Genomic DNA, 281,693 nt, shown 5'->3' on the forward strand with positions numbered 1-281,693 from the left:
AGAGAGGTGATGAGATAATTTTTGAACAAACATGTACAACAGTTGTGCCCTGTTTTTTCAGAGAAAAAAGACATCTCTTGAAGGGGAAAAGCATGCATAACTCTGTGCCTCTGATACTTTGTGGTTTTGGTCATGAGATTTGCTTGAAAGCCTGATACAGCCCAGGACACCCAGATACCAGGGGCATGCTCACTGGTTTCTACATTCTATCGCTTGTTTACATGGAGGAAAACAGCAAATTTAGTCTTATCAATGATTTTAAAGAACTGAACTGGGGTGTTCAGGATATTATTAAAGGACTAGACACTGGTTCACTGGCAAACGCTCTGGATGCAAATCTGTTAGTGGCAAGAGGGTCCAATCATTGCAGGGCTGAACATATACATTCACATGGCTATAAATTATAAAACATATTTTTTTAAAGAATATATATTGCAAAATTGTTACCAACTAGACACCTCAGTTTTTGGGCACCAGGACACAGAAGGGGAATTGATGGGCAGAAGGGAAACAGAGAAGATCAATAAAATGACAAAATTATATGAAACTACATCTGGAGAATTTGTAATCCAGATTTGGGGTCATACAAAAGCTTAAATATAAATGGAGAAAGCTGAGACAGAAGCCCCCCTGACAGACACTAATTTGTGAAGCCACAAGCCTGCCTGTGCCAACACTGCAGGTCCCATTCCTTTAGGATCATTTGCACACCAAACCTCCCTCACAGCTGCCTCCCATGCCCCCTTATTGCCCTGATCTCTTGTGAGGACATCCCCAGGATGCCTGGCAAAGTGCAGCTCCTTGTCTGTGCAGGGTGTTGTTCAGCTGCAAGTTTCCCCACTCCTGTGCAGCTTGCAATCTAATTTAAAAAGAAACCGATGTTGTTATAATGAATGATAGTGGGGAGCCAGCAAAGTTAAATTGTAATAAACCAAATGGTTTTAGTGCCTAATGCCAAAAATTTCTTCCCATAGCACGTACCTACAGCATTGAGCAGGATGGTGGCCCATGGGATGAGGACAGGATATTCTGCTAAGGAGATTGTGACAGTGGGCAGCAGCACAGAAGGAGCTTGTCCTGGGTGTCAGATGAGGTGAAACCTCTGGAGAAGCAACGAGAAGGAGTCATTGTTCCTTCCCGGCAGCAAGACCCTGAGCACAGAGTGGGCAGCACCACAGTGCAGATGGAGAAATGTCTGGGTGGATAACAAGGACTGCCTGCAGCAGGAAGCAAAGCCTAAGTCAGGGTTTGGGCTTATAGAAGAAAGGAGGCTTTCTTAAGAATCTAGAGGGAGCCACAAGAAATTTATAGATCTTGAGTAAAAACTGCTAGTTGACAGAGTGAAGAGTGAGCACCCTTCCATTAACCAGTTATGCTTTCAACTCTTTTATTTAGTTTGTCTCACCTGTCTGTGCCCTGGTTTATTCTGCTGGTCTTTTCTTGTGGTTCAATTTGTTTCAGGGATTTTTTTTGTGCATATCTGTTTAATAAAGTACAGCTTTGAATCTCAGATACCTTTCTGCTCTGTTAATAAGCTCACTTAAAAGGAAACGAGAGGTAGATCCTTCTGAAAGTGTCAGCTAATTTGTTGGGCCAACGCAATGATACAACTGATGGAATCAAAAATAAAGCCAAATCAAAATGACTTTGAAAGGTTGTTCATCAAAGAACATATAGTAACTGATGTGTAAAGCTTTTCAGTAGCTTGCCACTATGAGTTAACCCAGTAATATACTAAGACTAGATATACCCTCCATTTCACAGGCTGTTGGGTCTCCTTTAAATGGCAGATAACTGGAAAAAAAAGTGAGATGGGATGAGGTGCCCTTTCATGCATTCTTGGAAGGAGCAGTCCCTGGGTATTAAGTAAAAGGCCCTATGTGTGGTGGTACAGTGAAAGTGATTTCTTAAGACAAAATGTGGGCTTGGATATCTTGCTGACCACCCATTTGTGGTTAAGTGAAAGGACATACATCACTGGAAAATATTAATAGCTAGTCTTCAGGGAAAAACTGTGGAATACAGTCAGCATTAATCACATCCCTGACTTTATCTCAGGAGCCAAGAAGAGGTCATTTTTTTTTCCATCAGGAACATCTTGGTACTTAAAAGAAAAAATGCATTCACACTTAAAGGTTTCTGTGGTGTAACCATAGAGATGTGTTAATGTAATAATCACACATAGCCATGTAGGGACTTGTGCTGTTTTGTGAAAAGGGAGTTAGCAAAGTCCAACCTTTCTCTACACAAATGTACCCTTTTATAAATAAAGATAAAGAAATATGTAAGTTTTACAAAAGCAGAGGGTTTATTTTAAAATTATTAAAATTAGTTCCCCCAAGAGTTACTTACTTTGTGGTCTAAATCTGTGACAGAATCTCCACATGGCGCGAATTAGTGGATTTAGAGTAGCTCTGGCGATTTACTCCTGCTAAGAAACCAGTCCATCACTTCCTCAAGGCTCTGACATTTTGAGGACCGTGCTACAACACAGAACAGCAATTCTGAAATGCCAAAGCAATCCCACTTTATCACTACATGATCCTCTGAGCACAATAACAAAGCTCAGTTTCTCCATGCACATGCAGTGTACATTTCAGCATGCAAGTTTATTTTTCTGCAATGACAGTTTTCTTCCTCCTCCAGTTTTACCTGAAATTACTATGAAGCTATCTACCCATCAGGTGATACTGGCTCAGCAAACTATCTTGTTACAGCTCTGGACGGAATCAAAATTCATTACACTTATCAGGTTCTTTGATAATTCTGTAGAGTACTTTTCTCAGGTGTGGTGTGGAACCACAAATACAAATATTCTTAATGTCCAATAGCTTTACACTATGGTGAGGTTTCTTAATTGACATTTTCTTTGGAGATGTGTGCACATGTACTGGTAACATTATACCAAGCCATACTGAACAGGCACACAAAACCTGGCAGAAGGTGCTATTTTCCATATTTGTTAGAATTGATCCCACCTTTGTGGGTATCCATCCCCAGCACAGCACAGACATCTGGCTGTTAACAGCAAACCACAAATCATCTCCAAACTCACCTAAACAAAGCCACAGATGATCTAATTTACTGCTGGTGACAGTCCTGCTTTGAGCTGCTTTAGGTAGCCCCTAGCAGCCCTCTAGCAGTCAACAGGAAAAAGAAATTCCTTCTGGACTTGAAATGAATGAAGGATATTTGGGAAGATGGGTGGAGAGCGAGCTTAAGATTTAAAAAATTGCACAAACATTTCCAGTTCTACCAGGAATCTTTTCCCTTTAATCTTGAAAACATATTTCATTTTCAGCTCACTGATGTGTTACAAAGGATTATTTCTCTAAAAACTGAGAAGATAATCGCCTATCTGAGCATGAAAAAGTATTGTGATGCCTTGAATTCTGTATATCCACATAGCTCCTGTGAGTTTGTGATTGCCAATATACATGCTGTACTGCAACAATATGTTTTCTTGTTTTTCTGCTACTGAAAAGGTTGTTTGATGTTTCTTTCCTGAATATATTCACCACAATATATATACTGTACTCACTGGCAGGCAGTTCTCTGATCATCCACCACTTTCACCTTACAGAAGCACTACTGACTTATATCTGTATTTCAGCATCGTACATGCATGCACTGAGGAGTACTGAGCCCTATGGAGCTGTCCAGAGAAGGGCAACAAGGCTTATGAAAGGTCTAGGAAGCATGTCCTATGAGGAAGGGCTGAGTGAGCTGGGTTTGTTTAGTCTAACTGAGAGGAGGCTTGGGGTGACCTCATACTTCTCTACATCTACCTGAAAGCAAGTTGTAGTGAGGTGGGAGTTGGTCTCTTTTCCTGCAGTGAGAAGACAAGAGAAATGTTCTTGAGCTGAGACAGGGGAGATTCAGATTAGATACTAGAATTTTCTTTTACTGTTATGGTGGTCATATGTTGGAATATGTTGCTCAGGGAGGTGGTGGATTCACCATCCCTGGAGGTGCTCAAGAGGCCTCTGGCTCTGGCGCTGGGTGATGTGGTTTAGTGTTTTAGGGGTTACAGGGGTAGAGCTGGATAGATGGTTGGACTGGATGGTCTTAAAGGTCTCTTCCAACCTTGATGATTCTATGATTCTACATATACAAGACTGCACTTCTGCATGACTCCGACTTCCTTGCCCTGGCAGTTGCTGCCACATGGCTCAAATTTGCTTGCTTGCTTGCCCATCAGGTTTGCAGAAAGAGGAAAATGTGGGCAATTGTCCAGAGACCAAGAACGTTCCCTACTTAGGGGTCTCCACAGATAATCCTCTCTAACCCAGATTGTTATGTCCCCTCCATGTCCCTGTTTGGACTCCTAATAGTGGCACCTGAAGGACTGAAAAGGGAGAGAACTTGCTTCAAACACAGAGATATTTGAGTACTTTGTACAGTCACATTGTTTCAAGAGAACTGTTTGACAAATGAGAGCATGGTGACTGCTAAACAAAGGTGATCTGTTCAAATAATGTCACAGCCTGAAAGAAAATACCACTATCAGAACTAGTGACGTGTGCGTCCGTCATGACTAATAGCTCGTGTCAATCGTCCCTGAGTGACAAGCCTTGTGCTCTGGGGTGGGCCGAGCAGCACACCATCCCAGCAGTGGCAGTGATGCTCTGCACACACACAGCTGGGACCCTCCAGCTGGCTGGGACCCTCCAGCTGGCTGGGGCACTGCTGCGGCCCCAGGGCTGTGCACAGGGAGACACAGGAGCAGGAATCGGGGAGTCAGAGTGCTGGTATGGGGACTGGCAAAGCATCCTGGAAAATGTAGGTCACAAGCCAATGCTCAAACAATATAAGGAACAGTTCATATATTACTTGACAGCTGTAATGGGTGGGTTGGAGAAGAATGCATCTAAGGGTCCCTAAAGAACTTGTGCTGCTGCTGTCCACAAACAGCATTGATGATATCAACAAACATGCAAGTATTAATGACACTGCAACTTTGGCAATTTTCATTTAAAAAACACAAAAGCAATCAAATAAACAAAGAAAAATCAAGATAAAACCTTAGCTGAAAAAGGTGCAGTGGAGAACTGTGAATTTCCTTTCTTTTCTTGGTTTAAGTCATGCTCAGTACAAGTGATATGAACACATGTATTTGGATCTGTAAGGGCTTTGTTGTGGTTACCAGGAAAATAGGAAGAAATTATTGTGCTGGTGATTTTTTTTTCAATTATGATACAAAGGGTAAATGACTTTAAGATATGACTGACTTGTACAGAGAATATGTGACCTCTTTTCTCCTTGTCCTGACTACTGCTCCTGTAATCATATAAGTGATTGAGCAGAGACTGTACCAGCCCTTATAATCCCCCTTTAAAGCACTTGGAAGGGATGGGAACTCATTTTGTTTCATTTTGAGACAAACTTTGCAATTCTGAAGGTTCCTATCCCAGAAAATCAGATTTGTGAGGTAAAACAACCATAGGGGGAATGTGAGTCTGATGGAGGAAAAAGGGCTGATTAAGTTAATGGCTTGTCCACAGTAATAATCATGTTTAAACTGGAACATGGCGATGTCCTTAACAGGCCTCCTTGATTACTCGCTCTAGAAAGAAAGTGGAAGGAAGGGGAAAAGATATAAATCCAAGGAAGCAACCTGGTAGAAATAATGTGGAGCAAGATAGAAAGGAATATGGGAAGAGAAAATCCTGCACCAAAAACTAGGTAATGAACTGCATGATTTCCCACATAACAGGGGTCAGTCAATCCAGCTCATGGTTTGTTCTTACTCCTTTCTCAACTGCACAGGGTGCCTGTTCAATGTGTTACAAAATGAGATGTGTTTCTGCATTTTATGTGAGTTTTTTAAGTTCAAACCACCTTTAAAGTGTATTAGCAATCCTTTAACACCTGACAAAGGGGAAAGTCTGGGTACAGTTCTACCTTCCCAATACACCCAATCTTATGCACTGTACTCTCTGCCCCCAAAAAGACAAGGTAAGAAAGAGGCATTCTAATCTTTATGGACCATTGACTTCAAGAGGCTTTGGATTGGTTGAGCCCTTCACTTTTGTATTCTAAAGAAACCAAGAAAAAGCTCGTGAAGATCAGAGGCAGCTGAATGTCTTTATGTGTAAAATAACTTGAAAGGCAGGTCTTAACCTAGCAAAAGAGAGAGAAAATTCACAGTCCACCTACTCTATCCAGCCACAGACTTGTAATTGTGACACTTGCGATAAAACTAAAAGAAAAAAATATTAAAATTACATGGGGAAGAGAGGAGGGTCATGAGTCTGAACTAAAAGCCTGAAAAAATAATTTCAGGACTTCAATTGTCCCTAGTGATTTCCTCTAAAGACTGACAGCATGTGGCACTATCTTACTCTAATTTTCTCCAAAGGGAAAATGTGGCACTGTATTAACATTGAATTAATCAGAGGAGCCAAATATATCTCTATGCACAATGTATCTATATCTCTCTATCGCAGAAAACTTTCTACCCCAACTGAGCACCAGCTGGAAGAGAAATTCTTGCAATGGAGCCCTTTCTGTTTAATCCCTTAATCTTCTCAACAGCAGGGATTCTCTCTTAAATCTGACTGGAAAGTAACATCTGCACTGTTGAAAGAGAGGAAGCACCAGAAGGCAAGCCACAGAGGTCTCAGCTCCTCTCCCACTCAGTAGTTTTCTCTGGAAGATGCCTGCTTAAGGACAGTTTACATTTAATGGGAATGACACAGATCAGGCAAAACCCAGGGGTCAAAATATTTTCTGTTTCTGAGACGATGTGCCTCCTCATTTTTATGCTATGGCAAAGGCAGGGAAACTTCAAATGCCAAGGAGACCACAGAGATGGATTAACTCACAGAGAAGGATTAACCTGTAAGTGTTGTTATGCCCTGAAAGTTACTACCTCTCCCTCCCTTCAACCATCCCTTCCTATTATTCATAGTATTTTGACAGCTTAAGCCACAGTGATGTTCCTGGCTGTAACATGTCCTGACTGTCAGTCCTGGGGTTTTATTATGGGTTTTGATGTCTCTTCTAGATTTGAGGTTAAGTGACATGATAGCCCAGATTAGTTGAGGGGCTGCCTCCCGAATGCTAGGTGCCAGTTTCATGGGTCTCCTGGTTAACCCAGCATTACAAAATCCTGTGAAAAGTCAGGCACAGCACTCACAATCTGGCTATGTCTTCTTGCAATCTAATAGAAAGGGGAAAGCATTCCTCTCTAATTAGAATTTGATGTAGAATGTGTATTAATGTATAGAATTCCTATGTATTAATATCTTCGAAATCTCAAACCACTCTAAACTCAGGTTACCAGGTCACCAATGCCACCCACTTAATTCTGTTCTCTCTTTGAATATCTGTCTTGTTTCCTCCCTGTCCCTTTCCCTGCCACTTTTTAAACTCTCATAATGCCTCAGAACAAGTATCTGCTGCAGAAAGGAGAGGTGATAGTAGTTATTTTTATGTTGTTAGACTGGCCTGTTTCTGAAACAGCACTCACAACCAATAAAAACAAACTTTTTACCAATGGCTGAGAAAATATTCACAGAAATTCTTCATGCTTACTTCTTTCATAACCCTTCAACTTTAAAATAGTAATCTCTTCCTCTGGAGAACAGAGCCTGACACATATGATACCTTAGGTTAAAAGCTACTTTTTGGAAGAAATATGAAACTGGGAGTCCAAATCAGACATATGCTGAAAAAGGCAGGTGTACAGTGATAAGAATGCACCTTTTTGGTCTTTGACACTTTCATTCTTCCACCTGAAGTCTGTAATTTATCATAGGTTGTACTGGACATACTGTGCTTTCTGATGAGTATTAAACATACAGAATGCTTCAGTTAAGCTTCCTGGGATCAGAATCTGTGACTTGTTCATCTGTGACTTGTAAATTGGTGTGCAGGCCCAGAGCTTCCTGTAGTCTCAGTTGGAAGCTTGTGGCTCCTTACTGGTGTGAGACCTGCCCAGGAACCAGTGAGTAACTGAACTGTGACACCACAGAAAAGATGCCCAGGTGAGACATTTAGATGGCACTGCAGTGGTGGTCAAGAAGGGGACGTAAGTCTACAAGCAGCCCTGGAACTCAGGGAACATAGGTAGTGCATACTGCCTGTGTGTATTCTTTTTATTTAAGTGATGCTGTTAATAGCAACCACCTTCTCTACTGAACACACCCCACTTTCCAGGTTGTGAGTATCCAAAACAGACTAGAGCCTTGAGGTAGACATTCTGATCTTCTCTCTCTTCCAGATGAATCCATCACACAGAAGACATAAGATTATCCCAGATTCTCACAGAATTAGTTCTTAATGAAACATAAAAATAATACCTCAAAGATAGATAAATTATTTCAAAAGGGAAATTTTATATTGAGTGGCTGAAAAAGATCAACTAGAAAGGCTGGTAAACAACCTTCCCTTTATCCATTGGGTCCTGGTCCTGAAAAGGTGCACATTCCTCCAGTCCTTGTTGAACTTTCATTGGCTTCCTGACCCATAAAAATCCCACCAAGGTTTGGCAGGAAGCCTGCTCCGCTGTCAGACAGGCCTCTTTCTTCGGTCACATGCTTCTCAGCCTGCTCCCTGCTTGATGCCCCTTTTGTCCACTGCATATCCCACCCTTCCTTTGGAAAAGCTGTACCATGCCCACCTTTTCTTAGGGAAAAATCAGTTGTCCTCCCTTTAACTCCTCCCCTGAGGTTTTGGCTTCATCCAGAAGGCAGCAGTGAGGATCTTTTCGCTCTCATAACCTCTACAGCATGATACACAATAGTGGGTAACAAATAAATTAGAGAAGGAATACTTGTGTTCCAAGGTTGTGGTATACTCTGCTGATTTTATGTCTGCACTGTTTCTGGTGGACCCTTTAGAAAGCCAGAGTTAATGCAATGGCTCATGAGAAACAGAGAGCAATTAGTGAAAGCTCCTGGAAGCATGCAGAGCAGGCAAATCAATCTTTGTAAACCTTGGCCTTGGCCTGGAAGGAAGTGCTTTATGTTCATGATGCTTTTTAACCTGTCAGCATCATGGCAGTATATTACAAAGGCTGTTGCTGTTCCTCCCTGAAACTGCACTGAAAAGAAGAGTGGGTTAAGGGGCAGAGGGCACTGTACTGCCCCCTCAGCTGTCCTAGTACAAAAAAATAAATGCTCCATGGCCAATAAGAGTTTGGAGTGTAACAGCTTAGCACTGTTGTTGGCACATCAGCCCAGTTAAGATTCCCAATGCTGTTGCGTTCAGAAGGTCAGGTACCTCCCATCACTGTATCTTGACCAGGGGGGTCTGTGGTGTACCCTGATTCATGGCAGCATTTTTCATTTCTGTCCTGACCCAGATTCTGAGTCTTTGCTTCAAACTGGCATGAGATTGCAGGGATCAGAAACCATTTGCTCTGTTGTTGGCAGATAGGTGCAAGACTGTCCAGCGAGAGGTGGAGTGGAGGGGTTGCAAAAAAGACATGTCTCAAAAATAGATACCTTTATCTAGGAAATCCTAAAACATCACTGTGTAATCAGGTAGTGCTAGAGACACACAGTTCACTGCCCTTGGGAATTAACAGCTCTGCTTTGCTGAGGGCTTTAGTGGAATAGCAGTCAGGTAATGATGTAATCACATACACTTCTCGTTTCCAGTTCTCTTAATCCCATCTTGTGCTTTTCTTTCTTTCTTTCTTTCTTTCTTTCTTTCTTTCTTTCTTTCTTTCTTTCTTTCTTTCTTTCTTTCTTTCTTTCTTTCTTTCTTTCTTTCTTTCTTTCTTTCTTTCTTTCTTTCTTTCTTTCTTTCTTTCTTTCTTTCTTTCTTTCTTTCTTTCTTTCTTTCTTTTCTCTTTCTTTTTTCTCTTGTGAAAATCTCTGCAAGTGTGCTGAGAAATAGGGGGAGGGGGTTATCTACTGCAAGATTATTACTGAGACCACTTGTGACACTTTCCCATTAGTCCGTGTAATGGGAAGCCAATCTGCTGCTCAGGAAGCAGCACTGCAAATTATTTTCAGCCACAGATGATGCAGCCTGGCTTTGAACTGCTTAGGCCTTGTTGTAACAGAAGCACCAGCAATATTCATTTAATGTGCATTGACCTTTCCCTGACCTGGGAGACAGAGACAGCTCCTGCTCTGGCTTATCATAATGCTTTTTTCTGTAAAGGTTTCTGCTTGGCAGCCTACCAGGAGGAAAATATTACATTCTGTCTGCAAAAGGGTAGAAAATTTGTTTGGCTTCAACATGGCTGAGGGGAGAAGCAAACTTGTTTATTTCCCCCCCCTTCCCCGCCCGGCCTTGTACCCCTGCTAAGGACACATGCCAACTTTTGAACCTTAAAGGGCAGTGATATGGGGTGAGGACAAAGGAGTAATCTGGACAAAGGGTCTCCCTGGGGCATTAAAAATAACTGTTCCCCTCACCTTCTGTTGCTGCAGTAGGCTCACACCACTTGTCACTCAGCAGGAGACCTGTATCAAACAGGATGAAACTGCAGATGAGAGGAAGTTCCTGAAGGTAGTCAAGTCTCACACTTTGGATATGAAACTCTGGACCACTGCCTTGCTCCTAAACTGATATCACTTTTATATGCAGTCATAGAGGCACAAGCTTTTCATTTTCCAAGATAGCAGAAGAGAGACTGGGGATGTGCCAGGATGTGGATCATCTGACCCCAGAGCTTGACATACTACAAAATAGCAGGCCAGCACAGCCATAGGACCCAATGCACCAAAATATGAGTGCCCACAACACAGTCATAAATGAGGAGAAGGGCAAACATGGGACAGATGTGGAAGGGCATGAAGAAAACACATCTTCCTTGTAAATCAGCCAGAGCTCAAGGGAAGAGATCACAAAGAAGCAGAACATAAGATAAAAGATTACTGCTTGGTCAAAAGCATAAGACTTCATATGTGAGTTGGATAAGCACAACCATCACAACCATCACAGTGGTCCACTGGGCCAAACTTGCCTCAAGACCTGATCACAAATCTCAGAATTATTAGGGTTGGAAGGGACCTCTGGAGATCATCCAACCCACCTGCCAAGGCAGGGTCACCTAGAGCAGGTTACACAGGAACTTGTCCATGTCAGTTTTGAATGTCTCCAGAGAGGGAGACTCCACAGTCTCCCTGGGCAGCCTGTTCCAGTGCTGTGCCATCCTCAATGTAAAGAAGTTCTTCTTTATGTTGAGGTGGAACTTCTTGTGTTTTAGTTTATGCCCGTTGCCCCTCATCCTGGCACTGGGCACTGCTGAAAAGAGTCTGGCACCAGACTCTTCACACCCACTCTTGAGATATTTATATGCATTAATGAGATCCCCTCTTGGTCTTCTCTTCTACAGACTAAACAGCCCTGTCCTCATAAGAAAGATATTCCAGTCCCCTAATCATCTTTGTGACCCTCTGCTGGACTCTGTCCCATAGCTCCATGTCTTGTACTGAGGAGCACAGAACTGGACACAGCACTCCAGATGTGGCCTCACTGGTGCTGAGTAGAGGGTCAGGATCACCTCCCTAGACCTGCTTGTCACACTCTTGGCCCTCCTGGCTGCAAGGGCATACTGCCAGCTCATGGTTAGCTTGTCATCCACCAAGACTCCCAGGTCCTTCTCCACTAAGCTGCTCTCTGGTAGGTCAACCCCCAACCTGTACTGGTACTGCGGTTATTTCTCCCCAGGTGCAGGACCCCACACTTGCCCTTGTTGAACCTCATTAGGTTTCTCTCCATTCAATTCTCCAGCTTATCAAGGTCCTGCTGAATGTCAGCACAGCCTTCAGGTGTATACTTAATGGTATACTTTTCTATCATTTGTCATTTGAAGGCAATTTTTGTTCTATTCCTTTCAAGTCCACCTTGTTTTATGCCTCCTTGCTCTACAGATTACTCTGAAAGTAAAGAAAAACCTGCTGCAGTTTCAGTTGCTCACTGGAAGATGGTAATTATATTTCCTTTGGCCTTTCTTGCTTCTCTGATTTATGGATTGCTGATATACTTGTGTGGCCTTTGTTTTGATCTGTGCACAGGGCTTGAGAGAACTCATTCAAGGAGCAAATGGACATTTGTCAGAAATATTTATGCAAAGACAGAGCAGGATGAAGCCAGTGATGTCTCAGAGAGCCTGCCCTGGATGTGAAAGGGTTGTGTCATGTTGAACTGCTCTGACATTGGTTGTCACCTTGGCCAATCATGCAAGCAAATGTTGGACTTGTGCCCAGTGCAAAGAAGCTGTGCTGAAAGATCTCACATTTCCAAAGTGCTGGCGATTAACTGCAGGGCTGTGAATTCTTCCTCTAACAAGTTTCCACAAGTTGTGAGGTTTAGATGGGGTAAAGGTTTCATTCCAGCTATTTACCCTATGTGGAATCAGAAACCCAAAAAGATAGAGATAAATGAGTTGCTGGCTATAGATCAGTTTAAACTAATTACAGAGCCAGAGGACAAAGGCTTCCTGCATAGAAAGGCCAAGAGGGGACAATACTAGAGCCAATTGCAGTTACCTGCTAACCAGGACACTTTTAAAACATTTCTCACTGTTATTGCTGTCTGCTCTTTATTTTGACAGCAAGTTTGAATGTTTACATTGAGTTAATAAAAACCAAATGTTTGTGCCCTTAATTTCTGGACTTGGTAATTCTGACATTTCTGGTATTTCTTCTCAAGTGTGTATAAAACACTCCCCTCACTCCCCAGTTCTGTAAAGGCTCCAAGTAATTCAATATAATCTCTGCCCTCTGTTCTGAGATCCCCACATGGGTCCTTGCCCCAATTTGGGATCAATCTGGACATATCCTCTGACAAAATGACTATTCTGATCCCAGCACACTCTTGCTCCACATTCTACTAAGTTGATTATAGAGCTAATTGGATACAGGGAACAAAGCAATTTAACTTTCCTAGAAGATGACAGCACTCAAATGCCCAGAGCCATTGAGAGTAGCTCTATATAGGAGCTAATTTTTCCACCTCACTTATCACAGGCAGCTTTCATGCACTGGAAGTTTTAGACTTTTCATCAGAAAAGAAACCAAGTGTTCAGAAACAGTACATTAATTTGCCCAGGACATTAATTTGCTCATTCTCTAGTCTATGTCCAGGTATGCTCCAAATGGCCCTTTTTACCACTGGTAAATATAAGAGCCAAGAATATTAGAGCTCCTACGAGAAATGGCACAGAGGATGGAGTGAGCCTGCTGTTGTTCACTAAGGGCAGCTGAGGAAAATGGGATGAGGATGGACAAAAAAAGAGGGAAGAGTGGGCATTTGGAAAAATTAAGCAGAGGAACAGAGAAAGAAAGGTAGACAAGAGGAGAGGTCTCTCCTTCCTACACATGTAGAGCTATGGCACTGAACACCTTTGGAAAAGGCTTTCTGGTCACCTGGCAAGAGGCTGCTGAGAAAGAGGAGACTGAAGACTGCTCCTGATGTCCCTGTGGTTTTGAAGCCTTTCAAAGGAATTTTTTCCTCCTGGTACTCATCAATGCTGGTTGCCCATGGGTGTAACAGGGAGGGGCCTCCTTATAAAATGTTTTAGCCTCTTGAAAGTCACCTCAAATGCCACTCTGAAGGCAACGACACAGGTGAATTTGTTTCAGCCTCCTCTATGCTCCAGCAGAAAGAGCAAAACCCTGCTGGTTTCTGTGGTACCAAAGAAGTGCTCCCTTTTGAAAACAGGAAAGCCTGTATATCCAAACATCTCAGACTGCCATGTGACTTCAGCCCCACCAAACAACTAAGCCCTGTTCACAGCCATCCTTCTGCAATGTGAGCACAGCCCTGTGGTGGGGACGCACAAACACTGCCCTAGGAAATGCAACCTGTTGTGTGACAGCATGTCACCCCATTTCCCAAACAAAAAGCAGCTGGGAAAAATCCTCTACCCCTAAATGCAGATTTATTATCACTCAGCACCAGGAAAGTCAAGGTCAAGGGTTAAAGCTTGCCTTTATCCATCACCTCTTGATATGACCTTGGTGGGGCTCTTTGCAAAGGGCAGGGACAGTTGATGCCATAATGAGCTGTTCTTCCCAGGAGACGCAGCGTGATGAAACAGCACAGAACATGCACTTTTATGTATCAGTCCTAGAATACAGGTTTGATTGGTAATACGTTTCCCATTAAAAATACATGGGAACTTACCTTGGAGAGACAGAAAGTAGACCCCACAGGATAAAGTCTGTTCAGCCAGCTTTTAATGAGGGCAATTACATCCATGTATTTGAATCTTTCCTTCCTCAGTCTTCTCCAAAGAAAACAGGCTCATGTAATGGAGGAAAATTAGAATTAAAAATAAATTCGCAACTGTTGTTCTTTAACTGGGTGAATTGCATTTTGATATTTGAATGACTGGGGTTTTATTACAACTAAGATGGTGCATAATAATATTAGCTTACATGGAGGTATAATAACTACTTTTCAGAATGAAACAGGTTCTAAATTCTGAGGAAATGAATAGTTTCCAAAGAAACAAGGAAAGTACAACTTGGGTGGTCACTGAAACCATTCACTTTAATGACTTAGCCAGTATATTGAATCCTACAAGGAAGGAGCTAATGCTGTTTTATTCTGAGGACTTATTGAGACATTTATTCGTCTCTCAATCAAGACTGGGTGTCACAAGTTCTCTTATTTGTTTGAACTTATATTCCAAACACAGTAAACAAAATGGTGCTCAGTGCTCTCCTTCACTTTTTCCTGTTCTTTCCCTTCCATTCCAAGCATATGTGGAGAACCTGTACAAGTTTGCTCAGTGGATCTTTGGATTTTAGATCTATGAAGTTGAATTTCAATCTCATATTCATAACTCATGCATCTGGAAGAGTGGAAATTCATAATACACAAAACATCCTCTTCTGGTCCACTGGTGCTCTGTCACTACTGATACTGTCACAGAGCCTTTGTGTTTATGCAGGTAAGGGCAGAGAAGGTGGCCACTCAATCATCAATCCACTGTGGAATTTTGCCAAAAATTACTGGCATTTCATATGGGATAAAGGCATAAAGACTGTGCACATAAACCAGTTTACACCTGTTTGCTGGCAGATCCAATCTAATAGGATTAAATTGTCATCTGTGAGCATGCACATTTTACCTTCTGTGCAGTACAGTATCCTGAGTGAAATTAGGGATGCAGTTCAAGCATCAGTCCTAGAAAAGAGTGTGCTTTGGAATACTCAGATCATGATACCTTTTAAGATGCCTGACAAGTTCAGAGCAAACACTGTAAAAACCAGCTCTTTTAAAATAGTCTCCAACTGGTAACCAGAAGACAAAGACACCATAGTCACCAGCATTTTTAAAAACTTTGGTTTTGGTTAAAAGAGATGAACCATGAACATGGTGTTATGTGGGCCATAACAGCCTCAGAAACTTAAAGCAGACCTGGACCTTCAGTACATCTAAACTGGCCAGGGACACATGGCCAGTCACTCCTCTGCTCACCACCACCAGCAGCACTGGTGAAAGCAAAGGCACAAACCTCTGCCACAACATGCACACACTTTCATCCCAGGAACCAGATTTTTTTATACCAGATAATATAAAGAAAAACATTAGACAGTCCAGGGAAGAACACTTGCCCAACAGGGTCTACAGAAGCACTGAATCTTGAGTAACGCGAAAAACCTAAAGCTGGGTAGATTTGGACAAATGGCTCTTCTGTTCGCTCTGCCTTTCACTGTGCCCTTCTGTGAGGCAGCCACTGCAAGCCACCATTATGTCACTGGGCTGCATTTTCCTTCGCCCCCAGAAGCTGCCGGGAACTCACACAGTGGAGCTTCCCTGATAGCACCCACCAGTGCCCAGCCCTGCCAGGACAGGCTTTGGGTTCAAATTACATTAATCTGCAAAATCTTCTGATATCCCTCTGGGTGTTTTCTGTATTGTTCAGGCAAAGTGCCTCTCTTAGAGCTCTCTATTCTTTCTCAATATTGCATTTATAAGAGGAATTTCCTTACCCAGAGCCAGCAGATACTCCCTCTACTTCATCCTTCACTATCCTCCCTGCTCCCTTAAAACTATTATTTAAAACCTAGAAAAAATACTGTGGCAAACAATTTTCCCTCCACCCTCCCTGCTATCTGTTTAAATATCCTTGACTGCAAGACATTCAGTACAGAACAGTCATCAATTTTTAATTCATTTAATCTCTTGGTAACAGTGTTCTCGTGAACTGAAGGGTCCCTGAGGAAGCTTCACAGAAACCTCAGCCTAGCATTTTTCCCTGGATCCAGGGATGAAATTTTGAGGACAGAGCAGACTCCAGGCAACTGTATGGGTTAATGGAGGAAAAAAGACACTTAAAACTGAGTACCTTTCACCCCGTGCCAAAACAAAACACACTGTAAAAGAGGCTCTGTACCCTAACACAGCACAGATTGAAACAAGAACCAGGGAGAGAATTCCCTGCATCAGAGTTGTTCATGACTCAGCAAACTTGGGAAGGAGCCCTCTGAGTAAACATGTGGGTTGTCTGTGCTCCTGGTCCTGCTACTGCTTCGTTCTTGTTCCAAGAAGCTCAGAGAACATCCTAATACACTGTCAGTAATTAAATTCTGCCTGCTTAAATGCCCTGGAAGTCTCAAGAGAGGATAGTTTTTCTCTTCAAGCCTGTAAATGGCAGGGAATCTAATACTGTGTGTATCCACATTGTTCTACAAAGAACTGTTGTTCAGGAATGGACAAAATGTACCTGTGTACAATGTGAATGTTAATTGGCTCTGCAGGTGCTTTAAGGTAGGGAGCAAGAATATTATTGGTTATATTCAATCATGTCATATAATGGTAGCACCCAAAGGTCCTGGCTGTACTATACACTCACATGAAAACAGAGAAAGAGCAAAAACCTGTCCCCAGTATCTCATCATCTAATGAAACAGGTTAAAAATAACCTACACTTCTAGTTCTGTGACAGCTAGAAGTTATGCACTTTACCTGACCCCAAGTTTTCTCATCATGGGATGTATGAGAACTACAGTTCTCTGAGAAGGCTTTTGGAAGGAGAAACAGGTTTGGTCACACTGTGTATGATACTGAACTTAATGCATACACACAGCATCATCTCTACAGCATCCAAGCAGCACAAGGTATGCACACCTCCAGACATCCCAGGGAACTGTCCTGTAACACTGGCTATCACAGAGAAATGCAATGCTAACAAAGGTGGCAGGACAAAGAAGCCTAAACCCACCAGACTCTCTCCTCACCTCCCTCAGCCCTCCTATTAGAGATCCCTGTCCATACCTATACTACCTGGCAAGCTGCTCTTTAGTGGTGGGCATGGCCCAGTCCTGTTTGGCTTCTAGGTATCAATACTGAATTCAGGCTAATTCAAGCAGACTCAGTTGTAAAGAGACTGTGACTTGTTACACTAAATCACACAATTTCCCTTCTTTCCACATGCACCTTATCATAACAGGCAGGCTGCTGCTGTAATGACAGGCAGCACAGGAAGACAAGGCATTACACTGCAGAGCTACTCGGTAAATTAGTATGTTTTTTGTAAGATTATGTAATGTAGGGATCTATTTTTCAAAAAATGGTGACTAGAAAATCGTGATGCAAAATGTGGACTTGATGTTTAGCATTAAAGCCCTTTTCATGACACCCACTGGCAGAACTGCAGCTCAGCCAGACACAGGAATTCTGGGACAATTTGCATAGTTGCTATTTCTCGCAGAGACTTTCCCTAATTTGTGATGCCTTTTTCTAACCAAGTTATTTGTCATTTGCCAGCAGCAACCCCTGATTCTTTGCCCGTGAACCTCCTGTTCTCTTTCACACTATTAAGAACATTATTTTCTATTCTTCTGTCAGTGAAGAGTGCTGGTGATTATCACTGCAATGTCTGGTCCCCTTTATTGAAAATGTTAATCCTTCCTTTTTGTAGGGTTTCTTTAGCCAGGGGTGTTAATACTGGGTTAATATAATCAGGCTTCCTTTTTCTTCACCTTTTGTGTGTATGTGTTTAAGGGAGGGAATTCTTTTTTTTCTTTTGGTCAGAATTTATTATAATGTCTTTTTAGATGATCCTTTTTTTTTGACCCAGAGGGGTTGCTTTGACTTTTCTTGCTATTTTTGCTGTCATTATCTTAATGATTTTCTAATATTTATCACCCAGAACACTAATTTTCTGTGTCTTTTTTTGGCTCCTGTAGTATTTAAAGGGGAACTTACGAGTGTGTCCTTCAAGGAGGAGCTATCTGTGTTCATCATCAAGAAGAGGACTGAGAGCTGGGAGTCTTCATTCACTGCACAGAGAAGGTTTTCTTTGGCATTCCACAACTTCTCTTCAACCTGAAGATCCTTTCAGCATTTAGATAGTAAATAGCATCAAGGATCACCACCCACTGCTCCTGAAGCATGATATGAAGCATGGGTCACCTGTTGTAACTTCAGGAACCACAGGTTATGCCCCAGGAGAAAGGTGAGGTTGCCAAGATTCAAATGCAGACCAGAGAAGGCTGCAGGTTACAGTGCAGGTAACTTTTTTTTTGTGTGTTGTGTTATAGTGGCATGGTCTTTTAATGCTGATCAGGTAGCAGATCAGTGAAAACTTTTGTTTTGATGTGAAAAGCACAGACTCCATCTCTCACAAACTGCTCTTGTGATCATTTTCTTTAAAAGGAAGGACTTCACCTGGAGACTTCTTACTCAAGGAAGAAAACTGCCAAGTCGTCTGAAGCTTTCTCTCTCCTGATTGCAATCATATTTTATTCTCAAGTAAAGCAGAGCTGCTGTGGCAATGGAACTAGGAAGCAGTGGTTGTTCAGCATGCGTCTGTTGTGGATAGGGACTCCAAGAGCATTTTCAAGGTTGTCCCAATACACAGATGTCCTCCCACTGGCAACAGTTTCAGCAGGCACATCTAAAGCTGGATGGAGCTATGAGTACTGGTTGCCTTCCTCCATCTTTCCACCCATCCAGCTAGTCAGCCAGCTGAGGAGACCAGGAGAAGTGGGAGGGCACCGGGGGCCTCCCTTGTGTCCTCTGCCATCAGGTTGGCAGAGTTCTCATGTGGCTCTTCGCTTCTAAAGGCCCATTAATAAGTCTGTGTTACAAAAGAAGCATGCACAGACTCAGCGGTGGGGAGCGAGGCGTTTCTCCCGGGACTGCGCAGGCACCCACCCCGCTCGGAACTGCAGCGAAGCGCCCCCACTCTGCGGAACCCCTGCGGGAGATGCCACCCAGTGGCAGCAGGGACGCGGTACAGCAGCAGCCCCGGAGCATTCCCGGGAAACTTGCAATCTGGCCGTGACTTCACTGCGTAATGAAAATACCCAGCATGCCTGTGGGCTGTGGTGAATATTTGAGTGACATCCATCTCTAGTTATGTTAATTGGACAGCTTTTTGCTCTTTCTTTTTCCTCTCCAGAAACCCTTAGGCTTTTGTTTGCAGGGAATAAATGAAGAGGGATTAGTTACGTTTATCTGTGTTCCTAAGTCTTTACAGAATAACATGTGTAATTAAGTCGTTTGTCTGTCCTTGAGCAAGATGATAGCAAATTACCAGACATTACTGATGAGGTTCCATTACATTTTAAGAACAGATTACATGGATCTGGAATTTATTGATTATTATGTATTTTTTAGACAGGAACAACTGGAAATAATGGTTTTATAAAAGTGAAAATTCAATGTGCTTTGACAAGTTGTCTTTACCTGGCAGCATTTCTTGACTATATGGTTGTCTTCTCCACAAGGGCTCTGCCTTGAGCCAGCTCCATAGCAAGATTTTCATTCACAGCTTTCCCTTGCCCAGTGTCAAACATGTGCTGGTGGGATATATTCAGGTAACCTTTGCTAAGAGCATTATTGTCCTGGACTTGCTCTCTGTGATCCTGTTAACTGATACTTAAATAATTCACACTCTTCAAGGATCCACCTTAGCTGCTTCCCCAATTCTTTGCTGCATCCTAAATCACTAATCCATATACAGTTTTCTTCAAATCTGCATCAGGTGAGGTTTCCCATATAATTGTCAACACAGAATGATGAGTTTCTCTTCAGGAAACATGAAGTATCAACACACAGAGAGAATGTAATGTCATCCTGTCTCAAAATAGATTCTCTTGTCCAAGACAGAGATACCATTTCATTTCCCTACTTTGAAGGTACTTTATTGAGCACATCAGACTCTTATAGATTCCTAGGGAATATGTTCTTACATCTGAGACAAGATATATCACCTTAATATTTACCAGTCTTATTACACCTTTGATTTTTAGGTATATATTAACTTACTATAAACATAATTCATCATACTAAACATGTGCACCACTCAGTCAGTAGAAGGCTTGGTAGCATGTCCACAGCTCCTGACAAATGGCAAAAAGAAAAAAATCTTCCAAAGAAACACTGCACTGATGCATTTGCTAAGAGGCCTGGCCAGAACTGATTAGAGGCAACCACTGAGCTCTAGAAAGTGTGGCATCAAAGCTAGGTTGTCGAAACTGAAAGGCAGCAACTAATCCTAATTAGAGGGTGGGGATTCTTTTTTTCTTCCCCTGACAACTAGCACTCAGGGTGGAAAATGAAACTCTTTCACTAAACCCCATTGTGTGTCTTTGTCTCCCAAACACACTGGGGAAAATAAGGGGAGGAGATTCAATAAGTACATCCAGGAGAAACTTGGGATACAGCCAAGAGTCGTGATCTGGACAGTGCCAAGACCGTCAGCACCAGAGAGAGGAGGGGTTGCTTCCAAAAGACTTTTTGCTGAGATTTTATCCCTGCCAAACACTCCTCCCAACCCTATAAGAAAGCCATGATGGCTATGCCTTTTTTTAGCACATGCAAAACCTCTATTACCAGCAATTAGAATGTCGTGATCCTTCATTTTCTTGAAGAAATCGAAGTGGTTTCCTCAGAGAAATAATCAGCAGTCAAGGACAGATGCCAGTGCACAGAAAACATTTTGGGTGTATTTGGTCATCCCATGCCTGCAGATATATGGACTAAACTGCTTTAACTTCCTGGGACATGGGGTTTCAGGGTTTGTTTCTCTGACAGCCTGGCCTGGCACACAGGCAGAAGAATATGCTCCAGGGAAGGCAACTACTTTCAACAAGAGAAGCAGGAGAAGGGGAGAGTCCCCCAGCCCCATCTAGGGCAGTCCCTGTATTGGTTACTCACTGCTTTTGGAAAGGTCTGCCAAGGTGGGATCAACTGGCTCCACCTGTTCACTGTCACGGCTAAAGGGCCATCTTTTTCCCTACTCTTCTTCTCCTCCCTTCCCTGCTTGCACTTGGATATTTGTTAGGTTGCTTCCCTCAAAACCGCTCTTGCTCTTAGTCTGCCCTTGGTGAACTGATTCAGTTCATTAAACTGGCTGACAGATAAATAACCATGCCTGTGAGGGGAAAAGGGTAGGACACACTCCTCAGGGACAGGGAGAGGAGTCCCAGAGACATTTCTCCAGGCTGTGAGCCTTCACCAATCCTTCCTTTTAGGTGGGCAATCAGAATTACGTTGAGATTACATGCACTGTCCCCCTACCTGCATCCATGCTGACAGCCAGAAGCCACCAGGGAACTTCATGTGCCACTCACACACTAGGCAGACTACCATCAGCACGAAGGCACCTCCTCTCTTTCAACTCCCACATGCAGCATCACCAGTCCTTACAGCTTGCCAGAACTCCATCAACAGCATCTGTAGTTGTACCACCTTAACGTGAACAGAAATGTCCAAGTTTTATTCCCACTGAGATGTGTGTGAGGGTTTCATACATGCCCCTGGGAAGGGATGCTAATTATTTGTCTTATTTTAGGAGTTTTTGTAATACTGGACCATCCCTTGTCAAATGCCCAGGTTCCACAGATCATAATATTAGGTATGTTATCATTTTTTGTCAAAGGGAGCACAAACTTAGTTTGGTTTCTTTCATCTCTGCCATGGGGAGATGCAAAACTTGTTTCTTCAGCAGCGCAGTCAATGCCCTTTCTGTTCTGTTTGTACAAAGAAAAATACAAAGAATCTTGAAGAAGCAACCAACTACATTAAACTACTTTCGTATTCTTATTACAAAGATCAAGCATGTCAGAAACCTTTTGTTTTCTCCCTTGGAACCTGTCTTTTTATGTAGGCATTTCTTGAAACACCACAAAAAATTCCTAAGTCCTCACTTCATTTGCCCTTCCGTTTGGAACAGGAGGAGAGTCATACAATAGAAAAGGACAGTTCATTTTCCTGAATGTTTTTTTTTGACAACCAACAGCATGGCAACTTAGAACTGCCACTGTCCCTTCATGTCTTTGGGTCTTGGCCAGTTGTCTGCACAGAAAAAAAGCCCATTATGTCTGGATTCCTTGCAACAGCTTTTATAAGTGGCTGCTCCTGCTGTTGTGTGGCTGCTGCCCCACGCCTCACTGGAGAGCACTGATATCCCATGAGCTGCTCATCTGCTCCTCTACCCCGTGTGCTCAGCCAGGCAGCCTGGCAGACTTGCAGGAGTGCTGTGCAAGACTCTGGTCTCTGGTGTGCTTGCCCTGACATCGTACATCGACTGCCTCCCTGGCATGGAAGGGGACACAGATGTGGCTCTGTGCTCTGATGTGGGTCCCCTGGACAGTGCTCCTTTCATCTCTGAACCACTGGGCCATCAGTCTCATTCGTAGTGATACACATGGCTGCTGGCTCAAGCTCTGGGCATTGATGGGCCTGGACATTTATCCCTGGGCAGCATTTTGCAAGGCTGCCAACCTCTACCTGACCCCACCCTGTGTGGTTCATATCTGTTTCCTTCACATGGGGAAAAGATCACTGAAGCACAGCTCTGTGCGAGCTGGAGCCCAGATATAACACACACTGGTCAAAAGCATTGAAAAGCACCTCACTGTGTGTCTCGCTCTTATCACATAGACTTTCTTTCCTTCACTGCCTGAGAACCACAGAGCACAGCAGTTAGGCTTGAGTTAGTCCCTGTGTCTCCACACTGTCTCTGAGAAGATGCTGTGGAGCACCTCTTTCTCTCCAGACACCTAATCTGGGTCTCTTGACCTCATTATCTGTGGAATAGAGGCCATCTATAAGAGATTTTTCTTACATGATTGCTGACTGTATGGAAACTCTTGCTGTAATACTTTCTCCCCATTTGATTTTTAACAGATTTGGACACAATTCCACCTTATTCAGAGATGTATCATCATTCCTTCTGAAATCCTAGAGTGTTTGAGGATAGCTTTTAATTTGGAAGTCTGCATAGGTTCAGCTGGTGCAGGAGATCAGGAGAAAAAAAATGGATAAACACAGAGCTATGTGCTTGCTGACTGAGCCTCTCTCCTGTTTAGACAGAGTTTCATCTCTGTAAAGGTTTTGCTCTTTACAGAGATGCTTTACTCTAACATTTTTAATGAGATTTTTTTACAATAGTTTCATTTCTTAGTCCCTTATATGCCCTGGGCACTTTGGAGATTTAATGTAGAGAAAGGAGATGACTGACTGAATTCCTGGTGAAATATCAAATACTTGTAGTCTCCTGAAAATCAAAAACTTCACTTAGTTCTTCAACTTTTCTTACATGGCAGCACCCATTCTGTTTTACATGGTGCCAACAAGACACTTTATAATTTCTGGACATAATAACCCCTTCTACCTTGGCAGCTCAGCAAGAACAGCTTTCTCTGAAACCTCCCTAATCAATTGACTTCGCCAAGTCATTTGCTTAACAAATCCTGCAGTTGCTTCCAGCAGTTGCTTTTCCCACAAGTGATACCAAATTAATGGATTTGTAGTCTCTTGGTGAGTCTCTTGGCATTTCTTTGTCTGATTAGGCACACTCTGGCCTGCTGGGAGAAATGTACTGCATTGATAAAGATGCTGGATGAGGTTCATTTCATGTCCCACTTTCTTGTTGCATTCTTGGACTCATGCATGTCAAAATGTTACAACGAACATGGATAGGATTAAAAAGCTCAAAGTCCCTCAATATGGGCACATCTCATGTCATGATTATTACAGACTCCTAAGGGTCCTAGCAAGTCCTGCATGCTATTCCAAATCTGTCTGGCATTTAAGATCTTGGACTAAATGCATAAGAGAATATTCCTAAAATATATTTGGGGCTTAACTATACATGCAAATAGAACATTCCTAAAAGTAGTCTAAGGACTTAATAATCTAACTTAATGCCCCTTTCAAATGATACAAAACAAAGCTGTATATGAAGTGACTACATTTTTAAGCAATGATATTTCGAGCACACAGCTGCTTTCCGAATACCATTTTCTCTGTCATATGTTTACAATAATTGTCCTTAAACAACAGACTTCTCTTAGAAAGAAGAGCAACAAACAGGGTTCTGTTCATTTTCTAAACAGCTTCAGCTCCATTCCTGCCTTGTACTAGAAATTGTTTCTTTTCAAGGTAATTCAGCAAATCCCAGAAACAGCTCATGATTTCATCCCCACTGCCCATGAAAATTCTCACACTTCACTTGGACATTCTTACCTTGGCCACCAGTCATGCTATGCATATCACAGAGTTCATGGCTTCTTTCACTGAATCTGTGTTCAGACTGCTAATAATTTCCAGTTTCCTTAATTTAGGTGCCAAACCTAACTGCTCCCCTAAAACTGGCAGGTTCCTCTGGCCTTAGGCTTCCCTCAAGGACACGTACTAATTGTTGGGCTGAAGAGGTGCTCTAGGACTTGAGGATTATGAAACCACTCTTTTCAGCATCTTTGAACAGGAATCCTACCACCAAGCTGTTGTGTAGCTGGAGCAGGAGAGCTCCCTACACCTACTTGTGGCACTGAGGCATTTCACAGCCAGGAATACAAGTCACAGCAGAGTGAGAAAGAAGGGCAGGCAGAGACACTTAGGTCAGCCTAGTTGCTGAGGCACCAAACCGGAAAGGGGGAGATACAAACGTTTCTGTTTAATTTCTTTCCGACAGTAGTCCAATATATGCTCAAGAATGGAGCAACTAGCACTCTAGTTCTGGTTCTTGCTGTGGATGTCACCTACTCAAGACAGTCTTGGATAAGATGGGAGCTATAAGCCATGTTTGGCTTTGCATGCTAATCCTACATTCACAGGTTATAAATTCTGATTTTAACAGTCCTATTCTCCCGTACTCTTCAATCAGCAAATTACTTCATTCTCCCTAAACCACTGGGCTGGAGAAAATAGGAACTTGAAACACCCACAGGTACAGTTGAAGGCAGAGTATTTGAGGTAATTGTCCCTCTTCAGTCAACAGCTCCTATGAATCTGATCACCCTTCTTCAGTTCTGGGGACTGGTAACACTGGTATAGCTCAGCAGCTCTTGATATTGCTATGAGAAGTTTCCTCGGTTTGTTGGGGGTTCTTTTGGGTTTTTTGTTTTCCTTCTGAAAGGCTTACTTCTCCTGTTCTTATCCTGTCAGTGATTCCTAGATGAGTGCACTTTCCTTTCACTTCGTTTTTTTTTACCTAAAGGTGAAGCTAACTTTTGCTGGAGTGAATATCCAGGGGATTCTCACCACTTCATCAAATATGAGTAGTTGGATAAATGTCTCTTAATGTCTTGGAAAATGTGCTCAAACTCTTCTCACTAGTTTTGATCCACAGCTACTTCAGAAATGCTATCCCTTGAAAGGCACTCAACACTTGATACATTTTACCTCCAATTATTATCATCAGGACATTTCTCACATTTTATAACTTACTATTATACTCATCTCAAACAGACCCTTAGTGGGAAAAAAATTTATTCTTTTCCTGACAGTGCTTTTGAAAACTCCTCTCTGTGCCAGTAACACTACCTCTGGCAGCATGTCCTTGTTCCCAGCAGGCTGACTGGGACATTCCTGGTATAGAGCTTCGTTTCAGGTCAACCCAGTCAGGATCTCCTCTAACACTTTCAAGAAGAACACTCTGAGTAATGGGACCTGACACCATTCTCTGTTGACATTATTTATGTTTATCCTTGGGCAGTGACATCCAGAACAATGTCTAGCACCACAGCAGAGCAGAATCAACCCAGGCAACTCCTATGGCCATTTAGAATTAACAGGTATGCAACTAGAGCAAGAAATATCACTCTGTCCCTCTAGCAATGTACATGTCTCCATCCTATTGTATTTCACCTTGAAGGATACTTGGGTTTGCTTCTGGCACCAGGGTTCACCAGAAACATCTCCTCCTTCTTCACGTATGTGTAGAAAGGCAATGGTGAAGCAAAAAGGAATCCCACTTAAGGCATCAAAATGCTCTTTCTGTTGTCATGACTGTTGATGCCTGCATGTTCTGGCAAGACATGAAATTCATTTTAACTCACGGATTTTCCTTTTCAGTCACTGGCTATTATGCCTTGTGTTTTTTCTTACTACGGGCAGCTCCATGATCTGTTTTTATGGTATCTGTGACTTACTTTTTTCTTTTCTGCTAAGACATTTCAAATTATCTGCAGGTCAACATTATGGGAGTATTAACATTTGCCCTAAACTTCAATATGAGCTAAGCAGCTGTCTTTTGTACAAGCAATTTCTGTTTTGTTGTCAAGGGTTAATTAGCTTTACAGTAGTACTTCTTTGTTTCCCCCTCTCACTGTCTTAGAAGTTTAAGGGTTCGGGGGGAGGGTTTTTTGTTACAGATCACAGCCTGCTGTTTTACCAGCTGTGAAATGGCAGGATTGACTCAGAAACCTTTTATCAATCACAAAATATGTTAGACCTTCACCTTCTCTTCACTATCAATTTAAAAACATACTGCTCATTTCAAAGGCAGTGCGACACTTTTCAAATATCTCTAAGTCTCATGGATAACTATCTCTGTCTGAGTGGACAGAAAATGATTAAAAATGTCTTCAAGATCACCTACTGTCAAAAATAAAGCTGCCCACTTTCTTCTTTTTCCTCTGCAGAGATGACCTTAAGCTGACTTTGCACTTTCCTCAATTATCTACCATTTTCCTTGAAAACTCAACACTGGCAGCTTCTCTCTGCCTTTTAATTCCAGAAGTTCTGGCCCTATACAGCTTATGCTGTTGTGTGCTATCTGGCCAGTGCTCAGAGCCACGGAGTATCCCAGAGGTGGGCTCCCTGTGGCATCTCAAGCTATAGCTGGTTAATATGAGGTTATCTGAGAGTCTGAAACACATTGCAGCTAGTTCCATCTGGCTCTTGGCAGACTCCCTCAAAGCTATCATTTCTTCTTGCCTTTTGTGATCATTTCCTGGTCAGATTGAATGTGTGCTGTCACCTCCAGACATACTTTTCTGGTATCAACCTCCTCTCTGTTATTAGCATTCACAATTATGTCAGTATAATGGAAGTCAGCTCTGTGGTGGAGCAAGTTGGCTGATCCATAGCACTGGAGGAGACCCCGTTAATGGAGACCTTCCTGGAGAAGGTCCTCAATTCCTGTGGAACTGTTGTCTGTGGCATTTCAAAGATGCTGCCTGTCTTCCTGCTTTTGAGTTTTGCTGTTAAAGTTTCCTGGTAGTTTTTGCCCCTGACTATACTCTTTGATCCAAGGGATAGAATATCTGTGTGTTTGCCCACTGGCCCCAGCTTCGGTCACATTTTCAACCTGACTACAAGAGGTTATGAAATGGAAAACCTGAGCAGACATCTGTGGACATTCCAGACATAAACCCCAAACGGATTTTCCTCAGCCTATTTCCCTTAGCATGAAGTGACACTCTCTTGTACAGCAGCTGATGTGCTGCTCAGCCAAATGTTACTGTCAGCAGATAAGTCATTTAGCTCATTCCGTTAGTCACACATACGTGTTTCACAGCACTGCATACTCTGTTGCCTACAGAAACAGGATTGGGGTGATATTAGCTGGGGGGAATAAAACAGAAGATTTGGCACTTACAGCAGACTTCTGAATGAAGAATCAGACTTTCAAGTATCAGCTTTTCCCCTGCTCAAAACAACAAAATGTTGGGTCTTGGAACAGGCAGCAGGTACCTTGGTCATATGGTGAAGGCTATGTCCTGTAAGTGTTCCTTTGAACAGGCTGCTCTGCTAACTGTTAAGCTCCCCACAGCAAGGTCTTGGAACAATCCTGCTCTGGATCCCAAGTGCCAGATGAGTCTGATCAATGAATGACCAAGGAGGCTGATCTGATGCACATTGTCACAGAGCAGTGAAAAGTCCCAGTTTTCAGCTGCAAATGAATGAGAAGCAAGTTGGCCTACCATCCAGCACAGAGTTCAGAGCCTGTGCAATGCTCATGTTCATCTCAAGAGACTTTCCCCTTTACTGAGGCAGAGAAGTGGTATATTATCTCAATAGACTTCTGAAGAGAAGAATTAAAAGCATTTTGGATTTGATAGCTCAGTCGATGTAACAGGACTTCTACACAAAGTACCCATTAAAGCATCTAGTGATTATGGTTGTATACCTGACTTACAACCTACATTTCATTTGGTTTCACTGCAGTCCCAGGGAGCTGCAGCACCAGAAAAGTCTTATGCAAGTGTGTGCCAGGTTTACAATTCTACAAGTCTCAGCTGTTGAAGAGTTCAGCAAACTTCCAAATGCAGTTGCATACCCAGTCAGTTGGCAGCTGCCAGCAAGCTAAATGAAAAAGTCCCAACTCCCCCCAATATATACTAAGCACTGTAATTACAACCCTATCCTGTAAACCTCTGGTGTCACCGAGTCTCTTCTATAGGAAAAGAATAGTTGGAAAACTACCACAGCTTCTTTTAATAAGATATTACTGTGCTTTTATTGAACTCCAGTATCAGGCATCATTTTTCAAGAGCGCCACGGAAAATTAAATTCTTGCAATATCCCCTAATTGGATTGCATTTTAATCTATTATTTAGCCCATAATGCAAGACATTTATATTTTGGTATTTTCTATCTCAAAAACAACTCCTCCTCACAGATCCCACTTCTTCATAGTCATGAATAATGACATCACAGTCATTTCCATGGAAAGACACTTACCTCACAATCTTTATTGTGTTATCAAACAGAAGCAGCTGGGTAATGTGGGTGAATAATCCTCTTCTGTATATTCAGCAATAGAAAAATGAATACTGAAAATTACTAACAAACTGAATAGCTACTTCTATAAATACTCCCCTTCCAAAAGTTTACCCTATTTTAAAAGCCACTTGTTAAATGCTATTTAGTATATATATAAAGACTGCTGGATGAAGACCAAAGTCCTTGAAACAGACATGAAAAATACCTCATAGCTAAGTGTAAAGTAAACTTCTTTATCTGTTTGTCTTATCTGTATGACTTTTTTGTCCCCATCAGCCATAAAGAGGCATTTTGCTTTCTATCACTACCAGCTGCTGGAGCATTTTTGTTTTTATACAAGGAAAAAATAAAGCAAATATGCGTCTTGTACATCAGTTACCATAGCACTTTCCACCACTGCCTTTCATTCCTCTCAATGTTAAGAGGTGACACTAAGCCCCTACTCGGATTTAGAACCATCAACCTTCTCCACAACAAATGGAGACAAGTAGGCAAGTGACAAGCAGTGAACACAAAAAGTCTTTTCTGAAGAGTCAAAGAATTCTGTTTAATCAGTATTAGTTGAAAAGGATGTGAACTACAGTGGGAAAACACCCCAATAGTTTCAAACCAACCTAATTTTGGCCAAATTTAAAGTCAATGCCAGTGACTACAGCAGCTTGAAAGGAAACAAATTTCAGTACACCATGACCTGAACTGCTTGGGTGCTCAGCAAGGTAACCCGCCATGTTGTTATGACTGACAATAACAATGTTAACAAAGGAAGACAGCCCAACAGCATCTGGGCATTGTGATACCACTCACTGTTAGAAAAGAAGTCCTGCCCTACAAGGGGACAAACTTTGTGCTACTGATACATGTTCTGTCTTTGTGCTTAGGTGATAAAGCCAACCATTTGTATTGCATGCAAAATCCAAGCCATAGTCAAATGATTTGTCACTGAAGGCAAACCTCTCTGCATGTGGAGAGAAAATGTGCACCAACCAGCACTGAAAACTCATGAGGAGATTTTGGACAATAGAGCTATTCCTCTTCCCTCACACTGAACAAGTAAATGGGATCTTTTCCCCCTCTTTTCTCTTTAAAATATTAGAAATCATTACCAAAACTTGGCTATTATATTCCCTGTGCTTAAAAGCCCGTTTTCTTCTTCATGTGAAAAGAACATTGAATGCATCACATTTGCTGCTGAACAAATGCATTTGCCAGTTCTCTTAAATGCCAGCACAATTACTCTAGCAGAGTTAATAAAGGGGGTGGTAATGTGAACAGCCTTATTTTTGTCCTTAGCGCCCCAAAAGGAAATGTGTTTCTTACTAATAATAGTGTATGTGATAGAAAATACCAAGTACATGCAACTGTTCTCATTCACTTGCCAAAATGGAGAATTCACATCAGGGCTTAAAAAAGTAAAACAAAACAAACAGAAAAACACCCCAAGTAAACCAATTAACCCTTCCCCTTCTACCAGTAATTCCTCTAAACTTGAAGCTTGAATCTGAATTGTTTTGCCAGTGACCAGAGGGTGAGTTAAAGGGAAGAACAGAGCTCATATTTAAATTCCCTGAGGAGCTTGTAAGAAACCATCCTGTCTGTCACTTTTTTTTTTTCTCCAGTCAACCGTTAAGCACACCCTGCCAATGTAAACCAGACCTGTGGAGGAAACAGCTTATTCACACCCAAATTTATTTCTAGCCATCCATTTTTTTGTAGCACTCAATACAATTCTGACAGGCTCAAACATTCAACAGTCATAAATCCATTTTCCTCTTGCTTCTCCCTGGAGAAATGGTGTAACTGGGCTTGAAACCAGGGAGACTTAACTGAAATTTATTAACAAATGTCACAGGCTTTTGTTTGTTTTGGTTTCTGATTTTTGAAGCTACATGTACTCACAGTTGCACATCCAGGGTTTTTTGTAGCCACAATGACAAGGAATGACATTCTTTACACTCACAATTTCCAGTGGCTGAAGCTGTAGGGGAAAAATAAAGGTGATTCTTTGTCATACAACTCCAGATGGAACAGATATAGCAATGCTGCTGCCTTGTTAGTTCAAGCCCAGTATGTTTAAACCCCAGACTCACAGCATACTGCCTTCAAGGGTGCTGGAAGCAAATGCCACACCTAATTCAAGGGAACAAAATGGTAAAAGATAGTTGGATGAGGGTATATGCCTGCATCTCATTACCAACTTACCCCAAATTAGCAACCAGCTCTCAGAGAAATGTCTACTGCTGAAAGTTTAACAGATGATACTATTCCCTCTGCGACCTAACCAGGTATTTCTTCCCAGGCTTCGAGGACTTCACGACACCGGAAGAGCTGTGTCCGTGGGAAGCAGCCCGGGGACCCTGTGCCTGGGATGTCACTTTACCAGGAGCCTGTTCTCACAGGCTGGGCCATGGGTCTGCATGCGGGACTGGATGGGGGGCCCGTGGCAGGGCAGGGCAGGGCAGGGCAGGGCTGCGGGGAGCTGGAGATGAGCCTTGTTGCAGTGCTGATGGCACAGGGGGATGATGGCCCTTGGGTGTGACATGGGGTGCTGGCCCTGGAGTAATGGGGGGAGCCCCAGGGGTGGGCGGGGCTGGTGGTGTCAGGATGGGCCATGGCAGTGTCACAGCAGGGTGTGGTGGAGCATCCCTGCACCCTTCCCCAGCCACATTATAATCTGAGAAATGCTCATTAGGCCTCTGCTGTGACACAGTCTAGGGCAGTCTGGCAATGGGTCTTCTCTCAAGCATGGGATATTTTCCCTTCAGGAGGAGCAGGACTTTCCCTGTGCCCGCAGATTTCTGGAGATCTATAAAGCCTTCCCCCAAGCCACTACAGATACCCTGGTGCAAAAGATAAATTCCTTCCTAAATAAAGCCCAGGTTTAAAGAGGGCCCACAGGGTTATAAGTACACCAAACCCCTGCTGTTTGCTACAGGAAACTCACTCTTTGTCTTTGACTCACTCTCTGACCACAGTGTTCCAATGGGAAATTGTAGTGAGTACTTTTTCTCTATGGAGTGAGGGCTCTCTAAACCCTCACAAGCTTCTGGTTGAATCCACTTAAGGTCAAGTAGCAGCTTAGCAGTCATGTCCTGAAAATTCATTTTTGACAGCCCAGGTCCTGAGGACAGGTCCTTCCTTTCTTCCCTGTTGGTGCTCTTTGGAGGGCTCTGTGGGACCAGGCAGCCCCTGCTTGCAGGAGCCCATCTGCACTGAGCATCAGGGGGTCTCCACCTGCCCACCCAGGGCTCTGGCATGGCAGGTTCCCTGTCAGACCCAGGCTCACTATACATTCTTCAGTGAGCTTGAAGACTGAACAAAACCCAGACTGATCTCCACAGCTGTCTAGATTTTGGGGGAGGTGGTGAGGATCTGGGATCTACAGGGCCAGAGATACACCAATGGGCTTCTGCACATTGTTAACAGCACTCCTACCAAAAAGCATGGGGCACCAAAATCCTGCAGTGAAAAAAATCGCCTTTCTCTTATGTATTTGGAATGAGGAGCCAGCACAACTGACAGCTTTCTGGGTGTTCATCTTACACCAGCCCTGGTGCATGGATAATTTTCCATAGCTTGATAGTAATGTGGCAAGCTTATGGCCTATGTGGTAGGAGAAGTAGTTTCTTTTAAAATCATTCCTAAAAAGCATACACAGGTGAAAAGCTAAATATTAGGGCCATTCCTAGCCTCTTTAGGCTTATGGTCATTCCCAGCTTATGCATAACACCAGTCAGTCTAATAATTTTCATTGTCAAGTGTGAAAATGCAGTATTTCAAAGCCACCTTCTTATTTAAGACTGACAGCATGAAATGGGGAAAGTGCTAAGAAAAGCAAATCAAAACAAAGCAGAAAGAAAATTAAGCCTTGTGTGTTTCTTTTATTATTACTTATTTTCAGTTACTGAGAATTTTATAGACTCTCTGTCTATAGACTAGTCTATTTTTTGTTGCTTTCTGAAGACATTCTTCAATGTGAAGTAGTGGCATGGCTCCCTGGGCAGAGAGCTGTCAGCAAAGCCAAAGCCATGCCATGCAAACCAGGCCCACACGAAAACTTGCCACATGTCTCAGAGAGCTGTCTCAGGGAGCAGCAATTTTCTGAGAGGAATATTTCCTTTTCCCCCAATACTTTCAGTGTCCATATTTTTATGGGAGCCCTTTTAGCACAGTATTTATTTCTGAGTCATACAAATCAGCTCCAAAGCTTGGGTAATGCCAAAAATGGGCAATTCATATTCATTCACGCTCTTGTACACATCTCTGCTCTCCTAAAATGGAACATGTGCCTGATGAGATTATTTACTTTCTAAATGTGTGGCAGGGAAGGATAGAGAGTGTGCAGGAGACAATGGCAGTTGCACTGGAACAACATCAGTAAGGCATTTGCAAGCAAAAACTTCACAGTTTGCTTGACCTCTGCCAAACTCTGTGCAGTTTGGTTATGATGGTGTATTAGAAACTCTTTGGGACAGATTTTATTGTTATGCCCTTTAAAATACACAGACATGTGCTCCATTGGTTAATTCCCAAAATAAGGGTGCTGCTCAGTATGGAGATGATTCATTCCTAAGATGTTCACTTTCGCAGGGAAGAAAACTGTTAAGGCCATCACCTGTGCTGTCCTCTTATAGGGTCCAGGGCTTTTTGAGCATCCCCATCTGCAGCAGGTTGAGTCTGCTGTGACTCATCCTGCACATACAACTCTCAATCAGTTCCCATATCTCAGTTCTAATGGATAATGCAACACAGAAAATGCTTGGGGAGCAAATCTCTCCACTCCCTGGTGTACATGCAACACACAACACTTTGCAGCACTGATAGACTATCCCAGTGTAAGTGGGAAATGCTCACCATGCTGGCCTGCAGCCAGCAGGCAGTCCCCTTGGTCAGATCCCATATTCAAAAGCAAAATATCTTGTGCCCATGAGGCAGTGGTTAACTGATCAGTATTCAACACTTTCTCTCAGGTCTCTCTGGCAATAAGCAACAAACCTGGATAAACCTATGTCTCCAAAGTTATTACAGCAGAAAATGACATTCCTGTCTTTTTCCAAAAATATTAAACATGATTTCGGGTTTTACAAGTGTGTTCCTTACCCACATTCCTGTCATGGTGTCCCCTGTGTCACAGGCATGCTTATATTTATGCTAAAATTATGACAGAAAGAACAGGATTCTGGAATATCTTTAGGGAATGATTTTGTAAATACATATTCTGTGCTATGAGTCCACTTCAAAAGTAAAAAAGGGGAAAAAAAGAAATGAAAAGGAAAAAAATCACCTCAGCTCTTCAGAAGTATTTTATGAACCTCAGGGATGAGTCAGCACTGGCAGAGATTTAACAGGATGCAAAGAGGGGCTGATTCCACACCAAAGCAGGGAAATCGCCATTCCTTCAGTTTGATGGCTGATTTCTTTAACTAGAGCTTCCCTTACCATCACAAAGAGCCCCCCACCCCTCACATGTGACTGGCAGACAGTCCGCCCTGGTTCTACACTGTGCATGGACAACCTTGCCCATAACCTGTGCTGGGGGTGTTAAGTAACAGAGACAAGTATCCTCCACTACATTGAGAAGGATACAGAAACTCTGTTTCCTTTTTCTTTTTAGCTCCCCAGAAAAATGGAGCTTCTCCAATAAACACCCTCACCTTTCTTCATCAGGCATGGGATTTCATTATCAGGCAGAGATACCTCTAATCTCTCAAGTACCTTTCAATTTTACTTGCTACTAGGGCACTAAGATTCCCCTCTCTATGGCAGATAAAATGGTTTCAGGGGTGGAGGTCAGTTCCCTGATATATTTAGACAGAAGGCTCTAATCACTTCAGGTTTTGTCCAAGTGAGAGCTGTGAACATGCTGCATTTCTAAAATCCACTTATTAACACGATAACTAATCTAATTGATGCCTTCAGATGCTTGAAAGCTAAAGGCAGAAGCAAGCGTGCATACACATAAAGACAGCTTCTACATTTTTAAGCCAATTTACTACTTGCCTAGAATTAAAAAGAGGATGACAAGTCTAGATCTGCAAGGAGTTTAATCAGTTAGCAAACTTTAACTATGGCTGACAAGGCAGAGTTGGATGATGCCTTCCCTACCACACATAGGACTTTCTTTTGTGCTCTTAAGTATTTTGAGTCTAAATTTTAAATAATGTGTTACACTCTGTCATTTTAAAGTTTGCATACAGATTCCTGTGACAGAGTTGCAAAAATCCATTCTGGATCATTTTTCAATCAACAGGTAAAAGGAAAGACAAATTGCTCCCAGCTACTCTTTCAATGCATCCAGCATTTGTAACAGCAGAAAGTATATTCTAGGTAAAGCCCTGGTTTAACGTGGGCCTAACAAAATATTCCAGCAGCTCACTCAAAACAAATTGGCAAGAGGAGTTTGCTGAAGGAAGAGTAGAACAGTCTCGCCTCCTTTAGTGGAAGGACCAAATGTGAGTCTGGAACAGCTTTTCTGTTGTTCTCAGCACTGAATGGCAGTCATGCCCTTGGTTTCCCGTAAGTTCTGCCCCAGAATCAACACTGGACTGTTACCTGCATGACACACTCAATTCAACAGGAAGGGAAGAGCAGTGATCCTTTCTAACACCAATATCAAACTGCCTTTGAACAAACATGTAGGTTTAGTTGCTAATTCCACACATGGAGTATGAAAGAAAGGCCTCAGGTTCCCAAGTCTTTTCAGTTTTAGATCAAATTGCTACTTCTAGGGGTGGAAGTAGTGTCTTTCCTGCCCCAAGCACAGCTACAGAGTGCCATATGAATAAACAGAGCAAGGCAAGAGGTCAGAGAGATTTAACAGTACTCTGACACCTCAAGTTTGGATTACTTAGAAACTGGATCAAATCCTGTGGCAAGGCTGACCTAACTCATGATCCTAAGAGCTCGATAAATTGAATTCCACAGAGGTCACCATGTATTGGTTTTTGATGAAAGCTTTAAAAAATAGGCTTGGTTTTGTTGTTGCTTTTTTTTTCTCTCCACAGCACTATAGTTCTGACAGTGTTGTATAAGCATCGTGATTTCTCTTGCTGCTTTGAGACAAGTTTCTTTCCAAGCCCCCAGCATGCTGTGCACTGAGTTTTCCTTGGTCTTTCTCTTCACCCCAGAGGGTGCTATGTTTTCATGATGTATTATTAAAGTATGTATGTTGTTTATGAGCTACCCTGGTATCCTTCAGTAGGGAGACACAATCTAAATGTAAAATAGCATTACTGTGATAAATAAGGAGAATTCAAAGCTCTTGCACCTTTACTGTATGTATGAGATGTGCTTGGATGCTAAGAGCTACCCTCTTTTGCATGTAAAACACTAGCACCTTCTAGTTTCTTCACTGAGATCTGTAAGTACAGAAACAAAGTCTGACTTCTAAATGACTAATGCATGCAACTGCACTGCAGACCCGAGAAGTTCCTTCTGCAGCCACCTGGAAACGACTGACTGATTCATAGCAAACGGTATCTAATAACAAGAAGAAACAGCATTTAATAATGAGAGTGAATTGGAAAATTATCCTACCCCATCAATTGACAGGAAGCTTTTGAGGTGTTTTGTTGATTCATAGAACACAAAATGTGAGAACTGGGAGAGACAGAGGCACAAAACCTAAAATGCTTCACTGGCATTAGCCAGGCATCTTGTGGTGCAATGGGTGTAATTCCCTCCCAAGAGAGTTCTATGGGGACCGTGTACAAGAGCTGCCAAAAGTGAGGTGGCAATGACCCTGCTCTGCGGCACTCTTTTGACTTAATAGGAACAGCTGGTCAATGAAGTGTTTGTTAGAAATTTAACAAGGCTCAAACAGTGAGAAACGTCTGCCAATAAATCAAAAGGGAGCACCAAGCTAAATGAGGTTTAATTTAAATTCGTACCTTGGGCTGACAGATGAGAGCTTCATGGCTCTTCTGCATTGCATTAGCACTCACACGTCTGTGCCCACATCAGCAGCAGCAGCAGCTCAGGGAAGATGATTCTGAGTGGCAGCCTGGGGTCTTGTGTGTGTGGCAGTCATGTGAAAGTGTGCATCAAACAAAAGCAGGGCTAGTGGGGAGAAGCAATGTGAAGTCATTTCTACATAAAAGCACATTTTCCAAGCCATTTGAACACAATGAAAGCCATCTCAGCCCCAGATATTTTCAGCTCTGCTGTGCTCCGTTGCTGCCATCAGCTTGGTTCCACTGTTTCCTGGCAGAGCAAGCTGCCATATCAGAAAAGGCTGTGGCCATAGGGAGGGTGTCCCCCACTGACAGCTGGGGATAGCAAGGGGAGGGAAGTCATCTAACATTGCTGTTTCCTTGCCAGAGAAAGCCCTCACCACCTTCAGCGAAAGGCCAGCTTTCCCTGAGCCCTCAGGATATGGTGGGTCGCGGTAGAAACCTCCACAACGTCACCTCACAGAGGGTCGAGGGTGGCCATCACTGGCACCAGGGGTTCATGCATCCATCCTGCTTCACTGGGCAGTTTTCATTTTGGCAGCAAGGGCTAGATTTCACCTTGAGACTCTCTCAGGCAGACTGGGTGCCTTTGATCCCCTTGGGAGATCAGGAGAGTTATGCCAAGGGAAGCATGGAGCTTTGCTGGCTGTGCCTGCGTGCCGCTCTGCTCTACCATGAGCAATGCTGACTTATTTTCAGGCAAATGATCAGTTGCACTTATGTGACTTTGGAGGAAAGCTTTATGGCTTTTCTCGTGGGCAACCTCAGCAATTGCAACAGTGGCAATTTCACTTCAGACTTTGTGCTGTAGCCAAGCGCATTTAGCTCCCATACCTGGTGCTCGCCTGAAGAAGGCTGGCATCCCAATTCCAGCTGTGCTGCACCTCATCGCACAGGCTCCCTCACCTTTGCTCTTGGGGGAGCTGAATCTGCTGCTGAAACAGCATCCCCTTTGCCAGGAAGCCTCGGGGTGCCATCAGTGAAAATAATTGCTTTCCAGGCAATTGGGGTAATGGAAGCAGCCACGGACAAGAGTAGTAAGTGGGATGTTGCTACACCACAGATGTGAGTGATGGACAGGTGCCAAGGTGGCTATCTGTGTACCTCCATGAGGCAGAGTCCTGGAACCCGTGCAGGACCAGGCAAACCCAGAGTCCCCTTTCTGCCCTCCTGGGCCTCTGCCCAGGAAAAGCTGGAAAGCACAGCAGAGGTGCATGAGCAGCACACTGTGCCTCAAAAGATCTTTCGTGTTGCCCAACGTTGCTTGCATTGAATCTCTGACAACACATGGAGCTGCTGGAGTGTTTGCTCCCAATTCACAAACCAAGGTACAGGGCTGGTTGTCCCTTTGCCTGGGATGTGGTGTAACTGCAGAGGCAAAGGAGAGAGTGAAGATGCAGAACAGATGAAGGATGAGCTGCAAGGTGGATTTCTTTGGGCTGTGCTGTCTCTGCATTCTGCATGGCTACTCTTTGCTTGAGTTGGGAAATCAGTCTAGTCTTTCTGGTTTTTTTTTGAAATGAAATTAGAGATAGCCAAAGCATGACACATACCACAGAGAGTACCAGGGGGTATTTCTGGTCTATGAACAAATCTAAATAAATGCATTTGTATGGAAAGAATTGTGACCATTTCCTCACATACTCACCATGCTCTGACTGAAAGAAACATTAACAAATTTATTATTTGTAAGGATTTCCAGAAGTATCAAATAAGACAGAAAATAGTGCACAAAATGCAAGAAGGGAAAAATTTGGGAATAACTGACTTATGCAGATATACTGTTATACTGACAGTCCAGTCAGCTTTTCATATACAAATACAAACTTAAGTACATGCACACACATATGGACACATAAAATGGATTAAATTAATTCTAAAGTTTTTGAAAACAGCAGCTAGACTTTTCACAAGGAAGCCATATTCCCTTCAGAAATCATCTGGTAGGAAAATATCAAAAGCAGAATGTTCAGGCTTTTAAAGAAATGTGTAGGAGCAAAACAAGCTTATTTCTGTTTTAATTCAAATTGAATCATATGTCTTATGTCAAAGCTATAAAAAACAAGAAAGGTAAAAGAGGTAATCCATGTACTACAAACTTAAAAAAATTATTAAATTATTTCCTTATCTTTACACAAAAGAATCAAAAATAAGTATCAGTTCCTAGCAAGAAATTCTCACTTCCTTCCTACCATTAAGAAGAAACTAAGGAGACACATCTTCTGTCATAGTCTGTTACAGCTCCTCAGGATTCAAAGGAACTAGGACAGTTTCTGACAATGGAGGACACGATCCTCAGATCTTTAGTAAGTGAAAAAGCATCCTGTCTGAAACCATCCTGGAGAGGAAGCTTCTCCAGAGGCAGCTAATAAATACCTTCTGGGCTCTGTAAGAGAGATCAGTCGATTCTGAGTAAAGGCACCACCATTTACTGCACGATGGGAGAAGTGCGGTGTTCCCTGGCCTTTTCCCAAGCCCTGGTGGAGCAGAGGGCAGGTCAGGTGAGTTTTCCAGCTGGCAGCAGTCACCATCTGTCCCATTGCCCGTGTCTGCCATTACGTAATGCCCCAGATTTGGCCAACTGACCAGGAGGCCCTGGAGAAGGAGCATTCCCAGATGGCAGTCTGCTGCCACCACAGGTACTTATTACACTGTCCCCTCCTCAGCTCTGGGGAGCCTGGGGGGAGGACAGTGTCCAGAATGGGGATGCATGAAGTCTTTAAGTAGTAGGAGCCTGCTTCTTCCCTCCATTTTTTCACAGGATCCTCAGATCCTCCTGGAGCAAGGGCTGTGCAACAGACTTTGGCTCTGAAGAATTACAGTAAGCCAGATGGTTCTGGAAAGTACAACACACTCTGCATCACATACTGTCTGCATGGGCTTAACATGCCCAACCAGGACACTGAGATACCACACAAAGGAGTGTGTCTGGGCTGGGACACAAGGAGGACAAAAGATCTAAAAATCTTCCGGCAAGCTGAAAAGCTTCCAGTAGCCTTGCAGCCATATTCAGCTAAATGACCTTAGACACTGATGCAACAAAAGGATGATGTCTGGTCCAGAGAGGATTTAGAGTGTGTAAATTAGGATCCCATAGGACACATACCTCCCAGTGATGTTACAGACAGTTTCAGAGCACCCAGGAAGCTGAGGGCTCCAGCAGAGAGCCACATCCATCCAAACAGTATAGACTCCTGCCACTCGCTGCTGCCTGCTCAGCACTTGTGTTGGTACATGAGGCAGGACATGCAATCTCTCCCTCCATTGCTGCAAGTCAGGACGAATCCACTCATTTCTCCTGACACAGTGTGGTGGAAGTTAATGTCATCTCAATGGCACCACTGGGTTATACCCAGCCTCCTTCCCTTCTTGGAGCAGAATGAGAGCTCTTCACAGCATGGCTTCTGTCCATGGGTCCTAGGCCACGATGCGAGCTCCTAGATACAAGAATGGAAATGAATAAAATAACAAAAAACCCAACAGTTCTTGCAACTACCTCCCTGAACTTCTTGCCTTCTCGTTCCCCTCACTCTTGGGTTCTGCAGCAATAACAGCAGCAGTAGAATTGAAGACTGAATAGAATAATACTGCTAAATTCACGTTATCTCTGGAAAATCTTCCCAGAACAGCCCAGAGTGGCCACATGATTTTAGATAAAGTGGGAGGATGTCACTTGCACTCAAAGGCCAAGACTAATTGCTGGGCTGGAGCCATTAATCCCATCTTAGCTGCACAGGTCTCCAAATCTCCTGTCTCTTTTGGGAACATTGAAATATTAGCAAACTAATCAAAAACTATCATCACCCTGAGCCATGGTCATCCAGAGATAGAAAACTATTCTGTGCCTTTGCACAAATTATGTTGGCTTCTTACACCACACCAAAGTAGCCTTTATTAGAGATTAAACCAGGTCCATAACAAACAAAAAAGATCGTTTGGCAGACCAGAAAACTGTATCAAATCACTGCTATAAGAAGAAAGACATTTCTAAGATGCTGTCTATGTATTTATTTTCTGCATATAGAATCAGTCATTTTGAATGCTTGATAAAATCAAGGACAATTATACTAAATTGAGCTTTAATTTCAGACTGTGACACACATCTACAGCTAAATATTTCTTTCCTCAGTGTTTGGAATTGCCAACAAGCAGCACAGACTAAGTTCAAATATCAGACAAGGTGGGAATAAGTTCATGAAGGTGTTGGAATACTTTGCATTACTCTCAGAACAGAAGAGTTTAAACAAGTTTTGTATTCCAAACCAGTATAATTTAGGATGAAAATAACATTTCAGGAGTTGAGAAGGGACAGGAAAAGGTCAAGCAGCAATGACCCAGCTAATGAGGAATCCCACCACTCTGTGCAAGAGGATGAATGAGCCCCATCAAGAGCTGAGCCGTCAGTATTTATGAACAGCATCACTAGCTGTGCTCTCTGGTTTCTGCACACTCAACATCACCTCTGGTGATGGTGCACCACTGGAGATCTGTGGAGAAATTATTCTTTATTGGCACAGACATAAATGTAACGACTGTTTTTAATCCTGGCCTCAAATTCAATTTTCACATCTTAAAACCCCAAAAACATTTTTCTCGGTTTCTTATAATATCTAATGTATCTGACTGTTGCAGGGTCTAGCTCTTCTCCAAGCAATTGGTGCTTCCCTGTGAATTGACAGAGCAATTGATCCTCCTGACAAAGTTTGCTTGTGCAGCAGCCTTTATTTCCATCCCACATTAGCTCTCAGTTTGACTCCAATTCTGAAAGGTCCCTGCTCCTGTATCTTTGATGGCAGGTTTGGGCTGGTTGTTAGCCCGGCACGAAGTGCTGTGCCTGCATGATTTTGGTCTTGTTCTTTATTCTCAAATCCTCAGATGACCTATGAGAAGAACAAAGCTTTTCCAAGCTGAGCAGATGGCTTGCAAGGGGATACTTGTTCAGGAAGGGCAGGCTCTGTTAATGACTTTTCCAAAGTTCCATTGTCCATTGCCAACCATGTCATTTCCAGAAAGTGAATCCTGTGGAAAGACAGCAAGGCAAGATGGTTTTAACAAAAGAGCACTACCCCTGGTCTATGTGAAAACGTTGTAAAAAGTTTGTGGCCATATGAACATTGTTCAAGCTGAATTTTCTACAGGTTTTGGATGGCTGAAGTTCTGCAGTGGGGGGGCTGAAGGGAAATGACTTGCACTTTTTGGATCAGTCAAGTCATTTAAGGCCAAAGAGACTAAATGAATCATTTAATTAGAGACCACATGGAGTCAGAAAAGGATTTTGATTCTATCCAAACCTCCTCTTATCATAGGAAGCCAAAGAGTTGGATATCACACAGCTTAGGAGGAAAAATTAATATCAAACTCCTTATGAAGTCTCTCATTTGTGAAAAATCCATCCAGCTCAGTCTCTAAAGCATGATGGCTGGCCTCTCAGCAAGGCACTATTCAAATCCTCCCTGACCAGTGACAGCTGCAGGGGAGGTGTTACATGTCTTACTAGAGGTTGGCAGAGCAACTTACACAGGGAACTGTGGGTCCAACTATTTCTCCCTCATCTCTAATGAACACTCATGTCTAGAACAATAAAATCTCCTCTTGTTAGTGATCACTTCAAAAGAAAAATCAGTTATGAAGATGATTAGGATACAGCTTGTGTGTAGTAAAACCTTCTAATGTCTATTTCCATCTACCTTTGAAATGCAGACTGCTACACAGAGGCAACCAAATGTCCTAGTTTAACCTCTTAGATTGTTATCAATTCAAAAGGAAGAACTTTGAGAAATTCAGCAAATCAAAGGCTTCACAAGAGGGTTCAAGAACTTCAAAACAGCCTCTTCTCACATGCAATACTTGCGTGGGAGAGCAGGGGGGAGGAAACACTCCATTAAGATCTTCAGTCAGTTTAGGACTTACTTCTATCACTTTCTGACAGCTTTTTCTATTATAAAAAAATTTGATCCCCTTTACAGGAGTGACTTATTACCAGTTCTGTTTATAGCACAGAGTGCCAAGCAAAAAACTTTCCCACCCAGAGATCAGCTTCCAGTCTCAATCTGCAATAACTAGCTACCAAAAAAATCTCTTAACAACAGGAATATTTTTCTATTATTTATTTTTTTAAAGAGATATAAATGCTATTTGAGTTATTAGCTGCCCAAGTACATCAGAAAACAGAAGATAAACGGGATGCACTTGCAAAATAGAGGTAGAGCCAGACACATAGAACACGTCAAAAGGGATTTCAATTGTGCTCTATTTTAAGAGTGACAAAACCATGCCACTGAAGTCTATAACCCAAGTATCACAGAAGTTTGCGACTTAATAAAGTTATAAAAAATGTTTAATTCTGCAGTAGGCACAGATGGAGTTGAGTAATTACCTGAAGATTTGTCTAAGAAACATCAAAGTGAAACATCAACTTCAATCACATTTTGTTGGAACTGATATTCTCTTTCATTTTCAGAAAGTTTAAGGAATTAACAATGGTCTGGACAACCATTTATTCTGATAATTTGGTATGCAGTCCTCCTAGTTATAACAAGAATACTTATTCCCTGGATCTAAGTTTACACATCATTCTACCTACCCACCAGCATTTTGGAACAGAGCCCTGTGTGTTGCGGAAGTTACAGCAACAGAAAATGCTATCCCCACACCCACTTGCATGGATGTTCTGAGGCTGAACTCCTCTTTATCCAGAGGAATAGAGGAGGAACCAAGCAAAACTAGACCAGCTTAACAGGATGTTTGAAAGGTAATGCTGATCCTGTTTGGAAAATATCACACCTTGAACTTAGTTGAATGATCTTCCTTTCCCTCTTTTGGGACACACTTTTTTCCTTCCTTTGAGTCACCAAAGCCCTGGTACAAAACATGGCAACAGAATATCACAGAATCACAGAATATTCTGAGCTGGAAGGGACTCGCAAGGATCATCGAGTCCAGCTCAAGTCAATGGCCCATATAGGGGATCGAACCCATAACCCTGGCATTTTTACAACCAAATTTTAAACAACTGAGCTAATCTCAGGGTCTCACCTTCACATCATTGTATTTTGATTTGAGATAGTTCACTACATCTGGAGCAACTGGTTTTTCCTCAATACTGAGCGAAACAGAAACAGGCAGTCTTTGTGATCCACCAGAAGGTTTGAGTTCCCATTTTGGGAAAGTCAGATGTGGCACTGATTTAGGGATGACAGCTATGAAGGAATAAGGCTGGGTTCCTATTTGGGAAATTACAGTGTTTTAAATATAAGGCTGAGATTGGAGATATTTTTAGCAAAATCATCTTCTAATTACTCTAGGCTCTATGCATGTGTAGTACAGCCCTCGTGTCCTTGGAAAAATGCAGAAGATTTTAGGTTGTCATGGAGGGTAATTTTGTACTCTGTCACAGGAGCATGGCTCGACAGAGAGAAGCGGTAGGTTTTGACATGGAAATGGCATTGTATACAGTAACTCCTCTGACTTTTTATCCCCATTTGCAAAGCAGGAGAAGAACCATCTTGTGGGGGCATAATCCAATGCCACTATCTTTGTGACCCTAGGATGGAGAGTACTCCAGAAAGATAGAATATTATTTTAAGCATTATTGGCAACAAATGTATTTGTGAGACCAATTAAAAATCTCTAAAAGGTCATTGTCTTGGAGAACTTTGAGCTCTGATGGACATTCACAATGAGCTTGTATAAGTGCTATCTTTCAGATTTAATCTGCATGTACTGTACGTGCACAATGTGGCACGTGCTGCTGTCCCTGACACTGCACAACAGCCGTTCACTTTTGTTAGAAAGTAATTGCAGTATTCTGGATGATGATTTGTTGACTAGTTAATGGCTGTCACTGAACATACTGTATGTGCATTAGCTGTCCTGTTTTAATGAGGAACAGAACTCTTTAACGTTCCTCTTCTGCCATTTTCCCATTTTTAATATGCAATTAAAAAATGATAAATACAACCTTCCAAAGGGGTTGGATTGGACAATCTCTAGAGGTCTCTTCCAACCTCAGCTATTCTGTGACTCTATGAAAATATCTTTGAGTCTTTAAACAGTGTTAGGGGGGATATTATCACTTGTATATGAACAGATAGCTGAGACACTGGCACAACTGGTAACATAAATGAGACTGTAGTGAGTTTCTTTTATCTCACACTGAGCAGAAATGCCTTCAGTTAATTACAAAATGTGAAGGTGAGAGCTCACTGAGTGCTATTTCAGACAGGTGCTTGTTCAATGTAACTTGCTAATATTTCTCCTGGAAGGCAGGTATCAAAACCCATCACCTGGCTCCCATCTGTCTGCCTTACTCAACACCAGCACACTAAATGCATTTCTCTGTAATGGACTGAAAGAAAATTCTGCATTGCCATCAAAAAGAGCACAAGGCTCGGGCTCAGGCAGGTGTATCTCAGGGGAAGTGTACGCACCCGTTGCTGCCTATGCTTGTGAGTCCCTGGACTAGTGTGGTTTGCCACAGCGACAGCAGTGGAACAAGCTGTGGTCTGCAGCTCTAAGTCTAGGCTTGGTGTTTCATTTGGCATGGCTGATGTGTGACATTTTTCTCTGAAAAAGGGAAACAATAACCCCTGTCCCCTGTGGTTTCATGAGGACCATGTTGTCTGTGACACGCACACTTCAGTTACCTGGAAGTTGCCTTGCTTGTTGCTGGCTAAAACTTTCACTGTGCTGTAATTTCATGTCAACATGATCATCTGTGTTTCATGGAGCTCATTCTGAGTAAGTCTGAGCAAAACTTTCCATTATATCTCATAAAAAAATTGCTGGTCTCTGATTCAATAGGGGTTGGCTGGTATCCCATGGCCCAGTACAATACATGCAATCCAGTGCTGCAAGTCACCTTTGGCTGAGGTCATAGCACTGATCAGTGTCAGAATGAATCTTTCCACTAAACTACTTGCAGCTGGGTAGGGCAGAGGGGATGTGACACATCTGATATGATTTCTTTTAACGAACAACAGGCATTCTTTGGATGTGAATTGAGTTCCACTGTCACTTAGAATCTGTCCAGCAACTTGAAAACGAGAGTCTTAACACTTCCAGTATCTGGGCTGAAATAATTTGCACAGAGTATTGCAAGCCATTTTCAAGGCATATATATCAAAGCTGAAAAAATACAGCTTATGAAAAGTGAAGAGAAGCTTTTCTGAATTCCACCTGCTGGCTGTGTCTACTGAAGAGTACACTGTGTGTGTGGATAATCTTGGCATTGCATTGCATTGCCAACTATCATTTACCTCCCAGACTACCTGGCTAGCATTTAGTTAGCAAATAGTCCTCATAGGATTTTTGTGGCACAAAAAACCTGAACTTAATGATCTTAAATGTCCTTCCCAACCTTAATTATTTTATGATTCTAAGGCACACCACAAGAGGTGACAATCCTTTCAGTAGTCAGTGCATTTGCTTTAGAAAGCACTAGAGCAAAAGAGTGGAGAGGGGGTAAAGGACTAACACCAGTTCACTCAGGAAAGGAAGCTCTGCTGCTGCGAGGGGGGAGGGATCCATAGCAAGAAATTACTTCTCAAGAAAAGAGCATAATTTTGAGACATTTTGTAGTTGTAATGCCTCACAGATAGAATTTCATTTGCATATTATACACTAACCAGTCCCTTGTGCGTCATTGAAACTCTCTTCACACAGGCAATGCTCTGTCAGTTTTCATAACCCAGCTGCCTGTACAGGAATTGTTCCCTTTTCCTTCCCAAAACTGTATGTGAAAGCAGAACTGTTCTGTGCTCACAACTTGCTTTATGGAATGGGTATTTTTGTCAAAACTCCACAAACCCAGAAAATATTTTTCCTATGGATTGAACAGGAGCTGCTACATAATGCAGTAAAATTTGAATTTCATACTTAGGGAAAGCTGATCATTTTTCCTCTTTGAAGCCACCACTAGCAGATGTTCCAGGCTTTTGGTATCTGCTGCAGTCATCAGCAGACACATGGGCACACAGGCTAAACTCTTCTCTCCATCGATGTGGTGAGGAGTCCCAGTGTCACAGACTGCTGTTCTCACTCCATATCTGCAAGCCTCATGATCACTCCCTGTTCCTTCGCAGCTCTGGGCCAGTGTGACCAAGTCTTCATGAGTGTGTCTCTCATTTTGTGTAAGCATCAAGAAGCCTCAGTGGCACAGACGGACCCTAAAGTGACAACAGTTATTATATACAAATACACAAGGTCTTAGTACTTGCACATCTACTCTAAGTGCTGTAAATTGAAGAGATGCAAGAGTTACAGGAGTTAGTAACTACAAAGCTGTAGCTGATAGTGACTTCCTTCTGCTTCAGACTCGTGTGCCTGCAAGTTTGTTACCAATGGACTGTCTGCCCATTTTCACCAGTCAGGATGACTCAGTCGTGCACTTCACCTTTCAATGGAGCTAAACAGCCTCCCTTGCTGCCCTGTGACCAACTTGCCTTCCCTGCAGATAAAGTGGTGCCCCCAGGGGAAAGGAAAACAGGTGTTTTAGCACCCCGTCAGACCAAAGCACTCCCTTCAGACACCTGTGCCTTTCTTCTGTAAAGCCCTGAGCCGTGGTCTGGGGGACTGAAGACCATTCCCAAGCCGTGCAGTCAAAAGCTGTGCAGTGGGGACACACACACCTCCCTGGCAGTATCCAAATGTCTCGGCTCACCTCCATGGGGCAACACTCTTGTAAGGTCTTGAAAATCACTGAGTTTCGGGAGGGAGCAGTGCTTAGGGAGAAGGGCTGTATCCAGGCTCTCTAGTCCTTGCACTGCCTCAAATTCATTACCATGCCCTGCACAATTCTGTGTTAAACTAGAAGCCCCTTGGGAAAAGGGACATGGGGAGCATGCCCACGTGCAGCTACAGTGCTGCAGGAGTAGCAATGCATGCCTTCTCCATCCTCCCTGATGGGGATGGGAATTTAGGGAACACAGAGCAAGGCCTTCCCTGCAGAGCCAGAAGTACAAGACAGGAAGAGTGTCCATAACAGTTTCAAGCAATTTTGTACTTTTCCTGCTACTAATACTGGAGGGGATTGGGCTAGATACATATGTCAAAAGGCTAATTTCAGGTATATGAGGAAAGGAGAGTGCAACACCAGTCTTTTCCCTAACACACTGCTCTCACTGTGCACCAGGCAGCTTGCCCCATGAAGAGAGCGAACCCAGCACCACTTCTGATGGGTGCACCAGGCTCAGCAACAGGAAATCACCGTCTTCATTTAGCTACGTGCGCTCTTGAAAAATGACCTGTGACACCAGAACCAAAGGAGGTTGTGTTTTTCTCCTTGATGTTTGTAAGAGGAAGCACACAGCCAGCTGCTAGTCACACTACCTGGCACAGACTCTTCTTAGTTTCAGGGATAAAACACACAGCTTTGATGCAAGCAGCAAATGGTGAAAAGCACAAAGCCAACCACAACTGCTTCAAACTTCAGCATTTTCCTGCTGAAGATTATTTTTGCAGACTACCAGCAGGTCACTGACTCACATGGGTAAGTATTACCTGGCAGCAGAACTACCATTGATTTCATACGATTGATTTCTCAGTCAAAGAGTAACATACTAAATCTTTTCTTTTAAAAGAACAAACTACCATAGCAGGAGAAAGTAAATTATTCTGGAAACCCATTGCTTTAAAGAGCAGAAAACCTTTCAGAGGTGTTTTTCACTGCCTGATGGAGGAAAGAGGCTTGTTTTGCTCCTTAGTGCTTTCCAAGTAGTCATTATATGGGTCTCAAACCTCCATGTTGTCAAACCAGTATTCTTCATTAAAAAGATCTTGCATACAATAGTCTATAAACTGAACCAAAGGAGAAGATTATAAGTACTAAAATACACAAAGAAACAGCACCAACTGCCAAGCAAACTGACAAGGGGAATTCAAACCAAGATTGTTTTTCTATTCTTATCTTACTTCATTATAAGTCAGAGATTTTGTTTACCATGGAGAGAGACATGTTTCTGCTTTTGCACTCCTGCCGTGCCACTGAATCTATCCCCTCATCCCTGTCATGCCAGGGGTCTCAGCAGACTTGCTTTTCTCACAGTCGTGATCAGAATTACTGCATAGGCATGGTTAATGTCCAGTGGTGAGGCTTCTTACTCTGGAGTTCACCAAAACAGTGTTTGGCAGAGACATCTTCTTGGTATTTATTTTCTTACCTCTTCAGTCCTGGAGTCTGTTCAGACATACACAAATAAAATGTGTATATTTCATGCACATGCCTCAGTATATAATGGTACCCCTGAGCTTTTGGAGCTCAGGAATAGTGCAGCTGTTAGGAAAAATGGCTTACCTGCTATTCTGCTCTTCTAGGACCTCAACCCATACACTCTGGCTCTTGGTCCTTGGCCCTCTTGAGAGGTAGTGCACCCAAATCTCCTGGCTGAAGGGTAGGTCCTCACCCCTCACACCAGGCCTTCCTGCTTTCACTTGTTCTGCAGTAACCATCTTCTTTTCCTGTGTAAAGAGCCTCTTTACTCAGCATCACTAGTGTCTGCTCCCCTCTTATCTTTCCATTGAAGTTCCGTTCCCAGCACCAGCTCATCCTTATCCTACCTCTTCCATTCCTTTTTGGTACACCAGGTACTGCCAGTCCTGGCTGCCTTTCACGCCTTTCCCTCCACAAGTCCAAACTCACAGCATCCACATGGTGTCCTCTGCATTGTTGCCTGGTCTCCAGTTGCTCCCACTGTACTGCTCCCACTGCTGATTTGCTGGCCATGGAAACACTCAGCATCCCCTCCCAAATCCACAGCACAGTCTATGGAAATCTGTACTCTTCTTCCAAGCTTTTTGTGTTGAATCATCCTACCTTTTTGAATGGATTTTTTTACCCTTTGAAGTTTCCCATCTATTGATGATCATATTAGTTCAGAAACTCTTTGAAGTATGTTTTGATACCAACAAAATACTGTTCCTTCAGTGTTACATGTTTGGCATTTGTACAGACCTATTTAATATGATACCTTTATTGCCTCCTCACCTTGGAGAAAGTTCTGAGTAAAAGAGTTAATAAAAATTTAATTTTCTAAAAGTATCATAGATGAATGCTCCTGAACCCAATTTGTGTGCTTTCTGCTAGTCAAATAGACACAAAGATACTGAGGGTGGAAGAGGAAGAGGAAGAAAGGGGAGATGAAGAGTATTTCTGATTAAATAAATTTCCATCATGGGAGTAATTTTGACTATAATTAGATTTTATTAAAAATACCTATAATTTTTACATGTAGTGCTTTTTAAGAGAAGTGGAAATGGGCTGTACTTAGATTTTACTTTAGATTTCTTTGCAACACTGAAAAAACTGTTATTACTGTTCCCTCATCCAGTTCACTGACTGTCTTCCACATTTTCACACTTCTGGATGCATCAACATCACTGAAAGGTTCGTGCTCACGTACCCCCACCTCTGCTCCTGACTATGGATTGAAATAAACCAGATTAAAAGGAGCCCCGACTGAGGGAAAACTATTTTGTAAATATCTCAATCAACCTCTGGCCTCAGCTCTACAGATCTCTGCAAAAGCTCAGCAGACTCTCACCAGGGAAGCAGAAGGAGTGCTAACCTATACTCCCAGTGCAAACATTAACTAATTTACCCAGATGTCAGTGCAAAGAGTACGCCTTACCTTTGTTTGTACATGAAAATAGGGAGACAGGGTCAGGAGGGAGGGAAGGGAAAAAAAGGCTCCTTGTTCATTTGATGAATACTGTCACAGCTGGTAGATGCTGCTTTGATTTCCCTGTGCAAGCATGACTTACAGCGACAATACTGCCCTACCCATCAATTCTCAAGGCTGGTATCATACAGGGATGAGCACGCAGGCTTGGAGTGGAGCACTGCCCTCAAAGAACATGAGTGGAGGGTCAGTCACAGGGCACAGGTTTCACACAGTCTCACATATGATGGTGGGACAACTGCAAAAGCAGGTAGGTAGGTGTAATGAGCAACACAAACTTGAGGAACTATGCTGTAAGCACAGAGTGTAGAAATGTGACACTGAAAACAAAGGGATACAGGTGAAATCTAACCCCTGCAGGGTTTGTGAACCTTGGAAGGCACAGTAGCCCCCAGGCAAGGTGTGACCAAACCTTTTACTGTAGAGTAGGACAGTGGCCTGGTTACTTTTAAGCCATTTCAGCCCAATGTTACTCCTCTGCAAACCAACAGAACTGCTTGGATTTAGGATTTGATTAGAGGTCCAAACAAAGTAATATAATGATAGGAAATACATAGCTCTTGATCAACTAATTGGATACTTGTAGTGACCTTATAAATTTAACTGACTACTGCAAGAATTTTGGTGCCATGAAATTTACCCTCAATAAAAATATTTAACACTTTGATCACAAAATCCTAATAACACAGAGGAGTAACACAGAATGATACACACTCTATGCATGGAAAAGAACTGAGAGGAAGGACTGAAGAGATAGAAATCTGCAGGAGAGATGCAAGAGGAACAAACCCGACCAGCTCTCGTTCTCTCTCTCATGACTACAGACGAATCCTAGAAAATCAGCTTGCTGTGCCATTACCTTTGTGAAGAGTCTGAGGACATAAGAGACAATTAAGCCCTCCATATTATGCAGATATAAAGTCACACCACTTAGGCACAGAATCAGGGATCTGCCATGCAGAGGGGAATGGGGATCCTGAAGGACTGGTCCAGAGAACATGCAAGTCAACACAAACTTCACAACGTGACTTGCTGGTCCAGATGCATCAACCTCCTTCCTTAAAGTAAATGGAGAGGAGCACCCGGTAGGGATTACAGAAGTTACCGTTTCTCTCCCGGAGTGCTCAAATGCCAGATCTAGTTTCCATTTACACTCAAACACTGCAAAGTCAGATATGGTTGAGACAAACACCACAATAATTGCACACGTAACAAGAACACACCAGCAGTGGAGGCAGGATCTTAATTAGAAGGAAATTTCAAAAACCAAGATGGGCTTTTTAGTTCCTGAAAAATGAGAGCTAGACAGCTGCAACCTGAAAAAGGAAACTGCCTTATTACAATACAAGTCCAGGAGTTGGTCCAAGTAGGTGGGCTACCAGCTGTAGGGTCATGCTGAATGATAAATCATCAGAGAAAACTCATGCAGACCTCTTGAACAAGTTTTTCATGCAGCTCCACTTAACTCCTAATGCATAAACTACACAAGGTTAGCCTGCCATAAAATAGGTACTTCAGACACAATTTGGTTTCTTTCTGGTTCTAGTTGCAGGAATAGCAAGTTAAAAATGGCGTAATGGATCACGGCCACCACCAGGCTGGGGGGCTCCGACCTGAGGGAAAAGCCACCGACTTCTGAAAAATGTGGATCATTTTCCTGGAGGGCAGAACAGCAATAACACTGTGGTATCCTGGTGCTTGCACTGGTACCAGGAAAGCACAGGCATCAAGAGTAAACACATCTTTAGGAAAAGTATTTTAAACCATTGACTTTATTAAAATACTTAATACATGGTTTGTAGAGGAATGTACTTACATTTTCTGGAAACTCCACTGAACCCAAACTTTAATTATATATTTAACAAATGACAAAACAGTGGATGAATTCATGCTGTACACCAAAGAATAGACAAGTTAAGGGGGTTTTATCATCATTATTTTCCTGGCATAGACTCTTTACTTTCTAGCTTCAATCCCTTGTATATCTAGTAGCGGAGAAAGGAGGTTTGAGTTTCTCATGGCATTAAACCCATCTGGTCCGAGTGAAAGTCCATTTGTTTTCACCAGGTTCTTCATTCAACCCTTCTCCAGGAACTTCCTCTTCCAGAAAAGCAAAGGCAATTGACCTCTCTAAAAAGCTACAGGTCACAGTGCAAGAAAAGTTTGACCATCAAATGTGAACATGGTGATCTAAACCTTCTCAGAGTCATTATTCTTACAAAGTATCCATTTCAAGCTGAGAGTGGAAAAAAGACACTGTCAAAATAAAAGGGCCACAACACATTCATGGACGTGGTGGGATGCACATGGAAGGCAGCTTGCAGTGCTGCAGTTCTGAAGGAAATGGTAAACCAGAAGCCAAGTCTTGCTGAAATACAAGATGTAAGAGCCAGGAAAGAGAAAGATAGAAATAACCCGGGTGCATTCTTACAAAAATGAAATGTCCTAACCTCACGGAGAAGGCTGTAATCACCACACACATTACAACTTCCATGAACCATGAAGATCAGTGACAAAGTGTATGTTATGACAATCTCAATGACAAGTATAATCTGGGGGAAATTATACTGAGAAAAGAAATAATTAACTGTGTGTTTCAATGCAAGATGCACAGAGGATGCATGGGTATTCACATCAAATTAATAAGGCTCTTTTTTAAGAGATCATTTTGCAACCTTGCATAGGTGATATTATATCTTTTCTATAGATAATGTGCAGAAACTATGTACAGTTGAAAAAAAGAACTTTGATGAACACATTATTTTCCCCTCAAGTTTTATCATAGTATAAAAAGTAACTCATATAACTCCTTCAGTTCTCTAAAACACATATGGAGTATCCCAGAAACAGAAGCCAGGAACACCATCTAAATGATGCCATATGCATGTATACAACAGGTTGAAACAACTAGGGAAGCCATCACAAAGCACAGTTGTAAAGTTTTCATACAGAAAAAAATGCAGGAGTAAATTTTGCTTACAACCATGAAAACTCATTTAAACAAAAATGCATTTTAGTTATAACAAATTAATGACCTTCACTAATTAGACTGCTGAACGGATGGATGACTCACACTAAGTAAATGATACAAGGAGCCAATTCAATCCCTGCTTGATAAACGTACAGTAAACTATAAAATCTGCATTTGGTTTCCAATTAATCCCAGCTCAGAACAACTCCTCCCTTAGACAACCAGACAGCAGCTTCTCAAAACTAATATTATGAACATCTGCCAGTGTGCTGCAACAAAAGCCATCAAGGCATTCATGCGCTTCTTCATTTGGTAGGAAAGAAAGTCAGCCACAGGACGAGCACGGTGCCACAGGACAGTCAACCCCACGTTTGAAAATGACTGTCCTGTTCCCTGGGACATTCATCTACCACCCCCAAATGACTTACTTTTGTCCTGCAATTGACTAAAGCAGGACACTCTCAGTCTGATGTGGTGCTCTTCCACAAACACTACCTTCTCTTTTACACAGGAGTTGCCTGGTATTTCTTTTGCCATCATTATTAGCGCTGCTTATTATTCTTGCATATCACAGTGATGTGTACTTTTTAGTAGTATTTACAATGGTATCACTGTGGAGAACTAAGCCCTGTACCAGAAACAGTCTCTTTAACAGAGACCTCAATACTAAGGATTTGGTAGAATTCTGATCAACAGATAAACTTAAAAGGCAAAGCTAAAATCAGCCACTATACATTTGGCATTAGGTTCAAACATGGGGAAAAAGCAAATACCCAGCACATTCCCTTTCAAAAGGGATGCTATTTACACGGATTCATTTTTTTAATATTTCAGTTAAAAAAAACCAGCTAATTTTGAAATTAGAGTACTCTAAGGCGGCTTAGTTTTCAATCAACAGAGAGCACAAACAACATTGCTGTTTGCTGTTAAACACAAGTCTCAGAAATGCAGGGAACTATGATCAGTTCTATTATGGGTGACAAATCACAACCAGTCGAATAACAATAGTAAAAAAACACTTTTGCTTTTTTTAAATACAGCTTCTAAAAAGTACAGCATCCCAATGTTTCCTCAGTTCCAGATTGCCGACATTATAAATTAAAGGTGAAAAGAGATCCATATATAAACAAGGCAGTTTTTCACTGACTTCATTGTACTTGGCTCTTCCCTAAACCTTTGGAAATTTAATCTTCAAATACCACAGAGTAAGGTTGAATTTATCAGTTACAAAACAATGTCCACTCGTATGTGGAATTAGGAAAACCAAAACAAAACCCAAACTTAAAAAAACACGCACAGGTATTTACAGCAATTCAGATTTCTTTTCTTCCAGCCTTCACACTTGCATATCACCTTCTGCAGAACTGTAAACACTCTATCCACTGAGCCCATGGCCCTATGTTATAGAACGTGGCCTTTTGGGTGGTGGGGGTGGCATGAGTTCAGTGTCAGGGTCGAGGGGGTGTTTCCGTGTCTGTCCTTGAGAAGCTGCTGCACATCTGTCAATGAACTCAAAGAGCATCTCCTTCGTGACCGGATTCTGGATGCTGTTGCATACAGCTGGGAACAAAGAACATAGTCTCAAGTTACTAAACCAAGTTGTTGTAGTCTGCACTTCAGTAATTTCCTCATCTCTCTGCAAAATAAATAAGACATTCTAGCTCTAGTATTCAGCCTTAAACACACACTTTCACAAGATGGTTGTGTCAGGAGTCATGAATCTCTGCTTTACCCCCCAGAGAGCAAAGCAGTATCATAGGCCCTTATCCTCATGGGAATCTCTCGTTCTAAAACCAGCAAATGGCCTGTGTGTGAAAAGCTTCATGGGACAACTATAAAACCACCAAGAACTAACCTTATACTGAGGCAAGCAACAGCAATGAAGGCCTTGTGGGACATGGCTATGAAACATGCATCAAATCCAAGCAGCTAGAAACAAGACTGTCCTACTATTGAAAACCTCTGAATAATTGTAACTTTTTTTTCACCAGTAAATACTGTAAAAACCATAAACCTGCAATGCACAGCCCTTTTTTTTTAACCCAGATACCTTTATGGGACAGAAAGACTTGACCCCAAGCAAACAGCACACCAGAGCATATGATGGAGGAGCAGCCACGGTGCTGCCATGCATGTAACAGCACCCCTGGAGTACCTGACATGCCTCCCCAGGCCACAGTTTGTAAGTAATGGCCCATGAAATCTTATGCAACAAATAAAAGCCTTACTTCATCTAAAACAAATGAAACATTTTTAATACTTTTCCTATGTAACTTTACATTTCCCTAATTAATCCTCCCAACAGAAGGAGAGGGAAAAATTAAGGAGCAAGAAATTCAGTAATGACTATCTTGGAAGAAAGCACAAAATTATTAGAGCATCATTGATAGCATGTAGGGACTGGCCACAGTACGGAATGCAATTTCCATACAAAACAATCTACTGACCCCCTAGAGTACTAAACAATGTTAAGGCTCCTTAAAATGTACTTGCAATGTAGCATTGTTACAAATAACAGTGACTCTCAAAAGCATTCCTCTTTCCTGCAGAATTCCAGAACCATTCAAAGGTTTTTGACTTTATTAATAAAATACTTTTCTAATTTTATTTTTGATTATCTTATTATTTTTGGTGAAACGGTGCTTTAAGAGCTGTTAAGTATTTGACTTTAGCATTTGGGAAGCAATATGATTATCAGTAGTTTAGGAGCAGAATTGGTGCCACAAGGCAGCTGGTATAACTCTGTATCAGCTTTTAAGGAATGCCCTAGTTTAATCACTTAAAAAGCCCTTCTAATTTGAAAGGTATCAAAGTCCAAAAGCAAGACACAGACAGATGCTTATTTTGTTCCTATTTCAACCATGGGGAAAAATAAATAGTATTTTTCTTCAAGAAAAAGCAAATAGAGCAGAGAGGATCTCAAGAAGAGGGCAATGGAAGTCTCAAATAAGAAAGTACAACTTTTGGAAATTTTGAAAAATGGTCAAAGTGAAAATTTAAAGCCAAAACAAAACCTGTTCTGAAAATCCCGATGGAAAAAATGAAATATTTCTTACAGAAAAGTTCTTCTTGTAGCATTTTCTTTTCCTTTTAATTTTTAGGAAATTCACTTTATTTTGGCAGAAAAAAGTCAAGAATAACATAACTGCTCTACAAATGGAGAAAATGAGAAAAAGGGCAGATACATATGCTCTTAAGAGTAAAGGAAAGAAGAACATGCTACTCATCAAAGAGAATATGCCAAGGAAAACAAACTATTGAAACACTAGTGAAACAGAGAAGAGAAATTTAGGTCATGGTAACGAAGAGATGTTGTACTTGTATGAGTTTATTGTGGCTCATTCCTCCTTTCCAAAAGGACTGCTCAGCAACTCTTTCAGCTACACTGTGTGCTGGTCCCTGAGATGCCAGCAGAATTATTATCTCCCGGCAAAATGACCACCCTGTGTTTACTCTAGAAAATCTACTCACTGCTCAGACAGAAATACAAGTAGAAGGGCTCAGAGAAAATCCTACATCATCATCTATGCATGCCCTAGTAATTAGCATGGCCTTAGATGTGATTTAACTTCATTTTGCAACTTAACAAAAGTCAGTAACAACATGACTATTGTTATTCAGCCTTGCACACATTTCTATTCAAACTCTTGCACTTCACCTGAAAGTAAATATCCACATTTAATTTACAATATTTGGAAAGATATTTTTTGGTAGACAAGCATAAAAGTCTCACAATTCTGCAGGGATTTAACCCCACTTCTCATTTGTTTTCCCTTTTCATTGTTCTACAAGTATTGTTGAAACTTAAGATGACATTTTTCTCCTATTAATTTTCTAGCCCATCTGCCAAATAATGGTTTTGGCATTTTGAATAGAGGTGGAATTCTAGTGGATTTTTTGTTCCGCAAATTGCACTCATGGTGTGCCAGTTTGCTTTACATCCCAGCAAGCCAACACAACTTTAGGAACTGGTGTCAGCTAGTTAACTGCTGTCCTAATGCTATTGTAAATACAAACTTTCTTGGCTCTGACTTAAAAGGCATGCCCTGCCATTTAAAGCTATCTTTGTGCAAGTGTTTGCAGTTCTACAAAGACTTAGGCTCTTGCTTCTGTGTTATTTGTTAAATACTGAATCAGAGTATTGCTTTAATTGACTCCATCAAATAACCCTGCAGCCAAAGGGTTCATGCGATATAAAAGCTAATGATGACAACATAGCAGTTGCAAAATGAGACATTACTACAGTAAGTTAGGGAGGCCAGGTCTCAAACTAGAAATGAGAACACAGAGTACCTTTCCTCCTTAAACCGGAACAGGGTTAAAACATAAAAATTTCAGCCTGAGAAACTTTTAGAGCAAATTATTCTACTCACCCATGGCAGTGCTGTAGGCATTTGGAAAGCTTTTATCTATTCTCTGTCTCATGAAGACCCAGCTGTTGTTCTCAAACTTGCACTCTATAATTTTATTGTCATACTGTTTCAGTTCTTTTGTCACCTGTATAAAAAAAAAATTGTTTGGGATAAACAGATTTTAATTCACATTTCGTTCTTTCTTTTAGGGATAAATAACAGAAGATCAAAAGCTGCCCTGCATTTTTGAGCAACATGCCTCCATCCTACACAGACAAACTGCACGGACTACATCTCCATTATACATATCCTCAGCTACTCAACATTTTAAAAATACTTTTCAAATCTACTGTCAATATAAAGCCATTATATTATGCTAAAACATCAGCAGTGCTAATAAAGGGGGAAAAAGTCACTTCTGGCCCAAATGCAAATAGGTTTCCATGGGAATAAACTGCTTCCAGTGTGAGTGCTACTGCCAGCCTAAGTGCACAAAATGTATTATCCATGTTTCATCAACCTTTTTTGTTGAAGGTCTCACAGCCAAATGTCATATTTCAATACCAGAAAGAGCTTAGGGAAAATCATTTCACTCCTCACATTACTGAAGCTTTTTCTTTTCTTTCTTTCTTTTTCTTTCATTTGCCTTTAAAAATTAAGATTGTAACTCCATAATAATGCATGATTTCAAATGACATATATTCTAAATCCCCTTCAGGCCTCTCTTCATTGATTCATAGATTTGTCAGCAGCCAATATCCTGAGCTATCTGTCTTTCTATTTGGCAATGCTATGTGGTTTGGAAATGTAGTTTATATGCATTGGACTTCCTAGTTGTTTTGGCTACTTCATCCTATGCATCCTAATCTATGATACAATGCAAAATTTTCAAGTAACCATGGCAACCTGAGAACCTTATCTAACACTTTAACAATTTTACCCATATACTTCACTTTGTTCCAAGGGCCTTTTCAGCACTATAAAGTTGTATTTAACTGCTAGCTGTGTTTAGTTGCTACAGTTTACCAATTAAAAGCTGTACAAGGTAATATAACTCTTTGAATTCAGGATCTTATGCATAAGCACTCCCATATAAAGGGATGGGTTATTGCAATTCATTAGCATAATTTTTCACCTCTGTTGTCTACTTGCTCCTGAGCAGTGACACGGGAATGTACTACTGTCAGAGGGATGAAGACTTGAAAAAGGCCATAACTGTCTCCAGACAGCTTAATAAGCACATTCAGTGAAAAAATCCATGAACCTCTTTTCCATTAATTCCCAGAAAAAAACAAGTAATTAATGAAATGGTCCTGCGCATGGACTAAGTCCTCCAATACTGCATAGTACAGGATTTATCCTTAATTTCATAAGCAGAATCCTAACATTCTTCTTGGTATTTGCCCTGAATACTTGCGTTTACTCCTGGACAGGGAGCACTGAGATTTTACTTGTCAAGTGAATGTGGCACTGTAAGAAAATTTTATTAAACCTGTTACAACTGAGTCTGTCCTGCTGCAGGACTGACAGTTTGATCTGAGTTTTCATCCATTCCATCACCTGCAAAGAGCTTTTTTCCTCAAGTCATTTACTCCTTAAGTGAGGTTTGTGTCTTCTGCTGATGATCAGTTGGATGAAATCAGCCAACTGCCCACATCAGTGTTCTCTCCCTTTGCATCATGCTCTGCACAGCACTGCCCTTCTTCCATCCACGCTGAAAAGCTTTCTACAATCCAGAGGTTTGACTGACACACATTTGTGCATTCATTTATGTTCCATTAGGTGTATGCAGGAAAACACAACATCCTTTTCTAGCACACTATGGATACATAAAGCCAGGAAGAAACTCTTGGCTGTGCACTGCCTTGGGAAGATATATTATTCTGAAAACAGCTGCTCAGTGGCAGTGGGAGCGGCAGGGGGTACGGCCACATGTCAGATTTTCAGCCAAAGCAGGGAAATGTTAGAAAGATCACCTGCCACAGAAAGAAATGTATAAAATTGCAGGCAACGACTTCGACTAACCACCCACCTCATAAGGCTTTCTCATGGCTTATCATCCTTCTAGTGTTCAGATGCTCACAATAGCAATAAATTAGATGGCAGCTTTATCTGACTGTGGCAATTAAGCAATATTATTAACTATCGAGAGACTTGCTTGGCCATTCATTAGCAATCTGGAAGACAGATCTTTCCACGAAATATGAACACCTGCCAAAGCACTGACTTAAATGAATTTTTCCTTTAGAGAAGTGGTGATCACAGTCTTTAACAACTGAAAGTTGTAGTAATTACTTTACAAAGGAAGAAATATAGCACCTACTTTTCCCTGTACTTTGTTAAGTGACCTTAGTCTTGTAAGGGTACTTATCTTAATATTAAAGAACATTTTAGGAACTGCTGGGCATTTGATTAAGACTACAACTACTCTGAGCAAAACACATTTTGCAGCATTAAAAACACTCTTCCACTATTGTGCCTTAGTAGACTTCTAAACAGGTATTGTTTATACACAAGACTGAACCAGCCCATAGTGATCCTTGCATCCATAATTCAGACCTTATATATACCGATCATGTCCATGCTGCCTTCTGGTATTTCAGCTTCAAAGTGAGACCGGAAACCCATCAAGTTTAACTGTCTTGAAACTCCTTCCCTTTGGGAATTCATTCTGAGCTGCTTAGGGCAGGATCTTCTTGATTCTCCCTTACAGCACACAGTTCATCCCTCCTTCTCCCCTTCAAGCACTACAGTCCGTAGCAGTATTTGAACAATGCACCGTCACGTCTCTTCCTGAGAGGTACTTCTCTAGCTAGTGCTTCACAGAAGGTGAATTAGGAATGATGGTTGTTCTCAGCCAAAATGCTTATCTCCTCAGTTTTGGTACAGTGCAAATGCTTCTGCCATACTGTTGATAAAATGCCAGCATTCAGCCATTTCAAGTCGGAAACTCCCACCACACTGAGGACTCCATGGAGCCTGCCTTTATTAAATATTTATTCCTTAGCCTATTTTCGGACAGCCAGTCAGAATTAGAAGCCCAGAGGATCAGGTCTCGGACACAGAGCTGACAGAGGTGGTATGCATGGGAACAGTATCACTGGTCTGGGCAACAACTGTGTCCTGGGCAAGGACAAACACCAACCTGTACACTACTTTCTTTTCAAGAGGAAGGAAATTATTCCTCAGCAGCAACATTCGCTGTATTTGATCTAATTATCAGGAGCCAGCCTATTTGCCCAACATAAATAAGTTCCAAAAATACAGATGAGCATCCTCTTGGAAGCTGATTTACTACATTACTGCTAGATTGCAAGATGTGATGGAAAAAAAACGGGCTTGAGCTGCATCTCCATTTCAGCTATAGTTCATTATCAAATCAAGGCTGGATGTAACACAAGACCATTGCCTAAGAATGTCAGATTACATGAAGATGACAGCAATCTTCCTCTCCCTGCTGAGAAAGGCTTCCCACTGCCATCATCATCTGGGCCATTCACTAGGAAAAACTTCAGTGGGGTAAGCTTATTTCTTTTTCTAAGGATGATGACACTTAAGGCTTAGGAAATCTCTCATTTTCCTGTCTCCTTCCATCCCCTGTGTTCTGAAAGAAATCCAAACTATATTAAAAAAGTAAAATATCTAACCCATCCCAAATTATCTTGCCTGGCTGAATAATGGAGTAATTTTGCAGATGAGTAACAATATGCAACCACATTTTAAGTTAATTTAGGGTAAAATGTGAAAAAACCCGAAACATATCCAACTGAAAAAGAGAAGAAACCATTTACATTTAATGTAGTTAGCTCTAGTCCCGGGCACACGCTTGTATTATCTCTGCTGACTATCAGCTACAAGTCTGCTGACACTTTTCTGTGTATCTCCACAATGCACCTGATCATTAGACCTTGTCCTTCATTCCACTCAAACATTAGTCTCATCTCCCTTAATCCCAAATGAGAACAAAATTCCTGGGCAAGCTGCTACTTTACATAAGGGATATTAAAAATAAAAATTTAGATTTTAAGGCACTTAATTTAGTATTTCAGAAAGCATGTCTACAACGGACAAGTTTAAACTTTACAAATGCATCTCCCTTCCCCTTATTCAAGTTCTTTAGAAAGAAAAATGAAGATAAGTTTTTAGATAAAGGGAGACTTGGCTGAAAGAAGCCCTATGTTTCCACATGCATGCTTTTTTCAAAGTAATTGAAATGATTTGAGCTTAGTAAATAATCCCCTTTCAAGAAAGTGATGCTTGTAAGCAAAATCTTAAAACATTCTATTTCAAATCTTTTCTTTCTTTAAATGCCTTTTTGCTGCACTTTCCCCTCTATTACCAAACATTTATAGAAAGAAAAACATTCTTCAATTCATCTATTTCTATTCTTATTCCACATCCCCAGTCATCAGCCTATTTCTAAGATCCCAGAAGATCACAATAGTAGACAGAGAAAATGTTAACTTCCATGAGAAGAATAAATGAGCATAAGCAGCAGTTGGAATCTTATGAAATTAAAAAGATCTTTGTTTTTAAATACAGAATTAAAAAATAAGGGAAACTATAACACACAGGCAAGATGTATTCTAAATGTAATGGCTTCCTATTTTCAAAGAAAAATCTGCCTTTTCTGTTTATAGCCGGCATGTGCAATGAAGGAATTTCTTTTTTATGTGCTCAAGTACACAAATTGTTTTCTTTTTTTAAAAACAAGTTCCAGTGCCTGAAAGGGAGAAAAGTTTAGAGCTGCTACATAAGGCCCAAAAAGTAATTCTTCATCTCTCTGATAACTGCATTTCTACATTTTCTCCATTAGGATACATTCTCACATCCAAAGCAAACAAACAGGTGAAAGCAGCACATGCCAAATAAACGATCAGCTGTGTGGACATGAGGAAGAAACCTTTTGGATGCTTCCCAGTCTCCTCCTGCAGGAGAACTGGAGTCCAATACTTCCCCTAGAAGGCCACCTTGCAAAAATAAAATCACGTCCTTCTAAGAACTGTCTAAAAACAAGACAATTGCAAGCTCCTTGTCCTGAGGATATTGGGATACGTTCAGCCACAAATGACAGTCTAGAAAATAAAACCTCTCTGGAAAACAGCACATCTCAAATCCTGATTTTTGCATTAGTCTCCAATGCTGTGTCTATCCCCAACTGCAAAGCACTATTGACTTGATTTCCAAACTTCTCCAGCAATGCAGAATGTCCAAGACAACAGAGGGATTTAAGCTGCCCACTGGTACTACTATGACTCCACAGCAGTAAGGGCAACATCTGAAGATCAGAGAGCTGCAATGACAACAATCAGGGAACAAAGAGAAGAATTGCATAGGAATTTGAGGAAAAAAAGAGGGATCAAGAATTCCTGAAGGAATAGGATGGAGACAACAAAAATAAAGAAGCAGCAGTAACAAAATAAACAGCTTCTGAAGATATAAAGATAAGCCAAACTCAAAGCAAGATCTTTTTGAAGACTGGAGACTTAAAGGTGACAAACAAATTCCAAAGACCTTCATGTCAAACCAAGGCAACTGAGAAGAAATGAGGTGTGAGAAACAGGGATCCTGGGAAAGCACATGATTACAGGTGAGGTCAGGAGTACATGAAATTTTAATGATGTTATAAGAACATCCTAGACAGTCAGTCAGTACCTATGCAGTTATTAGAGCCCCCAGCACTTACAGGGCACAGTGCAGCAAGTAACACAGATCCCAAGTCGTTCATTTTAGTGCTCCTTCCTAATTCTTGAAGAGTTTGGTCAGATGCTTTTAAAGAACTTTTTTTCCCAATTCATATAAAATGCATCATGTTTTTCACAGTCAAAATTCTCAAAGAATATAAAAATCTAAGATGGTTATAATATAAATGCCTGTTTACATAATCAGTGTACACTGAATCATGAATATGAACACTGTCAACTGGAAAAAGTTAATCAGTTAATCTGCTTTGCATTTTTGTTTAAGCCCAAACAGATGCAGCTTAATATCTATTACTTAATATGATTCTAGAGATTATTTTATCAAAACCATAGCTTTATTGCTAAACTTAACACACTGATTGTGTTTCCTTTTAAGTAATGTATTACCCAACAAATGGTTATCAGCTTGAGTAAACACAATGCAGTTGATATGGTTATTTAACATTAATGAAGCCTTCTAAGTATAACTATATTATTTCTTGTGTACATAGGAAATGGAAATGCTCCAATTTTGAGATGTCATTTCTAGAAAGGAACATTAGGAAATAAAAAAACTTTAGCATTTTTGTTCATGCCTAATTAAACCACAATGCTAACATCAAGCACTGAAAAATTACAGGGAAACCCAAAAATAAAAATCATGTTTCAAAATCATGAGAATGAGGCTTTTCTCAAAGACTCTCCCATTCTTACATGTAGTAATTTAAAACATGGATACTGTTTTCTGATACATAAAATGGGTTGGAGTCCTGGGGTTTTCCTGACAACTGACTGATGGAAACATCAGAAATAAAAAGCCTTCCTCTTATCAGTGATATTACAAGTTTAATGACTTTCAGTGCCAGCTGGAAATAGAGTTCTTAATGTATCCTGGAAGGTCTCCTGTACACCTGACCTTGCAACACCATTTGAACCATCTGTAAGAAACTGATGTTTCAGCGCAACGCTGGTATCTACAACAAAGCAGGTAACTGCTCAGACCATGATCTGGAAATACACATATCTTGGCGCAAACGTTTTGCTCAATGACCTCTTCTATATAATAATTTTTTATACTTTTAATGCTTCTCTTTTCACTCAGTGGTAAAGACATTTGCCGTGGCAAACTAATAAACTCTGAACACCTTTGGGCATTACAACTCAGGCATCTACATTACTCCAAGAGCAGCTGACTTTCCTGCTAGACATTGCCATCTCCATCTAAATCCTGAGGGAACTTTAAAGCTTTAAAAATTCCTAACTTCTTCTAATCATCATCAAGAATGGGAAGCAAAGGTTTGGGGGTTCATACACATTTTGAACAGTTAAATGAAACAAAATAATAAATGATTCTCCTTCTAGATTGTCATCCTTTGCCCAGGGACTATAATCATCATCCATTTCCGGATTAAAGAAAAAAGATCTCTCTTTACATCTCCTGTAAAAACTGAGAAACAGAAGAATACTGTGCTGAGGGACTTGTGAACTTGACATAGCTCTGCTGTGACAAGTTCTTAAATAAAGTCTTATTTAAAAAACTGGCTGATATAATTGTGACCCTCAGCATGCTGATGAAAGAGGAAGAAACTCTCAGGGGAACTGCAGAAACACCCAGGCAGGAAGAGAGCAGCAATAGAGCTCTCAAAGCAAGTTGTCAGTGTGAACTTACTGCACAGAGGATGCATGTTTGGTGCCAACAGAGCTTCACCTGCTCTACAGCCCATGAATTTGTAGGAAGAGGTAAAAACAATGTCCCTCTGCAAGCAGCTGGGTTAATTCTGCAGAGGCCAAGGACAGACACCTTGGATGTGGAACATCATAATTGTGCCAGTAATAATCCTTGGGGTCAGTACTGAAACTTGAGGGTATTTGTCTATGTTCCAAAATAAAACAGGCAGATGTAAATACAGTAGTAAAATGCCACAGCAAACCACAGAACTGTTCAGAAGTTTATGCAAAACATAAATAAGCAAAAAAATCCTTTCAATGAAGCACAAGGAATTCACTGGAGGTTTCAGGAAAAAGTGCCACACCACCAGAAAGGTAAGAAACTGTACAGAAAGGGAAGAGAGAGTAAGGATATACAGAGCAAACTGAGAAAAAGCAGAAATAATAATGTAGAAATGATTCTGTAAGAAAATATTCTGCTCACAGCCTGATATATTTTGGGGACTGTACCCCTACATGCCATGAGCTAGCTTGTGAAAGCCAGTCTTAACCCTCATTTGTGCTTTATTCACTCAGACTGCTTTAGCAAAAGGGTGCCAGCCCCAAACAGAGAGCACTGCATGATGAGACACAAAGATCCAGGAGGTAAGAGTTATACACCACTAGTAAAGAATATACTTTGAAAACACCACTTAGCTCATTCATAAATTATGAATTTCTTAAGGCTTATTATTCTCAGTTTGGAAATGGGGAAGAGAGTGGTGGTTTGTGGTCACACCACAGGGAAAGCACTTACCCCCCATTAGGTTCTCTAAACCCAATCTTAATTACCCCACAGGTATTTACAGTCATGCTACCAAGAAATCTTGTGACACAGGACAGCTGAGATCTCGTTAATAATTTATCAGTAGAAACCCAAACAAATCTTGCAGAGACAAAGCAATGCTATCACTCCTTTACAATCCTTGGTAACACTATTTCTATACCTCAAAATAAATGAAAGAGAAATGCAGTGATTGTGCCAGAATGGGATGAACGGTTCTGACATTTGCTGGCTTTCACATGTTGGACTTCACCTTGATAAGGATGGCTCTCCTGACAAATACTTGTGTTTATCACACACAGATTTTACAGTGTACTTTCTCATGTGACTTCTTCATCTGTTCTCTGTACTCAAGTTATTGCTACTGTAGGAGTCTAAATCAATCTTGTTTTCCTTGTACTTCTTACACCCTACAAGGGATTCTGTCACTTGCTGTCACACAGCTGGGGATGGGTTAGAGGGAGACTCCACAGAGCTGGGCTATCAGGAGCCTCCCAGAAGCCTTTCTGTGTTAACTGAGGTGAAACTACTTTTAAAATGTTCAGACAGTATCTGACGGCTTTTTACGCGGGATCCAGCTCCACTCCTATCCTGATAAGTTACTTGGCTTTGAGCAGCTTCAGAAGATCAATTAGTCTGCACTAGGGTTATCAGGATCAGGCCCTAAACCTAATTCTAGTAATTGCTTGTCTGGCTTCTGAAATGTTCTTAGAAACTGTGGGTTTATATTCTTTCGGAAAGGTGCCAAATGATATCAGAATAAACCAAAAGAAATTTAAAGTAGAATCTAAAGAATCAAGTAATTGCAAGTGAGTCTTTTAAACCCACTTTCACTTGTAACAAAACACAGCTTTCAAATTACAGCCATTAAGAATCATATTCCTTTCTTCCATTTAGATCCCAAACAACCAGTTTGATATGCTTAAAGTTTTTGCCCCCCATGTATCAAAATTCACCACTTAAAACAACTGTGTCAACACTGTAAGGAAATTTGTTTGCTGTGTTAAATTGAGCTTCAAAAGCATGAATTGAATGTACATTTGTGATCACAAGTAATGCCTCTTCATATATCCATTCAAAGTGTTTACTTTATTACAGCTTATTATAAATGTACTGTCTAAAATGCAGCAGCATGACTGTTCAATTTCCAGGCCATAATTTTATGATAATCATATGTAATATATTCATATGTCTACTTCACTGCCTAACAAAGCCCAAACTGGTTTGCTAGCAGATCTGCTTCCTCCATGGTTCAAATTTCTTTGCCTCAGAACGTTAGTGAATAACAACATTAAGAAAGATATAATCAAAATTTTACTTTTTATTTTGCACTATCATGGGCAAATGAAGGAATATAACACTGGAAGCTGAATTTGGCATACTGACTTTATCAAATACTGTGATCTAAGTGATATGTAAATTATTAAACATGCTATGCAAGTATTATTAGAGACATGGGGGTAGGAAGCAAGATTATAAATCCACAAATGTTTTCAACATCTAGAAATCTTATTAATACTTGAAAACATTGAGATTGTACAGACAGAATGTGCACATAAACTAAGACCAGAACTAAGCAAACTTCTTTTTGATCTCCTATATTAACATGTGTTTCAGGTTTTGCCTACAACATATTTACAAAAAATAGTAGATTTTTTTGCTTCCTAAATTTCAGAGGCAGTTCTTAGTTACTCATAAATCTGATACTAGAACATACAGAGATTTACAGGATTTGTAGGAAATAGCCATTCTGATGATTCCCATCTACTTCACTAGACTGAATGGTTTGTCATCAACCAAGTCTTCTACGAACCAGAGGGTTGAGCCAGAGAGGAGAGCTCAGTCTCGCTCATCATAGCTGTGTAATAGTGTTTTAGAAGAATATCAGATCCTGAAATCACACAAGTCTCTTACAGCAGATTAACATTTTGAAACAAAATTGTTAAGTTTTGTATTTGTATTATATAATTGCGACGGTTTTGGCTGGGGTAGATTTAATCTTCCTCACAGTGGCTAGTATGGGGCTATGCTTCGGGTTTGTGCTGAACGCAATGATAATAATGTAGAGATGCTTCTGTTGTTGCTGAGCAGCGTTTGCACAAAGCCAAGGTCTTTTGCCAGAGTAGTGAGAAGACGGGGGGGGGGGGGGGGGGGGCATGGGAGGTTGGGAGGAAACACAGCCAGGACAGGTGACTCCAACTGACCAAAGGGATATTCCATACCATGTGACATCAAGCTTAGTACATAAAATGGGGGGTGGAAGGAGGAAACAGGATGTTTGGAGTGATGCCATTTGTCTTCCCAAGTCACCGTTACATGTGATGGGCTGTGCTCTCCTGGGGATTGCTGAGCACCTTCCTGCCCGTGGGAAGCACCAAGTTAATTCCTTGTTTTGCTTTGCTTGTGTGCACAGCTTTTGCTTTTCCTGTTAAACTGCTTTTATTGCAATCCACAATATCTTTTATTGTTCTGATTCTCTCCCAGATTCTGCTGCTGGGGGTGTTGAGTGAGTGGCAGTGTGGGGCATGGCTGCTGGCTGGGCTTAACCCACAACAATAATAAAGCACAAACTTTGATTTTTCTAATACAGCATGACAAAAAAAGTCAAACTACAATGATTATTAAAACCCTGACAGAGTGAGGGGGGCATTCTTACACCTGATTGCCAAGGTTGGGCTTCACAATTCTGATGTCTCAACCTTCATTTTTGTAGCTAATGAGTTTTAATAGGGTAAGTTTTAGGTAACTGTTAGAACAATTTCAACGAGGGAGCTGATAAATGCCTGCAATAATACAACACAGAAAGTCAAGATGAGACAAACACCAATAACAGCAACCAAAATCATCTCAGTGATGCTATGACATCAAAATAATAAGGCAAAAATGTTCTAGGAAAAAAGATGCAAAAGTCATGTTAGGGATTTTTCTTCCTTCTAAGATTTCAATTAGAGGGAAAATAATCTTTTTTCCCTCTACTGATAATGCACCACAACAATCAGATTAATGGCTGCTGACTTAACGCAGACTTTCAAAAATTAGCTTTGATCAAAGCAAATGCCATAGTGAAAGTCAACTGCCATAACCTACTTCTTAGCTGCCTTTATAGCATTAAGCTGCCTTGAACTCCCTCCCCTTTCTTGAATGGTTTCCTTTAAACTTCAAAGCCTAACTGGCTTTGAGGCTTAAGACATAGAAAGCTTTTTTGCTCCTTCTTCAAAAGCAATTAAAGATGTCAAGTAAAATCTGACCTATAATTAAAATCTAAGCACGCAGGTCTTCTCGATCACTGTAGGGTTATAGAATGGAAGGGGCTCGATAGGAAGTTACTCGTGGCTCAGAAGCTGCTCACAGTTTTACAGTGCCTGCCAGCTAGTGAGGTCAGTCCACTGAAAGAAAGGTAAGCAAGGGCTAATCTATCAATGGCACAAACTTATCACTAAATGAGGCTGTGGAGGGATTCTTACTGCTTTACCTATCATTGCAAGCCCCTCCTTCCTTTCCATTCCTTGTTGTTAATGAATCTGCAGAGTTATGAAGTCAGATTTCCCAGGACACCACAGTAATGGATGTGGGGTGGGGCAATGCAGACTGCAGTAATTACATGAGGCAGAGGAATGGACAGTATTCTCGGACTTGGAAGAGTCACAACCGGCTTCAGAGGACATAATGGATTGTGCCAGATGTGGTCTGAGAAATCTATAAACTTCTCGGTCTGTTTGGGGAGCAGTGTTTCTAGACAAATCAGTAAGGACAGTAAAACAAAAATGCGTATACAATCAGCTAAACAGAATTGCAACTAGGAATAGTGAGTGTTGATAACAGGAAATAATGGTTTGACAGTTGGTCCAGCCAAAGCCCTGAAAGACAAGAAATCTGGGAAAGCCCACTGCACATGAGCACACTTTTCATGGATTTGTTCATAGATTTCATTATTGTATGGGAGATGAATAACAAAATAAGTGAGCAACACCATTTAATCTTCATTCTTATTTCACAAAATTACTGCACCCACTTAGCCTGCAAAAGCTAAGGCAAGCAAAACCAAGAAAAGTCTGTTGAGCTTTCTAAACCATATGACTACTCCAAACAAAACCTTGTCATAAAGCTGTGGCCTGCACACACCTTCTGCATGGGCACATTCCTAAATTCTGAGCCTAATTTGAGCACTCTGCTCAAGTGCTACACTTGTGTTTGAGCAGCCACCCTATCCCACCTGAGGCCCAGGACTGAAACAGTCTTAGTTCCCTAATAAATGCAGACAAACCCATTCCTACTGCTTTTCATATGATGTAATAGCATTGCAAGTAACCTCATCAACACATTCTAGAGCCAGTCAGTGACACTAATGATTCCAGCCAGGAAAAAAAAATCCTTAAAGGCACTTTTCAAAAAGAATAGGGAGTGCTGGAAGAGGTAAGGAAAGATAAAGAAAAAACAGGTAACAGTAGTGGCAACTCAGTGAACCTGTTGCCCAATAATCTTACAGTGTATTCTTATAAAGTAAACCAATTTCATTAGCTTGCTTTAGATAAAAGACTTTGACATACTAATTCTGCAGCTCAAAAGCCCAAGGTAAAAGGGAGCTGATTTGTCAGACAAGAGTGCACACAGTGGGGAAATTCATGAACTGAAACAGACAGCCTTGGTTTGTAGCTTCCTGCTATAACTACTAGTACTAATTACTAATTACAGATTTTTTCCTTTACGTTCTCAATGAAATATTAACAAGCTAGTAATTAAGTAATTCAGGGTCTGTTCGCTTTAGTGTTTGCATTAGTGTTTAGTATTGTAAATCCAAAACCTCTGACTCATTGATCTATTAATGCCCCTCTAAATTAATCCGACACATCCTTTGTTTTCCTTTTACTGAAGTTAAATTACTCTGAAACCTCTTTCTATGCATTAATGGCATCCAAAGTGTAACAGGTGGAAAGAGAATGCAATGATGTAATAAAATGCAGCAGTTGTACCTCGCATTATTGTCTAAAAGAATAAAAACATTCTTGTCTCCAATTCTGCTTTTGCATACTCTTTCACATTGCTTCTGCTATAGACCAGCCTCTTCCCCACACAGGTATAAAAGAAATGCTACAACACGTAGTTAATCTGCTCCTCCAGTGGTCACCAATCAAGCATGGCTAACCATGACCCACTAATGAAATGAAGCAGAAGCTGGGTTGCACTTGTCAGTGTTACTGTTAAATTACAACTGGGTAGTTTAACATACAACACTAATCAGGCATTTTACTTCTTGTGTGGTGCAGCATTAACACAGAGGCAATGGGCAGCTCTCAGGGCAGTGAGGACTGTGGTCAGTAGTGACCACCACTAGAGAGTGCCTGAGTCCTTGCAGCTGCATCAGGGAGCTCAACAGACTTCTTTGTTTTAGTCTCAGTTCCTCACAGTTAAAGCACTCTCAGGGTCTCGGGTGACCCACTGAAAGAGTCCATGGAGTTTTAAGTGAGAGAACTGTCCTCCAGTATAACCCAGGTCATTACTTGTGTTCTGTAGCAAGGCTGACTTCTCTACTTCATGCATGAAAAATAGACAAAAATCTCACAACATTGCCCATACAGAATCCAGCACAGCATCTCATGAATCTACCACTGAGAACATACTCAAATATTTTTTATTACAACACATTAAGCTAAAATCAATAGATTCATTTACTGAAATGGATTTAGTACTTCAACTAACCAAGGGAAAGTAACATTTTTTTAAAGAAAGTGACATTTCATTATAGCATTTGGTTGTAAAGTCACTGGCAGATATTTTTCTGTATACCAATTAAACAGTAACTCACTGAAGTTAGCAACATAAAAAGCAATACTACATATTTACAGTTCCCTTCCCTGTAAATGAAAACATCTAGAGTTCTCAGCAATACAAATAAAGTGTCTGCACAATGGTTCTAACAACGCTGCCACATCTCTGATCTTTTCTTTTCAAATCTTTCTAAACTATTTTTCCCAAAGATATAACATGCTATTGTCTCTACAATCAACCTTCTTTTCCTTTGGAGAGAAGCAGAAGTGGCATTTTGAAAACTTCAATTTGCTGAAATATAATAGCACCACTGAGCTCTGTTGTTCTTTACTTTTATTCTCGCTTTATGCTAGAAAGATGGAACTGCAGTGGTTTTAGTATTGTCAATCAAAAAGTAAATAAATAATGGGTTTGTTGACTATTATATAACAGGATATTGCATCACTATTATTCAATTGCGTTCTAATATATATATTTCTCTCTCAAACGTGAAACTTTACCAATACTATAATCATTCTGGAGTAAGCAGAGGTATTTGTGACCCATGCAATGCGAATTGTGAAAAGCAATTTGATGAAGAAGTAATTTCAGTATTTCACTGTAAATTATACAAATAGAGAAACAAGTCAAGAATGCAAAAAGAACTAATCTTACCTGATTTACTGTCAGGTTACAGCTTCATTTTCCCCTAGGATTACTGCTTTCTAGGTATCAAGGGCATTCTTTGGACTGTACATGTGCTATTCATCATTTCCTTGGGTAGATCGGCATCCTTCTGCTTTCACTAGTATGGAATCTGCTCTTTTTGTCTGCAGGCCAGCCTTTCAGGAGCACAATCTAGTTCAGTTCCACCTTCCTTCTTATTTGCTAATCTTCTGTAAAAGCCACCAACTTTCTCATCAGAGGTCTAACAGAGCCTAAACTTGCAGGACTTATCTGGTTTTAAAGATTTAATTTGAGGATAGAAATGGTGGAAAACATGGATATCTGAAAATCAATTACCAGTAGCTAAAGTGACAAGCCACAGTGTTGGTCTGTGGGGAATACTACACTGGAAATGCTCACTTGCAGTTAAAACAGTCATGCAATAAGAATTTGGTTTTGCTTCAGCCTTTAATCTCATAATTAGAAAAATCCAGAGAGAATGGCAAGTCAAGTGTTTGCACCATTATTTTAGTTACTTCATATTTAAGAGCTAGTTTGTATATGTAATCCACAGAGAGAGACTGGCCCCTCTAGAAAGCAATTTAAAAGGCTCAGTCAGGCAACCATCAGCCGCTTTCCTTAGAGATTCACCCTTGGATTCACCTGCCTTCCACCACCCATACAAGGAGCCTGTAGGGTCTATGGTGGCTGAAATTAGTTCATGTGACTATCCTTCTTTATAAGTATTCTAATTAGGCAGGATATTATCCACAACCCCTTTTCCTTTCAAAGCTGATATCCTGCATAATTATCTCATTTGATATTTCTTCTACCTTCTGTGTTATTGTTTGCAATCCTATTCCTTTTCATTTATCTAAATTTAATCTGCATTTGCCTTTTACTAGCCCTAAACCAGCACAGTACCTCTCAATACGGTAATTTTTGCCATCAACTGTTTTTCTCCAATCTTATCAGTATCTGACATTTAAAATATTTCTCATTTATGATATTCACTGTGCGTTTTACATATACTATAAAGAAAGGTCTCAGAAACAATTTCCTAGTCAAAGAATTTCCCTGTTATACCATCTCTCATCCTTTGCAACTTCAACATCTTGATTTATTCATGAGTAATTTATTTTAAAGACATTATCATCTGCATTTCGCAAAGGTACTACAAGTTCAAGCTCATTTATCAAGTTCAACCTCATTTGCTCAGTTCAGATTCAAAATAATTCACCTCTAAAAAGCTTAACAAATTTTTATATACTCTCTCTATAAATTGTTTACAATAACTATTTGCTTTCTTTTCCCCTCTCAAGCCTGATCTTCGCTGATGTTCTCATACTTTAAAACAATAGACACAAAAAAATTATTAAAAAAGGCCTAAAGTATCTTCTGTTGTCTCTTTTGATTAGAATAAATTTCTAATAGTATCTGATTTTTATAATTTTATTTAGAATCTATTTTTTGTATCTATTCTTTCCCTTTAATCCATTCCACTGCCTTTATTTCACTTGCCTCCACTACCAACAAAAGCCTCTAATACAGAAAGAAAATCTGAAGAACTGTTTCAAAAATCAGACCAGATTAACATAGAACAATAAAATCACAAACATGACATGAAATGAATATTTTCTGAAGGAAACAATAAAGACACACAACCTCAGGACACTATTTTCTCTGAGAACACAATTATCTACAAGTTTCCTAAATTGCCTAAAACTGCAAGAAGCTTGAGCATGCTGCTATACTGTTTGAGGACTGTATTCTAGTTAAAGAAAATGCAAATGCGATCACATTCATGGAAACTAAATGTGTGTGGGGGAAACAGTCCCTGCTGCCACTTAGTCAAGAGCAGGAGCTGGCCCCATAAACAGCTGTTGTCATCAAGGTATCCCCAATTACTCAGAACAAATGATGCTCTCTGTGTGCAGAGGCACACCCAAACCAGGTTTGACAATGCACTTATAACACAAGAACAGCTGCAGCAACCAATTACCATGTTCAAGAGCTTAAAATCATCATGGACAAATCATTCTCTCTGACAGATGATTTTTGTTAAACATAAGAAAGCAAAACAAAAGATGGTGCCAGCCCCAAATCACCCATGTACGGGAGCCAAAATGCTCTCAAACACTGAAGCCTGGGAAAGAACAATGTGACAAAGAGGATGAGGACAATAGCAAAGCACAACTTGCACTACAGCACAGGAAATCTGGCAGTTCTACAATGACCTGACCAGTTATTCCACTGTGACAACTATGAAGGCTCAATGCAAAGCAGATGAGAAATATCTGCACTATCTATGCTTATTTATTGCTAAAACATACCTCTCATTCTCAGGATCTTTCTCAGCAATTTTTAGTTGGTAGTGAGCAATAACTTTATGGTTCAGAGACAGAGCTTAAGCCTTTTGTTTTGCCATTGGAAAAGAAACTGTCCATTAATGTGTTATTTTAATGAGACATAATCTGCATGTTCTAATGTTCACATTTATCACACTATGTTTTCATATCACTGGGCATAGGAAAGCTACCATAACACAATCTGCTTATTGCTTTGAAAATCCCGTTTTCAGTATGACTACACCTCTCAGAATGGTGTCTGTAGGGGGTCAACCATAAATACTTGGAAGACTACCAGGAAGGTAAGAAAGAAAATGAATTCAAGAAGAAGGAATGCTGAGACAAAAAAAATAATGAAAACTAAAGTCTGATGGCACATAAATTAGCTACTGCTGGTTTCAAATCTCATTATTTATCAAATGAAAGGAAATGGGAAACTCCAAATCAACCATCTATAATGTGACAAAAAAATTCTTCTCAGCCTAATCATTGGTATTATGACAAAAGTACTCCAACCAAAAGAATTGAAGACAAAAATAGGAATGGTCTACGGGATTAATCTGGAGGCCTTAAGGCTCACAGTAGGTCAGTGTTCCTGCTGGAACAGGGGCCACAGAAAAGACTGGATGGGAAGGGAAGGTATGAATGATAGATAGCATGACTGATTTCCCAGCACATATGCAAGTTTTGTTTTGTCAGGTGTCCTAACCCCAACCCTAATCTAACCCTAACCTTAACCCTAACCCATCTTCCCTTACTAATGCACAAAAGTTATACCTCATTTCACACATTTCCAGAGTCTCTCATCTTGTCTACATCCAACAGCTACCCACTGGCTGATCTTCTTCCAGCCTGTTAACTCCTGGGCTATGCTACTAATCCAGCCACTGCTGACACTTCCAATTTCTCTTCTTTGCTAACATTCCTTTAAAATTAGCTATATGGCTCTGAACAATCAATAAACTTTTTAAGTTTCAGAGACATACCCGAGAACACCAGCTTCTCTCAGTTCCTGTTAGACTCACAAATTTCTAGTTTAAGCCAGAGATGCTTTATTCTTAACATACATCACACACTCCATTAAAAAATCCATACTGCGTCATTAGAGGAAAACAGCTCAAGAATAACTTCAAAGAAAAAAACCCATCTTTCTTCTTCTAAATAAACACTTTAGTGAAGAAAACACATCATGTTCTTTGAAAAAGGACCACAGGATCTCTGGAATTCTATCTCTTAATGGAAAAAAAAGGTGCATCTTTTCTTATTTTCTGTATTATGAGGAAAACAGTCACTTTCAAGGGAAACATTTAACAAGAAAACACCAAGATCCTAAGAATGGAAGTACTGAAAGCTTTGTATAATGCAAGTTGTGGTCACAGCCATAGGAAAAGATAAGAAGGAAGAACTGACTGGAATAATGTATGTTAATATTACAGACTGAAATTCAGCTCTATTCAATCAGTAATAGTGGAGGCTTTCCTGCTTGTCCTTCTCCAAGCATCTCTGAGAAGTGCCTGGCTCTTTTTTTCTGCCATCTCACTTTAGATGATGGAGAATTGCAATTAGTCCCCCTTCTACCCTCCTCTTCTCAACAAACCCAATTTCTTCAACCCCTCCTCACAGGCCACATGCTCTACCCTTTGTCCACAGACCCCCCCAGGAATCGCTCCAGCAGGGAGCAACAGGGAGCCCAGAGTAGTGCACGATTCCCCACGGTGTCTCACACAAACGCCTGAGCAGAGAAGAGCAGCCTTCCTCAGCCTGCTGGCAAAGTTCTGGCTATGGCAACCCAAGGTGTGGTTGGCCTTTAGCAGTTCAAGGGCACATGGCTGGCTTGCATTCAGCTTGTGGCCACTGGGACCTTCAGATGCTTCTCTGCAGAGCTCTGTGCAGACACTTCAGACTCCAGCTCACTCTGCCCCTGATGCACAATCCTGCATTTGCTTCTCCTGAACTTGTCAAGGCTCCTTTGTCAGTGCTTGTTTTTCTAAATTTTTTGAGAAATGAGATATTATGATACTGATTTCTTATTGCTAAGATGTATTTATAAGCCCAGGATAAGGAAGGCTTAAAAAATTCAATCTGTTCATTTTTGCAATACTCATTAAAAGCATTTGAAGATGTTTTTGTCTTACACAGTTAATATAGAGGTAAATAGAAAACAACAAAAAAACTGCGATAAACTAAGATCTACAATCAATTAGCTGTTATTTTAACCTTTCCAGAAGGCTTAATTTACCCATGCTTAGCAAGAGCAAACTTGATTTTCAAAAAAAAAAACCCAAAACCACAAAAAACACTAGAAGCTGAAATAACAAAAGCTGTCCCCACAAAAGAATCATAGTCCAAAATCAGGCACCAATTATTCTATCTTGTTGGCAGCAACAACAGAAAACTGCAGAGGTAATCTTCCTAATTCTGTGTACTTCTGTGGAACACCACATGCTTTACAAAGAACAATTTTTTAAACTGAATTCATAGGCATAATCATGACAAAAAGCAAAATGGGGACTGATCCATCAGAACAGAGAAAATTTATAAATTATAGCTCATTAACATTTTGTTCTAAGGGGCAGCAATTGTGACAGCATACAAAATAACTGCCTCAGTTTTTGCAGTGCTAATGCAGGCTTTCTAGCTATTCTCTTTCTGTTTACACCACCAGTTCCAAGGCTAGATTTTTAAAAAATATTTTCCCTTTAATATCTTTATAGAGTATAAATATTCCCATTGTATGTTGGCTTTTACTTTAATATAAACATACATATATAGACTATCTTATTATTTATTTATTTAGACTATTAGTGTCTAACATTACCAGGCAGGACTGGGAGCTGTAATATTCCAGGGTCTATACAAACACAGAGGCAGTCAGGACCTCTTGCACTTAAGAGCTAGCAAGTGCTACTGAGAAAAGCTGCAACAAAGAATGTCAAGAAGTAGAGAAATGTAAGGAAGAAGTCAAGAATTAAGCCATATGATTTTTGTCTTTCCTAATTAATTCTCAAAGTAATGATTCAAAAGCGTTATTTTCAAAATGAGCTAAATTTGCTACCTTTAACAAACATATAACTTAGGAATGAGCAGGGGGTGATCTCTTGCTAGCACCTTACAACTTCTTCTAACCTGCAGTTTGTTCACTAAATTCTCCGTCACCTTCTTTACAAGATACCAATTGCATTGGTAGGACAGAACCCCTCAGATTCAGTTACTGCTCTCACAAATTCAGAATTTAATTATTATGTTATTTAATTATTATTGTTATTTAATTAGTATGTTCATATCATCACTGAGGACACAAAGGTGTTGAATCTGAATTAGAAGATTCCAAGATGCCTAAGCATTCCTGGTTCCATCAGGTTCACTTCAAGTGCTCTCCTGAAAAGCCTTTCCCTTCTGAGAATTAACTTTATTTTTAATGTAAAACCTTCCATCATTCCTGTCAAAGGAAAACACAGTTTGTAACCCTATGCCAGATAACTTTTCATAGATCTCAGAGCATCCTGAAGATACTGAATTTGGCTCAGTACTTTATGTAGAATCAGCACAGAAGGATTGAGTGGAAAAGGACAGGTTCTGGCTCTAGAAGGCATTATTCCAGCAATGTATGACTTGCCATGAGAAGACTGTACATTGTCATCTTGTACCAATAAACACCAGGAACAAAGCTTACACTCACACTATATTGAGAAATTGATTTTGAAATCAGCCCCGCTTTTTAAGTCTGGTGCTAAAACTGTTTCCATGTGTTGAGTTCTGCATGATACCCAAGTATAGGTTTTCACAAAAGACAAAAAAATTAAAAAAAGGAAGAGAAGGATTTCTTTCCGCAGCTTCTCAACAGCCCAATACTAGCAAGTCCAATGATACCCAGTACAGCTTCCACAACAAGCAAGAGGATATGAAAATCCTGCTGTAACATCCCACAAAACTCTATAGGAGGTACCCACCAGTTCTGCTGGAACACTGTTAACAACAATAAATATACATAAATAATGTTGATTACTTTATCCTAAAGATGCAGTTTGAACTTCAGAAGAGGTAGAATATTATACAGCTTTATCCTCATTTCTGTCATTTTAATTTAGAGTGACTGTGTTTAATGAAATGTAGGGACTCGGATTATCTATCTTCTTTCATAATCAACAAATCATATAATTATGATATTCCTTCTCAACAATGTCAAGGAGTTCCTAAGTCAAAGTTGGATCCAGTTCAGCTTTTGGAATAAAATTATTTCTGTCCAGCATAAGCCACTTCTTCTTCTATCATTATTTTCCTAGCTTAAAAATCATCTTCTCCCCTTCTTCTTCCCTTCACTGCCTGTGTTAACTCTACTAATACGAAGATGAAACAATCCTTCTCTGACACTATCTTGCTAAGCTAACCAAGAAAGTTGCCATTATTTGTCTTTGACAGGCCTCTGTTCTACCCCGTGGTGTCTCTTTCAGTTTGAAATCATTTTTCTTCAGTGTGAACAACTAGAAACAAACACTTACAGATAAATCTGTATTTCCATTTTCTCAGAAACCTCTCACTTCAGAAATTCTAGGGCTATATTTGTTGTCATCTTGAAGCTGAAGACATGATATCCTTATGTAACATTCTATGGCATTTCACATCACATAAAATACAATAACAGCACAAAACAGTAAGAAAGGAAGATAGGCAAAAGAAACAACATTCTTAGAATTTCACTATGATAAATGAGAAATGCTCTCTTGCTGTGGCAGTGAACACAAAAACCTCTGCAATATGTATGAAAGCTCAGTAAGGAAAGCATCAAATAATGAAGGCACCAGCACCAACATCCTCTTAGTGGCTGTCAACAGGCATGAAGGAAAAACTTCTAAACCTTTTTTGCTACCAGACTGTACAGACCACATGGCTACTGTGGAGCTCTGTCAGGACAGCAACTGAGTGTATGGTGAAAGTTGGACTAATTCTCTCCCTAAATCTGGAGTGGTCTGACGAGCTGTACCCTAAACAAGGGTATCCCAAGCTTTGGGGTCACTAACTGGCAATAGAAGTCATAGTCACTCAGGGAAGAAAAACATGCCAGCTTCAGTGGAGAAATCAGCAGCTTATGGAAGCTTAAAAAATAAGCTCTTGAGAGTAGCAAGCTCATCAATTCATTCCTTTTCCCTTCTCTTTCAGGAAAAGATTGTTTGGTAAATTGTGGCCAATCACTTCAGTAATCAACTACAGATGTTTGACATTGGCAAAGGAGTCACAAATGATGTCTCGCCTGATTCTCAGACATTAGTTCAGCCTCTGTGTGTGGACAAAGGTAAAGCAGCTATGCTGAAGATGTTTCAGCTATTGGGAACATTGCAGTAAAATCTCTGAGGTGCTGAAAAGTTTCCTGCAGATCTTAGAGTAAAGGCAGATAAATTTGTATCTAGAGAGTCTACAGGTTTTGATGTGATATGATCAGAGAAATTATTTTGGGGTGATTACCTGCTGTGAGGCCCCTCTCTGGCAGAACTCCATAATGCTTTATCATGTGTTTAAGATACAAGTGTATTTGCCAAGGGAAAATGAGGCATTTGGGCAAATAATAGCTTAGAACCAAACTGCATTCCCAGAATGTAGGCGGTAAGCTTAGCCACCTCAGCAATCACCAATACTGTTCCTAAGTTTATTAAAATCACAGGTAATGGCTACTGAGCTGCAGGTCAGAGCAGAGACCTTGATTCTTTGCTAGTCCTTGACAGCAAGGCTGCTATAACTACAGTAGGTAATTCACCAGAAACAAACTTAAAACCTGGAATCTTTCCACTGTGCTCCTAGCATAGAAACAAAGTACTAAGAACACATTACTATTTCAAAAATATTCTTTTCCATGGAACTGTCCTCATATTCTATTAAATTGAACAAGTCTATTTTGAACAAAGTAGTATTTATTATGAAACTTTTTAATAACTACTCTTAAAACACTAGAAACAAAATAGTAGCAATTAGTCTTTAAATGATAATTTAATGTGTTAAGAGCCCAAAAATGAAACTAATCATTAGCTTATAGTAAAGACTGCCAGAAGCTTCATTACTGATTAATAATGGAGAACACATTGTACTGAACAGTCTTCCCAAACCCCAGAAGCACCTAGGAACTGAACTGCAAAAACTTCCAATCCTAATAAATTGATTAAGTAATATAATTTTCTATATAGATATAATTACTGCATATAGTGTAGCTAAGTTTTCATTATCATCTACATTGACCAAATCTCTAGTTTAAATACAAGGTGCCATGTATGTTATGAAGAAATCTTTTCCTGTAAACAGGATAAAACCCCAGTAACATACCCTATGGATTTAGTTACTTTTAATAAACAGAAAATTTCTATGAAAAAGTTTTTGCTTTAATAGCTTTATTGTTAGTAAAAGAATACTAGCAATATTAAGGAAAAGAGACTGAAGAAAGCTTGTCAGTTAATTCCAGTTGATGCCAATACTTTATCTTGCTAATCAAGATTGTCACTTACAGAAATCTTTTTCATTTCATCTAATTTCCAGGAGATATTTAATAAATACAATCACTTAAGATGCAAAGAAAGCTGCAAATCATTGAATTGTCAAAGTTTTTCTAATGAAAGCAGAAGTGTATGACAGTAATTGCTACTAACACTACTACTAACATAGCTTACATGGGAAAAGATACAGAACGCAAACATTTATGGTGCAACTGTTCTACAATACCTTTGGACAGACACTGGAATTAAACAATAATTTAGAATAATTTTATTTAGAAACAAAATTAAATTATTAAGAGGAACTACCCTTTATGTCTTGGGTTGAGCTGGCAAAATGCCAACCGCCCAATACAGAATGTCAGAGTCTCCCTGTCCCCACGGGAGGAAAAAAAACCCCTCAAAACAGGTTTAAACTTAAACTAACTAACTATATATATATATCTTATATAGAAAAGAGAAAATTAAAAGAAAACTACAATATAACACACACACACACAAGTTAGATATAACCACAATCTTCTACCTCCCACAGATTTTATTACTCTAGATTCATAAAGTACTTCAAAAGACACCCAGCAAAGCAAAAGAAAGAGAATAACAATAAAATGTTTCTTCTTCCCTGAACTAAAAATGTGACGTAGCGGGGGCAGCAGCAGCACCCAGCACAGTGGGACAGCGGCAGCGTGTCCTGTCTCTACTGCAGCCATGATGCCAACAGAGAGAACACCCCTACTCTACTGTATTCATATCTCAGGTTTGCATCATCCGGTAAGAAATACTTCTTTGGTTGCTTAAGTCAGGTGATACCTGTCTCTCCTAATCTACGTAGATTCTCTGAGCCTGCTAAATTGAGGCCTGACTTAAAACTAAAGCCAAAACTACCACACTCTATATTAAATAGATTCCCTCAATATAACCTAAAGAACAATCCCCTGGAAATAAAATGACAAGCCATTGCCACAGCAGAATTTTCAAAAAACAAATTAATTTAAGAGTCCTAGAAGCTAACTGTAACAGACATAATTTTTTACACCACTGAACTTACATTAAATATTACCCTAGAACAAGAGCAATCACAAATACAATGCAAAACTTTAAAGTTCCATCATGAACTCTGTTCAAAGTAGCAACATACAAAATTCTACAATTCCTATGAACTGGCACGCTATTAGAAAGTTCCAGGCAGATCCCTCTAGCCAGGAAAACACTGGTTTTTCTCTATTTCCTCTATCTATCTGCTACCAGATGCAGGATTCAAAAGCTTGAGGTGTGAATGCTTCGCATCTCTTTTGCATAATGAAATACAGAGATCAAACACCTATCAAGCACAACCACTGATAGCACTGTAAGCAAGCTGAAGAGGAAGATCAGGTAATTTCAGTTAATCTTACCACTTCAGCTATGTCTCAGAAACATCATAAATATTAATCTATATTAATGAATTATTAATATGAGAACAAAAGACATTGAAAAATCATAGTAAAATAGACATTAGTATTTCAAACTCTTTTCTCAGAATTGCCATGTACAGTCTTCATCATCAAAGACACTGGTGCGATTATCTCCTCCACAGTTCTGCAAAATCAAACTTTTTTGCTTCTGGGAAGGGATACTTTGATAAGGAGTTTCTCTTCTTGCAGTTTTGTAAATGCACATAAACTGAAACATGAATTTATGAGTACTAGCACGGCAGTTTATATGTTTACAATGAATATTTCAAAGGCCTAGTAACATTCCTACTTGTGCACCTGAAAGTGCACTAAAATGCACTGGAAGTACTGCTGTCTAATAATGGTCCACTTTGAGTAACAAATCTACACTGACAGAGGAGTGTAGTGATTTGGGGCATTCTTTAATGCACACTTCTGGCAAAAAATGCTGTATCTTAATAGAATACATAATACTTGGGATGTTTGCAAATGAACATGAGTGGGTAATTTATATAACACGAGAGATCAATCTGTCACACAGTGTGTAAAAGCATATCTGAACTAAAAGGTTATAAAGACTCTGTCTTATATTTATTCCAGGAGTCTAAGTGGTTCACTTGTCTTTTAACTGCTGGAATCGTTAGCAAATGTGTATTAAAGACCTGAAGAACTGTTGGGGGAAAAATGAAAGAAACTTGTGTCAACAGTTACAAGAGACCACAGAGTACATAAACTTTTTGCAGCACCAGTTCTCAATGTGAATTAATACTCCTCTTTTTTGGTGCTGAAGAACTCTATGATGTTGTCACCCCGTCACTCGACACCAGTTCCTCCTGCTGCCATGCAGCCAACATTCTAGAATCTCAAACAATCAGATAGGAGCCTCAATTTCAAAAGCTTTTAGTTTTTGTTAACTATATGCCATTTGCCATTTGCAAACCACAAATCAGTTAACCTCTTCAGCATTGCCTTTAGCATCAGAAGCAAAGCAAAGCAACAGATTTCAAACACACATCATCATGGCTGGGCTTCGCAAACGAAGATTTGGGAAGGGCTCTCCCCACGTGGGTGTGCCCTTCCAGCCTGCGCAGTGGATTTTTTTAGGAGAGGCACAGCGTGTGCAGAACTGGCCCCACTGTTTAAGTCCTGAGGTTCATCTGCCACAGCCAAGCGAGTTTGGACAGTGACAGGGAAGTCCTCAGGACTAGAACCTACAGCTCCTGGTATTGCCAGGAGGTCTCTCATCCAAGTACTAACTGGGGCTGACCCTGCTTGGCTTCCAAGATCTGACAGGATCGGGTGTCAGGGAGGCATACACTCAAATATATGCCTATAGCTCCAAAAATAAAAGTTATGCTTTATACAGTACAGATTGTGGAATTATCTTCTTCAAACTTAGATTATTAAAACATATCAATGTAATCTACAGTAATTAATTATCTACTCAAATTAAAAGGTATGTGAGATATACATCAAGCATTGCACCATATATAAGGCAAGGACTGAGACGGAACAGAAAACGTCATTGTGCTCATATGTTCAATACTGTGCCATTCCCTACCCTAAAATAGGCAACAACAGAAATATAGAGGGGTATGTAGAACAAAAAGAAGGTATTGACCGGAGATACAGAATGGTTGGATACAGGGAACAATTAAATAGATTAAATTTCTGCAGTTTGGAAGATGCAAGATTGGAATAATGTGGAATAAAGTCAGGCTGTTCAGCACTTCTCTTATCATAAGGCCTAGGTTAAACCAAAAAAAATATTGGGCAACAGATTTAAAATAAAATAACACCTTGCGATGGCATGGCTTTGTATGTTGAAAATTTAGTGGAAAATCCCCTAGGCACACTCAGGGAGGGAAGTCCAACTGAGTCTGCAAAGAGGATGTAGATACAACTTCCAGAAGAGAAGGTCCTGCATGCAAATTGCAGAAAACTGCACACTTTGTATTTCTCCTGTTTGAACACTGATACAACCCTCAATCCTGCAGTGTGATCTGCACAGCAGCTGCTGCGTAACTGTCCTGTGAGCAGAGAGGCCTCTCTCTCCCTGCCTGCAAGTGTTAGGAGGGGCACCTGCTCACTGCAAGCAGCTGAAAATGGGTGCAGTGCTCACCTCTTCTCTCTCACATCCACCCTGTGAACTTAAACTATTCCTTGCCACGGGGAAAACCTCCTATTTTGCTGCTTATTACTTGTAGCAGTGGATGGAGCAGGCAGAAACGGGGGCTTATTTGGAACAGGAGAACAGTCAGAGAACTTTTAGAAAGCTTTTAAAGAAGCACTATTCTGAAGAGTTCTCACCGAAAATATAGAATCATATTTTTGGTGAAACTTCTGGCAATATGTTTTATACAAGAAACGTTTAAATTGTTTATTAGCCAAACTGAATAATACACATTAAGAAATTAAAGAAGGTGAAATGGGAAGATAAAAAGCATGTATTTGTTATTTTCAAGTAATTTTAATACAGTAACAAGGTTTAAGCTATATAAAGTATTTGTTAGACATGGTTGGGAATACTGTTGTTTAGTAACATAATTAGGGATGGTACAGGAACAAATCTGAATTTTAGAAATTAAGTATCATTTTGATGTAAAACAAAAGCAAGGTTTTTAAAATTCTGAGAGGCACAAGCATAGACACACAATTGAGGGAACAATGCAGCCAAGAATGCAGAATATGTTGTAATTACAGGTATCATCTGGGAGACGGGAACATTTCAGCATTCTGAAACAGACAGCACATTTCCACATCCTTGTGTAATGACTGACATGCTAATGCCTCCCTCTCTTTGTTCTAATAAAAATGCCAATGAAACTCATCAGAATCAGTCCATATATTCTTGCAAAACAGTTTTGTTTGCAAGTGACATGATAGTAACTAATTAGCAACTGGCAATTAGAAACATGAAACTATAATAGTACCACTGAAGGAAAAGAAACAGTAAGTCATAGAAGACAAATGATTTTCCAGCAATTGTAAGAGTCTTTCATAATAAATCTAATAAGGGAAAACAATCTGTGGTTTTTACTGCAGTGTCTTCCCTGTCAAGGATCACTTAAAGAATTACAGGGCTCCAAAAGCGGCTTTGTTTTGAAATGTTTCTGACAAGACATCCTCATAATTAAACCAGAGTCAAAATTCATCAAAAGATGATAGGAAAAACTAAACTTCTTTGACAAGTTAAGTGCACAGATAAAACTAAAAGCAAACCCAGAATATGGTAAACATAACCAAAGTAGCACTATTTCCCATTATTTTTCCTGAAGCCATATTGATAACTTGGAAGTCTGAAGTTCTCTAAATCATATAGAAGTGAAATAACTGAAATAGCCACCTCCCCCCGCGTTTATTAATCATACCTTAATTTGTGCAAAAGGTCTGTCAAAGTTTCCAACATAAAGAAGACCAACATTCTGGGTGAGTAGCCTAAAAAAATGAAAAAAATCTTTTAAGATATCACTTTACATCCGTAAGTTTTTTCTGCATCTCCAGTAGTTGTTACTGAACCCCAGAGCAGGGTAACAAGCTTCATGATAGCAAAAGCTACCTTTGCAAATCTGATTACACAATTCTATTCAAACTACTACAAAAAAGGAAAGATGTGAATTAAAGATGGATGCACACCAGTCATTTATGTTTATGGTGCAGGCAGCTCTTCAACAAAATCATTTCACAGGCTTCTATGTGACAGATGTCACCCAGTAATGTGGAAGAATGGCAGGTATGTGCTTTTTCTATTTACTAGAGACAAAGAGACAGCAAGAGACAAGACTAGAAAACACACATTCAGAGCAGCAGACCCAAGAGCTAAAACAGATTGGGGCACGTAAAAGTATACACAATAATACAAAAATTACATCACTACAAGATGAGAAGTAACAGAGAATCTCTGCATTATTGTCTAACAGCTTGCTAAACGAAAAGAGACCCAGACACAGCTTGTGCCTGCTGTTGTCTTCAACTCTATGAAGTCGTTGCGTACACCACCGAGGGACAGTGGGATAAGTTGACTCAACTGTCTGTTGATACTTCTGGAAAAGAGTTTGAATTCTGCAGATACAGTGCAAGTCAATGCTATCAGTGCACAAACTCCAAATCCCGGAGGAGCATTAGGGCACTGCTGTTATGAACAGCTTGACGAGAGCATCACTGGCCAGCAAAAAGTGCTGGAGAGCACTATGCTGTTCCGACTGGACAAGAGCAATTTTCCCGTTGCTAAGCAAAGGCCCACTGGTCATTCCCTCCAGTTTAGAGACCCCACAAGCACTGCATTCATATACAGGCACCCCATAACAAGGAGAACTTGTGATGACAAACAGCAGAAAGAGTTTGTTTTGATTAAAAGGGGCAGTGAAAAACCATCACACTCTTCAGCAGCTCCAAGTTTTGATTGTTTGCTTTTTACATTTTCCTTCAATTTTGCATTCCATTCCCTTTAGCGCTAAGACTTTACATATGAATTAAATTAAACAGCCAGAAATAAGTATGAATGTAGGCATCATTCAGGTTAAGCATGACACTGAGGTGTCTCTTTCTTATGATTTTAAGCATATATAAATGTAAATATATACTTATTATTCTTACAGAGTTAAATACTTTTTCTGTATCTAAACCAACAAACAAAAACAGAAACTTAGATGGTAGCAAATCATTTTGACCCCACAGAACGTGCACGTCTTAGTATGATGTCTTGATTCTTCCCAGTTCTCACAACAATATGACATATATGATTTTATACTGGTTTCCCAACAGTGGGAATTGGTGGAATTCAGCAAAACAACAAAGTCAAAACACTCACATATATAAAATAGTAAAGTAAGAAGAGTTGTTGAACTATCATCTTCAAAAAACCTTTCTGTAATTAGATATGGTATACAAAAATTTCCAGGGCACTGACAGAAATACCCAAAGGAAGGAAAGAACTGTACAGATCAGACCAGATCAGCCACAGTACAGACAGATAAGTGGCTTCTTCCCTTTGCCCATCAGTGCACCGGACTAAATTGGGAAGACTTGTACTGTTTAGCAATGGTACTGCAGTATATGGAAGTCAGGATAAGCACATCAAACTCATTTTGAGTCAAAGTAAGTAAAATTTATTCACAACTCAGATGTCCAGAGTTGGAATACCCAGCATATTGTTCAAACCTTCTCTGAGGACTATAAAGCAAAATCAGAAAATACTTAAGGGTTTTCTAAATGGAAATAAACATATGGGAAGTAATTAGTGAAAAAGGTTTAAAGAGACTCTGTAAAAAGGATGCAGGGTATGTCACCATCCTTCAGAGAGAGGCATCTTAAAGCAAAAAAGTATTCTTAAGAAGAACTGCACATAATTATTATAAGACAGAAAAGGAAAACAAACAAATCCACTAGCTGCATTTCTAGTAGGGGACCTTAGAAAGAGAAGACATACAGTGTGATTATTCTCATGTGATTATCCTTCATGTTTCCATTATTGAATAAAAATGAAGGACCATTAAAAATCTATGTCTTTGGATAGCTTTAGTTAGAAGTAATGAACAAGTAGGGAACCTTAAGGATGGTATTCCTAGGAGACTACTGAGTTGTCTGTACTGTTTAACTTGCTATCACTGATGTACACTCCAAATGAACTGCAAGAATTGGCTTCCTTAATCAGATGGATATTCATACAGTACAAGCTGATTACTATTTATCCACCTTTCACTGCCTTGGCTAAAAAGTATTTTACTTATAACTTTTTATTCGTATTTACATGGCACTTCAAAAAAGCACTTCTAGTTCAATGCAGTATTAGCAAATTTTTTAGCAATAGAGTTACTTGTAGTTCTCCCTTGCTTAAATAAAAGGTTGCAGTTTGTGTTTCTCTAGTTTACACATTCCTCTTGAGTTCTGAAATTCAAAATTATATTACCAACATGCAAAACCAGTTAGTTTCCATTAAGAACTCAAGAAGGTTGAAATTAGCATCCCAATATGACCATAATTTAATGTCCTGAAATATTCTGGTTTTCTGCCCCTAAACGGTCTGAGCAATTAAAAAATTCCAAATCTCATCACTAGTATAAACTCTTTTACTCAAGGTCTTTCTTATAGGCATGATCTCTGCATTTCAGAGACTGAGGTCACACAGAAGAGTCTGGAGAGATAAGCAGGCTGTGACAACAGTCACTGCTAAGGCTCAGGATAGGCCAAGCTACTGCAAGAGCATAGCCCCTCAGCAGCCATCAGTGGCAGGATCAAAAACCCACATGCCATCGAAGACAAAGGAGAGACAGGGGAGTATGTACCAAACTCCATCTCACCTACAGGTACTCAGCTCAACTGACCTCTAAATGACCACTAAGATGTACCTCTCACCAATGAGAAAGTTTGAATTATACATAGCTGGTTTTGGAGTCCTTCTTTAGCACAACAACAGGTTGTATTTTTAAATACGTGAAATTACCTTTATACCATAAACTTTAATGTGTCTAAATTGATACAGACATTCTCTTCTAATGTTATCAACTAACAACCCTTTGCCTTTAAAGACTTCCCAATGGTAAGCAGGTTTGGGTATAAGCACTTATATGTCAGTGCTCTCTTTTAAAACATCAGTCTTCTACTACTTACTTAATTTCACATTTGCACAAGTCTGCTCTTGAAACACCATCAGCACTACTCAACAGCTAAACCTGCTAACAGCTGGACAGGACTTGCAGCTGACACACCAGGCTATGAAACAGTGGTGACAGTTTCACAGCACAATTATCATCTTTGAATTTCACTTCAAATAATTAACTTAAAGTTAAAAAAAATGCAAATGCCGACCAGCATTCAATACATATATTACTTTAAAATATGCAGTAATATACAGAATTGCCTAGCTTACAGATTGTCATGTATTTTATTTGTATCTCTTCCATTCAATACATTACCAATACGATTCCCATTTTTTTTTCTGTAAGTAGAAAGAAAGAAACATCACTCCAGGAAGCATTAGTTCTTTAAGAGGTGCTGTCCATATATCACATTACATGCCACGCATTCCTGTCCTATAACCCAAGTGAGCATAAGTCTAGCCTAATGTGACTACTAGGGAAACAGCATGAAAGCCCAAAAAGTATCATGACAAACCATTTCAGAGTTTTGCCAATATAATGCCAAAGTCTTAAAGGCCTCTCCAGTACCAAGAAAATGCTGCCATATAGTTATCACTAAATTTACCCAGATTTGGTCTTTTCTGGGATACAAAAGTACCGAATGTTTTCAAAATCCAAGCTGCAGGTGGGCATGGTCAGACACAGCATTCCAAAAAGTGTGGCCACAGTGATGTGAGGATGGTTAATTACACAATCACAGACTATTCTGAGTTGGAAGGGATCCACAAGGATCATCGAGTCCAACTCTTAAGTCAATAGCCCACATAGGGGATTGAACCCATGACCTTGGCGTTATTACAACCAAGTTTTAACCAACTGAGCTAATCTCAGGATATGCAAATAAATACAGAACACAGCCAAGAACACGTGTAAAAGGAATCCTGGAATAAGGCACTGTGACATGGCAGGGAATGTGGAAGACAAGGGATGAGAAAGGTAAAAATAAGTGACAAAGCAGCCCTCTGTGCTGGAAAGCACTGGGGTGGAGCTCTGGGCTGGAGAAAAGTACTGGATTATGGAATGGGAACAGCAGAAAATAATTTACCACAGAGTTCATCATCCCTGAGCACAGCTGACCTTGTCTGGAGGCTGGGACATTGCCACTGCCTCCTTCCTATTGCCTTTGGCCATGGGAAGTAGAGTGACCCTTGGCTATGGGCTTTATTAGGGTAGCCTATTCCAAAGAAGCCTAATCATTTCCTCTTCACACACCGTCTGTTCCTAGTAACTCACTAAGACATGTCTGTTAAGATGAAGGTGAATTATCCTTCCAGTGTGTAAAGTGGAGGGGGCAACAAGAGCACTGGAGAGGGCAAGTGATATGACAAGGGGGGAATGGCTTTAAACTGAAAGAAGGCAGGTTTAGACCAGATACCAGGAAATGCTTTGCTCTGAGGGCATTGAGGCACTGGCACAGGTTGCCCAGAGAAGCTGTGGCTGCCCCATTCCTGGAAGTATTCAAGGCCAGAAGGGATGGTGTTTTGAGTCACCTAGTCTAGTAGAAACTGTCTCTGCCCATGGCAGGAGGGTTGGAACTGGATGATCTTTAAGGTCCCTTCCAACCCAAACCATTCTGTGATTTCAAGATAATATTGACAAAGATTCAGGCACTGTTCACCAATGCACCAGTGCTCTGCCATTAAGTAGTATTTTGTGAAGGCAGAAAGGTGTCAAATACCATAGCCTGTTTGAGGTACACCTTAGGACATCACTGCAGCTTAATCAGTACTCCAAATGCCCATCCCATCAGACTCAAAGATTGCCTTTGAGGTCCACTCAGGTCAAACAGGCCATGCAAACTGGAGCTGAAAACATTAACATCTGAGCAGTTAATACACAAATCAGTTGTGAGTTTCTCTCTAGACTACCTGAGTCCTAGTGCTGCTGTGAAGATTATGGAAAGAGGTTTCCAGAAAGGATCATGCAGAGAAATAAAGAAGCAGGGTGGAGCCAGGAGCCGCTACCTCTCACAGGAGCAAGTTACTGCAGATTAGCTGAACACGGTAACTTGCTCCTGTGCGAGGCAGCAGCTCCTGCGCTTGCTCTGTTGCAAGACTGGTGGCACATTGTGCAGGAACACAGACTAAGACTTGCAGCTCTAGCCAACAGCACAGAGGTCAGATAGGCTTGCAAAGCAGGGAGTATGAAGTGAAAAATCCAGTGTGTGCAGTAGAAGGGCTGAAAAGAGATAAGTGAATGGCTTTGGAAGGGTGGAATGTGCCAAAGGAAAACGATGACCAATGGACAGGCATATGGGCTTGAGGTGTCTGGTTTCTCAGGAGGAAAGCTGTCCTGCAACAGGCAGTGGAAGGCACAAAGGGCTGCCTACAGCACTGCTTCAGTTACTCACTATCCCTGTGAAACAGAACATGTAACTTCTTCCTTATATTTCAACAAGAACACTCACAAAATCCCAGAACAGATGACAATTTATCAAATAATACCTTGCAGTACTTTATTAGGCAACCCTAATTTTTAACTTGACATACATCAAGTTCATCACTCCACATGAGTCGTTCAATGCTTCTGGTTTTACTCTTGACAGTTGTGTTTCTTTCACTAGGTCTTGCAACCACCAAAGCACCTGATTCTAGAGGAGTCTGTTTTTAAGAGCTCGGTAAGTGCTGCAGCCTGACACCAAAACTTTGCTAGAGATAATAAAACTTCACTGTTACATCCTATAATCACAAAGGTATTTGAGGGCATGCAAAACTGCAGAAGCTTGCAAAACAGCTTGGTGGCTGAGCATATCTGTCTCTGCTTGAAATGACAGTGTAGATGGAGTTGACTACTTTCTGCAAGGGATAAGGGGCAGCTTCTGCTGTGGTCTGTTCTCATACCTGAATAAACGCTCTCCAGATCAGACAGGTCTTTTTCTGCTTTATATGAACAGTGGACTGATACGTGAAAAATCCTTGGTGTCTGCCTGGAAGGGATCTCGCACTAGCAGATATTATTAAACAGAAATACCAATTCACCGATGGGACAAAGGGATTAAGATACATGGACTACTTCCACTTTAGAGTCAGAAGCAGAAATAGCAGCTACAATGGTGCTGGGAACTGATCTAACAGCGTTATCTTTCATATGCTGTGGGCAGATTTGCAATCTTCACAAAGGTTGCTGGTGAAAAGATTTCAATCCTGAGAAGACATGTCTCAAGAGTAGAAGAGCTGTGAAGCAAAATAAAAATAATCCTGATACTCAGTGGGGCTACTGACCCTCGTGCATATCTGCATCTTTATTGCTAGGGACACCTGAGCATACACATTAGTGGCTGATTAAGTCCAGAAATGGAACACACACCATTTTAAGTATAAATAGGAAAGTCAGGATCAAATTTTAGGAAAATCTCTGTAACCGCACTCACAATCTAAAGTGCCACATTTAAAATAGCTTTATAATAGGGATTAATATTAGTTTTGGTATGAATGTTTTTATGTTTCATTTTAAAATATACCTTTTGTGTGATAAGCATATACAAATACTTCTACTGACACACTGTGTGCTTTTAACTATCTCTAAAACTCACTCCAGATGCATTTGCACATTTCAGCCAGAAATGACTGTCAGAAGTCATGAACAACAGCCCTGAGAACAGAAGCAACACCTTTCTAAGTTCAATAATGGTATTTTCAGACACTACTTGAATCTTCTTCATGGATAGCTTTGAAGATAAAGGTAACTTCCATACATAGTTTTATAAATTTTGTCTTCAATCTTGCAAAGAAATTATCCCAATATGTCATTATTGCACATGATGACACAAGCATAAATAAAGCACTATGACATAGCAGAAAGGACACCAAATTCACATGATGCAGTCAATGTCCTCTTAAGAATAAAATAAGTATTCTGGATTTATCCTCTGGTCACTTAAACTGGGAGGAAAAACTGTGCACTGTGCTGCAATATCACAACCACAGAAAGTGAAGCAGCTTTTTAAACAGTTTCTTGAACCATCACTTGAATTTCACTACAGTGACATTCCAATTATATTTTGCTTCTTGCTTATGATAATCATTCCCCATTGGTTTAAAATTCTAATTATGTATTTTCTAGGAATATGAAAACAAGAAGAAAATCAGAAAAGCATAAATAGAGAATTATAAAAACTATGTTAGGGTCAAAAGAATTAACTTATTACATTCAGTGTTTTCAAGATCATTATTTATTTCATTAATTTAATTCACTGACTACTCTCAGAGTAAAGTAGTGAAAACACTAGGTTTCATGAAATATAAAAGTATATAAAAGGATCCAACAACTTCCAGAAAAGGCTAAAAGCAGTGCTTGTGAATTTAAACTGGCCTGCATATATGGTCTTTAAACCACATGTATTTCATTTTGTTCTAGAAGTATAAAGAGTGAAAGAGAACTTGACAGTTCACAAAACCAGCAGTGACCCCTGCATGCAGCAAACTGACAGTGGCAACACAGGGGCTTCACAGACAAGACACAAGAGCTGGCTCCTGTTTTTCACACTGCATTTATCAAACCACTTTTTCAGGCTACAAAAATATTCTAACAAAATTTCTTACTCATCAGTCAAGCAACAAAGCTTTTTCCATGGATAAATATTAGCTATTCTAGTATAATTATGACAGTAAAGAGTAAGCAAATAGACTGTATGTCTGATTTAGGACATTGTTCCTCAAATAAGAGCACAAACTGAAGAAGGTTATGAGGGAACTGGAAGACATATTATGCATAGCTATTTAGTGGTAAAGATTCAAAAAAAAACCCTGGGGTTTAACATGAGGGAAGAAATTTAGGAAAGCAATACACTGAAGTCAAAAAAGAGTCTGTAAACTGTTTTATAATTCTAAAGTCATCTCTGCCATAAACAAGCCCACAGAAATGTAAGCAAACACCCTTCATTACATGAATTCTGAATTTGCAGAATTTATTCCATGAATTCTGAATTGCATGTCAAGTTAATGGTGATGACAATTAACATAAAAGTTTATTGTAAGTAATATTCACAGGGAAAAATGCAGTGGATTGCACAATTTAACTTGAATTTAACACCCTCAGCCTTCCCATAAGAGTACTCCAATGTGTGTGCCATTAGTCATATTAATAAGCATGGAGCTCTCAAACACGTGCGACTCAGGCAAAATTATCAATGTCATGTGCTAATTGCCCTTCGAGCTCCTATGTGTGATACACGAAAGGCTTCACTGAACTACCTCACTCCCTACAGTAAATCACTACCTGTCATTGACTATTGACAATGGGAATGGAGGCACTAACTGATCCCTGAAAAACATAGTTCCACTGAGTAACATCACCATTGTTATTCACCAAATCAAATAAAAACTACATGTAGAGGGCTTGAAACTGCAAACTGAAGTGACCTTGTATTTGAGGTAATGGTCTATGAGGGATTCTAGACCATCAAAAAGAATAAACTGACCAAGATCAAGGTTTACTTTGGATTAGTAGGGTTTGTGTTATTTTTTTTTAAAGTGTTTGGATGTTGTGGGTTTTAGGTTTTGTTGGATAGGGTTTGGTTGTTTGTACATGAACACTTTCCTAGAGACAGCAAGACTTTTTCAAGACACATTCTTGCACTTTATATATACAACCATAGACATTTCCAAAAAGCACTTCTGTTTGTTTGCTACATTTATGTCTAGCACTGATAATATTTTAATGTTTGTCCAAAGCCTTTTGGCTTTGCCTTTGCCTTACAGGCTAATCACATAAAGCAGCATTTTGACTACATTTACATATAACCCATCCATAAAAAATAGAAAGAAAAAGCAAGTAGAAACAAAAAGTACCTATTAAATAATCATGCCCATTCCTCCACCAATGTAATATTACTCCCTGTAGTATAATGAGCAATTTGGCCAGGCTGGTCATAAATTATCTGGAAAATGAGGCTGCGTGCCTTTTCCTTTGGGAGACTATTACATAGTTCAAGAGATTTCACTATTAGAATCTATTTCTAATAGTAAACACCAATTTTTCCTTCTGAATACCATCCCTTTCATCTCACTGAAATATGGGGCAGGAGTTAGGAACTATTCCAAATTTGCTGAAAGATCTGCCTGACATAGGGTGTGCTGCAATTCTGCCCAGATTTATCCATGTGCCACAAATCAAGAGCACTCACACAGCTCTGCAGTGGACTCACTAGAGCACTGTAAATCCACATTCGAAGTCTAAGACCCCATAGGGTCCTTTCACCATAGCCATCTTTTAAAATATAGTATAGCTGACACCACATTACTAGAAAATTCAACTACCAGAATTAGGTGGAGAATGGACACCAGAACGCAAAGTTTTGCATCATGAGACTTCAATAAAATAAGAAGTCTCATTACATGTATTTAAGGTCAAAACAAAGACATTTTCAGTGTCTCAGGAGTTACTTAAGAAAAACAGATTTCTAACAACTAGTAAGATTTAGAAAAAATAAATAATGACAAAAAAATCTCAAGCATATCCGAGTAGAAACTGGTAAAAAATCACTCTGTAGATTCACTTGATCACGTGGAAATGCAGGAAGCAAATAAGAAAGACACTGAGACTGCTGAAAAGGTAGTGGATTTTTTTGCACCCACTCTAAAAATCAGGCATCTAGTCAGGAACACGGGGTCTTTTCGTTATCAAAATGAAATGCCTGCAGAAACCAAGGTATTGAAAGAAAAGTTCTAGGATATATTGATAATTAAGGTGAAATAAATCACCAAACCCTGATGTAACATATCTAAGATTTCTGACATTTCTTAACATAGAGGGTCTAAATTGCTATTAAAACATAAACCAAGTCGATCTTTAATACCCAAATTTGGTAATTTTGGCAAAGTTCTCAGTCCTACCCTTTAGCACAGCATTTTTCAGCATGCCTGCCTTGGCCACACAGGCAGTGCTACTTAGGAGGTTGCACATCCACATCACTCACACTGTGGCTGCATCTGCCTCTTTTGATCATTTTAATGAAAGAGCGCTTAAAAAGTATTGGGGGACAGGAGGGGCACCACACTGACATAATCGACTCAGACTGCCAAAAGGCTTCTGTTATAGTCCTCTTCCACAGCAATTTATTAAAAAAACCCATAAAACTGGGCAGTAAGTACTTTTATATGGAAGACACTACTTACTGTTATGGATCAAACCCTGATTAAGAGACTTGGACAGGCAGAATAAATGGTCAGTTTTCACCTTGGCAAAGGCTGAGTGACTACTCAATTTATGTAAGAGACTGTTTAATATATTTATTAGTAATCAGAAAAAGTCATGAACACAGGAAGTCTGCTGATGAAGCAAGTTATGGAGCAATGGCTGGCAACTTTAGGTAGATTACAAAGTTTATCACTTTGAAAGGAAGTTGATATCATAATTAGAATTATTCATACAACCTCAGCACTACTTTTCTCTGCAGTGAAAGGTATGTGCTCTTTTGTGTATGAATGAGGGAAGGGCATTACACCATTTAATGAAGGAATGTATCAAGTGTGTATGAGTCTGGCAACTAAAATTTTGTTGTTTCCTAATATTTAAGGCTTGAATTCAAAGCTCACAGAACTTTCTTTCCACATGAGGTTTTGTCATTCCTTTCTCCTCGGTATTTCTAGTTAAAAAACCAAAACAAAATAAAACAAAGTAACAACAAAATCCCCACAAAAATCCAGTAATCAACAAAAAAACCCCAAAAAACAAACCCAACCCACAAAAAACCTCCAACCCCCCAAACTTCTGTCCCGCCAACTATTCTAAATTATCAGAGCTGAGCTGGAAATTCAAATACTCAGCAATTTTAACACAGGTTGTTACTACTGAAAAACCACAACAAAGAACTGGCAGGGAAGCCATGATGGGGTGATCTCATCTGGCTATAATTTCCCCCATTCTGGCCTCCATTTGTCAGCACAGATGCTCCAAATTTTCTGGTTTTCCCAGTGCCCTGCATGCCACACAAGTGGTGGCAAGACCTCAAGGGTACCCTGAGTAAATCAGTTGGTACCAGTATCCTTTTGACAACACAGCAAACCAAAAAGTGATCAAGTGATCTGTATCTAATATCTTGTAAAAAAAGAACAAGTAGTCATTGAATTACGCCAATTGAGCGAGAATTCAAATCAGATAAACAGTTAATCAAAAAACATGTAATTAGATTGGAGCTCATTGATGCTGCCCTGGTGTGCAAGAGAAACAAGGGATTGAACATTCAAGTGCATAATAAAAATACAAGACTAAAAATGTCCCCTTAAAACAGCAGAGAATATAAAACTCACTTGTCTACATGGATCAGAGATATAATCAGTATGAAAATTCCCATCTTCTTATGAAAGATCCTCCATGGGAAGCCATCACGAATGAGCAACCTTAGCCATATGTATGCACACTGCCAGACCACTCCAAATGATTTCTTTTGCTTCCTGTTTCTCCACACCACTTCAAGCATTTATTCAAAATAAATACTTTATTAATTAATCATGTACAACCAGAGAAATGATTGAATTACAGTCCACAAACCATTTAGGCATGGGTTCATGGGGGACTATGCAGATTGCAATCCCAAGGTGAAGCCTGTAATGAACAACGAATTGTGTGTCTGGAATTAGGATATGCACCCAGCTGCCACTCCATCCAGACACAAGTGCCACCAGCAGAATGCATGAACAGCCATCTGCTACAAACAAACCTACCACCCAAAATAAGGCAGGAAGGCTGTCAAGAGACTTCATGAACTCTACTGAATGCTTCACTCTCATTACTGAAACCTGTATGGATGGTGCCAGACTTAGCTTCTCTGTTCACTATAAAATTAAATCCCTCAGCATATTCATTATACAAACTTGTAAATGAAATTTCTTATACAGAAATTCCTCAGGTAGTAATAGACACAAAAGTAGTAGTATTCTGCATTCTGACATACTAAGAAATGCTGCTGAAGTACTTTACTGTCTGTGACGAAAGAACTATTATCTTGTAATACCAACTACCAGTGCTGTAACACCAATTATTGCACCTGTGATTTAGAAGGCATTTGCAGGAGTGCTGTCCTGTTTTTCTGGTGTGTCTCCCCCCACAAAAAAAAAAGTTTGTATCCTTACCCATAAGGCTCCTTTTGCTATAAGGGAAATCCCTGCTTTGCTGTCAGGGTGCTCTGCCTCACTTCAGAACTGCCATATCTCTGTTAGCAACCCCTTTCTCCATTTCTCTGTCTTTCCTTTATTTCTGACTTTAATTCTCAGTTGCCCTTTGGTTTTGTTTTGTACAGACTTTTTAAGCTGGCTACTTCACTCCAATAAATTCCCCCTTCTCCCTTCTTTTTTCTCTGACCTTTACCACCATTTATCCTAATTTCCAAATTTAGAGGGGAAGCATCCTTTTGTCAGAGCCGCCAGGAGGGGAGTGGGAATGCACTGGCATGATGGGAGATTGGACAGTGGTAAGAAATGGAAGGCAGACAGCATTAGGAACAAAAAAACCCCTTGAGATGCCTCTGCTCCACACACAGCGTTTACCTCACAGCAACAGCTCCCAGGTTGACAACTACTGTTCCAGTTTCTCCACACCAATATAAATCTGAGGCAGCTACTAAAATCACACAGGGCACTAGCCAGGCTCTGTCTCCCCAGGCACTTGGGAGTATGGTCACATCCAAGCTCACAAACACCCCAAGAAGTCCCAAGTGGCCAGACCCACTGTCCTGTGTGAGGGCTGAGGAATAAAACGAGGATGCATCACCATCTTAAGGAGCTGCTTCCACAAAACTTTTGGTCCAATGTAACTGTTTTGCAAGCTCCTTATATGCTATCAGTATTCTTCTTTTCCAATGCTAGCTTTTTAGACTTTATTTAAAAATAATTAATATATTTTGTCAGACACTCTGAAAGGTCAAACAAGCTGAGACGTGCGTAATGAGCAACTTGCAAAAATGTATCTTTCCTATAACCTGAGAGAAAAAAATAATTGAATTCTTCATAAAAAGTGCTGTATTATTATTAAGGAAGGAGAGCATCTTTTCATTTACTGACCCACATTATGAATTTTTATTAAGCAGAGCACACGTGAAAGAGCAATTATGATTAAATGCAAACCGCATAGGACAAGAAATTAGTTATTTCCAGACCCTGGCTGATAACTGCTACTGATTTAACTGGTGTCAGGATGAGCTGCTCAGTCTCTTCTTTCATCTCTTTCTGGGAAGATTTATGTAACGTAAATTATTAAGTTATTAATTAACAAATGTACAGTAAAGCAGGGGGTTTTTTTCCATCTTGCAATATGCCTCCAAGACATCATTTTTTACTACAAGCAATTTTGTCCTCTTGGACTGTAATTTATGCTTGCCAAAAAAAGCCTGCTTAAAAAATCTTAGTGCAACATGGTTCAGCACATTTTGCTTTTCCGAGTAGAAAATCCTCATGGAGGTTTTATAAGCTACCTGCATAGATAATAAGCCTTTAAACGTAATATAGCTAACTGCAATTAATTACAGGTATTACAGAAAAAAAATTTCACATTGTGCATTATAAAAACTGTGAACTTAATTCAGATATCATTTAAGGTCGGACAAAGTCTCTAAGAAAAAGTAGTATGTTTTCTTAGACTAAGTGATACAGCCAGAAAAAACAAGGACTGGAGCATGCAAGTTAATCTCAAGTATGAAAAAAGACTTTGATGTCTCAAAATTTGGATTTTTTTTTTATAAGATAAGCATAACAAAATAACATGAGCCATTGCCTTTTCCAATATACCCAGTCTTAGCTACATCTTCAGACCATCAAAGAGAAAAACTTGTCAATCGGCATAAAGAAATGCAATTTCAGCTATTTCATGGAAACTCTATGCATTTTAACCAGAACTTTAATCACTTTGGAGTAGCGACTGGAGTAGCAAATAAAAATAATCACCTTTACTGGGAAATCAACCCTGAAGACTCATATGCAAATATGAGTGAGAGAAGTAGCAAGGAGAATGAATAAAACTTGAGCAGGAACACAAAATTCAGTCTGGGAACAGTAACACAGAAATGAGAAGACACAGAAAAGAGATAAGGGCAAACTGGTAAAGCACATATTACCGTAACAGATGATGGGAAACCTACATTTTAACACATCCCTGCTGTCAAGTTTTATATCAGCTAGGAAACTCAACAGCTGAGTGTCTCATATCTTCTTTTACAACCTTGTTTCTTAAAAGAATTGCAGTTTAGGAGTGGTCAAAGTTACTCTGTTTACTCAAGTACTACAGATCTGTGCTCTGGGTCTACCTGTTCCAGCACAGCCTCTGAGATCAACTCTTTTTGGAGGAATTCAGTTTCTTTTGGACATTCCTCTGCTACATTTTACATGCACAGATTAGTGACATTGGGATTATATTAATACTTTCTGCAATTCTACTTTTTTTTTGTCTAAATATTTAATTCAAATTCAGAATATTGCTTTAATTTTTCACATCCGACACCTATACTGGAAGAAGACTTGTCCATGATTGATTCAAAATGCACAGAAAAAGAATTAACTCTAGGTTAACTTCATATGCACACACTTACCTTTCTGAAACAGTAAAAGAGTATCTATCAGAAAACAATTAACACAAATGCTGCAAAATCAAGTTTCAATTGTTCCTTCAGAGGAATCCTTTAACTGTTTAAAAATCAAATAGGCAATTCCTTTCTTGAAACTACTTTCAATACCACCTTGTTATTATAGCTGAGAAAATTTATTATCAGACAGCAAACAGGCATTTCACTCAGGTATAAATCACTCAAAGCTAAGACAGGATGTAATTATTGTATTTGACATTTGAAAACTAAGAGAAAGGAAAAGTGAATTGTTTTCCTTAGCACCAGAATACAAGAAGAAGGGTTTTTAGACAAGCTAGAGAATTCCTGATCATTAAGTTGTTATGAAGATGCCCAGGCTAAAGTAGTCTGAGGGAGAAAAGGGTGTGCAATCTTTTCCTTGAGAGCTTGTGGGTAAGAAATAATTTCGCAACTCTCAACTTCCTCAAGCTTGCAAGCACAGCACAAACAGATTTTCTGCAATTTTCCCAATATCCCAGCCAGTTCCGTAGATCCAAGGCAGTCTATTTTCACTGCAGCTGAGATGACAGTTATTCTCCTCACTATCCACTATCCTTTTTCCATTCATAGGTTTTTAATAAAACCCACCTCTGTCTAAGCTTATCTGTGATCTTGCTTATATAGAAAACTGGTTGATATCTACAGAAACTCAGGAGTTGTGCGGATCAAGGGTGTTTCTGTTGTTGGTTTTGTTTATGTACATCAAACTTCAGTAGAAAGCTGCCACAGCTATCAATAAATAAATTACACATTATCTAAAATGGGGGTAGAAGGGGAAGTTCTCCAGAATTAGGTTTCTTCCACCCCACTTCTTCCTGTAACTCACCATTCCCACTGCTAATATAATTTCATAACTTTCATATTTCTGCCTTTTCAGGTCCCCTAGTAAAAAAAAACCCCAAACAAACCTGTCAGCTTCTCTTTTTACAGAGTTGCTGGTTTAGAACTTCAGAAACCCATTTGATTTAAAAATATTTGTGATTCTGGAGCTATTATATCAGAGGAATTAACTTTGAATAACTATCAAATTTGTGCCCTTTTCTCTTATTCATCTCAGTTTTTCTGTCAGAAACATCTTTTATACACTTTGCCTTGCAAGAATTCGTATGAATTCAAATTCAGTGAATCAAAGGAATAATTCAAGTTGAGCAATAATAGAGATACATCTTCTGCATTAAACAAGAGTATGTAACTAGAGCATCTTTATATTATCCATTTCTGGATTGTTTAAAAATCTTTCGGTATGAAACTTTCCTTTTGAAAGTCATCAATTTCGTAACAGCTTTCAGCAACAAACACAAACATTTGGACCAAATGCTGTATAAAGTCCTTTGGGAAATGAATGATCTTCAGTCTATACAGCAGAAAGCAGCAGAATAGACAATGCTGTATTAGTTCTTCTCTGTAGTTGTTAGGGTTTGTACCTCTTCCTCAGGCTTATTCAGTAAACTGGTCAATTCTGTAAGTTTTTAAGTAATTGGTACAGGCCATGGCATGCTTTCAATGTGTAGGACCAATTTTTTTTACTCAAATGAAAATGATTTACAAGTGTTAAACACTGGACACTCCTCTTGCCGCAGTCTGGACATAGGCATGCCTTTCAATAATAGAGGCTCTACCAAACAACAAAAATTTGCCAGTCAAATAACATCGAAGAATCTTCACTTTATCTCTGAAAAAGGCAGGATATCATCTTCAGAAGACACAAGGAAAATTCCTCCATGCTGCATGTATCTGAATATTACAAAGAAACAACTGGCATACAATACATGAAAAAAAATTAATTGTGTAATAGCTTCCTCTGATTTTTAATATGAGAGAGGAAACTAAGGTAAACAACAGAGAAATTATCAGTGTGCAGAAGCCATTCATCATATCTTATTATAAATAAAAGAGAAAAATGACCAGTTTTGAATATCTCATTTTGGGGACATAATTCAAGTAACTGAAGCTTAATACTTCTGTTTTAACAAGCTGTATTTATGACTTGTCTTAACTGGAAGAAAGCACTTGCATGTTGTACCATTGTCTCTTCTAAAGCCAAAATATTATTCTAGTTTATCACGACACAGAATTCATCTTTGGAAACACAATTTTCTTAATACATAAGTAATGTGTGGAAATTTTTATCAGCTTAAGTATTGTGCAGAAACCAAGCACAAACATCCTGCTCAGTGAGACATAAGAGTCTTTTCTGCTTCTTTACTTGAATAAGAGCAGAATGAATGATCAACGGTGAGTCCTGAATCAGAACTGTGTACAGAACATTTTAACCCCCAATTAACAAGTCAGGAGTGTTATTGTTACATTAGTTGAGAAAAGTTAACCATGTACATAGCAAATTTCCAGTTCTGGAGGGGAAATAATAGTTCCGAGCCTTCATTAGGAGATACCCAATTCACTTGTGAGTCTATTTGTCTTGCTCTACTCCACAAATCCAGGGATCTCCTACAACGGAATATCTACTTTCAAGCAGAATTCTCTAACTCATGAGTAAAAGACTAAAAACCTGAGAATTTGAGATCTGATCCTTTAACATTCACCAGAATAGTGAAGTGCTTTTATAAACATCTGTGCAAATGATGGTTTTGATATGCGGACTTGAAAGGGGAAAAAATTAAATAATCGAATTCACTATCTTGTTTCACTCTCTTTATTCCAAGCTTCTCTATCCTATAATTAGAGATATACACATTATATTTCACTTATAATCCACTGATAAATATTTGCTCACAGTGCAATCTTTTAATACTTTGGGGAAAAAAAGGCTTTAAGTATGAAAATAGCCAAAGATTATAGGTTTGAAAATATTGAGTTGTCATAAGGGGGAAAAATGCCATCTGGTGGGTACAGCTGAGGACTGTCCTTTTCTTACTAACACAACATGCTGCCCTGAGAGAGTTTTCTCTTTGCTTCAGAATTCACTTTTCCCACCTTGAAAACTGATACACATACATGCGTTGCTTTTCAGGAGTATGTAAAAGCAAACTCATTAAAACTTTGTTAACAAAAGCTTCTGAGTGTCACACCTCTCAGAGGTTGGGCTGTCTAACAAGAGATTTGATGACTAGCATGGGAATAAAAATGCTTTCAATCTTTCAAGAGTGTTAGAATTTTCCCTAACCCCCACCTTCACCCCCCCAATACTTCAAAATGCTTTTGTATCTTCACATACATAAACTTTGCAGTTAGGTAATTAAAAAATTATTCAGCTTATATATACAAACCAGAGCAACACACTGCTATTCACTTCTCTATTAGTCATATACAACCCTTCTACCAATTATAAGCCAGTGATGGATCACTGGTTGATGGAGTATAGATGCAAAACCAGTTAGTTACCTAGTTTAAAACCATGAAACTAAGGCAATGAAAACCACATTAATAAAGCTGTAAGAGATATTTTCATGTAAAATATTAAACAGAAGTGGAGAATATCCAGTTAAGAAATATATTTGTATGAAAAGAGCTTAAAAATTAGAAATAGCAAACTCTGATTTATAAAATGGATAAATTAAGAAGTATGACAACAGGTGGATGGGGTTTCCATTTGTAAACATGAAGAAGAAAAGAGTTGTTTTGATTTATAACAGACAATGCATTTCTATTACAATTTTGGTTTTGATTTTAATTTTACAACATAAAATAGTAGCTGTCACCTGTGTGTATACAAATACATATGCATATAGGTATATACATTCATAAATAAAAAATTCTGAGTCATGTCATATGAAGCTGAACCAGCTTACAATCTTGGAAATCTGGTTTTCAGAGTTAAAATAAAGGCTTATTTCTCACATGCACAATATGTTAAAAATGAAGTCACTCCTGTGAATGTGCACATCTTCCTTGTGTTTAGGATAAAAGCCTTGAAGTTCACTTCAGAATAGAGCTCAGTAAAAAACCTTGTTTATGCTTCACACTCACTGTCATAAGACTGCTCCGTAAAAAGCAAGCAAGCATAAAGAGTATGAAATTTGGCCTTTTAAGATCCTCTGGCAGGATGACATGCTTACATCTGTTGTCGGATGGAAACAAAACTCTACTGAAAACTATTAAATGTTTTCTACAAATTCCAAGTCAAAGGGCAGTATGTACACAAGCTCCATACCCCATAGTTACTGTTCTTTTCCCTGTCATTTATGTAAGTAACAACATGGATGCTCCATTACCACTGACTCATCAGGCCTTGATTATGCAAACTGGTCTCTCACAGACAGATACATGCACCTGTAGCCTCAATGATTTTAACATGTTTTTACAACAGAATAAGCATCTTTTATCAGAAAAAAGCTGGGTGTTAGTTAAAAAGACAGCAAGTATGAATTACCAAGCCTATGGCAGATCTCAAGTCATTAAACAGATATCAAAAATCCAATTTATTTTCTCAAAATGCAAATGTCCCTTAAAATGCTACTTTTTAAAAACTCATCATATACATATATATATATATTTTAATCAACCATCACAACTTGAATCCCTATAAAACCCGAGACACTGGAATAATCATCCTGAAAAATAATTAAGTAGGTTTCTTTTCTAATGTCTCTGAAGTTGTAAGATAAGCACATGTACCAAGAATTTCTCTTCACTATCCAAGAGGGAAGGTGAAACTGCTGATAATCGCTCAGTATTTTAAAAGCCCACAGTTGCATGCATACCACATTGATAACACTGTCAGGGCAGAAATGCAAACCATCGGCATCAGGGTCATTTATTTTGTTGACACATTTTGCTGATTCCAAAGTACTCACGAATTCAGTAAGACACAAAAAGCTGGGCTTCTAATTCCTAAACCAATTTCAAAACATTCTGATGGTATCAAAGCAAACTGAATGGTACTCTTGGAACTATAACTGTAATGAATTATTTTTATCTTTAATATATTCACTGTTTAGTACTTATATCTATTCTTTTATGATTTGTGAGTTTGGTATTATCAGAAAAATAAGTAATAAAATGCTCAGAGTAAGACTGATGAAGAGTAGAAACATGTACAGTATCTTTGTCTATCCAGACTGTTTGCTCTACTCTACCACGGCGATAATTTCTTTTCCCTCTTAGTTTGCTTTATTCTTCTTTGAAATACACCACAGCATACCAGGAAGTCATCTGAGCTGAGGTTTTTTTCCCTCTGTGTTCCACAGAATCATAGAATGGTTTGGGTTTGAAAGGACCTTAAGGATCATTCAGTTCCAACCCTCCTGTCAAGGGCAGAGACACTTTCCACTAGACCAAGTTCCTCAGAGCCCCATCCAACTTGGCCTTATACACTTCCAGGGATGGGGCATCCACAGCTCCTTTGGGCAACCTGTGCCAGTGTCTCACCACCCTCCCAGTAAAGAATTTCTTCCTGGTATCTAATCTAAACCTGCCCTCTTTCAGTTTAAAGTCATTCCCCACTGTCCTATCACTACATGCCCTTGTAAATCAAACCTCGCCAACTCTCTTGTTGCCCCTCCTTCAGGTACTAGAAGCCTTCTCTTCTCCAGGCTGAATAACCCCAACTCTCTCGAGTGTGTCTTCAAAAGAGAGGTGCTCCAGCCCTCTGATCATTTTTGTGGCCTCCTCTAGACTCATTCCAACACTTGTTTCTTTCATTCCAAACACCAGGGAAAAATACCTATTTTTCAGATTTGTAACAACTCTACAATAATGCTCTTTTCCAAACATGGTTTAAAATGTACCAATCTGTAAACTCAAAAAACAGACAGTAAAATTTCATTAAGCACCAAACAAAACCAAAACACAAACATGCACTTCAAAAAAACCCCAAGCAACTGAATATTGATTTATACTGTAAAAATTTAATGGAGAAAAATATTCTGAATAAAGTACCATTCATGGTATACTCACAAAATTTAGCAAATACTCCTTGTCTGAAGAAGACCAAGTAGTCACTGCATGCAAAAATGTGAAGAATGTGTTTCAAATAAGCTCACACTGATTTCTAAAATCCATTTAAAGCACTTTGAACAGGATGTCCACAAATACTTTCTAATAAGTCCTATAATTTAAAGAGTTTATATGTACTAGCAGAGAAGAAAAATATGTTCACAACTGAGTTTCAGTAAGTCTGAGAGCACCATAACTATTGTTCAGCTATAGTAAAAGAAAGATGAACATTTATTGTCCCTATTTAGACAGTTTTTAAATTATGTATCTGGCAAACCTTTACAGTACATAACAAAGAAAAATATCAAACTCCTGTTTATAAAAAATACATACTATTTTACTTTGCAATCAAAAATCGTCTCCAAAAGTACAATCCCACAACTTGTAAATTAAATACATATACTGTAAGTATTCTGAAAGATCTCTATTTACATTATGGAAAGCATGAAGAAAGAAGAACAAAAATATTGTATGTCTAACAGTTTCATATTATTTGCAAAATATTTAACATTGATCTGAAAACAATCTTAGAATAAGTCTGATTGGCAAGGACCAATGTCATCTGCCTCATGCTCAAGACAACTTAGTTTCCAAGTTACATCAGGTTGCTCACAGGCACATCTCATTTATTTCTGAATGCCTCTAACGATGGAGATTCCACAATTTCCCAGCCCACTCTTGTCCTTCTACAATTTGTGTCCTTTGCTTTTCGTTTTTTCAACATGAATCTCTGAGCAATGTGGCTTCATCTTCTCTGCCATTAGAGAGTAGTAGACAGCAGTAGAGTATTTATCCAGCCTTCTCTTATTTGGACAGAGGAAACCCAGTTCTCTCCTTTCTTTCTATGCCATGTTCTCCAATTGCCTCACTGTCTTGAAAGCTCTCCACTGGACTTGCTCCACTGCACCCATGTCTTTATCGAACTGGGGAGCCCAAAACAAGACAGAGTACTGCAGATGCAGTCTCACAAAGGCTGAATAAAGGCAAAGACTTATCTACTGCACTGCAGCCCAGCAGTCACACCACCTACTCATCTTTGCCACAAGGGCTATAACTGCTGCCCCAATTTCAGTTTTGCCTTCTAGTGCCCTGAGGTCCAGTTTGCTTAAGTAGTCCCCAACTTCAACTTTCTCATCTAACTTTCCTGCACTCTGCCATGAGAAAAGCCTGAGAGCAGACCTTGCCAATCAAGACCAGAGCAAAGGCAGCAGTGTACCCTCAGCCCTTTTGTAATCTTATTCACTGTCTAGTGTGGCATCAGCATTGCACCATTTCTTTAACTCTTCTTTCCATTACCAAGGTACCTAGAGACATCACTGACTTACCTGCAACTCCAGCTGAGTTTTGGCTTTCCTAATTCCTTCTCTCTACATTCAAAAATTGTTCTTATGTTCTCCATGGAGGTCTGTCACTGTTTACAGCTTCCATACATTTCATTGTTTGGGTGAGTTGACCTAAAAATTTCCCATTCAAAGCAAGATGAACTAGTCTGCCATATTCTAGTGGTTTTAGCTAGGTTTCAAATTGTCAGGTTCAGAGAATCTATGTGGATTGGGAGACAGCTATCACCTGACTGGGTAACCAAGGAAGTATTTCATACCAGATGACGCAAACTTAAGATATGGGGCAGCAGTGGGAGGTGTTAGGTCAGTTCCATTATGGCTGGAGTGCAGAGAAGACTGCTGCAGTTGTTCTGCTCTGTTGGGTCCTGCTCCTGCTGCCGCTACATCATATTTTATTTTAGTTTCAAGGAAGTAGAAACATTTTGTTGTTACTCTTTATGTTTCTTGCTAGGTGTCTTTTAGAGTCTTATAGATCTAGACTTCATATTAACTGGGGAGGGAAAGGTTATTTCTTGTTATATATATATAACTTGTGTAAGTGTGTTATACTGTAGTTTTCTCTTAATTTTCTCTTTTCTGTATAAATACATATAGTTAGTTTCAGCATAAACCTGGTTTGAAGGGGTTTTTTTCCTCTCTCCCTCTTCTTTTTCCCTTGGCTGGTTGTTGGGGGGAGGAACACTATTTCTCTGTCTTGGACAGGTGGCATTTTGCCAGCTCAAACCCAAGACACATATCTGCTTGTCTTCTTGCATAGGGAAAAGTATGTCCTCATGCATTTTGAGGAGGCTGTCCTTGAAGATCAACCAGCTGCCCTGCCCCTCTCTGCAGTTCAAGGGACCTGCCATGGGATACTACCTTTGTTCCTTGAAAAAGCCAAAGCTCGCAGTTCTGAAGTCCAATGTCATTCCTCCACTGCCTGCTTCTCTCACTCCTCTCAGATTCTACCACCTTCATTTCCACATTCACAAGTATCAACACTGTATGGCCAAATAGGAATAAAGTATCTATCCAAATGTAAATTAGGACAGAGAAGTACATGGGAGATAAGAAAATTTTAAAGATGTGGTATTTGGGAGCTTTTCTTGATCTCATTTAAAGATAGGAGTGGATTTTTAACAGAGCGGATGATCATTATGATAGCTGACACAAGCAACTGGAAAGACTACGGCAGCAGCTAGTTCAAACAAAATGAACAGGGTCTATAAAATATAGAAGGACACATTTACATTCCAATTTGCAAGCATATAGATAATTTTAGGATGATATGAGGCAAAGCTTTTAAAAATCTGGAGAAATGAGTGGCTAAAGTAGAATAATCATCTGACAGATGGAGATTGCCCAAGGCTGCCACTTGAACATATAAAAAGATGAGGCTGAGTTAATTTCTGAAATCCAACATTAGAAATTCCAAGAGCATTCTTATATTAGTTGTGGAAGGTACAACATTATGCTCAGTGTACCAGAGTATAAACAGAAGTTAGATTCAAAGCCTTAGTTTGAAAATAGTTTTTAAAACCTGAAACCTTACAAGAAAATTTCAAATAGCCTCATATAAGCAACATAGCACAAATATTTACAGCATAGCACCTAGGTAAAATGTCTGTCTACCACTTTGCATTGCAATGCCAATGGTGGCAGTTGCACGTGTTTATTTCTATCACGGTGGAATTTGGGCTGCCCCTTCCTGTGCCTCCACCTGCTCTTTCTACACGTAACGTCCTCTTCAATCCGTGTGCACAACAGCGTCCCTACATCTCTTCAAAACTAGTAAGATCTACCCTGGTAACACCTGAATGTCTGAAGGTAACAGCTAACAAATTACTCTTTTACGTTCACTTGCAACTCTCACAGTTCCACAAAAAAGTAAGGCACTTCAAAGTACACGCTTCCTTTCTTAACAGTACAGCCATAAATGCACTGAGTATATTCACACCTACACTCCTCCTGCTGTCATCCCCACACTGCACGTCTTCGCCTCTATTTGCAACATCTTGTTTGTTGCACTATTGCTGTGCAACATCATCCGCATTCTGCCTCGTGACTCCACTGTACCCAACAGCAGTGCAGCCCCTATACTGACTGTGATCTACGGAGACCAGAGGGATATTTGATTATTATTTTTACTGCCAGGGTACTGTTTGTAAAAGTCCCTTTCTGTGACAGACAGCACGTGTAAGAACAAGTCTGTGCTCTTTGATAATGGACATTCTGCACACAGGTAAGAAGGCAAAATTGCTCACAGTACAAACCAACAATTTCTGGATCACATAAAGTGGGAAAGCAGGGAGCAACAACATATAGGCCAAAATCATCATGTAAGTTCTGCTGATCTTGGCTGATTCAACTAACTTGCATGACTTTTCAGCCAGTTACCAATTTTTTTTTCAAAGCAGAAGAGTGAGGAAGACTAGCTCATAAACAGGATAAGTGAACCTGTGACAGGCAACATGGCCATATGAGAGCAAATCAAGAACATCAAAGCCATTTTAAACTAGTTGTAGATTTCCTTCATCCCTAGTCCTTTCAAGTTTACAAACTAAAAGGACAAGATCAGTTCTAAAGAACTACTACACTTCCCTGTGGTTGTGACATTTGTATCTTAGTTTTGATCTGTAGTTACCAAAGTACCCAAAAATTTAAGCCCTCACTGTCCTTGAATGTATTGTATTTTATCTCCCATCCTTTATTACTTGACAATGTCCAAGCTAAACAGAACTTTGCCTAAACTGATTATTTGGGTTTTTTCCCCACATGGTCTAATTAATCACAGATGCAGTAAAAAAAGCAATACAGACTTGACACTAACAAATAGTTCACATCTACTTCAGATTACTACCTTTTTTAGAGAGGACTGCATCTTAGAAGATGAGTAAAATCCTTGATGCTTTCCAATACTTCAAGGTACTAGATAAAAGGTATATTATCCTGTGATTTGAAACAGTATTGAATTGACTCAGCTTAGATACTACTTCAAAACCAGTAAAACCAAAACTTTGCTTGTAATTTGATTTTAGCATCTCTGATTCAGATAAAATTAAGAGACTTGCATGGCTAATTAAAAATCTGTAAAAGGAAGCATGGACATTTAAAAAATTCTGATTATGGAAGCTACCAGAAATCTAGCACTATGTGACATTTTCAGTTGATATTTGTGACATTTAAATAAGACTCAGAGTTAGTTTAGGGTTTTTTTATTTTTTTAAAGAAATATTCTTAGAGTCAGACATTTTGAGAAAAAGCATCTCTACTATTTAAAGGAAGTCTTCCCTCTAACGTAAGTGAGATATCGCACGCAGCAATTAAATATCCTCCACATTCTCTTCTGATAAGGTTGTTTAACTTGCAGGTCATTTGGAAATACAGTTAATGTGCCTAAGTCTCTCTGATTTTATTTTCTGTGAGTATTATAATTTAGGAAAAATACAAGGTACTGCTATATAATCAAAAGGGCTGCACTTTGCACTGCTGATGTGAGAACATTACCCTAGTAAACATGAAATGAAAAAGAAGTGCTGAGAAGTGGGGGTCTGTTTCTTGTGGAGTCTTTTGGGTTTGTTTTGTTTTTAATTTTTTTTAACTAAACATAACTACGTTGATGCAAAGAGAAGAGATTGAGTGACAGCACAAACTGAAATTCTCGCAAACACAACATAAAAGGAGTTAATCTAACCACCATCCTGATCTTGGAAAGGCTGGACAATACACATGGGGCAATTACCAAGGCTCAGCTGATAAGCTGTAACTCATGCAATTTCTTTCAAATATGTGCACTGAACAGGAGTGTCAGTATTAGGTCACTGAGGTTACAGAAACCCTGTCTTTCTGAGGCATGCAGTAGTATCTCTTTTCTTTATGTTTGTTCTTTGTTATGAAATCATCTTTTTAGGGCTTATTCTAAAGGTACTTCAGAGATCATAAGCCCAATCCTTCTTTTTAATTCAATGGAAAAACTGCCTCAATATCAATAGTGAAATAACTGAACCCTAGATAAAAACAACTGGTCATTCATCCGCAACTGAACTACATCTGGGGTAAAACAGCAGCTATTTTGCAGTTAACATTTCTATTGTAGACTGATCTATGGATGGCAATGCTCAACTGAACCCACAGGGGAATTTACGTAGATGGAAAATAATCATATTGACTAAAATCTAGCAAACTCCCTAGAGGTAACTCCTTTGTTCAGATGAAAAATGCACAAGCTTGTTTACAATTGTTCAGGATCTCAATTAAATACATAGCTAAAAGACATGTCCAACAGCTGACAGAGCTCTAATCTCATGCTAGTGAATAAATAATGCTCCTATATGCTTTTTTCACTATTTAAGTGAGCAAGTAACTATAGATACAAGGGCTGCATGGTGTGACTTTTGCAATAGAGGTTCAGTCTGTATCACTACTGCCCAGTCTAACTGTGATAAGAACACACACAATTGTAGGACAGGTTTAGTTATGTCAGCATTTCAAGATTTAAAGATGAGACTGTAAATCAGAACAGAGGAATTGAAAATTACAGACAATCCCTGTTCCCATTGCTTCAAGCTGTTAAGTATTTGAGATCAATACTCAAATTTCAGCTTCTCATTTGTCAGTAAGAGATCAATACAAAGGCATACTTTCTATTTCCATAAATATTACATGCTTAACTGTGCCAACACAACACAGAAGTTCTATTGCAGTACTTCAGCCACATCTGTATTAATCTGCTGCCAAATGCCTGACAAATTTACCATCTGAATAGCACATTGCAGAGGGTCATGGACAGAGGCATGGGGTCCAGTTGGAGGCCTGTCACTAGTGGTGTTCCCCAAGGTTCAGTACTGGGCCCAGTATAGTTAAACTTATTCATCAATGACTTGGATGAAGTGGCAGATGCCTCCTCAGCAAGTCCATGACACCACTGAGCTGAGAGAAGTGGTCAGTATCTTAGAAGGTTGTGCAGTCCTTTAGAAGAACCTTGACAGGTTGAAGAGATGGCCAAAGAGGAACACATCTGAAGATCAACTGTCCTGCAGCTGTGGAGGAATAGCCCCAGGCACCAGTACAGTTTGGGAGCTGACCTGCTGGAATACAGTTCCATGGAGAAGCATCTGAGGGTCCTGGTGAACAAGCTGCCAGCAGTGGCCCTGGGGCCAAGAAGGGCAATGGTATCCTGGGGTGCATTAGGGAGAGCATTCCCAGCAGGTCAAGGGAGATGACCCTGCCTCTCTATTCAGCCCTGGTGAAGCCATATCTCTAGTGCTGTGTCCAGCTCTGGGCTCCTCAGTACCAGACATAGAGCTCCCAGTGTGTCCAGAGGAGGGCTACAAAGATGATGAAGGAACTGGAGCATCTCTCTTACAAGGAAAGGCTGAGCGAGGTGGCCCTGTTTAGCCTTGAGAAGAGACTGAACTGAGAGGGGTCCTCATCAATGCCTGTAAGTATCTGAAGGGAGAGTGTCAAGAGGATGGAACCAGGCTCTTGTCAGCAGTGCTGAGCAATAGAACAAGTGGCAACAGGCAGAAACTGATGCACAGGAAGTTCCACCTGTATATAAGGAAGAACGTTACTGTGCAGAAGACCATGCCCTGGAACAGGCTGCCCAGAGGGGTTGTGGAGTCTTCCTCACTGGAGATACTCTAGAACAGTCTGGGCACAATCCTGTGCAATGTGCTCTGGGATGACCCTGCTTGAACAGGGAGGTTGGGCAAGATGACCCACTGTGGTCCCAACCTTACTCACTCTGTAATGCTGTGATTTCTTTTCACATTACTGAAGAAGAAAACTTCTTTTACCTGAAAAGTTGAAACCAGTATCAATGTTTACTTTTAATCTGTGTGGTGCAAGGAGGCAGGAAGCTTAATGTGGTCATGTTACAATTGCCAGTAGCAAGACATTCAGTTCATCAAAATAGAGGTTTTTAGTTATATCACAAATCAACCATTTTAATATGGAAGTGCTCAGAATTCAGGAACTGTCTTTACACAGCCTAAAATTAAAGATGCCTCTTTTAAAACTCCAACAAACAACTTGAAAATCTGTATAATTCTGGTGTTTCTTCAAATAAGTTCTGATTTTACTCAAATTAACAACTGAACCAGACAAACCTGGAGTACTTCATTCACTGTTTGTGTTTCATTGGGCAGAAGCTACTGTTTCATAGGTCATTATTTAAGATAAACATCCCTCTCCCAACAATGGTAAGTTATTATTTTCCACCTCATAATTCAGTAACTTTTCTTTTTGTTGGATGAATGCACTTACGTTATCAGTAGCAGGCAACTGTCATGTGAGACGAACTAAAACTTATCTGGAAGAACTGAACTCCATTCACCAAATATCAGATTTCAAGGATTTTTTTTAATGTACATGAGAGCAGCATAAACTGACATATTTAAATACTACATTATTTACAGAATAATTCAGACAGTTATTTCCACAATATGAGCAATGCACTTATATTCACATAGCTGAAATATGATAGAACATTTCCAAAAGTTAGCATTTCCAATTTCACAATGGATTAACCATTCTTTAATAAATTGCTACTAATTGCTATTAACTTTTTAGAAATAGTTTTTTGCTGGCTCATATTTTAGAACTTTTCATGTTCCCATCACATGATCTATGATGTAATATATCAAACATAACACAATAGCAGTGACAGTTTTGTATTTGAAATCAGTCATAACTAATCAACCACTCCTCATTTATTAATGTGAAATAAAAAAATGTGTTGTATTCTGCTTCTGAATCACAGGCTGCTACTGTATATTTCTAAACTACAGCAGAAGTCAAAAGAATTCTGTAATAAAAATAATATCCTTATCAAATAATGGGTAATTTTAAAAAGTTTTACATAATTTTTTCATATTACATTATCCTATGACTTAAATAAAAGTCAAACATTTGTACTGAGCTGACTCTCTGAAGTAAAACAAAGTATTCCTGTATATTCTGTGAAATAGCTATGTTGTTACTGAGGCCTTAATTTTGTATTTTCAAACACAAAAATTTGAACATATAATGTCAACCTCATGAAATGCTGAGAAGTTATCAGTTGAGTACACTTTGCAGAATAAACCCCATATCGTTAAGATTCTCTCTATTCACCAAATATATTCATTAACATGAGATGCAGATGTCTAAAAGTTAAATGGGCCATTATTAGCACTCTGGAATATGCAAGCAATATATGAATTAATTGTTTAATCATATTAAGTTGCCCGTGGCACTAAGAAAAAGAAAAGCTAAATGACAGTATTTTACACTGTCAATTGAAATGAGTTCCAGATGTTAAAAGACTAAGCAACTTAAAAATCAATTAACTTCATTTTAAACAAAATCTTTTCCAAAGCAAGTTTTAGTCTAGAGATTCAATCTTCCACTTCCCCTCCCTGGCATAAGGGAGCATGGAAATTGCTCCTATTTAATATGTGCAGTGACTGAACCAGGCAAATGGTATATAGGACCACATAAAGATTTTCATGTCTTCTGCCTTTAGAACTCACTGTTTCTGATTAAGATTTTAATGGATTTTAAAGAAAATACCAAAGAATACCCTAACAAGTAAAAATGTCAGGCTTTATTCTTCTCCAGGAAAACAAGTGCTGTTTGTCCCTGTGCACGATTTCAAAATAGGAGAAAGTTTAGGTTGTCATTATTTTGCATAAAATCAATTAAAAAGAATTATTTTATATAAGAACTTAAGCTAATACAGCCTGCCTACTCTCAAAAACATACGGGCTAGAGCCAAATCCAAATGAGATTTTTTTCAGCAATTTTATAAAACTGAATTTAAGAATGAGAAAATTCACACTATAAACATCTGCCATTGTTTTCAATACAACACTAATTGCAACAGTTGCTTGTATTTTGAACGAACAAATTTTAGAGAATATAGAAAGGCTTAGCCCCAGGAAGTGTCAAGAAATATCACAGGAGAGATTAATGGCTAAGGTACATTCACACAAGTGTTACACATTTAAAAAAGGAAGAGATTACATACCCCTCTCCACCAATTCTTGTTATCTTTAGACGAAAATCAACAGAGTTCAGGCTGGGTGGCTTCCATTTCAAAATATCATCACATCGACCAGGCTTGTATTTCTGAAGTAAATTAAAATGCAGTTTAATTATGCTTATTGGTTTTCACTGGTTTAAAAAGAAACAATTCAGCCTTTCAGACTGTATTAGCTGTCTCTAATGAATTACAATACTTAGTGACTGAAACAATGAATTCCATTACCATGGAGGTAGTTGTGCTTCACTACTTTATTTGCTTCTCCCTTTTAAAACTACTTAGCACTGTAGCTATGCCATTGAATATAATAAAAAGCTGTGAATGGAAATAAAAATTAGCATACTTCATTATCTCTCTCTGGCTAATGGAAAATTTCAAAAAATCAAAATAAGACAGCACAGAAAGAAATGAAAACACTGACAGGACATACAGAAAAGATACATTTAAAATAATCTCAACATTTTGGAACAATTTTATGAACGATATTTTTCTTATCCCTGGCATTGGCTGACACAGCATCAAAAAGCCAGCAGCCACCATAGTGCCACCCTTCAGAAAGGCCCATCAGAAACATGTTCTTTCACAGCAAGCATTTAAGTTATGCAACTATTAAAGAATATCATGATTTACAGGAGCATAAATAAGCGAGCATCTCTTGCTAAAGACAGAGGGTACACACTTGAACCAAAAGTTGAAAGAAGCTATTTTCTCCTAAATTAAAGCTTTAGTTTCTCATGACCTCTTCCACCATCTGCTTTCCTTTACTGAGCAGCCATTTTGTTCCTGCTCAGCTATCAGTGAGAACTGACCTGCTAACCCTTCCCTTAGCAGAGGATCCTTCATGTCAATAGAGAAAATCAGAAGTAGCATGAACAGGGCAAAAGTAACAGAATAATGTGGAGATGCATACAGTGAGAAATGTAAATTCTTTGATATTTATTCATCTGCAATGAGAAAATACATGCAATTTTACATGAAAAATAAAACTAGCTACGAATATCCACTGTCTTTTGGTAACAGAGCAATCATTAGCATTCACATTACACCCAGGCTGTGATGATAAACCCAACAGTTCTAGATCTAAAATGACAAAAACAGATGAAGAATTTTCTGGTTTGTGATGTAAGAATGTAAAGTTCTTTTCAAAATAAATGCAGCACATCTTACCTATCATTTCTTGTTGAAAGGATGGTGTGTGACTTTTGCCAGACAGTAAGTAAAGGAAAGCTTCACAAAATTGACACCCAAATCAGCTCTAAACATTTTTAACCATAGTTCTGCTACACATGACAAAAATAACCCACTAACAGCTTCTTCTGGAATGTGAATGTGGCTGGGTAGAGAGTGCATTATATTTTCATTTTTGATCATCATCCTTAGATCATTTGAGAGTGACAGCTTCAGGCACTCAGTTCTGGTTCCCATTCAGGGCAATATAAACCTGTTTCAACTAGTATTAGTCACCTGCATTTACTGTTCTGATTAGAAAACTAGTAAGATACAGTGTGATAAAGGTATGAAAGTTTCTTTCTTTCCTTTGTGTGTTTGTTTCTCTTTCTTTCTTCCTTTCCCTCTTCTCTTCCCACCCAATTTTGCCTCTTATGTTTCCTGCATTAGTTAGCTGTATATCTTTCCAAAATGGATTTAGAAAGGTAATATTTAAGCAATGTACAAAACCCAGAAAATCTTTCAGTAATAAAGAAATATTCCTTTAGTTGCCACCATACAGCTATTCCTTCCTTCTTTTCTTTGGCTCTTTTCCATTCACCTGAAATATCTTAAAATTCCAATTATCTAATCTTTAGATTTTTATACTAATGAAACTTTGCTCTTTAGTTCTTTCCTCTACTTTCACAAACTGAAAATTTGCAATCATGCAGTATGGAGTTCAAAACATTTAAGGACTCCTGGCATACCTACCAACTGGTATTAAATAGATAAATCAGAATAGACAAAATACGATGCTTGGTAAAGCAATTAAGCTTTTCTGATCATAATTTTTATAGATATAATGACTTATACAGTTTATGCACTGAAATGTATTTTAAAGTATTTGCCTTCAATTTTACACAAAGGCAGATGGCACGGAAATTTCTTTTTCAGTTAACTTTTAATACCATTTTCTTGTACTCATATGTGATATAGAGAGAATAGGGAGTTAAACCCTACATAACTTTTATTAATAAAATATGTCCCAGGAATAACAGGACAGAATAAAGTGCTTGCAAAAACATTATTTGTTGGTTGCTCTCATCTGCTGTTTTAATCTGGCCAAAGACAGTTACTACTACTACTTATTTGTTAAGTAGTTTGAAGAAGAAATATGGGAAACAATTCCATTGGTGACAAATTTCTCCACAGACATTGAAACTTTAATTTATGAAACAACTGCTACAGCAGGTATGAAGAAACACAGAGCAGAGCCGAGTCAGTGAATTTGTTGTAGCAGGTGTGGCTTTGCTGCATGGAACACAAGATTCATCTTAACAGTTGCTCTTCAGTCTTTTAGAATGACTGAGGACTTCAACCAATAAGTAAAGGTGGTATTTGTCAATCATACACAAACATTAAAATCTTGTATTAACCTCTGTGTTGTACGGTTTCTAACTTATTGACTTTACTGTGAGGGTTCTGAAACACTGGAGCAGTTTGCCCAGAGACACTGTGGATGGGCAAGGTCATGCTGGATGGGTTCTTCAGCAACCTGATCTACTGGAAGGTGTCCCTGCCCATGGCAGGAGGATTGAACGAGATGATCTTTAAGATTCCTTAAGATTCCTTCCAACCCAAAACATTCTATGACTTGCGATAGTCTTCCAAGTAAAATTACTAGATTGTTTACAATTACTGATTTATTTGTACTCAAGTAATTTCTTTTTAAGCAGTGTTTTAGCTATTAAGACTAGACTCAGTCTAAACTGTCTTTAGAAAACAATCTCAGCTGGTTTAATATATGACTCCAAACCATTTTTTATAAACCATTTCTTTAAAGAGAAGATAAAGAGATGTAATAGTCTTCGAGACAGAGGTAATTTTCTCTTTTGTAGAGAAATATCTGTCCCAAACAAAAAACACTCCATATTCTGTGTCCAAAAGATAAATTTGAACTGCTCTGCATTCATGAGTACTAAATATTTCCATCAACAGAAGCCTTGCTTTCTGAAGGAAGATATAACAAAATTGAAACACACCCCATCTTGAAAATTAAAGGCCAAGATTTCTTTTCAGCAATGTGAGAAATTTAAAGGCCTTTAAGGGAGGACCAAAGGCTTCTTTCAAGATAGCAGACTCTGTCCTATTCATGTTTACTTCCTCCTGGAACCGTGACCCTGAAAACCTCAGACATCACTTACTGACAGAAAAAGAATGAACCAACCTCTCTGAGTCACAGCATTGAAATTCTGAGGAAGGGCTACATCTGACCTATAACAGCCACCTTTCCCGCTAGAGCTCTAGTGTCCTCACTTGGACAACAGCCAACAGTACGTGCTCAGGGAAGGTGAAAAGCAGGCCAATTATATATGATGGTTTCTACTACTACTCTCTGAGAAACTACCCATGTTCAAGCTCAGAGACTTCTGCTGTGGATGTGATTCAAATGTGATTCCTATGTATTTAGTGATTTTCAGTTTCTCTGCATGAGCTTGTACATCTCCCCAGTAAGACCAGGTAAAGCATCACTAGCTGTAAAAGCATACAAAACCAGCCCCTTTTGTTTATTTTGAACCAGTTTTTGTTGTTTTCAAAAACTTGCATTCCATAGGGTTCATATTAAGAGAGATGCTGAACAATCAAACCCCATTCTTTCCATGCTACTCATAGTTTCATATGCTTCTATATGCATGGAAATACACTCAGCTCAGATACCACTATTTTACATGTGCAATTACAATTTTTTTCTCCACTTACATTACTCTACATTTATCTACATAGAAGTTTATGTGCCATTTTATCACTCAGCCACCCAGTCTAATTACTATAATTCTCCACATTTAGGACCAGCCCTTGATGATCCATCAAGAAAACTTCACTTTACAGTTCATCCAATTTTCAAACATGCTCATGTGACTCCCTTCCTGGTAAGGACTGAACAGTACCCCCATCCCTTCACTCCTGTCTTTTAACCAATTAGATAACTGTGCAAGAACCTTTCAAGTCTCACATCTACTTTAATTTCTTCAAGAGTTTTTGTTACAAGATAAGAGGTTTTCTGGAAGTGACCCTTACTAAAATTAGTTTTGAACCCTTTGTTGGAAAGGCATAACATTGCTTTCAATAATTTACATAATTTTCACCAACTATGTCATGTTCACCCAGACATCAACTACTGTATTCCTTATTGTTGTTTCTACTCCTTTTGACAGTCCAGATACCAAGCTTACAGGACTTATTTCTTCCCTGATCTTCCATGACACCTGCCACCACCCTCAGGTTTTTTTCGATTGTTATTCTATTTTCTACCCTCACATGCTCAGGAATCAATGTATATTTTTCATATGGAATCTACTATCCAACTTTTTCAAACTCTGCTTCCTAGAGTGACAAGTTACACCCTCCTAGAAATCAGTAAGTGTAGTAGTTTTGGCTTTAGTCAGCATAGGTCCCCATTTAGGCCTCAGTTTTTAGCAGGCCTCAAAGGTTGTGACACAGATTAGAGGGGACAGGCATCATCTGACTTAAGCAGCCATAGAGGTATTTCATATCATCTGACATCATCAGGAAGTGTCGGGGAGTATAACAAGCAAGGTGGGAGGAGTCTCTGGGCTCTTCGGTCCATGCTTCTGACCAGGACGGTTCCCGCTCCCTGACTGCTGATATCAGGCCCTCCTGCCGGTCGGCACGTCTGCTTAGCCGGGGACATGAGCACATTCCTGTTAATTCCTCTTTCCCTCTTGCTGGGAGGTCTCCTCTGGGGAGGGGGTTTGGTTGGTTTGGAGTTTCACCTGTTAGCTGGGGCGACCTTGGTGAGCCTGTTGTTGTTTCCTGTCACTATGTGCTATTTCATATTCTGTGTTAAGCTCTCCTCTTCTCTGTATAAATATAAAAACCTCACTGTGTCTAAAGCCTCGTTTCTGCTGTTTTCCCTCACTCTCCTGCTCTGGGAGTGGACTTTTTGACTGGGTACCAGGCAGTTGGCATTTTGCCAGCTCAAACTATAACTGTAAGAAACCAACTTCACAGCAGACAAGACCAGCTACTCCAAGATCAGTAGTGAAAAGTTGTTTTGACAGGATATATTTGCATACCTGTAATTACACTGATGGATCCACAATTTTGACTCAAGTTTAATGATAAATTTAATTGGCTGGTTGGTTGAAGGGCAGTGGGGAAGGGTTTCTTTTTAATATGGAGATATTTTTTTTACTTCTAGAACCAGCACAGTGTGAGACAAACCTCAGCTAAACATTTTGTCCTATTGATTAAAAAATTGAGGAAAAATAATCTCTACCACACTTCAGGTTAGTCAGAGATCTTACTTAGAAAGCAATGGCAATAAATACACCCACTTGACTATTGCATTTAGTTTTGACCATTCTCGAATAACAGCCTTCTCACTTCACAACAATTTGTTAATACTGAACACCTGGCAAAGGCAGCAGGTAATTTACACGTATCTTTCAAAAACAGTCACAAAGGCTTAGATAAACTGTAAGACTTCAAAACTCATAGTAAGAACAAGTTACATAGCTCCACCCTGCCCCTCCCCAACTTCTGTTACCAAGAAAGACAGAAACTCACAGAAGTCTATCTTAAAATGAGAGTTCATCCAAAAACCACATTAATAATCCCTGAGAAAGAGACTAATTTTTGTAATAGGTGAGTCCATATACACAGTACAGCAGTAGTAAGTTACTGACTTTGACTGCTAAGTGCTAACTCAATTTCTTTAAACATGAGCTGAAGCCGAACAAGAATTCTGCTTGTTAAGTATGTGAAAACTTCACCTTAGATGAATCACTGCATACTGCAGACCTGTTCTGCCTGAAATTATTTATTTTAATTCCAAATCAAAATGTGAAGCAATCTGTTTGAGATCAAACTACACCCTAGCATTTTAAATATAGCATTCGTAGCAATGATATCCTCACCACCACCGCCCAACAAATACGTATGTGCACGACTACTTCTAAAACATATCAGATCCCCTATCATCTCAAACACAAAGTTCATGTTTCCATCTGAAACCTTTCAACCTAGTCTAAACACAAAAATTAGAACTCCAAACCAAAAAAGATACACTGACAAATCAGAAACTATCTCAAACAGCTTTACAGGATTGGACTAGGTGACCTCCTGAAGCCCCTACCAACCTAAATTGTCTCTCTCTTAGGTTGCTTGTTGTTTTAGCAGTCACACTGGGTGCCAAATTACACCTGCGTTTTAGTTTGCAAAAGTAATGCACTTTCAAAACAAACTCCCCATTGTAACTACCTAGTACACGTTAGTTGCAATAGCTTGGCAGCTCTGGTGTACACAAACTGGACTTCATAAATGTAAAACTAAAACTGACGTTTCACTTTAGAGACACACCTAATGCACTTCACAACACAGTGCAGACTCCAAAGGCCAAGGCAAAGGCTGTACTATTGCTGTGCTACCTTGTACCCATGGAGCACAGACAAACCTGAGCTGTGAAGATATCCTGCACCATCCTGAAATTCTCCTTCAAAGAAATAAGGGTATCAGTGCCTTTAGTTGGCTATGAACCCTTGAGCTCTCCAATTTTTCATTCTTTGCCACTTTTTGCTCACTTTTCTTCTACTTCTCTATTATTATTATTAGCATGTATGTATGTATGGCCAAACTTCGCAAATGCAGATTTGGGAAGGGCTCTTCCCCACGTGGGTGTGCCCTTCCAGCCTGCGCAGTGGAATTTTTAGGTGAGGCTCAGCGTGCACAGAACTGGCCCCACTGTTTAAGTCCTGAGGTCCATCTGCCACAGCCGAGCGAGCTTGGACAGTGACAGGGAAGTCCTTGGGACTGTCACAGCACCCGGTACTAACCTCAATCCCCTGCTCTGTCCCCAGGTACTAAGTCTAGTTCCACCTTTCCTCCACAGTTGCACTTAGAGGGAGCAACTCTTTTCTTCTCTTCCTTCAGATCAAGAGAAAGGCTGGCCCTCAGAGACCCAGCTTCTGTTATCTGAACTTCGGCTGACACATTTCTTCTCAGTTGCAGACAGTCTCACAAAGGTGGGGGTTTTGCCTAATGTTTCAGTATTTGCATTCAATGGGTGGCTGCTAAGAAAGATGAAGGACTGGGCAATGGAAATGTTAGCAGCATATAATGAGGACAAAATTTCACTCCAAATAGCTTCTTCCACATGGGACAGACGGTTCTGCCTAGTATTTTGTAGGAGGAAGAGCAGGGCTAGTTTCTGGGACCGCATTCTGGGCAGGCAGTGTGGGCTGTGGGGTGGTGTTGACTCATCATGAAGACACCCACCTGGAAGACTGAGTAACTTCAGCCTAAAGTCTAGACAAAACAAATGACTTTTCCTAGGGACTGAAAAGGAAAAGGTGGTGGGATGATCAAGAGAGACGTCCGTGCCTCATCAAGAGGAGGAAGAGAAGGTTTCCTTGACAAGGGTGGGTGCCTTACTATCCTACAAAGCCTTATCAGCCAGTTCTACCTCTCTAATCCTTATTAAATACCATGCTCCTGAAGCACAAGTAGCAGCTAATATAGGCCACCTTATATTTCACTTCCTCCACATCTTCCCTCACTCCTTCCAAATGACAGGAAGCCAGTACACAACCCAGCTCTTTCTTTTCTCCTAAACGGAACAGTTGCTGCTACTTGTCAGGTACAATTTACCCTCAGCAAACTGGTCAGAGCCAGCCCTGCAAAGTATCCAAAGGGCTGCAAAGCCAGCAGCTGCAGGCACTCACCAATTCAGAAACAAGGCTGAAAAAAAGGGGCACAGAAAGCTCAGGAAGATTTGTTTGCACAGCCATGCTTGCCCAAGAGGTATGGAAGGTTGAGTATCTTCAAGGAGTGAGGGCAGAGCAAGTGGGAGGAGATGGGTTAACCAAGACAACTACTGGGAATCTACCAGAGTTCTTTTAAATCATGAATGTAGTTTGCCACATTAGCATCTACCCACACCAAAAATGCAATAAACTGAAATTAAGTCTACTTGAACATGAAATATAAATATTAAATATAAAATTTTACACCTCTAATAATTTAAGCTTCAAATAACATATTTTAACACCAAGAAAAAACTTCTGTCATTACACCAATGACATTCTCACATTTAGTTAGACTTACCAGGATGAAGACTAAAAGCACTTTCCAAACATTCTAAAACACTTCAGGTTTACAAACGGTAAGAACTATGTTTGCTGTCGTAAAATTCCCATATATCCACTACCAATATTCTTTTGAGTTTTAATTAAATAGTTTGCAATCAACATTGTATTCAACATACTACTAAAGTTTTCACTTGAAAGCAAAAAGTTTACTATGGCAAACATAACAACAAATCGGCTCCTCTAACACTCTCCCACTTAAAAGTGTTAAATGTTTTCCCTGAAGAGCTCTAGTTAATTCTGAGGTCTCTTAATCCATAGAGCAGCTGCTGGCCAGCCCAGCCTAATAGTTTGCATTCAGCTGGGTAAACATAAAGACAGAATAATTATCCAAAACATCTTTTTATTTTCTTGCAATACAGACCTTGGATCATTTCAAAGAACCAAGAGGATCGATTGTAATCAATTATTTCAAGCTAGACTTTATAAAGAGATGAACTGAAAACACAGAAGTTGCTAACATTGTTGACAGATTATGTAAGTCACAACAATGGATCAAGAAACCACAAGATCAAAAACAACCATTGACTTAATTGTATATTCATAGATTTTTAAGACTGGAAATTATTACTGGGCTCAGTGAGTCAGCTCTGTTGCATATAGGATAGAGAAACCTGAACAATATTTTTCATATCAAACTTATACCTTCTATCCAAACTACAATAAGATTTACATCAACTCCTATTTGAAACCAGCACCCCTTTATGAAAAATACAAAGTGATGAACAAATCACATTACCACAGCCATTTATTACACTTGTGCCTAAAAATGCTGCATGCTTATTTCTACACTGAACCTTGTTAATGCCTTACTTTAGATGGAAGCCCAACTTTCCATGCAATTACTTTCCATTTTTAAAAGAAAATGAGTAATTCTGAGTCTCACTGCATGGGTAATTTTACAGTTGGCTAACATACACATCCTCATAGTGTAATTGCACTAAAGCTTTTAGAAGAGTGGGTAATAGAACTGAACCTACTATTCCAATATTCTTTTCATTGCTTACGTATACAGCAGTACACAAAAATAAAGTGTATTTACATTTTGTATTCTTTCGCACTGCACCAAAAGGTGTTGACAACTAGTTGAAATAACAAGATGAAATAATTTTTTTCAGATTCATGCCTTTAGTTGGGACTTAATATGCTTGCTCCTTGATTTATAGCTCACATGTGGTTGTATTCAAGCATCATCATAAGTTTAAATGATCCAAGTTGGCCTACATGATTGGTCTTTTGGGAAAATAGGTAAGTTTGCTGAAAAGGTTCAACATATTAACATGACCATAAAGACATATGCAAAATCCCAGCTCTATCATTAAAACCCTTCATGATAACATACTTCTTTAACTGTCACCAAAAAAAACAACAAAAAAACCCCAAATATAAGACACTAAATTCTACTTGAGGAAATAAGTCATCCCACCAGCAGTTACACTGTGACCCTTAGTTCCTTCAAATATTCTGCCTTCTGTACCTCCCAGCATCCCTTCTCAGCTCCAACTCCTTCTGTTCCTCAAAGCATCCATACAACTTACATCCTCCCCATATTTCCCATGGACCATCACTGCAATAATCTCTGTTCTTCTTCATGTATTCTATTTTAATTTGCCTGGTAAAAAACTAAGCAAAAGGGAACATGGCGCCAGAAGTCATTGATAGGTAAATCTGATTGATGCTTGTTCCTGCTGTATAGTGAGCAGGACACTGAGAACTGGAAGAAAGAGATATACTAGTCTGATCACAGACCCACAACACTCCTTGGCTGAGGAGCAGAAAGTCAAGCTTTTCTTACTGAAATCTGAGGCAAACAGGTTATTTGAGAAGATTGCTTCAAGAGTAGTGGGCTCATCCCTAATTCACATCCCTGGAGGAGAAGGCAAACTGTGTTGTACACTATGGCATTTATGGTGTTTGCTGGTGATCACTGGTGAATCGGCTTCAGAGATGATCCATGATATCCTCACAGAAAACTACTTTGCATGTTGATGTTCTAGGAGACAAAGGAGAATAATGTCCAAGAGCAAAGGCCTCCAGATTCAAACAACAGGATGTCTGACTGCAAAGGCTGAGGCACAGAAAAAGTGACTAAATTAATGCATTGATCTAAAGTGGACAACGGAAATAAAGACCTGGACAACACTATTGACAAAGACCAAACATCAGACAGTAAGAGAAAACTATTACTGCTTATTCTTGCATTAAACCATCATCATCATCATCATCGTGGCTAGGCTTCATGAACATAGATTTGGGAAAGGCACTATTTAGTTCTTATTTAACATACATCAGAGTTGACCAAACTGACTATCTGTCACACACCAAAATCTTCATAGATGTCAACACTTGCCAAATATATTCCACACACCACAGAGGCAGTAAGAGAACTCTTAGAAAGGCTCTCGCTGGGGTCTGAACATGTGAAGGGGCCCTGGACATCCCACAGACACTGGTCACACTGGTTTCCCCCTGGCTCCACTCTTTAGCTAGAAATAATCATCACTGTCCTTATCATCACTGTTGTCCCATCCTGCCCTTGTGCAGCACCTCCTTCCTAGAACAACCACCGTACTGCTCACAAAGTACCGCTTGGCTGTCCACTGTGTACATCCAAAGACCCTGAACCAAGTTCACAAACAGCTGAATCGCAGATAAAAAAACCAGCTTCATTAAAGTTCTACACTGTAATTCTGAGCTTACAGGACACTATTTAGCCTCATAAGAACTAATGGGACCAACGTAAACTAACCACAATTGTTAAAGGCAAGAATTTCTCAAATCGTTTCCCATTAGAAATGTAACTGCAACTGCTCCCAAAAGGAAGTATTTTTCCTACAAATAGTTTGGAGAAATTCACACATATTAACAAAATGTTTCATACCTCTGAACCCAGCTGATACAACTTATTTAGATTACTAGAATGATTTTTATTAAAAAAACTCACATAGCAACCCAATGAAAACAAAAAAACAACCATACAAACCAAAAACCCCACTCATGTTTTTTTACTGTACAGGAAAAATTAATTCGTATGCAGGGCTTTCAGGCCTACAAATATGTATTAAGCAGTTGCCATTGAATTGATTTGAAATCCTAATAATTTCTGAGAAGCATACTTTGGTGCTTAAAATATGCATTTAGAAGCAGCACAGAAGGATTAAAAGGCAGTAAAACAAAGAAATGCTAAAGCTGAGACATAACCAATGTTGGTTAAGCAAGTTTGGAAAGTGAAGAATTCAGAGGCATCTAAGAAACTTCTATGAATGAATGCAATAGAGGAACCTTCGATAAATGCAGGTCAGCAAGGGAAAGATGTGTAACTTCCACTGAGGAAAAGTGCTTTAATAAAATCTCTTCAATGGCACTTAGTGTGTCAAAGATTATCAGGAATCCTTTGTATTTCAGAAAAACAAACCAAATGTAACACATACTGATTTCTGTCTTGTAAATGTTTGACATAATTACCATAGAAAGTCTGAAAATTTTAAAGGAGGCTTTTTTGTATATAAAAATGAGTCAACTGTCCCTATATTTATAAAGGAAAGAAAGGTAGACATGATTTTAAGTACTCCTAAGAGTTATCAGGGTAAGAGAAACCCCTGGATAAATACTGGTACTTTCCAAACACTTGTCAACTATGAAAGGCATTTTTATAGTTGAGAGAAAACAGAAGAATCTAAATACTTAATGGAAGAACACAAAATGGCTGCAAACTTTATAGTGTTCCAAAACACAATCCCAATGCTTTCCAACTTCATGCAAACATGGGTTGTACCAAGCCCTTTGCCCAACACAACCTGTGCCTAACTATGGAGTGATGGCCATGATACTCTGACTAAAAGATGGCAACAAATAAAAGCAAATTCCCTCCCTTCAAAAAAAATTTTAACTAAAAGAAATCCATAAATGATGATTTTAATGCTTACTGTTCTAAATTACTGATTCAAACCACCTGAACAATCAAAGATCTGCAGTTCTCATCAAACATCAGCTTTTTACCTGCTTCAGTGATTTGATCAAAACAGAGACACACTGATGTTCAATAAATATTCAATCAGCTTGAAAATAAGGTTGTTAATGAGTTCCAATATGATGTTGTCACATCATTGAAAGAAAATCTGTAGACAGTAACTTCAGAGGCTCAAAAAGATGGGGAAGACTAGGTTCCCTGGCTAAGTTCAGTCAACGGGATGTTAAGTCAAAAGGATGACAGTCAACTCCACGTAACACAGATTTAAATAACTCATCACTTGACAGTGAACTCACCACACTGCTTTAATTTCATGTAGTCAAACAAGTTTGTGTCAATTCTTTAATTCCTCCACTTTAAAAATCAAAATGAAGAAAAATCAATTTGTCTTAAGACACAATCATATCAGTGTATTCCAGAAAGTTTTCCTTTAGAGAGTTAAAGAACTAAGTAGGAATGACACTTCTTAACATGTTAGGACTGGTTGGTCGTAAGTAGCTGTTTCTATTGTGAAAATGTTATTTCTTTTATGAAATTGTGACTTACAGCTATATGAAGTACTAAGAAAATTATTTTAATCAAAATTATTTCTAAAATTAAATGTAACTGTCATACCAGACTGGGAAGCAAAACATGCTACTAATATACACCCATTTAATTGTGTTAGATTATGTTTTATACTAAGGATTTTAACACTTGAATGCAAATCAGGTTTAGAAGGTTAACCTGTATATAGAAATTAATATGTTAATAGAAAATTGCTTTTTCCAAAAGTGCCTTTGAACTTCAAGCTAATGGAATGTTTATATTGGGTTTCTTTGGTAATTACTGGGCTAAACGTCTTCTCCTCTTGCACTTTCATTCAGCTTTATACCTCCAGATTCATTAAACATCATTTCACAACTATACTAATAGCTTTTCTCAATATTTCATTAGGCAAGGAGAAAAATATGAGGACACTTTATTCATAACTAACATCATTTACATATTAAAGCTATTAATATTTGATAAATGAAGTTTAGATTCCAGTCAAACCCCCACATTTATAACAATTAGAATATAGCAGCCACAGAATTACTCACTGGTCTTTCCTCTCCCCCTTCATCACATTACTGCAAGAAGCATAAACCTATTCTTGGTCACTTCTGTTTGTATTTATCCTTTCACTCAATATCATGATCTGGAACTAGAAACTCCACTACTTGGGTCTGATGCAACACCAAAAAACTAAATGGCTTCATATTGCTGGCTAATGTGTATATTATCCCAACTGGACTAACTGTGTATGCCTTTGATTCTAAACTCTACTTTTGGCAAATTAAAGTAACTGTTGAAAAGTTACATACTCCTACCTTTGTGACAAGTAAATCTCGTGACAACAGAGCTATAGCACCCATGGTCAAAGGAACTGGTGATGGTCCATGGTTGCTATTTAAGATATTAGATTTATATTTGTATTGATTATTTTGTAGTTGTCATTTTATCACTATCTACTATTTACAATCTCATTAAGTGTGTGTTGTGTAAGTCTTCTGAAAAATTAACACAATAATAGAAACAATCAAGATACTCTTGTCTTCTGTTGCTGTATTTCACCCTCTTCAGTTCACTTCATATCACTAACTCAAACTAAGGGGGCCTCAGTGTGTACCAACAGTGTAAACTGTCACCAGGAACTATTGCATTAACACCTTCAGATGAAATTTTCTTTCCAATTAAGCTTCACAACTCCTTAAAGCCTTAAGTTGAAATTAATACAATGGAAAAGATCATGTCTATAAAATTCTTCCTCGGCCAAATATTGTTAATTTTCACCTGTCTAGAAACACAGATAAACAGACCCAGAGGTAAGAACTATACAGCTTAAAACTGTCCAGAAAGACTGATGAGAGTTAGGCTAAATTAGAGTTTCACCCTCATTTCCCAAAGACCCTACAAAATATGGACTGAAATCAATCTTCCTTTGTTTGCATCCACCTTTTTGCCCAAAACAATCAGTCACTTCCCCTTGCGTAATCAGGAAATCCTTCTCTTCTTGAAGATTTCAACACACCCCTTGCTAAAAACTGCAAGAGTTAGCTTGGCACTAAGTCCAAAAGTTATGTTTACCAATGAAGACTGTTGTGAAATCCAGTCTAACTTAGGCACAACGATGACATGGGTGCTCTAGGTGCTTAATAAAGCATCTCTCCAAAAAGCACCCATTTCCCATGTGGCAAACAGAAACAGATCTGAAGCTTTGCATGTATTTAAATAGGTAATTTAGGAGGGGACTCCCTATTCACTGAATATATATAGCACTTAGGCACTTGCAAGACAAGTTCCCTTACAAGTTTATACATATTCTGTATGTTTTCAGGTTCAAACACTCTTCTTGAAGTCATTACATTACTACATATGTGAAAAATTCAAACATTCCTAAATAAGAACATTTGAGATCCCTAATGCTGCTATTTTCTGCTGTTCTTTCAGACCCCACCAGGTATTTAGATATCTAACAGAAATGCAACACTTGCAACAACAAGCCACAGTGTGGACTTTGAAAGGCAGGAACAATTTTAATTGTTTTATTTATGAGATTATCTGTATTGTCTTCAGTCAGCACTAACTAAAATTTAGAAAACAAAATAGAAAAACATTTGGACAACTGTATAGGTAGGTATCATGACAATGCTCAGATTATGCTTTTTGTGTGTACAAACAATAACCTTTTAATTCTATAGTTGATAACACTTCAAATTTTAAATGTTAATATCCTCTTTCAATTTTAAGTTTCACATGACTATCCAAATTCATCTCCAGGGAGCTGTTTAGGACATTGGTTCTTAATTCACAGCTAGAGAAGTGGCTGACAGAGGATGAAGCAATGAGTCTGAAGTGAACTGTTGGAACAACCAAGACAACAGAGAAGCACTCCTGGCCTGCTCCTTTACTGTTTTTTTTCTTTTAGTCTCCCAAAGCAATGCTTATTATTCTTCTCCTTTGTCCCAGCAACACAACAAATCTTCAAAAGACTCTTAGGGAGATCATCTGCCTTCTAATCTTCCTTTCACACTTTTACTGTGAAAAAAGCCTTGGTCGTATGAAGCCAGTGATATTGCAAGAAACATCAATTTTCAATGTATGAAGTGCTAAGTGTAGTTGCTTCACTGCAGGACTTGTTTTATAAGCCTTACTGTTTATGTCTTTCCATGTTCAAAGCATTGTACATACCAATCAAAACCTTTTGTCATTTTTCAAACCTAAGGGCACCAATCCCACTGCACCTTTTGTCCTTTAATTTTTACTACCTCTGTCCCAACTCAAGCTTAAGTGTAGTTATCACTTTGAATTTAGACCAGAGAGAGAAGGAAGTCAGTCTCTCAGAGAACTTATTCCTTTGGGGGTAGTTAGTTTGTGACCAAAGGCTCCTAGAAATCCCCCAAAAGTTGGGTTGGAGCAGCAGGAAGCATTCAGTGCTTGAAGTCTGACAGCAGAAGCATCCCTGGTGTAACAAAAGAATCTCCCGAACTGAGCAGCAGTTCTCTTGGCTGACTCACTACAATAACTCAATTTGGAAGTTGGGTAATTTATCAGTATTTGCAGAAGCTACAACCTGCAAATTTAAGGCTTAATCATAACATTGGTTTTGTTGACATTTTTTGTAAGCTATGATAATAATCAGTATACGAGGAGTAACATTGCAGCAAACCACCTCAGAGTCCAGGAAGATTAATGGAAACTACCAACCCTAAGAAAGAAGATGCAAAAATATATTCCAAAATGCTTCTTGATAAATGCCAATCTTAAAAAAAAGAATGAAGCTTTACATCAAAAGGCAATCAGAAGGCCAGAGCTTTAAGCTAATGTGAATGTAAGAAGAAATGTACAAGTACTAAGCAAGAAATTGCAGCATGCTGGTCTCAGATACAGACTAATTTCTCTTTATAATTCCAGAGCTAAAAAGCCCCCAGAGCTGAACAGATATGCATGAAAGATGATTCAGAGAATTGCCAGCAGGGCTTTTTTCTACATGTTGCCAAATGTATGTTACACAAAATTGTCATTAACGGCCAGCTTATTCCATTTTACAGGGCTACAAATCTCCTTGAATTAAATATTCATGGGTCTTGCTTGGAATGCTGAATCCTGTGGCATTTTGTAAGACACAACAGAAATTAGCCTTTTCAACCATATATTCTAATATATAAATTATAAAATGATGAGTTTTAATCATATTAAATTCATTATTAGCTGTGGACATTAAAATCGGAAATCACATATTTTATATCCTTAGTTTCACAAGAAAACATTCATACAACATGGAGTAAGTCCAACCAGTAGAACTCATCATGTGCTTTTCAGTGTTTTTATTTGGCAAGTAGCAAGCTGATGTGCTTGGAGATGAAAAGCAAAGTGGGAAAAAATGTATATTGAAAAAATCAGTACGTATTTTCTCTTTCAAGTCTGCTACATGACTAAGACAACTTAAAACTGCATTTTCTAGAGGATAATTTGGATAATGAGCAGGGAAATATTGTCCTCTAAGAAGAAAAAAAATAGCATTCCTAAGGAGAAAATGAAAGGATCCTACCCACACTTTGTGAGAAATTAATCGTTGTAGTTCTGACTTAGGAACAAGCAAGTCAGTGGCTCTGGGTAAGAATCGATTAAGTTGAACAGGGTAGCTATTTGCTGAGCACTGTAAGTAAAGGGAAAAGAAATGTAGGTTTCATTTTAAAAACAGTACTCAAAAAACTCCTGTTACTGTGAAACTAGTTGTTATCCTTAGAAAGGACATTCTCCCATTTACACCAGTGGTTCTGATTTTGGCTGATAATATTGCCTTGTAACCAATTTGAAAACACAACCAAACAATAGCTTCTGCCTAATCACAATTTTTATCCCTTCTACAGAGCATGACCCCACAAATGCCAATCAGACATGCACCACAAGGTCTCTGGTTTGAATACTGGGATTGAGCAACCCATGAAGAACCTCTTCCACCTTCTCTGCTGCTGGCAGAGAGTTTTCATTCTGTTACTGGTGAAAGGGTTACAGACAGACTTTCTTCTCCTTTCCCTTTTCTTAAATGTTTCTTCTTTAATTATACCAAGTGTTGAAATGTTAATGTAGCTATGCTTTGTGCAGGAAAGCAGCTGAAGGGCCAAAGAATTAGGGGAGGGGGTAAGAGACAATTACCTTCGCAAAAACAAATGTCACCAAGTTTAGCTGCTATGTAACAGTTTAACATTGTAACAGGCAGGAACAGTGGTTAAGCACAGTTTTTCCATAAACAAATATAAAATGTATCAAAAAACCCAGAGTTATACTTCTTAAGAAAGAGAACTGCAACTCATGGGGTAAATTCACCAGCATCCATCAAGTGAATTGAAATGCCTGATGTGCAATCACTGGAAAATTCTGGAAGAAGAAAGCAGACAAAACTAAGCCAATTCAGGAGATTTTTTTTTCAAATCTGATATCCCTTTGAAAGGTTTTACAACTTACTTAGTTTCCTATGTATCCTTTTTGCCAATGTCACAAAAAGATAACAGTCCATTCTTTAACCCTAGAACATAAAGGTTTTTATCTCTGTCACAACTGCGAATCACATAAGGAAAAAAGTAACATCATTCAAGCAAGAATCCGTGATGATGTTCAGAAGATACTTTACAAATCTCTACCCAGCTCCAAGATAAGGTGAGTTTATAATTTCGATGTAAGTATTAAGAAAACGCTGGGATGATGGCATGCTGGTATGAACTCTGAGCTAATAAACTAGATTACTGTCATGCTCCGTCCTACTTGTGAAACAACTTCAATAGAACCCTTCAAAAACTTTCTTATAGCAGAGTGAGGGGAGACATACAGACATGGCAGCAAAGTCAACAAGTCCACCAGTCATGAAATAAGGAGGTACTCCAAAAAGTCAGAGAGCTACACCTCCTCTCTTGACACCAAGAACAGTTTAAGTACTGTGCTCATTTTATGACCCATCTTTTAAAAACCTTTTCTGTTGTATCCTCAGCAGAAGGAGAACGTGACTTTTATAAACCAAAATAATTCAATAAGCTACAATTTGTTGAAATTAAATAATTCTAAAATCAGGGCAAATAACATGAATCTTAAGAGTTAGCAGGTGGGGAGTCAGTGGTACTGGTTTTGGGAGAAAGACATAGAAATTCAGTTCAAGCAGAAACCAAAGACATCTTGGCTAAAATAAAGGTGTAACAACTATTGTAGTGGAAGTTGAAGGAAGATATTAGATAACACACCATTCCTCATTTACCAAAATACTAAAAAAGGTGGACCAAAGTTTTAGCTGCATTAAATAGACAATACTTAGGTTATTAGGCTTCTGAGAATATTTTCCCCTTCAGCTATACACGTGAATTTGTCCTTTCAGAATATGTGAAATTTCAGGGAAAAGCACTGAAAGCCCTGAGTTTCAAAAGGGGTATCAGCTCAGATCCTGACAACTGTTTTTAACTGGTGCAAACAGACATATTACAGAATAAATAAAATGCTCCAAGAAGGTACCACAAAGGATCAAAAGTTTCAGATTCCCACTCACAACTGGGGATAAAAAAGAAAGACCTTTAAAAAACCAAAACCACTCTAGGATACTAAAACCTAATTAGAGCAGAAGAGTGGTTTACAAAGGGAATAACAGTCAGCTGTTCATTAGGAAGAGAAGGAAACCAATTTTGTCTTAGGAGTGGCATAAGAATATTGAGTGGTGTTTAATTCACTGGATCCCTCCTCCCCAGCTCCCTTTGTACAGGACAGAATAGGTCACACAGTGGTGCTCGACAACATTTTTTTCCCTAACTCCTTCTATTGCAGCACCTGGGCATCATACCCATCTGCATTTGTATGGCCAGACTTGGCGAACGCAGATTTGGGAAGAGCTCTCCCCACGTGGGTGTGCCCTTCCAGCCTGCACAGTGGATTTTTTAGGTGAGGCACAGTGTGCGCAGAACTGGCCCCACCGTTTAAGTCCTGAGGTCCATCCGCCACAGCCGAGCGAGCTTGGACAGTGACAGGGAAGTCCTCGGGACTGTCACAGCACCCGGTACTAACCGGGGCTGACCCTGCTGAGCATCCGAAGTCTGATGGGATGGGATGGCAGGGAGGCATTGAACTGCCAGGGGATGGTCCCCACTGAGACTCGAACTCAGGTCCTTGGGATTCAGAGTCCGGAGTGCTCTCCTTTACACCATGGGACTGCCCCCACCTTAAATACAGATTTAAGCAAGTGCAATCTTGCAGAAGAGAATGGTAACCACATGTGACCACAGTCAGAAATGTAGGAGTGCAGTTAAAAGCTGCCTGCAGGTGACCATGGCACTGCCCTAACAGTTACTAAAGAAACTCTGCTTTATCAATAGCTACCAACATTTTCATGTCTCAAAAATACGTTTTTCATGCTAAGAAAAATAGATTTTGTAATTTACCCCTAAGCCAATAACTAATTCTTAAAACAGCGAGCTACATCGTAACTTGATTTACAATTTTACTGCTATTCAAAATTCCACTCCAGTACAAGCAAGTTCTCTCAGTATAAAGCCATTAGCTATGCAGCTAAACATAACCTTTTTTGAAAACCAGCAGAATTCTACTTTAGTTCTTTAATAGCTGTAGGCTTTTTTCAGCAACCAAAATGTATCCAAACAGGACTATATACCCAATTAAAATCAAGCTGGAACATCAGTTCTAGTAAAAAAAATATTATTAAAGAAACATCACCTTCTGCATGATAAAAATTTTAATAACTTTTTCCCTCTTCGCTTTTTTCCTGGCCAGTCACCATTAATATTCCTAGGAAATTAATTCATATATGTTTGCAGTGAGACACTACAGAGTTTCAGAAGTAATGCGATAACACCCACCAAATTTGATATAGGACAGAACTCTACTTCTTTTGAAGGCCTAGCAAAATATGCAAGCAAATGTCATGGAAACAGAAGCTCTCTCCATAGTAACATCATCCGTGGTACTGTAGCTAACCACTGTAATTTCTAACATGCTCCAAGGCAGGTATTAGCTTAAATCCAGTTTTCATTTAGTATTTCTTCCGTAACATTCCATATATCCAGTAGCTGTGAAGAGTTATTAGACATTAATGGTTTACAAGCATACAGTATCAAAGCCCAAGTCAAACATAAGTGTACGGGCGAACTAATTAACTGTGATAAAGCAAGTCTGAGTAATTCTGTCTTTTGAAAAAAAGCCAAGAGACTGATGACACCATAAAAAATCATTACAATAGAGCTGGTTTCCATTATACTCTCTGACTTCATGCAACAACTGTCAGATGTGCAATAGCATCTCATGTGAAACATACAGATCCTACAGAATAAAAAGACACAATTCATAATTATGCCTAAGCAACCCTTGTCACCTGCCATTATACAGAATTTTAAATTTTTTATCAACGAACCCAGCAACCAAAAATCTCAAAACCAGATGAACAAAGACTCCTACTAGCATTGTAGCTGCTCTCCGTGGAGACAGACCAACCCAGTCCATGGCAATCAGAGCCATGGGAATTATTTTCAATGAGCAATTTATTTGACAAATTAGGTCCTGTTTGTGAGCTATCTTTATGCAGTTCATGACTGACAAAAAAAACCCCACCTGATTTATTCTACAACAACGCTTGCTAGACTATTTTCTGATCTGATGACCAGTGCTAGGTTTCACTTCCCTGACTGTTTCTAGATACAAGGCACAAGGTACTATTACCTGTCCCACCCAGAAACTGAAAAGAGTCAGCACTGCAAAATGTGTACAAAAATACATTAACCATGACATTTTTGCAAGCAAAATGCCAGGTCTTGCATAAACAGCTACTGCAAGCTTAGAAAATACAGCTTATCTTGCAGAAGTCTTTTAAAATGTGAAAAAAACAATCAGAAAAACAACTTACTTGGTTGTTCTGGTTCATATGCAAATTATAAAAAGTTGCACTCGTTCTTTACTGGTTCAACTATTTTAACAAAATGTAAAGTCTAAACTAAATCCTGTAACAGTGAAGAAAGCATCATGACTGTATTACTTAAGTCGTCTGAAAATAAAAGAAACCTTTTCAATATCCGTTATCTGAAACATTACATAGAAAATCTTCAGGTGTGCTCTTATACTTAATCAATAGAAGGAAGAGGTATATTTTTCTACAGTCTTCATACACTGATATAGTCCTTCGCTCTGTATTTTGGAGAGAAGTGCTGATTCTACTCAAAAAATCAAACATCAAAAGCATGTTAGTGCTCTGAAAAAAGCAGCATTGAAGGTTTCAGAAATGCAACATACCTGATAGAGTACATTATATACACGTGTATTTGTCTAACAAAGCAGTAACACTTCCTTTGTCTACTGGTCTTTGAGCCAAGGGGGGAGGGAAAAACCCTCGAAAACCAAATCTGATTTTGCTTTGCTTGACTTGAGCAGATGCTAAGACAGCTGCAAAGAAGTATGCTGGCTGAAAACTGGCAGATACTGACCTCTGCCATTCTCTTCTCCAACTAAACGTACATTTTCCTCACCATCATATGCATCAGACATTTTACAGAACGGATCTGTATGGAAAACTGGAACTTTGTATTTTATATATAAAGGCAAAAGGAACAACCTTGAAATTCTTGTTTTGTTAATCACATGGCAAACTTTTTTTTGGACCTGTTCTGAGCTCATCCTATGATCACAGTGGATGCTGTGATCAGCTTACATTTGTTAAACAGCTGAAAGTTTCCAAAACTATTTAGAATTAACTTTAATTCTGCAATGGTTCCTTTTGCTCATTACCAGCAGAACAAGCTATATTTTCCCTTAACAATGGCAACATCAATTCACTGTCTGACAAGTCCCAAAGACATACATTTTAATTGCTCTCATAAGTTAAAACTTCTCTCTAGAGAATCTTGTGTTGCATAAAACACGTTTCATTTCAGTGCTTGAATGAATATACAGATACAGGATTTCTTGGGATTTCTAGCGAAACAGCTCAAACTTGTCAAAACTTTCAGATAGGATGTAACAAGTGTACTAACTGTTTCTTTAATGAACAATTCAAAGTGTACAGAACATCTGCAATTTGGAAATCTGGGATATTTCCAACTAAGACTCCTAATAGTTATCCCCTTTTGAAATGAAACAGCAGACATGTCATAGTTGTACCTTCCTCTGTTTCACTGAAAAGCTTCTAGAGCAAAATGGAAAAAATGGGAATTTAATTTCAGAAACAGAAATAGCAGCCTTAAAAGAAAAAGAGCTTCTACCTTAGCAATATCTGCACTAATTACACAAGAAATTTTCATCAGGTTTCTGATCTCTGACTTCTACGGTTATGGCATGAAGTCCAGCCCTGCCCTTTCAACTGTACTTAATAGAGTATAACCTGCAGGATACAATCACATCTAAATTATTCAGCACACATGAATAAGACAATGAAGTTTTCTTAAAAGCAATTTATAGCTTTCATATAAAGCTCAAGACTTGCATAGTTAATGGGTTTGGGTCACTATTTTGGGAACCTCAAAGGCTACGAGAGCTGATGAATGGAATTGGGACTACAATCACAATAGAAACTAAAGTTACTGTCAGTCAAAACGAGATTGGATTATCACAACTGTGTTCTGTTGTACTTCTTCAGTACATAACACTCTTCTGGAGCCTTGCAGAGCTACTGTTTCACACAGTACTGTGCCTATGAAATGCTGTCACCAAAGACAGTTACCTTCAAAGATTTATCTAATAATACCACCTAATATAAATATTTTTAAAACTACAAAATTCAGTTAATCTTTTGTTATATTTATCATTCATTTTCAAATTCACTGATTTTAATAAGTGACCCAGTAAACATTTCAAATTATGAATAACAGAGCAATGTAGAGTAAACTATTCTGCTTTTTAAAGACTGTCTTTAACTGTTTTGACCATCCAGACACCACAATGTAAGTTCTGATACTCCTCTGAAAGCCACCCTGCTTTCTGACATCTCAGGTACATATGTCATTTTCCTGAAATGCTGCTTACACTAAAAGATCAGGATGAAGATCTAGCAAATATTGTGCCTTATCCAGATATCCCTATTTTTCTTTACTACTATCCTCCTGACTAATTAAAAAATATGAATATTACATGAAGGATCTTCATGGAAACTTAAAGAGATCAACTGGCTCTCTTGTTCTGGCATGTACAGAAGACAGTACTGGGAGAAAATAATCACAACAGAGTCCTTCCAGACATTTTGCTAAATCTTTTCAGTTTGATATAGAGTATAGAGAAATCATATGAGATACTCTTGTTTATGGACATCTATTCCGGGATGTGAAGAAAAGAGAGTGTTGACAAAATACTTTTCACTACATTGTCCAGTTTCCAGGTGACTCCTGATCTAACAACTTCTCAATCCTAGAATGATTACCTTAAATTCATGATGAGTTGAAACATTGCCATAAAGACAAATGACCATTTCATTAGCTTATGTTAAGCATCAAGAGCTGCATTAACCATGCAGATGATTCAGTAAAGAGTTCTCACTGATTCAAAGCAGAACCTCTCCTAAATTTCCCTATGCAGCCATAAAAGAGATTTGTTTTTTCAAAAATGAAGGCACAAGACATAATATAAGTTGATATGGTTTGTGGAATAGAGACTCTTTTAAAAGCGGGTACATTTTGCAGAAGTTGAATGATTGCATTGGTAGTCTCACATGAAATCACATTTGCAGTATATATTCCTAACATTAATCTATTTATTTTAGTTAGAAGGTATGTGCAATCTGACATAGTTAGAAGCACAACAGCAAGTGCACCCATCAAGCTCCCTGACATCCAGCTTTGAGACAAAGAAGCAATGCAAAAATTGTATTTGAAAGCCTTTATGAATGATAATTCTACATCTTTAACTTCCCAACATTTACAACAATAGCATCCAGAGAAAAGCCCTTTTTTTCTTCTCCTAAACAAGACATGTGCAGACACCACCATATTAATGTCAACTGACAATCCTGAGGATGACTAGTACACATAATGTAAGAAAGATTCTCTTAATGCCGCTGGCAGGCAGAATGATTAAACTGCGCAACAGAAGCTCAAGAACCTATTTAAATAGGGCCCCTAAATGCAGTTCATTGCCTGAGAAATCAGAGAATGTCAGGCAGTGTAGGCCATTAGCAAACAAATGAGATAACATACCAATTAGAACTAACACTCTCCTTAAGTAATCAGACTCAAGGCACTGACTGTCTACTCAGGCAGACATAAAAGGGAAGTCAGGTTAAACAATTTTGGCAAATAGCAAGTAACTTTGCATCTCAATCTAAATGTACCAGAAGACCAACAGCAGAAAGTTAAACAAGAACTGCTGCACCCCAGTCTTACTATATTAGGAGCTAAAAATGACTCATAAAGGCTGAGGGGACACTTTTTTTTGGCCATTGTTTTTCAACTGTGAATATTGGGAGTTTGTACCTGTAAGAATTGTTCAAATTTCGTGGGGTATGAATTATCTCATGTTCATGGAAAGTAAGTGGAAATCATTTAGATCTACTATGTTCAAAAAATCATGGAATATTTATCTAGGAGTCTAACAATTTAATTAAATGAGCTGTAATTAAGTTAATTAGACCTTATTTACTGGTATTTAAGTTAGTATTTCTGCTGGTTCTTTTTTAACTTTCTATTTTCCTGATTTCAAAAAAAAAATAGCAGAAAACAAATCACCTCAAGACAGCAAAGTCAACCTCGAAACTTCATAAAAATTTTGCTTGTATAGTCACAGAAAAACTCTCAAAGAAATACTCTGTATTGCTAATGAATTTGTGTGTGCTCATAAAGCAGATGATAGAATGGTATATTTGAGATAGGGCTAGCTATTTAAGAGATGAATTGCAAGGAACATTGCCATGGAAATTGAATATAACAACTATTCATAGGTAGAAAAGAGTTGCAAAGCTCAGTGGCATTTCAGGAGATTGACAGCAAGTTATTTGTCAAATGAAAACCTATAACTGCACAAAAAGAGCACACTGATATGACAACAGCACCCCCTGACTAGTAACAGATTCAGAAGAAATCACATTTAGCAAAGAGATATTCAAAAGATACATGAAAGTGTTTTGTACTGTGGATCAACACAGACACTGATGAAAATTCTTCTCTCCAGATTCTCCTCCTTCTGCTGCAAACTCTAGAGCAAAAAAAAATCTTAACATCTATGTAAACAAATCCAGGTGGTGGTTTGTACTCCCTGGTATACACAGTGATAGGACATGTGGGAATTGTTCAAAGCTGTGTCAGGGGAGGTTTAGACTGGACATCAAGAAGCATTTCTGTACTGAGAGAGCAGTGAGACCCTTCAAAAGGCTTCCCAGAGAAGTGGTCAATGCCTCAAAGTTGTGAGTGTTTAAGAGGTTTTTGTACAATGCCCTAAACTACATACTTTAACTTTTGGTCAGCCCTGAAGTGTTCAGACAGTTGGACTACACGATCACTGTAGGTCCCTTCCAAATGAAACACAACATTCCATTCTGTTTTACTCCATTGCCTCCAAATCTTATATGAATCACTACAAAATTAGAAAGTTAAATCCAGAAACATGTATTTGTTAGAAGCAAAAATCTATGTTATTATATGATTCTTTCTAAGCCTTTATATATCAGCTTTAGTATTGCGACTGCATCTGAGTCTATCTAAAGCCATTGCTTGCTATTGCAATAGAAATATGTAACAATAATTAATGTCCCATCACTGGTAAACAGGATGTCTGAGTTTCAGAAATGAGCCAGCAACTGACCTGGCCTAGGATTAAAAATTCACAGACCATTTGATAAAACATATATTGTGGAAGAAAGGGCTTATCAACTATATAGAATTATTTAGGACAAACTGGCACTGCTTAATGAAACAAATAGTAGAGATACTTTATTTGGGGGCATCTTTTGGAGATATTTCATTCAGTGTTAACTTCAGTGACTTTGGGTGAACTTTTACAATGACAGAAAATAATGCAGCCTATTATAAAATGGGAAGAAGAGCACAAATAATTAACAGGCAACCAAGCATTTCAGATCACCACTAAGTCTGCCAAGAGAAGGGAAGGAAGATATATTAACAGCTCATGCAATGTTAGTCAGTTATAAAAAACTGCACATTATTCTTTCATTTTAAAGGCTAAGCTTTGTATTAGTATTCAGTATGGAGAGTTATGTGTTAAATTATTCAGCTATTCTTTAAAATAACATTTATCCTACAAGAACAGAGCTTAGCAGCTGCTCTTCATCCTTCCCTGTAAAAATCCCAAATCCACACAACTGGACTTTATTCCTCATAAAAAGCACGGAGAAGTATCAAACAAAAATCAGATTCAGCCAAAGCAAAATCATCACAGAGGTCAGGAGGCAAAACCAGAACAGAATACAATAAACTGTTATACAAGCTTTTCATACATTCAAAAACTGTTCTAAGGCCTTCCTAACTGATGGCCAGCAACCTTTCTTTTAGTTGGCTAGAGTTAGAAAATAATTCCTACACACTTTTACCGAGCAAGGGAAAAAGAAATAGTTTAAGCCAGAAACAAATATGGTTATTAAGAGATTACCAGCATAAAAATTAAATAGCCTGAGATATCTAGTAAAGGTATGATTTACAAGGCAAACAGCAACATTAATTTCACTGATGAGTAAGCATAGGTCAGAGAGTCAATTCTACCATCAGAAGAGGCAATTTCTGAGATTTTCATTAAAAAACACACAGGCTGGCATACTGCAAGTGATCTAAAACAAATGTAAGAAGTTTGTTGTTTTGAAGTAACCTTTCCAAAAAAAAGGACTGGAAGTTTCCGATCTTTACACAAGCACTCAGAATCTGTGAATAAGGCATTTGGGTTTTACCTTCAAACTAATTCACTCATTGTCTGGGGCATGTTCCCAGAGTGAGTTACCTGTCCGGGAAGTTTGCTGCTGGTCCGTCTCACTCCTAATTAGCACTTAGCTTTGGTCCCTGCTCTGCCAAACTGATACAGGTACAGGGATCAGAAAGCTGATTAGATGGAATGGAGCTGACTTAGGTATATGGGAGTAACAGTGGCAGCATCTTTAATGGATAGAAAACGATTCAGGGAAAAGAAGTGTTAGAGAGAAGCAATATAAAGAGGAAATAAAAAGGAATGTGGGAAATGGGCTGCTGGATAAAGAGGCTGCATGAAAAGGAAAAGAGGAAAGGAAAAGAATACAAAGAGAGGAAGAGAAACAATAGTAAGAAAACATTTGGAGTTTTTAGATTATGGTAGGAGATGCATAAGAAGCATATATCACATCAAATTACCTACAAAGCATTCTTAAATCATAAACGAGGCAAAATACTCCATCACTTCCACTAAACATGCTCTTCTCACAATCTGGAAAGGCTTTCCAGGGAGGAAGGGGGAAGAAAAAGGGAGGCCTCAGTCATTGCCATGTGACTGTCATTGTGAAATTAAAGCACTTGTATACCCCAGGCAATAACCAATATAAGGAACTTGAGTAACTGGTTATTAGCAAGGAATAATACTGCTCAGTTAGCATAACCTTGCAAGATAAACTAAACTGCAGAGGCAGAAAACAATCTCCTTACTTCTTAATGTTGTTTCTACCATCACCAGTCATAGTGCAAAACAATGTCTGCTTCAGAACAAGAATCTTGCTATTCATAATATGAGTTTAGATAGGAAGACTAACAGAAGAAAACAAACGCTCTTCTATCCAACTGAAACCCTAGATTTGCTAGTAAAACTTCTTCACAAATCCCTTTTCATTAAAGCATGCCAGTTTTTCAAAACTGAACTAATACAGAGGCACTTGATGCCAAACAAAGAGACAAGTGAAAAAACCCAGAGCTTTTAGAGGCTAAAATCATAATTCATATTCACAGATCATTTGGGGTATTATCTTTATTACATATCAGAATTTAACCAAGCTTTAAATCAACATGATATTTTTCCTTCATTCGTGTTGACTCCTAGTTCAAGTGTTGCCCATAGCAAGTGGGGAATAAATCCATATACTCAAGTCTAGATACCGTTGTCAAAGAGCACAGATCAAGAAGAACATTGAGTAAATGGGGGTGGGTGGGAGAGAAAACACAGAAAAGGCTTTCAAACAGACTCAACTAATTAATAGTCTTAATTAATATTCTTTATGTTAAATAGCTATGTTCTGCATTCTTCTTCAGTTATTAAAAATATGTGAAGTGTGGTCATTTTTTTCCCCAAAAAATTCTGTTTGTAAATGGTGACATTCCACTCATCCTTCTTTGCTGCCACATTTTCCTTCTTTGTGTTTTGCTCCAATCCCTGTCTACTTTTGTGTTCTTCTCAAAACACACAGGAGACTTCAGGAGCTCTCAAAAGATGTTATTAGATTTCCCCAATCTTCTAAAAGGCAGCATCATTTCTGGCTGGTTTTTTCCTATGAGATCAATTATGTCAACAAAAATGGTTGTTAAGAACTGTTTGCTTCTGGACTTGCCATGGTCTCTTCTCTTCACTAGAGACAAACTGGTTTCTATGCCCCCAATGAAAGGGGGTCGTTGTTTTCTCTGTGAAAATATGTTATACATCATGTATTTAACCACAACACAAAAATTATTTCAGTTAGTATTCTCAAGGGGTCATTTATGCCCTGTTATACTGTTGCCTTTGTATTGTCGCCTATTAATTTATTCCCTTTGTACTACATAAAATAAAAAAGCAATATCAGCTCTGCCTATCAGCTTCTTCCTTTCCATAGTTATTTCCCAATTAACAGGTCTTCAATAACATCTTTTGATCTAAATATATTATTTATAGTTTTTAAACTACAAAAGTCGTTACACTGAGAAAATGGCACATTACTTCATCCAGGAAAATCAGTTTAATAACAGATGAAACAAACTTACATTCCATAAACCAAGAATTATTAAAATCTGAACATTAAGTTTGACTAAACAAACACATTAAAAACGAAAAACCTTTAAAAGCATCTATGAAAGAAAATTAGTTTTTAGTCAGGTTATAAATTTTTCAGTGTGTTAAATCAGAATACACAAGTTCTAGAAACACAAAACATATCACATATTGATTTCCTTCAACAACAGCAGAGACACATTCTTCAGTAAGTCCATTGCAACTAGAAAAGGTAATTTCAAATTTAGCTGTAGTAACTCTGCATCGCTTAACCGCTAATATTCAGGAAAGTGTTTCTGAGAAACCTTTACAGTTGCTTTAGATTTTAACAATATTCTAAGACACCATGAGGACTTCCTATTAAAATATGAACTTTCTTCACTCTAGTAGTTTTATTTTAAATTTGAAACAGCTATATAATAAAAAAAATAAAAAAGTATGTGACCTAATTGCTAAGATCTACAATATAAGAAGTAGACCAGGAAAAACTGTTTTAACTGGTAAGCTATACACACATATTTTCCAGAAGTAACTGTAAGGGTAGATATGTCTGTCAAACTTGAAATAACCAAAAACAATTCCATATTTGATTTGATCAATCTGCTGAAGGGAAGGGATGCCATCCAGAAAGACTGTGGCAGACTTGAGAAGGGCCAGTGCAAACATCCAAGTTCAAAATAGCCAAGTAAAAGATCCTGCACCAAGGCCACACAAATTCCAAGCAAAGTACAGGCTGGGTGGAGAATGGATCGAGATTAGCCCTGGGGAGAAAGACTTAGAAGTGTTTGTGGACAAAAAGCTCAACATGAGCTGGCAATGTGAGCCTGCAATCCAGAAAGCCAAACACATCCTGGGAAGTGTGGCCAGCAGATCCAGAGGGAGGTGATTCTGCCCCTCTACTCTGCTCTCGGAGCCCCCACTTGTGTCCAGGTCTGGGGCTCCAAGAAAAGAAAGACATGAAGCTGGAGGAATGAGTCCAGAGGAGGGCTACTGAGATGATTACAGTGCTGCAGCACTTCTCCTGTGAAGACAGGCTAAGGGAGATGGGGATGTTCAACCTGCAGAAGGCTCCTGGGAGACCTTATAGTAGCCTTCCAGTACCCAGAGGGGTCTACAAGAAAGATGGAGAGGGACTTTTGACAAGGGTATGTCATGATAGGACAAGGGGGAATGGCTTTAAATTGAAAGAGAGTAGCTTTAAATTAGATATCAGGAAGAAATTTTTTACTGTAAGGGTGGTGAGGCACTGGAACAGGTTGCCCAGAGAAGCAGTGGATGCCCATCCCTGGAAGTGTTCAAGGCCAGGTTGAATGGGGCTCTGAGCAATCTGGTCTAGCAGAAGGTGTCCCTATGCCCTCCAGAACTAGATTGCCTTTATAGTACCTTCCAACCCAAACCATCCAATGTTTTACAAGTTAAGGAGAAAGTCAAGATGGATGATGTTACAGTCATGATCTCTGCCAATAAACAATACACACTGCAGTGTATCCACTGTATCAGACTAAACAGGACCAGTAACAGGATAGACAAGGCCATGCTACTGACTTCCTCTAAAGCCACTCTTCTAGCTTGAGAACCATTTACCTTTTTTTTCTGGTTATCTGCAGTTCCTCTGCTGACTTCTACCAAGCCCACTGATACATCTTTACACTGGCAGACATGGTCTAGGAATTTATCATGCTTTAATTGATCTAAGGCAACATGTCACAAATTTTAATGAAATATTAATGTGTGAACATCCTTGAGAAAGCAAAATAATACAAGAGCTCAAATTAATGATTGAAAAATTCATGGAACTCATGTAGCCATAGAAAATTCTTCCTTATTCAGCAGCATATCATAGTACATACTCTGAAACAACATGAGTGATTCCTGAAAACTACCACTATGGATTAATAAGATGTCACACACCACAAATCAGATAGCAATCAGTTGAATTTAAGTACTTTGAGGAACTGGAAAAGTCAGAAACACTACAAAGTAATCCTGACTAAACAAAGATTAGGTAGTAGATGGGAAGATGAATGGAGAGGGAGAGAGAGAATTTCACCTGACAATGAAGGGAGAAAAATCCATTTTTACACTACTTACTCCTGTAGGCTGAAATATCAGTCCATCCACTTCATGGCTAACTTCTCTGGCAAAGTTTCCTTCCAGAAGCTGTAGAACAAAAGGAAAAGAAATCTTTTTTCCATAGAGAAATATTCCATTTAGAAGACTGCACATCAAAGCATATTATACGCTACTACTGCAACGGTTTGCTGAGAAACTTCTTATTTATGGTTTAAAGTCAGAGCTTGGGAAATGTCAGCGTCAACAAAGTAGCAGATTTTATGAAGCATACTCAAGGTTAAAACAAGTTCAGTTCAAAAACATTTCAGGGCATCATTCAACATTCATGTTTGACACACTCCCTAACTAGGGCATAACCCAGTAACACAACTACACAACTGTAAAGCAATTCTTTTAATTAATTTGGATCTGGAATATTCTTCTTTAAACTTTCAAAGACAGTAAATTTCATATGGAGGTGAATATATCCATCAAGATGCACTTACAAAAGAAAAACCATCTAATTAAAATCTTGAAACCAGCTAGTCAACAGTTATGAGAATTAATGACATACTTCCATAATAAATTATGACTTGCCTAAGGAAAAACAAATAATCAAGAAGAATTACAACCAACAAGTAACAGCAAAAATTAGAATTGCCAAAATCTCTCTTTATTAATTTCAACTTATATTTAACTGTAGAGACAAAGAATCTGTCCTAAAATTGTAGTTGCTTCTAGTAATATTTGAAAAAACTGTAACGTATAAAGTAACCATTTAGTGATAAAACACAGTAAATACAGAACACAGTAAATCACAGTTTTAAAAGCATCATTTTGGCCTGGTCTGCTAATTTTGTGCCATTTCCTCTCTAGAGTTCAACTTAACTCAATGACCAAATCATGACTAAATTATTCAAAAGATATCAGTAAAGTACAAAAGTATGAAAGGAGTGAGAATTAGTATTTGTATCCTACTGTGGGCTGTACAACTAAAAGTAATGCAGGTTTATGTTCTATGGATCAAAAGCCTGATGACCAAGTATTTCAAACAATTTAACACATTTCACTAAAACCTGTAACTGCTTGCACAGAACTGATCATTTTGCTATTAAAAATAGATTTTTCTTATCCAGTCATTAGCATATTTTGCCTGTAGTTCCAACAACAAATAAAGCTCCCACTATTCAACGTTTAGGTACAACTAATTGAAAAAATACACTACAAGAACACTCTCAAGTGCTAAAATTCTTTAAGAATATTTGATTCTGAGTAAGAAATCACCCAATGAAACACTATTTTTCAGTAGAGAAAGCCTCTGCTTGATACTTAGAAGTTGTAGCTCACCTTGCTTGTAGCTTACCTGTTGTTATTTTGAAATTTACACCTGAGGCACACAGTGTAATGCATCCGCTACCAGATGTCTACACAGAATAACAATAATCTCAAATTCTTTCATAAATTCACTGTTAGTGTTGCTTCATCAGAGCACTGAGTGTACTGGAAAAACACTTTAACAAGTGCCAATAACTTTAAAAAAGTGTGGGTTATTTTTAGCTTCTACCCAAACTAAGTTTCTGTGGATCACTTGCAAGGTTACTATGCAGTTCCAAATCTCACTGGCCAGTGAGAAATCTGTAATAAGAATTTGTTTCAAACTTACAAAAACACACAAGAATGATTTCACTAAATTCAAATACCAAAATACCTCTTTCTGAATAATAATATTAATTAATAACGACATTTAAAAAATAAAACACACACTTCAAATTAGTTGAGACTACACATTTTATAAATTTCTTGCTAGCTTAGCAAAAGGCACTAACCAAAGTGGCAAAGAGAAACAAATCACCTCTGTTTCTGCTTATTTGAAGTTATTAAGAGAACTATAATGTGAGGACACGATTACTTTGGTTTTGGGGCTTACACAACTGAATTATGCATTCCTTCCCACAGAAACAACCTTTTAATTTGGGTGTGTGGAAAAGCATAAAATCATTTTTGTGCACAGTTTGGCCTCTCCACTCTGGTCCACAAGAAGTTTTAGAAAAGAACAGTAAATCAGTATTACAATTTGATAAATGCAGAGAAAAATAAAAATTCAAAATTCAAAATTTCAGAAATACATTCTGATACTCCTTTTCATTCACTCCTTCACCAGAATTATAAAATGCAAGAGAATCCATCTCATCAAGCTGCCAGTCAGCTTCAGATTAGAACAACTTCTCAGTTTGGAGGTCCACGCTGTTCTTACTAAGACAGCTCCTCCAAAGTGTCAATTAGATATCAAAGACAAATGGATTTCAAAACCAGAGCAAGCCTCAACAGATAACTACATTTCTTTGAACTCCCAGTTATTCTGCTTTCATTCTCAGTTATGCTGTTTTCATTTTCATTAGGTCAATAACATGTACTTGACTAACACAGCAGAAAGGAATTTTGACTAGAAAGAATTTGCAGTTCAAGTGAGGGAAGAACCTTCTTCCCATACAAATTTGCATGAGAATTAAACTACTGGGAGGTTGTCTGTGAACATCAGAATACATGGACATTGAATATTGCATAAAGTTTGGAATGAGAGGAAAAAGAGCAGAAAATGTTTGACATACAAGTGAGTATTTTTGACACTAAAAAATAGCCAAGTTTTTTTCAGTTTATGAACTTAAAATGCAAATATCATAGTTCATCTTTTGAAAAATGTTGCTCAAAGTTCCACATGTTAAAATTTCTAATTAACTTGAATAGAATGGTCCTTTTTTATTCCGCGCCATGATAAATGGCACACCTGCTTCACTGGGATGACTGCCAGGGACCAGATAAAGTGCAATGCATCTCAATGACATCTTATAAAAGATGGGAAAATGATGCATGTGAACCAGTTCTTTTGGCATCCAATTCCTTGTAACCTCATGGCGTCTATTTCTACTTGTGACCTCCTTTGTTCGCTTCCTGCAATTTCCTGCTTCTCCATGAACATTGCAATAAGCCATGTACTCATACTACAGTTTATGGAATGGCCTGCCCAGAGAGGTGATGGATTCACCATCCCTGAAGGTTTTTAAACTGAGATTGGACATGGCACTGAGTGCCATGATCTGGTAAATGGACTGGAGTTGGACCAAGGGTTGGACTTGATGATCACCAGTGGTGTTCCCCAGGGGTCTGTGTTGGGTCCAGTCCTGTTTAACATCTTTATTGATGATTTAGATGAGGGGATTGAGTCCATCATCAGCAAATTTGCTGATGACCCCAAGCTGGGAGGGAGTGTCAACCTGCTGGAAGGCAGGAGGGCTCTGCAGAGGGATCTGGATAGACTTGAGAGATGGGCTGAATCCAATGGGATGAAGTTCAGTAAGGCCAAGTGCCGGGTCCTGCACTTTGGCCACAACAACCTCCTGCAGCGCTACAGGCTGGGCACAGAGTGGCTGGAAAGTAGCCAAGTGGAAAGGGACCTTGGAGTACTAATTGACAGGAAGCTCAACATGAGCCAACAGTGTGCCCAGGTGGCCAAGAAGGCCAATGGGATCCTGGCCTGTATCAAAAATAGCATGGCCAGCAGGACCAGGGAAGTGATCCTTCCCCTGTACTCTGCCTTGGGGAGGCCACACCTTGAGTATTGTGTTCAGTTCTGGGCCCCTCAGTTCAGAAAGGATTATTGAGGTGCTGGAGCGAGTCCAGAGAAGAGCAACAAGGCTGGTGAAGGGAATGGAGCACAAGTCCTATGGGGAGAGGCTGAGGGAGCTGGGGTTGTTTAGCCTGGAGAAGAGGAGGCTCAGAGGTGACCTCATCACTGTCTAAAACTACCTGAAGGGAAGTTATAGCCAGGTGGGGGCTGGTCTCTTCTCCCAGGCAGTCAGCAATAGGACAAGGGGGCACGGGCTTAAGCTCTGCCAGGGGAAATTTAAGTTGGAGATCAGAAAAAAATTCTTTCCAGAGAGAGTAATCAGGCATTGGAATGGGCTGCCCAGAGAGGTGGTGGATTCACCATCCCTGGAGGTTTTTAAACTGAGATTGGACGTGGCACTGAGTGCCATGATCTAGTAAATGGACTAGAGTTGGACCAAGGGCTGGACTCTATGATCTCCGAGGTCTTTTCCAACCCAATCGATTCTATGATTCTATGATTATTTAAAACTTTTAAACAAAATTAAAAGTTACTGCTATATCTAATAACACTTCTCTGAGTAAAAGAATGGTATAATGGCCTGGGTTGCGTGGAGTGTATGACGAGAAATAGGATTTCTCCTTGCCCTTTAACCACTGAGATAAGGACCAGCAATGTGACACCAAGGCAGCACTAAAAACCCGCTGAAGCTGATTTTGCTAAAACACTGGACCAGTCAGCAGTTCTTGAGTGATAACTGAAAATTCATGCTTTGGAGATCTCTCTATACTTATACCAATAATGAAATCACTTGGCTTCTCCAAAAGGAAGGGGAGAAAATTTAGGTGGATACTAATTCTACATAATGCTGGCAAGGTTTTAATTAGTGTTTCTGTATTTCTGAGGCAAGACACGTAATTCTGGTGAGCTTTCAGATGTCACTTTATTCATAAAATAAATAAGTCCACCAGGTGCTACTGTGCCTTCCCCTTACCCTTTTATATTAAAAAAAGTCTCATGAAAATGCAATGCACTGTGAGAGTTATGTAGATTTCAAAACATAATAATGACTCTGCAAAGTCGTACTGTCTTTCTACAAGAGAATTTGGCTGAGACCCTTGTCCACGCAAAGTACTGATTTCTTGTGTCATGACATGCAAATATTGCTATCCATTTTGTCCATATTTCTGATTCAAAACTGACATTGTTTGTTAGCCTCTTGAAATAACTTTAGGCTTCAAAAAAATCCCTCTGAATGCTATAATACAAGACAAACATATGTCCATTTTTCATGCTTTTTCAATTTCAGAACTGCTTATATGCTTCATTCATCTTCAAGCCAAGCTAGAGCAACTCTGCCTGCACCAGTCCCCCCACGCAGTTTCCCAGAGCCACCTTCAAATTATTGGCCATCTCAACCTGTTCTCTCCACAGAGAAAGCTGTGAAAAGGAACATACTTCACTCAAAAGTGGTCGTTACAAATAAACTACAAATCAAGTTGCCAGTTAGCCAGAATGTACAACACCTTCAGGCATGAGCCTACCGTCATTCCTAACTTCACAGAGCCAGCACCTTCACCAGCTTAGGTTTTAGCCCACCTTGAAGGACAGATTCTTCCTCTGAGAGGACAGACTCCACCATCAGCTACAAGGTAATTCTCACACCTTGACAACTGTGAGTTTTATAAACATGAGCTCACAGATGTCTGCAGATACTACATGATTCTTTAAACTTATGATACAGTCTTCAGAAAAAGATTCACAAGATCATCTTTTCTAAAAGGAAACAATTCTTGCCTCTTTCATTGCACTTCTCTAGAGAAGACTATTCTACTTTTAAAATAGGATACCACTTCTGTTTTATTTTTACATGAATTTGTTTCATCTTGTTTGCTAGTTTCTGTATTTTTTTTATTTTTACATGACAACATCCTCAACAGCCCTGTCTCATATACACTTTTCCATGAGCTCTTAATTATCCAAGTTCAATATAAAAATTATTTACTTTACAACTGGTTGCTGGTGTTTAAGAAATCCAAGAAAAAGTTTTACATCTAAGTGGGATAAACAAGATAAACAAGATAAAATTGATCTCTGTTGTTGCACACAGAAGTCTCTGAAGAAAGGATCTATGAATCACAAATCCAGATGAAGATCTGTATTTCTATTGGGTAGCCCCTCTAGAGTTAAGTTTAAAAAAACCCAACAAAACAACAACAAACCCAACGAAATCTGAAAAACAGTCTGGCTCAGATTCATCCCAAGTATCATATTTCCCCTCTAAAAATCCAACTGTATCAGCCAGTGATGGAGCCATCATCCGAACTGCTAACTTTCTAAATTCCAGTTCTCAAATGTTACGTTTTGAAAAGCAGGCCTCCTGGGAAAGAATTAAGCATGCTGTTGGTGGGGTATAAGCTTCCATTCAGACGATAAATAGGCTGCTGAGAAGTGCTTGAAAATATTATCAAATACAGCTTGATGTTGGGTGAGAGAAGCTGGTCCTCTAAGTTACAGATCTGGTCTCTGTTCCTTCCTTCTCACCAGAACCTTTACAGTTTGCCCTGTCCTGCAGCATCATCATGTCTTTTCTGGTTTGTTTTGTTTCTAAAAGCAGAAAACGTATCAAGAACTGAACAGCTGCTTTCAGTCTCAAAACAAAAAGTAACGTGAGCAATTATGTAAGCAGAGGAGAGAGTTTCATATATTATTTAAAAAGAAGACTCGAAATCTCAAACTTTCTACAAATAAAAGTTGAGTAGTTCACATTTTAAGAGAAATAGAGCCCAAAAAGAAGTGTTAAGAGAAGTTTGGATTTTGGTTCACTGGCATTACTACAAATACAAGGTAAAACTTTCAAAATAGTCTTTAGTGACTCTGGGGAATTCACCTTTTTAGGAATTAAAAGGAGCACACACCATCTGAAAAATAGGAAGGAAAAAAACATCCCCCACATAAAAAAACTCAAACCAAACCAAACATACAAATCCCACTTCAAACTGAATCCACACAGACTTTTATCTTTTTCATACTCAGGATACCAATCACCTCACCCAGCATTGCAAGTATACCAAGCACCTCACTTACCTGCATTGCAAGTAAAACAGGTGACCTAAACCAACCTAGCAATAAATTAATGGTTTGGGGGCAGATGGGAAAGGATCTCTGGCAGTTCCACTGCTTCCCTCCCTCCCTACTCCAAACCAGACACAGCCTGGATCACCAGTTCAGACTAACTTTCAGACAGCTATGAGGATGAAACCCTCGCCTCTCACACACATTTAAGTTCCTCTTGAAGTGATATGCTCAAGTGCTAACTAATTTTTTTGGAAAATCATGCAATCTCAAATTACAGCATGCTGTGATAGAGAACCACAATCTTCATTAAGCTGTCAATGAAGTACTGCATATGTAATTAAAAAATTAATGCCTATTTCTCAGCAATTCTTTTCATCCATCAACTTTTCTTCCTTGTTCTCTGATGAGATACTGACCACAACATCTCAGAAGTTTTTTAGTCAAAGAAACAAGCTTCACATTTCAAACATTTTGCAAAGAAATAGATGTGACTTTTCAAATATTTTAATATGTCCCCTCAAAAGTCACAGACACCATTTTTTAGCTCAGTTGGTTAAAACTTGGTTGTAATAATGCCAAGGTCATGGGTTCAATCCCCTATGTGGGGCACTGACTTAAGAGTTGGACTCAATGATCCTTGTGGGTCCCTTCCAACTCAGAATAGTCTGTGATTCTGTGATCTAGGATAGACAGAATATTCCAGATAGGCCATAGCAGCAAAAACAATGCACTCCCTGCTCTTTTCCACATGAGTCTCCTTTCAAGGACATCTCTGGATACATGAGCACTTGCCAAAGTATTTCCCAAGCCAATGCTTGTGAAATTGCTCCAGTGCTTGTGAAAGTGGCTGCTTCCAAGTAATGGGGAAGGTCCTGAAATCTTGGCCCATGGTCTCAGGAGCGTGATTTAACAGTCATACAAGATCTCTGCTTCGATGTTAACATTTACTTCCCTCATAAAACCATGAGTAATCTATCTCTCATTTATACAATTTCATGTTTTCCTTCAAATTGCATATCAAAATATTGAAGAGCAGACTTTTAATAATTTAACATGACCCAGTTTCCTTTGCATTTCCTAATATGATATGCTACGTTACTTCAAATAAATGAGGTAAAAATCTTTACAGCTGGGTAAAGTCCAATTCTATAATGCATCCTCTATTATTCATTGTATTTAGCTATATTTATCTTAAAAGATTTTGCATTTTTTGTTTGCTGGGAAACCAGAAACAAAAGGCAAGAAAGGAAATGTATCATGATAGCAGAGAACAGTCAGAAAACCCCAGCTTATACTAAATGTTCTTAAGCTAATATGCTAAAAAAACCCCATGAAGTTACAAAAATATTTCCTGACCCACACTAATGGTCTAAAATATGCATAAAGGAAAAGTAGGATCAAAAACCAGAGAAAATAAATTAAAAACTGAGCTCCCTAAGAAGCAATCGCTAAAAGAAGTGTGCTATGCTAATTAGGAGCCAACATATTTTGGAGAATAACTGCTACATTTTCAGTCAAATTATCTACTTTGCCCTAACTGCATAAGGAAGAGAAAGTATAAATTTCTCACTTGCTCATTACTTAAAATGAAATTTCATCCTCTTGGGCTGTAAAATCAGGGCTGCAAAATTGGATGAAAATCCTTTAGAAAAATTTCTGCTCAAAGCTCAAATCCTACCTATCTCTCACACAGCCATCCACTCCAGATGCTAATTCAAGAAAAAAACAGAGAAAAGCTGCAAATGTTATTGTGCCTATATGAATACATATATTCAAAAAGCACTTGATTTTAACCAGTAACTCAGTACTAAACAAGAAGATTAAAAAAATAAACTTGAAAGGTTACCTGTTTAACAAAATCCTCACTATTCTAAAGTGTGTAATTTGTGGCAACAGCTAAGTCATATTGTGATGAAAACCATACCAAATTACTGTGTAAAGACATGGGAATTTTTCCAGCTGATAAAATCTAAAAACACATACTTTTTATAAAATACTGATTTATGGAAAGCCTTTCAGTTTGTTAATTTACTAGAAGTTCTGAAATCAATCATACTGAAAGACTAAAAATAACCTCTTTGCCAAGTTAATCATACAGAACATTTTGGCTTAAAAGACATTAAAAACACCTAATTACTGCAATGGATTGGCTCCCTGTAAGAATGAAAGCAGATAATGGCAGCAACGTGAGACTGATGTTCACTAATATGATCAAGAGACTAATTATTATCCATGAATCATTTGTAGCATTCAAAACTTGATTAATGTCAGGTCAAGTTTAACATGTGATAGGTTTTATTAGTAATTCTCTGCTATCCCACAGCTTGTCAGTGTACGTGACTGCCATCTGTTAGGTGCAGGAATAGCCAACAGCCACAACAAAAACTCAGTGGCTGCAACTGGTCACTGAAAATCATGTTAAGTATTCCCCAAGAGAACTGCCCTAATAGTTTTAAACACACTAAACTGGAATCGAGCACGAAAGACCTGCTAAAGATGAGAAATTTGTAGCCCAAAAAAGTGAGCATTCAAGGTAGGTTTCTCTTATTTTAAAGCTTCACCAAAGGCACGTTAAGTAATACTGAATTGAGCTTCAGAGATTGACCAGTTTCTAGTAACAAAAATTCTTCTGCACAAGGAATATGTGTAGCTTCTCTCTACACTCCATCAATCTTTAGCAAGCATTCCTGTACTGAATACACTGCTTTATCCTTTAGAATATCACTCATAGCATTCCAATACATATGCTCATGTAGCAAAACACTGTCAGAACACACTTAAGAAACCTGAAAATCATATTCCACAAAAAAAATGTTTACTGAGAGTTTTCCAGTTGTTCTAATTACAGATAACAGCAAGAAGAAATCCTTTCACAGTAAGCTCACTGTCTAGTATTTCCCAGCACTTTGCAGGTCAGCTTTACCAGGGGTCACCTCTCCCATGTACAGCCCTTTGCAGCAGGACAGGAGTTCACCTGGGCACTTCCAATGAACCTCCACAAGCTCTGCATCAGTAACAGCGTGAGCAGCAAGGCTGAAATAACATGAAGTGGCAACAGACAGGTGCATGCACAGAGAGGAAGGAAGGTGACCTAATTCTACCTGGGTTTGCTCCGGCAACTGTGTACTCTCCTCTGGTCTACAACTAGTTAGAAACTCAGCGGGAGCATTGAAACAAACATTTATTTACCTCATAGCTACAAGAGCCCTGTCAGAGGTATTATAAACATGTTTTCACTTGATGCCCTCTTGCATTCTAAGTGGAAGAAGCTGAAAGGCTGCCACTAGCATCTGCGGGCTGTACTTCAGCTCTGACTGTTCTGTTTCCTGGCTAAGAGTGTGACATGCAGGACTCCCTGACTCCTTGATGTCTTGATGTAAAAGCCAAATATTCTGAAGACTTGATGCTAGAAGGCCACAGATCAAAAATAACACCATAATTCAAAGAACCAGAACTACTACAGTAGAGTGCCTTTCTCGACCATTTGCCCAGGTAATTTCAGAGCTGGTGACTGACAAGGACCCAAACTAATAGTGACTGGTCATTACCATTCTAACTAATGACACCACTCTTCATTACCTTTCCAGAAGAGCAATTCTGCAGAAAAGTCTTTACTGGAGTCCATACATTCTTTCCAATGGGCGGTCCTGTGGTGTAATGTAGAGCACTCTGGACTCTGAATCCCACGGACCTGAGTTCCAGTCTCAGTGGGGACCGTCCTCTGGCAGTTCAATGCCTCCCTGTCATCCCATCCCGTCACATCTCGGATGCTCAGCAGGGTCAGCCCCGGTTAGTATCGGGTGCTGTGACAGTCCCAAGGACTTCACTGTCACTGTCCAAGCTCGTTCGGCTGTGGCAGATGGACCTCAGGACTTAAAACGGTGGGGCCAGTTCTGCGCACGCTGTGCCTCACCTAAAAAATCCACTGCGCAGGTTGGAAGGGCACACCCACGTGGGGAGAGCCCTGCCCAAATCTTCACTTGTGAAGTTTGGCCATACATACATGTTCTTTCCAGAACAAGGCAGCAATAGAAATTTCAGTTTATATGCATGTGATAGGGAATGAGCAACACCTTCAAGTAACAAAGCCAAAGAGATTCATCCCTTCTGTCTGCAACTTGCTTTGTGTCATGACTGATGCACCTCTGAAAAAAAACAAGCTATTCCACACACTGGACTTTCAAAGCTTTCCCAGTCTACTAGAACTGCTGCCAGTTTCACAAGGAAGTATCATAGTCTACTTTCTTCAGAGAGTTTAGGTCATATATATCATCTTCTGAAAGCTGCTTCTTAAATCTTTTCTACAACCCCTATAAAAGTTTCAAAGAAAAGCCACTTCCAGATATATGACTAGCTGGAAGTCATTGTAGTCTGTGATGGGATGCAGTCTCCAACGTTAGGGTCTAAAGAACCATGCTAGCTTGCTTTCATTACCCACCTACACGGGAAAAAATGCCATTGTGAATAACAGTAAAATATACTGGGAGGGTAGTAGGGATTCAAGTTTGATGGGTTTACTTTTTTTAATACATTTTTGTGGTTTCAGATAATTCATTAACTGCACACTTTAAAGATGCTAATGTCACTAGCTGTATGCAATGTCTCTTAATTATTTGGATAGAGACATTTCAGAAAAATATATAGCACAGTGCAGTAAGAGCCCCACTAAGCTATCATCCATGTGCTGGTTCTGAGTGAATAACTCCAAAGGTCACGTATCTAATATATTCAAAACAATACCCAGGAATAACACAAGCACTATGTGTGTTAATGCTTAATTTGACAGCACATCTGCATTCCTGAATTCAAAATAAGCATGAGGCATTTCTCACTGTCAATCTCTTCTCAAAAACACAATTGAGAAACTGACATCAATTAACTATGATGTTTTCAAATGCTTCTTTCAAATAAGAGAAATAGGCTGCTTCAAGAAACTTTAATTGACTTTTGTGATAGCTTCAAAATGAGAGAAACGTGGACTCCTCAAAGCTGCGTGGGAATGTCCCTGCCAAAGAGCAATATTTCATATTTATTTTACCTGATGAAGAAACAGAGCAATATTTTCATATCTTGGCCATTTCATTTATTGTGGTTTTCACAGTTCTCTATTTCAACCTGCAAGGTACCTTAATTTGTTTTGTTTTAAGGATTGGGATTTTGCCTATATCACTTTTCCAATGCTCTCCTATCTGGCAACACCCCCATCTGAGATTACAGTCCAGTTGGGAGCTGGAGAAGGTTTCATAAGTTCCACTAGCAAATTCTTCGATGTAGTTAGAAATTATCTGCAATCTATGACATTCCTGAATGGATGAAAGACACTCAGTAAAGCCTGCAAGGTTCTAACACTGATGTTTACAATCTCCCAAATATTCTGGGCTAGACCAAATACTACATTGAATAGTTCTTACGATGTAAAAGCTAAAAATGACACTGAGTTGACTGCAGTGGGGCCAGGTACATTTTAATTTGTTCTCTAAATGATCTTCATGTTACAAACTTGATAGGGTTTATCTGTTATCCAGCCCTTGTGTAAACTGTTAGAACATAATCTGGTCTCTGGGTGTCAGGAACGTGAGCAGATCTGTTTTAATTAAAGCAGATAATTAAGGATTTTGTTTTATTAAGCATTTCTACTGAAACTTAACAGTAAAGAAAAAACTGTATATACACTAATTCAATTAGACACAAAATGAATATTCAAGAATACAGCCTTCATACGTTTACTGTTACAATGCCTGACTCAAACTGGGCTAATATATAGCACTGGGCACCAATGAAATTATTTTCACACAAAAACTAAGGTTTAACATTATATTCTGGATGTTAAAAAACATCTTGTGTTATACAATTGTAATGGAGTGCTTTATTTGCTACTAAGTTGAAATTAAAACTGTAATGCTGTAGCAGTAAAATGCTGAGATTTTATTATTTCTTGATTTTAAAGATTAATTCTGTACAGGAGGCTTTTTTTTTTCAAAATTTGGCATATTACAAGAAAAGAAAGAGCTAGCAGCGATATCCAGTAATCTTGCATCCTAATAAATTGCTTTATATTTCACCCCCATCTTAACAATTTTCTTTGTGCTTTTATTCATTTTATCCAAATTAAGCGCATGTCTCTTGAACGTCATTCCAACAGGAGAAGGCTGATGGCTTCCCTGCGGAGCTGCATTGCCAGGAGGCAGTCTGGAAAGTGACAGGCTGTGAAGTGGCACAACGGACAATATTAAACAGTTGCCCCTCAATTAATGAGTGGAGTGACCCACTTAGTCACCACAGCTGAGTCCTCTAACTAATTCAGAAGATATCAAATATACCAATTCAACTGCCCATACTGGGACACCAACTGGCAATTAGGTCCAAACAGATTGGTTTGGTAATACACCAGAAAAATGAAAGTAGAAATCACTGTTAAAGACATTTTTCCTACTTAGAAAGGTATATAGTATTTCCATTGCAAAAAATACAAGAGAGGCAATTTACAAAAATGTTAGAATGTTCAAAGCTAACGTTAAAATGCTAAAAGCTAAACTGAATACGTACTGTCCAGATTTTTAAACTTACAATGTGCACCAAGTATAAGACTTCATCCACATGCCATTCTTTTTCCACTAGCTTCATTGTTTTCTTTTCCCCACTATAGTTTGGCAAGTCATAATTTAATAACATATTCCACATGTGAATTATTCTACATTAATTTAATTTGTACCACTAGCAATATCTAACATAGGTCACAAGTTATGAAAACAATCCTTCCAGGAAAAACTGAAGACTCTTTGTTTTAATTTCAGTTGATCACTTTCTGATTTAAGTGAAATGTAACTAATTAGTAAAAAATTTCTTAAATCAAAAGCAAAAAACTTATTTATTTTCCTAACCAAAATTATACTGTGCAGAAATATTATACTTGACCTTCAACAACACAAATTATAATAATAATCGAAAGCAAGTAGCCTAATCCTCTTTTGTTTACTGTAGGAAATGAACCAGATTCCTGTTCATGAATGGGTCCCCTTAAGTGACTCCACCAAAGCTGAAAAGTTTGCCATAGCTGAGTCAATGTTTTCCTAGCACAAGGGAAAATCTTTTGGTGTAAACCAAATCTAAGCAAATAGTTGCAGCCTCCCTGCCCAGTGAAAGAAAAGGAACAGTCAGAGGCAGCTGGACACCCCACCGGTCCTGGCCTAAAAAGTCTCTGCTACCCTCATCCTCCCACTGACAGAAATTGTATTTCCTGAACAGTATCCACACCATTGCAGTGCCACAGCTGGTTGCATGAAATAGCTCCAGTTCAAGCACTGAATTTCAAGAGGTAGTAATATACATTCAGCTCAAGAACCACATTTTGGTCCTCTATCTCATATTACAATTTACAGAGCTTCTACTTGGGCTGGTTGGCTGCACTTACTTTTACAATTCATATGCTAAAATAACTTTGAACAATGAAGTTGAAGTACCACATGCTGGGATATGAGACAGCTGCCAAGTGAAGATTCAAATTCCAGTAAAAGGTAACATTTTACAGCTTCTTATTCACTACTTGTTTATTAGGTTTCTCAGGTCAACAATTATTTGCATTTACAGGAAGAAAAGCACTTCAAAATTAAGATTAAAGTGGAGACAGCCACCAGCACAAAAGCCAGTTTTGGAATAAGGCAATATTGCTTTTACACCATTTAACTTTCCATTCTTGGGGAGGTGGAACAGGATGAAGTGAGGAAGAAATATAAGAAATACAGAAATAAAAGCAAACAGAAACAAGATGGTGGAGGGGAGATGGGTCAGAAGATAATTAAAAGGTGATGAGATGATAAATAGGCCAAAAACCTAGAACAGAACAGATGGGATGAGGACTATGGTGTAGGCCAGACACCAAAGAGTATCTGCCAACTCTACGTCAGGAAATGCAGGATTGAAAGGTGAGCCAATTAAGCTACTCCTTAAGGCATAGAAAATCAAAACAAAATCAAAATAAAAACAGAGGAAACAATTCTTTTTGGCATTAAAAGCCCTCCAGATGGTAACATTCCCTCTCCACTGAGATGCAGAATTCAAGATCTCCAATAAACAGATTATTTGACACTTGTGCTTCTGCCATTGCTGCCATTGCATTCTACTCTTCTGTCCCATGACTGCAAAGCTTCTCCACATTGTTGTCTGCAGGAAACTTGGAGATACAAGACAGGGCCTTGTGGTCATTTCCAGTCAGTTTTGGGTTAGCAGCTCTTTCCACAGACATGAATGGGCTATGTCTGCATATTCTGCCTTTTATTGGGGTTCACTTTTTCAGGGCATGCAAACAGCAGCTTACAGCTGCCTTAGCTGCCTGCGGAACACTCCAATCCATCAATAGCAGCAAAGTGTGTACTTAGACAATCTCCTGCAGCTTCAGAGGTTCACAGCCACTTAAATTTCCAAAGCATAACACCTCAACACAGTTACACCTTGGTTGGCAATAACTTCTAAACATTCCAACTCTCCTAACTACAACAAAAGCCCTTTCAAAAAGTAGAACTAAAAATCCAAATGTCAAATAAACCAGGAGAACAAAATAAGCCATCTGTCAGTTCACAGATTTGACTGAAAACTTTTATGAAGATTCTAGACCATTTAATCTTCTAGCAGAGATTACTCACCTTCTTTCTAATCCCTGTAGGACAAGCTGTCATTTTAAAACTAGATAATAGTCTAAGAACTGACAAGTCATTGACATACAGAGTGCTAACATTTGAAAAGGGTTGTTCAGTTGACCTGTATCATTGTTTAACCTTTAGTCCTATTGTTCTACTGAGAGTGATGGGCACAATTCTCTACGGGACCAGACTGCACAGAAAAGAACTTTTTTCCTACTCCGGTTAGACAGCATTTTCATTAGACAATGGGCTGCAGTGATGACATCCAGGCTGAGACTGTCCACAAAAAAAGCCTTGCAAAAGAACTGTGGGTTGGTTTAAGCAATGAAAATCAAGAGTTGGATCATTTTCAATAATTATCTCTGTGTACCTGTACTTCCTGTTTAATATAATGAATATAATTTCCTTGTTGAAAATCCTAAAATATTCATATAAATAAAAGGCTAATACTCTGAGGTTAAGCACTAATCTCACTTGTCTTTAATACTTCAGCATCAAGGAAACCTAAAACAATTTCTTCCACTGACTGCTGCTATCCTTACACAGTGGGTGGGAGAGTTGGCAGATTTGACCATGTCACCTCCTTGAATTCTGATGCAAACGGATAAATGAAAAGAAAGCAAGATACGCAACAAAAGTGACCAATTATGCAAGTGTAATGACAAACACCAAAAAATCATCTTTTCCAAAACATGTTTTTCCAAAAGGACTTGGAAGTTACATTTAAAAGGCAAAATAGCTCATAAAATACACGTGTCCCCAGCTGACATTAAAAGAATAATCTGTGTTTAACAGACTATAGAGGAAAATAAGATACTGCTTTCTCTGTCAACACCAAAGTTCAAGACGGCAACATTTTTAGACATTCTGAGAATAAACAACCTGTCCCCCAGTGACTGCCCCTTTCTTTCCTTTCTATTACCATCAAAACCCAGCCTTAAAAAATAAAAAAAAGCCATCAAAACATCTTAAAATAATGTTCAAGGCAACATCATAAAGACACAGACCTTATTTCAAAGATCTAGTCCCAACAACAAACATCAAAGTACAACTATAAATGCTGCAATATTTTATAATTGCACTTTAAAAGTACATTTCATTTTGCAGTAAATTGATTTTCAGATTAGAAAAAAAAATTAGTCAGTAGTCTAACTCTGGTAGTAAAGTCCTAAATCCGTAAGTCTAAGAACAATTTCATTATTGGACATACTATATAACACAGCACAAAGTTTACTGCTGTTTCAAGTAATTACTTTCGCTTTTTCACTGAAAATTACTAAACCTATGTGGACAACATTCAGTTTTCCTAACATAATTAAAAGTTTTAGCCACTTATTCTGCTATTAAAAATTGTGCTGAGACTCTTGGCCTTTTAAGTAGTCTTCTTATAGTTCACACAAGCTAATACACATTTACGGATACTTATTGTTAATAAAAAGAATGGAATGGAATGTGTTAAGTCAGGTGATAGAGAGGGGAGGCTGTGAAGAGAGAGGTCTGCAATATTTATTTTTGTGAGGTTCAAACTGCATACTGGGAATGTGTTTAAAAAATTGAAGCTTCTCAAAACAAAAATGCGATGAAATACACTTGACTTTCTTCTAGACACTAAGGCAAACCCCAGCTAAACTTCGAAAAAACCCAAAACTCCAAAACATACTCCTAATATTTTGATGAAACACATTCTGACCAGTGGTGTCTGGTTTCCACTTTTTCAGTCTTGAATATGCTGGTGCAATTAGAGATCCATCTCATCTGTGCCCAAAGACTGCTGTCTCCACTGATGTCTGAAAACAACAAGCTTTGGGGGTGACATGAGAAACTACATCTTCTCTCAAGGAAATACACTGGGAAGAAGGTAGAGAAGAAACTCAGACTTAAAAAAAACTTCACAGCTTTTCTGAGACCACTAAAGGGTGTCAGTCTTTAGGGATCTTGTCACTGTTTAACCCCAGTCAGCAATTAAGGACCACAAAGCTGCTAGTTCTAGTCAAGAAAGGAAGGATCCTGTTAGATCCTTTCTCAAGATGAAAGGATCCCACTGTTCTCAAAAAAACAAAAGAAAAATCAAGAAAAATGACTAATTAAACATAAGAAAAAGATCTACCTAAGCAGGTCCCACTTGTCAGTCCTTTAGCAGCCATTCAGTGGCCACCCAGCTCTGGACAGGGATTGCTGGGTATGCTGAGTCAATCTGAACATGAGCAGACTTAGAGGACAGAAGGAATTCCTTGTCTTCCTGCAGACCTCGCTGTGCTAACACAGAGCTGATAAACCCTGTCAAGACATTCGTCATCGATGCAAACGAAAGTCAGCTTGCTCTGCCAGCTATACTAATGAGGTATTCAGCTCTACATTTGTTGCTATAGTTGCAGAGATGTCTGAATAAAAATAGGATAAAGATCCTTTGGGCAAAGAACACTATTTTTAAAGAGTCCTCTTTCAGAATAGGGCAATGCTTCCCAACAATATTCTATTCTGACCACAGATAAGGAAAATCATCATGAAGTTATGATGAATATGCAGATGCAATCCTCTTTTGATTACCATAAGGAAGTGTTAGAGGAACCACACTTACCAAGTTCACCAAAGTAATGAAATTAAAAACGTATTTTGAGGTAAATAAGAGCAACAATTTTATGAACACTATTCTTTTGTACAGATATATATTTGATATCAATTTTGAATCAATAATTATTTCTCTTAAATGTTTACCAATATTGTCTTAGATAAAACTTCACATCAATACAGGTACTGCTACCTAAAACTCCTTAAAGTTATCATAGGGCATACAAACAGTAGTGATATAAAACCTCTTACTTACTGAAAATAATGATCAAATTTTAAGCCTCCTAAGGAGCTTTCTGTTGTAACAGTAGTAGTAAAAATAGCATGTTTCACTAGGTAAGAGTGGTTTAAACAAGGACAAAAAACCCCAATAATGTATATTGTACAGAAAGAGAAAGGTGAAAGCTGTGTCTGTTTCAAAATCCAGAGTCTGCCATGATTGCCACTTAAAAAACCTAGCCCAAACCAACTGGAAAAAAAACATTCAATAAAAACCAAAACCACCAAAACCAAATTATCCAATAAATTAAAAGTGTACAGATACTCTTATCTCAAAGATGTTTTCAAGGCGATGCTAACATATCAGGGTGAACGCTTGTTGACTGAACTGCATTTGCAACATAATAACCTAAAATGCAGATTGCAATGTCCTTGAAGTTTTACCTGGTCCCGCAGACTTACTGTTATCTTCAAATACTGTTTCTAAAAAGCTTGAGATAAGTAACAAAACCAGAAAAATAGCTGTGCTTCACAGTTTCAGATGGCCTGCTCTCTCAAACTGCCTAAGTCACCACTGTATCTAGTCAAAGTATATATTCACCACTCATAAAAAAACAGCAGCAAAATTCTCAAAGGGAAAGGAATTCCCAGAGGAAGAAAATGTGCTATATAACTGTAGTGCGAACCAGCATTCTTTCTGCTCTTTTTAAATAAGGTTAAATAACCTGGAACTTCAGAACCCTTCAAGAAACTTTAAATTTATTTAAGAAACCATTTGTAAGACATGTTCCTTTTTTCTAGTTTCCTTTAATTTCAAGGTCCCAGACAAACAGCCTTCCTCCCCACACCATGAAAAATTTACTTCACGTTCACAGTGTTGTTCTGAAACAGACACCCAAAATAGAACAACACAGAGAAGTTATCAAACCATTTATAATGCTTTATCCACACAAACCTCTCACAGAATTGTTCATGACTTAAACTTTCCAAAGACTGCTAATCTCTGCCATTTTTTTTCCCCGTTCATCTTATGCTTAATCTCCTTATTTACTTTTCAGTCACTTTTGGTTATCCAAAATACCATTACTGCTCTTCTTGGAGCAAGATTCATTACCTGCAACAGGATCAAGGAAATGACAAAGGCAAATGGAAACCTACAATTTGCTGTTCATTGCACTGTGCTGATGAGACATGGGACTACTTACAACAGCAGTGTTGAGAAAAACAGGTTCTTCTAGAAGAAAGTATTATCCAGGAGCCATTTAATTCACAGAAGGAAATAAAAGTATTTTACAGAATGTTAGAACATGTCTGTACTGAAGAAAAGAGAGCATAATGAAGGATAGGAACTCATATATATATATTTGCAATTACTGCAGAAGACCTAGGGCAGTATTTTCGTAAGTAACATGCATAGATGTTAACTAGAATGGGCTCTTAATAACCCCTGCTGAACATAAAGCAGGAGTTCAAGCACAATTCATGTTTCTTATCCTATGGCCAAATGGGGACTGGAAGTAAAAAGAACATTACATTCTTACCTAAAAAGGAGGATAGTGTGAACAACATAGCTCTCAGACATTCCCTTGAGCACAGACACATTTCAAACCCAAAGCTATTAACTTCTGTATCATCATTCAATATCACAAAACTAAAGAATTGGGTTTTGCCAAAGTACATGTTTTAAATATGAGAAAATAGTAATTCAGAAGGAGTAAGTAGCCTAAAACCTCTTTTCAGAGTATCCCAAGATGCCATTTGCCCCTCAGCCACTGCGGAACACATGGTTAGCAGAGGAACTCGCTGGAAGAAGAGGGAAAACCTATACCTATCACTGCTTTGCTGCCTCCAGTGCCACAACATAACACAACTGAAATCAAGCTTACCTTTCTGGAAGTGTAGATGTCAAAAAATGGTTTGTTTCGAACACTGAACGGTTCCTGTGCTTTGTCAATAAGACCACTTTTCATCTTCTCATGTCGAGGAAATATAATCTCTTTCTCTATACATGAAAGTCGAACATTAAAATCGCAGTCTCCAACAGGCTGTCCCTGCCAAGTTACAAAATCACTATTAAAACAAAACAGCAAATTATTTGAACAGTCTAAGTTTTCCTTAAACAATATTTAGAATCCTACAGATATATAAAAATATTATCGAATCATTACATTTTCCCCAAATACTGGGTTTTCAAGCATTTGTCCCAGGTTGTAAGAGGTTTAATCAGATCAAAATTCATAGAAAGCTAGAAGGTTGTAGTATGTATTCAAGCATATGTGAATTAAATATATAAACAGCTTTAATGTTAAGTAAAATAATTTAAATATTCCCTAATTGGAGCTTTTATATAGAAGCTGCATACTGTTCCACAGTTTTCCTCTAAAGTCATTTAGCTCGTTTTCTTCACAATACTTTTAATGACAATGCAACTATGAGATTTACACAGTTAAGTGAACTCCTTGCTTCAAATGTACTATATTGATGCCTTGAAACAAACATTAATTACAGAAAAGTTCACTTTTCTGTCATTGAAAAGAGAAAAATATAGCTGCAGTTGGAAAATGTGCCACTAAACAATGGCTACAAAAATCTGCAAGATATGTGATGCCTCAGTCACAAAAAGGTAGTAAAGCCCTTTGCTAAGTCTCAGTAGCATACTCTGACCTTTCAAGATCTGAAATAAGACAGCAGCTTTACATTCTCTTTATACATTTGGTGCATTGCACCAGATCAGTAGGAGCATTCAAAATGCGCATTTGCTGGATTAATAATGGTTTGTAATGGAATTTGCTATATTTTGAGCATTACATAGTGAGGAAAATACACTGTGGATATCACTAAAACAAAATAAGTAACTTTCAACTTACAAATTCTAAAGTTCATTTAAATCAGACATGCCATTTTCACAGCAATAAGGCACAAAAGTTGCAGATTTGCATTGTTACAAAAATGATACAGCAATGAAAGGTATTTACTTGAGATCATCCCTCATTTAGCCACCCTATTCACACAAGAAAGTAATTTTCCAAACCCATTCCTTTCACAGCCCACAGAGAATAAACTCGCAGAGCCTTGGCTTCCAGACCAGAATTTTTCAAATACTGAAAGCAATGAGCACAGGAAACTAGGGAGACATGGAACCCCAATCATTAAAGGGACCAGTACAGCTGAGCAGGAGAATCAGCACCCATGTATTTGCTGCACTAAACACTGCTGGAAGGAATAAAGCCCTGCTCTAATATGAATCAGAGAGGATCTGAACTGGTCAACTGGAAAGAATGCCAATAAAACAAATGGCAGGATGACATTCTGATGAGGCATACAAGGTAAGAGATAAAATAAGCAGCATTTAAAAAGATATCTCAGTTAGGAGAAAAACAGAGCACCAATTTTAGGCTACTATGAATTTTATCAGTTCTTTCCAAATTCGTATTGGCTTTCACCAGAATCTTGTGCATTTCATGCTCCCGAAGGGGCATTAAGTTTGTCTTGCATTCCTTTCCTAGCAGTAGATCCTCACACAACTTCTATCAAAAGTCCTCGGTTGTTCACAACAACAGCTTGAAGAACTATGCATTGCTCCCATATAATTCACAACTCCTTTCTTTCTGAACTCTGCTTCAGTCTACACAGGAACAGGCAGCACAGCCACCATCACTCTGGCAGGGAAGCACATCCTGTACAAAGCCTGTGATAGACAAAATGGGTGAAATGTTCCTCATATCTGTTCACCTGTCCATGCTTGCAAAGCAGAAAGCTTAGCTGGCTGTTAACTACTGCCTTCAACACTGCTTTCCTTTCAATCACAAAGGTGTTACTAGTAAACCGCCATTCAAAGGAATGGAAATGAGAGTATGGAAAAATCCTAGGCACAGGAGAGTGGCTTAGTCTTTATTCCTTTGCCACAGAATACAGCTGCATGATCTACAGATTTGTAAGTGCCACAGACAAAATGCTGCAGAACGAATCAATCTTTCCTTCCCTTCTTTCTCCCCCCATGCACAGCATACTCAGGTACCCACGTATACAGGGATTGAGTTTTTCCTAGGTTGTACATCTAATTAAAACATAGAAAACACATCTCGACCCCTGCAACAACTGACTAAAGAATTCTTTCCTGGGAAATGTGTACACATATTTTTTATTACTTCAAAGAACACCATAATTCTCTAGGTACATTTCAGCAAGATCTAGTGAACATGCCAGCCTTCCTAAAGTATCTTTTCCACTTAGCCACATTTTATTAGTAGGTCTGAAAGAGCAAATTAACTAATTAGTATTTCATACATTTGAGCTTCCAATAAGCAGTAAAGTTATTTAGAAAGCTTTTTTTGAAATTACTCATTCAGAAATGCTTTTGTTCAGTGATTTAAATTTATTTCAAGCCTTTAACAGTTAAATTAAAAGCTGAAATTACTTCATATACACCATAAACTAGCTGAAGCACCTTCTTTTCCTTTAAATAACCCTTTTCTTTTTTTCATCTACTCGGAACTAATTATTTCCTTCAGCTCTGCCAATCATACATTTCTATTTCAAAGCCTGTTAAGCAGAAGGGTATATTACAGCTAGGTTCCATCACATAAAGGTCAGAGCTAGGTTGACATAAGATTATATGAGATGAGAAAACACAGACAATTCTGCCAAGCAACTTCTTCATCAGCGTAGTAAATTGAGAAGGAGCAGTTAATTCTCACAAAAGCACAGGACATTAACAATAAGAAAATTAGTATAGCATTGAGTTTAACTGAAGGACATACCGAATAAAAGCAATATTGGAGGAAGGCAGCTTTTTTCTTTCTTATTAGACACATGCCATAATTACAAAGAAATAGCTAATACACAATGCATTTATCCCAGACATACCCAAAAACTTGAAGTGATAAAATTCTAGCTTTTAGCAAATATGTAGGAGGGTAGTGTAGGCTGCAATAAATAATTCAGACCTTGTCAAAACCAGGAAGAAATTATTTAGTGTATAAAGCACACATTTAAAAGTTGTCAAAACCCAATACATTGAGGCATGTATAATCTAAACTCAGACATTAAATAATAGCATGTTTTTAGGCAATAGAGATATTTTATTAATTTAAACATTCAGATGTTTGAGATTTTATTTCAATACATAAGTTTTCACTTGTTTGAAAAGCCTGAGGGTCACCACTGCCTAAGTGCATAGTTACTGGAGTACATTACGTGGTAATTCCTGTTCTAGACATTTTTAACCCAAAATAAGTTTGTTAGCAAAGGGTAAAACAAAATTAACAAGTAGCATGCGTCTCCTGTCTATGCCAGAAGTTACACTTACCTCTCACTGTAAACGAAATGTATCCTAAAGCAAAATACCACTTAGACAAGCCTTAAAAGAAGAGTCATCTGTAGAATTAACACCTCTTTATGGAGTAGCTGAGTTCTCTTCACCTGCTCAAACTTTGTGCACTGCACTAAGGTCACAACAGGGCTTGCAATAGACATGGTACTTTAAAATATGGCTTTGATTTTAAACACAATCTTTCACACAACTTCAAAATGTAAAATGAGGTTCCTACTGTACTTTGAAACTCATCCAGGACTCAGCATTTCTAAATTTAAACTTAAGTTACTTCAAATTAGCTCCTTAACAAAACTCAAACATACTAAGTCACCTAAGAAAAAAAAAGAAAACACATGTTTAAAACCACTAAAAAACAGGGTCTACAGCTCATTTAATATCCATTGTCTTGAGCCAATGGGAGAAGGCAATTTATTTTCTAGAAGATTTCAAAATAGACAAAAGACAAAAAAAAACTAAACAAAAAAACAAAAAAAAAACCAAAAAAACAAAACCAAAACCAAACCAAACCAAACAAACAAAAAAACCCACAAAAAACCACCACCAAGAAAAACTCATCCACCCACCAAACCACGGTTCCTCTAACAATGCCCCAAATGTGTGCCGAGAGACTGAACTTGGACAAGTGTCAGCCTTTCTCCTGTCCTCCACCCAGTTCACAGAGACCTCAATGCTGAAGTAACCACCTCACGTTACACCTCATGAGTAACTCAGATTCTGGGTCATTGCATACTGGAAGATGGCAGTAATTGCAGAGACAGAGGTAAGAGTAAGGTGATTTCTGCTGCACGCTCTGCCTCTCTCTCTGCAAGGAAAAAGGAGGATCCACCATCACCTCCCAGGTTTAAATTTCCCTTCCCCTGTGTCTACGGTTGACCTTGTGGCTACAGCTCAGCAAATTCTGTGAGCCTTACATGGAAAGTCCTTTATCTAAATGGATGCAGTGCAGACAACATTCTATGTAGGCACTAAATTTCACAAAAGTTCTCTCTCTGATTTTGGCATTTATCCAGCTTTTCCCAAAGTAGCTACAGTAAAAAGTAAATAATGCCTGAGCCTCTGGACACAGCTGATAACTGGCATGGTCTGGGATAAACTGAGAATATTTATTCTTTTCCTCCATGAGATATGGTTAAAGCCTACCTACCAGCAAAGCACACTTCATTTGCTTCTCCAGAGCAGTACTCAAGACATGAATAATTCAGAACACACACATATATACGTTCCATGCACGTCTTCACTTATTGAGCCATCGCGGAACATGTGTCAAAACTGTCTTAGCTTTAATGATTTTGAGAGAAGAATGAAGGATAATCTTGGCCTGATATTCTACCCTGTGTTTAACATTATTATTGACAATTCAAGGGACCCACAGCTGACATCTGCATTTCCAATGAAAGCCCATTATTAGTTCTCCCTTCTTCTGAAGATCTAGTCTAGTATTTTGCATTTTAGACTAATGATCTGGCACATATTTCTTCTGACCATGGTTTTATAGTTGCTACTTTTTTCACATGCATAGCCTTATGTAAAAACAATCTGAAGGTGCTGTTTGATTTCCAAATAAGATCATTACTATAGTCAATCACCTAAAAGGTTTTTTTCATTTCCTATGAAATTTTCTTTTTAAAGCAGGATTAAAAGTAAAGTATTAGAAAATGAAAAATTTTACAGAATTATAACCCTTACCTTTTTCATTTCTAGAAGGCAAAAGGCATGACAATAAATATAATCTAAAAATACCTTTTAATATTTGGGGTGTTTTCTAACTTTTATCACTCGAATATTCAAAACAGATATGACAATGGCAAGGAATTCAGCAGCCTCAAAAGGGTTTCTAAAATTTATCCTGGAATCAATGAGGTAAAGCATGTGAAATAATGTTTTGACTGTAACAATACAATCATTGTGCTGCAGGAACATAATTACCATTAATATGTTGACAGTTTATATAATGGAATTCCGCTTCCATTTACCACAGAACAAAATTGGTTTGGAGAATCAGACCTGTTAAAAAGATTGCTTAAGACATATATTAAATTACTGGTATTTCCCTAAAAACATAATCACTGGAAATAAATTCAAAAATGTACAAACTAACAAAGGAAAGAAGTTTGTAGCCTATGGATAACATCAAGGTGTAACAGAACATACAAATATAATTCCACAGGGGTTTTCTATTAGCAAATATAACTTGAATGAAACAGCAGGACTGTCAAAACTGTGACTAAACAGGAAAGATCAATACAGACTAAGTAGATTGTAATACAAATATTGCTCCCTTCCTTACTCTTCTTGGATTACTCAAAATTGAAAACAACTTCAAGATAAAACCCTTAAAACTCTGTATTGCAAGTGGATGATAAGTTTGTGTCACCAGTGCAAAGGTAAAATATTCAAAGCAGAGTATTTACTACCAGTTGAAGTGTCTAAATTATGATTCTCACCACTAAGACTGGGCAATAAAAAGGCAGACTTATGGAAAGGGACATCCAGCATGGATGAACCCTAAGCCCTCTCTCTTGAGAACAAAGCTCCAGTTGGGTGTCAAAGCTTAGTAGCTGCTATTTTGGGAGCACAGAGAACTCAGTACAATTCATTGTTTGATTGCATGTACAGTGACTTCATCTAGAAAGCTTCCTGAGCCCTCAAAACCAGAACTTAGTAAGGTGATTTTACTTGGACATAAACAATTAAAACCAAAAGGAATTCTCTTCTGTCTAGACTTTTGCCTCCCCCTCAGGTAATCTGAGGAGTAGATGAACTTCCCATTTCAATTACACAAGTAAAAGTTATAGATCTAATTATCCATAACTATAAAAGAGATGTCTCATCATCATCATTGGACATTTACACACAAAATGACTGCATATGGGAATATAAATTGTAATAATTTATTTTACACTGAATTTAGGCTATCTGCAAAGTGAAACACAGAATTTTACTGTTTCTGCTTCTTCCAATTATTTTTCCTAGTGCTTTTATTGCCTGCAGTATGGAGGCATTCTTAACCCTAATTGCAACAGATACTAGATAGCCCAGTCAATATCTTCTCTTCTTGCTTTATTCCCCTCATACTGCCTTCCTCTCTACCAGCCACTCACAAAGACTCTTCATAGGAATAGCTATTGCTGGGTTCTCACACGGCTGTCTTTATGACAAAGAATTAGCACTGCAGTGAATTAAAGAACCGTGGGAAAATTCCTTCATCTTAAAGACATTATTCAAGGCATTTCATACTTGAACAGATTGTGGACTGATGTTTTTAGAATATAAATCACTTCATGGTTTTAAAATAAGATTGTCTAGTACAGTAAGTATGAAACCTCCTAAAAATTAGAAAAGAGGACAAAAAAACTGTTGGAACAATCAGCACTTATTCACAAAGACTACCTCAGAAAAGGAACCACCTACATTTCCTGAATCATGAGAGAACTAAAAATTAGGTATCAGCTTATAATAGACGTTATACCCTTGAAGACTTGCAAATATCCATAATTTCAATACACAATATGCCTTTAAGGTATCTAGTTCATTGTACACATGGTTAGCTTATGAATAAGAAATATTGATTAATATAATACTCATTTCAAAAAAAAAAAGCAGTATTTGTCTTCATATTTCTTTTAAAAAAGAGAAATATTCTAAAACGGATGAAAACACGGCCTTCGCATTCTCTCCTAGACCATAACAGTCAGTCAGGCTCAAACATATTAGAATCATAAAATGGTTTGGGTTGGAAAGCACCTTAAAGATTATGTCATTCCAACCCCTCTGCCATGGGCAGTGACACCTTCCACTAGGCTAGGTTGCTCAAAGCCCCATTCAGTCTGGTCTTGAACACCTCCAGGGATGGGGCATCCACAGCTTCTCTGGGCAGTGCCAGTGTCCAGTGTGCCAGTGCCTCACCTCCCTCACAGTGAAGAATTTCTTCCTAGTATCGCATCTCACATTTCCCTCTTTCAGTTTAAAGTGCCTCCCCCTTGTTCTGTCACTACAGATCTTTTTAAAAAGTCCCTCTCCATCTTTATTGTAAGCCCCCTTTAGGTACTCTAGGGTCTCCCCTAAGCCTTCTCTTCTCCAGACTGAATAATCCCAATTCTCTCCCAATTACGCATGGAAAAGAAAATACTAGAGAGGTCCTGCTTTCCCATTCATAAAACCTGTCCTGAACTACATATTGCTACCTCATTCTGATTAACTTCTTTTTCTTTAATTTGGGGGGGTCCCCTAGTAAGAAGAAAAAGCTGAGAAGGTAAAAGACAGGAAGAAAGTTGAAATAATGAAATATTATGGCTAGATTAATTGCAGAAAAGAGTCATTAAAACTAAGGAAAATAAGATATGACAACATCTGAACAGACTCTCACTGCTTCCACATGGTATCTCCCCAACCATACTCTATTTTGCCTATAGTTTTTTTTTGTTTTGAAATATACGGGACAAGAAAAGCTCTGTGTTAGACTTCACTCCCAGTACTTAGAAAACTAGACATAATAAAACAACTGCAAAACCTGCCCCACTGAAAGGTTTTTCACACCTTTCATTTCAGCTGTGATTACTGACACATTTTTGTGAGATGTGAATATTTGCTTGAGATAGAAGCCGGGTTTAAGTCCACTTGGCAGTTCCCATGGGAATGACTATTATAAACCGCAAGATGAGGGACACAGTTTTTCTATTTAATCATAAGTCTTAGTTCCTAGCATAAAAACAGATCAAAAGATACTGCAAATAAAAAGTGAGGGGCTTTTAAGGTAAAAACATGAAAGGCAGAAAATTGTTCAGCAAAGATACTGAGAAAGAACAAAAAATTTGTTTGCAGATTTTATTCTCCAAATTATGTTTAAAGTCTGAAATATCTTAGAGGTATTTTCATTTATAATGCAACTTAAACTTTAAGGTCTGACTTTATATTTTTTGTAGCAAGTTTAATGGCTGCCTGAAAAAGTATCATATCAGAGTAAGCAAGTAAGAGTAAAACCTACAGAACGCAAACACCTGAAAAACATAAAGGATATAATACCATGGCAACTTCTAAAGCTACTCTTGGAGAACTACTTCTGTTCCGTATCTCTCTACCAGACACTTTGTGCCTCTTCCTGACAATTATACTAGTGATAATCTGCTATTCAAAAACGTTCTTTTGAGACATGCTTTATGTTAAGGCATGGGAACAATTAATTTGGGAATGAAACAGGACATGACAAAACTTAATATACTCCCTTTGCTTTTATATAATATTCTATTAAGCGTTCTTTACTTTGGAAAATGTGGAGAACAAACCACCTTCACTGTGATCTACAGTACCCCCAGGCTGGGAAAAGGAGGATCAAAGTCAGAGATGTAAGGGAAAGGAAGAAACCAATGGTTTTTTCACACAATCTAACCAGCAAGTAAAACAGTCAGCTTCAAACTAATTGCAACACTAAAGAATGTTCCCCAACAACAAACAGCTTACTCGACAAAAGATATAAAATTAAGAACATGAAAACAGCAAAGATATCCTGACCTGCATGTACTAATCACTCTTCAGCAATAATTCACTTTATGCACGCATCACAGCAAAGGAGACTTTTTTTAAAAGACACGCAAAAATGCACAGAAATGCCACTTTTCACTTGCTGTGCATTTTACTGAGGCACCGGGAGCAACAGTGAAGAAAACACAAGTTAATTGTCTGAAAGTCTAAAGAAGAAGTAAGATATGCAAGTTGGGCTGCTCATACATAAGTCATGTTTTCAATGATAGATAAAAGATTATCAACAGAGACACTGAAAGACAACCAGCTAAGATGCATTTCTGCCATCCACCTCCACACACCCAAAAGGTTCTGCAGCATCACTCCCTTACAGTGTTGATTCTCTACCCTAAAAGCTCACCATTTTTTGCTCTTCCTGTATTGTAATGCTACCCTTTCACAAATTCAGAATACTGAAACACATTGCCTGGCCAAGCTGCCCTTGTTTTCAACAAACAGCACCATAAAAATGGGAGGAGAAAGAGAATGGAAACTTAATGGATCTCTCCCAGCATGACACCAGAGAGCAAAGTGAGACACAACTGAGTGGATGCTCTGCATTTCATTTCCCTGACATCCCTGAGCCATGAAGGAATGAAGTGATATATACAGATGTCAAGAACATGTATGCATGTATGGCCAAACTTCGCGAACGAAGATTTGGGAAGGGCTGTCCCTGGGTGGGTGTGCCCTTCCAGCCTGCACAGTGGATTTTAGGTGAGGCACAGCATGCGCAGAACTGACCCCACCGTTTAAGTCCTGAGGTCCATCTGCCACGGCCGAGCGAGCTTGGACAGTGCCAGTGAAGTCCTCAGGACTAGAACCTACAGCACCCGGCATTTCCCAGGAGGTCTCCCATCCAAGTACTAATCCGGGGCTGACCCTGCTTAGTTTCTGAGATCTGACGGGATCGGATGTCAGGGAGGCATTTAACTGCCTGTCAAGAACATAACATACAGTATAAAAGCACCATTACAAACATTTGGTGTTTGTTAGGTAAGTCTCTGAAATAAATAATTGAGAGGGTGCAAGAGCAAACTCATGCATGGCATCCTTGTTTTCCAGAGTACTATTAGTAACAAAAGCATTTTAAAACTGAATTTTCAGATGGCATCATTTGAAAAAGAATCTCAGAATTAAAATTAAGAGTGGAAGGGTGACTGGCAGCCACGTGCATTTGTAAACAGAAAAGACACAATTGAACACTTCCATCTCTGAATTGTACCTGCAAAACTTTCATGGTACATTCTTAAGGTAAGGTTAACAGGCTAGTAAGAGACAGGACATACTGTGAGCCTCACATTGCTTTAAAATGAAGTTTGTAATGGAAAGTCAGACATGGTAATATTTTAACAGGGATTTAAAACAAACATTTTTCATGCATTAACTCAATAGGCACATTGGCTGTAAGCAGGATTTATGACCAGCATATCTATTTACCATGACAAATTTTATCTAATAGCAACAGCACTGCTATACATAATGACAACCAAAGAAATCTTGATCTTGACTTAATTTAATGCACAGAGTATTAGGAAATTTAATCAAAAATCTACCTCCTTTCTAAACATTTAAATAATTATTCTTTTTCAAGCATTCGGTCTATTCTTACCATTGCAATCTGGTCTCACGAAAACTTGGCTAGTGTTTAAAAATTTAAAGGCCAGGGTTAGAAAGGAAAAGGAAAGTAGTCATTATTTTCAGCATTTTTTCTAAGAATGCATTAATTAGATCCTACATTACGCCAATGTTACTTTTTATTACTTACCTAAGAAAAAAAAGTTGCTTAAGTTTAGTGTCTATACATTTACATGTAGTTACTGAGTATTATCTAAGAAAAAGCTTCTCAAACAAGGTTTATCAGAAAGTGTTGTTTCTAAGATAACTGGAGAATGAAGACAGACTGTTATGGATTGTTGCAGATAAAAATGCATTTGGATTTGCCTGTATTTGCTTCTGGGGTATTAATTATTGTACTGACAGCTTCCTCTGTAACACTGGAATTATCCACCAAATGTGAAATTTCTGTTCACTATTCAGGTGAAAGAGCTAGTGTGACACAGACACAGTGAACTCAACTACATACAGACACAAATCAAGAAGCTGAAAAGTAACATGCACTGCAGGGATTTAGTTCTTTACTCATTAAGACTAAACACCATAAGGAATGTTGGGTGCCATTAGCCTTTGATGTTCACAGGAATGTGAAAGATCCAGATTTCATGTGTGTGGAGTTCACACATAACCAAGGACATAAATTTGGGGAAAAAATCCCCTCAATTAGAATATTAAAACCTAAATAAGTACATTATTTTTTATTAAATACTTCGTCATTTTTCAGTGAGAAAAAGATTCTTCTTAAGAAAAAAAAATTCATGATGTTGTAAGAAAAGATAAACTGTGTTATAATTGATGTGCCAAAAGTGACTTGAGATGGTAATGGTATCTTTCCCATATTGGTGCCATCTTCTCCGTAGACAAGCAGAAGTGGCATCCCAGTCTTCATCTTTCTTGGATCTTTTTTTACTCTCCAGAACAAAATTCTGCTGTATGTTATGATATACTACTATTTTTTTATTTCACCTCATTCCCTCTCTTCTTTTCTACGGAAGGAGCCTCCATGTTCTGTGCTCTAAGTCCCTAAACGTACATTAATAGCAGAATACCTGTTATTTCCCAAAACAGCACTTCCTGAATTTCAGAGAGGTGAGCCCCAAACCTGTGAACTAGAAGACACTCTGAGTACATTCACACCAGTGAACCACCACAGCAGAGGCCTTAACCTCTGTTCTGGAAACCATCAGCTATCTGACCACATTCATACTCTAGAAAGAGAATGATGAGATCTCAGAAGATCTGACAAGAATGGTTCCTGAGCAACGTTAAACTTCCAACTTTTCTTGAGAACCGCTCAGAAGTTCTTGAGTTCTTGAGAAGCAGCCAGCCAGGACCAAAACTGTGGCAGGGATCATTTTAACTACTTTAAAACAGAATAAATACTCAATAGTAGGATCCTGCCCCTCGCACAGTTTTATTTATCAGTAAATGCAGCCTCTCAGAACAGACTTCAGTTGTATGTATAGACTGGGGAATGAGATTCTGGAAAGCAGTGCCACAGCAAGGGACCTGGGGGTCCTAGCCGATGGAAAGCTGAATGTGTGTCAGCAGTGCCCTGGCAGCCAGGAGGGCCAACCATGTCCTGGGGGGCATCAGGCACAGCATTGCCAGCTGGTCAAGGGAGGGGATTGTCCTGCTCTGCTCTGCATTGGGGTTTGAAATGTAGGCTTATTTCACTAGGATACAGCTTCCTTCCTATGAGTTTGATTTTAGTAGCATGTGAGATAAAAGCAGTGAGACAGCAATGTCAGATTTTGAGTTGCTCTTAATAACAATCAACATTATGATTCAGACTGAAGAAAATTACAATTAAAAAAATCTTTAAATCTTCTGAATAATCATTTTTCTTGACACAAGCATCTCTTGGAACACAATGGGATGTGTTACTACAAGTTTCTAGAAACTAGATGGCACAGAAAGAGTAATTAAAAGAAATTAAGTCAAAGGATTTCATCAGCGTCTCTGAAGACTGTCTTTCACAGCAGCTATACATGAAAAGCATCAGAATTCAATACTAAATTTATCATGGAAAGAGACAACCAATATAGATTATTGGCATGTTTTCCTTAAGAACTTCAGTATAGGTCTCTCCAAATCACTGAAACTTAATATTTATTTTCCCTTCCTCCTAAGGCTTTTCCTGTATAGACATCTAAAGAAAAATACACTATTTAAGTCAATCAATCAATTCTCTTCATTTCCCTTGGTTTTTTCTAGAATGCAGCTGTAGTTTATTCTTGATATACTACAGCAAAATCAAAAAGCTAAGTAACAGTAAACCTCACTGATAACAATGTGGATTAAAAGTTGTGAAATTGCCCATTCACTTTCTCTTATTTTATTGCCTTACTATTGCCCTTAATTTTTTGTATAGCCTTTACTCACTGTTAAGTTTCTTTTACCATTCTCTCCTTATAAAGACAACATCCTTACTTAGGGTAAATTACTTACCTCCTCTAAGGCTGTGCTAAGGTGAATTCCTAACTCTGAAGAAAGATCCCATGATGTACTGTGAAGCTCCATGATTCCATGTTTGACTGCTCTCCCAAAATCACAGTATCGTACATTAAATGAAAACCATTACTTTTACTCACAGCTGATCTATTACTAGCAGGTCACTGCTTCTTAAATCTCAAATCAACACTGGGGTCTTAAACACTTTTCAAATGCTAGAGCTCCAAGAAATCAACACAACTATTAATAGTTTGGGATCTTTTAGGCTGAAACTTTAAGTATGCAGCTTTAAGAACAAAAGTACCTCTCTCAATTTCTGCACGTAGAAGGCAACAGTGGTCCTGGTATCTAGTTAACTTGGACCCAGAGAAGCCCTGGTAAGCATTTTGGCCTTCCTTTAGGTATAAGCTTTCAGTACCACATGTCGCCTTGGTAAAAATACAAATAAATCCAAGAATAGAGTATACAATAATTTTGAAGCACAACAATAATGCTGGCCAAATAAACTGAGAATAGTTCAAAGGGATACTACAGCAAATTACATTGGGAAATTTTTAATTATATGACATTATTTTACTGTGATCTAAAATTTAATTCCATTTTGGTTTGTATACTTGCTAATAGCTTTCACTGTTATGTATATTATTTACAGTCATCCTGAGGAGTGCAAGTTGACACATATTTTATTATAACTACATGATGCATTTTGAAAAACTATGTATTTCCTTATTTTAGGACTAACTTCTGTATTTTTTGTTAATACTGGTCATCCTAGCGCACAGCTTTTGATCACTATTAATAGTGTACATAAGTCTTTGGAATGTACTGTGGAATTTGTGAATGCAATATTTCAGAGGGAATATTCTGACAAAGGCAGAGAACTTTGCAACACTCAGCTACCTTAATAGGTTCAGTAACTGAGAATAAGCTCAGGTGAAAATATCTCCAGTTCTGACTAAAATATGATGTTTGTCTGAGCAGAGGTGTCCACCAATGGGGCTTGCAGGTGCATTTCCCCAGACGCAAAGTCGTATCTCCAAGAGCACAGCATGCTGAGTCACTGCAGAGGCTGAGATGGTGGAAATGCTGGAGATCTTGTAACATGATGGACAGTGAGTACAGTAATTCCACCATTCACCTTCAAGAAGACTCAACTAATTTTGAGATCCAAGGGAACAATAACAAATTCCAGATTGACCTCTTAGTTCCAGTTGTTTTGTGGAGTTTTGAAGTGCGGGCAGGGGGCATTGTTTGTTTGGGGAGGCAGGGAGAGGGAAGGTTTTGGTATTGAACAGGACTTGTGCTCTGTGTAATTATTTGATTGGAAGATCTGGTAGAAAAACAAACACAAATCTAACTTACACAATTTAAATAGGAACTTATCTATCCTTTCTTGCCAATTACAGTTTAATACATTTACCTCTCTTGGTGATAAAATTCTGTTGATCATTTCTTGCCAAGCCAAACATCCTTGGGTGCCCATTTCTATAATTAAGCTCCTAAAACTAACCTAAAAACTGCTGTGCTTTTTAATCTTTTTAGTAGGGCCATTGCTAATGACTTTTTGCAGCTAAAGCCCTGCTTGTACTCATACTGATAACATTATCTTAATTTGTCCTTGACATTAAAAAAGTATTACTTAGTAACTAACTTCTCTCTCTCATTCCCAGTGCATCAAAGAAACAAACAAACAAAATCAAACACTTTAAAGCACTTACAGCCCTGCACAAAAGGAGACTTTTCCCAAACGTTGACAATTCTCTGGAAACCCTCAGACCATTTTTCCTGTTTGCCAAGTGGGATTCATCATGGTTAAGTCTGGACACTTCACTACACATGTGGGTTTCCTCTCCTTCCATCACAAAAAAGTTTCAGTAGAATGACTTCTGAACAGTGTTATTTTGCTCGAACACTATGTGCACATCCCAGTGGAAGGAGGAGACTGCACTCTTCTTACCTTGCATGTATATTTATTTCAGAGGAAGCATAACTGCAGTGAATGGCATGTTAGACACAAAAGGGAGAGCAGAGATAAGGAAAGATATGAAGTTAAATAAACATGGAATCACAGGCAGAGGGACAAATAAGAAAATATAAATTAAAAATGAGAGCTCATGAGTGGTTGTAGAAGACTGTATTTTTCAGAACACTACATGAATTCTTGCTTAGGGAAAAGTCTTAATCTTAGGAGGAATCCAGGAAACTAACACCTACTTTTCAGAAGAGGTTAGAGAAAGGACATTCAGACACAGAATTAAAATGTGTTAACAAAATGCTTCTAGTCCTAATCTAACACTTATTCCCACAAACTACTACTTTTAAAAGCATCTGTCCTAATTCACAGTATGACTACACTTCCAAGAATACCAAAGTAATTTCTGGTGACTGGTACCATGCCTACACTTGCAACAATAATAATAATTTTGCTTTTCCAGAAGCACTAGCAGATACTAGAGTGCCTTCTCCATGGGCTATTTAGTCACAGGTCTAGTGACTAAATTTAACACATTGCTGTAGTTTAACTACAGTATGTGGCTAAACCTCCCACAGCTGCTCACTCACTCCCTCCAGAATAAAACCGGGAGAGAGAATGAAAACAGTGTAAGTGAGAAAAAAACAAGGGCAAAGATAAAGAGAGTTTCAAAGGTAAATCAAAAACTGCATACACAAAGAATGCAGATTAAGGAATTCATTCACCACTTCCTATAGCCAGGCAGGTGTTTAGCCATCCCCAGGACAGCAGGGCTGGTGACTTGGGAAGATAAATGCCTTAATTCCAAACATACCCCTCTTTGTTCTTCTTTCCCCATCTTTACATGCTGAGCATGACACCACATGGTATGGAATATCCTCTGGTCAGTTGGGGTCAGCTGTCCCAGCTGTGTCCCCTTCCCAACTTCTTGTGTACCCCAAGCCTTCTCACTGGTGGGGTAGGGTGAGAAATAGAAAAGGGCTTGAGGCTGTGCAAGGGCTGCTCAGCAACAACAAAAAACATTCCTGTATTTATCAGCACTGCTCTGTACTGAAATGCAAATCCAAAACACAGTAAAATCTGAGCTACTATGAAGAAAAAAATCTGTAAAAGACAACAAGAGCCCTTTGGTGACATTCAATTTATTACATTTGAAAGCTGGTTTACAGAAAACAAGTTTCTATTTTCAGTACTGTTTAACAGCTCTTTCTTGTGACCACAGAGATTTTATTCCTAGACTGTATTCTCCTTCTCCACAACTTCCACAACATATTTCTTTATTACACACATTCCCTACAGCCGGTGCCATCAGGACAGCCTGCTGTTGAGGACTTAGCAGAGGATCAGCTGCCTGGTTTCAAATACAAATTTGAGGAGGTGACGGAGCAGCCTAACAAGCACTGTGATGCTCTGGTAACAAATACAACACTTACAGGCTCACTTGTTCATCCCCTCTTGATTTCACTGCCAAAATAGTTCAAACATGCTCCAGAAATGGGAATTATTCCAATAGTGTTTAGCAGACTGTTTCAAACCGTGATTTTTCTCTTGAGCAGGTGGAAATAAATTGTAAGGCTGCTTTCAGTCTAAATTCTGATGCATTGCTTGTTACCAAGTTTTAAAATACCTAAACGCTTTTGGTGTTTAAATTTACTTTGAAACTCTTACGTATATGAATATGAATATAATTAAAGTAAGAATCAGTAACTAATAATAAGCAAAAAAATTGGAAGTACTTACATTAAACTTGATAATGTCGTATATCAAGTACCGAGGGACAACCTGTCCGTTAACCTTGTCAATGATCATTTCCTTAAGAAAGAAAAAAGATGCCATTGATATTTATTTCCTGAATATAGAAGCATGTCAACGTATTTATACTTAGCACAAATACCTGCAAGTGTGATGCAATCAAATACTGGCCACATGTTTATTACAAAAAATACTTTACAATAGGTCAAGATTATAAAAATATTATTATAGTCCTAAAAGTCTCTCATGAAGCATTCAAAAAAACACCAGGAAGCTGTACTAAGTCTCCTGATCTGCAACACTTATACATTAGTTTCCCCACAGCTTTCGAAATCACTACCTTTCTTGAGTAAATAATGAGTTTTTAGAAATCTCAGTAAGAACTGCAATCCTAAGTCAACCAAGCACTACTGGAAATCTTGCCCACAATAAGAAGTACAACAGCGAGGATGTAAAGAACAAGCGTTCACATTCATTTTCTGTACTCAGGATGGATCTTTACATTTTAACAGTGTCCTTGGGAACAGCAAGAACCGCAATTTGCTTAAACATTGCACTTTGACTAAACAGGATGGTTCCTTCAAATGGAAATATCGCAGATATTCTCTGGATCACAAGAAGTTAGTTAACATTCAATATGTACTGGAAAATCCTCTTGAAAATATGTCAGCTAGGGAAAGAATATTGACACCCAACAGTCAAACACAAAAGAGTTTCCTGAATATAATAATACATACAAAAATACATACACCTTACATGCTGGTGCTCATATTTGTAACTCAGGCTTCCCAAGGACCTGAGTTCGAGTCTCAGTGGGGACCGTCCCCTGGCAGTTCAATGCCTCCCTGCCATCCCATCCCGTCACATCTCGGATGCTCAGCAGGGTCAGCTCCGGTTAGTACCAGGTGCTGTGACAGTCCCGAGGACTTCCCTGTCACTGTCCAAGCTCGCTCGGCCGTGGCAGATGGACCTCAGGACTTAAACGGTGGGGCCAGTTCTGCACATGCTGTGTGTTATGGGTTTAGCCAAGTAGGGCAAGGAGTTAGGCTTTAAAGTTCAGATTAGGCCTGAAATTGTCAGATGACTTGAGCTGGGCTGAGCTAGCTAACAGCTGACTTCTTCCAGCCAATAATATTGTATTCCATACCATACTACATCATCTCAAAGGGTGTAAAATCCAGCGTGTGGGAGTGGCTTAGGCAGTTCTGCTATGGCCAAGGTACAAGCCGGACGTGATCCAGCTTTTGTCTTGGAGCAGGCCTTGCTGCTGCTCCTGCTGCCTCTGCTTGCATTTTGTTTGCATTCAGGGAAGTAGAAACATTTTTGTTGTTACCCTTTCTGTTTCTTGCTAGGAGTCTTTTAGAGTGCTTATGAATCTAGAGTAATGGGCTTTGTATTAACTGGGGAGTGGGAAGTTATCTCTTGTTATACATAATTTGTGTAAGTGTGTGTTATATTGTATCTTTCTCTTAATTTTCTCTTTTCTGTATAAATACATGTAGTTAGTTTCACCATAAACCTGGTTTGAAGTGGGTTTATTCCCTCTCTCCCTCTTCTTTTTCCCTTGACTGGTTGGGGGGGCGGGAAGAACCCTTTCACTCTCTCTTGGACAGTTGGCGTTTTGCCAGCTCAACCCAGGACACTGAGCCTGACCTAAAACATCCACTGCGCAGACTAGAAGGGCACACCCATGTGGGCAGAGCCTTTCCCAAATCTGCGTTCGACAAGTCTGGCCATACATACATACATGCAATTTATTTTGATGAACTAATAAAGATTATTTAGTTCTATATCAATTAGTCAGGATTGAAAAAGATAACAAGCAACCACTGGTAGATCTTTTCCAGAGAGAACTTTGAAATATTCACGTCTCTAAATGCAATCAATCCTCTCCCTGTCCCATTCCACCACCTGATTCTTGGCTAATATGTTAGTTGTATCTGCTACAGATTTTTCTCTGAAAAAGTAACAAGTTAAAATTCCAAATTCGCACATACAAGATAAAACAAATAAAAAACATGGAAACAGTTCACTATAATATGATGCAAACAAAACCATGAGATCAAAAATTATTCCAAAAAAGAACATTACATCAATTCAAATTAATTTTGTTTAGCTAGTTTCTTGGTAGGCTAGTAGCATTTTTATGTCTTACAGCCTTCTAACTTCTCTTACAATCCATAAGTTTTACAAAATAAAGCCAAACAAGAGTCTGATTGACTCATGCAAGATTGATTTTCAGTCTGTACAACAACAACAAGTTTCTTGAATTGTACCTAGTATTTAACTGCAATTTGCTTTGAAAAATAAGCAAGCAGTTGTAAAAACATAGATTTGTTTTAAAGCAAGCACAAAGCTTGAAGCATTTAAAACTAAACTAGAAATCATGAACATGTTGTTCTCAAAAACCATTAGGAACTGTAAGTTGCCTTCTTAACATTTTGAAACCTCATCTTCTGTGAACAGAACACTAAGACAGAGATTTGACTTTCACAACCAAATGCTGCATTCACAGGTGTTGTGAAAGACCTCCTGAACTGACCTTACACATCTTTACATAGAAATTTTTTAAAAAATTGAAAATAAAAAAATTAATGTGATGAGCAAAAAACATTCCTTTAGAACATTACAATGTCTTATTCTTAACTGTAAAAGTTATTTAATCACAGGTATTATCAAAAAAGTCCAAAAAATATCCACATAGAAGTGATGCAATAAAATGCCATTCTGTTGGTTTCCAATATTAAGTAAGACACTGGTGAGCTATCAAAGGAACAGCTGATGCAATGCTGCAATGCCTTCTTTGACAATAAATTTTATAACTAAGTTCAAGAACAGATGGACTAAGTACAACTCAAGAGACAGAAGGCATAATGTACAAACTTGGAAGAGTGTCTAAAGATATAATGCAAGGGGTGGTGGTGGAGAACAAGGGAAAAACCCACCTGGAATTCTGACTGATCAGGTGAAACAAATAACAAAGAAAAATTGAAACAAAATAATGTCATTTTTTAATGTTTCAATCGAATTAGCATGTGAAACAAATTTTTGAAACACATTGAATTGAACATGTATTAGAGAGGTTTAAGGACTCACCTCCCTCAGTGTGCATATTCAGAGGCTCAGCTTTGATGCACAACTAACATTTGTATGCAAAACCCTGAAAACAAGTCAGTGTCTGGTAATATTATATTTTATGCCTAATTTTCAAAATCTGAATCTCTGGATATTCACTTCAAGAATTATAAAGTACATTCAAGAAGACCAAGAGTTATTTTTAAACATTCTTTAGAATATTCGTTTGTAACACAGAGCTACTTTTATAAGGAAACTTCTTCTTTACTTTCAGATATGTGTAAACATTTTTGATTCCATTACTGATCAAATGAAACTTTTTCCTCACATCCTCACTTCTTTTTTGCTCCCCTGCCTCTTGTTCTCTTTGACATGCTGAATGAAATCCCAGCTAACAGAGCACAAGACAATAGCACAATCTGCTTCAGAAGCAGAGATGACAAATTCCTTTGCTGCTCATCTCCATCATGACAAAAACATTCCCTGCTCCATTAGTTACGCCAATACAATTGTCATAAGGCAAAAGCTGTAAAGTGAGCACAAGGTTCAGACTGAAAATGCTCTAACATGTAATTATTGTACATTCTGATTTCAGAATCTCCCTTGAAATTATCAGAATTGAAAAATACCCCAGGGAATAGATCTCTTCAGAGGCCAGTTCAGAGAGGTTGAGAAAATGCAGTATTTGAGAAATGACCACAATCAAGCTCACTCATTCTGACCTGAGTAATAACCTGACACCGTAAAACTGTATTGAAGCCAATTTTTAGGTAAGTAAAAATTTAAACCCAAATCCACTCCCACGACATGTTAATAGAACATAAAAGTATCCATAAGGTGCACCCACATCTGTGCATTTCTTTCTATAGACTCGATGTAGATTTACAGTCGGTTTAAAACTACCTCTGTTAGTCAGTATGACCTTTATGACTTGTCCACTAGCTGCTAGTTCAGGTATTTGCTTCACCTGTGGGCCTGCAGAACAAGGTCCAATGATGAGTTTCTGCAATGTCACCTGGCAATACCCTGCACTGGGGTTACTCTGCTCAGTCTTCTGGCGCTGCAGAACATGGTCATACAGTAGATTAGAAACTGCAGCTGGGCTAAGAGCTTTTGGCTGGACAGGGATGAGACTGAACCGACAGCTCATGGGCTCTTCTTTAAATCACATATCTAGCAAGTAAATTGAACTTAAAATAATCCAAAATCTAAGCAAAAAGCAAAGGATCTCAATTTACCAGCCAGCTGCAGAATGCATTTTTGGTTGACATGGATTACGAAATCAGATCTGATAATACTTTTGTTTATTATTCCTTTTCCTCCTTTGTCTTGTCTTAATCCTTCGTTCATTTACCTGTAACAATTCTAGTCACTGATGTATTTCAAGATATACTTTTTTCTTTTTTTTTAAACTTATTTTGCATAAATCTATATTCTTCAACCTTTGCAAACTCAAAAAGTTTAAAGTTATACAATTTCTCAAAGAGCTTACACATAAGTGAGGTCGGTACTGATATAAAAACATAAATAAATCTATACCTTGTTCTTCCCTTTTGGAGCTCTTGGCCACACTAAATCTTCAAGCGTTAACAATATTTTATATGTAAATAAAATAGATTAAAAATGTATTAAAATTGTAAAATGTAATTCAGGCCAAAGAATGCCTTCGCATTTTCTACTCAACTGGTCCAAAGCTAAGCAGAATGCCAAGAAAGCTCCTGAAAATAACTAATTAGTTTTCTTGCACGACAGCCAAAACAGTTAAACAAAATTCTATGCATTCCCTCAGATAGCAATAGGGATGCAAAACACGTGACTTCTAAAGGAGTAATTCATATTATACTAGTCACCTGTAAGTAATACCCAAATTAGCTTTAATGAGCTTTGCTGAAAACTTTCTTCCATTCCAGGAAAACAATTGCAACTGAAGAGTTGGAGATTAGCACAGAGTATGGCAGGAGATCTGTAATCACCCAAGATGTAACTGATCACAGTAAGAACTGTTTGCAAGTAATTCCAGCCTGAAGTGAACCATAAATGCATTTGAAATTCCCAAAGACAACCACATGAAAGGCTTACACCAGAACCGTTAAAGCAAGTTAACAGATCCCTGCATGCGTGGAAATTGCCTTTATGAAAGTTTCATATATACTGTCTTTCTAAATAAAGTTAGGGGGAATGACCTAATCTTTTGTATTCTTAAAACCAGTAGTTGTTTTGCTGCGTTTTCTCTTTCGTTCTTTCTTATATTTTTAATATTACTGCAAAGCAATGCCAATTGGACAACCTCATTCTATACTCGTTTCCTGAAAGAGAGGTATCTTCTTCAAGGACAGTAAGTATGAACTACTTCAACCTGCAAGTAAAGTATTAACTTCCACAGCCCTTCAAGCACTAATTAGCAAAATATGTTAATACGCAAAAAACCAACTTCTTCCCATGGATTTAAAAAATAAAATAATATCAATCATTCGTAGAAATTGTCCTTTGGCACTAATATTAAAGAAATATTCAATTGCAGAGTTAAGCTGTCCTGATGCTTCAAATAATAGGGAAATCTCATCCTCAAATCTGTTGAAAAGAATTTCAATTGAAAAAAAATATTCCATCAATAGCTTTTTATTGAACTGACCATATTAAAATAAATTTAGAAATCTGTACTATGTAAAGTACTTATCCATTGAAAGGTTTTAGTTTTATCTTAGAGTCCTCCTCTTAAAGTAATTTTATTTTGCACTTCATGAAAAAATGCAGAGGGAGGTGTTGTGAAATGGCAAGACTGATTTCATGCCAATAAATACTGAAATGCAATATAACTGTGAAAGTTTTACAGAACAACAAATTAGGCAAAGTTAAAGTTCATGCCCTGGGTACTTGAGAGCTGAATTGATTAAGAGACTTAAATGTGGGAAACATAACACACCAGATGCGAGACCACCTCCCAAGCTCCACAGCCCATATTATGCACATATACCAGTATCCTATTCTTCCAACACATCCATATTTGCCACCTTTAATAAAATATCTCTTTTGCAATAAAAAGAACTAATAAATAAATAAATAAATAAAAGAGTAGCCACTTCTGTCAAGAACACCTAAGGATTGCACCCTAAGGACACTGGCAAGCCGTTACTTTCTCAAGGACCTTAGAAGGAGTAAAGGGAATAAAAAGTACCAGGCTTTTTATCTCAACAGTATGGAACCTAATCTATGTCATTTTAAGAATAATATTATATACGTCATTAGAAAGCTGCCTGGCTGAAGAGGCTCCTACCAGACACAACAGCTTGTGCAACCACTTTTGAGCTGACAGCATGGCATTTCTTGCATTATGCTCTTAATTTCTCAGTGAAGCAGAGGTCGTGGAAAATATTCCATTATCTGCTTTTATGTCCCTGAGACAGTGCATGGTTCTTTGCAGTAATTATCCTCACAGACTCAATTTATACATGTTTCACATGTAAATGTGTGTTCAGTAAGACAGATCATTCACAGAACTGACATTTCAAGAATACTGACATCAAAGGCCTGAGAAAGGAAAGAAAGTTAATAATGGCAATATGGTCTCCTGTATGTGAGAAGTGCATTAGGCTTCAGAAGAGCAATGTGGAAGATCATCTCATGTGTTCAATACTTCAAGGAGCAGAAGTTACAGCAACGTACAGAGCCTCCAATATTACTGAAATATAACAGGAAACTGCACTGATCTACACTGGCAGATATTTAGTGTAAGAGCCAATAAAGTTCTTTTGCTAATGTGAAATAAAAAGGTCAAGAAAGGAATAATCACTTTTTGTGGCTACTGTACTGAGTTTACCATGAATACTCCAGCCCAGACTTCAAACAACAAATACAGACATTTTACAGCCTGTTTTACAACTGACTCAAACAGCTCATTAGCAAGTTTAAATAATTTAAATTAGCATGACAAGTTAAAGATGTTTTAGTCTTAAATAAATTAAACTAAGCCACTACTCAATCATTTAGTAATTCAGATCATCTGAAATAAAGGTGACAGAAACACATCAATTCAAAAGGTGATGAAAATTTTATCAAATTTTAGAAGTATTTCCATGATCTGTATGAAATAGACTATGTTTACTATTTCAAAACATAAAGCTTTAGCAAGAGATGAGGTTCTGCAGCAATTTCTTTAGATTCTCTTCCAGCCTTTTCTCACATTCAGAGAATGTCATCTCAATACCTGTGATTTATTTCAAAGACAAAGAGCTCACCCCTGAGCAGTCACCACTGCTATTCTGTAGATAAGTAACTTCTTATGAAATGCGATTCCCACATTCAGCCAGTGACTCAACTTATATTCCTCCTGAAATCCTGATTTACCAATCTAGGCCTAAAAATTTGGCCCTGTTTATGAACAAAAGGAAACAGCACTGAAATTGTTACAACAGTTATGCAGTGTGCTCCTTACCCCATCCAGGAGAGTGTTTGCTAGATGTGCACGAAGATCTTTACGAAACGGAAATTCCAGGTTAGATACATGAAAAATGGAGTTGTCTCTATCAACCATATAAACTTCATTCTTGCCATCAATCAGCATCATGTACCTGCAAAGGCAATGTTATTATAGTTAAGAGTATATCCTCAAAATCTCTACTATTTTGTTTTATATAAGTGCTAAAAACAAGCAATCATGACAGACATTAAACACTTTACAAGAACATTTTTACATTAAACATTTAAACCTGTTGCCTCAGGAAAGCAGATAATTTAGTTAAATGCAATTATCACAAAGAAAGTATTTCAAAGATAAAAATTCAGAATATATACATATATATATATAAGAATTTTGCTGTGTCCAGCTAAAATTATGCCTGAAAGCCTATTAAAAATAACAGGGGTTTTAATGCTGTAAGAAATACATGAAGCTAACTCAGTTAGATGCCAAGAAAAGATCTTTTACTCCAACTTTTCCTTTATTTAGTGGACCAGAACCTTGCCATATCTAAATCTGCAGAGTTTCATTCAAAAGAACCACCTTTCCTTTCTATCACTGGTTATCTGTCACTGCAGCATTGAAAAGTCCCAGCCAACAACTGAGCCCCTTTTCATTAAAACACTGACACATTTTGCCATGGTGCATTTCTCACACTACACACAAAGAAACCCCCAAACTTTACCACATTATCACCAGTAGCTTGTGAGCTTGTTTTCGTTGCAGACGTGAATTGTCTACAATTTTTTTTACCTTATGACAGCACTTGGGAGCCCAAGTCATTAAATTAGACCTCTCTAAGCTAATACCACAGGAGATTGTTCATTAAAGGTAACACACTGTACAAATGAAAAGACATTGAACAAATAGACAAAAACAGAATAAAAAAGACAAGTAAAAATGGGGGGGAAAGAAAAAAGAAAAAAAAAAGACAATAATAACAACAAGAGATGCTAAACAGCACAATAGCTGCAACACACCTAAGTTACCTTTGTAAAGTTTTCTTTGATCTTTGCAACAAGAGTACCAAAGCAGAGTTTTGGGAAGAGTAACAAGGCAGTTGTGCTGACAAAGCTCTTCTCAAACTTGTGCAGCAACCTAGGAGCACACATACCTTCTGACTGGACACAGGAATCCGAAGAAATTTCAGTGGAAACTAATGTCAAAGGCCAGATGCAACAGTCAACAACTTGGCAGTGAATGAGAAGTCCTAAAGGTGCTGACATTTCTTCCCTGTGATGATGATGAGGCACTGGAAGAGGCTGTCCAGATAGGCTGGGCAGACAGCCCCATACCTAAAACTGTTCAAGACCAGGTTGGATGGGGCTCTGAACAACCTGGTCTAGTGAAAGATGTCCCTGTCCATGGCTGGGGGCTTGGAACTAGGTGATTTTTATGGTCTCTCCCAACCCAAACCATTCTGTAATCCATATACCACAAGTGCTGAAAGTGAAAACCAGCACTTTGAATCTGATGTGGTAAACTAAGATAGAAACTGTTGTGGGGCTCAGAAGGTTGGCAAAGCTAAAAATACCAGAAAAGCTCCTCTTTAGAACAAACAAGATATTATTGCACTTAGTAAGACCAGTGAAAAGAACAATCTAGTTATCAAGATGTGTTCAGATGTTCAGACAGGAAACACCATGGCTGAACAGCAGTACAAAAAAATCAGCAGACAAGAGACAAAGTAAGTCCAAGTTCTGCATTTCAATCAAACTTGAGTTATGTCAGTTTTACTAATTATCACCTGAGCTGTTGTAAAGAAACTGGTGTCTGATCATGCCATAACTGACCATGCTGGTGTTCTACACTAAAACTAAGAGTACAACCCTATATTGAGCTTATTTTTTCAGTGATTCATTCATCTCACCTATACTAAAAGCACAAGTGTTATTTTAAAGGTTTTATTCTGTAAAAGAAGTCGAAATCACAGAAAACCAAAAAGAAAGAAAATAGGAGCACTACTGTCAAGAAAAGTTCAAAGTTTTAAAACTTTGCAACATTTAACGTTTTTGAATAGCCCATGCTAAAATAGGGAAGGGACAGTTGCTTGAACAGTACACAATAGAGAAATACCAGATAAAAAGGTTATAGGAATTTCACCATCTACACCAGAATATTGTGAAAGCTAGCAAGCATATTTTGAAGACTCATTCAGCAAAGAACATTATATACTTGCAAAAGTCTTTGGACATATTGTGGGGGGAACAATACTTTCCATAATTTATCCATTTCTCCTTTGAAAGTCCTGGTTATAAAGCATGTGTACGTGTATGGCCAAACTTCATGAACGCAGATTTGGGCAGGGCTCTCACCACGTGGGTGTGCCCTTCCAGCCTGCACAGTGGATTTTTTAGGTGAGGCACAGCGTGCACAGAACTGGCCCCACCCTTTAAGTCCTGAGGTCCATCTGCCATGGCCGAGCGAGCTTGGACAGTGACAGTGAAGTCCTCGGGACTGTCACAGCACCCGGTACTAACCGGGGCTGACCCTGCTGAGCATCCGAGATGTGACGGGATGGGATGGCAGGGAGGCATTGAACTGCCAGGGGACAGTCCCCACTGAGACTCGAACTCAGGACCTTGGGATTCGGAGTCCAGAGTGCTCTCCTTTACACCATGTTGTCTCTAAAATTCCCCACTGCTCTTACAAGTAATGCCCACAGGCTCTCTCCTGTCAAAACGAAGCAGCAAGCATTCCCCAGAAGCCTTGAAGGCCAATGGTCTACTCAGGCAGCTGTTCTGTTGTGTGCACAGATCCTCTCTCTAGAAATCAGTAAATCTGACTACAGGAGCACAGGACCCTCTGTGCAGCTTAAATAAATGCTTTCTTTCAATATTATGACTATAATCATAATTCACTATACATCAACTCAACTACTGTTTCTCCACACACAAGATGAGTACTTCAAGATGTACAAATCAGTTAGGGGGAAAAAAAGCCATATATGAGCATAAAAACTAAGTAGGAGGAGTAGATTAAATCCATGCAGCATTAGAACAGCTGAAAGTTGTACATGAGATGCTTTATGAAAAAAAATTCAATATACATTCAATTAAAAAATGTGGCACCAGTTCTTCAGATGCAAGAATATTCCACAGACAACATTAATTTTTCAAACCATGCTAATTTATTCAAAACTAAAACTAACTATAAAGAGCATGTTGTGTTCTTCTCAAAAATAAAAGAATCCATTGGAAGGAAAGAAGAGGTATGTAAATAACAGAAATAAAAGCACTCTAATTTTAATTTTATAAATAAACTTAAGCAACAATCTCTGCACTTCCCTATTTACTGCTGGTTTAAGCACATGCTTTCAGTGTAACTTTCTTCAATGACAAAACAGCATCTAATGCTTCACAAGAGCTAGCATTTTAAAAAAAACATACTTCTATCTTCAATACATATGTGGCATAATAAGAGATCTTTCGACTGCTTTGGAAAAAACCAAAACACAAACAATAAAAAGTTTTGTTTTCAGCCACCTAAAACATCTACGTGTCAGACAACATACAGAAGATTTTCTCAAAATCTATTACTTCAATATCAAAATGAACATACCACCACCTTCTCCAGATCTTTCTCTCAACATAAAATCCAGGGAAATTTATGTAGAAATTGGTAGTTGGACACCTCATCAATACTAGTGGCAAGGTTCCTTCTCTTTCAAACCACAGCACTAACACTACATCTTTTCTTCCATGATTTCTCTTTTATTAAAATTTGTCGGTGTTAGCTGTTAATACCATAAATCCTAAATGAGAGCAACAATGGTGAGTCTTACAACTGAGTCCAAAGATTCCCAAGCAAAGATCACTATGAACCTCAATTATGTAACTCAGAGGGTGGTGAGGCACTGGAACAGGTTCCCCAAAGAAATTGTGGATGTCCATTCCTGGAAGTATTCAAGGCTAGGTTGGATGGGCGCCTGAGCATCTTGACCAAGGGAATGACATCCCTGACCATGGTGGGAGGGTTGGAATTACATGATCTTTGAAGTCCCATCCAACCCAAACCATTCCATGGTTTGTACAATTCTATATCTTACCTCAGAGAGCTACTGAGATAAAAAAAGATTTTCAAAAATTTGGCATTAGCAGATAAGCACTTACACCATCACACAGAGCATGCCTCTGGCCAACACCACAGACAAAGAAAGAAGAACCACAATTTCTCAAATATATCACCAGGGACAGCACATGGGAGCTGAACTGTCATGCCTTGTACCACCCACTGTGAGCACTACTTGCTCTTACAGATATTGTGTGAGCATCCAAAAGTTCCAATTAGTAACAAGGCCCCATTATTTTAGATTCTATGTGAATACACAAGATGCAGTCAGCAATAACACAGGGGGGCACGGGCTCAAGCTCTGCCAGGGGTAATTGAAGTTGGATATCACAAAAAAATTCTTTGCAGAGAGAGTAATCAGGCATTGGAATGGCCTGCCCAGAGAGGTGGTGGATTCCCCATCCCTGGAGGTTTTTAAACTGAGATTGGCTGTGGCACTGAGTGCCATGATCTAGTAAATGGACTGGAGTTGGACCAAGGGCTGGACTTGATGATCTCGGAGGTCTTTTCCAACCCAGTCGTTTCTATGATTCTATGACATGGTCCTGCTTTAGATGGCTCAATCTGAATGTAAAACTAGGTAACTAAATAAAAGAGCAAAGGCAGAGCAGCAGCAGATCAGTAACAGAACTGCTTATTCACCTTTGAAAACTACACATGGAAGCACAGAATCATGTCTGAGCTACAAACATCATCTCTCCAAACTGTCAGTCCAACCCCTAGAAACCAGTTTCCTCTGAAATAGAAGTTCTGACAAGTGAGTTAAAGAAAAAAAGGGTCACACTGTCTACACAGATTAATCTCCCCAGCAGATAAAATATCTAGACATAGACATGCTAAAATCTAGTTTCATTAGAAGCTACTTTCCATTCACTTCTGATCCTGAGGCTAGGTCCATTATCAATTCTAATTGGACATTAGTATTAACATGATAATTCAGGAAATAGGACGGAAATTTCATTAGCAAAGAATTACAGCTCTTGGCATTAGACAAGCAGATCTCCAAATCACCTACCAGAGTATTAATAACTTTAATCTTTAAACATTAAAAAATGTCAACAACCAAATAAAGTTTTCTCTTTGGAATCAATTATTTTTAGCATACCCAAATAAAGAAAACTCTTTCAAAGACTCATTTGCCTCCATATATACCCTGGTCATGCAGTCTGCATCAGCTCAGTCCCAAATACATGCAGTAAGAATGATTTTATTACACTTCCATTTTCAGTTGAGTTTGTTTTGGTGGTGGTGGTAGTGTGTTTTTGGTTTTTACACAATTTTGAAGCTGACAGGAGCTACAATGAAAAAGCTAAGTTACTGTTGTAGCTTTGATGTAAATTCTCTCCCTGTCACTAACTCCCCATGTCATTAGTTAACAAAAGAAGTAGTTAACTACTACCAATTCCTTCTTGATCGTTTTGGGTGGGACATCACACAGCTTTGGGGGAAGGCTGGAGCTGTGTGTTTTATCTTGCCACTGCTGTTTCTCCTGGTTTTCGGCATTTGGGGGCCCCGGTCGCCGCTCCGGCCTCACCATCGCCAGCAGTGTCACGGCCGCCCACCCCACCACGGCAGCGACCCGAGAAAATAGGAGTCACAGCTGCCTTTTGGGACATGCTGCGGCTCCCCACTCCCAGCTTTTCTTCTTCGTTTGGGACAAAGGACAGAGAGAGAGAGAGAATTCATCTGAGTGCTCACTGCTCATCTCTGTCTCGCTGGGAAAAGACTGAGAACTCACCCTGCAGAAAGTCAAGGTGTGACACTGACCCTGTCCATAAATATAACTCTTCCAGAAGGAACCTACTGTTTTGGGGGTTGTTCTCTTTTGTTTTTACTTGTGGTGTTGGGGGAGTAGTTTGCTCTGGTCTGTTTACAGTTATATCTATATCTACAGATAGATATATACATATATATACATATAGTAGTTAAGAACAGTTATCCTTCTTATATCCATTTTCTAATTAAAGTTCCTTTAATTTAATAAAGAGTGACATGATTATTGTGGAAGAATCCTCTCTTCTGCTTTTTGGTAAACATTTTGGTTTCTTCCCTCAAACTAAGACAGTTAGAAACTGAGGTTTCTTCTTTATATGGATGTTTATCAGTTTTCATATTAAATTTGAAAGTACACTTCAGGAAAATATTATTTAATCCAAAATTAGACAAATTGCTTGGTGTCCCCTGACCTACAGTCATTGAGATTAAGGAACAAGAACAGAACTCTATCTCCCAAGCTGTAAATTCAACACTGCACCCAGCAGAACACGTGGCCTCTACCCTCTTCCCCAGATTCTGAGGATTCACAAAATTGGCTTTGAAAATACTCCTGAGCATAGTACATCCCTACACATCCTGCAGTGCTTGCCAAAACATATTTACAGTGAAACTGATCTCCTAGAAGTTCACAGAAGTTTTGCCTCTGACTTCAATTATATGATGTGCCTCATCTATGTTTGAATTCTTTCTCAGCCAAAATCACAGCAACCATCTTAGCAATAAGGTTACATATGTTAATTTTGTGCTCTATAAGAGTTTTAAAACCTTAACTATAATACAAAAATACAGCACAGCTTCCTCAAACTTTAAAACCTCATCTTCTGAGTTTGAGTTCAACACAAAAGTAATTTTCTGAAAAAAATCTAGAAGTAGGAAATGGATTAGAAAGACTGTTTTAAAGGAAGCTTAAAAATTCAGCTTCTCTAGGAGCTTTCTTTGCCCTGCAGTATTTCTTTAGACAGGCTATATCAAAGAAGATTATTTATTTCAACACAGCATCGCTGTTGCTGCTTTTTACTCATTTTCCTTTTTAAATATGCCTGTGTCTGTATTATCACATTAAAGAATGCAAAATGCAAGAAATTCCATCAACTCTAAGAATATACTGCAGCTCCCCATTCGCAAGTGAGTTCATTACAAAGCCTAGAATTCAGTCTTGTGAAAGTGCTGCCCTCCCACACAAATAAGCATTACCCAACTCCAAAGAGCAAGTAACATCACTCATATCTTTGCTAATGCAGAGATAACAATGAAATCCTGTTGCAGATATGATTTTTAATTTCTTAATTTTCTTTTACAAGTGGCAATGCTTAAAAATCATGAGAGTGTCATCACTCTGCAGATCGATCATCTAAGATGAGGTAAAGCCACTGAGCACTTTACTTTGGACCCTGGCACTCCCTCCTGGCAAGAAAGCATCAACTTCTGGCCAAGCACTGCAGAAAAGGCCAAGAGAATGAAAATTAATGACTGCCCTCTGCGCGCTGACAGTAGGAGACCATCTATCTGTGTCACTTAAGCTGCTGCAGTTCCATGTGCTGACCTGAATCTCGACCGTGCTGGGTCTAGAGTAAGTTTAAATTAGAAGAGTTTGAAGTTGGCTTGTAGCAGATGGAGCAATACAGGCTGAAGTCCTGATAAACTGGGGAAGGCTCAGCTTGCTTTCTTCTATTAATTGCTGCTGGTAATGGTCACTGCTTCAAACTCTGTCTCCTGAAGGATGACAAAGCCTGAATACAGCAACACTAACACAAGAACTTACATGAAGACTTAAAATAATATTTTCAACAGGTAAACAAAAGGAAAGCAATGTCTTTTTAATCAGCACACTGACAGCTCTGTCATAAACACCTTCTCCAAATTTGTACTTATTTTCATTTGCACAAGTACCCAGCATATCAACCAGCAAGAAACACTGCTTACTACACATAAGCTGCCATACAATTTTGTATTTGACTTGACAGTTCAAATTCTAAATAATTTTTTCTAAAATTACACACAGACCTCTGGAAGTTACTCTGTCCTGGGTATAACAACACCTCATATTTCTAGGTTAAAGTCTGCCATCAACACTCTCCACGGGTTTTTAAACCAAAAAAATCCCTTAGATTCTGACTGATAGTCATTTCCAATTAACAGTCTCCAACTTCAATATTTCTCATTCATGACCTTGCATTCTCTACAACTAAATATCCTTCCAGTTTTATTATTCTGCTCCTCAGTGAATTCAGCAGCTTGTCTCCCTCATTTGTTTGTCAGAAACTATTTGGTTTCTGTTTCAAAATTCTTAATGCAATTACAAAATTAATATTCAGGACCTCCACTTGTGACTTGTTATGTATTTTCTTCCAAAACCATCCACTGCCATTTCCTTTCAATCCGGTTTTTACCTCTCTTATCATTCTATTGAATTTCTTAGCCTTAATCACTATTAAAAAAAAATTGGAATTTTGTCACAGTCCAGAAGCACGACATCTAGTAGTATTCCTAGGTCAAAAACCCAATTTTCCATTTTCCAAACTCCTACCAAAATGGTTAATTAAACTCAGAGGAAATGCCATTCCTCATCTATACTGCAGACTGTGTTCCTCAGTCTGTCTATTAACTACTTCCCTTAATTTAACCAACTCTGTCATTTTATAAAGAGAAAACCTGCACTATTGATCTATTATCTCTCATTACAATCATAATGTTTAAATTTAAAGCAAAGCCTTTTCATCAATGATCCAAACTTATCTTCTACAATCAAGATTTATTTTTCCCTCAATATTAAACCACTGTTACTAGGCTGCTGTTTAGTAAGTAAATGTATCTTGTGTATCTCTTACTATGTTCAGAATCACCTGGATTTGTCACCCGTCAAAATTCTCCACCTATTCTCCAGCCTCAAAAGAGTTCAGCCTCTGCTTAATTTTCACAGTTTTAAGGTGTCTGCTTGGGGTGAAATGATCAGTTCTGTAATGCTTTAAAACTATGGCTAAACTCTTTCTATGGAGGTCAAGCACTCAGCTTGCATTAGATGTTCACGTGTGCTCATAGTGGAACTCTGATCAGACTGGGTATCTGCAGCAGATTCAGCAGTAATCCAGAAGTTTATCTTAACAATCCTGTAGTGACTTTTTTCAAACCCAGAACTTTGTAACAATTTTTTTATCCTTCAGCTATTAGGAGAATAAAACGTTATTTCTCATATTTTGTGTCTTTCCAAAACAAAATTAATGCTTTCCAATATTCATGTTACAGTCAAGAAAGTTATCCCAGTGCATCTGCTATGCCAACATCTAATTTCATGACAAATCATAAGGTTTCCAACATTCAGCCTCATCTTCTGAATCACTTGTTCAATATATCGCTGCCCTGACTCAATGCTAATATGGAAAAAAATAATTTTCTAGTCTTATTGATCATCTCATATAACACAATTAATTTTGATATTCAGAGCATTATTTCAGTTGGAAAAGACCTTTAAGATCATCAAATCCAGCTGCAAACCTAACACCACCAAGTCCACCACTAAACTGCATCCTTTAAGTGTTCCACCAACACGTCTTTTAAATACCTTCAGGCATTCATGATTTGGTATCCATCAATTCATCCTACTTATCTGAGAACAAAGAACTTAATTTCCGTAAGATTTGTTAAGGTGGTATTCCCTGCATATGTCACAACTTTGTGCAAGCCACCACTGTGGGATCAAAGATACCACACAGCTTATACAGGTACTCAGTCTCCTCCACATCAAAATCTTTTTCTTATTCTTGCCTGCCTCCACTCTCCTTTGAACTCTGAACGCAAGTTTCCCTTTTCACTTGCTCCCCTTGACAATCCAAGGTCCAGAGATGATTCCTTGTGACTGTTATGGCCCTGAACATCATCAAAAGGCAGTGGATCTGCACATGGCATTTACTACAGAAATCTTCAGGATGCCCAAAAGTACAGCAATAAACAATGCAAGCTTTGATATCTGCAAAGGTACCACAATCAGGAAGAGAGATGTGACCACACTTCCCCACCTACACAAGGTTTAAATTAACTTTGTCAGCTGAGAAAGCTCATACAGCAGCTACTTCTTAGTGGTCAGTGAGAGCACAGAAATGCAGCTGCAGTCAAAACCAGCAAGCAGCATTAGGTCACATAACTAAGAGGTTAATGCCACAGACAGCAACTATGTTGTGCCATTATATAACTTAATGGCATCCCCTAACCTGGGATACAATGTGCACCAGCATTAATAGAAAGCAGTTTTTGAATAAAAGAATCAACAGCAAGACTAAGGACAGTGGAAAAATGCGTAAGAAGTGTGGAAACTGGTATCATTCCTCCTAATAAAGTATTGCAATTCAGACTGAGCTCAAACTTTAGTTTTTCCTGTTTTCTAAATCAAAGATAAAGATGCCTGTAATTAATTTAACACATGGCAAATTCAAAACTAATGCAAAACTACATTTTCTATCCAAAGTATTATTAGACCGTGAAACTCCTCTGGTAAAATGAAGAACTAAGGTTAAAAAAAGACTATCCAGTTACAGTGTTTTTCTTATCTGTCTTCCAGGGTTTTAATTAAGTTAGAGTGCTGTGGGGGTTTTGTTTCTTCATGTCTAGAAGGGTATTAAACATTATGAGTTAAAGTTGCCTTGCAAGCATTATTTGGCCTACAACAAAGGCTAAATTAATTTATAACTGCTATATATTGAAAAGTTCTTACAGTGAATTATGATGTGTCTGGTGTGAAACAAAAGAATTGTCAACAAGGTAGAAAATATTTGACCCAGTAACAATCTGTATACTAAGATTTATTTTAAATACTAGATTCTTAATGCTGTTAAGAATCTACATATTAAAGTACATTTCTAAATTAGTGATAGGAATACTATTGGAAAACAAGCTGTAAGATTAATGCAACAAATTACATCTCAGGCTTGACTGAATGATAGAATTAGTTCATATTTTGTATTATTGTTGTTACAATTACTATTATCTTCATTATTTATTGAAGACAAAGGTTCAAGCTTGCTTGAACTTGTTTGACCCCATCCCCCTCCACAAATTTAGAGAGAAATTCATGCCTGAAGCAACAGGCTAAAACAATATATAAATATATATATATATATACATGAAAGAAAAAAATTAATTTAGCATCAGATGACAAGTAGTTACATTCCTTCTTTCCCCAAACAAGAGAACCATAATGTCTTTCACAGAGGGCCATAACGTAGCAGTCAAGAAACGAGTAACAGAGCTTTGAAAAAGAGGATTCCCTTAACTTTGAACAGATTTATGCCAAAATGTATTCTGGCTCAATTCCACTCATATCACTGGCACAAGCCTTAGAACACAACTGCCACTTATGCTCACAGACTAGAAGACAGCTCCAAGAGAAAGGGCTGCCCTAGATATCTGTATAGTTAAACTTCACAAATCGAATTTCATTCTGCCCTGAATGAGCTTAAGCTGTTACACTTCATGGATGTGTTTGTAATCCCTCTCCAGAAGATCCAGCAGCACAGGATGTATTGTTCCACTATTACAAGTGGTATGGGAGAAAGGAAAATAAATAAATAAACAAGTAATCAATGATATTGGTCGTTTGAACATCAGGTACACATGCAGGCAACACCATTTATCTTGATCTAATTGGAACATTTTGGGACTATAGTTGAATATTCTATTATTATTCATGGCACAAGCTACCTAATAAGCATTTTAATGCATCAACTATTTATGAATAAAGAAAAGAGCTTGCTTCGAAGACAATCTGTCCAAATACTCAAATAGTTATGTATGAATAATCAGTTAAGTAGTACTTTTCAAAGAGCCCAGAATTCTGACCATGAAGCTGTCAAGAGCCTGCTGCTTCACAAAATACACTTCCTGTATGATACCCCATTAGCAGCGCTCTTTAACCACTTAAGAAAGGGACACAAAACCAACAGTTCTTCCACCACTTATTTTCAGAGTCCTGACAGTGCTGCAGGCACACATAAATGAGAAACCACAACCTAGAGAAAGAATGCTTTCTTTGGCCATTCAAGTCAATCTGGATCCAGGTGAGGGATGACATGTTCTGACACACCTATTTATTCATTCCTCTACATTGATTCAATCATTTTAAAAACAAGCCTTTAGGAGATGGAAAAGCAACACAGTGATGTGGATGTGCCATACTAACAAATACAGAAATACACCATCACCACCACCACCACTCCAAAGATTCTTGCAAAGCCCAGCATATCCTTATACTCAATGGTTCCACATACTGCTCTAATACCTTATGACACCCTGTGTTGCCTCTTTTGACCTAGTCTCCCAGTCAAGAGATCTCTCCCAGTTCCTAATGAGTAGCAAAACAGACAAGTTATCTGGTGATGCCCATGAGTCTGGCTATCAAAATGTGACAGCTTCTTTTCTGCTGTCAAAGTCAGTCTGCTAGTCAAAGTCTAGGCATGCTCTCATTCCCTGTACAATACGTAAAACAGGAGAAAAGGACAACATGTCAAAAGGTGGAAGGGATGAGGGCAGCTTGTACTGGAGCCTCTTCACCCTGAGCTACAACATCTTTACCCACAGAGAGGGCAACTGCTAAACAAACAGAAATTGTCCTTAATCCAAACTCAATTTATCGAAGTTTTATTTTTTCACTCTCAAAGGAAAACTCAAGTAAGCATAGAATATTCACAGGTTCTAATGCTGTGAAAAACAGGCTGATATCAATATTTTAATCATAAATTTTCTGCCCAACACAACCATACAGGATTATTAGATGCAAAGTGAGCAACAACTCACATCTGGGCTCCTAAACCTCCAACCTTCTAGTGTCAAAATACATCATTCTTGCCTCCTCATCCTATCTCCTCTTCTACTCCTACCTAAACACACAAAATAAAACAATTCAATTAGGCATCTGTTTTCTAGAAAATTAAGAAGAACACGGTTTAGAGTGCTCAACATCTATGAACTGCTCTTTTTAGCAATCATTAGAAAGTCAGTTCATACATTATAATCCAGAACCATGTGTGTGACTTTTATATGCTTTTGCAGAATCTTCTGATATTATGTTACCATTACACACTTCAAAGTTAACTCAACAGTTCCTAACAAATGCCTAGTACTATAGTCTATAAAAGCTATTTATTTATAGCTTTTAATTTTGACTAGAGGAAAGTTAAAGCTTTATTACAATTGTTTCAATAACTTGAACAACTTCAGTTTCCAGCCAAAATACATGCTACGGCCAGTGAAGTAAATTATTCAAAATAAAGTCAGTGAAATAAATTCCACGTGGATTGCAAACTCCTCCTAACCCAAAGTTCTTGCAGCTACTGAGGTAGAACTACTTTAAAAACAGGTAAACTTGTTTTCCCTTAAAGAATAGTTAAAATAACTAGAAAGAAGGACCATAACCAACTATGCCACATAAACAAAATCTGCATTTCTTTCCTAAGACCTTAAATACAAAGCATAATACAACACAGTGCAGAGAGCAAAGGAGTGGACTAGCAACAGTCACTTTAATCTTTTAACTAAAGCTTCTTGTTACAAATCTCTTCTTTAAGTACCATCCCATTTTGACAATTTGATGCAAATAATAATAGAAAAACTCTTACAACTACTTCTTTGGGACATTCAAAGGCGAAGGGCAAGGGCAAGGGCAAGGGCAAGGGCAAGGGCAAGGGCAAGGGCAAGGGCAAGGGCAAGGGCAAGGGCAAGGGCAAGGGCAAGGGCTGGTTTAAAGGTGCCCAGCTGATTCTTGTGGGGATTCTTCCCCCCATCCTATGATGAGGAAAGTATTCCTTCCTACTCCAAGACCATAAACATATTAACCCTAAATATGATCCAATGACAAGACACTCAAAACACAATTCACTTTCTCATTAGCTATTTGGGTCAGAAGGCAAGCTGCCCAGGAAGGAAGTATCATACCTTGAGAAAATCTCTTCTGCTCACAAATGCTTTCCAGTGATTAACAGCCCTTAACTTCCTGCTAGCACCATTTCTGAAGATGTCTGAAAACATGAGACATTTCTGCCCCCCTCCTCTAAATTAGGAAAGAATTCCTTAGCAATTCTTTAAACCTCCACTTCAGGCACTTCACCGTACTGGGCATAAAATTCAACATCCATGAGAATCTGGTCATGTCATTTGTACTGATCTAAAAACTAATCTATGGCTTCTTTTTCATTCCCAACAGAGTCTTCTTCAACTTCAACTCCACATTAATATCTTTGCTCCCAGGAGACAATCTTTCCATTCTCTAGATCTGCTTTCATGACAAGCCGGTCTGTAGTCCTTAATAATGAGATCTCAAGAGCATAGATTTGTTTTTTAATTGGATTAGTACTAGCCTCCAATGTTCTCTGTCCTCCTTCATTCTCATTATTAACTCAACTTTCTCTATAGCTTCCTCCTGTCTCTCAGGGATAACAGTGTTTCCATGAACCCATTCAACTATCTCATCTTTAATCCTTCATAGAGAGAAGCACTCGTTTTGCTTCCATGCCACCTAATTTTGGGCTAGTATCTTTTACCTCTTAATCTCTTAAAAAATATGCAAAAAGAATCCGTTTTTCAGTTTTCTCCATTTTTTAAGAGTTGTTCTTTAGCAATGGTCATTTTTTCATCAATTACTCTGGACTGAATGACTTTTGGATAACTTCTTACATTAGAAATCTGCAATTTCTGTTATGCAGGTAAGTGTCACCTTATCTTGTATAGGGAAAGAAAAAGTATTGAGCCATGGAAATTCAGGGAGAAACTTCAACCTCTTCTTCATTGTGTTTTAAGAAGATGCATAAAAAGTTATCTTAAAACCCATCGAGTTGACCTCCTTCAAGTAAGGGCCACATAATCTGCTTCCAAAGAGAAAACAACTGCCAATAATTTTAAGGTTCTTAAAAAAATAGAATTTTTCTCCAATTTTTACAAAAAGCTAAACTAGAGAAATCTAGAAAGCTATCACAAGTTTGATAATATAGTAACTTAATCAAAAGAACTATACTCAATATAAATCAATATTATATATATAGATAAATTTACTGATTGATATATTCAAGATAAATCACACTTATTTGATTAAGAAACAATCAAAAACCTGCATGTCAGTTTTATCATACAGTAAACTGTAGCTTTACTCTTTTTATTTTGTATTATGATACCAACAAAATGAGATTTATTTAGGAACAGGCCTTTTTCCTAAAATGTAATTTGTTAATAATAAAAAACCCCGACTTCAGAGATGTTTCTAACTATTCTGTTACAAATACCTTTTAGACAATTAGCAGCAATTCTCAAAGAGCTCTTTTACATTCTGTATCTACTTATTTGCATTTAAATATCTGCAAGCCATCAAACCTGCATGAATATTTTCCAAATTTAATAGCCTTTGGCAAGAGCTACCTGTTCTGGTTTTTTTTAAACAGCTGCCTTACCATAATTAAACAGCCATAGTATTATGAACATATTTATTATTTTTCACTAAAACTGCATGTGTACAGATGTGAAACAAAAAACAGTACTCCTGTATGTATGTATGTATGGCCAGACTTTGCAAACAAATATTTGGGCAGGGCTCTCCCCACGTGGGTGTGCCCTTCCAGCCTGCACAGTGGATGTTTTAGGTGAGGCACAGCGTGCACAGAACTGGCCCCACCGTTTAAGTCCTGAGGTCCATCTGCCATGGCCGAGCGAGCTTGGACAGTGACAGGGAAGTCCTCGGGACTGTCACAGCACCCGGTACTAACCGGGGCTGACCCTGCTGAGCATCCGAAATGTGACGGGATGTGATGGCAGGGAGGCATTGAAGTGCCAGGGGACGGTCCCACTGAGACTCGAACTCAGGACCTTGGGATTCAGAGTCCAGGGTGCTCTCCTTTACACTATGGGACTGCCCACTTCAGTACTTATACAAATGCAAGAAAATAACTTACACCTCTTAATAGGTTGCATTTAGTGCAGGCCACATTTCACCATTTTAAAACCTTGTCCTGTTTGATTGTATTAATTTTGATTATTCCACAGACATTTTAAAGCTTTTTATTATTCTTAGTGGTAACAGTCCCTTTTTACAAAACTGGTGTCTCACTATTTTACCAACCCTACTCCTGTCTGAACATTCAGGTCCACTCATCAGAACAAGCATCTGCTACAAATACTATTAATGAGATACATATGAAGGGATACAACTACCCCCGTGGGTTAATCACTTTACAGTACCAAGCTGATAATAGAGTTATGTAGTAATGCCTTGTAGATCATGTTACAACTACCTTATTCACATAGTAACGGCTATTTCAGAAACACAGCACTGCAAAATTGGATACATTTGTAAAACTGTACTACCTTGTAGCTACTCTTACCATACAACGTATATTTCATCTCAACAAAAGACAAAAGGCACGATTTTAGTAGTGGGAAATTTGCCCTTTGGATTTCTGTGCCTTAGGAATAGATTAGCATTAAAATTATTTATAAAACAGAGGTTTGACAATTGTTTCAATAAATATACAGGACAGAATTCACACCAAACCAGACAGAATAGCTGCAGAACTCAGTGACTTTTTTTTGATATAATAATTTAAAGCAAATTATTTCAGAGGTAGTTTCCCCCAAAACAGGGTACGTTTGCATGTAGTATTTACATACACCCAAACAGCTGGTACAAAGGAAATATTTTGCCAGAGACTGCCAATGCTAAGTGAACTTCACAGATCTTTTCATTTGAAGTTCATTTCTCTAAACCTAAGAGGCAAATGTATACATTCTTATGCATAGGCATTTATAAAAGTGAGGGGAGAAGTATTTGTTCCCAATGCACTTTTCCTCTTGGGGCAAATGTGTTTCAGCAGGCAAGCTCTAGAGCAAGAACAAGGAGTGCCCTCCCGATGGCTCATGGAACAAGAGCCTTGGAAACCAGACACAGAACAAGACCACAGTGTAGGCATAAACTCTTCAAATCAGGACAGACTAAGCAAGGGTAAGTCAAAAGACTTTGAACTCAGGGCTCCAAGAGAATGGAGGAGGACAAGTTTTGACCCAAACCAGGCTCGAAACACACACATTTACAAACATATGTAAAATACTACACTCCAGCAAAATTTCTCCAAAATAGTTTAGAGAATTATAGCCAAATCATAGAATCATAGAATCACAGAATTGGTTAGATTGGAAAAGACCTCAGAGATCATCAAATCCAACCCTTGGTCCAACTCCAGTACCTTTACCAGATCATGGCACTCAGTGCCATGTCCAATCTCAGTTTCAAAATCTCCAGGGATGTTGAATCCACCACCTCTCTGGGCAGCCCATTCCAATGCCTGATTACTCTCTCTGCAAAGAATTTTTTTCTGATACCCAGCTTAAATTTCCTCTGGTAGAGCTTAAGCCCGTGCCCCCTTGTCCTATTGCTGACTGCCTGGGAGAAGAGACCAACCCCCACTTGGCTATGACTTCCCTTCAGGTAGTTATAGACAGTGAAGAGGTCACCTCTGAGCCTCCTCTTCTCCAGGCTAAACAACCCCAGCTCCCTCAGCCTCTCCCCATAGGACTTGTGCTCCAGTCCCTTCACCAGCCTTGTTGCTCTTCTCTGGACTCGCTCCAGCCCCTCAATATCCTTTCTGAACTGAGGGGCCCAGAACTGAACACAATACTCAAGGTGTGGCCTCACCAACACAGAGTACAGGGGAAGGATCACTTCCCTGGTCCTGCTGGCCACGCTATTTTTGACACAGGCCAGGATCCCATTGGCCTTCTTGGCCACGTGGGCACACTATTGACTCATGTTGAGCTTCCTGTCAATTAGTACCCCCATGTCCCTTTCTGCCTGGCTGCTCTCCAGCCACTCTGTCCCCAGTCTGTAGCGCTGCAGGGGGCTGTTGTGGCCAAAGTGCAGGACTAATCAATTTCACAATGTTTAGTCAACATAAGATGATAAAAAATGCTCTTTTATTTAGGGAAATACTTTCTACCTTTATAAATATATGGGTAGAAAAGTTCAACAATACCAAGAAATGAAGAAAACATGCACTGCTCTACCACTGAAAAAAACAACCAACCAACCAGCAATGGGAAAAAAAACACAAAGAACCCACCACCACAACAAAAAACCCAACAACAATACAGCTCTTAAACCGGAAGGGTGAAACTTCAGCTTCAGTTGAAGTCTAGGAATAGCAAATGCTTTTGAAGAAAAATATAAGTCCTCAGAGAAATTACTGATACTGTGTATCAATTAAGACAATGTACAAATAAAGGCTTCAGTCATGAAACCTCTAGGGAAAACTGCTGCAGGAATAAAATTCAGGTATGTAAGAACAATTTAAGAAGTTTGGCTAAGTTGAGCAAATATTGCTATTAACTGAGATGAAAGTGTTTTATTCAGTGAGAAAGTATAATAGAAAGTTATTAGTTATGCATCTGCTATTCTGTAAGTCCAATTAGGTCGATGAAACAGCAGTGTTTTTTTAAGCAAAGAGAGAGAACAAAACAAACAAAAAAATCACCAACACATGCAAGCCTAATAATATTTTAATAGGCAAGGTCTAGACTGCTGCACCTAAACCACAGTTAACGGAATAGCTTCCGAGATATCCGACGACAGAGGCTTCATCTCCAGATAAAGTAAATGGGTCTCACTGACTGATGTCTTAATATTAAATTCAGGAAGGTCATGCCTGTCAACATAAGCTTTCAGAATAATTAATGAAAATCTGCTTAATTGCATATGGAGTCTGATCGTTGGAGAACAACCAAATAATTAGAAGCATGTCCAATGTAAAAACTATCACAGTCATTTTTCATTGTTGATTAGGGTACATACCATGCACAGGGTCTAAATGTCTGAATAATGGCTCAGGTTTTCATCTTTAATCTCTCTTTCACATTATTTCAGCTCAATTTCATTGACATTGGATCTTTGTAGCTGCATTTTCTCCTCTGCATATACTTATCAGTCTGTGCGTCCCCATAATCAACTGCGGATTATTATGTTTTGAAAAAATTTAAAAGGACTATTTAGTTCCCCGAGTTTTATTCTTCATCCATTCTGTTTTGTCACCACTCTGAAACACATGCTAAAATGCTCAAAGTACTGAAAATTCCTACAAAAAATTACTCTTGAATTTCTTTCACAAAAGGCACTCTTCAAGGTGCACTACTATTTTCTATATAAATTGCTTCAGTACTCAAAATACAGGCATCCCATTCACAGATTTGAATAAGAAAATGAAAATATTTCATAAAACTTCTATTTTCCAAATGAATAATAGGATATGACACAGAAAGAAAGACTCTTGAGGTCTATTTAAGTTGGCTGAGTTTAATTGCTCAGGCTCAGCAGCTTCTGAGTGCCCTGTGCTGCTCCAAGAACATGCCTTGATCTCCCGCCACCCCAGTGCTGTAACTTCCCACCCCAGGAATGCCTGCACTGCATTACCCAAGTGCTTGTGTACACAACCAGTCAATGTTGGTAAACCAAATATTCCCACCCAATTCTTATGCCATACTGAGTGGTGCAAGTTTACTTTGACCTTTCAGACACCATGCTCTGCCCAAGATAATAAGCCCTTGAAGCACAAACTGAACAGAGGGGGGACACATAAAGGGTTGTTTAGCTTTTATTACAGGACACTGCTTAGTTCTGGCTGAACTATGCTGAATCCTGACTGACTCCATGTGGAGCCACTTGGTAATTCTCATAAGACACCCAATTCCCCATATTTTCCAGGATTTTCATTATCTAGGATACTCCACTCTATTACTAAAGATAGCAAACCTAACAAAAAAAGAATGGAGGAAAAACTTTAGAAGACATCCAATTAGTCCAATTAGGTTGTAGTTTGTTATTAAACAAAAGGCACCCCTACAATAAATAAAACTGGTGAGGGCAGATAAAAGCATTGACTGTTTTAGCTGATGTGAACTACAAGTTTGAACAAAGGGTCACAGTATGAATTAAAAAATCCTAAAAATTTCCAATACTATCAGCTTCCAAAGGATCAATTAGAAGTTTTAATTTAGTTTTTATAAACAAAGCCTTCAGCTTAACAAACTCTTATCTAAGATTGCTCTAAGACCTTGGTGGCAAGTCCAGGCTGACAGACAGGCAAAGGTTATGGAGAAGAATACTTACATTGAAAAGTCAGTCTGCAGAACAGCTTCTAAAAGGAAACTTGTCCACAAACTTCAGCAAATGTTGAGTACCAAGACAGAAAAAAAATTCATCTCTGGAGCTGGTTCTGTTGTTATGCTTTTTCCCATGGACAAGCAAATTCACTTTCCTGACAACACAAACTGTCTACTCAATTTACTGTGTGTTTCTCTTCCATTTAAAATGAACTTACCGAGTGCCATCTGCTTTCCAGCTAACTTTGTATGGCTTCTGCTCCAAAAATTTAATATTTTGCTTGTCCATGGAAACAGGCTGTGCCCCAGGGAATCCAGACCTAAAAAAAAAAAAATAATCAGGTTTATTAACATTCTGCAATAAAGAGTCACACAAGGCAATATATTTTCTACATTACACTGAAGTCACACCTTTTATTAGACTTGTTGCAAGGTTAACTCTGAGTTAGAAAATCTTCTCCAAGAAAGTATTTTGCATGAGAAATCAAATGCCTGCCTTGTAAGAAAATGGTATTTGCTTATGACAAGCACTAAATTACGTGGAACTTGGAATTTAAAATTAATTTAAAATTACAGGCACTAGAAGAACTAAAAGCATCAAAAAGTTAGGAAGTTCTGTGAGCAACTCACTGAAATACCAGCTTTGGAAAGAAGTTCAGAATCAGAGGCACTAAAACCAACATTCCAATTCACATTGGACACAAATTCAAGTTGGCTATAAAAATGAGTATCATAGTTCAATACTGAAATGAAATAGCAGTTGTATAAATAAATCTACTCCTTGAGCAAGCACTAAATTTTACACAAGGCTACATCTGGAATTTGCATAGCAATAAGTCATCTGAGCACATTTTGTTATCTCAATGGAAACGCAATCCCAGAATCTTGTTTCTTAACATCAAAAGTTGATCATTCAATTTCATAGTACAATGCAAGGCTGTTTCACTGCCAAGGGTGTTTGAGGCCTGCTTTATTTTATAAACAACACATGCAAAAATGGTTACCTTTTTTCTCATTTTTACAAAGAGTTGTATCCTTCTGCAAAAATAACACTTATTTCTAGACAGTAAAAATAAACACAAGTTCTAAATGTTCTCATACCCTTCCCATCCACAGAACTGCTGACATTTTTGCCGTATCTCTCCTAACTTTGGTTGCGTTGTCACCTGGGTCACACATTTAACTGTTATTCCTTCCAAGAAAATTGCACCCTAAATAAAAAGATAAATAAATAAATTACTATTTAATCTTTCATAAAAGCAGATCAGAATATGTCAATACAAGACTAAGTCTGTTTTTTACAACCCTCTCAAGCAATACTAGCTTAAATATTTCATAAAGATTTACCACCAAATACCAAGATACATCAGCTGAGCTTTGCCAGTAAACTCACAGGTGAGCCATATCATAAACCCAGGAACTGAAATGAGTAATTTATGGGGGAATAAAAAATTATTAAAAAAAAAGCAAGAGGCAAAGAGTAAGGGATAGCTAGTACTTTAATATTTACTCTGTTTAGCTAATACTCCCAAGAAAGTTCCCATATCAAACTACAGCACCAGTCTGACTTACTATTTTTCATTTGTAACTAAAATGTTGTTAAAGAATATAAGTATCAAATATTTAATAGTAAATTGGTCACTTATGGAATTTGCAGGGATTAAATTAATCATCCTTAGTGCACGAAATATTAAATAATAATGAGATAGTGTGAGACATGTATTTGTGAATGACCTGAACCTAAACACTAAACAGTACTATAAGCCTGGAGCAGATCACTGTACAAAATTCTTTCCAGTGGAAGGCTTTGTGACACCACTTTTAAGTGTGTCAAAAAGCATGGCCCAAAATAAGTAAACTGAGAACTGAGTCAAAAATTGACCTACAAAGTGTCAAATAACATTTCTTAATATATAAAGAGTATTTCAAGATCAGGAATTCCATGTTTTCCCTGACTGATGGAAAGAAAAAGCTGCTCAGTAACAGTAGAGGTGTCAAATGAACATAACTAGCTTGGTAATTAGTGAACTAAAGTCACTGGGAGACACCTTTAGACACAAGGGGTTTGATGGGATTTTTTTAAACAAGTATCTCAGCAGATGAAGATGTTAAGTCCTACTTTTCTCCTTTCAAATCTTTGCTATACATGTTTTCAAATAAATATGTTAATTTTATCAGACCTAGAGGGTAATTCCAGCACAAGAATTGCATGGATTTCACCTCCACCTGGGTAATCTACCACATTACATGTCTCAAAACTCAAACTTACACTGTAGGGAAAACAATTGAAAGAATAAAAGTACTTATGCAGCAGCAAACTTAAATGGTTCTCAGTTGGCCTGGAACAAACTTATTAACAAAAGAAAAAATATAAAGAGCAGGTTTGCAACAAAATATTTGTGTAAAAATATATTTGTATCATTTTATTGTCAATCTAAACCAGGTTGCTAAAGTAAAGTTGCTATTGTGAATGCCACAGAAAAGGCTGGTAGAAATCAAAATACACTACTGAAAATAAAACACTACAATAACTTGTATATTCCAGGAAAGTTTGATGCCAAGTGGAATAAAAACAAATCCTGCATGACAGAACATATTAAAGCAATCAGGTCTACAAAACCACAAAATTAAAGATTTCTATTGAGATCCCAAATCAATCAGTTATTTCAACAGCATCTCAAATAAATTTTCTATGCAGACTAAGAAGATCAAACCACGATTTTCACCTGTTGAGCTATGAATCCTGCAAGTGAAGAAACAAGCATTTTGTGTCTGTTCTCTAAAATGCTTGAAAATTGCTTTAACAAATTCAGCGGCATACTACTGATGAAAGAAACTTTTTTGCTCCCTTTTCTTTCCATACACTGTGGCCCTCATCTGTTCTACTCTTGAGCAAGTCTAGGAACTAATTTGGAAAAATTAGCATCATAAATTAGTATGTATATATGTATGGCCAGACTTGGCGAATGCAGATTTGGGCAGGGCTCTCCCCACGTGGGTGTGCCCTTCCAGCCTGCGCAGTGGATTTTTTAGGTGAGGCACAGCGTGCGCAGAACTGGCTCCACCATTTCAGTCCTGAGGTCCATCTGCCACGGCCGAGCGAGCTTGGACAGTGACAGGGAAGTCCTCAGGACTGTCACAGCACCCAGTACTGACTGGGGCTGACCCTGCTGAGCATCCAAGATGTGACGGGATGGGATGGCAGGGAGGCATTGAACTGCCAGGGGACGGTCCCCACTGAGACTCGAACTCGGGTCCTTGGGATTTGGAGTCCAGAATGCTCTCCTTTACACCACAGGACCGCCCTCATAAATTAGTAATTTTCTGTCACATTAGTATCCTAAACTAACTCACCATGGTATGACTCAGCACTAGTTCCAGCACAAAGGAAAGAGAAGGAATGCTAGTAGTGCAGGGAAAGTAGGACCATAGTTTTCAGTACAGCCTGTATTTAGTTAAGATCAGCTCAGTAACATCACCAAATTGTACTCTGAGAGCAGTACATCCTAAAGAAATATACTAGCTTATAACCTTAATTAGTTTGAATGCCACAGACTTTAGTGTGTTGTTCATCCCGTACTATCCACATGGGCACCAGCAGGTATAACAGCACACGGGTGACTGGGTGAGGGAGGCAGACAGCTACTTGTGCCTGGCCAGCACGTTGTCTGAATTCTGGTAAGTGGATAAGAGCACCATGAAGCAAAGGAAGATGGTTGTGCCTTGCTTCTGCTAACACTGGCAGAGTGCAACGGCACTAAGACTGCTAAAATTAAAGCAAAAGGCAGGGAACGGGAAAGATTTTCCAGAAAAGAAGAAGTCATAAACACAAAATTCATGCCTGCCATTTGAAAGTGTCTCTTGCAGATTATCTGCTTCAAGTATAATCACTAGCTAAGGCACAGCACTATGAAAACAAGGTGAGTCACTTGGCATTCGTGCTCAGCTAACTTAGCACTCCAGGTTTCATGAGGACATTCCTTGGATAAGGTGCTAATACTGAGCCAGACCCAGGCGCTTGCTGCATCACTATTCAGCCAACAGGCCCTGTGGAAACACAACACTGGAGAACATGGTGCAGAGGCGCCAGAGCGCTCAGATCAGCAGGAGCACTTCAGGTCCTCAGCACTGCTACTAAATCAAGAGTTACAAGCCCTAAAGGATCCAAGGAAACTACATGCACTTAGTAGTTACACTCTGCACAATCTTCACACCATCTGTCCTAATCAAGTTTGCCCCACTTCCCACTGCATTTCTCCGCCCATCACTTCAGCTGAAGAAGTGTCTTGTGCATCTTAATGTGTTGGTTCAGATCCTAAACACCACCTGGAGGAGTGGGTGAATGGGAGCAGCTCCACACCTTCCTGACCCCGGTGCCTATCACCAGGCTTGGGTGAGAGACATCCTCAGCTACTCAGCCTTGACAGAGTGCCAATATGCTCAGAGACTGCCTTCGAGACGACAAGAAACATACCAAAAAATGTCAGGAAGAGATATCTTCTAAAAGAAAGAAAGTGAGAGAGGGAGAGTTACACTGATCAGCTTAGATGTAATACCTAGAAATACAGGACCAAATCACAGTAACTGCCTCTAGCCATGTACAAAAAAAAAAGACACAACGAAATCATACTGTGACTCAATAACAAAGGTATTCAACTAATCATTTGGTTTTGATGATGAAACAGGCTTCACAGAATTGGAATTGCTTGCATTTGTCCTGGTTTGTCCTTTGTTTATTTGTCTTGTCCTCATAGAGGAACTCATGAACATGGGGTAGATATAACTTCCATAAAACAGACAAGCAACTGTTTCAAAATCAGGTTCAGAGGAGTTAGCATTTCACTAACAAAATGGAAAAACATACTGAGAAGGATCTGCAGGGTCTGGTTCAGGTATAAGGCAGTAAGTTTATTTTCCCTAAACTTCCGATTAGCATGTTTATTTTTGTGACATCTGTGACTTTAGTAACAGGAACCCAGACAGTGATGGTAGCTTAAGAATTCATTGTTACCCTGTATTTTCAGAATGGGCTGAAAACAAACCTGTGCAATTCAGTGTAAACAAAGTTCTACACGAACACACTGGTAGATAATTAGAGAAAAATAAATGGAGGCAGCAAGAGACCAAAAGCTGAATTAGTATTGTTCTGTCTTGTAAAAGACAATTATGTTTAGATATATAAACAGAAGTATCAGCCTTAAGACATAGGAAATTATTTTCTCCCTATTAAGCCCTACTAGGATGGCCTCACCCAGAGGCTTGTGTTCAGTTATAGGTACCACAGTCTCAGAAAAATGAGTCAACATGACAGAATACAAAGAATGACAACAAAGGTCAAAGGTACAAAAAGCATGGACTATAAGGAAAAACTGAACAAATTAGCATATGATGAGCAGAAGGAAAACGATACTCATATTCAAGTACATAAAATGGTACTGCAAAACCAAAAAATACTCTTTTGCCCATATCCATTGAGATGTCCATGGGCAGAAAAATAAGTACAGGTGTTAAACTCTGCAAAAAAGAGTAGGCTAGGCAGAAAAAAGGCACTCATATTTAGAAACAATTTACCTTGATAGTTAAATAATAAATATTATCCTCACTATGTGAAATCAGTTTAATAATTTCCCTCTGTCTCACAGATGACCATGAGACACCATGCACTCAAAATTGTGAGGAAAATCAGTAACAGCCACTGGCTTTTCCAGACTTTAAAATATCTCTATCCATTTTAAAAGCACTACACATTACACCACTCACATGGGACTAGAAAGAGTATTCCTTAAAAACCACTAAAAGTTCCATTTGATACAAGAAAAGTTTGAAGGTTCTGGCTCAGAATTATAGCTTTGTCCTATCTGCAAAATCAAGTCCTTTTCCCTGAAGTGAAATTCTAAGTATCAATTAATAATGTTGCTTCGATGCTACGAGCATTACAGCATGCACTGGCAAAGCCAAGACATGTTTGGATTTCCTGTGCAGGATCTCACACTGCAGCCAACAGCCTTCCTGGTACCCCCCAACTACATCCAGGCAATGACAAGAGAAACTGTAATGGCTTTATGTACTAATGGTCCCCACACTCTCTGTAGTGTAGGAAACAAAGGCTGTCGAGATTTTTGACATGGAAATATGGAAGTTTTAGTGAAAGATGCTGCTATAAAGTTTCTCACATCAAAGACATTTTCTGAAATGGACAGTACACTAACTTCACTTCATAGGCTAGCTAGGAGTCACTGCTGACTATTCATTATCCAAGTGAGATGCCTGGAGTTGTCTCCTCCTCTATTACTAAACTTTTCTTCTGTCTCCACAAAGATTTGTGTCAAAATGAAAAAAAATCAGAACCCCACTATCACTACAGCTACCTCTAGTTTGACTCTGCCTACCCCTAGGTATTTAGAGAAAGAAACAAATCAGAAAGTCGAAAACATCTGCTGCAGGAAATCAACACAATGCTGAAAATTTAGCCCTTTAGACAGTAAAACAGGAGTACCTGAGCAAGAGGTATTTACCTGATAATCACTCCCCCTGTAGATCTCATATTTACAAGGAATCATAAATGGATTGCATCCATCTCTACTGAGTTAAGAAGCAGTCCAATCTGCCAGCCAAGAACCATGGTAAAGAATTCTGCCCGTTCCTCCTCTTCATGCCAAAGAATGTTCCTTCAGAGCTGCAAAACTGAATTATACGAATATGCATATTAACTGGATGATTATTTCTTTCACAAATTCTCTAAATCATAATTAATTTTTTACTTATTAATATGCTTATTCGTATAATTTAGCTTCCAGCTTTCAGAAAAACTATGGTGGCAGATATGAAAGAGCCTGGGAAGCCAGTACCATTCCTGTTAAACTGACCAGTTGAGCTTTATACTTGATGAAAATAGACTGCCATAGGAAGTCATCATAACACTTAAGTTCCTAATGCATCAAAAGGCACATCAAAAAAGCAGCTTTGAGGTTCCAGCCCCCAAAAAATTTTTTAGAGATCAATGTTTTACTGCAAGGCTATTGAAGGCAGTGGCCATACCCCTGGACATACTTTTACTATGGCTTTTTACAGCATGGGAAATTTTTCATTCCAGCTGAGAGACAATTAGAAAGTTTTCAAAGTTAATCTTGCTGCTTTAGACTGGAGTTTGTATTCCTTTCAGGCTAACATTTTCCATACTCCATCTGTAAACCATGCTAACCAGCTGCAGGAACAACAAAATGCATTTTTGCAGCATAGCTCAATATAAGAATTTCCAAGTGTTTGCAAACAAACACACCTCAGCACAAAAGTAAAATAATTCAGTATTATGCAAAAAAACCCCAAAAAATCTATTTTTGCACTCAGCAACATTCTAGCCCACTTTATATGAAAATAAAAAAGAGAGCCAGGAATTTGAAGAGAATTGAGCCATTAGTCTTCAGGTGATACAAATATATTCTTTGTGCTGGAGTATTAGTTCCATACTATGGTAACTTATGAGAATTATGCAGATGTGTGTCAAAAGTCACAGTAGGTGATCAGCCATATTTCTTTTAATTATACAGTTAAAACAGCTTTAAACAAAATATGACTTCAAAGCTCCCTTGTTTTTTTAAGGTTATGCTGCTTTTTGCTAATCCAATTCTCAACTCTACAAAATTTCCAAAAGTAAGAATATTTACCAAAATGAGCACTGAATTAAAAAAATTCTGAATTTCATCCACATGGCTACAAAAAACAATTAAGAGCTGTTTCCATACAACCTCGACAACATTTCATCTCTAAAGACAAACTGAATAATTAAAAAGTGCTTTTACTATCTCAATTCATAGGCTAAAAAACTGCTATTTTAGAACATTTTTAAGTCATTTTTACAACAGGAATAATTGAGGTGTTGAACATTAAAGTTCAAGGTTTGTAGAGGAAACATAAGAACACTTGCAATGGCTCTACCAGTTTTTCCCAGTTAAAGACGATGCTTCCAGCCCCCATTTGCAAGAGCAGTGACATGGGTATATCTGTATATATGTGACACTACAGACTATGTAGTAACTGATGAGAATGAGGTTATGAAATTATGTTTAGCAATTAGAGTATTAAGTTCCAAACCGAAATTACCAGTTTTAGGCGTTCTTTTCTCCTCTTGCCAAAAGAGGAGCTTGATGATCCAGGTTCTGATTCTGGGCCTGCAGTTTTACCATTATCATCATCCTCCTCTTCATCTTCATCGAAGCACCATTCTGGGAGCTCTGGTGGTGATGGTGCATCATCTTCATCGCCATAACGACGAAATAATTCCTTCAAATAGTCAGCTTTATAAATACCTGGTGGTCTAGCCTGAGCAAAAGTAGCCACAGCAGCCTCGATACTGTCAAATAAAAACTGAAAATCACTCTGGATGCTTAATTTACATGTTTTAGTCATATCATACCTCACCAAACATAAGATTTATTGGGACTGAGAAAACAAATTCCAAAGTGGCAATTGCAAAAACATTCATTATATTCGAAACAGCATGCTTAGCTCAGTCTGGTAACAGTTGCTCTTGCACAAGGTTCTGCATAATTCTGTAAGCACTGCAAAAGTTTGCAGAAGTAACTGCAGCTCATGCTGCTTTGACTCCTTATTGTAATTAATAGTAGTCTGCTAATCATCTAAGTAAAACTGTTACTATTGCTACAGAGAAGGAATGGGTGACACAGATACATACCTGAGGACCAAATGAAGACAATAAAAAGACCAAAGAAAAATATCAACAGACTTGATGAAGAAAACAGCAAATATTCAAATACAGATACATTTTTCCCCTCTTAAGGACTGTGTATACTACCATCAGAGGCTTTGCCACTATACACAGAAAAATCATCCTAATCTTTTTAAATTACTTCTCTATCCAGAAGTTTCTCATAAAACCACTGTAATTTAGAAGCCTTTTACTATGCAGCTAGTTCTTAATCATAAGTGCTCTAATAAACTGGAGGTTGAATCACAAAAAAATTAAAATCCAAGACTAACATCAAGCACCTTTCCCAGGTAACAGGAAAACTCTCAAAAATACATGAGAGCACAGCACAAGGGTTGCTGTTTCCACAGATCCTATGAAAATGTTAGACATAATTCTCTCTTCCACTTAACATCGCTGTGCAGAGCAGTATTCCTCCATGAATCAACATTTAGAAATTTTGCTAAACAAAAGAGAGGAAAAATCACAAATGGCAGATGCCCCTGATTAGGCCTCTTGACAGGTACTTATCTTAGAACTGGAACAAAAGTAGATACTACATGCTGTGAAAAATTTTTTTTTCAGATAAGAAAGTAGCCTGTCACTGGAACAAGGAAAACATATAACTAAAATGGAAAAGATAATTTAAATTCAAAATGCATTTTTTTTGTCTGACCTGTAGGGTATAGGAAACAACCTAGAACTTATGGGGCAAAATTCCCATATTAGACAGAAACACTGCCTAAGAACCAGTAAGCTTGATTCACTCTTCTGGTCTTTGATAAGAGGACAAAACAGAACATTTTCCAGAGTAAGACTATTAGATAGTCAGTTTGGAAGGAGTCTTCTTTCTCATTCTGTTTTCTAAGAATCCCAATTTTTCCCCACAAGATATTTTTTTGTTTTGCTATCTTTTTTAAATTATTTCACATCTTCAGTAATGAATGCCACTGAAAGCACAAAACAAACCAAAAGGGATGGAGTCTGAAAGACGATCAGATTTGCCCATGATGACATAAGAAGAACTCTATAATCTTCTGAGAAAGATGGCAATGAAAGCCAAAAGAGGTAGCACAGATTTCAAGTACAGAAACCTATCTGAAAGAGAACAATTTTCCAAGTTCTAGAAACACAGCAATCTCTGGAAAAATGAGTTGTTGAAAAGAGAATCAATTAAGGTTTCTAAACACTAGCTGGAGAGCTTTCAGGCTGAGTGGCCTTTCTTTAAACTAACTATAAAATACATCTCAGTTATTCACAATACATCAGCCACACTCCTACCTTAAGGAATGGATACAGATGGATTTTTCCATGAGGAAAATCTTACTTCCTCATCAAATAACAAGAGCCTAATTTTAAAGAATGATACAGCAAATTAGATTTATCTTGAGATAATGCTTAGCATTAACTACCACCTTGCCAAAATTCTTTCTTTTGCTGTGGACATTTTTCCCTACCAGGTGGTATTGGATGTTCTGTCAAAAAAATCTGACAGAGATAAACAAACTTGATACAATTAACTACCTGAAACAATAAAAAATAAGTTCAGCCACCCCCTATTAACAGTGTTCTGTCTCCATTACTCCAATGTCTTCATTCCAAGTTTAGTAACAGACAGCAATGACCCAGTTCTTTGCAAACAGTTTGCAAGCACCAAATAACTCTATGTCCAGTCACAAGAATAAGCTGCAACAGGTGCAGAATTTTCTTCCCTTGAAGGACTACACACAAGAAATACCATCAGAATGCTTGAGGGGCTTGTTAAGAAACGGGACCTCTCAACAAGGAGATAGTGTTTCATGAATTCTACCACACATGCAAGAGTTATGTCCACCAGCATGGTACAGGCATTGTTTTGGGGTTTTTTGCACTAATGTTATTTGAAAAAGATAACTGCTCTGTATGAAGGCATCAACATTTCTAAATGACAGAAAAAACAGATGAGTCTGTATAGAAGCATGCTGCAGATTTTAGTCAAAAAAGCTGGAAACAAGGACTTTGACTGCCCCTGATCCTTCAGAAGTAAGAATGTTGCCTTAGCTAAATCCTTTGGAATCCAAAAAATAAAATAAAAAAAACGCTACATGCAAACCACATGAAAAAGATGAAGAAGTAAGAGAAATAATCTTTCAGGCATCTCTGAACTCTACATTCTTACTCAAAATGTGGGACATGTCACAGGGAAGAGTCACAGCACAATAAATGCCCTATTAAAAGCCCACACACAGCAGGTACAGCTGACTTTTGACCTACCAGATCTTGCTTGACTGAAACAGGCCAAGTATCAAGGGATAAGAAAAATGTTAATACGGGCTGTTTTAAAATAACAAATAGTGAATACATTAGGAGAGCTGGCAGGACAATAAGTCAAACATACTGAAGATACCTTTGGTCACTCTCCACAAATCCCTAGGAATTAACATTCAAATTTACCTCCAGTCCAACTTCTCAACCAAAAAGGCACAGATCAGAAATCCAGTTCTATTGAAACCATGTGTACAGTGGACACCTAGACAAGACAAGAAGAGGGCACAATCACTTGCAAGTAGTTTTAACAAACATCATTTAGCATCACAAGTGTGGTTGTGGGTCCTTCCACCTTCATCTGCAACATTTAAAGGTTTATCTCCCTTCCCATCATTGCAGCATAAACCAGCACAAAAGGCAATTTATTACATTCTTTCTGCAAATTAGCAGCAGCAAGAGTATAGGATACTTCAGTTTATCCCAATCAAGAGCACTAACTTAATGTGATTGAAATATGGCCAATACAGATAAGATTCACAAATCTGCTCAAATGCTTATCAGAAGGCAATACAATCAAATTCAATAATTATATTGTTGTGGATTCAACAAACATGACATTCATTTCACACCATCAGGCAGAAACATCATATCTAGATTGCCCTATCTCAAGCTGGAAAGCAGTGCCAATAGACCACAATTATATCTCGAATTTGCTATTACCATGCTAGGATCAGACTTACTAATTCGGGAAAAAAGCCTACAAATATAAAACTATATAACAGTATAATCACCTTGAATTACTTATCTTTTCAATATAAGAAAAAAAGAATTAAGTCTTCAGCCTCTATTTTAATGAATTCATCCCCCGGTGAACGGAGTGATGCCCTGTTAAATGCTTGAAATTATTTTTTTCTCTCAAGCCAACAGCACCACCTAGTGATAAAGAGACCAGCCTGAAAATCTGTGCTGTTAAAAAAGTCTTGAAGGATTCAAGCAAGATGTTGCCTCTTCTTTCTACTGCATTTTAAATTATAAATATCATTACAGTTTCAACTAACAGCAAGTGCAATTATTCTTAATATATTTTTCAGTAGTTACCATAGAATCACAAAATCATTTAGGTTGGAAAAGACCCTTAAGTTCATTGAATCCAACCATTAACCCAGAACTGCCAATTCCACCTCTAAATCATGTCCTAAGTACAACACCCGCATGGCTTTTAAATACCTGCAGGGATGAAGATGCAACCACTTCCCTGGGCAGTCTGTTCCAAGGCTTGACAACTTCACCTTTTGGTGAAGAAATTTTTTTCTAATGTCCAATCTAAACCTTTTTTTTTTAACCAGAGATCCAAAAAATACTTACAAAGAGGAGACTGATAAAAACACAGAAACTTTGGTGGGTAAACAGAAGTATATGTCAACTGTAACAAGATCAGAATTTGTGCCTGCACACCAAGCTTTCCTTCTTAATAAAGCAAGGCAAAAATGACTATGAATTTCTTGGATTCATCCATTCCAATGATTTAAAAATATTGAAAACTATAAAACCTGTATAAAACTGCATAGCTTAGAATTCTATGATTCTAAAATAAATTAATTTTAGCCTCCTTACAGAATTTATTTTTAGCAATCGTTCCTTCTTTGTTTGCTGCTGAAGCAAAATTTTTGCATTTTGCTTCCTTAATGTTGGTAGGCATACTCCAGTCCTTCAAGTTGAAAAAATAAAGTTTCCAGCCTATAAGGTTATAGCTGAGTGGAAAATTTTGTTCACTTATCATTCACATTTCAGTTTCTTTTTCTACCTAATCTTGACACCAGGAATGAAATTGCATAGAATTGCTACCAATAAATCCTGCAGCTGTTACTGCTACCAAACAGGTAAAGCCAATAATTTTGTACACATGACAAAGATAAGAAGCATCTCAGCAATGAGACCAATGGCTCAGAAGGGAAAGATTACACAGGGTGCAGTACTATCACTGCTGTAGACTGCTTCCACTTTGGATAAAAATACCGTCCACATCAGTCCCTCTGATGCTCTGTCAGAAGAAACAAGTGTCCCAAACCAGAAATTTCAGCATGCCACCCATGCTCCCTGCAACTGCTGACTATAATCAACATCTCAAGTTCTGAAATATTATTGGGGACCAAGTGGAAGAACTGCAAAAGGAGAGTAATAAACGAGCAGCTGCTAAATGACAGTGAGTGGGACCAGTCACCAACAATATTTCAAGTTCTGGAGCAAGACGTGCAACATTGTTGGTGACTGATCCCACTCCATCTCATTTAGCAGTTTCTCACTTGTTGTATTACATAGTTGTCTTACAGTTCAGAGAAGAAATAGGTCTGAAATTAACATTGCATTCCAGGTGAAATAAAGAAATAAGAAAGTGGGTGAAAGAAAATTATCTTGAAAGATAGATGCCCATATCAAATCTAGTCAAAAGCCACATGGGTATAGTCCTGAGCAAGCTGCTTTAGCTGGTCCTGTTCTAAGTAAGGGCAACTGACGATTTCCACAGGTTCCTTCCAACAACTTCAGCTATTGTACCATGATCCTGTACAAATCCTAAACTGCATAAACATACCAGCTTAGTTTCCCAAGTCCTTAGCAATTACACCTACACAAACAACTATTCCATGTACCCCTAAATTGCAGACACTCAGATTCAGGAAGACTGCAAAATTATCATCCAAGGGGACTGAGGACAACACCCATTCTGACTCTGGAAACTCATCTGCAAAGTAATTTCTTCTCTCTGAAAGTTTTCAGATAGAGCTGAACTTCAATATGCTTCACAGAAATCAGAGTAAAATGGTTTTAACTAAAACTAGAAGCAACACAAATCAAATGAGAACTTATTTCTCTCTGGGTGAAAACAAAGTATCCCTGCTCACTGCAAGCCAGTAGAATACAGAAGAAAAACTTAGCCTAAAATATTGATCACCAGTTTTGTGAGATTTGCTGAAGAATCTCTGACAATTCAGCTGCCAAATATGACTTCAAGTAAGCCAGACCATCAAATGCCAACACAATACATATCCTACATTTCTATCAGCAGAAGTTAAAATGCAAGTCTCATGTGTTTGTACACAGTTCTTAAGACTGTATATTTTGTTTCCTTAAGTCAATAGCTGTAATCAAAGTGATGGATGCAGAAACATACTATTTCTGCAAAAAACAAAAACATACTAGTTTTTGCAGTAGAAGCAATCAAATCTAGTTTGCACAGACCCTGTATGGAGGAATTTCCTTTGCTTAGACTGTAAAGAATAAGAGACAGCAGTTATGAGTAAATATGAAACGGACTAAGAGTAAAAAGTAATGATGGATATAAGATGGATACAATGAGATGTACCTATAAGCTCTGAGGGATTCTTATCACTGAAGTGTTCACATACACGGATAAATGTCTCGGTATTCTCAGGTGTAGGGCACTCACCATGCCTGAAAAACACAAGAAGACACAGATTAGAAGACAACTGGGGGAAACGGAACCAGAGAAAAAAAAATTAATTTCTTCATTGTGATATTTCAAATTAAAAGTCAAAGGGTTGAAAAGTGCAGACAACTTACCCTTTACACTGGAGCTTAATATATTTAATTCCCTCTTTCTCTATATCATTCCTATCGTAGAATCTAGTGGTGTTGGTCAAGTCTACCAGTAAACCCATTTTAACCTAAAAAAAAGCAAAAATTAAAAACAAACTTATATATGTGGTTCAAATAGTAGTGCTTACATACTAAATGGCTAGTAACAGCCAAATTCAAAGCAACCACAGGCTACACATCTGTAAGTTTAAAAATTCTTAAATAATGTATTTTTTCATAAAATCTGTATTTTACCACCATCACAAACATTTGTGTTTCTTTTTGAAAGATGGTGCCTAAATCAGCACTAGGCATCAAAACAAAGACTTCAGTTGGCTTCAACCAATGATCAAGAAATTAACAAGAAAGATCTGCTAACAGCAGGAAAATATCTGGTAAAGAATTATTTTAACATGCTAAAAAGACAAAGGTGGAATCAGGTCCTCTTATGCTTTAATTAGAACAGTATTAAACACCGAGAAAGTACTGGAAGAAGAATTAACTACTGAGAGTTACATGTAAGTACACTCACAGAAAAAATAACCCAAGTAATGCAAAACAATGAACACACTTTCAAGTTTAAAACAAAGATTCCCATAAATTCTCTGAAACATGTTTTTAAAAGCTAAAATACACAACAACTTCAGCTCTCCAAAGATGTCACCAGTAATTAAGGTGGCAGTGTCAATAACTCAGATGTTACGATGTGCCTGAATCCAGGCTGCCTTGCCCACTCTACCCTAATGTGTCCCCTTGTGCATTAGCTTCCTTTCTTAGTGTTTGGTTTTATAGCTGTAAAATAGCTCTTTTAAAGAGCCTTGTGGAAATTAGCACATTTATAAAAAGAATGATGGAAAGCAGAAATTCCACTGGGTGGCACAAAACACGGAGAGAACATCAGCAAAGCATATTCTACTATCCTTGGTCCAAACAAAAATTCCACCAACAATAACCTCACAGTATTAATGGACAAAACCAGCTCACTAACTCCTGTGCACTCAAAGTATTCTTGGATTTCTGTCTTGTAAGTGCAAGCAGTTGATTTTGGTTAAAACACTCCATGTCCCGCTTTCAAGTAGGATTTTCACCATGAGATCAGATTACTTTTTAAAAAGGATTTTAATATTATGCAGTTCAACAAAATCCTTGGTTCTACAGTTTTGCCTTTTTTATAGATACATCAATAGTGCACTTAAAAATACATTAAAAGTGAAGCACATTACACATGAAAAAACAGAAAAACACTGCATCTTCAGTATACTTAAAACTTTAGCACATACTCAAAATCAGGATTTTGATGAAGTTTTATTAACCTTAAGGTCAACAGTTCAGCAGTGGAGCTGAAGAATTACAAAGTGAAACATTGCGTTCACACAGTTCAGAAGAGGTATATTCCAATTATAACCAGAATACAGTTCAGAAACAGTTGTTTCACATAAATATGTTGCTCAATAGACCCCTAAAGGAAAATTTCCAATTATCTGCAGAGATAGTTCTCCATGCTATTCAAAGTTCTGATGATATACTTTTGTAATACTTATATACTTGCATATTACTTTAATTTACCAAATACCAAAAGGCATCATTATGTTATGTCAACAGTATTAAGCATTTGTAAAGTAACATCCAAATCAGTTCTGAATTTCTCCTTGTTTACTTTAACTCTGTATATTGTATTCAGAATACTTCATTTACTCTTATTACTAACAATGTTGCATCACCTGAAACTTCAAATACATAGTTTCAACGAAGGTGTTAAACATACAGACAGCACCACCCCAGACAGATATTAATTCTGCAGGAAGTATACAAAAGGTAATTCATTAAATTACTATCCTCCCTCTCCATTCTCCATAGCATTTTGCAAATATTGTTCATTCAAGAACGACTTTTGGCCTGCTCTTCTTTTGCCATTATTACAAATCATTTCAATTATAGACAACTGAAGGTCTTGTCAACTGCCTTGTTCCTCACACATTTCATGGAGCAGTAAACCAAAGAGGCATTTGGTGCAATTTATCCAAAGCTATAGAAGCAGGTATGGCATATGGAGCAGATAAGGCCTGAAAGCAGTTTCCTTGCTTTACAAAAAGCATGCACATTTTCCCTCTCAGCCCATGGGATTGGCTGCACATAACACACCACAATTTACAGAGTGCAAGGCACAAGAAAATGTTGAAGAAATTTCTAAAAAGCAGGTAAATTATGTAACATATCAAAGTGTACAGTTGTGATTTTCACACAATCCATGCAAAAAACTCCACAGGTACCACAGGAAAAAAAATAAAAGCCTTCCTGCTCACATTCCAGCTATCTCAAACTACTAATGCCTTATGCATGTGCTCTTCTGCTGCTATGCAATTAAATAGGCTTAGTTAGAATCATCCTAGAAACGATTGGGTTGGAAAAGACCTCCGAGATCATCAAGTCCAACCCTTGGTCCAACTCCAGTCCCTTTACTAGATCATGGCACTCAGTGCCACGGCCAATCTCAGTTTAAAAACCTCCAGGGATGGGGAATCCACCACCTCTCTGGGCAGGCCAGTCCAATGCCTGATTACTCTCTCTGCAAAGAATTTTTTTCTGATATCCAACTTAAATTTCCCCTGGCAGAGCTTGAGCCCATGTCCCCTTGTCCTGTTGCTGAGTGCCTGGGAGAAGACACCAACTCCCATCTGGCCAGAACTTCCCTTCAGGTAAGTTCCCCTGTATGACCCCAGAAGTTTTTCCTTAGACACTGGAAACTGAAAGCATCCTCCTCAGGAAGGAAAGAGCACACTATTTTACACTGAAGTCTCTCCAGTCTCAGGAGTTTTTCCTTGCATTTCTTATTTGAGGATAATAGTTTAGATCACTGACTGAATTTATCTGTGAAAATAAAAATGTGGCTGAAATATGATAAGTAGTTTTCCGAACAGGAATTCTGTAACTTGAGCATAATAATTGCCCAAACATTCTTTTGAGCTAACTAATGTCCTAGCTCTTCATTACAGAAGTAAAGCTACCTTTATAAAGCATGAACTGTACTAAGCTGCCTACTCAAGAAAAAAATTTAAAAATCATCCACACTGTCACCAACTGCACCACAATTTTTTACAAGACCACTAAGACAGTATGTCAATATTGGCAATCAGAAAAAAGTGAGGCTGCCATGTCTAATCAAACCAATTTCTAACATTCAGAGTTTCAGCAACAAGCTCCATGAGAAAATGAATCACACAAGAAGCTTGTCAAGAGAAGGTTTTGCCCAGACAGATAAGCTGAGCTGGAACCTTCAAAACTCTGTGGTAACAGCAATATCTCAATATTACCAAAATTCAGTCTCAAGTCTTTTATTTGGGAAATAAATTATATGGACTTAAGTAATAACCAGTTTTCAGAAGTGACTTATTCTGCAAAGTATTAGCAGTAAAACACACTGCAGTAAAATGATGAGAACCAAGCACAGTGAGTTATCTTTGCATTTTGAAAATCTACTTTTCAAGGTTGCCTCCATTTCACATTTATTTCATTGCTGACTTGTTTGCAAACTGCTGTTCCATATACAGCCCTCCGGTAACTCACTACTTAACTTGGCAAATGAAAAATCAAATGTTTTCAAACAGCAAACATTCAGTAACAATACCAGGGTTCAATACAATATAACAGATTTGACCAGAACCGAGAGTTTGAGAGAAATTGTATATTCACCTTGTCAATCAAAATTACCAAAATATAAGTGGGGATCCTCATGCTACTAATTTTACTGTCAGATTCTAATAATCTGATGTCATTCAAGACAGGACCAATTTGTAGTATTGCAACAGAACTGATAGATGTGACTAGAGAAAAGGCTACAAAGGCTCACTGTGATTTCTTTTTTGGTGGCAAATCACTAACATGGCAAACATTTAGAAATTTTCAAACAAGAAAGATCCCACCAGTTCAAGTACCTGAAAACAGGCACATGTTTCACTGATAGTACTTTACTATCACATTATTCTATCTCTGCTACACTGAGTAGTTTACCATCTACTTCATACCAACACCTAAGCCTAAATAAGATTCATAAAATGAGGATTCCTGTCTTTTAGTCACCTGATTCTTCTGAGGTTTAAGGTTTGATACTGTTAAATTCAGAATTAATTTCAATTAGATCTATCACAAAAAATAATGAAAAAACACAGAAAAAAGGTGACTTGCATGATTTGTTTTATATAAAACAGTCAAAACAAATTGTGCTAAACCTCCATATAAAAGTTTAATAAACTGGTTAAAAGCATTAGGTGGTAAGCCTTTCTTTGCCTGGCAGGCTTAAAATCCCATTTCCCACATCTCCAGATGCGCTGGACTGTGCACAACATTTCAGAGATCTACAGGAAAGACTGGAAAGATCCTGTTCCCCCACCTTTACTGTCAGAGTTGTGCTGCACTGCAGAACAACAAGCAAGATGAAGGACACAGACAGAAATGGGCAAAATAGAGAATGAAGAAATAAGCCAGAATCACAATTCTGCAACTCCATGACAAAGGCATCCACCCACCTTCCTGAGTCCTAATCCATGCTCCTAAATTTTTTTTCTATTTATGCAATTTATTTTTTTCCAAGAAGTCACTGGATAAAATCCATAAATTGTTTTCTTTCATGCTTGAGCTTAGATACCATAAAGCATTCTAGACTTCAAAAGAAGAAAATTATGTGTTGAAACTACAGGAGAGTTCTGTGAAGTTCTCCTTTCACTTTTAAATGCCTTCACTGCTATAAGCAAGCTTGTAACTTAACATATCTACATGCAAGAGCCATTTATAAAACTACGAAGTTGGACTATCTCAATTTTGACAGTGGCACCTCTCCAAGATGCAACAGTTATAACAAAGAGTGGCATTCTTGCTACTAATTCAGTGAAGAGGAGCGTACACAGTTTCTGTAAGAAAACACTTTTGGAAATCTATGAATTGCAGAGAAAACCTTAAAGTGTAAACAAAAAAAAGATTTTCTGTACAGATGTCCCAAAGGAAGCCACCTCTTAAATCTGAAAAGCAACACTTGAATAAACTGTAATGAAGAAAGTAACATTTCAGTTACTAGAAGATTTTTTACCTTCAGACTCTTCAAGTAGTTGGATAACATACTCGGGTGAAAACGATTTTCTTCAGCAACCTGTTCATCATATCTTGGTCCTAACATTGTCTTCAAAGGTAAAAACTTCCCTACAAAACATAATCAAATTTTGCATATTTTATGCATACTCATGTATATGTACACTTACAACTTGGCAATTTCAAAGCAACATGCTGAGCAGGTTTAGAGGTTTACTATCAATAAAAATTAGTCACAGGAAAAATGTTAGCAACAGCTGAACTGGAACATTTTTTAGTTACGAGTTCTCAGAATTCACAGGTAAGTTTAGAAGTTTAAAGAAAATACAGGCTGGTTCACCTAAAACAGAGTAATTTAACATTTTTAGGTAACTTTTAGTGTGATTTAAGCTGCGGAGCAACAACACAACAGAATACAGAAATTTTAAACTCAGCACAGTTAAAAATATGTATAAAGCACTTTAAATGACAGTTTATCACCCAGCCCTGTAAGCATCACCTTTGATTACTTGCAAATATCAAACACAGTGAAGATCCCTGCAAACTGGTTGAGAACATCTATGCACTACACATCTTTATAATATCTTTCTAACATGCTCCTTAGGCTTGTTGAACATGTTCTGCAGCAGTGTCCAACCTTCTGTCTGAAACACCAAACCTACGTGTGCTTCAGACACCAGGGAAGTTACAAAGTACAACAAAAACTTGACCAGAAGTACTTACCAGACTACATACATTACTCCCTAGAAAACCAATTTTTTTTAATATTAATTTTGGTTTTTATCCACCACATCCACCACAGAATATCTGAAATAATCTCATTAGAGATCTGTAGCTCTTCTTTTCTGAACCCCAACAGTCTTCCATAGAAACACAGAATGGTTTGAGTTGAACAGTTCTTTAAAGACCATCTCATTCCAACCCCCCTGTCACGGGCAGGTACACTTCCTGCTAAACCACAGTGCTCAAAGCCCCATCCAGCCTGGCCTTGGAACCTCCAGGGATGGGGTAGCCACAGCTTCCCTGGGCAAACCGTGCCAGTGCCTCACCACCCTCATTGTAAAGAATTCCTTCCTAATAACTAATCTAAACCTCTCCTCTTTCAGTTTAAGACCATTATACCTTGTCCCATCAGTAGATGCCTGTGTAAAAAGTCCCTCTCCAGCCTTCTTGTAGGCTCCCATTAGGTACTGGAAGGCTGTTATAAGCTCTCCCTGGATCCTTCTTTTCTCCCCAGTCTGAACAGCTCCAGTTCTCTCAGTCTGTTATTTCCTCATAATAAAAGAAACAAAATCCTCTTGTTTTCAGCAAAACAAAACCAGATGAAATGAAAAGACATTAAAATGTCCATTGTATTTGGCTAGAAATGAAGGTTTGAGAGAGAAGTTCACTAGTTTTTGTAAAAATAGAAAATGCATACCATTTCTACTACATGAGAGGAAAATGAAATTCCAGTTCGCTGTAGCCTTAAATTCTATTAAACACCCTATAAAGTCTCAAATTAGCATTTATCTTCCTTGAAAGAGATATTACAAAACACAGAGAACAGATAAATAATATGGAAACTAGGAAGCTTTACACAACTTGTTAGCTCTGGTTTGATGTTAGGGAGCAACATGAGAAACACCAACACTGTTACGCTTGTCTGAGACCGTTCCAAACTCAACAGCTAAAAGGAAAGTTATTCAGTCATACAGTCAACATACACAATAAATGGTAATAAATTATAGTCTTTTCAACTTGTTTGATTGTTAGAAAAACTTAACTTTATTGCCCTTTGCCTTTTAATTCCAACAGTTACACATCCTTCACCCTTGTAAAGGTTGTTGAGTTGGCTACCTCCCCTCCATTTCCACATTTCTTCACCTATCTCATTTTCTTATTTCTTTGTGCTCCTTGTCACCTTCAACACTATCATTCATGCTCTCTCTCTCTCTATTAAACCTTACACTTTAACTTGCAATCTGTCTCTGTACAGACTGATTATGCAAATCCTAGTTTTAGATGATCCTAATGCAAAAATCTATCATCACCGTAAGTTTTGCAAAACCTCATGCTTGAAAGTTCCTTAACTTTGCCACTTGTCAGGCCCATACTACTACACCAACTCATCCATTATAGAACATGAAGAAGGTAACAAAACTTTTTTAGCCAATGCACTCAATTAAGAAAATTGAGTATGTGTGTATTAGAAAATAGTGTGTATGGCCAGACATCGCAAACACAGATTTGGGCAGGGCTCTCCCCACGTGGGTGTGCCCTTCCAGCCTGCACAGTGGATGTTTTAGGTGAGGCACAGCATGCGCAGAACTGGCCCCACCATTTAAATCCTGAGGTCCATCTGCCACGGCCGAGCGAGCTTGGACAGTGACAGGGAAGTCCTCGGGACTGTCACAGCACCCGGTACTGACCGGTGCTGACCCTGCTGAGCATCTGAGATGTGACGGGATGGGATGGCAGGGAGGCATTGAACTGCCAGGGGACGGTCCCACTGAGACTGGAACTCAGGTCCTTGGGATTCAGAGTCTGAAGTGCTCTCCTTTACACCACAGGACTGCCCTACGAAAATTAGCTGCACTGACAAAAGAGTCAATGGGTACATGAGAAAACCGCTATCCTTAACAAGATGTTGGGAAAAGAGTAAAGATTTGGAAAAGTGCCTGGAAGTTACCATTTTTCCTGTAGTGTCTTAGAGACTGTACAGTTACACTGAAGACTCTCCCATTCTCCACCTTCTTGAACACAGAATGAACATGTTCATCCTTTTTCAGTAGCAGACCTTGGTGTAGCATCTAATTTGCACTCTGCTTCCCTCTGAGCAACCAAAATACATTCCTGCTCATTGCCAGGAAATATAGACAAAGTAGTCTAGCCAGCATCCCCTGCAGCACGTAAATACTTTCAGACAGGTGACAAAGTATGAGTATTTCATAAAGAGCCCACACACTATCACTTCCAAAGCTCAAACACAGATCTTTGCAAGTATTTAGGTGCACAGCTTCTACAGATTCCAGCTGGCAGAGCTTACATGGCAGCACAAAAGCTGCCTGCCATGGTTAGAAGAGAGCAGTGAATTCATGTAATTTAGGGAAATTTCATAACTGGTTATGAAAACAATAGCTTTGGGGTTTTGGTTGTTTTCTTTTTCTTTGGAGTTGCTGAGGGGTTCTCCGGTTGGTTGAGGGTTCTTTTAATAAATTGTATTTCTCTGCAATATAATTTCATATTATTCCCATGCACTAAGCACAAAGTTATTCTTAGTTTACATTCTTAGTTTTTTCCAAATTGTGGTTTATATACATGTATGATCTCATATTGTGTTCTCTTACAAGACAAAATCAAATTTCCCTACTTAGCAAATTTACTATTTGGTCTTTGTACCCAACCTTGAAAACCCTCCTTCCCTGTGTGCATACAAGTCTCTCATCAAGTGTCATTAAAAGCTACTGAAAATCCTAGCTTTAATTCCAAGAAAGGTTTCTAACCTTTTTGAGTAATATGGATGTGTATAATTGAGGTAGTAGCTACTGTCTCTTCTACAGTTTTGCCTTACATCTTATGCTAAAGAAGTGATGCAATAAGAACAGATTGCAATTCAGCTTAGGCCCCCAGGCATAAGCATTTGAAGATTAAAACATCACATGTTGAATGAGGTGATCTGACAGGGACAAAGTGATATTTTACATAGATATCAAATCATCCCAAGGTACTCATGTATTTAAACTACATTATGACAATAATTGTAACTCCTTAATAGAATTTTCAGATTAACTTCAAAATGCTGCTGGAACCTTGACAACTGATGATTACCCACTGCCACAATTAAATTCAAATTTGTCAAATAGTTTTGGAAAGTGGCTATTAAAAACCGTTTTCCAAATTAGTTACTATCTAAGGCTTTCTTTAGGCTGAAAAATAGGTAAAAATTCTGGAAGTAAGAGCCCAGTATGCCAGAGCACAGACATCAAGTGGATAAATCCAACAGAAATCAAAGTGAACAATGTATGATGTTACATTTGCTACATGTATATGCTCTAATTTGAGCACATTCATCTTCAAGCTTAAATTCTAGACCATGCCAGTGTCGAGTTAGACCCTGATTTCATCAAGTGGCAGAGATATTATAAACGATGGATTGATGAGGACATAGAGAAAATACTCTTAATTTAGTCTAATTTTCTGTGGCATGAAGCTATCAACATGGCATTCAGAACTAGGCATGTCAACAGTATGTTTCGATTGAGCATTATTAGGAAGGGTATACTGTGTAAAGTGACCAATATTAAGAAGGGAAATTAAAATCAAATTAAATAGTAAAATCTGCTATTAAAAAAAAGCCAACACCTCCTCTAAAAAGTAACAGTTTTCCGATTCAAGAGAACTATGCTGGGTCAAAGCATCCATTTCACCTGGTACCTCATCACCAACACAGGTCAATAAAGATGACTAAGAAAGAGAGTAAAATAATGACAATCCATCATCAGACTATTCTCTCCAACTACAACAAGCTATAGCTCAGCAAATTCCTGAACCAGAAGTGCTACTTTTGTAAAAGGTGCTTTTTCCATAACCATATACAATATGAATGTTTTTGACAGTACCTCACATTTCCACATGCTGCATCTGTATCTAGAACAGGATTAATTAATGTGCATCAATGGAAGGAGGCTGCAAAACACTCCCGAGACACTTCTCATGTCTTTTCTTTGGTATCTTCCAAGCACTTCCCACAGTAAAATCAAAATGGACTAGGTATGCAGTAGTTATGATGAAAAGCAGGTACCTGCAGAGATGGTGATGCCAAGGCAGCAAGGCTGAAGCAACCTGATCACTTCAGAGCTAAGCACTCAGAGAAAGCTCTTTTCATAGAATCATAGAATCGATTGGGTTGGAAAAGACCTCCGAGATCATCAAGTCCAACCCTTGGTCCAACTCCAGTACCTTTACCAGATCATGGCACTCAGTGCCACAGCCAATCTCAGTTTAAAAACCTCCAGGGATAGTGAATCCACCACCTCTCTGGGCAGGCCATTCCAATGCCTGATTACTCTCTCTGTAAAGAATTTCTTTCTGATCTCCAACTTAAATTTCCCCTGACAGAGCTTGAGCCCGTTCCCCCTTGTCCTATTGCTGAGTGCCTGGGAGAAGAGACCAACCCCCACCTGGCTAGAACTTCCCTTCAGATAGTTCTAGACAGTGATGAGGTCACCTCTGAGCCTCCTCTTCTCCAGGCTAAATAACCCCAGCTCCCTCAGCCTCTCCCCATAGGACTTGTGCTCCAGTCCCTTCACCAGCCTTGTTACTCTTCTCTGGACCCGCTCCAGCACCTCAATATCCTTTCTGAACTGAGGGGCCCAGAACTGAACACAATACTCAAGGTGTGGCCTCACCAACGCAGAGTACAGGGGAAGGATCACTTCCCTGGTCCTGCTGGCCACGCTATTTTTGGTACAGGCCAGGATCCCATTGGCCTTCTTGGCCACCTGGGCACACTGTTGGCTCATGTTGATCTAACACATCTGGGAGACAGTACCAACATCAATAAACCCTAAAAATTATCTCTCACAAAACTGCTAGAAGTCTTTGAATGTAAAATGGCAAAAAAGAAGACTGATGGTGCACTATTGGTTCTGCTAAGTTGTACACATTAAAAAACTAAAAATCAGGTGAATGTGCACAAGAGTACATTCTGATAAAGCAGCCAAAGCCACAAACCAAGCACTTTCCATTTTTTTACTGTGCATTAACTTCCTGTGCATGATCACAGGGAATGGAAAAGAATTACCTTGCAGTTCCTGAATAAACAAACACACAGCAGTGATGGCACAGCAGATGACATGCTGATGACCTGCATTCTTGCTTACTCTAGGTTGCTATTTCTGAGAAGCCATGGCTCAAGAGACAGACAAACAAACAAAAGCCACAACTAACAGAGATCAAGAACTCCATAAAGAGAAAAACAAAGAATAAAGTATTCTATTTTTGTCATGGTCAAAGGCTAACAAGTTAGGCTTTCAAACCTCTGATTAGATACAAAGCAATGCATGTGTCAGTGGTCAGGAAAAAGAGATAGCGGAGATGAGTAATACTACAATGCTGTTGTTTAACTGAGCCAAGTTCAGAGAAGTATAAGGAACTCGAGGGAACCAATGCACTAAATGAACATTTGAAATTAAATACTGATGAATGCCATCACCATACTGATGATTACTGAAGATTAAGCCTACTGAGATGTCCCACCAGCTTCTAAATAAAGAGTCATCAGTGTCTTCTTTTCCAAAACCAACTGCCATCAGAGAAGTGTAATGTGGAAAACTGGGATAAAAAATGTAGGAACTTTAACTAATAAGCAAATGACAGCACAATGCCATCTACTATAGCACACTAAGTAGCAAGTGTTATTTTGAAAATATGAATTATCACAGATAGGGAGATGAAAAGAGTGAAAATTAGAAAATAGTGGAGAAAAAAAACAGGGGGTTGGAATTGCTTGCATTACAAAGGAAAGAAAAAACTGAGAAGAGACATTTGTTTATCTCATAGCAGACAGCAGGGGAAATATTCATCTGAAGTCAGTGTGTTAACTCACAATCAAAAATGTGTGTCTACATGATACTCAATTCACTGCCACTAGATGCCAGCAAGACTAGACACCCAGAACAACCGAGACTGACTGAAGGTTTTGAGCAAGAATATCCATGATGACAGCAATCATTGACGACCCCTGAAATACACTGAAACACTGGAATACAACACTTAAACTCAGCTAAGCAGCTCAGAAACACGCTGGTGACTGGCAGGTCACTGCCAGCCCCCGAGTAACAGGTCAACACTGATAAACTTCAGCCTCCAGGAAAAAAAGAACCAAATGTGGAAGAGACTGCGCAGAGGACTGGTATCACAGAATTGGTCAGGGTGGAAGGGACCACAGTGGATCATCCCAGAGCATGTGGCACAGGATTGTGTCCAGACAGTTCTTGAGTACCTGTAGTGAGGGAGACTCCACAACCTCTCTGGGCAATCTGTGCATGGTCACCTGCACAGTAAAGTTCTTCCACATATTCAGGAGGAACTAGCCGTGCATCACTTTCTGCCTGTTGCCTCTTGTCCTACTGCTTGGCACCATTGAGAAGAACCTGGCTCAGGCTTATTGTCACCTCCCCTTCAGATATTTATACAGATTAATGAGGTCCCTTCTCAACCACCTCTTGTCGAGGCCAAACAGGCCCCCCTCGCTGAGTCTTTCCTCCTGAGACTCTGCGGACCCCTGACCAGCTTAGCGGCTCCAGCAGGGCACGCTCCGCATGTCCGGCTGCCGCCTGGCTCATCACATGTGACAGATGGGGAAAGTTTTAGCCCGAAACTGCCCCGGTGAGAAGCAAGCGCCCAGCGCCAAGGCTCGGGGGCGCGGGACAGGGTCTCTGCCCCCGCAGGGAGCCGGACAGTCGGTGTCGGGGGCGGCCGAGGGGAAGGCGAGCCCAGCGCCGAAGCCGAAACGCTGCTTTAAGGGAACACTCTCCCTGCGGGACCTCCGGGTTAGACCCCGGCCGGGAGCTCGGGGCGGGCACGGCACAAAGAGCCCGGCCGGGGCAGAGTGCGGGAGGCCGCGGAGTCCCCCGGCGCTGGGGAGGCGCGGGCCGGGAGCGCCGCGCACGGAGGGGCCGGGCAGGGCCGGGCGCTCACCTGCCACGGGCTGTCCCCTCCTGGGGCAGTGGAGCCAGCGCGGCGGGATCTTGTTGTAGGACATGGCGGGGCCCAGGCGGCCCCGAGGGAGGGAGGGAGCAGGGAGGGAGGAGGGAGGCAGAGCCGGGCGCGGGACGGCCCGGGGCGCTCAGCCGCGCCGGTGGCCCCTCGCCCGCGGCGCCTCCATTCAGACCCGGCTCCGCCCACGCCGCACACGCAGCGCCGGGAGCCGCTTCCGCTTCCGGGTGTCCGGAGCAGGGGTGGCGCCCGGCGTGAAGGGAGAGACCTGGGATGCGGCTCCTCAGGCCGGGAATGCGGCCGTCCCCGGGGGGAGGTGGCCACGGACTGCCACGGGCTCCTCCTCCTTGTCCGGAGAAGGGACTTGAAGCTGGGGAAGAGTGTGGAGTGTGTGTGCTACTGAGGAGTGGCCGAGGGAGCTGGAGTTGTTTAGCCTGGAGAAAAGGAGTGGGGGGGACATTAGAATCACAGAGTCAGAGTTAGCTGGGTTGGAAGAGACCTCTGAGGTCATCAAGTCCAACCCTTATTTCAACCCCACAATGATTAATAGATCATGGCACTCCGTGCAACATCCAGTCTCATCTTAAAAACCTCCAAGGATGGTGAATCCACCTCTTCTCTGGGCAGGCCATTCCAATGCCTGATTACTCTCTCTGGAAAGAATTTTTTTCTGATATCCAACTTAAATTTCCCCATGCAGAGCTTAAGCCTGTGCCCTCTTGTTCTACTGCTGGTTGCCTGAGAGAAGAGACCAACCCCCACCTGGCTAGAACATCCCTTCACTCAGCAGCTGCCTGACAGGAGGTGGCAGCCAGGTGGGGGTCAGCCTGGTCTCCCAGGGAACAACAGACAGAATGAGAGGATACAGACTTAGGCTGCACCAGGGGAGGTTTAGGTTGGATGTCAGGAAGAACTTCACAGAAGGGATTATCAGCTACTGGAATGCACTGCCAAGGGAAGTGGTGGAGTCACCATCCCTGGAGGTGTTTGAGGAAAGACCAGATGTGGCACTCAGTGCCATGGTCTGGTTGACAAGGTGGTGTTCAGTCAAAGGTTGGACTCAATGATCCCAGAGGTCTTTTCCAACCTAATTGATTCTGTGATCCTGAGTGGGCACTGTGGTGCCACTGCCAGAGACTTGCAGGAGCTCGACTGGAAGTGCCTGGAACCAGCAAAGGCTATCGTGTTGTGCACACAGAGTTTACAGGGGCTGCAGGGGACACCGAGCAGGTGCTTGGAAAAGAATGTTATTGAGGGTTCCTAAAGCAGCTCAGAAGCTTCCTGAGATGAAAATAGCTGGACGCTTGGACAGACATGATCCCTCTGCTCTTATTTTTTTCCCAGATGTTTCCTTATAGCTGGCAGTGAATGTGCAAATAGGTGGATCCCTGCTCCAGCTAATAGTGTGACTTACTCTAGTCTGGACATAACAGGCTTGCTAGTGCAGCAGAGATGCCTCTGTGCTGGGCCCTCTGTTTCTTTTGTGAAAAAGCCAAGAAGATGGTGTGCAGTTATGTTTGCTTAGAGAAAAATTGTGTTTGCATACAGAATGCCAATGAAAATTCTCCATGGGCTTTAAGAGGATGAGTTTGAAGCATTGTAGCCTGTCAGTGTTTGTCCATGTGAAAGGAATATGTAAGGTGTGATGTGGTTTGACTTCTGTAGCAACTAAGTCTCAGGCAGCCACTTGCTTGTTCCCTCCTGAAGTGTGACAGGGAAGAGAATCAAAAAGATGAAATTGAGAAGGCTCGTGGGTTGAGAAGGGTAAAAAAAATATATTCAATATTTCCCATTGGCAATCAGGTGTTTAGCCATTTCCCGGAAAGCTGGGCTTCATCATTCACAATGGTGACTTGGGAAGTAAAACACCATAACTCCAAATGTCTCCTCCTTCCTTCTCCTTCCCCCAGTTTTCATTGCTGAGCACAACATCACACAGTCTGGGATATCCCTTTGTGGTCAGCTGCCCCAGCTGTGTCCCCTGCCAAATCCTTGTGCACCTCTGGCCTGCTCACTGTCAGGGCAGTATAAGAAGCAGAAAAGGTCTTGCTGCTGTGCAAGCCTTATTTGGCATTAGCTAGAACATCCCAATGTTTCCAGCACTGCTTTGGTCACAAATGTAAAATGCACCATCCTATGAGCTATGACAGAGAAAATTAACTCTCCCAACCAAAACCAGTACAGGTGGCTTCAGTGAAGCATTATGAAACAACACCAAGAGATTGGTTTTGCAATTTATTTTCTAGTTACTTACATTTCAGTACTGTTCTGTATGGACTACCTGTTTTGCCATGAGCCAGGTGTGCTGCCTTTGCAAGTCAGTAGGTGCCAGAGCTTGCACAACTAACCACTGTTATATGTACAGATACAATAGGAAGCCTGTAGGTTCTGTGAACACATCAAAACAATGGAAATAATTTCATCTGTCTGAAGTTTAATACAAGCTTCATTATACAGTTACTATATTTCCTCCTGCATTTTATCACTCTAGATATTATTAGACATAGTTTCTTCTGTAGAATATCCTCTCACAGTAATTGAGGTATTCAGTTAAGTAGTTTGCATAACTGAGTCATTAGGTTCTCATACCACATTATAATCAGGCATTGGAATGGGCTGCCCAGAGAGGTGGTGGATTCACCATCCCTGGAGGTTTTTAAACTGAGATTGGACGTGGCACTGAGTGCCATGATCTGGTAAATGGACAGGAGTTGGACCAAGGGTTGGACTCGATGATCTCGGAGGTCTTTTCCAACCCAATCGATTCTATGATTCTATGATAAGTTTCTGAATTTTGTCCTCTAAGGCTTTTGTCATTATCAGATATTAATCTTCTCATCTTGCTAAAATTGAAAGTCTTGCTACAACAAAAGGCATTATTTTCCCTGACTGTTAAATGTAGTGCTGTTAAAATGTAACTTTATGATGTTTGAAATAAGGTGTTGCTTTTTCCTTTACAGAATAGCCAGGCAACAAGTCAGACACCAGGTGGTGCCACAGACCAACCAGAAGAGACAGTAAAACTGGAGTGCAAGGAGTGTTCAGAAAGAGCAAGAAGCTAAGAGAAACTGCAAGATACTCAGCTTCTAATTTCAGGAAATTGGGAGCAACATACAGTAACGTCAGCAGTACAGCAAAATTAGGAACAAAACCATTTCCAGAGGGAGAGATTAGTACAAAAAGATATCATGAATGAGTGGTAATATGTTCTCATCATCTTGATGATTCTGATAGGGTTTTAAAGCAAGTTGTGCTGGTGTAAAGGTAAACCAGCAAGAGAAATTAACCCAGCTCAGGAGAGACTGTAAGTCAGAGTTACAATTTAATAGAAATATTACAATAAATGCAATGACACAAAGAGAAATTGCTTTTAACCCACGAACCCCAGAAGTATAACCCAGTGTCCTGCGGCACAAACACAAAGGGGCTTGTTAGCTCCTGGGCTGAACCCTATGTGGTTCCTCTGAGTCCAAAGCAACAGGAGGTAAAAAACTTGTTGGTGCAGATGACAGTTGCAGTCTGGTGAAGAGTAGTGCTCGCAGTCTGATCAAGACTGGTGGTCTCTTCCTGTCAAGGTTCTGGTCCTTCTATAGATCCGACGAGTGGTTCCCCACGTCCCAAAACCTCCCAGATTATACCCCCTCGGGTCCAGCTGGGACCACCCAGTACAGTACTTCCCTCAGGGTGGGGAATTACACAATGAGTAATCTCATTGTATGAGTCATGGGGTATTTGGAATAATTGATGGCCCATTAGCAGACATGACACCTCAGGCTGGGTGTGAAGGTGCTAACAACTTGCTGAAAGGGGATTATCACAGCTCTTATCTCACAGGTGTCTTTCACACCCAGCTCACATCTGAGGGGTCAGGTGTGCCCTGGGCAGCTGATTCAAATGGTCCATTGTTAACAGTTCATGGGAAATGAATAGAGGGTGTAGAATACACAGCTTTGGTCACACACACAGAGTGATAAACTGGTCCCACCTGCTGAACTAGGACACAAGCGTAAGAGCTTCAGATCAGAAATACCGTTGAAGATGTATAGCTAAACAGGGAGGGTGTGTATAGTGGTTGCTATTTAGCAACACAACAGGCAAATAATTATTTACAGCTGATGTTACATGTTGTGCATATATAGTTTACCCTGGACTTTGCCATCTAAGACACTTTGAAACTATTTACGCAGGTGTAAGGTGATGTTTGCGTGTGACAGTCTTGGTGAAGGACAATGTCCTGGTTGCACTTGTGACATTATTAACTCTTAATCTGACTCTCCTGGTTTACCAGCAGAGAAATCCGAGTGCCTCGGATCTTCCTGTGACTTTCCAAAGCCAACATGGCTGTATATCAACAAGGAGCCCAAGGGCAGCCATAGTGGTCATTTCAAGCATTGCTTTGAGGAAACAACTGCAAGTGTTTTAATTGTCTATGATAAAACATTTCCACTTTACTGTATATTGATTCCCTTTTATCTTAGAGGTATTTAGGTGCCTGTACCATTATTCTGATTTCTGCTCACCAATTTAAATGCTTTTCCTGTCAGAGCAGATACTAGAATCAAGATGTCATGTTCCCAGGATGCAGGTCATCCTCTGTGCCACAGGTACCGCTACTTTGGTTTCAGCTCAGCCATGTTGTTTTAGGTAGTGGACAGCTGAGTTTATGTTTTGCCTTGACTTAAAACCATTACAAAAATACCAAACAGAAAACCCTACATGCACACTTTGAATACTTTTCCTTATTACAAACTTTTCGTTTGTTTTTTGTTACATTTACCCCAATTGTTGCTCATGAATCATCTTACACTTTTCATGTAATAAATTATCTAGCTACTTACAATATTAATGTGACTTGTTCTACAGAAAATAGATAAATTATGTATTTTGCCTGAAGGAAGAACACACATGTTGCCCTCTTTATACTGATACAGGTCAGTGAACCTATTACTGCTCTGTTTCAGTATAACATTTTTTTTCCATGTGTTCATAAAGTAATAATTAATGTCATAGGAAAATAAAAACACCTCTCAGGATGTTCTATGAAACAGCCATTTCTGATTATCTAGTAAATACACTATAAAAAATAAAAACCAACCAAACAAAAAAAGAACAAAGAGATTGTTTGTTAAACTGAGACTGCAAAAGGATTTAGTTAAATGAAAGTAATTGTGAAAGATGTTAACTATGCAAGTATGATTCACATAATACTATTTTTCTACTTACCGATATAGGCATTCACCTAAAACAAAACTTGATGCCATAAACTTGTACATTATTGTATATGGAACATAGTAAAATATATAATTTTTATTTACTGATTCAATTAATTCCTTGCTTTTTGGGTTCATTGTACCTTTCTGATTGATTTCAGCATACATGAAGCTTTTGTGGGAACAGGTGAGTACTGTCTAAATCTGAATAAATATTTTCACCTTGTTACTGTAGTTGTATTTTATTCCAATAGTACTTACATCTAATGGTATATTTTAAAAACCCTAAAAATAGTAAAATGAAAACATACTTTAAGATTTAAGTGAAAGTTAATACTGTGATTGCCTACGGTTATGTTCTCTAACACATGCAGGTTTCTACATGTAAAAACACTGAGTATGCACAGACTCTTTTAATAACCAAAAGAAAATGCTAGGAGCTCAGTATGATTTAATTTATTCCTATTTGTTGGGTGTGAACAAACAATTAAGAACTTAATTTCTGAGGCAAATTAGTTTCCTGGGGTTTAAAGTGAAAATAAGAATTAAGAAGAAAGTGGTTTAATTCCATATGCGTATGAAATATGGAAAAAAGACGTTGAAAAAAAAGTTGTGAGTGCTGCAATGTATTTGAGAAAGTAAAATGTCATTTGCAGTGTTCTTCCTATGGAGAGCTTTGAGGGAAAGTCTGAAACAAAATTACCAGTCTTTCGTCTTCCGGACATTAGGGGGCACCACGACCTCACAGACTTGGAATGATGTAAGTTAAAGTACCCTGGAGTCATTCCCTAGTGTGAAGTTATGACACAGTTCTTAATAAAATTTCCAGCAGAAGACAACACAGACATTTGGTAGAATATAGACTACACCCTCCTTTTTCTAAGAGTAATAAAACTAACAGACTGATGGATGCAATACATGCAGACTGCTTTCATGTCTATTTAAATCTTAAATTTTCCTTCAGGGTTTCATTCTGGTAATATGACATGTTCAGCTCAAGCCTCTAAGGTATTACAGTGCTAGTTCAACACGTGGAGTAAATCTGTCTATAGACAGGGAGCAGACAGTGAGTTTGGGATGGAGCTGCTCAAAATCCAGGTCCCCGGATTGGGTCTCATGCTGAGGGTAATCACCATAAGCTGTCAGACACCACCACCAAACACTGTGTGTGCTGCAGTGATGACGTATAAATCTCACACCACCACAGGGGACATTAACAATCTCAGATGCAGACATGGCAGATGATGTGCTTAGCAGGAGATTTCCTTAGCAGATCTATCCAGGAAAGAACGGGAGAGACGTGTGTCTGCGTAGAGGGAAGAAGGTGTCTGTCTGGACGGTTGGTGTCCTGGAAGAGGGATGACAGCTGTGGCTTCAAGCACTGATATACAGGCCTGAAAAACAAGATGCCTTGCTATTGTACCTCTGCAGATGAAATGGTGGTGTGTTTGATGTAACAGAGATAAGGAGCTGGACAACAAACTTAAAAGCAGGATGCCTGTCATTCCTCGAAGACTAACCCTGGTCTCCCCAGCGTTCTTATCTTCTGACCTAGACGCCTGAGGCCTTACTCACATCAGCCCTGAAGGATCATTGTCAATGGAAATCTACACTGTAAAACACCCAGATGTAACATTGAAGATCATATGTTTACTGCATAAAATGAAATTATAAGTGTATTAGTGTGCTTTGAGTATGGACAAATTAATCAACCAACTAAAATGCCACAATGGAAGATGACTAGCAGTAGGGCAAAGTATGACATAATATATGAGAAACTCATCTAATTTATTTAAGTGGAAAGTATGACTCATAGTCTTTGGAGCTGGGCTGGGGAATGACTGGATTCCACAAAGTAAAACACCATTCTGTTGCTACATTTTCTAGTTTCTCTACTGCCGTAATATGGACACCTTAGTAAAAATCTTGCCCTGACTGTGAGGCTGTGGTTCAAACTAGTGGAGTAACTGAGGTCCTGGTTAATGCAGGAGGCAGACTGGGGCAGTCAGTACCTGTTAAAAAGTTATCACTCCTCTATAGCCTGAAATAGCCAAGAGAGGGTCATTGTTTCAGCCGACAAACCTGCATGCATGATGATAAAGTTCTGGGTTGCTATACTGGCAGAAATCTTTTTCTCATGTGATCAGTCCCACAAGAAAAGATTATTACCCACAGTAACTCAGGATTTCTGCATCATAGTATCGTGCCTGTAAGTGCATATACTATGATTTTCTAGATGAATATAAAGCCTGTGTAGAATAATACATGTATGAGCTATAATAAAGAACCTGAGAAAATACATACAGACCTGATTCTGTTTATATGGCTTTATTATACAAAATATGTGCAACATACTGTACAAATTAAATGAAGACCATAGTCTCTCTCTTGAGGTGCTTGCAGTCCTGAAAATACCCCAAGAAACTGGCCAAAGGCAAAGGAAGGGAATATGGACTAAAGCAAAGGGATCAGCCTGGCAGCCTCGCAGGCTTTTTAGAAACCAAATCTGAATATATATATTCTATACAAATTATGTTAATACATATATATGGTTATATATATATAATCAGATGCTCAAACGTTGCTCTTGTGAGGTTAGTTCCACTTGCTGTTGGAATGCATTGTGGAATAAGCTTTACAAGCCAAAAAGCCTCACTCAAAAGTAGAGAGAGGAAGGAATATCCTACCATATCTATCTGCAGCATCCCTGATTAGAGAATCTTAAGAATAAATTGGCAAATGTTATTTTAGCTAATGATGTTGAATAGGTTGTAAATTCTTGTCATCTAAGCATTCCTTAGAGAAAGGAAAAGAATTTTATTTTTGTTTGAAATATATTTCTGATTTCCTACAAATACTCTTTTCACATTCTCACCATTTTAGGTTTATTAGAACGATGACAACTCGTGATGGACGTGATGGAATGGACTTTGCCTCAGAGAGCATAGTGGTCCATTGCTGTTCATACAGCTACAGTTGAAGTTGATGGCATTTCTTTTCACTGCTGTTTTAACCTGCTGTTAACTAGGTTAAGATTAATTTGAAAAAAAAAAAGCTATTATTCTTGTACTCAAACCTTCACTCGGTATGGATATGAAACTGTCCTTGTCTAGATGGACTTTTAGGGAGTTACTCAGAGAGATTAAGGTCCTCAAGAAGGGGAAGGTGGCACAAAAATGTCTCTGTACTTGCCTGAAATGAATTGCTTAGATTTCTGAGTAGTTCAAAGTTTTGGGTTTGGCTAGCAATCTTCATACTCTGAAAGTGTGCAGGCAATTACTGGAAAATGTTAACATTTCTTCAGAAAAGTTGTTTTGGGTTTTGAAATCCTGTTATCTAGCTCTGGCCTACAGAAACTGCATCTGAAAAAAATCCCCTTGTGGAGAAGAAGTTCCACATGTCCTTCCACCTACTGGGAGTTGATATGCTAAAATGAGTTTAGTACTGTTTTTTTCTACTATAATTGGATGTTTTGTCAGAGATCCACTATATGACACATTCTAGGCTTTCTGAACTTCAGTGAAAGACTTACCATTCTCAGTGAACTCAGACCCTACCTCTCCATGTTCTCTAACATGGAGAATTAGAAAACCACCATATGTTGGTACACAATAGCACAGAGTCATAAACAGAACTAAAAATTATTTATTAAATATAAATTATTGAACAATGACACAGATAGAGAAGCTCAAATAAGTATAAACAGCATTAAGACAATGCTGGTTGTACACAAGGTTATACTAGTTTAAAACAGGAAAACTGTTTTGATCATTTGTATCTCAGATGCAAAATTATATTACCACAGAGGGAACAGGAAGAGTGAAATGAAAAGTCATTTTGTCCTGAAGCACAACCCACTTCATTATTTTGTATTCATCTCTGTATTGCAGTTGTATCAGCCTTGAAACTGGTAGAGTTGTTGCTAGGTAATCTTCTTTACCCACTTGGTAGCTGAAATTCCAGCCATGCTGAAAAGAGTTCTATATATCTAACAGCATAAAATTAAATTCTAAGACATTAGCAACTGTTATCAGTGCAACCCTGCTTCTAAGTATAGGCCTCTTGCCTGCGAGCAACTCAACTACCAGCACAAGCAACACACTTTTGTAGGCTGTGGGTCAATCAGATTTAAGTGGTAACAGCTGCAAGCCCTCCCAGAGCACTTTCCTTATCTCAGCAGTGTGCATCAGGCTCACACCCCCTTTCTTCTCCACAAGGATTCCTCCCATCTGCTGAGCAACTGTCTGTGCACCGAGACAAGGCTGGGAATGAATGCAGCCAAAAAGCAAACAAGTCTTCCACTCCCTCCTTGCTGGGCTCAGCTGGGCCGAGGTCCTCACTCTGTTTCCACCTTGTGGCTGCACAAGCTGCGTGTGTGTGTGTGTGTGTGTGTGTGTGTGTGTGTGTGTGTGTGTCTGTGTCTGTGTCTGTGTCTGTGTGTGTGTCTGTGTCTGTGTTTGTATCTGTGTGGCTCGGCTTTGCGAACGAAGATTTGGGAAGGGCTGTCCCCACGTGGGTGTGCCCTTCCACCCTGCGCACTGGATTTTAGGTGAGGCTCAGCGTGCGCAGAACTGGCCCCACCGTTTAAGTCCTGAGGTTCATCTGCCACGGCCGAGCGAGCTTGGACAGTGACAGTGAAGTCCTCAGGACTAGAACCTACAGCACACGGCATTTCCCGAGGCCAAACACAGTGGATGACCAGGAACAAGTGGGCAGGGCTTGGGCATAAAAGGGGATGTTTGGGCTGCTTTAACACATGCCTGGCCTTGCCACCCAATATTAAAACACAGCCTTAGATTGTCTTAGGCTTATGATTGACCAGGGATCCAAAGGAAATCTGAGCCAGCTTTTTATGTGTAAAGCTGCACTAATTACAGTACACAGCTGACATTATTAATCCAGATCTTGAAACAACATTTTACTTATACTTGAACAGAAAAACATGTGGGAATTTTGTTATGTCTTTTAAGATTCCTATTGTAGAAAAGACAAAGTTAAACTCAGAACAGCTCTTGCATAACCATAGTCCACAAACTATGGTTACATCCCCTGTTGTTCCTGATCTAGCTGTTTTGTTCCATCTGTCACTGACACCCACCGTGACCATAAAGAAGCTTTTTTCCCTCTGGGTGGCAAAACCACACATACAAAATTTGATAATTGCTTGCTTTTTTTCTATGGGGCATGGACTAAAAAGGATGGTTCAATTACATTCATCATCTGTTTAATGACAAATATTTTCTTCTACATGAACCATGGCATGGACAAACATGATAAGTAAATGTGTATCCAGTTTTGATAGCATTAGTCACCTCAGAGATAAAGTAATTTCTGTCATTGAAACAGATGATGGCTGCATGGTGCTACAGGCAACCTACCACCTGGCCTATTTATTCTTTCTTCTTACTTCTAGAGAAGAAACCTGGAGCCAGGCTTGCAAATCTCCCTGTGGGATTGCTGATCTTTTTCTGCCCCAGAGGCATGACACTTCTGCAGCCACTCACAAAAGCTCTTCTGCTGCAGCAAGAATTCACTTTCAACTATGCCTGCTATTAATAAGGTTTCCAAAATACAAGTATGTCAGCCTAGCAGTACATTGGCTGTGCCAACACGATGTATGCACAAAGTGTATCTGGTAATTTATTTTCATAGAAGTTGTTTAGAGCAGCCGTGCAACCTAGAAAAAAAGATCCACTAACCAGGAAGGAAAGCTGGGAATGGAAAAAAGGGCTCGTAGTGGCATTCCCTGAAGGAACTGATAAGAACTGAAAAGGGATCAGGAAAAAAGCAAACTCTAATACTCTGTTACACAGTGTAACAGAGAAAGCATTTGATATGAGTCCCCAGTGTTTGCATCATCCTGCTGCCCTTTTACAGAAGTAGGACACACTGTTAAAGATAGGCTATCTGGTAGGCAGCAGTGACAAGTCACAACACTGACCATAGGTTGTGTGATCCAACGTTGATTGCCGATGTTCAACCCAGGAACTTTTATTTCCAAAGTATTATGCAAATGGATATCAGCAAGATACTTAAGTCAAAGTCTCACAGATTGACAGAGAGACAAATATAGTTTTGTCCCAATGTTGTTTTGTCTGTTAGCCAAACAGAGCTATTAAGACAAAGTGTTCATCCCTGTGTTAAAGCAGAGCTCATAAATAATCAAGGACAAAGAGTGATTTCACAACCCATAAAAACTGATGAATGAATGCTGCAACCAAAAATTCATACAGTGCTACATAAATTCCTGTAGTCATCAACAACTTACACAATTTTTCTGGTTTATATTAACACATAGGGGAAACATGCTTTATGACTTCTACTTTGCTGAATGTCCAAATCAGTTACCTCACCTACAGTACAGTTAAAGAAACAAATCCTAGTGCTTGGTTGGACTGAAGTCTTTGCAATTGTTGCTGATACATATTTTAATTCAAAGATTGCACATACTAAGAAATGCCTAGTTGACCACTATTAAAACCTGAAACTTTTAAGCTTATTACAGCTGTTCAACCCAGTACAGCCCAACATTAATTTTTTTTTTCAAAACAGCTGTTTCAACACTTATGTAGAATTAGTCCTTTGGTTGTGACTTGAATTTGTCCATTGACAGGGCAGCACTGACAGGAAGAATTATTTTGTTAAAAAGGAATTTATTTGCCATATAGAAGTATATACATATGAAACTTAGTGAACAAGTTATGTCCTGTGCTCCTAACATCCCATCCCATCCTTCTTTACCACTATTCCTTTCCAAGGTTGTTGCAAGTAGTAAATGTAACACATCCCATTATGTTTCATAACTTCCACAAAATACATACAGCTCTTCGTAAAGTCAGCAAGAGTTCCATATGTGTGCATGCCAAAAGGAAGGCAGAATTCTATTTAGGGGTAGACTTACTACAGTATTTACTTAATCTTTCTATGATTAAAAAGAAAAACAATATAGTTTGCTTTGGGGCCTTGCACGTATTGCATCACCTCACCGTGTCAGAGGCTATTTGCTATTCTATAACCCTGTTCCCGGGAACCTACGTAACCAGCAGGTGATTCATTTTCCTGTCTCCTAGCAGATATATCACAGCATTCACATTCATTCACAGTATTATTTTTAAATAGTTTGTTCATTTTTATTTGCATTTGTTGGCATATTATCAAAAGAGGTCAGAAGTAAGTAATGAGACCTAGCTGTCTTCTGTTAGAGATGTTTAATTTTTCTATCATAGAATCATAGAATTGATTGGGTTGGAAAAGACCTTCGAGATCATCAAGTCCAACCATTGGTCCAACTCCAGTCTGTTTACAAGATCATGGTACTCAGTGCTACATCCAGTCTGAGTTTAAAAACCTCCAGGGATGGGGAATCCACCACCTCTCTGGGCAGGCCATTCCAATGCCTGATTACTCTCTCTGCAAAGAATTTCTTTCTGATATCCAGCTTAAATTTCCCCTGGCAGGGCTTAAGCCCGTTCCCCCTTGTCCTATTGCTGAGTGCCTGGGAGAAGAGACTAACCCCCACCTGGCTAGAACTTCCCTTCAGGTAGTTATAGAGAGTGATGAGGTCACCTCTGAGCCTCCTCTTCTCCAGGCTAAACAACCCCAGCTCCCTCAGCCTCTCCCCATAGGACTTGTGCTCCAGTCCCTTCGCCAGCCTTGTTGCTCTTCTCTGGACTCACTCCAGCCCCTCAATATCCTTTCCTGAACTGAGGGGTCCAGAACTGAACACAATACTCAAGGTGTGGCCTCACCAACGCAGAGTACAGGGGAAGGATCACTTCCCTGGTCCTGCTGGCCACGCTATTTTTGATACAGGCCAGGATCCCATTGGCCTTCTTGGCCACCTGGGCACACTGTTGGCTCATGTTGAGCTTCCTGTCAATTAGTACCCCCAGGTCCCTTTGTGCCTGGCTGCTCTCCAGCCACTCTGTGCCCAGCCTGTAGCGCTGCAGGGGGTTGTTGTGCCTCCTATTTAGTGTAATAACCTGAAATCTATATTGTTTCTGACTTGCCACTGCCCAAGGGTTGATTTTAAACAAGACAATTCATGGTCACTATTCTGGATGCAAGAAATGAAATATTGCAGAAAACAGCAGCAAGTAAGTCATAGACAAAGAAAGCATAAGGTAATTTACTGTAGTATTTTAAAGGATAAAGGAATGGATGACAACAAAAGAGAACAGGTTAGGTAGGCAGCAGAAGCTAGGCTTGGCCAAGACCTGCAGATGGCCATTCTGAATTTGAGGCAGAACAGGAATGAAAAACAAGGACAGCTAAAAGAGGACGTAACTGAGCTAAATAAGAAGGCAGGTGCCATTGGCAGTATGATAACACCCATGTAGTAAGTCATGCAACTGAAGACAGAAGATAAGTGGGATCAGAGAATAGCTCTGAGAACTGATGAGGTCCAGAACAAGGTTTTGCCAGGGGAAATGTGGTACAGCTGGTGGCTGTCGAAACTGGTGAAGGGCGGGGGGGGGGGGGGGGGAAACACACTGTTGTGACTTTCCAGTTTCTCTCAGCAGACTAAAGAAACTTGATGGCATCAGAGCAGGACAGATGAAAGGCTTCTAGTTGTACATCTCTTTTTTTTAAAGAGGGAAACAAAACCAAACTAGATCAGTATCATCAACTATAAATGGCATACGGGAAGAGTTTTGGGAAACGGAAAATCACGATGTTGCTCAGTGGTCAGAAACTCCCCTCCCCTTCCAGCTGAGGACACGTCACTGGAAAGTCCCAGCCTGGAAAAAAAATGCACTGAGTAAACAAATTACATAGGTTGTGAAAACAAAGAGGAACAAAGTCAAATGACACTTGGACTTTAAAGGAGGTTATTTTCAGGTTAGCATTTCCGTGAGTGGCATCAGCTGAAGTTCAGATAAGAAAAATGTCATTAGAGTGAAAATGTCCAGTAAATGTCACTGCTGCTGTTAGGCCATTGAATGAATGCTCATTTTAAAAAAATCTCAGATTTCAACCTGCGATTTTTTTAAAAATTTCTGTTACTGAGAGTAGTTAGACAATCCCAGTGACAAACCAAATACCTGAGAAACAAACAATCATTGTCTGGTAAGTTTGTGGAATTTTTTTCCCCTTAATTTACATGTACTTTTAGACAAGGAAGCTGTCTTTAACAAAACTGTTCCTAACAACTTATTGGGCATGGCTCTGTTCTACAAGCAAGTCCAGTCCTGAAAATTTTTCCAGCAGTCTATAAAAAAAACAAAGAAAAAACATTCTTGGTCACACCAAGACAAGAAATACAGTGTTGGATAAAATTTTAGGATTCTTACTTCTCTAACTAGCATTCATAAAAATACTGACATAAATTATTATTCTTCTCCGATTTTCAACAAAGGTACTTCATACTAATTAATTACAACATTAACTCAGATTCTGGAAAAAATTACAGGGCCAGCACTTTCTAGCTGTAATCTAGGAAAAGGTCAAGATGGTTTTAACTGCTTTTCTGCTCTTCCAGTTAATGAATGTTGCTGCATCCTGACTGGTGTACATGACAGTCTCACCCTGCTAGAAAACAACAGATGCCAGTTGTGCAACCGTTGCAGACTACCCCGTCTCCAACCCTAACAATATTACAATAAAAATGTAGTATTTTATTTTCTTTAAATTCATGTTCTCTTTAAGTCTCATAGGGACTCAATAGTACTGTGAGGGCCATCTCACGCATCTTATCCTTGACAGCCAGTAACTTAATATTTATGAAACATTCTCTCAGATTTGGGAAGAGGATCAATTAACAGTCTTTATGGGGAAAGGGTTACGGGGTTTTTGTTTGATTTTTGCACAGCTTCTAATAAGTATAAATAGTAGAAGAGAACTAGAACTGCAGGAAGGTTTGATACTTTGACTCTTTATCATTTTTCCTGTTACAAGATAAGGGCATAATGCTACTGCTGTTGTAACAGGGGGCACAACGATCTTGACTGCTAAGGTGGAAGCTCAGGGCCCCGAGTCCATTGATCACATCTGTAACTCTAGAGCTTTGAACAACAGAAAACAACCATGACAAAAGCTTTCCCCAAGCAGCAACTGGAGCAGCAAACATGAAACTCAGACAAGCTTCTGTTCCTGTATCTGTTGGAAGCATTAAGCTTTCTAAAAAAGAAATTTCATGAATCTCTCTCCCTCTCTCTTGTATGTGTGCTCTTACATGCATGGCAGAAGGTTCCAGGATGGGGCCAGGGTAGGGACAGAAGTAGCGGCAATGTTCACAAAAACGTACTAATTGGACTATATTACTATTTTTACAGGAATGTTCTTGTCGCAAAGTAATTTCCTGGCAATAAAAGCAGGTTGTGACAGCAACATAAACATGATCTGCTATTCCTTAAAAGTTGTTTTTTTCATGAGTAATACCAATGTTGGCCAGGACAAGGTAGTGTGGTATCTGACAGCCAAAACCTGTCTCACGTTGGATGACACCTACTGCAAGAGGTCTCTGTTGTAATGGATTTCAGTTTTGGCTAACACAGTCCGCTAGAGTTGATCTCACTCCTCTGTAAAGCTGCTCATAATTTGGAAGTTTTAAAAGTTTTTGTCTTCTGGGAGTACAACCATGCTGTTTGAAACCATTTCAAAATAGTTGCATCTGTAATGCCAAGAGGTTTGCTCTTGGTTTCAACTCACATGCTGTTCCTCATACCAGGAACTCAATGAAGAGGTTACTAGTGGGAGTCAGTACCATCACAAAGCTGGGCATTGCAGCCAAAAGTCTTGTGTATTTTTGTGTCTGGCTGGCAGCAAGACATACACAAAGTTGATGTGTTTACTTACTGAACACCTGATGCAATTAAGTAACACTGAAAAAAATCCTTATAGGTGAAATATGAGTTCATGCTTTGGGTGACTGGTTGGGTTTTTTTCAGCTGTAATTAAGGTTTCATCTGGTAAAGCTCCTTTAAATAGCATGGATATGGAAATGGTTCAGTCAGGGAATATAAAACCTCAGAAAGGAGGGGAGGCTAAAAATGACCTGAATGAAGCAAAACTAACCAGAACTTCACCAGAAGAAGGATTTCCACAGGCAGATCTTACATATGAAGACAAAAAATTATCAAATTAAGCTAATTCCTAACAAAGTCGCAGGTGGTTCTCAGAGCAGAGAAGTCATTCGTTGTTCACAGCTAATTCTGGATCTGGCTTTGCTTTTGCCTGTCCTTTCATTTTGTTAATTTTCTTCTTTGACCTTGCCAATCTTGCTACAATGAAAGTTCACTTGGCAGCTGATGAGGAAAGAAAAACAAGACCAACTGTAAACCTGTGTGACTAAGTAAGAAAAACATATGCAAACCCATTTGAAGGTCTTGGAAAACCCAAACATGGTTTTGCATTGCTGACAGGTCAAGCAAAAAAGACTAAAAGAAAGCTTTCACTTTCAACATCCAGAGGCTGAAAAATGCTAGAATTAACACTGAACATGCACCAGAAAGCCTGGACTAGGATCCAAAGGGCAGTACAGAAGTCTATGGCTGCAGAAGCACAAGCTTCACTGAAGGCTACAGAGCTCCACGTAGCTCTCAAGTGTAGGAAGATGCTGAAATGAATTCCAAAACCAGCACTGGACAAACACCTTAAAAAACTCAGAGACTCAGTTGAAGTTTTAAAAAGCAGTTTCTGGTTCTGTTACCCTGCCTGAGTTTCAGTTGTGATGGGTAGTTGTCCACACCCTGCCAGTTCTCTTTGTGTCGCCCAGAGGCCTTTTGTTCGGTTGATGGGCCAGCTATTGAGCAGTGTTCGTCCCCACCCAGGTGCTCTGTTGAGGGCTCATTGGCCCTTCTCCCCTTTCTGTTCTGTTATCCCTCGTGGCTGGTGGGGGCAGGCCAGGGCCCTGTCCCAGTTCTATTGGTTAAGGGACCCTTGACCCTGCCTTTTCCTCAGTTTTCACCCAATTCTGCCAAACCTGGGGACCGCTCCCAGGACTGAACATTACCTCGTAATAAACAGATTATTCTCTGCCTTGCAACTGCTTGGAACTCTTGTCTCTCCCTCCCCTCTCTGCCTCCATGGAACATAGGGGTTAGCAGGAAAACCCTTCTCCCTTTCCCTCCAGCCGCACGTGAGACCCTTTTCCTTAAAACCTATACACAAGTAGTTCACACAGGACTTCAAGGGCAGGGCTGGCACTAGAGCTGCACCGACAGAGATGCTGGCAAGTGTCACCATTCCTGCAGCAACAATGCCAGGATGGGTGGGGGTCTGGAAGCCACAGCAGCTATGCAGTTACGTATTGATACTGATTGTGGGGTACAGAACAGGCTGACAGCACTTCAGCCGTCCCTGCCCCAGGGATGACAAATGCACAAGGTAGACACCTGGAAACAAGAGCCAACTTCACCAAACAGTTGAATCTGCCCTTCAAACAGGCTGATGTGTTCAGAGAAATATTCAAATATTAAACAAACAAGCCCCAACAACAGTGTAATTACCGCTTTCTTCATGCTTGCAATTCACTAGTCAGTCATTCCTTTTTCATCACATGAATGACATCACTGTCAGAAATTATTGCCCGAGGACCTAGACTGAAACTGGCTCTGCAATCACATTAAAAGGTCTCTGTGCAGATGCAGGACCAGAGTTAAGATTAGCTTTCAAATTATTTTACCAAATAAGATGCAGTAATAAAGAAGTGCAACACTTCCACAACAACTGACCACTAACAATTAAAAACATAAAAGTAATCATTTTATTCTACAGACTTGACAATTTTAGCAGGGAATTAGCATTGAACAGAGGTGAGTACAAATGAAATGCTATGGAAAACCAAGAGCATACTGAAAGACAGCTGCTTTGAAAGCTTCACCTCAGCTTGCATGAATAAAGCATAGCTGTACATATGTGGCTTTACAAATAAGCTTGCAGGTCTTTCCTGTACATTTCAAAAGTACACACAAGTTGAGCAAGATCAACCTTTGGTTTTCACTCTTGACGTATACAACTCATACTTAGCAAAGTTACCGCACCTCCATGATACACAACTTCGAATTTTCCCAAGAACAACACCCCAAAACTCTTCAGAGTACAGGTGTTGCTGTAGTGTTAAATCATCTTTTCTGTCTTCTAAGCCCGTGGGCAAGGGCAGTTAAGTTCTTTTTCTCTCCCCTAACCTTTGTTAGGCCTCTGCTCCCCTTCTGCAGCCACAGCTATACCCCAGCAGACAGTACCACAAAGACTGTTCCGTTGGCACAGCCCACTTCCAGATTTCTCCATTGTTAGGGCTGCAAGGCCACACACTGTGACTGAGCGAAAGGCACTGGCTGTGCCAAGGAGCCCAAAACAGGCCGGACTGGCATTATGCAAACCAAGGTGGCATTAAAATGAATTATTTTGTTACAACTCAGTATTGTCTACATGCAGAAGCACAAGGTATCGTGGTGTCCACTCCTCACTCGTTGTTTTTAATGAGATTACAGTGGAGTAGCAGCTCTACCCATCATAAACCTATCTGCTCTTCAAGGAAAGCTACAGGATCTGAGTAGTATTTTTGGCTGCCTTCTCTTCAAGGCTTTTTAGGAGCTGCCAGTCACTAAAAGCACCATTACACATACGCATCACAGTGACCATTTCTCTGCTGAAATCTTGTTACAGGGACATTTGTGACCTAAATGGATTGCTAAGAGCATCATCTAAGAGGTTTGTTGCATAGGAACCATAGTGAGCAGAGGATTTGGCTACACTCAGGTCTCAAAGGAAACGCTTACTGATACAGCAAAATCACTTCTTCACAGAGTGATGCATATACAAAAGCTTCAAGTGACACAAATAAGTTATCTCAAAGTACCCATTTCATGTCAGTCATACACCCACATAATGTCATCACATATTCATGTTCTTCACATAATTAAACAGATACTTTCCCAACTGGAAAGAAACAACAACAAAAAAAAGCAACCTATAAAATCATAGGATTATTTCAGTGAGGGCATTTCAACTTTTACACTGTGAAAACTGTAGAGATCAAAAGAGGCAAAGCATATTTTATCTGAAGCTTTTTATTTAGAACTTTGCATACGGATTTGTTCTTATCTGAATCTCAATTATACTCCATGGATTTTATAATCTTCTTGGAAAGGAAATGGCTCTGTCATAAATATATTAAATTTCCTCTTCTCTTCAAACTGTGTCCTGTTGAAACAGCAGCGTTCTGCGTGTTTATTTGCTGAAACAGCAGAAGTGAGTTACTCATCAGGCACCAAGTCAACTACAAGTAAGCACGTATGCCTGTAAGCATCAAGCAAGTCTTCACAATTTCAAATCTGGTTTAAAAAAAAAGAGTATTAACAGCTACTTTTAATTCAGATCAGTTATTTTTTCCTAGCCCTCAATAAATATAAAGCATAAGGCATGTGGAATCCAAATTCTTTAATGGAGCTGAAGCTAAAAAGCACCATCTATCATTCACCCCGCGACTTCAACTGGGACTTTTTCCTCTATCGGTCGCAAAAAATTTCCTTCCTGCAGACTAAGCGCCGCTGCTGCCGGCGGGTCAGGGAGCGGGGAGCGCGCGGGCGGTGCGGGGGAGGCTGAGCGCCGTGCGAGGCGGGGCCGCGGGGAGCGGCAGCGTCAGGGCCGCCGCCGGGCCCGGGCAGGGCGAGCAGCCGCCGGGCCGGGCCCTCCAGCGCTGCCGGCACGGCAGGGGCGGCGGCGAGGCCGTGCTCCTCCAGCTAGCCCCGGCGGCTCCCGCACAGCGTCCCGGCGGGGTCGGCGGGAGCAGCTACTTGCAGAGCCCCTCCAGGCGCTCCAGGGTGCCCTTCATGTCGCGGATGCGCTTGGCCAGGGCGGGCACGGGCTGCATGGCGCGGTCCAGCTCCTCGCAGCGCGCCACCAGCGCGTACATGGCGCGGATGCTGAGGTCGGCCGCCTCGCCCAGGCTTTCCACGCCATCACGGTAGGTCTGGATGCAGCCGACGCTGAGCGCCGTCAGCGCCTGCAGCCCGCAGTGCACGTTCCGCAGCAGCTCGTCCACCTGCGCCGCCACCTGCCCGGCCAGGGCCATCACGTCCTGCAGCGCCCCGGGGTCGATGGCGGGGATGGAGGACCCGCCGCCCGCCGCCGGGGGCTCGCCCCGCGGGGCGCCGCTCAGCCGGATCCGCCGCTCCAGGTTGTTGGCTACGAACTGGGTGAGGCGCCCCTCGCGCAGCACCGTCCCCTCCAGCTCCAGGGCGCTCGCCAGCGTCGCCCGCCGCCCCTCAGGCAGCTGCCGCCCCGCGGCCGCCGCTCCGTCGCCGGCAGCCAGGCTGAGCGCCTCCAGGCTCCGCTCGTCCCGCCCCTCCGGCGGCCCCGCGGCCGGGCCCGGCACCTCCATGGCGGGCGACGCGTGCCCACCCGCCGCCACCGCCCACCGCGGGGGCGCGCCGCCGCCTGTTTACGTCCCTCCCGATTGGCTGCGGGGCTCTCGGGGGCGTGGCCGAGGCTGTTTGCGCAGTGCCCCATTGGCCGCGGCGGCGCCGCCCGCCTACCGCGCACTGCGAGCCCGTGACTCGGAGCCCGGGGCGGGGCCGCCAGCGCTGCCCGCCCGCGATTGGACGGCCCGCGGGAGAGGGCGTGGCCACGAGTGTTTGTGTCGCTTCCGATTGGCCGGGGCGGGGGCGGAGAGGCCACTGCTCCATCGCGATTGGCGGCGTGGGGACGGGGGGGCGGCGCTCGCGCCATCGGCGCGCCGTGGTTGGCGCGGGGGCGGAAAGGGGCGGGCCCCGCCCGGTAACAACACCGGGGCGCTGTTGGCGGCTCCCCTCACTCCCCCGCCATGTTCTCCTAGCGGCGGCTCCGGTTGCGCCACCACCTCCTCCTCAGCCCCTCACAAAGCCCGGGCAGACACTTCCCAGCGTCCCACCCTGCTCGTCCCCGTCTGGGCTCGACCCACTCTCCCCGGCACAACTCTGGGTACCCACGTCCAGCCATGGTCACCACCACGGCGCCGCCGCCCTTCCTGGCTCGGATCTCGGCGGGCACCGAAGACCCGCGGCGGCTGCCGCCCTCCGCCCTGCTCCAGCGCCTCAGGCGCGGGGACAGCAACTGCGAGAACCAGCCCAGCTGCTGCCTGGCAGGCCCGGGGGGCAGCGCCCGCCCCGCGCTGAAGAGGGTGCGGCGGAGGAAGGGGAAGGTCCGGCCGGGCCCCGCGGGGCTCCTGCCCAGCCGCTACCAGCAGTACCAGCAGCACCGCGCCGGGCTGGGGAGAAGGACTCCGCTGGGAACCGACCTGGTGACGGACCCCCCGCCGGAGGAGCCTCCCGCCCCCGCCCCCTCGAGACCCGCTCCCGGCAAACCCCTCAGGAAAGAGGTAAAGACAGGGCTGCGCTACTTGTCGCACTTTTCGGTTCGCGCTGGGCCCGTCCCGGGGCTCGGTGTGTCGGGGCCGCTCCGCGCCCCGGGGGGGGCAGCGCGCGGGGGGGCAGGGGGGAGGGGGGGGGGGGCGGCAGAGTTTCCGTTACGCTCGGACGGGGCGGGGCGGGGCCGAGAGCGCCGCCGCGGGCGGCGATTGGCTGCGCGGCCCCACCAATCGGCGGCGGCCGCTGCGCCCCAGCAACAAGCCGGATTTAGCGCCGGCGCTGGCCGCGCGCCAGCCCCGCCCCCTCGGCCCCCCGCGCGCCGAGCGGGACGTGCGCCGCTTGCAGCGCCCCATGGCGGCCGAGCCCGGCGCCGCGCCCTCAGACCGCCCTCAGACCCGCCGAGACCGGCAAGGGGCTGAGCCATAACCGCGCAGGGGAACGCTCGGGGCACCATCCCCCGCCTGGCGTGGCCCCCGGAGCCTCCATCCGTGTCTGAGGCGGTGAGGGATCGCAGAGAGGAAGGGTCGTGTTTGATGCGACTCTTCTTTGTTTCCGCAGTTCTTAAAGAATAAGATGGGAAAGACAGAGAAGGCGGCCGTCCCCTACGGCCAGCCCGTTCACGGCTTACACCTCTGTGAACAACCAAAGATTAACAGGCAGAAGAGTAAGTGTAATGCGCCGCTGACGAAGATCGCCTCGGCGAAAAAGATAGAGAACTTTTGGCAGGATTCTGTGTCGCCAGAAATAATTCAGAAGCAGGAGAAAAAGCCACTTAAAAACACAGAGAACTTCAGAAATGCCAAGTCCAAGAAACCCATTGCCCTAACTGAAGCGAACCAAAAAGAAAATTATGCTGGGGCAAAGTTTAGTGACCCACCATCTCCCAGTGTCCTTCCAAAGCCTCCCAGCCACTGGGTGGGTGGCACGGCTGAACCGTCTGACCAAAACAGGGAGTTGATGGCAGTCCATTTGAAAACTCTCCTCAAAGTTCAAGCGTAGTTCCTAAGATCTCTCGAGTAATTGGCAAAGAAAACTCCATCCAGGAAAATTAAAACATGCCTTGTTGCAACAAAAATCGCAAAAGACCGTCAAGTCTTATAATCACATAAAAAACAAATCCTTGTATTATATTTTTTATGGTTGTGTAAATAGTGTACATCATGTATTATGTGTATATTCTTGTTCATACTTTGAGAGGTACATTTTAGTTTTGTTATGAAAGGATGTATTTTGCACTGCCTGATTGGTAGATGTCTTGTATATAAAATATGGACAATTTTATGTGTGTGCTTGACACATGAAGACTTGACTTGCTTTGCACAAGGTAATGAAAATTTTGGAAGGAGAGTACAGCTTTCTGATTTTAAGGTTCCAGATCAAATGTGAATGTTTTCTTCGTGCACTACTGACAATAGTTTTAACATTCTGTCTCCCAGTCAAGTATAAACGTGGAATTTTCAAACAAATGTGAAGTTTTGCTCTCTGCTCTGGAAACTATCTGGAATTCCTGTTCATCTGTTTGTTTTTAAAATTAACTGGAATTTGAGAAAAATTCCAACCCATCAATTTGAGCACTGCTGATTTCTTTAAAGGAAAAAAAACAACAAAAAAAGAAAGAGCAGAGCTTTCTGCCAAAAAAATCCAATTGGTCACTAAAAAATTAAATAAAACAATTTGGCCTCCCCTTACACATGTCTCTGTTTTTCTTTGTGTGTGTGTGTTTGTCTGTTAATTACCTGATTGCCTTCTAGTGCATCAGTACAAATACTTTGTTTCTCTCAGCTTTTAACTGTTTCAGCCTTAATTAGTATATTTAATAGCTCACTAAGAATTCCTTGTGTTTTAAAAAAAATGTTTTTGTTGTAAGTCGTTTTAGAATCATCATAGAATCGATTGGGTTGGAAAAGACCTCCGAGATCATCAAGTCCAACCCTTGGTCCAACTCCAGTCCATTTACCAGATCATGGCACTCAGTGACATGTCCAATCGCAGTTTAAAAAACCTCCAGGAATGGGGAATCCACCCCCTCTCTGGGCAGCCCATTCCAATGCCTGATTACTCTCTCTGGAAAGAATTTTTTTCTGATCTCCAACTTAAATCCCTGACAGAGCTTGAGCCCGTGCCCCCTTGTCCTATTGCTGAGTGCCGGGGAGAAGAGACCAACCCCCACCTGGCTAGAACTTCCCTTCAGGTAGTTCTAGATAGTGATGAGGTCACCTCTGAGGCTTCTCCAGGCTAAACAACCCCAGCTCCCTCAGCCTCTCCTTTTGTTTTCTGAAAATTAAGATTTCAAGTCTAGCAAACACACATTCAAATTCATACTGCAGTGCTCCTTAAAGATTTCCACAGTAAGTGGTTATTAAAGTAGCTCGTACTGAAAAGTACCAGTGACAGGTATGGATGGGGCAAGTTAAACTTAACTAGATTTGTCTTTCCCTGATAGCTGTGTCAGTAAATACATCCCTCTGATTTGAAATTCTTAAGGAATTGGATTTTAGATTAGAATGCGTTGAGGAGATAACACAGATTTGCAGTTAGTAATCTAGTGTTTAAAAAATGATTACCAAATTTAGAAAATATGTGAAAGTTGCATAAGACAGAAAAGCATTTTTAAGTTTTTGACAACCCACTGGAACAAAACCCATCCCTGTGCTCTGTGTAGTGGGAAGGGATACATAAGAAGAAAACGGCAGCTCGGGTCGGAGCTGAGGTGGCTCTGCAGCCAGGACGGTGTTCCAGAGGTGCAGATCAAGCAGCATTATCCGTGTTCATGCCACATGCGCTGCGGCTTCTGATGTGGAGGAGCATCCCTGCATCCATCCCGTGTGTGGGAATCGGCAGCATCCTTCAACAGAGCCCTGAAATGAGATTGGTCAAGAGCTAAAAACTAAGGGAGGATTTCTTGGCTTGCTTATACAAATTGATTATGTAATGGCCAAACTTTTTCATTTTAATGCTGTTAGGCTATTTAACTAACTATGTATGTCCTACACTTAAGAGTTCATACAAAATTTGTTTCACCCCAAAGACTTCGAGTTTCACTGTCTTGTGAAATAGACCTGTATTGATGCACTTGAGGTAAATGTGTAGCCTCAACAGCCCAGTTTCCTACCAAAGCTAAATGGTCCATAATTTAATGTGTCCTAGCTTACCTTCTAAAAATGAAAAAAGCCCCTCTTTTTTTTTTAAATGCAGTGTTACAGCGAAGAAAAATTCCACTGGAATCTCAGTGAGGATGACTCAAATAGACTGTAGATCCCAGTTTACTATATTTGGTATATGCTGTATTGATCTGCTGTTGTGCCTTTTTTTTTTCTCTTTTGCATGAGTGTCACCCAAGTGCAAAGGAAAATGCCTTAGCAATTCCCCATATTTTGTCTGGTTATCTTGCTAATGAGCTTGACAAAGTGAGTTTCCATCAGCCATGTGAATTGGCATTGTTTAAAAGGAGTTGTCCTTTCCCCCTCACCAGTAATACTCTCTCATTACCATCAGCCTCTTCTCTGCCCCTCGGAGCTGACGTGAAGTTGCATAGTTTGAATGATAACTCTGATCCTATGCAAAATTTGCCTCTTTGTTTCTGCCCTGGTTTGCCAGCACATCCCTCAGGATTACAGAATTCATTAAATGGGAAGTGCTGATAATTTTCAGCTCCTTTTGAAGCTGTTGGATGAGACTTCTGAAATCTTGAAAATAAAACCTCTCATACCTTGTTGCACCATAAAGGGTAAGATGACAGTGTTCCATCTGGTCTTTCCAAACGGTGGAAAAAAACCCAAAGCTTACCTACTACATTTCAGTGTCAGTGTCACCGGTCCTGTGGTGATCCAGCACAAGTGTTGGGACACTTGATGTTTCTGTCTTCCTGAGATCTTTGGGCTGAGCCCCTTCCTGCACAATGGACTTGTTCATAAAACTAGACCTACATGCGATACACACTTCAACATGATCATCTGAAAGGCCTTGTTGCTGTCCCATAGGACCTTATTCTGCACTGAATTTGTGACTTTTCCACTTTTATCTTTCTACAATATCATCTTACAGGGATTTTGATTTTCAAGGTTTCCTTCCCTTTAACGTATTTCTCATCCCCATTCCCTTAAGACAAGGCATCGTATTCCGTGAATATACTGTTTGCATTTAGAGCCAGTTAATGACAGCAAAACATTAGTGTTGTATTTGGGGGACTTCTTTGCAAAGTAATACAATGCCCTCTGAAGTGAACAGCCTCTAAGGAAGTGAACAAAATTAGTGGATGTGTTACCAGCTAGTCATGTGCCTACTGTACAGGAATTATATAAACTGCTTATTAAATCTTCTGAGGTCAGTCAGTAAGGAAACAAAACATACTCCACTTTGGCTGAGTAACGAGAATCCTTTCTGTTTAAAATCTTCAGTGCAATGCTGTGCGGAACTGCAGAGGGATTAACTGTGTGAGTTAACTGCCAGCTTAAACAGTTAAATGTCATGTGATGATGGTCCTGAGAAATCAGCTCTCATGGAGTGCCGAAGTATCTGTTGGGTTTTCATGCGTGGCTGAGTCTCAGCCCATTAGACAGCGTCATTAATAACGTCTGGCTTAGTGCTCCACTAAAGCTAAAATGCTTCTGTCCATAATGCAACAGGAGCTGGAAATCCTGTGTGTTTGAACTCTCTTGCACCAGCATCTCTTCACAGATGATGCTGAACTTTAAGCAAACTACAAGTAAATTATAAGTAAATTTATTTAATCTGATTAATATTTTATCTGAGGTGTGTTATTTTAAGCAGTTCATTATTTTCAGAGGCTATTTGTTAAGCTTTTGCATTATAAAGCATTTGATACCTGCCATACATTAGGATTTTTTTCTTCCTAAGATCAAATATGAAGCCCTGTACATTATATGAAGCCCAAAGATTATAGATTGTGTTTCATTGTAATTTTGGAAATAAGTCTACCTTTATTTTGCATAAAAGGTCTGGACACTTCCACTATGCAATTAAACACATTCCTTACTTTCTTCTACGATGTCTTGTGCTCTTCGATTTCACAACATATCCTTTGTTTTTTTATAATATGTGCCTGACTGAACTATTCAAGGGAAAATACCTTCTGTTGTAATTTCTAAGATGGTTTTATGTTATGGATAGTCTGGTTCTTACCCAAAAGAGGCTAGGAGGTAAGCAAGAGGTAAAGGTTGTAAAATGTTAACATTTACCATGAAAAATGGATACTACCTTTTTGCAGAGGAACCTCAGTGTTAAATATTTTTGAGAGCAGGAAAGAAATATTTAACTGCTGTTTCCCTGCAAAAGATTGATGAAGGGCACATCAGTTAAGGAGAAATACATTATCCAATAAAAGGACCTAACTACTAAAGTTGAGCAACAGAGTGTTATCAGCAATTTTGAGGCTGTGAACTTCCTGTTTTGCTTTGAGAGTGTAGGAGAATGTTATCAGAGCTAAGACAGGAAGGTCCAGAATTCCACTGAACTGGAAAAAAAATCGTGTGGAATTAATTTGCACAACAAACATATCCTGGCAGAGGTACTTCTTCCCCTGTGTTGAAGTCAGCATTCCTCTGTAACTTTTTTCCCCATGAGGTAATAAAATCTCATTTGTTCAACTCCCAGAAAGCAGGCCTCTAGATTTTACAAAGCCCTGACTCAGCTGCAAGGCTGCACTGGTACTTTTGTTTAACCTTAGCCTTGTGACTTTACTACAAGTGTGTGGGACATGGGGCCACTTCATCTGAATGGTTCATAAGCCCTTGTCTTCAGTTTAAGAATTTCACTGGTTATCTCTGCTTACTCTGTCACTTGTTACTGGTGAGTGAACTGGTGTGATTTCTCTAACACATACCTGAAAGAGGAAGTATTTGGGGATCACGTTTTTTTCTTGTATTCTTATGATTTTGCTGAGTCTTTAGTTGTAGTTCAGTAAGTGGCTGTATGTATTTGAAGTGGTGTAATCATCAGTACCATTTTGCCATTCTTAAGGTCATGAAGCATAAGGTTTTGAGTAGGTGCTTTTTCTATTAATGTCATCTGCTCCTTTAATGAAGCAGTGTACTTTCATCAGTACACTTTAATTTGCAAATGTCCTTTAAGTGGTGATGGCAATGGCCATGAAAATACAATTTACTTTGTTTTTTGTTTCCTGAAACAAGACCTGGAGCTACATTCAATAAAGGGCTTAATATAGAGTCAGGCTTTTCTCTTGTTTTCTCTCATCATCTGAATCTTGTGTTCTTTGCTGCCTGGTGACATAGCTGCAGGAGAAAGATTAAGGTGTGTCCTTACTTGAAATAAAATGTAACTTGAGATCTCTAATTTGCTTTTACATGCATATAGCATGAAGCTTTTATAAGTTTTATTCCTACCATCAGAATATTAAGAAATTGCATATTGGCATATCTAGAATATTGATAGGTCATTGTAGGAATTAACAGAGTAGTAAATTTATAGACCTTGTTCAAATTTTAGACATTCTTTGTATGCAAGCACTAAAGAAGGTGCTGATATTTTGTGTGCCCTATACTAGGAGTGAAAAGAAAAAAAAAACCTGAAAAACAAGATCAACTAAGAGAGAAGCAGCACAAATGTTGCCAGGGGTTTATGTTGGAAGGAAAGGTACTGCGAGAAAAAAAATCTCAAGTTACCTCAAATTTAAGGAATTTTAATGACTAGATGGAACACAATTTGTTTCTAGCTCTTGACTGGGACCATCTGAGGCATGACAGTGTGAGCTGACAGGCCTTGCAACTGACTTCTCCGACTGATTGGTACCCTACTGTTTGTAACTAGAAATTGGCATCTTGGCACAGCATTCTTAATGCTGCTTCAGGTGTCACAAACTGCTGTATGAGCACTTACTGCTCTCAGGTTTCCACAAGTTCTTAGAAGTAGCCAGATAATCTACATACATACATTTTAGCAGCCTTTGTGTCTTATGGCTGGGAAAGCAGGCATTCAGAAGTGAACTGGCTTGCTTGAGATCCCTCAGCTGGCTGTTCCCTCACTCAGGAAGAGAACCTTAGCATCTGGAGCTCCAGCCGGGTTTTGCCTTTGCTGGTACACACAGTTGCTCTGTGATCTGCAACTCCTCCTTGTCCTGCTGTGTAGCATGTAAAATGCAGTTAATACAATGTTCTGGTTTGAAATGTCTGTAGTGTGATAGGACTGGTGAGATAAATCAGGCTGCATTTAGGTTTTGTGTTGTGTACAGTTTCATTACATAATATTTTTAGAAATTTGCACATGAAAGATGACTATTACATTTTTCTCCACCCTTTCTTTGGACCCTTTGATACAATATATAATCTACACACACCACTGTCCTCTCCCCACAACCAGCTGTGGGGAGGCTGATTATAAGACAACAGTTTGTGTTTGTCAGCTGCTGCTCTCCACCGCTGTACAAACCTGCTGCAGCCAGCAGCTGGCTGAGAGGGGTGTGGACACACACAGTATCCTCCTAGTTCCTTGAGTTTACATTTGCTTTATCTTTAGGCTTTCATTAGATCTGATAGACAGAGGCCCAGTCCTTCCCAAGAGAGGATCTTTCTCCAGGACAGGAGGTGAAGTTATGAGTGACCCCGTCTCTCTACCACCAGCTAGTCCTTCTTTAACACCTCAAGCCTTCCATCACCTTCCCCAACTGTTTGCTTTACTTTTCATTATAGCTGTATCTTTTTCTTGTATTGTCCCCTAAATGCATTTGATCATTCTGTTTTCCTCCCTTCCCTGCAAATATTCATACACATAGTTTTATTCACCTGAAAAATCAATTTGATTATGCCACATTTACCTGCTGTGTTCAGAGTACGCTTCCTCTGAGACAGTATGTATTTTTTTCCTAAAGGAAAGCCAGATTTTAACAAGATCCAGTAATTCTCTTGAGATTTCTCCTTTCAAGCTGGTATAAATTGAACGGTCAAGCCTCAGTAACCATAACATACCTCACTTGATGTCCTGGCGGACTAGAAAGAACTGATTTACTGGTCCACACAGATACCATAGAATTTATCTATCAAACACAACTCAAAACCCCAAACAATTAGAGTTTAAGAATTGTTTTCTCAGAGATCAGGAAGTCTGAGAAGTCTGACTGGGGCTGGATGCTGGGAGGAGGACATGCCAGAAAGATGAAAATACAGTCTGCAGCTCTCAGACTCACGAACCGAGGCTTTCTTTCTAATTTGCCAGGCTGGGTGTGCTGTTTAAGAGCGTGTCACAAGAACAGGCTGCTTGCTGCTTGTGTCCAAAACTCCTCAGCCTTCCGCTTGTTGGATGGTGCCTTTGTGTGTGTTCAGTGGTAGTTGAGTGGTTAGATATACATTTCTGGCCTGGATATGTCATAGGGGATTTAAAGTTAGAGTTTACACTGCTCCTTTGAGAGGGTCTTATGTTTTATACTCTCTTTTTCAAATTCATTACCGCATAGCAGATTGGTTCAGTAGCACATACAAGGTCTGCTTTCCCTCAGGTACCATGCCAGAGTTAGGAAATGCCTTTCCCAAAGCACTTCCATACATTTTAGGACATAAAGAAAGAAAAGTATTTTACAGCCCACATATGCACCAAGCATACTGTTCATGCTCTTCAGCATCTACAGACCCCAAAGCCTGAAAGGACTGTTCACATCTGCAGGGTGATGCTCTGTACCATTTGTGTCATTTTCCTTTCTTCATTTCTCAGCCTCCTTCATCAGTTTAATGATAAGGGACTTCCCTTTTCAGGGAAAGGTTCCCTAAATTTACATACTCATGTGGCAGTTTTGTTAATTACCCATCCACCTTCCCATAATGTAGATCACAGATAAGGTTCTGTTTAGTGTAATATGTATCTATATCTTCTGTCATATGTTGGTAAGGTAAACTTTTAGTTCCCAAGAGAGCAATAATACCTGACTTCCACTGGGAAAGGTTCAGACCCTTTCAAGAGACCTCCAATACATACACAAGGCAGGGGAGATGGATGCATCTAAAAGCCAGATATAGGTGAGAGAAAAGTGTCAGCCCATTTAGTCTCCCTAACCTGGGCCCTAAAATTGCAGCATCCAGTGCCACGTCTCTTTGTTAGATTCCTCCTGACCTGTGCCAACTACTTCTTTGGTCTTCCTCATTCACCGTCCCCATTCATAGTCCTCATTTATGCCAAATTATAGCCCTTCTTCCCTCACTGAAGGAAATTGTTCTCTCACAATGTCGTCTTATTCTGCTGCTCTTCTACCACATATTTATCTATATGCATTTCATTAATTTCAAAATTATTTCCAATATTCTTTGAGCTCTTGTGCTGAAACTACATTTTCTCTGCACAAATGAAATCAAATATCCCAAAGACTTTAATGTGGAACCTGCAGAGTTTTCTCCCATTTTGGTTAAGGGTAGAATTTCAAATTTATAACCATCAAGACTGAATTCAACAGCAGCCACATGACTGACTTCTTGATGCATGTAAGTTAACTTCCATAAAGAGAAAATGGTCATGCAGGTACCATTACTTTTTCCACACAGGTAACTCTGATAAATGAACTATGCCTGTGCAGAACTCAGGGCCTATTTTCAATACTTCTTATTTTCATTCTTAATTTTCAATAATGAATTTTTAAAACTTTTGCTTTTCCTTATTTTTCTGATTATAATGATTTTTGGGTTAAATATTGAAGCTCTGGAGAACCAAAGCTGGGTACACAAGAATAAGCAAGCAACATATTCATGAAAATCTCTGTCCTTAGAAAGTCTTGGGGTGAAAGGAGGGGTCAGGTAAGGACCCCTAGTTCTGTAAGCCCCTTCCTGGATCACAGTGTCACCAGCCTCTGTAATCTCATGAAACGTGTCAACCTTGATGACAACAGTGTATTTCAGAGTGTTTAGAGAAGACAGCCTTCCAACAAAAACGGTTTTTTCCTTCACAGCCTCAGAAATAGCACCCACTGAGAGAGCAACCTCCACACCTAAATAGCCTTGAGATGAAGCAGAAACTTCTGTACAGGAAAGACAGCCTGTTTTTATTCCTTCCCCCTGTGGCAACACAGTTAACCTGTATTGCTGTTATAACTGATTATTTCCACTCTTCCAAACTGTTGCATCATTTTTAACACAAACATGCCCTACATTTCAAATACTGTGGAGACATAAATGTGAAGATGTGGGGGAAGGTAAAAGTAATCTTGATCAAGTCTTGCACTGTCGATCCAAATGCCAGCTTAATCACAATTTTCTTAGGAAGGGCTTTGCTTGATTTTAACATTACTGAGATAGTTATGTGGGTGGAACCCTTAGGGCTGTGAAGGATGGTGCTTTCCCTCTGGGCTTCATTTAGTTATTGAAGAAAGTGAAGGAAAGGGAAGCCGACTCCTGATGACCAAAGGAAGGAGCCCTTTGCTGACATAAAAAACCTTTCTGCTTATTGTCTTCCTCAGTTACAGCAAGCCCATGTGACCTCACTTTTTAAGGACCTCTAGTATGCCTCCACCCTTCCTTAATTTCCTACTCCCAAGTCCCTTTCTTGCCAGAAATGCAAGGAACTGGTTTTGCATACACTAGTAACCAGAAGCACATTCAGTTCACTTCCAGAGAGCATTGACACCACATAGACAAAGAGATAATGAGGAAAGAAGAGAATTAAAAGACAAAAGGTTAAAACCCCGTGTAAAAGATGAAATACTCTGTGTGCACGTGAAATACAGAACACTGGTACATTTACTTTAACAGACGGAGTTACTGTGGCAATTGTTCTAAAGCATATGCATTTAGCTTCGCATTGTACATAGTTTAAAGGTCCAAGCAAGTGAGGAGCAGGGAAAGTGCCAAGGCCTTGTACGGAATAGGCTGAGTTCCCTCTAGTGGCTTGCTTGGACATTTCACAGGGGTGGCCCCAAAAGGACCCATTTGGGGAGCAGCAGTTCATCTCTCCTCATTACAGCCTTGCCCAGAAGCCAGACTTGTATTAGGCAGCTGGAGGGTATAATCACTGAGTAATTCTTGGTGAGGGCCTAATTGCAAGTTAATTTTAAATCAGTTATGTAAACAGATTAAATCAATCCTTCCATGTATTTTTCATGTCACACGCAGATTCAACCACCCTTAAAAATTCTCTATCTCCTTTACTCTCCTGCTTCATTGAGCTGATGGCCACTGCTAATATTTTATGCTGCTAATACTTGCATTAGGTAGAGTCTTTGTGAGATGCCAGTGGGTCAGAATCATCTGTGTGATGTCATCAGGCAGTTTGGGGAAAGGCTGTACAGATGGAAAACACAGCAGCATCTCAATCTGTATTTGTGGCTCAGTGTAATACACTTACTTGTAGTGAAAATCAGGCAGTAATTTATTACAGAAAAATATTTTGGAATTATGGTTGTACTGGTATGTCAGAATACTGAAAAGATAGCAAACAAGAAAGAATAGAAGAGAACAAAAAAGAATTAGGACAAGTGGATTAGCCAGGAAACCTTCATTTCTAAAAGAAGTCATCCGGTGCACATTTGGCACCATCTTCAAAATACACTAAAAATAGTGTCTTTTGTAAAACATAAACTTATGGCACATTAATGACTGTGTCCCTGGGGTTTTAGAAATATAGAAAAATCATATTTCCTACTGCAAACTTTGGAGGAAATTTCAATAAGTGAGAGTAAAACTGTATGCTGTTGCTCTCTATCTTGTGCTTTTGTCACAGGAAGCAGTTTAGAATATGTCATAAATCGAGGGCCTAAAAGTCAGACACCTGTGTCTAACCCCAGCTGTGACTTAGCAGCAAACAGAAAGGGACTTCTTCATTTCTGGCAACTATTTTTACAGGTCTGGAGGAGATTAATATAATTATGTTTCTCAGATTTTCACTAGTTTATCTAAACTGGTATGTGTCGTCAGTACTAACCTAGTCATAGCATTGAAGACAGGTATCAGGTCATTTATTTCCAAAGAAATTTTCTCTAAGCTCTAACAGAGTAGTATAAAATGCTTTTTCATCTATCCTCCAAATTCTTCTCCTTTTAAAAATATTTGTATTTAATTTGGTTAATTATATAAAATTATATATTTACATAAATGTAAATAAATAACAATACTTTTCAGGCCTGCTGGATTTTAACTTTGGTGATATTTTTCTACAGTACATGCCATAGACTAGATGTCCATTAAGTGACAAATTAAAAAGTCTCTGCTACATGAATGTACAGGCAACCTGTATGCCATAATGAAAGCTTTGATGTGATTGGCAGAAATGTTTAAGAAAAAATAATTAGTCCTTTTAAAGTACCTTTTTTATTTTTATTGTTGAAAATAAGTTATTTGTAATATACTGTCTCACTCTATGTGAAGTTTGAACTAATCAAATTTTATTCTTGGACTGTGCTCATACTTCATAACTAATACCATCTTGATCAACACATTTCAGTTAAAAGCCATACATTATCACAACTGAAAATCCTCTTCTACACAGAATAAACCAAAACATATTACAGCGTATCAAAATGTCCTTAATACTTTTAACTGAAGAAGATTCCAATATTTCTTATTTTCTCCCAAAATAATTATCCAATTGGTCAAAACTAAGGTGAAGTTAAGTATAACATTTGCTAAGTATGGATCAGACAGCAGGGCTTCTGCAGTACCCAGGAGAGGACATTCAAAGTGCTGGGAGAGGTATTTCCAAGAGAAGCAAAGTACAAGCATGCACACCATATGCAAGCAGTCTCAGCAAATGTCACCATAGGTCTAAGGCCTAACTCTACAGACACTTTCACAACATGCTTTTTTTTTTTCTATTAGTTAGTGGACTTAGTGATGTGACAGTTCATAGCAAGATTAAGCAGGTTCTGAACCTGACTTTACCAAAGATCCATGTTTCCACATTAACTGTGAAGTTACTAATAGTTTCTCCACACCCTATGTACACCCTCATCATTTTAATTTCCCCCTACATCCCACAAAGGGCACTAAGGAGGCAAATGTGACAGATGGTGTTCACCCCATGGACTCGGGCAAGACCTTCCCTGTCAGAAGGGTGTGTTGTTCCTCCTCCTCCATTGCCTCAGTGATGCACTCATGCAAAGGACTGTTTGTACAGTGTTTCACTGCAGGGAGAAATATGTTGTGTGCTGCAGCCCATCTTTTTGTGAACTCTTCATGGTCTCTAACCCTCTCCAGTCAAGGAGGTGACATCAGTTCTGCTGCCATGGCAGGGCAGTGAGGATTTGTGCCTGCTTGATGGGAAAAGTCTGTTGCACATCACAACATGGCTGCAGTGCCAGCATGCCTCTTTGGGAACTCCAGTGGCCATGGCTGATGGTTTGTATTAAGTGAAGGAGCAGAAAGATGTCACAGCTGTTGTAGGAAGTGAGATGTAGATTTTGAGGATACCAATGAGTTACTAGAGGAAATAATTTCTTCTTCTCCTTTAAGGCTGGTATGTGGTTCCAAGGTGGGATATCTGAGATGTTTCTCATGTAAGCTGAATATCTACACCATGGGAAGAGCTGCAGATCTATCTGCACCTTTGGAGGTTTGGACAGTGCCTTTGGCTCTCCAGAAAAATTACTTTGCTAAGGTTCACCTTATTAAAGTCTAATGCAAACAGTAGTTCCCAATACTTGACCATAAAGTAATTCAGGCTGGAAGGGACCTCGGAACTCTTCCAGTCCTACCTCTTCTCACAGCAGGGGCAGCTACTGGATCAGACCAGGTTACTCAGAGCCAATTCTGATTATCTGAAAGGGAACCTCGCAGAGGGTTGGATGGCTGAATGCCTTTAACCTTTTTCTGTCATACAGGATCCTCCTTGTCAGAGAGTTTAAATATAGCTCCATAATGCCAATGGTTTGGGAAAGCTTTGATGTCAATCTATCCCTGTTATCCGTATGTTGAGTTCAAAGGGCTGAAAGGTATAAAATGTTTAAGAATGAGCAGGAAGGATTAAAAAAATCACAATGGACCTTGTGTAAAGTGTTGTAATTCTTCAATTGTTGTCTCAAAACAAATGGTTATTTAATCTAGTGTCCCTTGAAAGGATTTGTCCCAGATTGGTGGGAAAGCATATCCGTATGTTACACACAGGCAGGCAAGTACACACACTGTATTCAAAACTGAATTGAATGTTTATATGGATTTAAATTGTAAAAATCTGAACAGATGAGAAAAAACTAAGTGATCCATATAGAATAATTAATTGGTTATATTGTTGTACAGAGTGCTCAGTAGGCTTAAGATAACCCATTTTGTTTGCCAGGTGACAAATTTTGCATCCATAAATTCAAGTGAATACATGCTGGAAATATGAGTTTCACATCCATGTTACTCCACAAGCAGAAGTCAGTAAAACATCTGGCCTGCCTATGTCTCTTAATATAAAATGTTATCCAGTTAATTTTTCCTTTATACTTTTGGAAGAATTTCACTGCTCTTTTTTTAAGTAAAGTTCTGGAAAAGACTGGATACGATAGTGAAGACAGGTGGAATTTACAAAATAGATGATGAGCAGAGTGAGGACACTTAATGTTACAGAAATAACACAATTCAGTGGTTTTCCCATTAAAATTAGTCATAGTACTAACAGATGGTGTATACCTTAAAGTAAATAGGAGAGTGGAAAAATAGGACAATTGCTTTTGTTTGTGGTGCTGATTGAAAGTACTGAACTGCATTATTTTCTTGAAGAATGAAGTAATTTTTTCTTTAGTATCTATTAAAATAAAAAGTGATACTGTAGAATCAATACCCAGCCTAATTCCAGAAATTACATTGCTAAGGTTGGAAATTTAATTTTGCTCTTTCAAATCATTCAAACCCTGGACTTCCTGCCAATTTTGCAAAGTAAAATCAGGCTAGAGAATCTTATGATAGAAGCACCTGCTGCTAGGGAACCCAGATTAATATTACCAGCACATATTGAGTAGGCTACAGAACAGCCAACACATACTAATGATGCCTGGGCTGCAAAGTCAGCTGGCAGCCTCGAGACTCCCCATCATCAGTCCTCTGTGCTCTGCAGTTGTCGCAGTTTCCCAGTACCAGCCCAGGCACTTCTTGCCAGAGCAACTTTAGCCTCTCTTTTTTATTTATTTATTCCGAAGTAGGTCACGCTATTGACATTTAAAACCCCCGGAGGTTTCCAGATTCCCTATAGTATCCTTGCGTCTAACATGTATTTTTACCACCCTGTTGCTCTACCGTGCTGTTGTACTTAGTCTAGTAAGCACAAGTCTTTGTTCAGTCAGGTGAAGGTCTTGAAGTAATGTACTAGAGATGAGTATGACTGAGAGGCGAGGGAACACAACAAAAAGGTGATGCTGATGGTGAATCCTGGACAACACTGCTTTCAACAGAAGTGGTGATGTCCACCTGCTTTCTGCTGCTTCAGCAGCCTTATTGAAAGCTTAGGGAAGCAATCAGTCCCAGAGAGGTATATAGTGGGTCTTGTGAGACTGCAGGTGAATTTACTTCTCTTGTTCTCTAAATGAAGAGCATTTCACATCCACAGTTGTCTCCAATTTCCTTGCACAGCACCCTCATCTCTCTGCCACACCCCTCTTCATTCTGAATTACCCCCTAACTGTAAAGATGATTCTTTTTTTCAAAAACTAGTGCTCTTGATTTTAAGTAATGACATTCAAGTTATCCACAGGAAGATTTCTGGAAAGGCACATCTCCACATGGGTTAATAGGGGATGCATCACTGGCACTGCACACAAGTGCTAACAAGTGTCTTTGGTATATGATACAGTAAGCAGCATTGTTAAAGAGAAGGGAGCTCACATGTGTATGATATAAAACATATATAAAATGTGTTGGTGCATCAATATTGTGTGCGAGAATGTAGGAGATGAACTTGTAATTCAGGAAACTGGCCCTTGCCACTCTGCTACTAACTGGGTGCTTTTTGAGGTATACCCACCTTCCACCTGACAACATTGAGCCACTTCTCTCTCCTGTTTCATGAAAGGATTTGGGACAGGAGAAGGAGAGCCCCATCTGTATAAAGTGTAAATGCACATACCAGATCTGAGATTTATAATAAACCACCATAAGGTAACAAGGTTATAAAGTACCAAAGAAACTGCAATGCAGGGTCTCTAAGACATGCTTAAAAAGAAAATAGCTTAACTCTAGGGAACAATAAACACTCTGTGGTAACTAAAGACCAAGCTCTCTTGGGCTAGAAACAACTAGAACACATTGCCTAAGTTTGCCAAATGTCATTGGGCAAGGTATGACTTCACCTTGAAATCATTTTAACCATTAGTGGAAACCAAAATGGATTGGACTTGCTTGTTCAGTAATACAGTTTGACTTCCACTGTTGGCAATTGTCAGTACTTGTTCACAGGTCTCTGCATAGACTGCATGTCCTAGTTTCCTTGAATTTTGAAAATATAAACCCATACTTATTTCATTTCACAATGATGACTGCACAAGTTCAAGTAATGCTAAAACTCTGGCAAAGTTCTGCACATGTTACAATGATCTGAAAACATCCAACTGCACTCTTATAAGTTATTCTTATGTACAAGGTCAGCAAAGTTCATAGTATTGTAAATTAGAAATATGATTATTTTTGATTGTCCCATAGACAAATATATTTTTTCTTTTTTCATTTATCTGCTTTTTTTTTTTCCCCCAGGAAATTGTTATCAATTCAAACAAACCTGAAAATTCATTATACCAATGAACCTTTTCTTATCAGCAGTAAACCCTGGAATATGCGTGGTGAGTGCAAACATGCTGTGTAAGTGTTTATTTAAATCTGTGATATTACACTAATTTAAAAAAATACTAAAAAAATAATTTTGACTATAATGCCTATATCCACTGTGTTATTGCTTTGTATATTCCTACTGTGAATAAATATGGTTTTGAAAGTATTATTTTGAAATTCATATTTTAAGCAAATAAACATTATGAATGAACACCCATAAGGATTGTTGTGTTGATATTTGCATGATTGATACAAATCAAGAGCAAAAATAATTACTTTTGTTAATTTCTCAACATATTATGGAAAATGTCCACACAATACAAGTGTCTTTATGATTATATAATGTATTATACTTCAGATTTTTAAAAAATATTAGCAAAAAATGTTGAGAGTAAAGAGGTTTGCAGTTGCACACAGTAAGCTGCTGGGTTTTTGTCTCAATAGGTCCTCAGTGCCACTCAATCCACAATAAAGTACTTCATAGTAATTTGTGATGCCTAGCAGAAGTAATCCATTTAAGATTCCTGTGGATTACAAATACATCATAATTTTGCTGTCTATCTGCAAAATAGTATATTGATATGAAACAGAGGTGTTCACATAATTTTTATGAGATTGAAATTTCCATCTATATTTAAATTGAAATTTAAAAATAGAAACTGGGTATTGAATTGTTTGAGTGGTCATCTTCTCTCTGTTTAACCCAGAAATAGATACTTCCTGAACCAACATCTGTAATAATTCAGACACAATATATTAAAAATAAAGAGCTTAAGAGTTGCAAAATACTTTCTTCCTCCAAGAGAATAAAAGAGCTGGGGTCTGACTGTGGCTTTGTTTGAATCAATAGCAAAATTAAACTGTTTCTAACAGCATAGGATGTCAATGTAAATAACTAGTGGCATATATGTGTGTATGTATTTGTATGGCCCAACTTGGTGAATGCAGATTTGGGCAGGGCTCTCCCCACGTGGGTGTGCCCTTCCAGCCTGCACAGTGGATTTTTTGGGTGAGGCACAGCGTGTTCAGAACTGGCCCCACCGTTTAAATCCCGAGGTCCATCTGCCATGGCCAAGCGAGCTTGAACAGTGACAGGGAAGTCCTCGGGACTGTCACAGCACCCGGTACTAACCGGGGCTGACCCTGCTGAGCATCCGAGATGTGATGGGATGGGATGGGATGGCAGGGAGGCATTGAACTGCCAGGGGATGGTGCCCACTGAGACTCGAACTCAGGACCTTGGGATTCGGAGTCCAGAGTGCTCTCCATTACACAACCGGTATTTTACCTTCAGGGAATATCCGACTTTTTTCATTGCTTTGAAAAGTTTAGCACAGTTTAGATTTCACTTTTCACTTACATTTGCATTGTCTTAAATACAAAATATACTAGAAATAATTTTTAAATTGAGAGCTGAGAGAAGCAATTAAATGTGTGAAAATTTGCATAACAACTTTTTACTTTGTGTTCAGCTCTCTAGGGATTTACCAGGGAAAACTCTTGGTCTTGTCTATACAGAGATGGAATAACTCTCTTTTACTGGGAGTGGGGGAAAGTTAACCCCAATGGATAAAGTGCCTGCAGTTTTGACCACTGCGTGCCTACCTGCTTCCTGTGTGTGTGTTTTCCATGCTGTCCACACCAGCAGTGGCCTATGAGGTGGCAGCCAGTGCATGGAAAGCCGCAGTATGAACCTGTTTGGGCTCATGCTCCTCTCCTGCCAGAAGGTGAGGCAGCTTGTTAATTAGGCTGTCAAGAGGAGTTGGCAGTAATAGAAACTTAAACCATTCACATCTTACGATCTCTTTTTCCTTTAACTCTGTGCTGTTTGTGCTTATTGCCCAGTTAGTAAGTCATACCACGAAATCAATTGCTGAATTTATTTGACATTAAATAAGAAAATTCTGCATTTTAGAGGGAGAAAGGAACTCGACATCTAAGCTACAATCAAATATAATATAACAATTAATATAATAATTAAACTAATAAAACAAAAAAAATACTCATATTGTCAGTAATGTTTTATCATCAAGTGTCTTGATGGGACATGTATGTGATCAGGCTGTTTTTATCACAAGTCTTTTCAAACTGGGATATCATTATAACCATAATGATGCTGCTACTAGAGGAATTATAGAAATATAACAATTGACCCACAGTTTGATGTGAAATACATGATCATATCACAGATTAAAATAAACATGTAAATTGGAGGAGTGAGAGGGGTTCAAGACATTATTAGCTGAGGTAAGATCTCTGATATTTCACACTTTTCTTGCTGTTACAAAAGTAAACTTTTAGCGTGAGCGAGCAAGCTGTCAGTAAGTTCTGTGGTTTAAGAATCTTGGATATCAGTAGCACTAGAGATTTAATGCTCTGTTTATATTCTGCTGTGCAAACTTCAAGGAGCCCCATAATAGCTGATAACTTTTATGCAATTCTTCAGAGAGCCAAACCAAAGAGAGAAATGTAAGTTTATTTAGCCCTGTCTTTTACACAGCTATCTGTTCTAATTGGCAATATTTAAGTCAGGCAATTTTTGAACTTTTCTTGAAGTTAACTGATGTTACTTGTTAAAAAAATCTCACACCAGTTGGAAAGAGAAAATAAAAAACACCCCCAAAATAACAAAAATACAGAATACATCTAAGCCCTTGCTGCATTCCTATAGCTTTCAGATGGCAAATGAAAATCTGCATCAGATAGAAAAGCACTGTTTTTTAAACCAATCTAAAGCTGGCAAAGCTTATACCAGCCTCTGTGGCTAATGGTGCATGAAAATGATTGTTTTGAAAATAACTTTGTCTGTTTAAAATATTATTGCCTGTCTCCCAGAGGATACCACCCACATAGTGGAGTCAGCAGACTGAGAACACAGATAGCTCTAAGCTGCTTCAGGAAAAAATCCAGCATTTAAAGCATAAAATGCCAAGGGGGGTAGGGGTAGCTTGACTTAATCTTTTGGACTTTGCACTGAAACAGCTCAGAGGCAACTGTGTCTCCTTCTGCCACCAGGACTGGGGCAGGCATTTTTGGCAGGCACAAAGAGCTGGGGGCAGAAGCATCTCAAGTGGCCACAGCTGCTTTCCCATTGAGGGTCTCTGATGACTTTTACCTTGTCCTTTTTGGTGCAGGTTCACAGCATTTGTGCAAATGGTGAGCTCTTAACCACATAGCTAATAAAACGTGCTGTGTGAGGAACTTCAGATGTATTTCCAAGTATTGTACATGAGGTAACCAAATCTGAGGGGAACATGAAGCTCATGTTTTCTGTCTCAGTCTACTCTGATTTTTTGCCCACACCATAACTAGCTCTTAAATGGTGGTAATGATACATGTATAGGGAGAAGGCTTCACTTTTCTGAACACACCTATCCTGTATTTCTTTTCCCTTAATAAGAAATGTGTAAGATATATAGTGGCATCCTGGATCCAATAGTGGTTAAAAAAGACAGTATGCTTAAGTGACTTAAGCCTTTTCTCTTCCTGAGATCTTTAGCATTTTTCTGCTCTATTTAATATTGATGTTGTGATCTGACCAAAGAAGCTCTTATCACACTTTCCTTATAAACATAAGATTCACTTTTGAAGCATTGTATGTCTCGATACATACCTCCTAATATAAAGCTATTTGTAAACCAGTCTGGAATGTTACTTTAGGCAAACCAGTGTATAGCTCTTACACACAGCAACAGCATACTTTTGTTTTTAATACTCGCTGTGCTATTATTTTTTAAAGCTCTGGATTTTGGCTTGAAATCCAGGCCACCCGGAATTTAACAGTAAAAGTTTCACTGAGTTCAGTCTGATCTGGATTTCAGCCTCAATGCCTAATGTTGCTAATGTGGGATGTGGTAAACTTGATCATCGAGTTTTTTATGGCCACAACAGATGTTCCTTCTTTTAGACCAATGGAAAGCTACTGAACTTCACCCACCCTCTAAAACAAAAATAAAAGCATTTGTTTACAGCTTGATTCCAGGAATATGAATCGAATTAGCAGCTGTGAGGTTTGTTCTTGTTTATTTATGAATAAATATATGTGCGATTCTTGCTTTTCCCAAAGAACCATGGTGTTTCCTGGACTGAATTTCCTGTATATAGTAACAGTATTTTAAGCAGTCTAACACTGCATTATAATTTTTTAGCACAATCAAAATAGCAGCATAGTATTTTTGACCTTGTTTTTAAAAAATGCATATTTTTTTTCTGTCTTGGAAAACAACATATTATAGATATGTGTTTTGCATTTTGACTTATAATTTAGATTGACTATAATACAATGTTCCCATAATCATGATCCAAGGCACAACCTATAGAAAATGAAGGTACTGAATATAAATGTTTTCTTCCTCCTGGTGACATTCACTAAATTTTCAAATGGGTACAAAAAGGTTGAAAGACTGGTGCCTTCTCCTAAATCAGGAAAAAAAAAGGTATAATAACAGAACTGAAGCTTAAAGAGCAAGAAAATGATTGCTAATTTAATAGGTACCATCCCATCTCTGGGGTAAATATCCAGTCATTCTTCCACACAAACAGTCCATACTGAGGAGGAGACAGAATAGGAACAAGACTAGGAATGCAAAG

The 281,693-nt window shown here is 39.3% G+C and overlaps 3 protein-coding genes across 3 annotated transcripts; 1 reads left to right on the forward strand and 2 right to left on the reverse strand.

The window, feature by feature from the left end:
- Positions 1 to 52,272: 52,272 nt before the first annotated feature.
- RNGTT (RNA guanylyltransferase and 5'-phosphatase) lies at positions 52,273 to 239,105 on the reverse strand. Its single transcript, XM_071548735.1, has 16 exons — positions 238,905 to 239,105; positions 231,223 to 231,332; positions 226,128 to 226,231; positions 225,910 to 225,998; positions 222,735 to 222,810; positions 219,698 to 219,947; positions 212,699 to 212,808; positions 211,816 to 211,917; positions 191,612 to 191,747; positions 184,093 to 184,164; positions 167,344 to 167,508; positions 147,392 to 147,460; positions 116,090 to 116,190; positions 86,044 to 86,110; positions 57,857 to 57,980; positions 52,273 to 55,043 (listed from the first exon to the last, which is right to left on the reverse strand). The coding sequence occupies exons 1-16, from the start codon at positions 238,966 to 238,968 to the stop codon at positions 54,880 to 54,882; spliced, it is 1,803 nt and encodes a 600-aa protein (XP_071404836.1). The 5' UTR covers positions 238,969 to 239,105; the 3' UTR covers positions 52,273 to 54,879.
- A 17,715-nt stretch (positions 239,106 to 256,820) lies between these two features.
- On the reverse strand, positions 256,821 to 260,053 carry LOC139684276 (BLOC-1-related complex subunit 6-like). Its single transcript, XM_071580017.1, is given in 6 exon segments — positions 256,821 to 259,478; positions 259,481 to 259,592; positions 259,594 to 259,670; positions 259,672 to 259,778; positions 259,781 to 259,948; positions 260,044 to 260,053. Coding segments are annotated over 6 exon segments (1,086 nt in total). The 3' UTR covers positions 256,821 to 258,866.
- Positions 259,968 to 262,109, forward strand: PNRC1 (proline rich nuclear receptor coactivator 1). Its single transcript, XM_071548737.1, has 2 exons — positions 259,968 to 260,432; positions 260,980 to 262,109. Exons 1-2 carry the CDS (start codon positions 260,052 to 260,054, stop codon positions 261,418 to 261,420), a joined length of 822 nt encoding a protein of 273 aa, XP_071404838.1. The 5' UTR covers positions 259,968 to 260,051; the 3' UTR covers positions 261,421 to 262,109.
- Positions 262,110 to 281,693: the final 19,584 nt, after the last annotated feature.

This window comes from Pithys albifrons, chromosome 2 (assembly GCF_047495875.1).
Source record: "Pithys albifrons albifrons isolate INPA30051 chromosome 2, PitAlb_v1, whole genome shotgun sequence".
Classification (NCBI taxonomy): Eukaryota; Metazoa; Chordata; class Aves; order Passeriformes; family Thamnophilidae; genus Pithys; species Pithys albifrons.

Coding starts and splice junctions, on each gene's coding strand:
- PNRC1 (XM_071548737.1), top strand. CDS start 260,052: ATGGTCACCACCACGGCGCCGCCGCCCTTCCTGGCTCGGATCTCGGCG. Junction 260,433..260,979: donor GCAAACCCCTCAGGAAAGAG/GTAAAGACAGGG, acceptor TTGTTTCCGCAG/TTCTTAAAGAATAAGATGGG.
- RNGTT (XM_071548735.1), bottom strand. CDS start 238,968: ATGTCCTACAACAAGATCCCGCCGCGCTGGCTCCACTGCCCCAGGAGG. Junction 219,948..222,734: donor GTTGAGAAGTTGGACTGGAG/GTAAATTTGAAT, acceptor TTTATTTGACAG/TATCGAGGCTGCTGTGGCTA. Junction 211,918..212,698: donor CAGTTCTGTGGATGGGAAGG/GTATGAGAACAT, acceptor TTTTTTTTTTAG/GTCTGGATTCCCTGGGGCAC.